Source organism: Ursus arctos, unplaced genomic scaffold (assembly GCF_023065955.2).
Source record: "Ursus arctos isolate Adak ecotype North America unplaced genomic scaffold, UrsArc2.0 scaffold_28, whole genome shotgun sequence".
Taxonomy (NCBI): Eukaryota; Metazoa; Chordata; class Mammalia; order Carnivora; family Ursidae; genus Ursus; species Ursus arctos.
Genome location: NW_026622963.1, coordinates 33,609,661 through 33,860,096, shown reverse-complemented (window position 1 = coordinate 33,860,096; position 250,436 = coordinate 33,609,661). Strand labels below are relative to the sequence as shown.

Sequence of the window (250,436 nt, the reverse complement as noted above, 5' to 3'; positions counted from 1 at the left end):
TAAAAACCCATTTATTGACTTGTCTTTGTACCATCTCGCTTGACCGTCACAGCGGGTCTGAGGCCGGAAGAGGAAGATAAGGCAGACGAGGATAGAACACGCAGGAGGTGAAGTCACTGGCCCAAGGTCCTGCAGCTGGCAAGGGGCCAAGGTTCTTGGACCAGCCACGAGGCGGAAGAACGAGCTAGCCAAGGGCTTGGCATGAAGTAGGTGCTTAGTAAAGACTGGTTTCTTCTGTACCGCCCTCCTTCCTCCTTCCCGTCCAAAAACCATGAAGGGCTCCAGTCTGAAAGTCACCTCTGGTTGTGGTGGGAAGGACAGCGCCTCAGGCCGAGGGCTCCCCGGCTCTTGGACAAGGCTGGCCCCAGACCCAGCCTGGCCTTCTCCCCCACCGGCTGAGGTCCTCCCTACCCCTCTCCTCCGTGCCAGGCCTCACCACTCTGTATATTCCCTGAGCTGCCTGAGGACTTGAGGCCCCAGGGGTCCCTCCCTTCTAGTCAGCCACCCTGGCGACAAAACAAAGAAGGGGCTTAAAACGGGCCTTGATTCAGTGAAGGAAGCCCGTGCTCTGAGGATTGAGCGGACCTGCCAGGCCACCTGGGGCTGTCCACGGGCAAAACCCAGACCCACACAGAGCCCCACCCCGGGCCTGGCCAAAAATGTTGCCCCAGCTGAAGGCTTGCTCAGAGAAGTGACTCAGCTTGAGTGCTCAGATGTAATTTCCACGTTTTATGAACTAAAGGTGTTTTCATCACAGCTGGGGACGATGAGCCAGCAGCAGACTGTAAACAGAGCAATGATCTGGTTGAAAACGCCCAGGTCTGAGCCCCCACCCACGAGCAGGGCCTCTGAGGCCGTCAGCCTCTCCACCAAGGCGCTTGCTTCCTTCACACCCAGGTGAAGCCAAGGGCTCCTTGCTTCCTCCCGGCAAATAGCACAGGCTCCCAAAATAACCTGGAGAAGCACCGAGGCCACCTCTGTAACCGAGGAGGGAGGCACGTGATGGAGCCAGACCCACAGCCTACCGGGGCCTGCTCCTGTCCTTCCCCGACGCCGCCTCGGGCCTCTGTGGGACTGGAAGCCTTCCAAGAGCCAGTGTCCTGGGACCAGAAGTCTGGGAGGCCCGGCCCTGAGCCGGAATTTGCAGGGGAGGTACCACCACACAGGTAGGAAACGTGCCCCTCTCCCCCCCAACAGCAGTGACAGTAGTGTTTGAGGAGTTATGACACAGGTTCCCTAAAACAGCAAATTGTGTAAAACAAAGAGGGTGGTCCTTCATCCTCCCCGAGGATGCAAAGGTCGCAGGAGGTGGGACGGCTTCACCCCCACCCTTCCCACCTTCATTCAGCCATTCATCAGGGCACTCTCTCGAAGGCCTACCTGTCAGCTTCACCCCAGCCCTTCCCAGCTCAGCAAACGGCACCACCATCCTCTGGCCAAAAATTAACGCGTCGTCTTCGATCCTAATATTTCTGATCCACAGCAAATCCTGTCCAGCTTACCTCCCCTACACATCCAACCTTAGCCCACTTCCCAGCCCCCACCCACGGCCAGGCTGCTCCCCTCCTGCTTGGACACCAAAGCAGCAGCACCCAGACTCCTAAGCCTGCGGCCTTGGCCTCTAAAATCCACGCTCCACTCCTCGGAGGTCGTTGTCACCGTGTCTCACTGACTATACCATTTCCTGCCTTCACGTCCTCCACTGGATCCTACCAGATACTAAAGCTTGTTAAACCAGCTTCGGCATCAGGCTGCGAAGAGATGAAGGGAACAGAAGAAGGGCTCAGAGACACAACTGTGCGTCAATGAGAACTTGCTACGTGACAGAGAGGCGTCACCCACGTGGGGAAGAGACTTTTATAAATGGCGCTGGGACACGTGGTGACCCATATGGAGAAAGTAAAATTAGATCCCCACCTAACAGCACACACACAGCTCCAGGTGGATTCGAGGCTTAACTGTGAATAACGAAAGTTTAATACATTTAGAAGAAAATCTAGGAGAATATTTTTATGACCTCAGGGTAAGGAATGGTTTCTTTTTTTAAATAAACTTTTTGTTAATTATAACGTGCATAAAGGAAAGTGCACATCACGCATGCCCAGGTCAATAGCATTTCACAAAGCGAACCCAGCTTTGTCCCCAGCGCTGGAGCCAAGAAATAGGACACAGCCGGCAACTTGGAAAGTCCCGTGGTGCCTCTTGATGAGGAAGAAAATCCCAGGTATAAAAAGTATCAGCCGTAAAGGAAAATATTAAATGAGCCTGATAACATTTACATTCAAATCTTCGACAAAATATGCCATAACCAAGATGATAAGATATGCCCACAATCTGGGAGGAGGTATTTGCCATACATACAACCAGCAGGAGATTGGTGTCCAGGATACGTAGAGGACTTCTGCAAATCAAAAAGACAGACAACCAACCCAACAGAAAATTCAGCATAAGCTGTGAGCAAACACCTCACGGGAAAAGAAACCGGTAAGGCCAATGACCATAGAAGAAATGATGTTCTCCCTTGCTAGTTCCAGAGAAATCCAAGTTGAAATAACAGCAAGATACTCTGTCTCCCCCCTCAGACTGGCAGAAAGTAAAAGAAACAAAAGGGGTGCCTGGGTGGCTCAGTCAGTTAAGTGTCTGCCTTCAGCTCAGGTCATGATCCCAGGGTCCTGGGATCGAGCCCCATGTTGGGCTCCCTGCTCAGAGCGGAGCCTGCTTCTCCCTCTCCCTCCACCCCCCCTTCTTTCAAAAAACAAAAAAGCTGCCTCTACCAGATGTGGACCCCAGCCTCAGACATGGCTGGGGGAGGAGATCGGGAAGGTCCCTCTCCTCTCCTGGCCAGCGCCGTGGTCACTGCGCTCCCCTACTCCAAAGCCCCCGACAGCCCCCGTGGCTCCTGACTCCTGAGCCCAAGCCTGCAGGGGTCTCCTGTTCAAGGGAGTAACAACTGTTACTGGCCTCAAGAATCTGGACAGGGCCCACCAGAGGAGACAGCTCTGCCTGCCCCACCACACCTGGGGCCTCAGCTGGAAGACTCGTGAGCAGAGGCTGGAATCCTGAAGGCCCTTCGCTTCCGTGGGCTGATCGATCGGCAGAGATTTTGGCCAGAGTCTCCACGAGGCCCTGCCAGGGACTTCCTTGCACCGTGGCAATGGGTTCAAAGTTCAGGAGAGACTGAGGAGGGGTGGGGGGGCGGGAGAGAGAGAGGCCGAGGTGTTACCATCTTTATGACCTGGCTGTGGAGGCACAGGGCAGCAACCCTTGCCACCCAGGCTTCTTTGTCAAGGCAGCCACGAAGGCCTGCTCGGGTTCAAGGAGAAGGAACATGGCCTCCACCTGTGGGGCACAGCAAGGTTTCAGACCACGTGTGACTGAAAAGACTTCTGTGGCCGTTTGTCAACAGTAGGCATAGGAAAATACTAGTATTTTGAGCTGGAATGAGTTGGGGCAGAGTCACGGCAGGCACTGGGTAGGAGCCTCTCAGGCGTGTGCCGTGCAGGGCGAACAAGAGGCAGGGAGGCGGACGGGGAGGCTGCTGCGCTAGTCTAAGCCTTTGTGACGAGGGGCAGGGGGAGGGGACAGAATTTCTGGTGAGGTCCATTGATCATCTCTGCTTGGTCGCCAATGTGGCAAGTCACTCTCCTACTTGGGGCTTCCCTTTTATTACCTGTAACATGAGTGGGACAAAAACATAAAGGGAGTAGGGCTCTCATTCAATTGTGGACCCTTTGAGAATCTGATGGAAACAATGAACCCTCCCCTCAGGGAAAAGAAAGTGCACTCAGGCACGTGTGTGCAAACTGAGGCCGAAAGTCCCAGGGGCACTCAGAGTCCACTTAGCTCAGTGGTTACCTGTGTCCCAGTATGAATCCTGCCTCCGCTCCTTACCGGGCAAGAGACCTTGGGTGAGTGACTCAGTCTCTCTGTGTCTCTGTTTCCCCACATGCAGACGTTAGGAACGCGTTAGTCTTCAGGTAACGGAGGACCCAACCCTCAGTAGCTCTGGCAGGACAGTAGCTGTGTTTTTCTCATCTGGAAAAGCCCAGATGCGTGTGGCTGCTGGTGTTGGTTTGGGAGCTCAGACAGAGGATCTTTGTCCCTTCTCTTAGAAAATCTCTTCATGGGATGCCTGGATGGCTCAGTCGGTTAAGCATCTGGGCAGTGTTTGGAAATGGAGGGTGGGGAGACATTTCAGGTCGTCACAGTGATTGGGCATCTGGTGGAAGGGGGCCATTGCAACGCAGGGAACAATTGTACATGAAGAACTACCCCCTCACAATGCCAAGAGCACCTAACTCCCTTTGAAAACCTCCGGAAGCTCGTTGAGGTCTCTAGAGTAGAAGCGAGGAAACAGGAGGAGCTGGAAACAGGGGTTGGCGTTTGCCAACACTTACCTCACGGGCTGCGCTAGGAGCACGGGGAACGCTCAGGCCAATGCACACACAGATGTGAGGGTCTGGGGAGCAGACCTGTGGCCAAGGTCCTTGAGTTCTTTTTTAAAGATTTTACTTATTTGACAGAGAGAAAGGAAAAGAGCATGAGCCAGGGGAAGGGCAGGAGAGGAGGGGAAGCAGACTCTTCGCTGAGCAGGGAGCCCAAAGCAGGGCTCGATCCGGGAACCCTGTGATCATGACCTGAGCCGAAGGCAGCCACCCAGCGACGGAGCTGCCCAGGCACCCCATGTCTCTGCTCTCGCTCTCATTTTCCTTGGGACGTCTTGCCGAGCCCTCCGGGACCGCCCAGAGCATCGCCACATCCTGCTGTGTCATGCCACATCCTTTGGTCAGTCCCGAAAGGGACCCTGACTCAGCAGCAAACGCAGTGGGGCAGGTAAAAGGAAGTGGGGGAGACGTCACTGGGGCCTGTTACCATGTCCTTCCACCTGGCCCAGTTCCCGGCAGGCGGGGAGTCCGGCCCCCTGGTGGATGTGGGCCAAAACCAGAGCTCCGGGAGCCAGATCAGCGGCTGGCAGGACCTCTGCCACCTTCGGGACTGGGGGATGAGAGAGGACTGGATCTGATCCCCAAGCAAGAGGGAGGAGGTGCGCTCTGCCCCCCCCCCCCAGCCTGAGGGCCAGAGAACAGATCTCACCATCCCCGAGGAGCCAAGGAGCCGACCTGGCCCAGCTCCCTGGGGGTAGGGGGCTGCTTGAGCAAGTCTGCCCTCTGCTCGCTGCCGGGGCCTAAACCATAGGCTTCGTGACATCACTTCACGGTACTGGGGTTTGTTGTTGCTATTCTGACGATAAAAGCAATTGATGTTCACAGTCAAAAAGTTTGAAAGGCACCAGGAAGAAGCTAGAAATCCAGCCTCTGGCCCATCACCTGGGACAACCGCTCTCAGCCTGTCGGCGCATTCCCTTCTAGTTGTGCTCAGTGTGAGGATGTAAACTTCATTTACACGTACTGTTTTATAACCAGGTCCTTTTTTCCTTTGAAAATTACGGTACAGGCCACATTTGTGTTTTCAAACACTAGCGACATGGCAAACCCAGCTCTTCCTTCTTCCACCCAGTGGCACCCAAGGCCCCATCCCCCAGCATCACCTGTATGATGTTGGTGGGCACGCGGGAGTGAGGTCACTGGGGACGAGCTCTTGGGAAGTCAGAGGTAGGCAGAGTGACACCCTCTCTTTGCCAGAACCGGCTTCCAAACAGGAGATTCACTGATCTGCCTGCCCAGTCCCCAGCCATTCGGCCACACGGGAGTTCCCTCCGTGAATGGAAGGGGCCCTCTGTCTGCAGCTCCCACCACAGAACGTGGGCACCTGGGCCAGCTGTTTGGGGACTCCTGCAGACAGAAGGCACTGTCTTCCCTCTTGCCCTTCCCCAAGTCCAGGAGAAATCAATTTTCTCACTCTCCAAGCTTGGCCAAGCTGTGTTAGTTCTGGTGACCGCAGAGCCAGTGTGAGATGGCCTGTTTCCCACAGGAAGGTGTAGGTCACGGGCTGGGCTCTGGCAGCCGGAAAAGTCCTCAGGTCATTCCAGCTGCCCTCCCTCTGCACCTGCTGTGTGCAGGGCATTGTGCCAAGCACTTTATAGGATTAGTTCATCCCTTTCTTATGACACCCCAGGAGGGAGGTATCATTATCCCCATTTAATGGATGAAGAAACTGAGCCTCGGCAAAGTGAAGTCACAGGTCAGCGTCCTCACTGATGGATCAGGCATCCGAGGCCAAGGGAGCAGAGATGGTCTGCTCAGGACGGCAACCATCCTAAAGCAAGTCTTGTGCCCTGGACGCGGCCCAGCTCCCTCTGCCTGAGGGTACTGGGGAGTTTGCCCCAGATACAGGCCAGGGACTAAGGCTCAAATGGACCTATCCAGACAGCAGCCATGTTCCAGGCATGGGCCCTCCCCAGCATCTGCCCAGAAAGTCCAGATTTTATAAGGTCAACCTAAGCACCCGGGGATTTCACATTCTCTGCACTGGGTGACATGACGGGCTAGAACAGCTTTTTTCGCTGGGCATGTGAGCATGGGGACATATGCGTGCGCTCTGTCTCCTGGACCAACTGTCCAGTCACAGATGACAGCTTCCAGGTGAGGAGCCGGGAGACCAGAGCTCCAGACCCATCTCTCCCTACTAGTGTCCAGTATGACCTTGTCCAGGTCTCACTCCTCCCTAAGCCTTGGTTTCCTCATCTGAGGAATCCTAATCCTATGAATCTCAAGGGGCAGGCATGGTGAAGACATTTCTTTTGCTCCCCACCTTCCCCCACCCAAGGGATGGCCCTTCCACCAGCGACAGCTGTTACGTTTCACCTCGTGTGTGACTGCCGATAGATTAGCAGTGACTGTCTGGACCACGGTAGAGAGGAGGGTTCCGCAGCTGGGTGGTGCTGGATTAGCAATGTCTGCCATGGGCAAGGAAAGAGCAGTGGTAGCACGTGTGCTGTGTGTTTGCCATACCTGTGATCCCCCAAGTGTCTTGTCCCAAGTGAGCCCTCAAGGAGTTCCCCAAATGCTCCCCACAAGTGACGTGCCCCAATAACCCCATTTCTGTGAAGACAAACTCCTTGGAGAAATTACGCAGCTGTTGAGAGGGGATTTTGCATTGGTTCCTGCCTCTCATAGCCACTTCCTGTCCCAGATAACTCACTCCAGTACCTGTACCCGGGGTGACCTGTGAGGTCACACTGCTGTCTTTGAGCTCTTCAATTCTGGGGACTCCTGTCCTGGAGAACAGGGCTTTCAGGCTGCTCTCTTTCCTGGCAGCGCCCCTGCTTCTAAATGTGCCCATGACCAAATCTCACACTGCCTCATGACCCATTCGGGGCTGACGTGCAAACTTGGACCTGGCTTACGTGGCCGACGTGGCAGAACGCGTGACCCTCCCAGGAGTGCATTTTAAAAGCAGAAACTTAAGTCTCTCTAATGATGGAACTCCAGACATTGTGGCTGGTAGTTGGGACGTGTCTGGCAATGTAGGGACAGCCCGACATTCCTCAAATCAGTCAGGCCCGTCGGCGTCTGGATTGGCTTCACCCCACCTGTGTCACTGTTTTGCAGGTCTCTGTTGCATTTCCTCCTGGGACAGTCTTGTTTGGCTGTGATAGGTGATTCCACTCCACCCTGTTCCCCAAGCCTTCTAGGTCATAGGGCTCCCCACCCAGTGCTGAGGACCAAAGGAAAAGTCCTGCGCTGCTCAGTGGCTCTAAATTTGCAGAGAATGCCTTCGAGTGGTGGAAAGCATTTTGCAGGATCCCCAAAATCTTCCTGAGAGGAGGAGTCCCACCTCCACCCAGCGCCCACATCCCTTCCACAACTCCTCACCACACAGATGCTCAGTTTCCACTTAAATGCCTCCGAAGACGAGGAGCTCTGTTGGAAGGATTGGAAATTCAAGGCATCTTTTATTTCTTCTTTGTGTCTTTATGTAGATTCAAGTTTCCTACAGTGAAACCATTCATTCAACGAATTAATGGCGTGCCTACTACGTGCCAGCACTGTTGTAGCCACTGGGGACAAACAGTGAACAAAAACAGACAAAAATCCCACCCTCGTAGAGCTGACAATCCAATGGGGGGAGAAAAGGCAACAAACAAACACGTAAAGAGAAGACAGAGTCTGTCCGATGTTGAGAAGTGCTATGGAGGAAAAAATGAAACAAGGAAAGGGGGATGGGAGTGTTACATTTGCATTTTAACATAGTGCAGGCAGTGAAGGCGATGTTTGAGCAAAGTCCTGCACGAGACGACCAGGCCAGGGCACGTGGGTGTCTTGCAAGAGAAGTCTAGGTAAAATGGCCAGTGCAAAGGCCCTGAGATAGCAGTGCTATTGGAGGGACCGAGAAATAGGGAGACCAGTGTGCTGGAGCCAAATGAGCCGGGTGGAGAACGATGGGAAATGAGACGGGCTCAGGAAGGCCCAGGGGTAGAGTAGATGGTGCTTGCAGACGTATGGCTTTGGTAATGCAAGGAGCCAGTTTTTTTAAAAAGGAAAGGGTTGGATTCCAGCAGAAGCTCCAACCCAGATGAAAAGAACACCCAGATCCAATGATGACGAGCCAAGTGAAGACGACGCTGGGAACTGATGATGGCACCGACATTTCTGGAACTCCAACAGTGCCTGGCATGTCACGTGGAGCCGAAGAGACAGGGTAACTTAGTTTTATAAGCAATTGTATTGATGTAGGAAAATGGAAACCAAATTACTATGTAATTTGGTAAGAGGCTTCACAGAAAGGGCTGGGCTTCCTTGGGCCTAGTAGGCACTTGGGGAGGGTGTCCGTGTTCTCAGGCCTGGATCTGAGGATGGGTGCAAAGGTGGGCGTGGACTGGTACCCTCCCTGGCTGCCTCCCAGGACCCTCCCTGGAAGAGAGTTTTGGGCAGACAGTGGGAATACCTAGACATGGAGAGGGCCCAGGCTTTCATTATGTGAACCTTCCAGTGAGTCAGCCCCAGCAGCCTGCTTGGCCCTGAGGGTCCTGATCCTTCAGGGCCAAACCCCCACCCACCCTGGGTGGGGACTGAGGAGGGGACTCCACTGGGTCATCTTCTTCATCATCAGACTATTGCTGCCTGTTGCCAGGGAGCCTGTGCTGCTCAGACATGCCCTGTGACCTGGTCCCTAGGCTTGGGCGGAGGCTTCTGGCTCCAGGCCAACCTGACCACCTTCTCTCCTGGACCCGGGGCTACGGTGAGCAAGGTCAGGCCCAGGAAAGAACAAACAGGCAGTGAGGCAGCAGAGGGGTAGGAGGTGAAGTGAGGCAGGGCAGGAGTCGGGGTAAATAGAAGGCCATGGGGAGGTGATGGCCATAGAGTCTGCACTTTTATCTTAAGTACTGCCTGGCCCCAGCCGTGCCCCAGCCCAGCAGAGCTGGCCAGGGACTCCACAGGAACATTTAGAACTCAGTCCTCCGCCAGGACCTGACAACGTGTCATTGTTACAGTCACAGACATAGATCGTTTTCTTCTAAATGGTATTTTTGGCTTGTGTTGGTTCGCTTTCATACTGAGAGAGAGGAGGCAGGGTCACAGGCTCGGCACACGTTCTTACCCAGGACTTCCGGGAGAGGGTCCCTTGGGAGTCCAGGTCCCACCGCGGACTGTGACCCCCATGTTCCCCTTTTGCCCTCTGCTCCAGCTCTGGCATATCCTGCCTAGCCCAGCCCAGCAGGGTCTGGCCAAGGTGAGCAGTTATGGCCAGGATCTGATGTCAAAGAGCTTAGTAAGTTCCCTTCCCTGGCCTCCAGCCCTTAGAGTGGTCACTGGGGGTCAGTGACATGGGTTCACCACTTCCTGTACATGTATGTGACCCTGAGACAGTTATTTAATCCCTGTAGGACCAAATGTGCTCATCTTTAAAATGGGTAGTGCTTCCTTTACAGAGCTGTTTGGAGGATTACAAGTGACCCCGCATGTAAAAGCATTAGCACCGTGAACACACAGCAAGTACTCGGTAAGTGTTGGCCACTATGATTATTTTCATCATCTTACTGTCAGCCTGACCACCTTACAATCTACTGTTGACACAGGATTTCACTGCCCGAGTTTGCACTTGTGTTCATGATGGTGTTGGCATCAAGCAGTCCTTTTTAATTGCTGCTGGCTAACAAGAAAAGAACAGAGGCGGATTTAATGCGTAAATGATGCGTTGAAGCCAAGGGAAGGCCGAGTGATGTAACAGCCCACTGTGTAAACAGAAGTACTGCAGTAATTCAAATAGAGAAGAGTAGTGGGAGCACTGAGTCATCCCCCGCACATGGCAGCGCGCGGAGGCATCTCAAACCCGAAAGGAGCGCTGCTCTCATTGGTCAGTCCCCCGTCCCCGCAAGCGGTGATTGGTTTCAGCCAGACAACATCATCCTTCCCTTAAGACGAATGTTCATTTGGAATTGTACTGGGTTTGTAGTTTTGTTTGTTTTTATTATGTTTCTCCAGAATGTATTGCTAAGTAAAAAACAAATTGTATGCTACCTTTTGATAAGAAGGGGGGAATACAAGAATATACATGGAAAGAAAGATGAACGTGTATGTGTATGTCTATTTTTTTTTTTTTTTCAGAAAGAAACACTGGAAGGATGAATCAGATCTAACAGAAACTGGTGCTCAGGTGTGGAGGAGGGCCGTACAGAAGGGGCAGAGGTAGGATCGCTTTGTGTGTATTTTTCTGTATAGTGTTGACCTTTGAATCATTTTGGGTGGATGGCTGCGTAAGAACTGCGACAGGAAACGTACACCTAATAGAACAAAATAGCACACCTCAGTCGGCACTGGGGAGGCCGCAAGCGTCTGTCTCCCGTAAAGGGCAGGTACAAGGCTCGGATTCGAGGCACACTGTTGCTGATAACGAGCCCTATTGCTTCCCAGGAGAACTATCTTCCTAGAACACTATCTGGAAGTACTCCTTCTGTCTAAACAACGAGAAGGTCAGGAAGATTAGCCCTGGCAGGGCTCTCTGACGAGCGAGCCCAGAAAGCACGATGCCGTGGCCGGTGCCGGGAGACGGTGTAGCCGCCTGTCCCCCATGTGGCCAGCCCGCCAGGTGCCCCTTAGAAAGTTCTGTCCTCTAGTGTGCCTAATGGCTCCTACAGCCCCCAGCCCCCAAGCAGGCATCGGGATGCGGGGTGACAGCTGCCAGCAAGGCCCCGCCAGCCCCAATCAGCCTGGTCCATTTGCCCCAGCAGGCTGCCCACATACTCTGCGTGTCATGATGTGAACAAGTCAGGAAGACTGTCTGCCGGTCTCTGACCCCAGAGATAAGAGGTCAAAGGAGCAGGTAGCTTGCAGAATGGGTCCAAGTCACCTCGTGGGCCACCCAGGGCCCAGACCACACCCAAGGCTGCTTTGAGCACAGACAGCAGTGCGAGGAGGCTAGCAACTCTCCTGTCTAGGGAAGAAGAAAAAGTCTGACAGCCCCAGAAGAGGTGAAGTGAGGGCAGAGATTTCGTGCCCAAAGGCCTGGTTTTAGGCCAGTGTGGAAACATCCGGAAAGCATTCCTGCCTGGGAAGGAAGGAGGAGGCCACTTAATCACAAAGGCAATCGATTCCGGCCGTGCTGAGCACTTTACGGGCATCACCTGATGCGCTGGGTAGATTTTTATCCCATTTTACAGAGGAGGGACCTGGGGCCCCAGGAGGTGACGTAATTTGCCCAGGGGGCCTTCAGAGCTGGATCTGGACGGATAACCAGCACACCTGGAAGGCCTCCCGCAAGGTGTGTGTGGGGGCAGGGCGGGTCAGCGGTGCAGCAGGGCGCACGTTACAGAGACGGCATCAACGACTTCTGGGAGGATGCGGGCGAGTGGCCTTGTCCACGGAAGAGTCAAAGGTGAATCACGGCCCAGCAGCCTGCAGCATGACGCCTGAGGGAACTGGCTTCTGATTCAGCCGTGGTTCGCCCTCTCCTAGAGGCAGAGAGCTGAGTGGTTTAAGAATGTGGGCTTTCCGTTACGGGTCCCCAGGTTCAATTCGTGGGTCTCCCTCTTCCTAACTGTGACTCCCAGCAAGCTGTCTGGACCTCAGTTTCCTAATCTGTAAAATGGGGATAATAACAGAGCCTGCCTCAGGGGTGTTCCGAGCCTAAATCAAACAACGCCCACAAAGCGCTTAGCCCCATCACGGAATTAGCGAACCAGCATCCTGTGGCTTTCAGGCATTCACTCAAAGCAACCCTGTTGCCCAGTCACTTGCTAGGACGCCCACATAGGTGCGGTTTGGGAAGACGTACCTGAGCCCACCCAAGCAGCGCGGCAGTAGGACCCCAGGCCTGGCAACCCTGGCCAGTTCTTGGCCTGCAGGGGTGCTGGTTTCTCAAGGTGATGAGTGACACCCCATCTTCCCCAGGCTTGCTCAGGAGCCCACAGACCCGCTTACCAAGTTATGAAAGTCACTCAACTTCCCCAAGGCAGTCCCCTACCCCACAGGTAACATGGGAGGGTCACTCACGGTGCCTCCCGCATAGGGTTTTTGTGGGGCTCCCACTCTTACCCCTTACATGTCTTCTCCCCATCATAGAGAACCTTGCAAAAAGGTAAATTAGTAACATTTTCCGAAACCTGTCCAGTGCTCTGAGAATTCAGTTCAACACCCTGACTGGCCTGCCGCCGTGCTCCATGACCTAGCCCTGACCTCCCCTCCCATCTCATCTCTTCTGCTCTGGCTACTCCCAAAGTGTCTGCTTTCCAAGCCCACAAGCTCACTCCCAGGCCTGTGACCTCCCGGTTTCCTTGGCCTGGGGCACCCTTCCTCCAGATCTCCTCATCACTGCCTCATTCTTGAACCTTGGCTCAAATATCACCTCCTCCAAGAGGCCTTCCCTGACCACCCTAGGGACAGCAGCCGTCACCTTCCTCCAGGTACTACCACATTACCCTCTTTATTATTTGTGTTCCAGAGTACTTACAGTGATCTGAACTTGTCTTATAACCTGGCTTACCTACCTGCTGTCTGCCTCCCTTACCACAACTAGAGCACTGGAGGGGGTCCTGCACCAGCAGGTGCTCGATCGATGTCTAAGGAACAAATGTATGAACACCTGGTGCACAGTAAACCCTCCACAAACAGGGTTTCATGGTCCCAGTACCTTAGCCTCACCTGAGTCCTCTCCTCGCTCCCCGGCCTCACTCACAGGTTCTCGAAACCTTGGTTGGATGTCTCCATCAGCTAAAAAGCTCTGCAGCCCCTCATTGTTTGCAAAGGCTCTCCCTCCTGGGCATCTCCAGCAGCCCACCCTGCCAAGTGCACCCCCTTGGGCACTAGCGCTGGTGCCTTTAGTGGGCAGGTGGCCCCCGTAAGGGCTGTCTGCTCCCCGTGTGTGCTGTGCGCCATTGAGCGATAGGGCCCGCCCTCCTCCGGTATTAACTTTCTCCCCAGCAATGTTTGTTTTAGGGATTAAAGTTAGTGGAGGAGCCTGTAAGGTCCAGAATCATCTGTTCCCTTCCTGGCAGCCAGCACTACATTTGTCATTTCATTTCCCCAAGCCCCTGATAATTCGGTTCCAGACACGTTGGTTTGATCACATCATCCAAGGGAAAACTCCAGCGCTTCCCCTGAGCCAGGGGAGTGGCTCTCGCGGCTTCACGCGGGCTTTCCCTCCTTTCTTAGGCCGGCCTTGAGGCCCTCGATCCTCTTCTCTTTTTCTGTTTTCTTCTTAAGTACCACATTGATCTTAAGTACCCCCAATTTATCTGTCACAGTCAAGAAACAGGCTACTGCATGTTAGTAAATTTTCAAAATAATGCCTTTCAAGCACTAACACTTTAAACAAATACATTTTAAAAACAGATGAATCGAGATATGATTGACACACTATAAACTGCATGTATTTAAAGGACACAACTTGATCCATTTGACCTCTGTACACACCCATGAACCCTCCACACAATCAAGATAATGAAGAAGTCTGTCCATCGCTCCCAAAAGTTTCCTCCCGCCCCTCCCGGCCCCTCCTCCCCAAGCAGCTACAGGTCTGTTTCTAAATACGTATTTAAGGCAAAGCTGCCTCCCTGACCCTAGGAAGCAGTGTGCTCGCTGCAGTGGTTCCTTACCTGTGTTCGGCGTTATCACGAATGTCACTGGAAGAGATGCTGCAGAGACACTGGGACTGTTTGCCCCCGACACTAACTGGCCCCACTGTTGCGCTGCCGTGCGGCGGCTTGGGGCTTGGCTGTTTTCCCCCTTGCTGCTTGCTGTCTGGGTGCATAGTTCCCGCAGCATCTCCTGCTGCCTCTCACCAGGCGCTCCCACTGCCTTCTGCACCGTTCCCTTCCTCACTCTGGACCGGTGGCTCTCTGCTGGGGGCGACTCTGCCCCCATCCCCCCAGAACATTAGGCAATGTCTGGGGATATTTTTTTTGGTTGTCACGATGGGCCGGTGGTGCTCCTGGCACCTAGTGTTTAGAGATCAGGGATATTGCTAAACATCCTACATACACAGGACCGTACCCACCCCCCCAAAAGAGAATGATCTGGTGGCCCAAGTGGCCAATAGTGCTGACGTTGAGAAACACCATTCTGGATGATGACAAACTGATTGGAAAACTCAACAAGAAGTCATGAAAATGGACTGTTTTACTTTTCTGGATCAAGAGGAAGAAGGAAGGGCAGGGGTTTGTTGGAGCTGCAAGGCCGCAAGAGGGTGCAGATTTTCGGGGACACTGGTGTCCTCACAGGCACCTCCTTCTAACCCTAGCAGAGGTGGTCACTAGCTTCCTGAGGACAAGCTCTAAGGGACTCAGCACTCAGGCACCAGGCCCCCGGCCCCCCGAGCATGCAGCAGGTGCTCAATGAATGTCTACCAGGCTAGACTGCATCCAAAGCACCTATCGGCTGCCCAACTGTGGGTAACACTGGCTGGGCACTGAAGGCGAGGAAGAAGACACAAAGCGGGCGAAGGGAAGCCATTAAACCGGTAAATGACTTGGGCATGGGGCAGACCAGAAGGCAAAGGTAAGCGCAGACCCACCCCGATAACTGGGAAAATGAGGAGGGCTGGCCGTGCTGGGATTCTGTCCCAGCGTGACCAGATGTCAGCACCCAATCATTTCTGGCTCCTCCCCACACCCACAGACACCGGGTTTGCCTGTCGTATAAAGGAGGTTTTTCCAAAGTGGTTTAGCCAGAACTGGATAGGCCCTGCCCTGTGAGCAGATAGGAGGAGCCTGGCTGTTGCCCCGGTGGGCAGGTGGAGGCGCTCAGGATGGACTCCGGGTGTTCTGGCGCTCGCTGGTGAAGTATGGGCATGCTTTATTCAATTTTGCATGGCTTCAAGGTTTAATTATTTTATTAGAAAAGTTACTGTAGACATTCCTGAAAACGCAGGTAAGCCAAAAGGAAGAAAACAAAAAAAGCTCTCAAATCCCACCCTTTCAGAGAAAGTACCAATTACATTTTGTCTTGGGCCCTTCCATGCACGCACGAATGGGTTTGATTAAAACCAGTTGTGGGTGCTGCTGTGGAGGGCTCTGAGGTGCCCGAGAGCAGGGAAGAGATTTGGGGCGAAGAGGACCGCCCCCCCCAGCACTCAGGGAACATGGGAGGGCCTGGGTGGACGTAGACACAGGATGGTGGTTGCCCTCAGGAAACTTGCAGATTCACCCCAATTCGAAGATAAAGAGAGGCCTGGCTGGCTGGATCCTTCCTCCCAGAGCCTTGCTGGGAAGGTGGGAACCCCTTCACAGCCCCTTCATCCCTCGGGCCTTACCCCATCAGGCCCTGCTCCCCACCCCCAGGCCTTCCTGCTCCAAGCTTCTGTCACGTGGTGCCACCATCTTATCAACTGCTGTGCAAAACTGATAAACAGATACAAAGACCCTTGGGCTCTTAAGGCCCTAAGTGGGGGCGGGGAAGCCTGGGCTTCACCGGCAGCTTAGCTCCCTCAGGCGTTAAGGCCTCATGTAAATGTTTGGGTGTGATCAAAAGAACAACACATGCCCCCAGGCCTTGTTTTGGGCCGATAAAGGAAGAGTGGGCTGTCACTAGCTGTGGCAAGGTGGGATTCTCTCCTCCAGGAGGGGTCTCGTCTCCAGGAGAGTGGCTTCCAAATTCATTTTAGCAAAGAAAACTGTTGTACGATTGTGACACCCAAATAGGAGAGGGACAAAGGTCAAGATGCTCTGGGCAAAGTAAGGGCAGGTGCTCACTCGCACAGTCCTCCTCCCTCTCCTCCCCTGCAGTGATGCGCCTCTGAGCAACTCAGGGCAAAGAATTCCACCTCCTGGCGAAGGCGGGATTGGAGAGGCCGGGCCTGCGGGGGGGGGGGGGGGGGGGGCGGCCCTCAGAGACGGGCTAGCCCCTCCTCCCCGAGACCCGCTGCAGCTCCCCTGGGGCCAGGCTCCGGGATGGGTGGGGCACCTACAGGCCACCAGGATTGCTCTCTTTCTGCACTGACCTTTCTTCTAGGCCAGAGGACAAGTGGGAAGGGCACTAGGGGACTCCGAGCCTAGGTGGGGCTAGCCCTGTCCCAATTTCCCCTCAATGCTCATAGACTGAGGAAGAACCATGACTCACTTCCTGCCTCAGTCTGACTGCACAGCCATTGTTCTCCCAAATGTGGCTGCTGCCGCTGGTGGGGCTACCCCAGGGTGGCCCCTAGGAGTCTCAGCTTCTTGTGAGAGCGAACCAGACTTAGCTCCCAGCCCGACTTTCGGGACCCCACATTCTAACCCGAGTTCCCAGCTTCTGCAGCATCTGAAAGGGTGTCCCAGCGGTACCTCATCGCATTCGTTGAGGACCATGTCCACTTTTCTGAGGACTAAATCGAGGCTCTCGGGACGAAGTACTTGTCTAAGGTGGCGGAGTATGAAAAAGTGCCACGGGGATCTGAACCTGGGCTTGCCAGTCGACTTACCACCCAGCGACCTTAGGGATATTACTTGACCTCTCTGGGCCTCAGTTTCCTCTTCTGTAAAATGTAGACAGTGCTACATAAAAGGTGCTACAGGAAAATGTATTGTACCCACCTGGGGGGTTTGTGGGGAGGAAGAAGTGAGTTAACACATGGGAAAGAGCCGAGGATAACGCCTGGCTCATGGTGAGCCCTGGGCAGTGTTCGGTGTTGTCACTACCCCCAGTGATCAGGACACCACAGGATAATACTGTGGCACCAGGTAATTTCACCGGGAGCAGGAAGGGATGGGCAGAGACTGCTCTACGACCTTGGAATAACCCAACCCGGGGAGCTCTTGGCCACATTTCCCCTCTTTTCTTTCTCAGCTCAAGCAGTGGCAGCCTCAGCCAAGTAGCACAGACGTTTTCTAGGGCAGGGACCCAGGGAGGGAGAGGAGCCCGTTGGTATATTGCAAGTAGCTTGGATTCAGGCTCTGCCAAAGCCCCAGATTTCGTCCAGGCTCTGAGGCCTGCTAGTTAGGGGACCTTGGGCAAATTATTTAACTTTGTGCTCCTCAGTTTTCTTATCTGTAAAATGGGATTAATAATGTCAGCTAGGAAGGATTATGTGGATTAAATAATGTACTTAAGAAGGAGGTAATGTAAAGTGACTGTCCCGGTGCCTGGCTCGCGGTTGGTGTTTAAAAAAAAAAAAAAGTAAAAAAAAAAGTAAAAGGCGTGGGCTGCTGGTTCAGCTTATCCACCTGTCTATATAGATGCAAACAGTCGTGACTCCTCTAACAGTAGGCCTTGGGAAGGTGTGCCCCGCCTGAAGTCTGTCCTCAGGGGGAGCTACCCCAGGTCGGTCACACCGGGACACTTAACTGGGTCATGCCCAAATTCCTGGCTCAGGAATGGGGCAGTCGTGGGGGTTGGGGGGAGGGGGAGAGGGCCGGCTCCCCCACAATCCAGCCGACACAGCTCGGAGTGCCTCCTCAAGCCCTTGGCAGCCAGAGCCGAGGGTTCCGAGTTCGGGTCTCCACTGCCGCCTGCCCCGGGAGCTCGGGGCGCTTAGAGCCGGGGGCGCGGGCAGCCGGGCTGGGGCGGGGGTGGGGGATGGAAGTGTGGGGACGCGCCGGGCGGCCGCCAGGGCTTTGGGATCTCCGGCCCCACTTTCTACCTGCCCCTACCGGGAGCCGGAGGCAGCGGGCGCCCCAGAAGGCCGCAGGGCCTGGGCTCGGGGCCCGGCGCTCTGGGCGCGCGCAGCTCCGGCTCCGAACGCCGGCCGGGGCGCGGGCGGCATGGGCGGCGGACCGGCGGCGGCGGCGGCGGGCTGGGAGCGCGGAGGTGGCGCCGCGAGGGGGAGGGGCGCGGCGGCGGAGGAGGAGGAGCCCGGGCCGCCGCAGCCGCTGACAGCGACGGGAGTAAACAAGCAGCGTCGCCGGGGCCCGGCCGCTGCCCCCGCCCGCTCTGGAGCCGGAGCCCAGGCCGAGCCCTGCCCCTGGTCGCGGGCCGGGCCGAGGCCGCCCGCCGCGCCTCCCCGCCTCCGCGCGGTGACGCTGCTGCTGGGCGCGGGGACGGCGCCGAGCCCAGGCCCCCCGCCGCCGGGCTCTCCGCTCGGCCGAGGGGCGCCCGAGCCGCCGCGGCGCTCGCCTGGAAAAGTTACCCGCCCGGGCTCCCTCGGGTAAGCAGGAGGGCGCGCGGCCCGGGGAGGCAGCGCGCCGGGGCGCGGGGGCGCCGGGCCCGGAGAGAGCCGGCCGAACTGGGCCGCTGTGTCCCGGGAGCGGGCTCCGCGGCCCCGGCGCCCCGGCGGGGGAGGGTCGGGGCCGTCCTGACCCGGGCCCCCAGGCCCCGGCTGCCCGCCCGGTGTTCGGAACTGGCTCGGGGGCCGGCCCGAGGGTGGAGCCGCGGGGAGCAGGAAGGGCGCCCTGCAGCCCACCTGAGCGCGCCGGGCCCGGTTCGGCCCCCGACCCCTGCCTGTGCCGGTACTTTTCCGCTTGGGGCCGGGGCGAGCCCTCTGACCTCAGGAAGCGTCCGCGGGGCCCCCGCTGGGGGCGGGATGGGGAGAGAATTCCAGAGGCGCCGGGTGCTCCCGCCTCCCCGCCGGCCGCCGGGGGCCGCCGCCGGCTCGCCCACTCCGCGGCCGGGGAGGGGAGGAACGGCTGGTCGCCGGGCGGAGGGGATTATTCCCGGCCCGGCCTCGCCCCCGCCCGCACACCTGGGCGACCGAGACTCAGGTGCGGGTTCCCCGGGCTCCGGGAGGCTGGCTCAGGGAGGTGCTCGGGCTGCCACCCGCCGAGGCCTGGCCCAGGCCCCTGCTGCCCCCGTGGGGTGGCTGGACTGCGGGGCTCCCTGCTTGCCAGACAGGTCTGACAGCAGTCACTTGTCTGATCTGTACCTGCTATCCGCGTGCCCGGGGTGGGGGGTGGGGTGCAGACCCTCTGCCGGGGAGGTGTTGGAATTCTATTTTTGACTTGGGAAGTGTGAGGGGAACCCAGGTGATGTGGCCTAGTGAGGGCTGGGCAGCTGCTGGCCAGGTGTGGACACAGCGCATGAGAGTAGCCAAGCTTGACGTGTCTCAGCCAGAGCAGCCCAAATTTTACTGTTTCCTATATGGGGCTTTCACGTAAGATTTGATTTTTTTAAAAAAGGATTATGTGGCTTTAAAAAAAAAGTTTGAAAATCTCAGATCTAGCAGTTTTTACCACCAAGGAAACTGAGGCCCAGAGAGAGGAAGTAACTTGTTTGAGATCACCCAGCACATGAGTAGTTGAGCAGAGGGGAAATCAGAATTTCAGGGGAGCCTCTCAGTGCCCATAGCAAGACCTGGCTTGGTGTCTCTTCTGGAAGGAGAGACTGGGTCTTGTCCACACCAGACCCTCAGCAGCCCGGCCGGGGGTAGGTTCAGTTTGAGGCTTCGGAGCGGCTCTCTGTGTCGGAGGTTCCTGGGACCTCTGGAGAAAGGACTTTGCCTAAGAACACAGCCAGGAAGAGCACTCCCTGCTCTCTCTGTGTGGCTGCAGCCCAGAGCCCAGTCCCATATGAGGGGGCATCACAGGAGGCTAGAAATACAGCAAGTGGGGTGGGGGGGCAGTTAAGCTGAACTGGGACTCATAGGGTGAGTCAGAGTCTGGAATGGGGGCGGGGAGAAGCCCATTCATTCATTGTTCTCAGCGCCTGCTCTTTTGGGAGAGAGGGGGGTGGGAAATCTTCCCTCGTCCAGGATGCTGAGGTAGGGCTGTCTGGGGGCTTCGGGGCTCTTCGGAAGCCATATCCACAGCTCCCCGTGGCAAGGGATGCTGGGCAGAGGGAGGCAGGCCCTTTCTTGGGGGATTGTTGGGTTGTGCCTGAAGCTGGCTTTCTTTTTGGGTGCAGCAGGGTAATTAAATAGTTGGTTAATCACCTTTAACGCCTAGCAGCTGCAGCTCCATTCACCATGTGCCGGAACCCGGGCTAGACCCAGATGAGCCCATCTTGATTTGGGGGCTTCGGCAGGGCTCACAGCACTGTGGTCCGGGGCAGCTTTACTTGCCATCTGGACCCAAGAGGCGGCTGTTGCAGTGGGCAGAAGGGGCCTTGTTCCTTTGTGGCTCTGCCCTCAGGGCCCCACATCCTCTGAGAGGCTTGGGGTCCCTTCACACCCTAGGGCCACCCAGCCATTGCTAAGACTGGCTTTCTGGAACTTGGACGCCCAAGGCATCATGGGCCCATCCTGGAGCCCCATGGACTCTGCCCCATTCAGGGTGAGGAGGAGCCGTATTGTGGATGCCTCCTGCCATCAGCTGTCAGGTTATTTTGGTGTAAACTGAAAATACCCTGGGAATTGTGTGTTGAGTCCCTCCCAGCCTGCGGGGTGGGACTGCAGTAGGAGTGGCCAGTGAGGCTGGCTGTGGCCGAGGGTAGCCCCTGGAGGGGCAAGGTTTCCCAGTGGCGAGCCCGCCTGCCCAGCTGCCCACGGTCTGGGTGAGCTGGGAAGCTTCGTTTTTGCCGTCTGGCAGAGTGGCCTCCTTTGGGTCTGGGAGCGGTGGGGGCATCCGGGGCCCTGTGGGCAGGCTCTCTGCTCACTGAGCTTGGCACTGAGACAGGACACCTCTGGCAGCCCCACTGGGGCCTCCCCCAGCTTCTCCCCACCCCAGGGGCTTGGCTTCGGGTTAGTCAGGGGCCCTATGTGGGGACAGTTATGTGGCCCCGGGCAGAGAGGTCCCGCTGTCTGTTTGCTGAAGGAGGAAAAACAACACGCAGACTATTGATTCAGCCTCACCTTGGCGCTCCTGGCTCAGCAGCCAGTGTTTGCCCTGGCTGCCCAGGGCTCAGATTACGCAAGGCTGGTGGGCGTGGAGTGCAGGGGGGCTGCTGGGGGCCCCTGCGCCCAGGCCTGGGCAGGGCAGGGCTGGGTGGCCCCAGTGTTTCCCAGGAAACAGCCTAAAAAGAGTCTGGGCCCCTGACTTTGCTGATGGCCAGCACTCTGGGGTCTGCCCGGGAGGGAGGTGAAGCCCTGGGATCCTCTATGCTCAGCCGCCAAAGCCCCATCCCTCCTCGGGTCACCCACTGTTTCTTCCCATAGGGCTGTGGGTCTTGGCAGGTAACTCCCTATGGCTGGGTCTGCTTTGCTGAACCAGGATCCCCTGGTGAGCTGCATAGACACCACCCATTAAAAAACTTTGAAAAGCCAACATTTTATAAAATATACCTAGGTAATTTGGAAAATATACAATGACACAAGAAAATAACAGTTATTCATAATCGTCACCATCTTGAGAGAATCGTTAACGTTTTAGCATGTGTCCTTCCAGATTTTGTTTTGTGGTTATATATAAATACACATGTAAAAATAGTTCTTTAAAAACAAAATGGGGTCATGTGTACATACTGCTTTATAACCCATCTCTTTTTTACTTGGATTGTGGTGAACATTTATTCTGTTGTTGTTTCTGATTTTGGATGACTCAAGCCCGATACTCTTCATCCCACTTCCGTATTCTTGTGTGGAGAGAGACTTAGGAGCCGTGTGTGTGTGTGTGTGTGTGTGTGTGTGTGTGTGTGGAGGGGGGGTCCATCTGGCTGGCTGGCTGACCTTGGGGGGGCTGGATTCTCTTTCCAGGGACCCTTTTCAGGCCTAGATTGAGCCATGGAGGTGGGAAGGCAGCTTCAGCACATGGCTGGGGAGGGACTGACTGTCTCCCCCTCTTCCTCCCTTGTTCCCCTCAGAGCCGGCGGCACTCCTCCCCTCACAGCCCTGCCCTGCTCGGCCCCATGCCCCCGCCAGTCAGCCACGGGCCACAGGCAGTGAGCAGGCACGAGGGAGCCGAGGCCCTGTGACCAGGCCAAGGAGACAGGGGCTCCGGGGTCCCGGCCACCTGTCCCCCCCCATGGAGCTGAGGCCCTGGTTGCTATGGGTGGTAGCAGCGGCAGGAGCCTTGGTCCTGCTGGCAGCCGACGCCCGTGCCCAGAAGGTCTACACCAACACCTGGGCTGTGCACATTCCCGGAGGCCCCGCCGTGGCTGACAGCCTGGCACGCAAGCATGGCTTCCTCAACTTGGGCCAGGTAGGTGCGCTGCCTGCCTGCTGGTCTATGCTCCATTGCCAGGGGGTGGGGTCAGCAAGGGCAGGGGTTCAGGGACCGGGACCGTGGGCTTATCTTCTCAGGGCCATCTGGGTGGCTAGGGGAATGGGAGTGGTGGTTTGTCCTGCCCTTGGGCTTCCGACATAGGTTGTTCGGAGGACAAGACTATGCCAGGGAGGGTGAGTCCCTCTCCGTCCCCTGCACCTCCTGGCTGGGTCCTGGGCAGGGAGCACATGCCCCACCACCCCCTGGCGTCGTGAGCCTCCCCTTGCAGCCGCTTGTCCACCCCCGTCCGCTGCCTCTCCGGGGACTGACAGATGGAAAGCCCAGCTCAGTCTCCCTGCTCTGTTGCAGATCTTCGGCGACTATTACCACTTCTGGCATCGAGCAGTGACAAAGCGGTCGCTGTCGCCTCACCACCCGCGGCACAGCCGGCTGCAGAGGGAGCCTCAAGTGAGTGCGGCCCCAGCCCCTCTCGCTGCCACCCTTCCCTTCCCACTCTCCTCCTCCACCCACACCGGCTCCCCCTCACTCCCTCGCAGGTGCAGTGGCTGGAGCAGCAGGTGGCAAAGCGAAGGACCAAACGGGATGTATATCAGGAGCCCACGGACCCCAAATTTCCCCAGCAGTGGTACCTGGTACGTGGCCTCCTCGGGTCATGGGTCCTCCTCCCCAGCGGCATCCATCTGGCCACTGAGGGCTCCGGTGGGAGGGGGAGGCTGACGTGGAGGCCTCCCCTCATCCTTCTTTCTCTCTGCCGAGCACTCTTTCCCTGCCCCTTCCTGCTAAGCCTGGGGGTTGCCCTTCCAGAGTTCTTCACGCTCCCATGGAGCCCAGGCAACCAGGGACGACATTGCAGGGGCAGGTGGAGAAAGAGGTTTTGGGGGGTGGTGAAGGGATTCTTCAGGGTACCCCTAACCTCACACAGCCAACCACATCTTGTAAGTGCTGGGGTGATGGGGCGGGTGTCTCTGCAGTCCGGCGTCACCCAGCGGGACCTGAACGTGAAGGAGGCCTGGGCTCAGGGCTACACGGGGCATGGCATTGTGGTCTCCATTCTGGACGATGGCATCGAGAAGAACCACCCAGACTTGGCAGGCAATTATGTGAGGAGGTGGGGAGGGAGGCAGTGATCCTGGTGAGGGCTGTCTCAGGGCGGTGCTGGTCTGCCACTGTGGTCAGACTGTTCCTGACGATGGCCGTGTCCTCTCCAGGACCCTGGGGCCAGCTTCGACGTCAACGACCAGGACCCCGACCCCCAGCCTCGGTACACACAGATGAATGACAACAGGTAAGCGATGGCAGGTCCCAGGCCCCTGCCTTCCTTCTCCTCCCTTCCATGAGGAAGCAGGGTGGAGCCCGGGGAAGACCCGCCCCCCCAGTAGGCTGCCATTCCCGTAGTCGTGCTGCAGCTCCGGTCAGCACCCCTGCTGACCGTAGAGCGGAGAGCGTGGGAGAGGACCGAGGTCGTGGCCGGAGGGGTGTGCTAGGCTGCGCCTGCCGTGCTCTGTCCACCACTAATGCTGTGCTCTTGGCCCCGGCAGGCATGGTACGCGGTGCGCGGGCGAGGTGGCGGCGGTGGCCAACAACGGTGTCTGTGGTGTGGGCGTGGCCTACAACGCCCGCATTGGAGGTGGGTGCGGGCCTTGGCCACCCTGTCTGTGGGCAGGGCCCTGCGGGTGGGATTTTCTCCCATCCGGCCAGTGCCTGTCACTTTCGCACCGTGGCTCCGTTTGGCCACGTGGTTGTTCCTTAGAGGCTTCTTGACAACTCAGAGCTGAGGCACTTGTGCCGTGGGGCAGGGTGAGGGCTTCTTAGCACTCCCTGAGTCCCCACCGCCCCCTCTGAGTCCTTGCGTGGCAGGCCTTGATGGCCACGCTCCCTAGGGAACCCAGAGGCTTGTTCCAAGCCAGGCTGTGTGGTTGAGGGCAGGGTGTGTTCTCGTTCTCCCTTCCGGCCCTTGTCCTGGAGAGGCAGAAGCAGGCCCGGGGTTAGGGGCTCCGGGCTCCCCAGCACCGGCCTCTGCCTTCCCCTGCGCATTCTCTGGGGGCAGGACTGGGTATGCTTTGGGGGGTGCCCCTGGCAGCTGGACCCACGCAGCATCCCTCTCCTCACCCCCCTCCGCGGCCAGGGGTGCGCATGCTGGACGGCGAGGTGACGGACGCGGTGGAGGCTCGCTCGCTGGGCCTGAACCCCAACCACATCCACATCTACAGCGCCAGCTGGGGCCCCGAGGATGATGGCAAGACCGTGGATGGGCCTGCCCGCCTCGCCGAGGAGGCCTTCTTCCGGGGGGTTAGCCAGGTGTGCAGGGGGGAGCGGGCCGTTTCTTCTATGTGTTTCTGTTCCTGTTTATTCTTGTGTTACACCTTAATTTTATACAAGGCTTATCTATTAAAATGTTAATGGACTAGACTGGTAGCAAAAGAGAAAAATAAGTGAAAATCACCCATCGTTCCAGCCCCTGCAGCCACCAGTCTGGGCATTTTGTTAGCAGCCCGGGTCTGTGGCTCGGCACAGACAGACAGACTTGCACAAGTGCCCGACGAAGTGGGGGTCTCACAGGGTGCAGAGTAGGGCGGCACGTGTGGATGAGGGGCCCTTAGGGGTGGAGCCCCAGCAGCACCCTCCCGCTAGGCCTCCCCCGCGCCCTGTCTGCGAGTGACCCTGGCCCGCTCTGTCCGCAGGGCCGCGGGGGGCTGGGCTCCATCTTCGTGTGGGCCTCGGGGAACGGGGGCCGGGAGCACGACAGCTGCAACTGTGACGGCTACACCAACAGCATCTACACGCTGTCCATCAGCAGCGCCACGCAGCTCGGCAATGTGCCCTGGTACAGCGAGGCCTGCTCGTCCACACTGGCCACCACCTACAGCAGCGGCAACCAGAACGAGAAGCAGATCGTGAGTCCCGCTCTGGGGTGGGAGGGGGAGCCGGGGCTGCTTGCTGGCTCTGCCCCCGGGGCAGGGGGGCCTGCTTCCCGGACCACATGTGGCTGGGGGATGGTGTCCCAGACGTCGTGGAACGGGAGCCGGGGGCTCTCTGAGACTGGGAATGGGGCCGCAGGGCTGTCTGAAGCCCCTGAGAAGTGCAGATTCTTTCTAAAGATGTGCATGGCTCTGAATGGTTCCAACCTGGAGTTTAATCCCTCGTGCCTTAGGAAACTGAGGCCTAGAGAGGGCCAGGCATTGGCCTGTTCACAGCCAGTAAGCAAGGCAGCAGCTGGGCCGAGGTGTCCTGGCCCTGGCTCCCCTGCCATCTGTTGGTGCTCTGGGCCTGTGGGCAGAGCAGGGGCAGGCAGGTGGGCCCTCTAGTCCCTCCCCCAGCACAGGCCCAACACACTGTTCTCCTGGTAGGTGACCACGGACTTGCGGCAGAAGTGTACCGAGTCGCACACGGGCACCTCGGCCTCTGCCCCCTTGGCAGCCGGCATCATTGCTCTCACTCTGGAAGCCAAGTAAGTCCGTGGGGGCTGAGAAGCAACCTTGTCCCCACCAGCGCCCCCTGCAGGGCAGCCCTTGACCTCCAGCTTTTCTCTAAGGAGCCTGAGCCCCGGCCTCTCCCTCCTGTCTTTGCAGTAAGAACCTCACCTGGCGGGACATGCAGCACCTGGTGGTACAGACCTCAAAGCCCGCCCACCTCAATGCTAACGACTGGGCCACCAATGGTGTGGGCCGGAAAGGTGAGGACAGGGTGGCCCCGTGTGCAGGGCCGGGGGAGGGTGGGGGGCCCTCTGCTTCCCAGCTGACCCCACCTTCCCTGCCCTGCAGTGAGCCATTCGTATGGCTACGGGCTGTTGGACGCAGGTGCTATGGTGACCCTGGCCCAGAACTGGACGACGGTGCCCCCCCAGAGGAAATGCATCATCGACATCCTCACTGAACCCAAGTGAGGCCTGGACTCAGGCTGGGAGGGGTGGGTGGGGCCTGAGGCTCGCAGGGGGTGCGGCCCCTCCCTCCTGGCCAGGGTGGCAGAGCGTCCCTGCTGTCTGCACAGGGACATCGGGAAGCGGCTGGAGGTGCGGAAGACGGTGACCGCCTGCCTGGGGGAGCCCAGCCACATCACACGGCTGGAGCACGCGCAGGCCCGCCTCACCCTGTCCTACAATCGCCGTGGCGACCTGGCCATCCACCTGGTCAGCCCCATGGGCACCCGCTCCACCCTGCTGGCTGCCAGGTACCTGCCCCCTCCCCTGCCAGCTGGTCCTGTCCCTCACACTCACACACATTCATTCGTGCACTCATAACCTCCTGGACTTGGCACTGAGTCTTAGTGGCCACCATGTTCTTTTTGGTGGGGATGCTGTTGGCACTTAAGAGGGATGGTTTTGCCCTAAGAGACTGTCCCACCCCTGGCTTCTACTCATTACATGCCAGTAGTGTGCCTTCTCGCATGTAGCAAGCACCTTGCACGTTTCCAGAATCTTCTGCTTGAGAACGTCTGGCCTACTGGGAAACAACAGCTACAGGCATTTCCAGCCCAGTGGGGTTGGCTCTGCACTGGGGGAGGGTGTATGGTCCACGTGTTGTGGCCTTGGTGTCTCCTGGCTGGGGTCTCCCAGAGGCCTCTGACAGCCATGGGCACCCTCCTCCCCCAGGCCACACGACTACTCCGCAGATGGGTTTAATGACTGGGCCTTCATGACAACCCATTCCTGGGATGAGGACCCCTCTGGCGAGTGGGTCCTGGAAATCGAAAACACCAGCGAAGCCAACAACTATGGTACCGGGGATGTTTGAGGACTAAGGGGGGACAAGGAAGGGAGCTGGCGGGCTCTGGGGTTCCAGGAGCGGTGCCAGTGCTCCCTAACTCCTGCCTCCTCCCCCCACCCTGGAATAGGGACACTGACCAAGTTCACCCTCGTGCTGTATGGCACGGCCCCTGAGGGGCCGCACACACCTCCTGAGAGCAGTGGCTGCAAGACCCTCACGACCAGCCAGGCCTGTGTGGGTCAGTAGTGGTTGCTGTTGGGGTTTGGGGACCTGAGGTCTGGGGGGATGGCTCACAGAGGGGACCTCTCCTGAAGCCCAGGGCTAGGAGGAACAGGGTTGGAAGAGACCTGGGGCTGACCACCGTTCTGGGGCTGGAGGCTGTTCGGGGCCGCCACGCCTGCGTGGCTGACACCCCCCTCCTCCCCCGTGCCCGCAGTGTGCGAGGAAGGCTTCTCCCTGCACCAGAAGAGCTGTGTCCAGCACTGCCCGCCAGGCTTCACTCCCCAAGTCCTCGATACGCACTATAGCACCGAGAACGACGTGGAGATCATCCGGGCCAGCGTCTGCGCGCCCTGCCACAGCTCATGTGCCACCTGCCAGGGGCTGGCCCCCACAGACTGCCTCAGCTGCCCCAGCCATGCCTCCCTGGACCCTGTGGAGCAGACGTGCTCCCGGCAGAGCCAGAGCAGCCGCGAGTCGCCCCAGCAGCAGCCGCCGCGGCCGCCCGCAGAGGTGGAAGCGGAGCCCCGGCCGCGGGCAGGGCTGCTGCCCTCACACCTGCCCGAGGTGGTGGCTGGCCTCAGCTGCGCCTTCATCGTGCTCGTCTTCGTCACTGTCTTCCTGGTCCTGCAGCTGCGCTCCGGCTTCAGCTTCCGGGGGGTGAAGGTGTACACCATGGACCGTGGCCTCATCTCCTACAAGGGGCTGCCCCCCGAAGCCTGGCAGGAAGAGTGCCCATCTGACTCAGAAGAGGACGAGGGCCGGGGCGAGAGGACCGCCTTTATCAAAGACCAGAGCGCCCTTTGACGAGCGCCTACTGCCTGCCCCTCCAAGCCCATCCCCTCCTTGGGCACTTTTTAATTCACCAAAGTATTTTTTTATCTCGGGACTGGGTTTGGACCCCAGCTGGGAGGTGAGAGGGGCAGAAACGGCTTCCCACCCTACCTTTGGGCCCCCTGGCTGCCTGAGGTGGGGCCCAGGACCAGCTGGGGAACCGGGGAGGGCCTCACCCCACCTCCAGCACCCCTTCCATGTGGAGAAAGGAGTGGAACCTTTAGGGCAGCTTTCCAAGGTCCAGGCCCCAGCCGGAGTTCCCTGCGGAGTGAAGAGGGTCAGCCCTTCTCTTTTGGGATTCCTGACCCGGGCTGCAGCTCTTGTCCCTTCCCTGTTCCTCTAAAGCAATAATGGTCCCCATCCAGGCAGCAGGGAGGCTGGCCTAGGGGGTATTTGAAGGAGGAGGCCACCTCTCCAAGGGCTTTTGTATCCCCGACCCTGTCCCCCACGTCTGGTGAGCCTCTTGAGGAAGCGGTGATCAAAGGAAGGGACCAAGGCAAGGCAGGTGCTTCCAGGGTGTGCACACGTGCGCACGCAAGTGTGTGTCCCTTTGCCCACCTCCACCACAGCTGGCTGCCCGCCGAGCGTGGCTGGCCTGACCGAGCCCCGTGCTGGTGTCCTGACCACCCTACCTTCTCGGGCCCCCTCCCCTCCCGCCAGGGCCCAAGTCCCTGTTTTCTGAGCCCGGGGCTGCCTGGGCTGTTGGCACTCACAGTCCCGGAGCCCCTGGGTGGGTGGTGGGGAGGGACGGTGGCCCAGCCGGCCTCTCCCACCTCCCACCCGATGCTGCTTTCCCCTGTGGGGATCTCAGGGGCTGTTTGAGGATATATTTTCACTTTGTGATTATTTCACTTTAGATGCTGATTTTTTTTTTTTTTTGTATTTTTAATGGGGGTAGCAGCTGGACCACCCACCTTCCCAGACCCACTGTCCACTCTGCTGTTCCCCCAGCTACCCTGGCCCTGAGGTGTGGGGGGCTGCAGCATGTTGCTGAGGAGTGAGGAGGAGTTGAGCCCCAAGTCCTGAAGAGGCAGGCGGGCAAGGGGTGGGCCCTAGAAAAGGGGATCGTGGTGGGAGGGGCAGGCTGTCATCCGTGTTTCAGATGGGGCTCATCGTGCCAAGGGCTCGTGGGTCACTGGTTCTCCAAGTGCCAGGGGTGGGCAGGTGGTGGCCCTGAGCCCCCTCCAACACTGTGCCCTTGTGGAGAAAGCACTGACCTGTTCTGCCCCCTTAAGTCCCCCTCTTCTGACGTGCCTTTTGCACCCCTCCCATTAGGACAATCAGTCCCCTCCCATCTGGGAGTCCTCTTTTCTTTCTCTCCCCTAGCCCTTCCTGGCACCCAGCCACCTGCCCAGGGGTGTCCCCTCCTCTCCCATCCCCCCACCCTTGTGGCCAGCCTGGCTGATTTTGTAAGATACTGGGTTGGTGCCCAGTGATTTTTTTTTTCTTGTAATTTAAACAGGCCCAGCATTGTTGGTTCTATTTAATGGACACGAGATAATGTTAGAGGTTTTAAAGTGATTAAATGTGCAGACTATGCAAACCAGGCCTGATCTCCAGCGTGGTGATGTTGTTCTTCCGAGGACCCTGGGACTGCATCCGGGATGGGGGCGGGGATTGGGGCCAGTTGATGTCCCGCTTGCCGTTTGCCTGTAGGTAGGCCCAAGTCAGGACTCTAAAGGCTGTCTCCCACCGAGTTCTAGGGCCTCCTTGGGGGAGCAGTGGGCTGTGGAAGGAGGCAGCAGCTGGGGACAAGCCCCAGGGCGTGGAACGTGGGAGCACCAAGAGTAGGACAAGCAGAGAGCTCCCACCCCCACAGGCCTGGTCTCCAATAGGGTGGTCCCCCTTGCTCAGGATCTCCCTTGGCTGTAGGGCTGAGGTCTATGGCGGGGCCTGACCGAACCAAGATAGGTGGTTGTTGCTGGCCGAGGTCCAGTCAGGAAACTCCATACCTGTCCCCTCCCCCACCCCAGCCCCTCCGCTGGCCCCGGCTTCCCTCGGGACAGGAAGCCCCTGCCTCGGGCCCGGGGAGTGGTGGCCGGTTCCCCAGACCGTGCCTGAGAAGGAGGCCTCTCCTCGGGGATATTAACTTGGAAATTTTATTCAAATGTTGGCTGGAGCCTGAGCTCTCCTTGGGGAATCCGATGGGGTGGGGAGGCCTGCAGCAGGCTTTCCCCTTCCCCTTCTGGGCCGCTCTGGCCGGGCGCCAGGCCCCCGCCGCGCCGCGGCCGCTTCCCCGCGCTCCCGGGCGCTGCCCAGGCCCTGGGGGCGCGGGCAGGCGGCTCTCCGCGCGGCCATTCTTCCCCGGCCCCCTCCTCCCTTCCGTTTCCGCGGCCGCGCGGCGCGCTGGGCAGGGGGGCCGGCAGGCGTCGGGGGCGCCGGCCCTGCCGCCCGCCCCTTCCCCTCGCCGGGCCCGCCCCGGCCGGCCAACTGAAACCGCGGCAGGAGGAAGCCGAAGCAGGAACTGGCCAGGGTCGCCCGGGCCGCAGTCGGACCGGAGTCGTACCGGAGGCGTCCTCGGCAGCCCCGGAGCAGCTGCCTGCGCGGGTAACTCCCGCCCCGAGCCCCAGGAGGCGCGGGCGGGCGCGGGGAAGTGGGGGGCGGCCACGGCCAGGGGTGCGGAGAGGGGGACACCCCCCCGGGTGGGGCGCGCGTGGCAGGGCAGGGGCCCGGCTGGGCTGTGGCTGCCTGGAGCCCGGTGGAGGGTCCTGGGCACGCGGAGCCCCTGGGCAGGGTGCCTGGGTGGAGGGCCTGGGGAGGGAGGGGTCCCCTGGCGCCAGGCCTTGGCCCGGACACGGGAAGCGGTGAGGGCCCGTCCCAGGCCAAGTTGCCGTTTTGGACCTATGGCTGCATTCCAGCAGGACAGGACCCCACCTCCTGTCTGTCTGCAGCTCCTCTTTGGGGGGCAGCCCCCAGCCTCCCCGGCTGGCCCCTCCGCCTCCAGCTGCTGCCTTCCCCAGTGGTGGGCTCTCCTCTCTCTGTCCCCAGGACGGCACCATGGGCTTCTCTTCGGAGCTGTGCAGCCCCCAGGGCCACGGGGCAGTGCAGCAGATGCAGGAGGCTGAGCTGCGGCTCTTGGAGGGCATGAGGAAGTGGATGGCCCAGCGTGTCAAGAGCGACAGGGAATACGCAGGGCTGCTGCACCACATGTCCCTGCAGGACAGCGGAGGCCGGGGCATCAGCCCCAATAGCCCCATCAGTCAGGTGGGGCTTCTGTGGGACCCTAGGCCTCCTCATCCCCTTCCTGTGGTGTCAGCTCTATCTGCCCGCCCCCTTCTTTTCCCGGAGCCCACTGGGGAGGGTTGGAGAATTGGCAGACCCTGGCTAGGGAGCCATTGTCCCCCTCTCCCTGTCTCGCCTGCCCCGTGTCATACAGTCCTGGGCAGAGATCACCAGCCAGACGGAGGGCCTGAGCCGGTTGCTGAGGCAGCACGCGGAGGATCTGAACTCAGGGCCCCTGAGCAAGCTGGGCCTGCTGATCCGGGAGCGGCAGCAGCTGCGCAAGACCTACAGCGAGCAGTGGCAGCAGCTGCAGCAGGAGCTCAGCAAGGTGGGCAGGCGGCCCTGGGCTCCACCTGGCCAGTGCTGCCCGAAGGCTGACACAGAAGGGGCTGGTTTTGCACAAGAGCCCCTGGATTCACGGGGGGGAAGTGCAAGTCCCTGACCGCAGGCCTGCCCCAGCTTCCGTCCCTCCTCCCGGCATGTGGGCTGGCCTGTAGCAAGGCCTCTCCTTGCATTTGCTATCACCTAACCTTGTGCCCAAGTAAAGTGCTGGGAGTCAAGGTGAGTGATGCAGCCATTGTCTGCAAAGCACGCAGGATCTGTGACCCACCTCCCACCCTGCACCGGCCGGCTCCGGGGCCCGTGAGGAGTCGGGGTTAGTCTGTCTGCTGTTGGCCTAGGCGGGCTCCTCGCAAGGCAGCAGTGTGGGCCGCTGACACAGAGGTGTGAAGTCCGCCCGCCTGCCTTTGAGCCCTGCCCTGCTGCTCGGGCTAGTGGCTGAGTGATCGGAGCTGTTTGGCTGGCTGCTCAGCCTCTGGATTCTGTGCTGGTCAGCACCCCTGCACCACACCCCTTCCACCTGCGCCAAACGCAGCCTTCCCGCGGACCCACAGCGGCCCCTGCTGGCCACTGTCTGCCCTCCGGCGCGCTCCCCAGAAGCGCATCTACTGTTCCTAAAAGCACCTGCTTTTAGGGGGTACTTTTACTGGAACCCAGCCATGCCCAGTTGTTCGTTTTCCTATTACCCGTGGCTCTTACAGAGCTGTAGTGGCAGAGCTGAGTGATTTCAACAGAGACTGTATGAGCCTAAAGTGCTTACCATCTGGCCCTTTGAGAAGTTCATCTCATCTTTCCATTAAGTTGTTATACCGACTGGGAAACTAAAGTTTAGAGGAAAGGGATGGAACTTACCCAAAGGATTCCAGTGCATAAACAGGGGAACTGGGTTAAGAACTTTGCTCTTGACCCTCCATTGTTCCTGCCACCAGGAACAGAATTTGCAGGACTTGGTGCAACGTGTAAATGTAGGGCCTCTTGTCAAAAAATTATGAAGAGTTTCAAGATGGCATCAAGAGAGCGTTAAACCAAGCCCAGGCCACACATGCCTGAGGCTGGGGCCTACCTGCCACCAGTTGCCACTCCAGGTCAAGGAGGGCCAGGTGTAGCCTGCCCAGCCCACCGCTCTGTCTCCCCCAGGGGCCTGTCCTTAAGCCAGTTCCTCTGATCTCACTTCAGCCACAGAGGTTGGGCCCCAGAGGCCTCCAGGCGCTTCTTGGAGGACAGACTTAGATGCGCGGCCTGCCAAGATGGTGGGACCCGTGCAGGGCTTCACCTCGGGCAGAATTGTCCTGCGCCCCCGGGGACCCGCTCCCCCACACCAGCCCCTCCTCTCTCCCCAGACCCACAACCAGGACATCGAGAAGCTGAAGAGCCAGTACCGAGTCCTGGCGCGGGACAGCGCCCAGGCCAGGCGCAAGTACCAGGAGGCCAGCAAAGGTGTGTGGCTTCCCTTCCTGGAAGAGAGGGCCTCCCGAGCCACCCCTGACCTGTCCACAGGGGCCCAGGGAGAGGGACCTGCCAGGCCTCTGTGCCGTCACCCACAGCCCCTCTCATCCCGGGCAGACAAGGACCGCGACAAGGCCAAGGACAAGTACGTGCGGAGCCTGTGGAAGCTCTTTGCGCACCACAACCGCTATGTGCTGGGCGTGCGGGCCGCGCAGCTGCACCACCAGCACCACCACCAGCTCATGCTCCCGGGCCTGCTGCAGTCGCTGCAGGACCTGCACCAGGAGATGGCCTGCATCCTGTAAGCGTGCTGCCCTGGTCACCCCTTCGCAGCCCCACAGCCCTGCCGGGCCCAGAGGCCCAGTCCAGAAAATCTAGGCCTGTGACAGCGGCCGCGCAGTCACAGGAGAACGGGCTCTGGGCCGAGGTTTGGAGCCTGTCAGCTTCTATCCGGATCACGTTATTCCAGGGTCCCGATTGTGAGGTTTCCTTGTGTTTATGGATCGCCGCTCTAGGCTCTGGGGTACGGCAGGGGACAATGGAGGCGAAAGCATCTGTCCTCTAGGATCTTTCATGGTGCTGGAGAGAAAAAAGAGAGCAACTTCCGTGGGTAGCACATGTGAGGCAGTAAGTGCTATGGAGAAAAATCAGACAAGGAAAGGCGATGGGAAGGCAGGGGCGGCGAGGCGGGCGGGGAGGAGGGACAGCTTTCAGTAGAGTGCTCTGGAAAAGCCTCAGAGGTACCAGAGCAAACCGAGCTGGGGGAGAGGGGATGGTTGGAGAAACACCGTTCCAGAAAGAGAAGGGCAGGTGCGTAGCCCCTGGGGTGGGAGAGTGCCTGAAATCCGGGAGCAGCAGCGCAGCCAGTGTAGCCCAGGCAGGGGGAGGGGAAGGCAGAGGCGGACGCGAGGCTGGCAGGGTCCAAGGCTTGGGGTGCTGCTGGGTGCTGGAGGGGCCAGCAGGCTGTTGTGAGGACGTGGGTGCTGCTGTGTTGAGAAGAGACTTGAGGGGACCAGGCCGAGGGCTGTTTCAGGAGTGCAGACCGCAGACCGCTGGGCCAGGGTGCTAGGTCCTGGGTGCACTGCCAAGGTGGGGTGAGGTGTGAGATGGAGTCCAGGGAAGATGGAGTTCCTGCTAACTTACTGGGACAGGTAGGGGAGAAACGGGTTCGGGAGACAAGAACAGGGGTTCGTGTTTCAATTCATGGAGTTAGGGTGTCTAAGGGACATCGAGCAGGACGTTTGCGTAGGTGCGTGGCTGCGTGAAGCTGGAGCTCGGGGAGGGCCTGGGACTGGACATGTAAGTGTAGGGCCCGCAGCACATTGGAACCCAGAGCCCCCGCCGTGGGGCTGGCTGCCCGGGACAGGCGCACCTGTGCTCCCATTTACTGAGCCGTTCATGTACACCTCATGTTCTGTCACTGGGTCCTTATCACAACTCCAGCGTCCCCATTATACACACCAGGAAGCAGAGATAAGGGAGACATTGAGTCACTTGCCTGTGGTCACTTGGCTGGCAAATGATGAGGGGGAGGGGGAGGGTCCGCCCCCTGGGCTGACTCCTCCAAACCCGGCGTCAGGGGCCCCGTGCCGCCCAACCCAACCCAGCCCGAGGCCCCATTGACCAGGGCTCCTGTCTGGGGGCAGGAAGGAGATCCTGCAGGAGTACCTGGAGATTAGCAGCCTGGTGCAGGACGAGGTGGCGGCCATTCACCTGGAGATGGCTGCAGCTGTGGCCCGCATCCAGCCCGAGACCGAGTACCAAGGCTTCCTGCGGCAGTATGGGTAAGCCCCTCCTTACTCCTGCTGGGCACCGGGTTTCTGGCCTGTTCACTGATGGCACACCGTCCCCCTGAAGGTCTGCACCTGACATCCCACCCTGTGTCACCTTTGATGAGTCCCTGCTCGAGGAGGGCGAACCGCTGGAGCCGGGGGAGCTGCAGCTCAACGAGCTGACCGTGGAGAGCGTGCAGCACACGTGCGTGCGGGCTGGGCACTGGGCCGGGCTCTGGGCCGGGGCGGCCGGGGGTGGCCAGGGGCGGACGCCGTCTCTGCAGAGCTATGGCCAGGGGGCCAGGCTTGCTTGGCTCTGCGGGGGCGCCTCGGAGGGGCACAGCTCTAACACTGCCCTCGCTTCGGGCACAGGCTGACCTCAGTGACAGATGAACTGGCTGTGGCCACCGAGACGGTGCTCAGCCGGCAGGAGGTGGTCACTCAGCTGCAGCGCGATCTCCGGAACGAGGAACAGAACACCCATCCCCGGGAGCGGTGAGCGGGTTCGCCCATAGCAGCCTCCTGGCCCACCCTCCCTCTCGCCCGCCGGCCGACCGGGCCGACCGGGCCGGCCGCTGGCTGCCAGCTACGGGCTGAGCCCCTCTCTCCACCCCCGCCTCCCGCCCGGCCCCACCTGCAGGGTGCAGCTGCTGGCCAAGAAGCAGGTGTTGCAAGAGGCGCTACAGGGGCTGCAGGTCGCTCTGTGCAGCCAGGCCAAGCTGCAGGCCCAGCAGGAGCTGCTGCAGGCCAAGCTGGGGCAGCTGGGCCCTGGCGAGCCCCCGCCCGTGCTGCTCCTGCAGGATGACCGCCACTCCACGTCATCCTCGGTGAGCTGCCTGCTGCTGCCCGCCGCCGCCAGCCTCGCCTGCCCGCCGGGGGCGCGTTCCTCATTGTTGCCCTCCCCCTCCCCAAGCCCGGCCACCCGCTGACGTCTGTCCCTGGCCTCAGGAGCAGGAGCGAGAAGGGGGAAGGACACCCACCCTGGAGATCCTTAAGAGCCACATTTCGGGAATCTTCCGCCCCAAGTTCTCGGTGAGTGGAGCCCAGCCTGGGCCCACATCTCTGCCCTTCTCTAAGGGGTGGGCCAGGCCATGGGTCTCTGACATGTACCCCCTAAGCCCCTCCTGCCAGGATGTCTGGGGTTGATCACTAGGTTGCCCCAGAGAGGAGGCTCTGCCCAGAGGAGACGGTTTTTCTCGGGGAGTCCCCGCCTTCCCTGGGATTCCAGATTGTGTATGTCCCCAGATCTTGCCAGCCAGCACCTCCTTCCTGTCCACCCCAATGCGTGCTGCAGCCTTGTTCCCCCCGGCTCTCCCTGCTCTGGGAGTAGTTGGGCAGCTGGGGCCTGGAGGAAAAGGCAGAAGCCTGGTTTGAGATCAGCCAGCCTGGGCTCCCCATCCCAGCTCTGCCTAGCACGAGCCTGGCTCAGTCTGTTGCTTGCTCCGGGGGCTCTAATGCCACGCACGTGGTTTGTGAGGACGAGGGGCATATAAGTGAGAGAGAGACAGACCCCCCCACCCCAGCTGACCCCCGTCTGTCCTGGTGGCCTCCCCTGGCAAACTGGCTGAATGACCCTTCCCCCTCCCCACCCCTGCCAGCTCCCTCCACCCCTGCAGCTCGTGCCAGAGGTGCAGAAGCCCCTGCATGAGCAGCTGTGGTACCATGGGGCCATCCCACGGGCAGAGGTGGCCGAGCTGCTGACACACTCCGGGGACTTCCTGGTGCGGGAGAGCCAGGGCAAGCAGGAGTACGTGCTGTCTGTGCTGTGGGATGGCCAGCCCCGGCACTTCATCATCCAGTCCACTGACGTGAGTGGGGCCTGGGCTCCGGCCTGCCCCACCCCGCCTCCCACTCCACGGGGGAATGGCCTTGGGAGGGGAGGAACTTGCTGCTACATCCGATGCTTCCTTGGCGGAGCTGAAACGGGCCATAGAGAGCATGCAGTCCGTGCAACAAGCTAGAGGCACCGTCTTCGGCGCGGGTCCTCCCCGGAGGAAGGCTCCAGGCCTGTGGCACGGCATCAGAGAGCACCTTCTCTGCCGGCTCTGCCTCCCGTCCCTCATCTCCCGGGGCTCAGGCCCTCCCAGCAGAGGAGGCCATTGACCCTGGGTTCCCCTGCCCTGCAGAACCTGTACCGACTGGAAGGGGACGGCTTTCCCAGCATCCCTTTGCTCATTGACCACCTGCTGCGCTCCCAGCAGCCCCTCACCAAGAAGAGTGGTATTGTCCTGAACAGGGCTGTGCCCAAGGTGAGCCTGTGCCCAGCCCCTCCCATGCCACCTATGCCACGCAGCGTCAGAGCAGGAAGGGTTTCCCAGGTTCCTGTCTCTATACAGGGGCACAGCGTGATTCCTCACTCCTCGGGGCCAGCTTCCCTCCAGGTTTGGAATCTCAAGGCCACACCCATTCCATGGGACGCACACATACACGCAGGCAGAGCTGATAGTCCCTCAGTTAGGGCACCCGCCTTGTCCCCAAAGTCCTCTAAGTGTGATCCTGATACCGTCCAACGCCCATTTTTCAGACCAACAAACCGAGGTGCTAAGAAATGAAAAACATAGCATTGGTGGGGGGTGTCTGGTCCCTTGCAGGGCCCAGAACCCATTCCCCTCACTGACTTCCAACCCGCCACCCCCTCCTTCCCCAGGACAAGTGGGTGCTAAACCACGAGGACCTGGTGCTGGGTGAGCAGATTGGGCGGGTGAGTTGAGTGCTGCACCAGCCTCCTGGCTGCCTGATCTTTCCCTCCCCTACTTCCCCTGGCACCCCCGACGCCCCCTCACCCCACCCAGGCCTTTTCTCCTTAGGGAAGCGGTACGCTCTGTTCACACATGAGCTATAAAATACCTGCTAAGGAAAAAAGTCACTCTCTTAAGAATCGGAATGGTTTTTCAACCTAAGTGAAAGAGATTTGGGGGTTTTCTGTGTCACTTCTCCCTGTGAATATGGCAAGTCAGAGGTAACCTTTTCTGCCTATCCCGTGCGCACCCTCTTGGCTCCCCCAGCCAGGGGGTAAATCTCCTGTGGAGCATAGCTGAGCAGTCCGAGCGTGGGGGCCGGGAGGGGCGGGTGGGGACAAGATGAGGACAGGTGTCCAGCAGTGAAGAAGAGGACCACGGTCCAGGGACGACTGGTAGGAGCCTGAGACCCTTTCAGGGGAACTTTGGCGAAGTGTTCAGTGGACGCCTGCGGGCCGACAACACTCTGGTGGCGGTGAAGTCTTGTCGAGAGACACTTCCCCCTGACCTCAAGGCCAAGTTTCTACAGGAAGCGAGGTAGGTGGTGAAGTAACGATCCCACAGTTCCACACACAAAGGGTTTTCTCTGTGTGTGGCCTGAGGTAAAGTGCTTGACTTAACCCTCATGCCCCGTCCCCCATACCGTGCAGGTGGTACCCCCCACTTAGTGCCGAGGGGGAGAGGCTCCGTGACCCACCCGAGGTCACACGGCCAGGTCTGCTGGCCTCAGAGGCCACGCTCTCCTCTTCTGGGGCCTTCTCCCATCCTCCCTCGGGCTCCCTGGGGCTCCCGGGGCTCCCCGAGGTGGGCTTCTAAGCGGCGGTGCCCTCCAGGATCCTGAAGCAGTACAGCCACCCCAACATCGTGCGCCTCATCGGCGTCTGCACCCAGAAGCAGCCCGTCTACATCGTCATGGAGCTCGTGCAGGGTGAGCGGAGGAAGCCGGTGCCCCGCGGGGGTCGGGTGGGGGGGCTGCTGCCCGAGCTCACCCGGGCTTCCCCTGCCCACCCCCAGGGGGCGACTTCCTGACCTTCCTGCGGACTGAGGGCTCCCGCCTGAGGATGAAGACCCTGCTGCAGATGGTGGGGGACGCGGCCGCGGGCATGGAGTACCTGGAGAGCAAGTGCTGCATCCACCGGTGAGCCGGGCCCCCCCCCCCCCCCCGCAGGGCCTCCCCGCCCCCTGCCCCCGGCGCCAGGCCTCGCTGGCACCCTGCCCCTGCCCTCGGGCCAGACACGTGCTCCAGACCTGGCAGCTGCCTATCCCTGTGAGCCAGGAGACCCAGGGGTGGGGCGCAGCTTTGTCCCTAGCTGTGCCCGGAGCGCCGGGCCAGGCAGGTGCCGCACAGATGCTGTCCTGCCCACCCAGGGACCTGGCGGCCCGGAACTGCCTAGTGACGGAGAAGAACGTCCTCAAGATCAGTGACTTCGGGATGTCCCGGGAGGAAGCCGATGGGATCTATGCAGCCTCGGGGGGCCTCCGACAAGTCCCCGTGAAGTGGACAGCCCCGGAGGCGCTTAACTACGGTACCTGGGCCTTACGCAGTCCGGCGGCCCGGAGGCCAGGCCTGCACTCTGGCCAGCTGACGTGGCCGGCCCGCTCACGCCTCCCTCCCTGCAGGACGCTACTCCTCTGAGAGCGACGTGTGGAGCTTCGGGATCTTGCTCTGGGAGACCTTCAGCCTGGGGGCCTCCCCCTACCCCAACCTCAGCAATCAGCAGACCCGGGAATTTGTGGAAAAGGGTAAGGCATCCCCGCACGTGGCCGCGTCAGAGCCACACCGCCTCCCCAGGGCCCGGCCAGGCTCCCCCGGGTCCCCTGACGGCCCCACAGGGCAGAGCAAGAGTCCTCCTGTAGCTGCCGCCGCCGAGCCAGCCCCCTTTTGTGCCAGGCCGGCGTAGCTCACTTCCCCTTCACAGCGAGGGCGAGGGCTGAACACGTCCCTTCTACAGACCCAACGAACAGGCTTGCAGAGGCTCACCGGCTGGCCCACGGTGGGACCGAGGTCAGAACCTCTGTGAGCCTGGGGCCCTGGAAGAGCGGCGCCCTGAGAACGGTGCCTCTTCATAAGCAGCCCCCTCTGCTCCCCGAATGCCCCCGAGGCTGCCGGTCCCCGGCCTCTCCTCACAGCTGGCGTGCGGTGCCCGTCCCCACAGGGGGCCGCCTGCCCTGCCCGGAGCTGTGCCCCGACGCCGTGTTCAGGCTCATGGAGCAGTGCTGGGCCTACGAGCCCGGGCAGCGGCCCAGCTTCAGCGCCATCTACCAGGAGCTGCAGAGCATCCGCAAGCGGCATCGGTGAGGCCGGGCCCCTTCTCAAGCCGAGATCCTACCTGCACGTGGTCTGGCCCACGCCGTCGGAGGGCTCGTCCCCGTCCTGGCCCCCGGCCACTGGTATCCATGCTGCCGGCAGCCATGTAGCTCCGGTCGGCCGTGCCGTCCGGCGCCTGCCGGGCCTTCCCCTTCCAGGCGGGGCTAATAAAACCACTTGTGCCCACTGAGTGCTCGTGGCGTGCGCGCTCCTCCGGAGGGCAGGTGCGAGGAGGGATGGGGCCCGTGCCGGGGCCGCGGGGAAGGGGGAGGACAGGCAGTGTTCGCCGGGCAGAGCTGACGCAGCCCCGGGATGCGAGCCACGGGGAAGAGGGAGATGATTCACAGGCTTCTGACGCGTGGCAGGGTCTTTCCTGAAAGAGGGTCACAGGCAGAGGAGCAGAGCTGCGGGAAGAGTGGGGAGTTTGGAGACGTTGCCTTTCAGGGGCCTGTGGGGACGTAGGTGTGACAGAGACGTGGAGAAGCCCAGATGGAGGCAAAGGCTGGCCACTGACGGTGGAAAGTCATTAGCCGACAAAGGTTAGGGAGTAGCTGATGCCATGATGTGTGCGACAGTCCTCAGAGATTCAGGGGAGAGGGGAGGGGGGTCAGGGAAAGTGAGTTTCCCTGAAAGGGGACGGGGTGACTGAAGAGAAGGAACATGCTTCCCAGGGAATTCACCCGTCAAGACAAGTCTACTGAGCAATGGGGTAGCAGAGCGGGGAGCCCTCAGCTCCTCCTCTAAGCCTAGAAAGGGCCCCCCGAAATCTATAAAATCATCAGAAACTTTCCCAGCAGCTCCAGAGAAGGGCAAGAAGACAAAGAGTTGTGAACAAACTGAAAGACAGAAACCAGGAAACATCCCTCGCCCCAAAGAACAAGGCAACAAGAGCTTTGAGGTAAAATGGCCATCCCTCAAGAAAGCCGAGGAAGTAGTTCACATTTATTTTTGAAGGAGATAAAAACACTGTAACTGGTGTAAATAAGAGGAAATCAAGTTAGAGTGCGATTAAGAAAAAATACTAAGAAGTCTTTATCAGGGGAAGTGATAAAAAGCAGAACCAAGGAACTTCTGCTTCTGGGTCGGATGTGGTAGGTCTCCACAGGCCACTGCTCCCGTTGAAACAGAAGGAAACGAGATGGAAATCATCTTTTTAATTTAAAAAAAATTTTTTTTAAGATCTTATTTATTTATTTCTGAGAGACAGAGCGAGTGAGCACAAGCAGGGGGAATGGCGGGCAGAGGGAGAGGGAGAAGCAGGTTTCCCGCTGAGCGGGGAGCCTGATGCGGGGCTCTATCCCAGGACCCCAGGATCATGACCCAAGCTGAAGGCTGAAGGCAGATTCTTAACCAACTGAGCCACCCAGGCACCCTAAAAATCATCCTTTTTAAAGAGAATGAGGACTGGTGGGAGGAATAAGGATCAGATGAACAAAATTTCCAGGGGGAGAGACCCACCGAGGTTAACTGATGATAGGTGGTTATTTTCTTCTCCGAGACGCTCGTTGATTTGGGGCATCTCCAGTGACCAGCATTGTCCTGAACAGGGACATTCTACTGGGGAAAAGAGAAACGAATAGTTTGTGGTTCTTACGGGGACCGTGTTGAGGGTTGGGCACTAGAGGAGCCTGGAATGCCAAGCCAGTTTCCCCCATGGAACATTTGCTGCGTTCTGGAGCACTGTGGGCAGCTGAGCACTGGCTGGGCTGGAAAGGCAAGTCCCAGAGTCTTGCAGTGTTTAGAGAGAGAGGGGCTGAAACAATGACTAGTCTCCCCCCTTAGGATATTGGCCAGATTTTGAGCCTGGGTGGTTTGGGAGGCTGAAGAGCTAACCTCAAAACCTCAAAAGAGTACTTGAAGGACTAGGGAGATAGAGGCTGGCTAGGCTTTCAACCCCAAATCCAAGAGGGCTACTCCTAAGGGACAGGGACAATCCAGAAAAGGATTGAGTATTACCAGAACTATAGCTCTGCCCCAACTCAGCTCAATGCTTGATTACATTGAGGTGACTGGCTCCCCTGGGATGGGGGATAAGGGAGAGGAATTACATAGTCTGAAGTCCTACTCTTCTTTTTTTTCTTTTTTAAGGTTATTATATATATATATATTTAAATTTTAATTCCGGTATAGTTAACATAGTGTTAAATTGGTTTCAAGTATACAATATAGTGATTTAATAATTCTATATATTATTCAGTGTTCCTCAATCTACCCTTCTTTTATACCCAACATGCAACCTCCTATTAGAAATTATAAAACACGCACAAAGGGGGGTAGAAAATGGAGCCAATAAACAAGAGAAAAAAGAAACAATAGAAGCAGACCCACAGATGATCCCGATATTGGAGTTGACAGACAAGGACTTAAAAGTAACTATGATTAATATATTAACTCCAAAAAAGACAAATGGGTACAAATATAGAGAATTTCAGCAGGACTGAATCTATTTAAAAAGAACCAACGGAGCAGGTAGAACTGAAAAGTGCTATCTCTGGGATTATGTGCTCCTGCATGGGTTTTATAAAGATTCATAGGACTGAAGGGTAAAGTCACAACCATAGGGATTGGACACAGCAAAGGACAGAATTTGTGAACTTGAAGATAGATTAATAGAAGGTATCTAAACTGAGATACAGGGAGAGAAAAAATAAAAGAATGGAGAAAGCAGGGGCACCTGGGTGGCTCAGTTGGTTAAGCATCCAACTCTTGATTTCAGCTCAGGTCGTGTTCTCCGGGTCCTGGGATATAGCCCTGCACTGGGATCCGTGCTCAGCAGGGAGTCTGCTTAAGGATTCTTTTTCCCTCTCTATCTGCCCCTCCCCTCCCCCCTCTCAAATAAAAAAAAAAAATCTTAAAAAAAAAAAAAAGGAATGGAGAAAGCAGAGCCTAAGAAACATACGAGATTCCAGTATATGAGTGCTGGGAATTCCAGAAGGAGAGCAAAGTTAGGACCAGAATAAATTGGAAATGACCCAAATGTCTGTATGGCCATAAGGAAGAACAGACCACTGGTGCACGCACCAACATTGACAAACCTCAAAGACATGTTGAGGAAAGAAGCCAGACGTCAAAAAGTGCATTTTTATGATTCTATTTTATGAAGTTCAAGAACAGGCAAAACTAAGCTATAGAAGTCAGCCTCGTGGTTGGGTCTGAGGCGTACTGACGGGCGGAGGTGTGAGTGCAGGGTCACAGCCCCACCCCAGTATCCTTACAACTTTGCACGTCTCTACGTAGGCTGAGTAGGCGGGGCTGGAGGTGTCTGACTTGAGTCCTGACAGAAGGCACTACAATTCCTCCTGGAGCAGGGGGCCCTAAGCAGCCTGGTGAGGAGCCTCCGCATCTGTGGAGACCACCACGAGCGAGGCCATCCCTCTCCCCTCCCTCTAGTGTCGGTTGAGGGCAGGGCTCTTCACCTGCCCCCCCCTCCTTGTAGAGAGCAGCCTGAGGCCGTGTAGCTGTTTGGCTATAGTTCAGAGTTGGCTCCCTGACCACAGAGTGACTTACCACCAGACCTCCTGTCCTCATCCCTCCTGTCCCTCCAGTTCGATGTCATCCTGTGGAACCAGGGGTGTGAGAAGTTGGTACCATGCTGCTGTCTGTGAGTTAAAAGCTGTCTGGATCCACTGGGGCTTGTCGTCTCCTTCCTGGCTGAGTCTATGACGTGAGGCAGCCTATGAGCCTTGTGACTGCAACAGTGACCGCTGTGGCCCTGTTAGCCTCCACGCTGCACTCAGGCACTGCCTGACCCCCTGACCAATCTGGCACTTACTGTGGGGCTAAGGCCACAATCCCTCTTTGGAGAAGAGACAGGGCTCTACGGACTGTCAGGTCAAGTACGGGAGAGAGCTCTGCCTCACTTCGTGTCCACCTCGTGCTGACGTGTGTGCTGACATCAGAGACAGGTATCTTTGACCATCATCCCTGATCCCAAATGAGTTCCATGAGTGTTGGGTTTTGTTTTGTTTTAAGATTCTATTTTTAAGTAATCTCTACATCCAACATGGGGCTCGAACTCACAACCGCAAGATCAAGAGTCACATGCTCTACCGATTGAGCCAGCCAGGAGCCCCATCCATTGGTGTTTAGAGTTAGAAGCCAAAGAGGGAGTTTCTTGCAGAGCTGAAGAAAGCACATAGCAATTATTGCTCACCCTCCTACTGTGACTACAGATAGGACCCTACCTGGTGATCAAGGGCAGTCCGCCACTCCGAAATGCACTGGGACCCACTCTTACAATGAGTGAGAAAGGAGGGAAGTTAGAGATTTGAACAGAAGTCCAGTGAAACCATAGAGGCATGGCTCATCTGACTAGCAAATGAGGGTACTACGCAAGGTCCACAGGCTGACAAGGAATGGAAGTCATTCGGTACTTCACAACTGACCCCATGCTCCAAGACCCCTGGCTGCAACCATTCTGGCCAATGTCATGGATGTGGAGGAGAAAATAAAAAGATAAATCAGGGCTTGTGCAGTGGGTCTTCACAGCTGTAATGAAATGGTGGCCTATCCAAGATGAATTCTTGTCACCTCAGCCTGGATTCATAATGGAGATCATGAGTGCCCAGATAACAAAAAAGTCACCCAGAGTCAGCTCGAACATTTGCTCGACACCACCAAGCTACGGGAGAAATGGAGCCTTCTCCTGTTCTCTGAGGATGTCTCTGGGAAACTATTCAGCTACCACATGATAATTTTTCCAGAAAAGAAGCCTTGGCAAAGGCCAAGATAATGCGCCCCAGGCCAAGGTAGCAGGGAGAAACAGGCCATTTAGACCTGGCTACTGTGCCGGGGTTCCCAAAAGAGGAAAGTGATAATCTTACTGTGACAAAAAGTCTCTCTGGTTATCACGCCACGGGACTTAAGATGTGGGCCGTAACTGGGCCAGCTTTGGCGTGTCCTGTGAGCAGACAGGAAAGACACCAAGAAAGCCCTGACCTCCCTGCTGAGATTTGTGCTGTTCAGACTGTGGTTTGACCCAACACTCTGCACTATTCTTGACCCCCTTCATAGACAAACTGGGTTTGGAGGCCAAGGTCCTTTCATCCCCAGGGGAGACCAGGGGCCCTATGCAGTGGTCAAAGTGAATCAGAAAACTGAGAGCGACGAAAATTCACAAAGCCTCTCAGGCCTCCTGTGGGCCGCTGTGATACTGGGACATACCCACAGGCATGGCTGAAAGCTTACCCTTACTAGATTTGGACCAATTGAACACTGGATTGCCATAGTTTTGGGGTGCGCCCTTTTGACCCAACGCACACCCAAGTGGTTGTGACAAATACTGTTGAGTGTATTGTGGAAGTTTTGAGTATGTGTGTTACCGTCTCTTGATTGCAAGGGATGTTCCTGATAGGGAAGTGTCACGATCAGGATACTGGTCATTAGGATAGGGGACAAGTGGTCACCTCTTCTAATGGAGCCGAATGGTTACCCTGAAGCAGAGCAGGATAGGGGGATGAGGAGGGCGATTACTGTCTCGATAAAGGAACTAGTAGATTTAAGGGGCTCAAGGACCTGATATGTCCTTATAATAGCCCTGAGTGGCACTAACAAAGGCCAATTGCCTGCGGAGCCTCACAGATTATTATAAGTCACAGAGCTCATGGCACAGGCTGTAGACACCTGGGATGCGGTGGTGGACATTGCTCGCCAATGCGCTTTTTAGCATCCCACTACATCCAAAGATGGAAATCATCTTGCCTTCATTGGCTTGGGTTATAATACACCTTTACAGCGATGCCATGGGACTACCTGAATTCCCCTGTGATTTGCTGCCAATCCTAACTCCTGTAGGAAGAGCATATGACAACAGATTGCGTGGAACACATGTCCCTGTTCACAACCCACGGGAAAGCATAACGGTTATCTTGTGTGTCCATTTGGCTGAACCATGGTGCCCAGATACATGGTCAAACATTATTCTGGATGTTGCTGTGAAGGCTTTTTTTAGCTGTGATTGACATTTAAATTGATGGTCTCTGAGTAAAGCAAATTTCCCTCCATAATGTGGGTAGACCTTATCCAATCAGCCGAAACCCTGCAGAGAACAGGAGACTGACCTCCCCCAATCAAGAGGGAATTCAGCAGATGGCCTTTGGACTTGAACGGCAACATTGGCTCTTCCGTGGGTCTTCAGCCTCACAGCCTTCAGACTTGAAGTATATTATTAGCACTTCTGCCCTTTGACCATGAACATCAGTGGAACCAACAAGCTGGGGTACGACCCAGGTAAGAACTACAGCCACCTGGGTCCATTATCACCCAGGACATGGCCGCACATCTGTAACTCAGGGCCTGGCTGATATGCCTGGACCACTAGCTACACAGTGGAGTGACAGAACTCTGGGGCATGTAGTCTGGGGCACCGAACCTGGCTGGTGGTGACAAATAGACGACATGGATCTCCTACTTTCTGCTCAATGGTACTGCTGGGCAGTGACTGCTGATAGGCAGCTTTCTCCAGATATGGACAACAATTCCCATCTGCACTGCAGATGTGGGCCGTACCATTTAAAGACTCCTAAATGGGCCATGTTGCACATTTGGGTTCTCCAAACACATCCAATCAGACAGTGGTGCTTTTACAGCCAAGAGCACTGAGCAGTGGGTAACCACCTGCCGCATTCCCCGGACATTTCATGCACCGGCAGCTAGCAGGTGCCAACGAAAGATGAAATGTACTCTTAAAGGAAAAACTAAAAAAGATAAGTAGATGACCGAAGCTCAGCTCCCAGTGGCGTCCACCCTTGGGACAAGGCAGTGTGAATTCTGAACGTGGCAATTCCAGGAAAGGGCGGTTCTCATCCAGGTAGTGTTTAACTATAAGGTTGAGAAGGAGAAAAGAGGCCTCAACTGGCTGTAAGAGACTCAAATCCCATATTTAGTCCCCTCTACTCTTTTCTTTTCCCTTCACATCCCTACTTCCAGGAAACTAGGCCCTTGGAAACTACAGCAGCGAAAAAGAGCCAGGGGTGGGAGATCCGAACCTGGTGCTTCTCCTACTGCCCTGTTACGCCTGAGCACATTAGGCCTCTGCCGGCCTGCCAAACACAGACCAATGTGAAGTCTGTAGCACAATTGTTTTGCTCTGGGCTTCGTGCTGGCCAGTCAAGGCAGCATAGTCACAGTTCCCAACACCTCTTGCTGCACTCGAATTAATGAGTAAGGGAAGGTGGAGTAATCTATCTCTCGACTTATAAACAGGCTGGCTCTAAGGTTGATCCCCAGTGGCATCTGGGACATCGTGGTTTGGCTCCAAGTAGGGAGCCTGGCTGTGGTCGGTCCTCCACGTGGGTCTGACCATGCTCCTGGGAGGCACAGTTGCAGTCGCTCTCTCATCTGATGTTAAGACAAATGGAAAGGATTTGGTCCAAGCTCCCATCAGTACAACTAGCTCTCCGATGGAGTGGCTATGCTCCTGAAAAGAATTCTTAGCTGGATACATGAAAGGTTGGCGTGGCAGGAAGTAGAGTTGTAGGAAGCAGCTCTGACACAGCGCCCTGATGCCCTTGCCCAGCTCCCGATAAGCCACGAAGGTGAGGCTTGACCACAGAACCACCCAAGTCTTGGCCGAATGCATTGTGATTCTCCCTGGAGCCAGAGGACAGAAGCAGCCTGACAGTGTGGGGACATGCCACCAGGCCCTCTCTCATACCTCCTCCTAGTTCATCTGAGCGCGGGGCTTTCCACCTGGCCCCTCCCTCCACTTGGAGTGCAGCTGCAGGCCGTGAAAGTGTCCGATTGTCATCTGAGTTGGCTCCTTAGCCTCAGAGAGACCTACCACCTCGCTGCCTATCATCTGTCCCTCCAGTTCACTCCTGTCGTCTGGCTTGGGAAAGCTGACACCATGCTGGTCTTGCTTTTGCTGTCTGTGTGAGTAGAAAGCAATCTGGACCCACGGGGGCTTGCCGTCTCCTTACTGGCTGAGGCTACGGAAATGTGGCAGGCCCACGTAGCAGCTTCCATAGTGACTCTCGTGGTCCTGCTAGCCACCATGCTGTGCTTAGGGACTGCTGACCTCTTGACAGAGAGGAACATTTTGGGAGTGATGGAAATGTCTGTTTTGATCTGAGTGGTGATTATCCTTGTGCATACATTCATCAAAACTAAGCTTACACTTCAGACTTGTGCCATAAACTGTGAATTATACGTCGATTTAAAAAAAAATCACACACACACAAAAAATCACCAGGGAACAAACAAGAACTCTTGAAAATTATGATTGCCAAAATGAAAAATTCAATGGAAAGGTTGGAAGATAAATTTCTGAGAACACAGGGCAAAACACAGAGACAGAGGGGACCATGAACGTAGCCTAGGTTGAACAGCCTAGCACCAGGCCTTTCAATTCATAAATAAATCTAGAATGTTCGTGGTGATCAAAGAGATGGGAGTTAAAACAATGAGATGACAGTTCAAATCAAACGAAAGCTTTAATCAAACAAAAAACTAAGCAATATTCAACAGTTTGTCATCGACAGCACAATCCTTTGGGGAAGCAACAGAACGCCAAGTATGCTCGGTTACATCGGTCTTTACCCTTAAAGTCCAGGTAACCTGACTGCTGCCCATCTGTCCTAAGGTGATACTATAAACAGGAAATTGTGGAATTCATGGAGATGTTCACTGCGGTATGGTTTATGATGCTGCAAAATTACGAACCACTCAGATGCCCAATGAGAGGAGAACCACCACGAAAATGATGTCTTGTGGACGGGGTGACAAGCACGGAAAGGGGATAGCGATCAACGCACGGCACCCACGGGAGACAGCACCCCCTAGCCTGAGAAGCGTAGCCGCATCAAGCTAAGGCTACCCGGAGCAGAACAGGGCGGGCCCGGAAAATGAGCTTCACCGTTCGGCGCCTGAAATGGAGGAGGAATGTTTCCACTACCGCTTGGCAACGCGCTTACGCTAGTAAGAGCCAGAAAAATAAAGTTGCGCGCCCCTCGCGGAGGTCCCACAGCGCGCCGAGATCCGGCCCGGGCTGCGGCTGCGCACTGCGGCCACGCTGCCGGCGCCCCGGGGCGGTGGCGGGGAGCGCGCGGGAGGCGCCGGGCGGGCGGGGCCGGCGCGGAGAGGGTGTGGCAAGGCAGTCTCCGCCCCGCGCACTGGTCGGCCGGGCGGCCGCGGGAGGCGGGAGGGCGGCCGCGGGGCGGGCGCAGCGGAGCGCGCGGGCGGCCGTGGCCCCGCGGGAGCGCGGCTGCGGCGCGCGGAGCCGGCGGCGACGGACGGGCGGACGCCTGCCTTCGCCTGCGTCGCTGCCTCCGCGCGGGCCGCTGCCCCTGGGGATGTGAGCCGCGCAGCTCGGCCGGCTGGGCCCGGAGCGGCGCGGAGGCCGGCCGCGGACGGTAACGCGCCGGGCGAACCCGGGGGAGGGCTCCCGGCTGCGCGCCGGGCCGCGGCCGGGGTGGGCGGCAGGAGCGCGAGCGGCGCTTCGGGTCGCCGGCGGCCTGCGCTCCCGCGCCCGGCCGTTGTCGTTGCTGTCCCCGCGGCGGGGAGGGTCGGCGAGGGCCGCGGCGGGGAGGGCGGGCGAGGGCCGCGGCCGGGAGGGCGGGCCACCGAAGACCCGACGGCAGGTGCCTACCCAGCCTGTGACCCAACTCTCTCCCCGCAGCTCCACCCACTTTGGCCTAGACCCAGCCTCCAAGGGCTAAAAATATTGCCCGGAGGCTTCTGAGCGGAATCAGACCGTGCTAAGTAGGACACGCCGCGCAGAGGCGACAGAGCTCCTTGGCCCCAGGGCGGGAGTCAGTCTCCGGAGCGGCGGTTCCGCCTACGCTAGGCCCGCAGCTAGCGGCCTCCCTCCGGCCGAGCAGGCAAGTGGGGGCTCGAGGGCGGGGGCAGCGGGCACTGGTCCTCTGAAGTTGCCCCACCGCGGAGCAGCTGTGCCCACCTCTTGCTAGCCAAGGGACCTTCGGCACCAATCACTGCTGGCTTCTCAGGGGGTCCCCCAAGTGCTGTAGAAGCAAAGGCTGAAAGTTACCCACTGCAGGAATCTGAGCTAGCCTGGAGAAGACACAGGGCCCGCTTGACGTTAGAAATACAAGCTGCTGTTACTGCTTTGTAAACTCTTTCTGTTTTTCTTAATGAGAGAGGTGCTGCGCCAGGCACTCTCTGGTGGGCATCAGTCTGATCCAAGAGGGCAGGAAGAAAGGCTTTCCTGTCCATTTCTCGAAATCAAGCTAAATCCCAGTTTATTCTTCTGAAACTAGAAGCACGTGGCCAAGGAGGCTGGACACCCACCTCCTTTGCCTGGCTGTGTCTTTCTTGTAGGGAAGCTTGTTTTATAAGCAGGAGGCTGCGTGGTGCACTCTGGAGTCAGAGCTGGGAAGTTTGTTATCCCGTTGTGTTACCCTGGGAAGGAGCATCCTCTGTACCCTAGGGGCAGAGCTGCCACCAGGACCCGGCAGGACGAGCTTCAGACGTGCTCCTGGCACTTTCGGGGTCTCAGCCAAGAGAGGACGCTCCACAGCCAATGCTGGGATTTGATGCTTAGAAACTTGCTTTTCTCTGGAGTCAGGCAGATGGGTGTGCCTTGAGACTAGCACTCAGGAACTCTTCGGGGCATTTGGTGGAAAGACGAACAAAGGGATTTGCCTGCTGCAGCCGCATATGGTGTCCCTCCTGCCAGGTGTGTGTGGAGGCCAGTATGAAGCTGAAAAAGCAGGTGACGGTATGTGGGGCTGCTGTCTTCTGCGTGGCCGTCTTCTCGCTGTACCTCATGCTGGACCGGGTGCAGCATGATCCCACCCGTCACCAGAATGGTGGGAACTTTCCCCGGGTGAGTCATGCCTGGTTGCTAATCTCTTCATAGACAAGTCATCTGAGCTCAGGTCGAGAATCAGTGTCAGCCCAGGACAGGAACATTTCTTCCCGATAGACAGATTTTTAGAAACGCAAAGATAAAAACAATGATAGCAAAAAGGAAGAAGAAGGGAGAAACATGGACTGCCGTTCTGTCCTCCTGAATTCTTGGCAGACATTGCTAATGGATTGCAGCATTCTTTCCCACTAAGCCCGGATGCGGTCCTTGTCAGCACTGTGCTCCAGACGGGCCCCACCGGTTGTGGAGAATAGGCATTCGAGATGAAGTCCTCGCCTTCCATGAGCCAGGGAGCGAGGGTACTCCCAAGCCAAGTAGACTGTGGTCCTCTGTAGTGATTTGTAGATCTTCCCTTATCTGACCAGAGCCGTCCAGGCCTGTAGGCTCTTGGTTCTGCCTGCACTTGGGGAGGGAAGGATCCCAGTCAGGCCATGGGCAGCGGGCCCGTGCAGAGATCCTGCCTGCGGCACGGGGAGCCGTGGGTGATGGCTTTCGGGTCTTTTGGCAGAGCCAGATTTCTGTGCTGCAGAACCGCATTGAGCAGCTGGAGCAGCTGTTGGAGGAGAACCATGAGATCATCAGCCACATCAAGGACTCGGTGCTGGAGCTGACGGCCAACGCGGAGGGCCCGCCCGCCCTGCTGCCCTACTACACGGTCAATGGCTCGTGGGTGGTGCCCCCAGAGCCCCGGCCCAGCTTCTTCTCCATCTCCCCTCAAGATTGCCAGTTTGCTTTGGGGGGCCGGGGCCAGAAGCCAGAGCTGCAGGTACGGGTCGGCGCTGGCGGGGAGCTCCGGGGCTCGTGGGGGGGTGCTGAGCTGCTCTCCGGCCTGGCAGATGCTGACTGTCTCAGAGGAGCTGCCATTTGACAACGTGGATGGCGGCGTGTGGAAGCAAGGCTTCGACATCTCCTACAGCCCGCACGACTGGGACGCCGAGGACCTGCAGGTGTTCGTGGTGCCTCACTCCCACAATGACCCGGGTGAGCACCCCGCAGAGCCCTGGGAGCCGGGCTGTGCAGCGGGCTTGCTGATGGCAGAGGTAAGGGAGGGGCCGACGAAGACGCTGGCGTCCTTAAGGGGACCCTGTGTTGGCTCCCCAGGCTGGATCAAGACCTTTGACAAGTACTACACAGAGCAAACCCAGCACATCCTCAACAGCATGGTGTCCAAGCTGCAGGAGGACCCCCGGCGGCGCTTCCTCTGGGCGGAAGTCTCCTTCTTTGCCAAGTGGTGGGACAACATCAATGCCCAAAAGAAAGCAGCAGTCCGCAGGCCAGTGCCCTCTGGGGAGGCATGGGAGGGCTACCCTCTGGGCCCTGGGATGGGTGCCTGAGCAGCTGGAGGCCAAGTGGTGGGTGGCAGGGAGAGGCAGGGGAAGCAGGGCAGGGAGGAGTCACTGGTGTTAGGAGAAATCAGAGTCACGTGGAGCTGTGTGAAGAAGCGGAGAAGGAGCGCGGGGCCTGGCCCCGGGAAGTGCAGACAGAGGTCCAGAGAGAGGCAGGGTCAGGACAGCGTGAAGGTGTATGGGGGGAGAGGAGGGTGCACGTTTGTTCTGTCGGTCCCGGGGGTTGGGTGAGCGGGCTGGGTGAGGCCAGCGCACACAGGTCCTGGCGTCTTCTGGTTGGCAGGACTGGGCAGAGCCTCCCTGCCCCACACTGAGTGTGAGTCCTTCACTCCAGGCTGGTGGGAAACGGGCAGCTGGAGATTGTGACAGGAGGCTGGGTGATGCCGGACGAGGCCAACTCCCATTACTTTGCGCTCATTGACCAGCTCATTGAGGGACACCAGTGGCTGGAGAGAAACCTCGGTGAGTCTGGGCTCAGGAATAGGAGTCTGCCCCCATAGCCGGGCCCAGGGGACGGCCGGGGCCTATGAGGCGCAAGCATTGGTGGGGGAGGGGGTGGTCCCTTTCTGGGCTGATTTCCAGCAGCACGGGCCTGGCGTGATGGCAAGAAGGGAGCTGGGTCCCCAGCACCAGGAGGCCCAGTCCTGAGGTGTTCAGGCCCGCTGGCCCCGTGTCCTCTCAGGTGCCACGCCGCGCTCTGGCTGGGCGGTGGACCCCTTCGGACATAGCTCCACCATGCCTTACCTGCTGCGCCGCGCCAACCTGACCGGCATGCTGGTCCAGAGGGTGCACTACGCCATCAAGAAGCACTTCGCGTCCACCCACAGTCTGGAGTTCATGTGGAGGCAGACCTGGGGTAAGACCAGGTAGGGTGGAGGGGTCACAGGAGTGGTTGTCCCTGGGGAAGGACAGGGGGATGAGAAATAAGACCCGGTGTCTTTCGGAGCAGGCCGGCGAGCACCAGTGCAGACGGCCAGAGCGCTCTGCTCGTTCAGGTGGGGCCGGGCATCACGCTGACCTCTGGCCTCTGCAGGGCCTGCTGTCTCTACTGAGGGTCTGAGCACGCCCTGGAGGAGCTGTGGGCTCCAGAGCCCTCCGTGTGCCCCGAGCCTCGGCCTGCACACCGTCTGCAGCCTTCGGTCTGGTTTAGGCCGCGCCTCTGTCAGAGCTTCCGTGGCCAGAGCACGTCCCCACCCCGCTGCCGTCCCCGCGCTGGCTCCAGAGGCTGCCTGTGCTGGCTGACCGCCCGCTGTGTCTCCTGCAGACTCGGACTCCAGCACGGACATCTTCTGCCACATGATGCCCTTTTATAGCTATGACGTGCCCCACACCTGTGGCCCGGACCCCAAGATCTGCTGCCAGTTTGATTTCAAACGCTTGCCGGGCGGACGCATCAACTGCCCCTGGAAGGTGCCTCCCCGGGCAATCACAGAGGCCAACGTGGCCGAGAGGTATTTGTCCCCGGCCCGCGCTGGGCCATTTTCACTCCCCAGGGGAGCTGGGAGACCTGGTCTCGGTCTGGGCTCTGCTGCGTGGGCGTGCTTCAGGGTGTACCTCTGTAAAACGGGGGGTGGGCTCAGGTGGGGAGTACAGGCCCACAGCCGCTAAGGCGCCAGCTCTCTTACCGAGCCTCCCTGGAAAACTAGAGCAGCCCCAGGGCACCCCGTTTTCCAGAATGGTCTTATTTTCCCAAACGGGTCTGTTTCCCAGCCAGAGCCGGTTGACCGATTCAGAAGGGAACGTTTCTCAAAGTAGGTAAAGCTGCTCGCACCCTGTGGCCCAACACGCCTTCGTTTAGCGCGGGTGTCCTGCCTTTGCTCGAAGTTGGCCAGGATCCCCAGCGCTCGGGGACCCGGAATCCCGTTCAGATGCACATTCAGTCCTGCGCAAGAGCCCCCAGCCTCAGAGAAAGCACACCCGTCCCCTCGAGGGTCGTTAGGGACCCCTAAAGATGTCTCTGTTGCTGAAGTCTACCCCCCACCCCCCAGACTAAGACTGACCTAGAATGGTGAGTTGGCCGGCACCTCCGGGCCTTGAGAAGGTAACAGGTCGAACTGGTTTTCGTGTTGCAGTAACTCTGATTTCCATGGTGTCCAAGAGGTGAAACATGTGACCAGAAGGGAAAGAAAGTGGTCTTTTGTTTCTGAAACCCAGAAATCTGAACGCCGATTCTAAGCAGGCATCTGGGGCTGTTAAGGCGTGGTGGGTCCTAACGCAGCAGCTGTGACCTGCAGACGCCAGCCAGGTTTGCGGAGAGCAAGTCACGAGAGTGACTTCGTTTTCTCCTTTGAAAGGCTTCCTGGGCTGAGAAATTAGGGGAAAATGGTGTTCGAGGAGTCCTCTCCTGAGAACAGAGTAGAAAAGTACCATCAGGACCAGCACAGTTAAGCAGATTAGTGGCTGGTTGAACCAATGCACCCACAGTGTGCCAATTACTAGGTTGGTCTGAAAAGAGAAAGGGGATTTAATGAGAGGCTGCAAGGCTTTGTTTTTTATTGATTTTACTAGTAAGTTGACTGAAAAAGAAAATGACAAATGTGTATAGTTTCTGCTGTGTGTTCTAAGTGTTTTATATATATGGATTCCTTTAGTTCGTTTTAATTCTCATAACATCGTGATGGTAGGTACTGACGTTCTCGTTTTATAAAAACTGAGGCCCAGAGAGGTTAAGTAACTTGCCCAGGGTCACTCAGCCTAGTACTTGTGGAGCTGGCATAGGCTGGCTGATTCTAGGCTCTTCGGTGCTGCACTGTGCTGCTCACTGGTGGGCAAAGTGAAGCTGGAGTGTCAGAATCGGGATCCCACAAGATCTCAACAGGTTATGTGTGATGTGGGTCGAATCGAACCAGATGAGATTTACTAGAGCCAAACGTGAGGTCCCACCCTTAGTCTCAGAAAATAGAATAGAAAAGTTTGGGATGAGAAGAAGGGAACTTGAACCACAGGCATGGGAAACATGCACGCTGGCTCACGCCAGCTCCGTGGGGTGACCGTGGGGCTGCCAGAGACGCCCCTGTTGGTGCCTACCGCACACCGGCCGGCCCACCTGGACGCCCACATCCAGTGCCGGGCCCCTCGCTCTGAGGGACACAGACACAGGGTGCTGGGGAGCCGCTGGGGGTGGAGGGACCCAGAGGACAGAGGAGCTGGGCTTGCGGAGCCAGAAGGGAAGGCACGGAGGGGTGTGGCCCGTCTTCCATACGTCTGAAGGAGAACCCCGGGAGGAGGGGAGTGCTGCATTCTGTGTGGTGTGCAAGGGCAAACCATGGAGTCCAGGACCTGCAGCCAGAAACTGCACCCCAGCCTAGGAAGACCTCCCTGGGTGTCAGAACTGACTAGAGAACACGGGGCTCCCGGGGACAGGTTTCCCACTCCAGCAGGTTCCCACCGCAGACTCCTTGGTGGGTGTGTTCAGGGGCCCTCCGGGGCTGGCTCTGCTCCGTTCCTCTTCCAGCGAGATTCCACTTGGGCCCTTGCCCTCTCCCCCCACCCCGCAGGGCTGCGCTGCTCCTGGACCAGTACCGGAAGAAGTCCCGGCTGTTCCGAAGCAACGTCCTCCTGGTGCCCCTGGGGGATGACTTCCGATATGACAAGCCCCAGGAGTGGGATGCCCAGTTCTTCAACTACCAGCGGCTCTTCGACTTCCTCAACAGCAAGCCTGACCTCCACGTGCAGGTGGGAGGGGGCGCCGAGCTGGGGAGGGGGGCCCGGGGGGGTTCCTCGCAGTGCTGCAGCCTGGCCTGGCAGGTTACCAGCTCCCAGTTACCAGCTCCAGGGCAGGGGTTTGTGCCCGACTCTTGGGCAAGGGTCTCCCTTTTATGTCAGAATTCATTTCTGGGAGCCCCAGCGTCTGCGTGTGGTCCAGCAGGGTAGGATGTGCAGTGACTGCCTGTGCGTAGGCAGAATCCCTGCCCCTAGCACCCAGCCACAGCACTTGGGGGCCACAACTCCTAGAAACTCTGGAACTGATGGGAGTGGGTTTGGGGGGATCTCCACAGGCCCAGTTTGGCACCCTCTCTGACTATTTTGACGCTCTGTACAAGAGGACCGGGGTGGAGCCAGGGGCCCGGCCTCCAGGGTTCCCTGTGCTGAGCGGGGATTTCTTCTCCTATGCGGACCGGGAGGACCATTACTGGACCGGCTATTACACTTCCCGACCCTTCTACAAGAGCTTGGACCGGGTCCTGGAAGCCCACCTGCGGTGAGACTTACCCTCCCCCCCCTTCCAGGCCTGAGGGAGTAGACTAAGCCTTTGGTGTTTAAGGAGTTGCTGGATTGGGTTAGAATGCACTAGAAGGACTTGGAGACAAGGCAGGCAGAGACATGGTAGAAAGAAGGGGCGGGGCTTGCTGAGCCCGGGGCGGGGCCTGGAGTTGTCTGGGTAGGAGACTGACCTCTCTCTCTGGGCAGGGGGGCAGAGATTCTGTACAGCCTGGCTGTAGCTCATGCCCGCCGCTCTGGACTGGCTAGCCAGTACCCGCTCTCGAACTTCGCCCTTCTGACGGAAGCTCGGCGCACTCTGGGCCTCTTCCAGCACCACGATGCCATCACCGGCACCGCCAAGGAGGCGGTCGTGGCAGACTATGGCGTCAGGTGGGGCCTCTCCTCCTCCCATTGGGTCCATGCCCTTGCCCGCTGTCCTAAAGAAAGGCCGTGCTGGGCAGTCGTGGGCAGGCCTGCCAAGGGCTCTTCCTGCTGGAGAGGTGGACAGTCTGTCTGTGGCCATCTTCTCCATGGTCCCCCTCCCGTCCCTTGTCCCCCCAGGCTCCTGCGCTCCCTTGTCAACCTGAAGCAGGTCATCATCAATGCAGCTCACTATCTCGTGCTGGGGGACAAGGAGACCTACCACTTCGACCCTGAGGCACCCTTCCTCCAGATGGTGAGCCCCACTTCTCGATCTGCTTGGGGTGCTCTCTGGTGCGTGCAGTCCCATCCAAGAGCTGTGGTATGAGGGTGTTGCTCTTGTTTTCCTGCCTGCCCTGGACTGAAAGATCTGTGCCCAGTGCGGCCGGTGGTCCACAGCCAGGATAGGCAGGGGCTGGGGTGGAGACAAGACCCTGAGCCAGGCCAAGCCCTGTGACGGTTCTCCCGTTCCCACCCACTTAATCCCAGGATGACACCCGCTTAAACCACGACGCCCTGCCGGAGCGCACGGTGATCCAGCTGGATTCCTCACCCAGGTCAGCCAGACCAGACCAGGCGCAGAGGCGAAGCCCCTCTGGCTCCCAACACTGTCTTGCCCACACCTGCCTGAGCACCGCTGCCCGGGATCAGTGGCCTCCGAGGTGAACCTGCCTCTCTCCGCAGGTATGTGGTGCTGTTCAACCCCCTGGAACAGGAGCGGCTCAGCGTGGTGTCCCTGCTGGTCAGCTCGCCCCGGGTGCGCGTCCTTTCGGAGGAGGGTCAGCCCCTGGCTGTGCAGATCAGCCCACACTGGAGCTCTGCCACCGACATGGTCGCCGACGTCTTCCAGGTCAGTGCGGGCCGTGGGGTGGGTCCCAGCCCTCGCTGCCGACCCGGGGCCCCTCCCCGGGCCTGACTTTGCCTGTGACACCAGCCTCCCACCCTCCTGCTTCCTGCCCAGGTTGGGGACAGGGGTCCTAGGGAGGCGTTGCCCAGAAGACAGTCACTCTTGGGACTTGAGCGTGTCCTCAAAAGGAAGGTGAAGTTTGGGGGGGGGGGCAGGAGAATAGTAAAAACGGGGGCTAGGTTGCCCTGCCGTTCCTTCGCTCAGCACGTGTTCACTGACAGCTTAACACGTGCGTCCCGTTTCATAGTTTCTCAGCTATCACAGGAGACTCCTGAAAGTCTGACCAGAGGCAAGTGATGTCACCTCCACTTTCAGAGGCCGGGGTGGGGGGACAGAGGCCCCAGTAGGTACAGGCACCGGCCCAGACTTTCTCAGCGAGGACGTGAATGCCCCAGGACTAGAATCCCAGGCCCACGTCCAGAACGGATGCGCAGGCTGTGGGCTGTGCTTCTTCACCCCTCCCCTCCTCACCCCTCCCGCGCCGGCAGGTGTCTGTGCCCGTGCGCCTGCCGGCCCTGGGCCTTGGCGTGCTGCAGCTGCAGCTGGGCCTGGACGCACACCGCACCCTGCCGTCCTCCGTGCGCATCTACCTGCACGGCCGCCAGCTGTCCGTGGGCAGGCAGGAGGCCTTCCCCCTGCGCGTCATCGACGCTGGCGCCAGTGACTTCGCCCTCAGCAACCGCTACATGCAGGTCCGCTTCTCGGGCCTCACCGGGCTCCTCAAGGTAAAGCACCAGGGCCCGGGGCCAGGGAGGGCGCGCCGGCGGTGGGGTGGTGCCGAGCTGCCCCGGACTGGCGGCCGCGGAGCGGGCCGTCCTGGCTCCGGGGGCGGGGGGGGGGCGGGGTGGGCAGCATGGGGAAGCGGGGCTGGCTCCTCGGGGAACTTCGTCCGTGCCTTCCCAGGGGGCAGGCCTGACATGCCGCTGTGGGGCCAGGGGTCAGGGCTGTGTTTTTTGGCAGAGCATCCGAAGGGTGGACGACGAGCAGGAACAGCGGGTGGACGTGGAGTTCCTCATCTACGGCACCCGCGCGTCCAAAGACAAGAGTGGAGCCTACCTCTTCCTGCCTGATGGGGAGGCCCAGGTACCCTAAAGACGCCTCGCAAGCCCCGCAGGCCCTGGGAGGCCCCGCTGTTGGAGGGTACGAGGCGCCCCGTGAACTGAGGCAGTGGGGAGCGGCGCGGGCCTTCTCCGGGGGCCTTGCCGGCGCCGCCTCGGGAGCGGGGTGGGCTGAGCAGCGTCCGCTGGGGCCGTGGCCGGCCCAGCCGGGTGTCTCGGGCCGAGCCCGCCGGGAGCAAGCACTCCTGCCAGCGCCGGGCAGCTGCCGGCCCGCTTTGCCTTCCGTGCTGTGGCTCCAGCTGCCGCCTGCTCTGCCCCCAGCCCTACGTTCCCAGGGACCCCCCCGTGCTGCGTGTCACCGAAGGCCCTTTCTTCTCGGAGGTGGTTGCATACTACGAGCACGTTCGCCAGGTGGTCCGGCTTTATAATCTGCCAGGTGAGGCGGGTCAGAAGAAGGGTCCCAGCTGCACAGGCTTCGCCACGCTCTTCCTTCTGCGCGTTCTCTGCTCATACGTCTGTTCCCAGCAAACGTATCGTTAGAGACGGGGATGACGTTCATTCTCTTGGAGTGAAGGTCCTCCAGGAATGCTGGGAGTTGCTGGAGGCTGGGCACAGCCTCTCCCAGCCCAGTCTCTCAGGCCTCTCCGTGCTCTCCCTTTGTCCTGCCCAGGGTTGGAGGGGCTGTCTCTGGACATGTCATCCCTGGTGGACATCCGTGACTATGTCAACAAGGAGCTGGCCCTGCGTATCCACACAGACATTGACAGCCAGGGTATCTTCTTCACGGACCTCAATGGCTTTCAGGTGATTTCGGGGGCCCTGGAGACCACCCACAGAGGGCGCTGGGAGTGGCCTGCCCTGATGGAGGAAGAGGAATCCGCGGCGAGAGTGATCAGGGACTCCTTCAGACTGGGGGCCCCTTGGGCCCAAGTGGTGCCCGGATGCCCTTGACCTGCTGGCCTTGCCCTCCCAGGTGCAGCCCCGGCGCTATCTGAAGAAGCTGCCCCTGCAGGCCAACTTCTACCCCATGCCAGTCATGGCCTACATCCAGGACGCGCACAACCGCCTCACCCTGCACACCGCCCAGGCCCTGGGGGTCTCCAGCCTGCATGATGGTGAGTGGGGAGCAGGAGCTATGGGGAGGGTGGAGGGCGAGCTGGAAGGCCATCTGGGCCCCAGGCCTCCCCTCTCAGCGGGTCCCACCCATCTCCGGTTCGCATCACCTCCGTGCTTGGAGAGCATTGCCAGCTCCTGTCAGTCACACACGGGCATGGCAGGACATGGCAGGAAGGCAGACTCGTGCTGTCGCCCTCTCCCCTCTTGCAGGCAGCCATGGAGGTGATGGGGGCGGGGCGGAGGGCCCCTGTTGGGTCCCTTTAAGAAGCACAAGGGTATTGAACAGTGATTCTCAACTGACGTGTGCGGCGCCGTTTTCCTGGCCAGGGATAGAAGTAGGGATAATTGGAAAAGTGCGTTTGATGTTATAATGAAATACTTAACAGGGCCCCTGGGTGGCTTAGTTGGTTAAGTGTCCGAGTCTTGATTTCGGCTCAGGTCGTGATCTTGGTGTTGTGAGATCAAGCCTTGTGCTGGGCTCCATGCTGGGCATGGAGCCTGCTTGAGATTCTCTCTCTCCCTCTCCTCCACCTCTTTTTTTTTTTTTTTTTTAGGATTTTATTTGACAGAGAGAGACACACAGCGAGAGAGGGAACACAAGCAGGGGGAGTGGCAGATCTCCCTCTCCCCCACCTCTTGCTCTCTTGCTCTAAAAAAAAAATTTTTAGTTAAAAAATATTAAGCAAAGGAGAAAAATATATACTGTTTTCCTACTAATGGTCATTAAAAGAGAGAATGACGTTCTTAAGAATTGAAACAAAGTCATGAGGGGTACTGGGCCAGAGCTGGGCATGCCGGGCAAGCTGAGGTGGCTTCCGTGTCCTCAGGGTGGAGTGAACAGTTTGCACTTGGCCTCTGAGGCCTTCATATCTTCCATGTTTGGGTTGGAGCCTTTGTGCAAGGCTCAGCCGAGAGTGCCTGGTCCAGGCTGTGCAGGGGGGGCCCATGGCCGGGGCCGTGGAGGCCTGACCCCCTGCTAAAGGAGTGTGGCTTTGCTGCCCCTTTGCCCGGGATCAGCCCGCTGTCAGACTGCCAGGCTCTGTCTGCGCCATCGACTGCTAGCTGAGCCCGGTGTCCCCACTTGGTTCTCTCTGCCCTCTTGGGAAATAGAGTGCTCAGAGATTATTGTTTAAGATTTTATTCATTTACTTGAGAGGGAGAGCAAGACAGCATGACTGAGCAGGGGACAGAGACAGAGGGAGAAGCAGCCCCCCTGCTGAGCAGGGAGCCCAACATGGGGCTTGATCCCAGGACCCCAGGATCACGACCCCAGCTGAAGGCAGACGCTTAACCGACTGAGCCACTCAGGCGCCCTGAGATTAGTGTTTTATACGTATGGGTCCATTTTAGGACTTTTGGATATCTTTCCAAAAAAGATTGCTCAGGGTAAAAAGACTTAGGAACTACAGAAGTCAAAATCGGGCTGGGGAGAGGGATCGGGCCACCTGAGTGGGCTCCCTCAAGAGATTCTTAAAAAAACAAGTGCTGGGAAAAATCCTCCCGCCGACATATGTCAGCTTTGCGGTGAGCCCCTTCCCCAAGCATATTTTACAAAGAAAGCCTAGGCGATCGTCCGCCATCTCTTCTCTCCAGGGCAGCCCTAGATGATACCTAATTTGAACTTCAGTCTGATCTACCGTCTGCCTGTCCTCCGTGCTCTCCTTGTGACGGATGAGGCGGCCGAGCTGGAGTCCGTCCCAGCGTAGAGCAGGGACGGGTGGGCATGTGTTCTAGTCACAGCAGAGTCTGCCCCAGCTGCCCGGCCTCGGGCCTCTGCAGCAAGAGCTGTGGGCCGTCCAGGGCAGTTCTGTGCCTGCTCCTTTACTTCCCTGAAGTGGCCAGTCCAGATATGGTCCCCAGCCTGAGCTCCCGGGCCTGCCCCCGGTCCTGAGGTGCAGGCCCTGCCCGCTCGGGGCCTCTGGCTTCCTCTTCTGTGACACTGGCCCTTCACTCAGCCCCCTTCCAGCTCCGGGTCCCACGGCTCTTCGGGTGTTTCCCTCGGGGCCTGGGGTTGGGATTCTTCTTCCAAAGCCCGATATCTGCTTGGGAATGGGGGGTCGCAGGCCCAGGGCTCACAGTTAATGTCCCCAGGCCAGCTGGAGGTGATCCTGGACCGACGGCTGATGCAGGACGACAACCGGGGTCTGGGCCAAGGGCTCAAGGACAACAAGAGAACCTGCAACCATTTCCGCCTCCTGTTGGAGCGGCGAACGCTGGGCAGTGAGGTAAATTCTGCGCCTCCCTCCCCGGGAGCCAGGTCAGGCTGGTCCCTTGGGCGGCAGAGCTAGAGGTGGGCGAGGGGTAGTGAGAGTAGGGCTCTTCCTGGGGTGTGGGGCGTGCGTCTGACACTCTGCCGCTCCGTCTCCCACAGTATCTCCCGCCTTCCTCTGTGCCCCCCCCACCCCCCACCGTGTCCTCTGGCCCTCTGCTCCAGCCCCGTGCATCTCATGGCTTTCTTTGCCCCCACCAGCCTGGCTTTTTCTCCAAACTGGCAGCCATGTTTAGGGACTTGGTCTTTCACAGCAGCAGGAGCAATAACCTTGAGGTAAGGGCCAGCGATGGGTGTCGAGCTAGTGTTAGCGAGTTGTAGCTGGAGTCGGAACCTGCCACTCAGTCCCCCGAGCCTGTGGCTCAGCCCTCACTCACCGAGGACCTCCTGAGCACGTGCTGTGCTCGAGGCCCGAGAGGGACGTGAGCATCTGCGTCACTGACCCTGTTCTCTGGGACTTCGCTCGGGGGTAGGGGTGGGGGGCAAGCTCTGTGTGTAAAACTAAGGTGGAAATATGCCCCCCGGTGCTGAGGAGCGAGAGAACATCGTGAGCCGGGGGGGACGGAGGGCAGCTTCGAGAGGACGAGTCAGCCAAGCACAGCTGTGATGAATGGGGGTCTGGTCTCATCCGGGAACAGAGGCGTAGAGTGGAAGGCAGGAGAGACCGCGTGAACGGGGAACAGCAGTGCGTTCACTCAGCTAGACCGGAGCTGCTTGTCCGGTGTGGTAGCTTCTAACCACGTGTGCTTATTTAAGTGAATTAAAACTAAATACAATACCAAATTCGGTTCTTATTCGTACCAGCCACGTTTCGAGTGCCCAGTGGCCACACATGGCTAGCAGCTACTCGATCATCCCGCGCAGGTAAAGTGTGTTTCTGTCTTTGCAGAAACTTCTAGTGCCCGTGGCTGGGCTAGCATGAGGTCGGGGGTTGTTTGGGGCCGACTGTAGTGGGCCTGCAACGGCTGCTGGGAGAGTCTGGACTTTAACTGGAGGCCAGGGAGGGGCCGGAGCAGGAAGGCTCTGCCCTAAGCCTGTCGCTCTGACACCAGGAGTAGGGTGGGTCTTCAGGGAGACTGGAGGCGGGTGATGACTTAAAGGCTGTTCACGCAGGAAATGTCGGGGGCTCGAGCTGAGCCACTGGAGGGAGAGGTCGGGGGTGGGAGTGAGGACACTGCTGGGGGGGGCGTGGAGGACAGCGGAAGTGAGAGATTCTGGGCAATTGGAAGGAGGGGGGCGCTAGGCACAGAAGTACAGAACATGGACAGGTGGCCGCCTTAGAGAAAGTCCAGGGCAGCCACCTAAGCAGCAGTCCTCGGTGGACACAGCTGTGGGGACCCCCAGGCCCGAGGACCAGGGCTGGTGCTGTGGACGTGGGGCCGTACGTGGAACCGTGGGATCGCTCTGGGTCCTCCCTCCATCCGTGCGAAGCACACATCCGTCTGTCTCCCATTCTCCCCCCTGAGAATCTGCGTGATGGGGGATGGTGCTTAGGGTCCGGGGTGTGTGCTTGTGGTAGCGTCACAGAAGCAAAAACCCCAAAAGTTGAGGAGAGAGGGCCTAGTAAATAGTCCTTTCTAGGTTGTGTGAGGTGGAAAGTGGCCACACGGGAAGGGTCCTGCAGCATTCCAGACACATCGGGGAAGCTGTTTCCATGGGAACTGACCTGGGCGTGCATTTACCCTCCCTTCACCTGCATCTCGGGCCAACCTTGCAGGTCCACGATGGCCGCTCCACGAGCTACCCGTCCCTTCTCAGCCACCTGACCTCCGTGTCCCTGAATACCCCAGTGCTTGCCCTGCCCGTAGCCAAGAGGCAGCCCCCGAGCCCCAGTCTGCGCTCGTTCCATCCCCTGGCCTCCTCTCTGCCCTGTGACTTCCACCTGCTCAACCTGCGTACGCTGCCGGCCGAGGTGAGTGTCCTGCTCCGCTCTGCACCTGCAGGGCCAGACCCTGGCCTTTCCTCAGCCAGACTCCCGCCCGTCCCGGTACCGCCTGCTGGGGAGCAGTGCTGCTCCGCCGGTGAGCCCTGAGCGGCCCCGGCCCCCCCACCGCCCCTTGTGTGTCTGTCACCCAGGACGATGCCTTGCCTTCGGCGGAAACCGCACTCATCTTACACCGCAAGGGTTTCGACTGTGGCCTTGAGGCCAAGAACTTGGGCTTCAACTGCACCACAAGCCAAGGCAAGGTGAGCGGGGCCCAGGTATGGGCGGGAAAACGGGGAAACTGCCATGAGGTGGGCAGTGAGGATGGGACTGGGGGTGGGGGGTCCCTCGGGCATTTTGGAGAGAAAGGGAGAAGCTGTTGATGAGTGTTTTCAAAGCAAGCGAGGCCTGGCGGGGGCGCGTTCCAGGCGAGGCATACAGCTGGAGAACTTGTGCTCTGTGAGCCGGGACCGCTGTCAGACAAGGTGGAAAACCCCAGAAGCCACCATGCTGCTGTTCTGTAAGCTCTATTCATGGCTTAAGCCGGGGCTGAGACGTGCCTCCCCGTGCCACGGCCCGTGCAGCACTGGCGGGTCCAGACAGGGTCCCTGTCCTCAAGGAGCTCACGGCTCAGTGGGGTGCTACTTACCCTGCGGCCCACGGGCAGGCTTCAGAGCTGGGCACACATCAGCGAGCCCCAGAGACTCCACACAGACTCGCACGTGCCGAGAGGCACCACGTTGGTGATGGGCCAGGGCCTCCGTGAGGTTCTTCACCGAGAAGAGCCCCCAGCACAGCTGTGTTCCGTGTTCCTCTCCACAGGCGGCCCTGGGGAGCCTCTTCCACGGCCTGGACGTGGGCTTCCTGCAGCCGACCTCCTTGACGCTACTGTACCCTCTGGCCTCACCCTCCAACAGCACGGACGTCTATCTGGAGCCCATGGAGATTGCCACCTTTCGCCTCCGCTTGGGCTAGGGCTTCCTGTGGCCTGAAGAGAACGTTCATCCGCAGAGACTGCCTCTTATGCACGGTTGGGTTGGACAAACCGGACAGGTATCCTGTCCCGATCTACCTCTCAGAACTGTGACACGCTGGGCTCCGCCCTCATTTTCTGTTTATCGTTGCTTCTGTGTTCGCTGGCAGCCGCCAGCCCAGCGTCGGGTAGACAGGGCAGACGCTCGAGGGACGGTGGCAGGAGCGCCCTTAGTCAGAGTGGGCGATGCCAGCCTCAGCTTTGGGTTGTGAGTGGCACCTGGCCGCGCGCGGGCTCAAACACCCACCGCTCTCCCATGATGGGATGGAGGAGAAGTAGGGTCAGAACAGGGAGGGCAGGCTGGGCGGGTAGCAGCCCAGTGCCGGGGTCACTGTAGGCAGGAGCTGGCTCGAGGGGGACCCCCTGGTTATGGAGGGACTGCTGGGAGGAGGGGGTGGGGACCCGGAGTCACAGTGGGGTGGAGGAGGAATCCCTTTCTGTGACGGCTCTGCCATAAGTGCCCCCCGGCCTGCACGCCCCCACTCGGGGCTGTGGTGCGGCAGGAAGGACACGCTAGAGACCATGTCATGGCCAGAGGTCAGAGGACACTTCAGATACCAAAACCCCCCTCTCATCATGGGCACTTGGTCTGTGTGTTGGTGTGCGGGATGGTGGCAGGGACGTTGGGGGTCCACCATCGTACGTGACCGCTTTTTGGTTCCTGCACTCTGTACACCACCGTCCTGGGGAGCCCTTTCCCGTCCTGGGGAGCCCCTTCCCATCCTGGGGCATTTGGTCCGGCACACTTCCTCTCACTGGAAAGAAAGTGAAGCCGCCAAGCGCCCATGAGCGTGAGCAGTTTGAGAAGGCTTTCAGCCCCATCACTGCAGTCAGGGCACGAAGCTTCACCTTTGGGTCACCCTTCTACAGAAGTGTTCGAGTCCTGGCACAGGGACTGGGGACACATAGCGCAAATCAGGAGGCAGTACGGCCGCTCATCCACCTTCATTTCAGCTTCGATTAATAGAGAAAAGGTTTTGATAGTCTCTATAGATGCTGAAACAACATTTGGTAAAGTTTAAGATCTATCCCTTATTAGAAACCTTAGTAAGTTAAGATTACAAAGAAACATCCTACTCTAGATAAAAAACGTCTATCACAAAGCAGCAGTTAATGACATTTGAAGAGTCCGACACCATGGGCATTCCCATACAAGTCGGAAAGTAGCCAAGGACGTATCACCAGTTAGCAGTGTCCTGGCACTGTCACCCCCGCAGGAGAGCAGGTGAAGGAGAGGGGGTTACAGCTGTCATTGTTTGCAGACGATAGCACGGCCGACCTATAAAATCTAAGTGAGTCAGCTGGGGACCCCGGGCCATTCTGTGAGTGGACTCAGACGGTAGACACGATGCCCCTGTGAAGATTCCGGTTCTCTCCGAATCAGCCCACGAGTCAGTGTGTTCCAGCACGATTGGATGCTTTGGGAATTTGATGAGTTCTCAAGTTCACTTGAAAGAGTAAATATGTGAGAATATTAAATTCTGAATGATGGTGAGTCGGGGCGGAGAGCAGCGAGGGGTAAAAGGCACGTGTCCTGCACCACTGCCCCCAGGACTCCCAAGCGCCCAAGAGTGGCCCCTGGGACCTGGGCTGTGCTCGGACAGACCGGCTGATGGAACAAAAGGCAGAGTCCAGAAGCAGACCCCCAGGTAGATGGGAACTGAGTGGGATAAAAGAAGTATTTGAAGTGGGGAAAAGAGATGGATTGTTTAATAAATAGGACTTTAAGACAGCTGGCCCTCAAAGTAAGAGTTAGCTCTGTCGCTCACAGTTTCCACCAAAATTCGTTCCAGAGGGAAGAAACCAAAGAAGTTAAACTACAAAATTACTGAAGGAAATACAGGAGATTATTATACCTCCGGTGTGGGAAACTCTGTTTTAAATATAACATGAAACCTGAAAGATCTAGTAAGGGAAAAGATAAACAGATGTTACCACCCCAGAATATTGGAAGTTTATGTATGATGGAAAACATCAGGGTTACAACACAAATGACAGATTGGGAGAAAATGTTTGTAGCAGTTCCAATATTGATGAATTAATTACTTCAGGAGAAAAGCTTGTTTTGGGGTCCTTGGAGAGGGTCCCCCGGGCCTGCTCAGCAGCTTCCCGAACATGAAGAGTTCTTCCAGGTTATCCAGGGCTGTTGTCGCCAACATCGGGCCAGGGCACTGGAATCCTGTCTAAGTCGTCGTGGAAGAAATAACACGATCGATGTGAGGTGCTCAGCACAGAGTGCCCGGTACGTAGAGGAGCTCACTAAACAGGGACCGTAATCTTCTTAGTAAAGGACATAAGCAGTGAGACCACAGCAGGTGGTATTTTCTAGTATCCTATGACTTGTAATCAAAAGATAAGGGAGACTCTGTGAACCCCCCCTTGGAAATGAGCAGAATAAAGGCTACTACCTTTGGAGGTCTTAGATGTACCGTGGAGTTATTCATCTGCCAGGAACAATGTTTAATCCTGCACACCGGCCTTTTAGAACTCCTCCAGGCAGCATTGTTCACGGCGAGGTCCAGAATCACCGGGAGTGTTTGTTTCAGGTCCAGCTTCTTGGCCTGTCCTGGCGAGGGCTGCCCCTCACCTGGATGTGGGATGAGGGGCCCTTGGAGCAGAGACCGAGACTCGCTGAGACTGCCCTATACCAAGAACCAGAGACAGACCCTGTCATGCGTGGGAGGGCAAGCAGATTCCAGGGCACCATCTACTGAACCCATTTCTGGGAGCAGCAGAGAATCTGCATTTTTAACAAGCTTCCAGGTGATTCTTTTGCACGCCGTAATTTGGAAATGGGCCTATGATTTTAAGGCAAGCAGCAGTCCTTTACCACGGAGCCTGGCACTGAGGCCTCCGTTCTGAGGGTTACAATCATAATTAGAACCAGGACATGACGCAGAAGCAACTTCAACCCCTGGACCTAGAATTCTCTTCCTCCCTGCACCCCTCCAGCCACTTAGAACTACCCCATTTCCACGAAGAAAGGAATGCTGGGAAGGCGGACCAAAACCAAGAACCGACTCGTCATGTGCAGGCCGAGCCAAGCACGGACTGTGCTTTGCCTCGGCTTCCCGGGGCGGGGGTGGGGTGGCAGAGAGACCCGTAGAAAGAATGGCATCTCTCAGCAGAAGCTCACCTGCCTGCCCCACTGTCACAGCGGCCGGCTAACTGCACTGACGCCCTCCCGGAGGAGGAAAAGCACAGTCTGGGTGGTGGGAACGAGGCTCACCGCCCAAAATGGAGATCTTTGTTTTTCACTAACAAAAGTGTGTACAAGTAAACGCTTCGAGGGGCAGTTCTCATAGCAAGAACAGGTGAGAGAGGAGGAGGCCAGATCCTTCAGAACAAACCTTGATTTTACTTAGGGTCTGTGGGAAATCAATTCAGAACTTCTTAACGGTTACCAGGACCAAGTGGATCTGCAGAGGGTCTCTGTCCATTCTGGGTCCTGACTTTGGACCCTCCTAACTGAGGATAAGCCTGAACTGAAAGTGGGCACAGGAGACCCGGATGGGTGGGAGATGAGGACTTCCCAGCCCTTGGGATGTGACAGGGTTGAGGATGTAAAACCCAGCACCAAGTATGGAAGCCTCGAGGAGCTCTCGGGGGAGGGGGAAAGTCAAGTTTCCCTGTCCGTGGGCCGAGGGACTCGCATTGACCCAGAACGGAGAGAAGAGCGACAGCCCTAAGCAAATGGGAAGCTGCCCAGCTCAAGGGAAAGAGCAGTGAAGGGGACCCGTGCCGGGCCGTCGGAGTCCACGTGGGACACATAGGTGACCGAGAATGACCAAGCAATGCCAAGAGGCCAGAGCCAGGCCGAGTGAGGAGCACAGGACGAGAAAGCAAAGAGGCTGCAAGGAAAAACATGACAAAATATAAGCAGCCCCAAACAATACTTTATTGAAATAGAGTGTGTGTGTGTGGGAGAAACACTGGACTTGGTGCAGACGACACAGAGACCAGTGGATTTGGAAAGCAGAGCTGAGGAAATCACTTGAACACGCCACAGAGCTAAAAGGAAAATGCAAGAGAGGTGAAGAAATATGGCAGATAGGGGCGCCTGCGTGGCTCAATCTGTTGCGCAACTCAGTTTTGGCTCAGGTCATGATCTCAGCGTCCTGGGATCGAGCCGGGTGTTGGGCTCTGCACTCAGCGGGGAGTCTGCTTGAGACTCTCTGCCCTCTGTCCCTCCCCCTGTTCGCGTGTTCTCTCTCTCTCGAATAAATATGTAAAATCTTAAAAGAAAAAAAAATATGGCAGATAGACTTGGAAGCATTGACATAATGTTTAGTAGCACTTTTGGGAGAGACTAGTGAGTAGGGAAGAAGAAACCGTCAAAAGGATAGTGGGTGCGTTCTTCAGAAACGAAGACATGTATGAGTCCTTGGAATGAAAGTATGCACCAAGTTCCAAGAAACGGATGTCTTGTGCGCTCACTCTCTGACAAATAAAAATAATAAAAAAGGGAATGCATAAAGAAAATACTGTCCATTCATATAATGAAATACTACAAAGTAGTGTAAAGGAATGAGCTAAAAACATTCATGTGCATTGATATGGATAAAAGCATTGCTAAAGGAAAAGAAAGTTACAGGGGTGCCTGGCTGGCTCAGTCAGTAAAGCATTGCAACTCTTGATCTCAGGGTTGCAAGTTCAAGCCCCATGTTAGGTGTAGAGATGTCTTAAAAAAAAAAAATGTTACGGAGTGATACATACTTACGACAAAATACTCCAAAACAAGTACTATAAGGACAGTCTTTTCAACAAATGGTGCTGGGAAAATTGGATATCCACATATAAAAGAATGAAGTTGGAAACTTACACCATACACAAAAATTGAAATGGATCAAAGACCCAAATGAAACTGCTAAAACTATAAAACTCTTAGAAGAAAACAGGATGAAATCTTCATGACATTGTGGCAACGATTTCTTAGATAGGACACCAAAAGCATAGGCAATAATCCTTCTGGAAAAGAGTCACCATTCTAGGTGTCATTAAGATATTCATGAATTGTGGGAAGAAATAAAAATATCAACATTTACAGGATTCTAATTTGGAAAAGTTGATTCCTACCCTCATGGATGACTTTGCGGGGTTCATGACGTCCGTGGAGGAAGTCACTGTGGATGTGGTGGAAACAGCAAGAGAACTAGAATTAGAAGTGAAGCCTGGGGACGCCTGGGTGGCTCAGTAGGCTAAGCGTCTGCCTTCGGCTCAGGTCATGATCTCGGGGTCCTGGGATCGAGTCCCACATTGGGCTCCTTGCTCGGCAGGGAGCCTGCTTCTCCCTCTGCCCTTTCCCTTGCTCTTGCTTTCTCTCTCTCTCCCCCTCTTCCCCTCTCTCTGACAAATATCTTAAAAAAAAAAAAAAAAAGCCTGAAGATGGGACCGCATTGCTGTGATCTCATGATTAAGCCTTGAACGGATGAGGAGTTGCTTCTTGTGGATGAGCAAAGAAAGTGGTTTCTTGAGATGGAGTCTACTGGTGAAGCTACTACAAAGACTGTTGAAATGACAACAAAGGATTTACAGTATCACAGAAACTTGGATCGACTCCCATTTTAAAAAATTCTACTGAGCCTGGCTCAGTTGGTAAAGCATGTGACTTTTGATCTTGGGGCTATAAATTTGAGCCCCATGTTGGGTACAGAGATTACTTAAGAGAAGTTCGAGGGGCGCCTGGGTGGCTCAGTTGGTTGAGTGTCCAACTCTTGATCTCAGCCCAGGTCTGGATCTCGGGGTTGTGAGTTCAAGCCCCGCATTGGCATTGGGCTCCATGCTGGGCATGGAGCCTATTTAAAAAAATAAAGAGGTTCTATGGGTAAAAGGCTATCAAACAGCCCCACCCACTACAGAGAAATCGTTAGTGAAGAGAGTCAATCAGTGCAGCAAACTTAATTATTAAGAAACTGCCACAGCTGCCCTACCTTCCGCAACCACCACCCTGATGAGTCAGCAGCCACCAACAAGGCAAGATCCTCCACGAGCAAAAAGATTACAACTCACTGAAAGCTCAGATGATGATTAGCGTTTTTTGGGCAATAAAGTATTTTTAAATTAAGGTACGCACACTGTTTTCTTAAAGACATACTGCTATTGCACACTTAATACACTACAGTATAGTGTAAACATAACTTTTATATACACTGGGAAACCAGAAATTTCATTTGACTCGCTTAATTGTGGTACTCCCTTTATTGTCGTGGTCTGTAACCGAACCCACAATATCTTCGAGGTATGCCTGTAATCTCAAATGGCTCAGGGGGAAAAGTTACTTACTCTGTACTTCCAACTTTTAAGTTTCTGATTGTTTAAAAATATAGAGTTAAGGGCACCTGGGTGGCTCAGTCAGTTAAGTGTCCGACTTTCAATTTTGGCTCAGGTCATGATCTCATGGGTTGTGAGACTGAGCTCCTTGTCAGGCTCCCTTCTCACTGCTTAGGTATTCTCTCCTTCTGCCCCTTCTCCTGCTTGTGCATGCGCTCTCTCTCAAAATCTTAAAAAAAAAAAAAAAAAGTAAATAAAAATGTTTTTAAAAGCCCAATAGTGCAGCAAAAAGAGGGGGATTGTGGTCCTGATTCTGTCACTGTCCCATCTGTTTGACCATTAACAAGTCTTACCTCCCTGAGCTTCACGTTTCGTTTCTGTAAAATGAGAACAGTATCCCTGCCCTGCACTACCTTGTCTGGTTATTACACAGAACAGATGAAGTAACACCTGTGAAACGGTTTTTTTGTACATCAAGCACCCTGTGTGATAATTTACCTCTGAATTCTGTAAGTAACAGGATTTTTATTAAATGTCCTGAAACCTTAATTTAAGGCCATTTAACAGCTGCAGATACATATATTATTTGATATTAAATAGTTATTTTTATATATATAAACTGCAGGTATATCAATTTAATAGTATAGTAATAAATATACTTTTATATATTACTATACTATTTATTTATATATAAGTATATATGCAAATATATATATTTAAGTGTAAGGAATAAAGTTTTTTAAAATTCTGTAATCCTACCTCCTCCAACTAATAAACTAAAACCCAAATTCTCCCAAACATAGGACATCCTGGCCTGCCTTAAGAGGATTACACTGAACTTTGAACTTTGCTGATCGTTTACCTGGAACCATCCTGAAACTCGTTTCCTTTTCAAGTCGCCTTCTTGTGGCCCTTCATTTTTTCCTGCAGAAACTGCACTGGGGCCTTCTTCGGGTAAATAATCACCGTGGTCTAGCACAAAATGGCCTTTGACCTAACAATTTCCTCATTCCCCAGGTGTACCCTTTCCAAGGGGCTAATAAGCCTCAGCTGCTCGGCGGTGACGTGAACTCCGTCACCTAGAGACCCCTGCACACAGACGCCACCTAGCGGCCACTCCCAGACCCCGCCCACTACATGGCTCCGGGGGCGGGGCCTCCCCGCGGCCACTTCCGGAGGCGCCCGGAAGTTCGTGTCACTTAGCAACCAAAGAACCCGGCGGCGTGATAGGGCTGAGATCTGAGATGGGCTTCGAATCGCGGCGAGTTTCCGGGGCGGTCTGGGGCGTGAGGGACTCGCGGTACCCCCACCGGCCCTGTCCTGTTGCTGTTGGTAAGCAGGTGGCATTCCTTTCCAAAACATCTGTCATCCCGTCCAACTTTCTTCAAGGAGGAAGACAACTACCATTCTCGAGCACCTATGTGTCAGGCTCCGTCTGAGACGTGACCTAGTCTAACCCTAGTAATTACACAGCCTATCTCACTGATAAGGAAGCCAGGCTCGGGGGAGGGGAGGGTCGAGGCCCTCAACCTGAGGGACCTGTCCCTGGGGGCACACCACCGGTACCCTGCCATGTCAAAGGGCAGGTATCCCTCCTACCTGCTCCCCATTCGGCAGGCTGGGGAAGGAGCAGCAAGAGCTTAAAGCTTTACCCAAAATGCTTTATTTTTCCATAACGACTTATGAACTAGAGTTTATAAAAGCTGAAGTCCCTGAGGGGCCAGAGTTCGCCCATGCAGAATAGCAAACAGACCCAAGGGCTGGAGAAAGGGCAGTAAGTGCATTAAGACTGGACGAGCTGCATCTGATTTCCACAATCCAGGGCTCAGTCGGCAGGACACATTCAGAGTGAGAAGAGACAAGTGTTTTTTGGCCTCTCGGATCTGGCCTGAACCAATCAGGGAGGGAGATGCAGAGGCACCGAAAGGCTGGAATAGGAATCCATTCTGGCCTGGCCAAGGCTGGAGTTTGGGCCCCTGAAGGCTCCCAGCGCTGCTCAGAGTGCCAGCCCCCGCTCCTTAAACAGCTGCTTTAGAGCCTCTTCCAGCTGCCGGTTTGTTCCCTGAAGCCCCTTCACCACTTGCGCTGCCCACTCGAAGTATTCCTGGACTCGATGTTCAGACCATCCTGCACGAGAATGGACAGAAAACTGTTCACAGGGCATCCAGGATAGCATTGCATTTTGCCCATTTCTGCCCACTCCCTGGAGGGCTTGGTGCCGGGCCACAAGAGGAGTTCCCGATGGGATTTGTCATGAAAACGTCCCCTTGGCCCAGTTATCGCACTTCTGCGGTGTGAAAGATCAGAGTGGTCTAGTAGGATTAGCTGGGGGAATCAACAAGAATGCCCAGGCTCTTTTTTTTTTCCACTGGAACTGACCAAACTGTGCCTCCAGAAGGTGGACATCCCTCCCCTGTCCCTCAGAGCAGGTGGGGGAGCGTACCCTCTGGGGTGCAGCGATTCAGGTCCCTCAGATTGTACAGCTTGTCTGCCAGCTTCACCAGTTTAGCCCCGGGACTGCTGTGGGGTGCCTGCTCCACCTGCAGCCGCTTTCTCTCCAGCTTGGGCAGAGTCTTGTCATCTGTTACTTCCTCCACCAGACGCCGCACTTGCGCCCCAAAGTGCAGCTCCACCTCATCCAAGGTGGTGTCTGTGTCCTCCACTGTGTCATGGAGCAGGGCTGCCTGGGGACAGGCTTCCGCTTAGCCCTGCGACCCCAGGCAAGGGGTGCCCGGGCCGAATGGGGTCCCTGATCCCTACCCTAGCCTCCTAGGAGAGCACGAGGGGAGTTACCTGTAACACCACAATGTCAGTGATTCCCGCCTCATGGGTCAGGATCCGAGCCACACCTGACGGGGCAAAGCAGGAAGTCAGACCTGAGGGAGTCCCAGGCTGCGTGTTGCGGATTTTGCAGAGCCACATGTGGCCTCTCACTAGCCAGATGACCTTTTGGGTGTCCACTGTGCAGAGGAACAATCATGCCTACCGCCCCCCGTTGTTTTGAGGCTTAAACACGTAAAGTGCCCAGCACAAAGCCGGGGAAAGAGTAGGTGCTCAATAAGGTGTAGGCCCTCCGTGTTCCCTTCCCGGTCCCCACCCCCTAGACGCCGCTGCGGTTGCTCCCCGGGCGGTGCGCCCACCGATAGGGTGATTGATGTAGGGGGTCCCTTCGGGGTCCTTCCGCCGCTGCAGTCGGTGCTTGCGAGCCGCGAAGTCGGCGGCCTCCACCAGCTGCGCGGCCTCGGAGCCCATCGCGCGGGTGGGGCGGGCGACTGACGTCCCGGGAGCCCCTGGATCCCAGACGGAACGTCCACAGCGCCCCCTGGCGCCGCGGAGGCCGGTAACTGTGGAGTCCGACCCAGACAGGTTTCTCGGGAGCCCACATCCCGGCGGAGAGAGCCGCTGGTGTGGGGAGCTGCCCTCAGCATCGCAGCCCCTGGTTCAGATGCTCTGCTGGAGGTGCTAGAACGGCATGGCCTGTCTCTCTGGGAACCCACAGTCTCGGGGAAGGAGGAAGACAAGAAATAAGACAGTGTTCTGACAGTGTGCTGGATCCAGGGCAGGAGGACACAGGGGACTGTGGTTCCTTGGAGAAAGGGCAATTCATCTAGTCACCCCAGGGTCAAAGACAACCTCCTCCAAGAGGATCCTCTCCTCTCGTGAAAAGACAATCTTCAATGTCAATGCTCTGAAAATTCTCATAGTGCTCTAAAAATGGTTTTCCCTGCAGGGAGGGACTGGTTGGTATGGGCATGGGAGCCTCACCTTTGGGCCCAGAAGACCCTACAGCCTGACCTCTGAAAATCGGAGCTCACACTAGAAGCCTGCCTAATTGCCTCAGGTTTAGACTCCCAGGCAGCAGTGATATTTCTGCAAGAACTGTCTTCTTTGTTCTCAGGTGCTGCATTTCTTTCTTGTACCACAACTGTTCCTGCTTCAGTCCCCAGACACCTGCTGTGGGCCCCTCAGATGATAACTGTTGTCATGCTGTTCTGGGAGCATGACATTGTCAGGTCTCCACAGACTCTAGAATAACAACACTGCTGGCAGGTGCCTTGGGCCTTCTAGAGAAATTCCCTGTCTCAGCAGATGGCTTCTATGAGGTTTAAGGGGTAAGAGAGACCTGGAGACCCTGGAAGAGCTTTTCCTGTGAACTGGTTTGTAAAGTATAGTACTCCAATTAGACTGGTAGCTTTTATGTTTTGGTTGGTACCTGGGGCAGACAAGGGCTCAAGGGAAAAGTTAATGGGAGAACTTAGCCTTGTTTTTCAGCTAGTCTTAGTGGTTGCCATGATGCAGAAGTTAGGGAGGAAAGCTCCAAACGCTGTAACCGAGGTCCCTGGGGCCTGAAATGGAACGACCAGAATTCCCAGGGCTTCCACCGCAGCCTGGAAATCGAGAGTGGGTAGAGAGAAACATATCTGGCTCTAAATGCTTGTCTGTTCTTCAGCCTAACGGCTCAACTTCTGTCTCATGCCTCATTCTGCCCTCTAGTCTTCTGAACCTTTCCCCCTTCAGCTCGGAAAACCTTAGGCAGCTGGGAGACACCGTCCCCACGTTTTCCAACAGCAGATAGAAACTCGGTCACTTTCATCTCTCTCCAGAAGTCTGGGAGAGACGCTTCAGGTTTGTGTTAATGGCACCAGGGGCCTTGCAGTTTTGATTTTTATTTCCCTACTGTCTGCAGCCATGGCTTAGAAAGAGGGATGCTGGGGTTCCGAAGACCAGTGCTGAGGTGGCCGTGACATCTCATGGGCCTTCCGGGGAGGCTGGGCCTTTTGCTGACTGGCCTGACCGTGGGGCTGCTGCTGCTCTTCAGCTGGGTGACGCTTGCTCAGCCGACCTCTCTCTCAGGTACAGCACACTCCTCTGCGCGCACCCCTCTTCAGGTCCCTACAATTTCAGCAGAGTATGAGCTGCTCTGAGAAGCTGCTGGGGAGGAAGGGAGTCTGCCCTTTTGATAACGGCTGGTCATTTTCACTCTCCAGAAGGGTTGTAGTTGGGTGTGGGGAGACCATTCTTGCCTGTCTCCAGCCCCTTGCCCCTCCCTTCAGCATTGGTCCACCACCCTCACTTGTGCCAGACCACCTGGGATGCTGATGGCCGCCACTACCCCGGTTTTTTCTGTCCTCGGCTCTCTGATACCCCGGAGGAAGCCTACTGCTGCCACCTGCAGGCGGCGGGGGGCTCCTGCTGCACCCGGACTGAATTTGAGGCCTTGTACCAGGTCAACCTGTCTGCCCTTCCGCCCCCACCCATCCTCAGGTGAGAACTCCAAGCCCCAGAGCCACTGGGACACTGACAGGGTGTTCCAGCATCCGGAGCTCTGTTTTTTAAATTCTGGGGCGGGAGGCTTGTAGCATACAGACTAGTGGAGGGGCAGACTTCAAACAGAAAATCGCGTGAATACATAATTACAAACAGTTGTGTGAAAAGAAGTTCAGGGGTGTATGTAAGCGGGTAACAGGGAGCCATTGCATGCACTGTGGGTCTGGGTGAGGTGGGACGGGTGTCAGACTGAGAGATCTCGTAGTCCGTGGATTACACCCATTATAGTCGGGGTTTTCAAAACTGAATCCGTCCATGGATGGCTTCATGGCAACTGTGAGCCCTCCTGAATTTCTATTTACGAATTCTACATTAATCTGGGGAGAGGAGTGTCCCGAGCGTTCTCCGGACTCTCAGGAGCGCGGTAACCGACAGGCTGCAGCGGCAAGCGCGCGGCTGGGGCCAGCACCCTAATACTCTCCCCCATCCTACAGGGGTCGGGGCCCGCTCCTAGCCCTGGGTCTCTATACCCTGCTGCTCGTGGCCCTGATGACCGCCGATCTCGTGCACTTCTGCCGCGGTCGGGGCGGGGGTCGGCGCCGGGGCCCTTGCCGGCCTCCTTCTGGGTCCTCCGCCGCGCGCCCCCTGCAGGTCCCGGTGAAAACAAACTAGACGCGCCCACGGCCTGTCGGCGCCGCGGACCCGAGCCCCGCCCACCAGGGCCCTCTCGCCTTGGCCGCGCCCCTTCTCTGCCTCCGCCTCTGACGCAGGACCGAGGCGGGGCAGCCGACGCCAGATTCCTGAGCCTGGTCCCACTCCGCCCCGGAGACTGCGCCTGCGCGCGCCGTGGACTCCCGTTCCGCCGCGATGACTTTGAGTGGTCCGGGCACCCCCGAGCCCCGGCCGGCCGCCCCCGGGGTGCGTACCCATCCTCGGGTTCCATCACCACTTCCCACCTGCTCTGACCATTCCCCGGCTTCCTCCTCCCCCAGTCTTGGCCCTCCATGGGACTTGACCATGACCCCCGGTCTCCTCTCTCCCAGCTCCCCGGCCCTGGCTTGAGCTCACCCCCGACGTTTCCACCCATTCCCTCCACAGGCCAGTGCGGTGGAGCAGCTGCGGAAGGAGGGCAACGAGCTGTTCAAATGCGGGGACTACGAGGGCGCCCTGACGGCCTACACTCAGGCCTTGGGTCTGGGCGCTACGCCCCAGGACCAGGCCATTCTGCACCGAAACCGGGCCGCCTGCCACCTCAAGCTGGTGAGGGAGCCGGCTGCTCTTCCTCTGCCCTGTCTGGGCCCGGTTTGCGCGTCTCGCTGCTGTTTGGGTCCCGGCTGGGCATTCATCTTTCCAGGCCACCTACACTTACTTGTCTGATGTCTTTTGGGCCTCGGGGTGGTGGGGAATCGAGTGGCTCTAGAGCACAGCCCTGCTGCCCAGCTAGTGCCCTGAAAGGAAGACGACCCAGCCTCTCAAGCTCCTGTTCCTTTTCTTACAGGAAGATTACAACAAAGCAGAAACCGAGGCATCCAAAGGTAGGGAACTATGGGTGGGGTGCGGAGCTGTGGGGCTTCTAATGGTGGGCAAGGACTCTGGGGCCACTGCACCTTCGCATTTTCCTTTCCCTTTGGCCCCAGAAACACCTCTGCCTTCTTTCTTTCCCACTTCCTCGGGCATTTCCTTCTCTGCAGCTACCCTCACCTTTTCTGAGGCTGGAATACTGAGCCCCACATCTGTCCCCCCACCTTCCTCGGGCCCTCGAGACCTTTCCCTACTGCTCTTGCCTGGAGACGGTGGCCTCACGGGTGCTGACAGAGCTCCCGTTTGTGCTCAGCCATCGAAAAGGACGGAGGAGATGTCAAAGCACTTTATCGGCGCAGCCAAGCACTAGAGAAGTTGGGCCGCCTTGACCAGGCTGTCCTTGACCTGCAGAGATGTGTGAGCCTGGAGCCCAAGAACAAAGTGTTCCAGGAGGCCCTGAGGAACATTGGGGGCCAGATTCAGGAGAAGGTACGTGAATGACCGAGAGAGAGAGGCATTGACAGGTGGTAGATGGACACTGGTAAATGGATCTGGGCAAAGGGTGTAAACACAGGTGACACTGATGGCAAACGAGCTTGTGGAATGATGCTCAGCCTTGCTAGCGATTAGGGAGAAGCAAATAAAAACAACAGCAAAGTGCTATTTTTTCGGTGGTCTGTTTGGCAGACTTCTAAAGTACATGCAGTTTGCTAGAAAAAGGGATGCAGGCGCTTAAGTGGTGGGCTCGCTCATGACTGCCGGAGTTGGTATATGTTGGTACAGCTCCTTCGGGAGTACCTGAACATAGCTCTTAAAATTTTAAGTGAGCATATCCTGTGATCCAGTATGTTTACTGGAGAAGCCTTGCCCATGTACACAAGCAGGCGTGTGTATGTTTATTTCAGCCTTGTTTGTTGTAATGAAAAATTGGGGCTTGGCTACCTGCCCAGCAGTAGGGGATGGCTAAATAAACGAGTGCTGCCCTTACTGTGGACTCCTGTATCATAGTTACCAAGAATCGGTAGATTTGCGTGTATAGACGTGGAAAGAGAATACTTCTTAAATGAAAAAAAGCCAAGTATGCTATGACACATATAGTATGATACTGTTTATGTTGAAACAATACCCCATGTACACCCTCAAAACAGTACCACGTTTCTTCTGTGGGCCCACTTGGGTTTGTAAATATAAAGAAAAATATTTTCAGACATACACATCAAAATGGTAACAGTGTGACCCCTGGGGAAAGGAGTGGGATTGATGGAGTTTTTCAGAGATTTTGCTCCATCCATTAACTTCATGATGTAGAAAGAGACATTGTTTGTATAGTACATATATTAAAAGTTACTTTAGGAGAAAAGAACCTAAAGCCCATCATGAATCACAACCAAACTTGAATTAACCAGATCACGTGATGTTCCAGTGCTGTCACAGTGAGAGCAGGTAATACGCTGGCAAACACCCTACTGAAAGGTTGAGACCTGGGAAAGCAGATCGTTTCCCCTGCATGCCAGCTCTGTTTGGTCAGCAGGAGCTGCCTAGAGCCCTGTGTTGAGATGGACTAGGAAGCAGGTTGGTGGGCCTAGCAGAACGTTCCATGCATGAGTGATTGGTCACGTCTGCCATGGATGTGAAGGGGGAAGCGGGGAGTGGCACAAGTGCTAGGTACGTGCCACCATTCATGCCCTGGACCCTGGGGAGGGAGAGGGCCTAGGATGAGCTTGCTCAATCACATCATTTTTAGAAGTTGTCAGAGAATTCTGGAGCCCCAGAGAGTGTTCGCAGCTACCTCATGACTCCCTTCTGCAGGTGTCAATGCTGGGTTGAGTGCCACGGGCAGAGCATGCATGCTGCCACAGCATGGATGGCACCTCCGGAGGGGTGGCCCCGCGGCTCGCAGGGGCCTTCCCTTCTGAATGGCACCACCTTCACTGGCGCCGCCCCTACTGCCTGAGCGGGCAGTAGCTCAGAAGGGAAAACAGCCGCGGGAAGTTTGGGTGAAGCTGCCAAGCGAGTCTCTTCCTGCCCAGGGTAGCGTGCCGTGAGCCCGCAGCCCAGATGTCCTAGCTGTGCCGGCGGCAGGAGTTAGGCCCCGGGAGGAGCAGAAGGGAGCACACAGGGAATGCGCTGTCTCTGGCGGACAGAGTGACCTCTTCGGTGCCTCCTTGGTTTGTCGTAGGTGCGATACATGTCCTCGACGGATGCCAAAGTGGAACAGATGTTTCAGATACTGTTGGACCCGCAAGAGAAAGGCACTGAGAAGAAGCAAAAGGTATAGGTCTGGACTGAGCGAGTGGGGGCGGAACTCACACTACAGCCCCCCGCCCCCCCGGCGGTGCCCTCGCCGGAGCCGGTGTGGCCCACCAGCCGCTGCTGGCCTGCTGTGCTGCATGGTGCTCCTCAGGTCCCGCGGCTGGGCTCCCAGAGCCCGAGCGAGAACTTCCAGGGCCTGGGGCCTGCGTGGGTCCTTTTACTTACTTACTGGAGGAAACTGAAATTCATAGAAGTACATTTGTGACCAGGGTCACTCGGCTGCTAAATGGAGGCTGTACGGTCCAGAGCTCAGGCTTGCGGCTCGCCCTGGCCTGTGCCGTGTGTCGTGTCCACAGGATAGTGCGCTTCCTTTGACATAGGCTTCCCAGAACCTGGTGGTGCTGGCCCGGGAGGATGCTGGGGCTGAGAAGATCTTCCGGAGCAACGGGGTTCAGCTGCTGCAACGCCTGCTGGACACGGGCGAGGCTGACCTGATGCTGGCGGCTCTGCGCACACTGGTCGGCATTTGTTCCGAACACCAGTCACGAGTAGGTGGGCCAGAGGGCGCGGTTACTGCCTCAGTCCGTGTCTGTGTTCCTCCAGCCAATCACCCACCCTCCCACCCCTCACTGTATTTGCAGAAGCAGCACAGGCAGAGCACAAGGGGACGTGTAATGAGAGAAGAAAAATTAAAATGGCTCCAAAAAACCCAACATGATTGGGATGTACTGGGGCCTGTAAAAGCAAAAGCAGCCCACTGACACCCTGAGCCCATGCTTTAAGTAGGCCTGAGCTAGGCTTTCCTGGAGCCGGCTCAGAGACACTTCGTTCAGACTCACTTGTCATACAGTAAAAGCAAGCTGCTGCAAGGAAAGGGGCCCCCGTCCTTCCCTAACCATCAGACTGACATTTCCCCTGCAGAGGTGTCCTCCAGCCAATGATGTGGTCAGTGGTGTCACGCACAGCATCTGTACCATCAAGACAGGGACCAGATATGAGGGGCTTGACCCTGAACTGGTTGTCAGCATAGACAGGACACGTCCAGCACAGACAGCTGTGGAAGAACAGTCCTGCCCTGGTAAAATCGCGGGCCCTAGCTCTTGCCTGAGTTGGCTGGACCCAGGGGACAGGGACCTGATGACCCTTGGTTCCTCTGAGACACGTCCATAATTCCGAGATCAGGGATGAAGCTGTGGGATATTACGTGAAAGCTCTTTAGGCCAAACTCAGGCTATATTTCTGGGTCTCCCAGGACTAAGAGTGGTAAGCCATGTGAATTCCATCTACCTCCTTCAGCCTTCTTGCCCATCCCAAGGGAACCCCTGGGATATCCAGCTTAGAAATGGGGTAGAGAGGCCTTGTCGTCCGTTCCATGCATGTCCACATCCCCCGGCTGCAGACAGAACCTCAGGGTCACCACTGGAAAGGAACCAGGTGTCCTTGGACCTGGAGTCATGGAGCTCGTCCAGGCTTCTGGGGCTCCTTGCTGGGGAAACACAAACCACAGCAGCTCTTCCAGGGGCTACAGTGTTCCTGGTCTCCTCTGACAAGCTGAGGGGAGGTAGTGGTGGATTCCTCTGGAATGTTTCCTTTAGGAAGCCGTTCCCACAAAATGATCCTGGTATTACCCCGGGTCACACCCTCAGTCAGGCCAACTTTGATTCCACTTGGAGCTGGTCCTTTCCCCCAAATGTTTTCTCTCTTGGCCACACACGACCCACAGTTAGGGAACTCTGTGGCTGCCCTCCACCAACCGGAGGCTCTGCCCCTCTCTCCCCAGACAGTGGCAACCTTGAGTGTGCTGGGAACTCGGCGTGTGGTCTCCATCCTGGGCGTGGAGAGCCAAGCCGTGTCCCTGGCTGCCTGCCACCTGCTGCAGGTTATATTCGACGCCCTCAAGGAAGGCGTCAAGAAGGGCTTCAGAGGCAAAGAAGGCGCCATCATCGTGGGTGAGTGGAAGCAGGTCTGTGGTCCTCTGGGTGTTGCAGTCATGGAGGGGAAGGGGCCGGGCCAGCCAGGCCAGCTCTTTGGGGGCCACGCCTGCCGCCGCAGGCTGTGGAGGAATATGGCTCAGTGACAGTATCTTACTCTAGATTTGAAGCCTACGGGGAAGGATACCTACAGGGAAGGCTGGAGCCCAGCCCAGAGCCCAGGAGACAGGTGGCCCCTTCCTATGTCTCCCTGGCCAATTGGGGAGGTCAGGGATCAGGCAGGGCTGGGCCACTGCGGGGCTCACTAACGCCTTCTTGTCGCCAGATCCTGCCCGGGAGCTAAAGATCCTCATCAGTAACCTCTTGGAGCTACTGACTGAGGTGGGGGTCTCCGGCCAAGGCCGGGACAACGCTCTGACCCTCCTGATTAAAGCGGTGCCCCGGAAGTCCCTGAAGGACCCCAACAACAGCCTCACCCTCTGGGTCATTGACCAAGGTAGGTGATCAGTTTTGAAGAGGAAGAAGGAGCCTGAGTATCTGTTATGTCTTCCTGGGTGACTGTACCGGCCCTGTGTCTGCACCGAAGTGTGCCCTGTGGCCTGCATTGTAGCGTCAGGGACGCAGGGTGAGACCCTTCAGCCGTGCCCATGTGCCCGTGCGTGCGCATCGAGCAGGCCTGCAAGGCAACGGGGAGGCTGGATCGGTTTTCTGTATCTGAGGTGTTTCCCAGTGAGTGCATTACTTCTGTACTCAGAGAAAAATACTTTGAAGTTTACTGTATAAATTCACACTTCTTGGGACGCCTGGCTGGCTCGGTCAATGGAATATGTAGCTCTTTTTTTTAAGTTTATTATTTGAGAGAGCGTGCTTGTGATGGGGGGACAGGGGCAGAGGGAAAGGAAGAGAATCTCAAGCAGACTCCCTGCTGAGCACAGAGCCAGACTCAAGGCAAGACTCGGTATCAGGACCTGAGCCAAAATCGAGACTCAGCTGCTTAACCGACTGCGTCACCCAGGCGCCCCTGGAACATGTGACTCTTGATCCTCAGGGTTGTGAGTTCAAGCCCTGCATTGAGTAGAGAGAGTACTAAAAAAAAAAAAAAAAAGTATTAAATACATACATACACGTATACGTACAGGCGCACACGTATATGTGAATCAATTCATGCTTCTCTTCTCCCTTAAGAGAGAAATAAGGAAAGTTTGTCAAAGTCCCCCCGTGAGTACCTTTATCGGGTGCTCATCTTTTCGTGTCCCCATAATGCTGTGAGGCCTGGGTGTTATTTTCCCCTTCGGTTTTACAGACAAGGAATCTCAAAGTCCCAGAGCATGTGGCCCCGTGGGCAGGACCAGCATGCAGTCCTCACTTGCGAGGGCCTTCCCTGATGCCACGACTGCCCCCAGAGGTGGTGGATCAGCCCCCCAGGCTCTCCACGCCTGTCCTGCACACGGCTGTCCACGCTCTGTACCCTCGTCTCCGGGAGGCCCTGCTTGTCCGTGCCCCTCCTGGGGAACCTCCTCCCTTTGCCTGCGTTCTGCTTCCTCCATAGCAGCTTGTCTTTTCAGGGCTGAAGAAGATTCTGGAGGTGGGGGGCTCTGTGCAGGAGCCTCCCGGGGAGCTCGCCGTGACCGCGAACAGCCGCATGAGCGCTTCTGTGCTACTCAGCAAGCTTTTTGATGACCTGAAGTGTGACGCCGAGAGGGAGAATTTCCACCGACTGTGCGAGAACTACATCAAGTAAGGGAGCCGACCCCGCAGCCCGTTGCCAGGGGCGCTGACAGGGGTTTGCCCTCCTTGGGGAGGGACAGCAGTGAAAGGGTTTCAGCCAGGAGAGCAGGCTTGGGGAGGCCTCGCAGGGACCACAGTGGGCCCAAGGCCCACTTCTTTTTCCAAAACGGCCTCTGCAGGGGACGTTCTTTCTCCGTTCTACACGGCAGCAAACGTCCTCGAGCGCGCAGTGTGTGTACTGGGCCCTTCAGTGTTTCCGTCCTGACACCACAGTGCAGCGCGATAGTCCTGCCCTTAAGGAGCTTCTAGCTGGGCCTGAGGACAAATCCTGAAATGAGCAGAGCAATTTTGGATTGTCCTAAGCGCGGGAAAGGAGCTCAGCGGTGGTGTGAGCGAGTCACGCAGGTCAGATACATGATCAGGGGAGGCCCGGAAACCTAGCGAGAGAAAACGGGCAGCCGGTGCCCAGGGGCAGGTGCTCGCCGTCCCAGTGGCAGCTTTCCTTGCTGTTCCTGCCCGAGTAGTGCAGGTGCCTGGCCGGTGGACGGGAAGGGAGGGAAGGAGAGTCCCTTTATGCTGGCCTTGGCGTGACCCCTGTCACCCTGTGCCCCTCAGGAGCTGGTTTGAGGGCCAAGGGCTGGCCGGGAAGCTGCGGGCCATCCAGACGGTGTCCTGCCTCCTGCAGGGCCCGTGCGAAGCTGGCAACCGGGCCCTGGAGCTGAGTGGCGTCATGGAGAGCGTGATCGCTCTGTGTGCGTCTGAGCAGGAGGAAGAGCAGCTGGTAGCCGTGGAGGCCCTGATCCACGCGGCCGGCAAGGCCAAGCGGGCCTCCTTCATCACGGCCAACGGCGTCTCGCTGCTGAAAGACCTGTACAAGCGCAGCGAGAAGGACAGCATCCGCATCCGGGCGCTGGTGGTGAGCTGGGCAGGCCTGGGCTGGGCAGGCCGGCAGGCGGGGTATTTATTGGGTGGCCGGTATGTGAGGGTGTGGCTCCAGCACAGCCTGGTGAAAATATGGGACATGCAGGGCCTTGTCGAGGCCAGAGGCGTGAGCCCTGGCTCCTTCTACCACTGGGCTCATGGTCAAGTCAGGGACATGAGCCTTGTCCAGAGAGGACCCCCGAGAAAGCGGGACGGCACATGCTGCCCCCTGGAGGCGGTGGGAGAAGCTCCAGGAGGAGATGATGGAGGAGATGGAGGACCGCTGGGCCAGGCTAGTGGAAAGGCTCAGCCTCCGGTGGCCCCAGGTGCTGGAGCTTTGGGCCCCGGTTGGCCTATGTGAGCCTGCTGCAGCCGTGCACCTTGGGAAGGCTGGTCCTCCTCCTTGGGGCACTTAGTCCTGGCCTTCTCCATTCCAGAAGGATCTTGCCTTGCCTGAGGCACCTGTCTTCTCTCTGCACACATCTTAGCTCCGCCTGTAAAGAGCTCTGTATGACATGGAAAGGAACAGAGCACATCCCAGTGCACACCTGGGGGGTTTGGGGTCCAGGACTGCACAGTGGACAATATGTCAGTCTCTACCAGATGTGTGTCACATGGCCACCCCAGTAGCGGATTGGCTGCCAAATCTCTAGGTGGCAGCCTGGTAGGGATGCGCATGGCCTCCAGAGGGCCCGGCAGAATGTCAGGGAGAGAGCCCACGCTAGGTCTGGGGGAGCCCAGCTCTGCCTCCATCCCTAGAGACCAACGACTGGTTTTCCCCTCTTCCTCCAGGGCCTGTGTAAGCTCGGCTCGGCTGGAGGGACCGACTTTAGCATGAAGCAGTTTGCTGAAGGCTCCACTCTCAAACTGGCCAAGCAGTGTCGAAAGTGAGTTATTTGGTGTTGCCTTGGCTCCCCACCTGTTGGCTAGGCCTCGAGAGGAAGGAGGAAGGTCTGGGTGGAAGCTGGGGCCTCCCCAGTACCCTGCTGTACCCCAGGCAGACCTTCCTGGATCCTGCCATGTGAACTGCTTTGTGTGTAGAGGGGAGGCCCCACCGTTCTTATGGTTGCCCACTACCCTGCGTGTCCCCAGGTGGCTGTGCAATGACCAGATGGACGCAGGCACACGGCGCTGGGCAGTGGAGGGCCTGGCCTACCTCACCTTCGACGCCGACGTGAAGGAAGAGTTTGTGGAAGATGAGGCTGCCCTGAAGGCTCTGTTCCAACTCAGCACGGTAGCTCCATGGGTTCCTCTGACCTTCTGGGAACAGTGTCTAGGATTAGGATTTACCAGGCTTTTTTGGCAGGTCTGGGTCAGTGGCTCTTGTGGCCCCAGGGTGGGAGGGCTGGCAGCCCATGTGGCTGCTCTGTGGCCTGGGCCTATGGGGCTACACCGGCAGCGTCGGACAGGACAGTGTCTTTGGGGGAGTTAGGAAGGTCGAGTGTGTGAGCTCCCAGAGTCTGGGGCCAGGTTGGGCCTGGGAGCTTCCCACATCCGTCCTGCTGCCCAGGTGGTCCAGCTGAGGGTAGAATCGGAGGCCCGGGCAGCATTTGTCCCATGCTGCTCTGCCGCAGGGACGGCCACCTGACTGCCCCTCTCCTGCCCGCAGTCCGAGGAGAGGTCGGTGCTCTTTGCGGTGGCCTCGGCACTGGTGAACTGCACCAACAGCTACGACTGTGAGGAGCCTGACCCCAAGATGGTGGAGCTGGCCAAGTACGCCAAGCAGCATGTGCCCGAGCAGCACCCCAAGGTGAGGGAGCCTCTGAGGGGCTGGGGGGCCTCTGCGTCTTCGGGACCTGTGGACCGGGGCCATCTGCAGCAGCCTCCCGTTTAAGCGGGCTGCTTTCCCTTTGTATTCACACCCATCGATCTGTGCTGTGAGGAGGGTCTCCCTCTCCCGGCCCAGTCGGCTGGGCCGCTCTGCTAAGCTGCCTGCTTCTCAGGACAAGCCGGCTTTCGTGCGAGCTCGGGTGAAGAAGCTGCTGGCGGCCGGCGTGGTGTCGGCCATGACGTGCATGGTGAAGACCGAGAGCCCCGTGCTGACCGGTTCCTGCCGGGAGCTGCTCTCCAGGTGAGCCTGCCTCGGCGCGGCCAGACCTGTCCTGACTCGGAAGCAGAGGAGTAGGGGCGGCACGCGCGTGGCCGCTGGCGGTCACCGAGCCTGGGCGTGGGGCGTCTGCCGGCCGCTGGCGCCCGCCCAGCCGCACCGTCTCCCCGCAGGGTCTTCCTGGCTTTGGTGGACGAGGTGGAGGACCGTGGCACTGTGGTGGCTCAGGGCGGGGGCAAGGTAAGCTGGCTCACGGACTCCCTCCTGATGGTCTATAAAATGTGACTCGGCGGCTGCCACACCAGAGACGAGGCCGGAACACAGTATGAGGGACCCGCAGGAAAGTGTTCCTGCTGAGCGAGCGATGCTGACGGGGGCGGGCAGGTTCGTGCCATGGAGATCCTGACTGTCCTCCTTTCTCCATGTCATTGACCTGCGTGGCCTGGGGCCCAGCACAAGCCACGGCTGGCCCTTAATAAGTGTTTGTGGAAGACTTTGGGCAGCTTAAGGAGAGGCCTGGGAGAGAGGAGGAGGGTCTGGGCAAGGAGTGTCGACAAGCCTAGGGGAGGAGGGAGGTGAGAGCACCCCTGTCAGGGCTCGGGGGCTGGTGGTTTGGGCCTTACCCTCCAGGGCCCATCTCAGGCACTGACGGCTCATCCCCACAGGCGCTGCTCCCGCTGGCCCTGGAAGGCACTGATGTGGGGCAGACGAAGGCAGCTCAGGCTCTTGCCAAGCTCACCATCACCTCCAACCCAGAGATGACTTTTCCTGGCGAGCGGGTGCGTGTGCTGCTGCCTCAGCCCCGGCCTCTGCTCTACCCCTCACTGGGCCCTGGTGGCCTCTGACCTGGGCTGTGGCTCTTCCTTGGGACAGGCAGGAAGTGGCGGCTTTGCTGAGCCATGGGGTGGGGAGGGCAGCCTTCTTTCTGGGAGTGGCCTCTCCCCTTCGGGTCGGTGGGGTTGGTGGGGGCTGGGGTGAGTAGGCCTAACAGGTGGCTGTATTACAGATCTATGAGGTGGTCCGGCCCCTGGTCTCCCTGCTGCACCTCAGCTGCTCAGGCCTGCAGAACTTCGAGGCACTCATGGCTCTCACGAACCTGGCGGGGATCAGTGAGAGGCTCCGGTAAGGTCCCCAGGACAGCACTTTACAGTTTGAAGAGCTCTCTTCGGTCATTGCTTGACTTGAGCCTCACAGGGGCTTCCCTGTAGCTGGGGAGACAGGCCAGGAGGTCTAGCCTCTCCCACAGTCCACCAGTGTGCAAGGCCTGGGGCAGTGACTGTGTGAGCTCTGGAGTAAGACTGTCTGGGTTCACGTCCTGACTTCACTGGTTGCTAGCCTGTAACCGCAAACAAGTGCTGCTCTGTGCCTCAGTTTCCCTCTGTGGAATGGGATGGTTATAGTACCTATCTCAGGAGTGGCAGTGACCATTAAATGAGAAAATACACACAGAAGCACCGAGTACATGGCACCCGGCTCGCTCCCAGCAGTGTGGCCAAGCAGTATGCGTCAGCTGCTACTGCAGACAGTGACACTGGGCTCCCCATCCGCACTCAGTCGGTTTCTTCTTCTGCAAAATAGTAATAGTAAGCATACCTGCACCTTCGCTGTAGGGCCGTGGTGAGTTTTAAGAAAGAGTCCAAGTTCTGGGTCAGGGTAAGTACTTAAATATTAGATGTTAGTATCATTGTCACCAGCCCCCAGGTCTCCAAACGCCTACCGTAGAGCATTTTCCACAGTCCGTGCCATGTCCTAGGCCTGCTGAAGAAGCTGGAAGCCACCGCAGTTCATACCTGGTGCAGGAGGGTCTTTGGACACTGCCTGAGAGATCCTTGGCCCGGGCTCGATTGCATGGGGACGTGGGGGTGGGGGAGGTGGCTGCAGAAGCTCTGAGGCTGCTGACCTTTCCACCCTGGCCCCGCAGGCAGAAGATCCTGAAGGAGAAGGCGGTGCCCATGATTGAGGGCTACATGTTCGAGGAGCATGAGATGATCCGCCGGGCAGCCACGGAGTGCATGTGTAACCTGGCCATGAGCAAGGAGGTGAGGGCGGGTCCGGGTGGTCCTGACCGACAGGCGCGCAGAGGTACCTGTGCCCTGCCTGGCTTTGCTGCAGCTCACTCAGCCCCCTCCCGTCCTCTGGCCACAGGTACAGGACCTCTTTGAAGCCACGGGCAATGACCGGCTGAAGCTGCTGGTGTTGTACAGCGGAGAGGACGATGAGCTGCTGCGGCGGGCCGCTGCTGGGGGCCTGGCCATGCTCACCTCCATGCGGCCCTCACTCTGCAGCCGCATCCCCCAAGTGGTCAGTGCCTCTTCTCGGCTGGGGGAGGGAGGGAGTGGGCCGGGAACGCCCCACATGGAGGACACTGCAGGGCACGCGGGAGTGCTCCTGCCACGTTTGAGCCTGCTGCTCGGTGGTGGCTGGTGACCCTGCCCCATTTCCTGCAGACCACACATTGGCTGGAGATCCTTCAGGCCTTGCTCCTGAGCCCCAACCAGGAGCTGCAGCACCGGGGTGTGGTGGTGGCACTGAACATGGTGGAGGCCTCGAAAGAGATTGCCGGCACCCTCATGGAGAGCGAGGTGCTGGAGATCCTGTCGGTGCTGGCGAAGGGCAAGGAGAGCCCCGTCACGAGAGCTGCTGCGGCTTGCCTGGGGAAAGCGGTGGAATACGGGCTTATCAAACCCCACCAGGATGGAGAGTGAGGGGCTGCCTGGTGCACACGCTACCTGTTGCAGCAGAGGAGTGAGGACAGACACGGCTTTGGCTGCTGGGGGCTGGGGTGCTGAACACTGGCCTCTCCTGCCCTCTGATGCCCTCTGCTGAATCAGGGACCACGGTCAGACACCGGCCTGCTCTGCCAGCACTGCCTCTAGCCTCATGCAGCAGGGCCCTGCTCCTGCACTACTGTAGATAGCTGGGAATGGGGAAGGTGCCTCCTAACGCAGCCCGTGCGTTCCCGGCATTGGGAAGGGCACGTCAAGCAGCCTCACCAGCTAGGAGCTTCACCTGAGCCTGCTAGCGGGACTACCCCGACCCTGTAATAAAAAGTATGTGGAACTTAGATGTGCCCCCTGTCCCTAGGCAGGGACCTGGCTGTGGGCCAGTCTCAAGCAGGAGCCGGGCCTGGTTGAGTGCGCAGCAGAGCTGTACAGCACAGCTACCTCTACGGAAGGAATCCAGCGGATTCCTCACCCTGGAGCCTGCTGAGCGCTTTTTAATTCTGTTGGAGGATCAGGGTAAACCTAGGAAGCTAATAAAAATCTATTCAGTCGTGTGGGAATAAATGGGTTTGGACTCTTGATGCTGGTCCTTCAATACTTTTGTCTTTGTACCGAGAGTGCCAGTGCTCTGGATTTGGGGTTGGTATGTCGTTCCAGCTTGCTCTTCCCTCATGGCAAAGTCCGGTGGCTGATCCAGGCGAGAGCAAGAGCTCCGCCACCTGCCGGGGCAGAGAGCTGCGAGAGCCCGCTTCCGCTCTGTGAGCCCAGATTGAAGCTCATTGGTTCACGGAAATGAGTGACAGGCTTCGAGCCAATGGAAGGCCAAACTCGCCGAGGCGCCCGCCTAGTACGGCTGCTTCCTGTTGGGCACCAGCCCGTCGTGTCCGGCGTGAGCTGCCGCCGTACCGGGCTGAGGGGCTTGGCGGGCTGCACGCGTCGACCCGGCCGCTCCTCGCCAGCCCCGCAGCTCGGATTCTAACCCGAGTTCCGCGGGCGTGCAGGGGACGGGCCTGCGCCCACCGGAGGTTACTCCACCTCACACCCGAGCCTGCAGCGACCCAGCGCAGGCCCCGGGGCCAGCTCGATAGAGCTCGGGCTGCACAGGCCGCGGCGGGGACTGCGGGTACCGAGGTGAACGCCGCCGGCCCCGAGCCGTGACGTTACCGCGCTCGCCGGCGATTGGCCCGGGGAGGCTGCGGCAGCCAATGAGCGCGTGGCCCGGGGCGCGGCTCCTCAAACCTTTTCTCCGCGGCGGCTGGCAGCCGGGTCCTAGGCGGCTCCCCCGCGTCTGCGCTTTTCCTCCCTCGAGACTGCCCGTCGGGAGGAGCTGCCGGAGGAGGGTGGAGGGCACAGGGTCAAGATCAAGGTCAGAGGCCCCCTTGGGTTGGGACTGGACATGGAGGGGGTTAGCCCAGGTCGGGGTCGAGGAGCTTTGGTCGCAGGAGGGACCCCATGTCTGACTTCAAAGCCGAACATGCTGTACAGAAAAAGCCGCTGCTTTTGTAACCACGGGACCGTGTGTGTGTCCCCGCATTTATGTGTGAGCTCCTCGGGGGCAGACAGCCGTCTTTCTCATCCCCTCAAAGGAAGGCATCAGTAAATGTTTGTAGAACGAATAAATGACTAGGTGAGGTCCAGTTGAAATTGTGTTTAACTAGGTCCCTTGAAAACCAGTAAGTACGCCTGGACTTTCTAAAATCAACTCTACCTTTTGCCTATCGTGGTATGTGCCAGTGCGTGAACCGTGTATTTCCATCTGTTCCACGCAGTTCTACAGGGTAGGTACAGACAGCACCCTCTCCTATCCCCTGCCTTTGTAAAACTGAAGAAACAGAATTGGACCCAGAAAGCTTAAGTAAATGGACCAAGGACACAGGCACCGCTGCCTGCAGAGGCAAACACCTGAACCCTGGAGCTGGTTGAACCGCGTAGGGCGCTGTCTCCCGAACGCTCTGCTTTGCCCTGGTGGGAAGAGCACTGTATGTGGAGTCGGTGGGACTTGATTTCAGCCCTCTGGCCCTCTTGGTCCTAAGTTGTGTGATTGTGTAAGGGTTACTTTCTCTGGGAGTCTCTTCTGTCAAGTGGGGGTAATTCTGTTTCCCAAGATGACATGGGATAATGTGCCTGACACTGGGAGCCGGAGGGGCTCAGATCCTAGGACAACGTCGAAGGAAGAGGCCACTTAAATACCTGGTGTCTACTCTGTGGGGTAGTGATCTTGCTTGAGTCAAGGGGAAGACAGGGCAGGTGCCCCCACTCCAGGCAGCCCAGAATCTTCTTAAATCTGGTGGGATTCCTAACCCTGTCCCGCCTCCCACCCCATTCAGGTGGCGGCCAGCAGAGGGCGCGGCCCGGGCATGGCCGAGGAGCGCCGGGGGTCCTGGTTCGGCTTCGGTTTCTGCGGCTTCGGGCAGGCGCTGGGCTCCGGGCACCGGCGCCAGGTGCACAGCCCGGAGCCGCTGCGGACACCGGGCTCGGGAGCCGACGTCCGCCGCGTGAGCGCCAGCTGGAGCTACACCGCCGTCGTGACCCGTGAGCGCCCCCCTCCGTCCCGCTTCCGCCCCCGTCCCCCGGGTGCGTGGCCCGGCCGCTCCCCAGCCGGCTCTCCGATCCCGCAGGTGGAGGCCAGGTGCAGCTGTCGGGCGCGGCGGGCGGCGCGGCGGGCGGCTGCAGGGACGCGTGGACCTCGGAGGCGCTCCTCGTGGTGCTGCGCGCCGGGCCGGGAGCCGGGCCGGGGCTGGAGCTGCAGGCCTGGGCGCCGCATTCGGCGCTGCGCGGGGAGCCCCTGTGGACCCGCACGCTGGCGCCGGAGGCCGAGGGGGAGGACGCCGCGGGCGGTGAGCTCCAGGCCGGGGCGCTGCCCTTGCTGCCCTGCGCGCGCGCCTACGTGAGTCCGCGGCCTCCCTTCTACCGCCCCCTGGCCCCGGAGCTGCGGGCGCGCCGGCTGGAGCTGGGCGCCGAGCACGCGCTACTGCTGGACGAGGCGGGCCAGGTGTTCTCCTGGGGCCAGGGCAGGTGAGGGGGCGTGGCCGCGTGGGGGCGTGGGGTCTCCCGGGGGGGCGGGGCGGGGGCAGATAAAAACGTGGCTCCGCGTGGGAGGTGACTGTCTGGGGACCAGTGAGTGCCACTGGGGAAGGAAGGGGAGGGGGACGTGCGTCGGCTCTCCCTTGCTCAGGCATGGACAGCTGGGCCACGGGACTCTGGAGGCCGAGCCGGAGCCGAGGCTGCTGGAGGCGCTGCAGGGCCTTCCCATGGCTGAGGTGGCCGCCGGTGGCTGGCACTCCGTGTGTGTGAGTGGTAAGTGACCTAGTGCCTCTCCGGACAAACTCAAGGTCTCCTAGGCTGCAGACCTTCCTGCTCTTCCCGTGTGGGTGGGTAGTCTCACCAGGCCTCCTAACACGTTCATCCCATGTTGGCCCGGTGGTTCAGGACTCCTCAGTGCCTCTCAAAGTCAGCCCTCTGCCCCAGCCATTACCCGCTCACACCCGGACGGTTGCCGTTGTTTGCTATCTTCTGTTGGTGGGCTCCCTCCTTCTCCACCCGTCCACCTCCAGCCGGGACTGCCTTTCTAAGACACTCTGCAAGGGCGCAGGAAGGGGTGAGGTGGCAGCTGAGCTGAGGAGAATGGAGAAGAAAGGACACAGGGGGTCAGGTGGCCATGATGTGTGGAACACAGTGGACGCACAGATGCCCACAGGAAGGACGATGTGGTGAGGGTGAGCCCAGAATGAGGACCTTCGTTTGGGATCGTAAGCCCACCACCCTGGCAGGCCACCCAGCTGCAGCTGATTCCTAGGCTGTTGGGTGAGGCTGGAAGCAGGCGGTCTTTGCAAGGGTCTGCACCTGGGGCTCTGGCTGGGCTCTAGCTGCCACTTCTATCCCCGGGGTGGGGGGGCAGCTTTAAAAACAACATGTGCCTGCACTGCCACCCCCATAGTCTCCTGTCATGGGCCTGGCTTGGCAGCCAGACGTGAAAACTACTGGGCCGGAGGGAACCGAAGAGAAGACTAGAAACAGAGCCAGATGGGAAGTCTCACACTTTAGGTTGGAAGAAATTTGAAGTCTTGAGTTTGTTAGAGTGTTTGGAGCACAGATGCTTCAGACCAGACTTGCTAGGTTCAGATCATGACTTTGCCCCTTGTGACCTTGGGCAGAGCACTTCACCTCTCCACGCCCCCTGTTTTCTCATGAATAAAACAGGGATGTTGTCATGTAACCCTGTAGGGCTCTTCTGAGAATTAAATGATTATATTTGAAAGGTGCTTAAAACGCTGGTACAAAGTAAGCACTTGATAAAAATTAGCTGCTGTCATTAGTGAATTTTTACGTGAGAGGCAAGAAAGTTGAGAGCTTCCAGAAGAGGCCTTCAACGAGGCCAGTGGTGGGTGGGGCTAAGGAAAGGGGTGTTATGGGCTCAGTGGGTTTGAAAGGGAGGCCTTTGGGAATTTCCAGAGATACATTTCTAAGTGTGTGTGGTGGGTGTTAGGTGAAAGGGAAGTTTATGCCAAATGACCTCCAGAAGGAGCTGTAGACCAAAGAAAAAGGCCCCCAAGTCCAGCTTGACAAGAAACGGTTTACTAAGAGAGCTTCCGGACTCCTGTCTTGGACGGGGGCAACACAGTTGTGACCGCACCCCCCCCCTCCTGCCAGACCTGCTTTTGTAGCCCTGGAGACTGGGAGTCGGTGCCGGGCGAGCACCCAGGAGGAGAATGTTCGAGAGTGGTTCTGTTCCATCCCATCTCCAGAGAAAATCCAAGGACTTTATGCCCCAAGGGCGTTCTTAGGATCTATTATGTGTGTGATTTTTAAAAAAGAAAGTGTGTCGGGGGCTGTTCTCAAGAGGCCTTCATTCAGGTCTCGTAGCTGTCGAGCTGGTCCCAGATGGCGTTAGTCCGGTTCACATGTAGGAGGTGGGGAGGGGGCAGTTTAGCAACACAGGGAAAACATGAAACTGGAGAGGAAGGTCCAGGAGATGCTGTTTAAAGAAAAGGATGATGAAGGCACTTGAGGGGGAAGGGAGCCCGTGAGACCAGGAAGCTGCTGGGGCCTTCGGGAGGCACTGCCTGGAGAGCTGCCTTGGGGCAGGGCAGGCATTAGTTGTCCCCAGGGAGCTGATGGCTGTACAGGCGCTTGGACGGATTCTGGGGGCTTAGGAGGGAAGGGTGTGGTTCACAGTCTGTTCAGTGGGTCCCCTTTATTTCTTTTTCAGAGACTGGGGATATTTATATCTGGGGCTGGAATGAATCCGGGCAGCTGGCCCTGCCCACCAGGAGCCTGGCAGAGGATGGAAAGACAGTTGCAAAGGAAGGTGAGGGTCAGTTCTTCCACACGTTTCTGTCCTTCCTGACTCCTGGCCACATGCTGGCCTGAGACCTTGTAGTGCTCAGAAGGGACATGTGACATCCCCTCTGTAGGACTCCGGGCTCTGGGGAGGGATGGGGGTTTGGCAGGGCTGATGGCAGCATCCGCACCACACTCCCCCCTGACCTGTCAACTTCAGCACTTCTGGGGAACGTGGGGGCAGTGGCGGCGGCGGGGGAAGAGCGCAGCCATGGTGTCGATCACGGGGGGCGGGGGGGGTTCTGTCATGAGGGCTGAGTCCCGGGGTGGCTAAGGTGTAGCCAGGGCTCCGCATTACCAGTCACGATCCCCCTCAACTTTTGCTGCTTCTCTGAAGCCAGCGGACTGAACGAAGGTGGCTCTGAAGGGAGGAGAACAGCTGGGGCTGAGGATGGAGCCCCGGCCCCCTTCATAGCCCTCCAGCCCTTCCCGGCGTTGCTGGATCTCCCCCGGGACGCAGATGCGGTCCAGGCCAGCTGTGGCTCCCGGCACACAGCGGTGGTGACAAGTGAGTGGGGCTGGGCAGGTGGTGGGCTGACGGTGGAGCAGGAAGTTCCTCCACCCCGTCCCTTAGCTGGCGCTGCAGACAAGGTTGTGAGCCCCTTAAAAACTTGTACTTTGAGTGGCTCTGACAAGCACTGAGCGGCCGCCTCCCTCAGCGCAAACAGCCCCAGCCGCCGTGGGGCTTGAACAGTAGCTCCCCAGCTGTGAGGCTGGACGGTACCCCCTCCTGGAGGGAGGCCAGGGTTTGCTGGCCGCTTTGAGCGCGGGGCCTGCCCGGTCCAGCTGCTAAGACTCCTGAACTCGGGAGCTGTGAGATGCAGGCCGATCGGTTGGCGTACAGGACGGTAAACTTGCGTCTGGATCCTTTCCCACCCCGCATGTGATTAGACGGCTGGTAGAGGACATGCTGTGCTTTGCCAGGCAGAGCTCAGGACCCCTACGAGGTGCTGGCCGTGGACTGTGGCAGGCCATGCTAGACCATGCCTGTGACATCCCCTGCTGTCCTTCTGGTTGTAGGAACTGGGGAGCTCTACACCTGGGGCTGGGGTAAGTAAAAGGTTTGCTTGTGTGATGCTTAAAGCAGGGGAGGAAGGGACCTGGGGGCAGAGGGCAGGAGACAGCAGCCATGCGGCCGGGTGGAAGCAGGGGCCTCGGCCTGACCCCTGGGAAGTCTGGGAAGGAAATGGTGCGTGTTCTCTTGTCAAGAACAGATCTAAGCACACCAAAGGTCAGAGACCACACAGGAGAGAAAGAGATATTAGTACTTCCCATGCATCTTTCTGAAAAGTTGTCTTGAGGGAATAGTTAGGCAGCATTTATGACGCATCTGTTGGTCTGGCGCTGGGTAGAAAAAAAGTTAAAAATCTCTGCTCTGAGTGTCTGGAGTCAGGAGCAGAGAACCTGGAACAGCATCTTGCCCAGTGTGGCTGGTGGCAGCCGCCTCTTGGGGGCGTTGCCTGGCCCTGAAGGCTCTATGGCGCCGGTCTGAGTTTCCAGAGCACACACCCGCGGAGTGGCGCTTAGGCCCTGCATTTAGTCTGTGGGCTGATTTTCCTTCCTGGAGTGGAAAAGCCCCAAGGCCCAATGGAGAGGATGGCCAAGGGGCTCCTTTCACTTTAGGTAAATATGGACAGCTGGGCCACAAGGACACGACCAGCTTGGATCGGCCCCGCCGTGTGGAATATTTTGTAGATAAGCAACTCCAAGTAAGGGCTGTGAGCTGTGGGCCCTGGAACACCTACGTGTATGCTGTGGAGAAAGCGGGGAGCTGACATGTACAGATGGGGGCGTAAAACAAACAGTAAGTGATACACCTAACACAGTGAGACTCCTGCCCTGCCGAGGAGACCACTGCCGGCACCCCAGGGGCCCCGCGTTCGCCCCTCCCCGTCACAGCCGTCACAGCCGACTTGCCTTCCTTTAGAGCCCCGTCTTGTCTTCACCTTTGTCCTCACGTTGGCGACACCTAAAGAGCTTTGGAAGGGAATGGCCGAGGCCAGCACTACAGACACAATGAAATCGGAACCTCTGCGTGCGGAGCCTGGGGGGGGGGGTAGATGGCAAAGCCCCGTGACCCCCTGTGTTGTGCCCCGCATTCGTTCATTTGTGTTGTTACGCGGTATTCCGTCGCGTGAATATACCTCATTATATATTCTGTTGGTGGTCAGTTTTTCTTTTATTGAGTTAAAATACACAGATGTACCATCTTAGCCACTTTTAGGTGTGTATTTCAGTAGTATTAAATAAATTCACATCGTTGTGCAGCCAACACCACCATCGACCTGCATAATTCTTTTCATCTTGTAAAACTTTTGACTCGTTGGGGCCCCTGGGTGGCTCAGTCATTAAGCGTCTGCCTTCGGCTCAGGTCATGATCCCAGGGTCCTGTGATCGAGCCCCACATCAGGCTCCCTGCTCAGCAGGGAGCCTGCTTCTCCCTCTCCCTCTGCCCCTCCCCCCCTGCTTGTTCCCTCTCTCACTTGTGCGCTTTCTCTGTCAAATAAATAAATAATCTTAAAAATAAACAAATCTTTTTACCTGTTAAACAGTAACTCCCTCACTCCCCCCGGCCACCACCATGAGCCTTCTGTTTTTCTGGCTTTGACGACTCTGAGTGCCTCATATTAGGAATCATACAGTATGTATCTTCTTGTCGCTAGCTTATGTCACTTAGCATAGTGTCCTCAGGGTTCATCCGTGTTGCAGCACGTTGCAGAATTCCGCTTCAGGCCTGGATGATATCCTGTTGCAGGTACTGACCACCTTTTGTTTATCTGTTCATCAGTTGATGGACATTGGGTTGCTTCCAGGTTTTAGCTACTGGGAATAATGCTGCTGTGAACATAGGTGTGCAAATATTTCTTTGAGACCCTGTTTCCAGTTCTTTGGCGTATATACTCAGAAGTGGACTTTCTGGGTCGTATGGTAATTCTATTTTTAATTTTTTCATAAGCCTACATACTGTATTCCACGGAGGCTGTAGCATTTTTAATTCCTACAACAGTGTATAAGGCTCCAGTTTTCCCACATCCTCGCCCAACAGTGGTTTTCTGGTTTTTCTCGATGGTCACCATCCTAATGGGTGTAACGTGCTAACTCACTGTGGCACTGATTGCATTTCCCTAATGATTAGTGACGCGCCTTCTCATGAGCTTATTGGCTATTCGTATATCTTCTCTGGAAAAATGCCTATTCAAACGCTTTGGCTGATTTTGAATTGAGTTACTCGGTTTTTGTTGTTGAGTTTTAGGAGTTCCCTGTGTGTTCTGGGTATTCACTCCTCATCGGGTATGTGATTTGGAAATATTTTCTCCTGTGGGTTGCCTTTTTACTCTGTTGATAGGGTCTCTTGATGTAAAAAACAAAACAAAAAACTTTAATTTTCATGAAGTCCAACTTGTTTTTCTTTTGTTGCCTGTGTCTTCCGTGTCCTGTTAAGTCATTGCTAAATCCAACGTCATGAGGCTTTTGTCCTATGTTTTCTTCCAAGAGTATTATTATTTTAGGTCCTACATTTAGGCCCTTGATCCATTTTTGAGTTAATTTACATACACGATATTAAGTAAGGGTCCAACTTTGTTCTTTTGTGTGATTGTGCATTTTCTCTGCACCATTTGTGGAAACGACTGTTCTTTTCCTATTGAGTGGTCGTGGCACCCTTGTCGAAAATCATTTGACCATATATGCACGGGTTTACTTCTAGGCTGTCTGTCTGTCCTTATGCCAGTGCCACACCGTTTTGATTACTGAAGCTTTGTGTAGTAGGTTTTAAAATCAGGAAGTGTGAGTCCTCTAGTTTTGTTTTTCTTTTTCTTTTTCAAGAATGTTTTGGTTAGAGACGCCTGGGTGGCTCAGTGGGTTAAGCGTCTGCCTTTGGCTCAGCTCGTGATCCCAGGGTCCTGGGATCGAGCTCTGCCTCGGGACCCTTCCTCAGCAGGGAGCCTGCTTCTCTCTCTCCCTCTGCCCCTCCCCCTACTTGTGCATGTGCGTGCTCTTTCTCTCTCCGACAAATAAATAAAAATCTTAAAAAAAAATGTTTTGGCTATATCGGGTCCCTTGAGATTGCATATGAATTTTAGGATGGGTATTTCTATTTCTATAAAAAATGGAACCAGGATTTCAACAGGGATTATATTGAATCTGTAGATCACTTTGGGTAATGTTGACATCTTAACAGTATTAAGTCTTCCATGCATATGGGATGTATTTCCATTTCTTTATGTCTTCTTTAATTGTTTTCAGCATTTTGTAGTTTTCTTTTCTTTTTATTTTTTTAAGATGTTATTTATTTGAGAGACAGACAGAGAGCGTGAGCAGGGCAGAGGCAGAGGGACAAGCAGACTCCCAGCTGAGCAGGGAGCCCGATACGGGGCTTGATCCCAGAACTCTAGGATCATGACCTGAGCCAAAGGCAGACGCCTAACCCACTGAGCTACCCAGGCACCCCAGCATTTTGTAGTTTTCATTGTACGTTTCTTTCACCTCATTGGTTAAATTAATTCCGAAGTATTTTATTCTTTGATTTTATTGTAAATTAAATTGTTTTTATAATTTCCTTTTCAGATTGTTCATTGTTTGCATATAGAAACGCACCTGATTTTTGTATCCTGCTACTTTACTAAATTCATGTACTCCAACAGTTCTCTGTGGACGCCAGGATTTTCTGTATGTGAGATCATAGTATCTGCAGAGATAGTTTTACTTCTTTTCTTCCAATTTGAATGCCATTTATTTATTTATTTACCTATTGGCTCTGACTAGAACTTCTGTACTGTGTGAAATAAAAGTGTGAAAGTGGGCCTCCTTGCCTTGTTCCTGATCTCAGAGGAAAAACTTTTAGTCTTCGACCATTCAGTATTATGTTTACTGTGGGTTTTTCATATATAGCTTTTGTTATGTGGAGCTAGTTTCCTTCTTGCCCTATTTTATTGAGTGTTTTTATCATGGAAGGTTCTTGAATTTTGTCAAATGCTTTGTCTGCTTTGATTGAGGTGACCGTGTGGATTTTTTTCCCCTTCATTTTGTTCATGTGGTGTATTACGTCGATCGTTCTGGTATTCCAAGAATAAATCCCCTTTGATTATGGTGTGTAATCCTTTTTAAGTGCTGCTCAATCCCATCTGCTTGTATTTTGCTGAGGATTTTTGCATCCATGTTCAAAAGAGATATTGGACTGTAGTTATCTTGTAATATCTTTGTCTGGCTTTGATGTCATGGTTATGCTAGCTTCATAGAATGAGTTGGGAAGCATTCCCCTCTCTTTAAATGTTTGGTAGAATTCACCAGTGAAGCCTTCAGGTTCTGGGCTCTTCTTTGTTGGGTGATTTTTTGATCACTGATTTAATCTCCTTACTATTCAGATTGTCTATTTCTTTGTGATTGAGTCTCTATAGGTTTTGTGTTTCTAGGAATTTTTCCATTTCATCAAGGTTATCCTATTAGCATACAGTTTTTCATAGCACCCTCTTAAAATCTTGTTCATTTCTGTAGAATCAGTAGTAATGTCCCCACTTGAATTTCTGATTTTAGTAATTTGAGTCATCTTTTCACCTTCATCCATCTAGCTAAAAGTTTGTCAATATTATTTGTCTTTTCAGGGGCGCCTGGGTGGCACAGCGGTTAAGCGTTTGCCTTCGGCTCAGGGCATGGTCCCGGCGTTATGGGATCGAGCCCCACATCAGGCTCCTCTGCTGGGAGCCTGCTGCTTCCTCTCCCACTCCCCCTGCTTGTGTTCCCTCTCTCTCTGGCTGTCTCTCTGTCAAATAAATAAATAAAATCTTTAAAATATATATATATATGTATATATTATTTGTCTTTTCAGAGAACCAACTTTTGGTTCCATTATTATCCCTGTTTTTCTGTTCTCAATTTCCTTTATCTGTGCTATACTCTTTATTATTTCCTTCCTTCAGCTAGCTTTGACTTTAGTTCTTTTTTTTCTAGTTTAAAGTTGTTGACTTCAGATCTTTCTTGTTTTTATTCTTATTTTTAAAAGATTTTATTTGAGAATGTGCAAGTGAGGGAGTGAGAGAGAGCATGAGCAGGGAGAGGGGCAGAGGGAGAAACACACTCCTCGCTGGGCTTCAGTGTGGGGCTCCATCCCAGGACCTGGGAACCATGACCCAAACCAAAGGCAGCTGCTTAGCCAACTGAACCACCCAGGTGCCCCTCTTTCTTCCTTCTAAATGCGAGCATTTATAGCTATAAATTCCGCCCTTAGCACCACTTTTTCTGCGTCCTCTGAGTTTTGGTATGTTGTGTTTTCATTTGTCTCTGTATGCTGGTTTGCCCCATGATTTCTTCTTTGATCCATTGGTTGCTTGAAATGTATTGTTTATTTCCACAATACTGTGAATTTTCAGTTTTCTTTGTATTGATTTCTAACTTCATCCTGCTGTGGTCAGAGAAAATACTGTGTATGATATCTTTATTAAGTTTTAAACTTTAATTCCAGGATAGCTAACACAGTGTTCTGTCAGGTTCAGGTGTGTAGTGTGGTGCTCGTGCTGCTAGGTGTGCTCTCAGTCCCCTTCACCTGTTGCACCATCCCCCTCTTACCTGCCCTTTGGTAACCATCTGTTTGTTCTCTACAGAGTCTCTTTCTTGGTTTTTTTTTTTTTTTTTTTTTTGCTTCTTTTGTTTCTTAAATTCCACATTTGAGTGAAATCCTGTGGTATTTGTCTTTCTCTGACGGACTTCTTTCACTTAGCATTATACCCTCTAGCTGCATCCGTGTTGTTGCAAATGGCCGGAGTTCATTCTTTTCAAGGCTGAGTAATACTCTACCCCCCCACATCTTTATCCACTCATCTGTTGGTGGACACTTGGGCTACTTCCGTAATCGGCTATTGTAAATAACGCTGCTATACACATGGGGTGCGTGTATCCCTTGAAATTAGTGTTTTTATATTTTTGGGGCAAATACCCAGTAGGGTAGTTCTATTTCTCACTTTTTGAGGATGGTCTGTTTTCCACAGTGAAGGGTTCCTTTTTCGCCCCATCCTTGCCAACTCTTACTATTTCTCGTCTTTTTGATTCTGACCATTCTGACAGCTGTGAGGTGACAGCTTGTTGTGGTTTTGATTTGCGTGTCCCTGCTGATGAGCGATGTCGGGCATCTTTCCATGCGTCTGTCGGCCGTCTGCGCGTCGTCTTTGGAGGTAGGTCGCCTTTTCGTTTTGTTGGTTGTTTCCTTCACGGTGCAGAAGCTTTTTATTTTCGTGACGTCCCAGTAGTTTATTTTTGCTTTTATGTCCCTTGTCTCAGGAGGTGTATCTAGAAAAGGGTTGCTAAAAAGTGTGAGAGACATTACTGCCTATGCTCCCGTCTAGGATTTCTGTGATTTCAGGTCTCACATTTAGATCTTTAATCCATTTTGAGCTTATTTTTGTGCGTGGTGAAAGAAGGTGCTCCGGTTTGGTTGCTGTGTTTTGATCCTGCGGGCGGCTGTCCAGTTTTCCTAACACCGTTTGTTGTTGAGACTTTTCCTCATTGACCTGGTTTGTCAAAGATTAATTGACCATTTATTTCTTTTGATTGTTGGTTTATTTCTGGGTTTTCTATTCTGTTCCATTGATCTATGTGTCCGTTTTTATGCCAGTACCATACTTTTGATGACTACAGCTTCATAATATAACTTGGAGCCTGGAATTGTGAAACCGCTGGTTTCGTTTTTGTTTTTCAAGATTGCTTTGGCTATTCGGGATCTCTTGCGGTTCCGTGCAAACTTCGGGCTCGTTGTAGTTCTGTGAGAAATGCTGTTGCTATTTTGATAGGGATTGCCCTGTATGACATTAGGCTACTTAATTTGCGGCCTAATATGTGGTCTGTTGGGGGAATGTCCCGTGTGCACCTGAGAGGAATGTGTGTGTTGCTCTCGGGTGGAGTGTTGTGCACGTGTCTGTCAGATCTAGTTGGTTTTTACTGTGTTGTGTAGGTCCTCTGTTTCCTTCTGTCTGGTTCTATTATTGTGAGTGGCATGTTGAAGTCTCTGTTACTGGAGAACTGCTTCTCCCAAGATCTCAGGGGAAGAGAGGAAAAAATGAAACAAGACAAAACCAGAGAGGGAGACAAACCATAAAAGACTCTTAATCTTAGAAAACAAACTTCGGGTTGCTGGAGGGGAGGGTGGTAGGGGGATGGGGTAACTGGGTGGTGGACATTGGGGAGGGTATGTGTTGTAATGGCTGATGAATCACAGACCTGTACCCTTGAAACAAATAATATATGTTAATAAAAAAAAAAACTGTTTCTCCCTTCAATTTTTTTTTTTAAGATTTTATTTATTTATGTGACAGAGATACAGCCAGCGAGAGAGGGAACACAGCAGGGGAGTGGGAGAGGAAGAAGCAGGCTCCTAGCGGAGGAGCCTGATGTGGGACTCGATCCCAGAACGCCGGGATCACGCCCTGAGCCGAAGGCAGACGCTTAACCACTGCGCTACGCAGGCGCCCCTCCCTTCAATTTTGTCAGTTTTTGCTTCATAGATTTTGATGGTCTGTCACTAGGTGTGTAAGTGCTTATAATTGTTATATTTTCTTGCTGTATGGAGCCTTTTGTTAATATGTAATGTTCTTTTTTGAGTTATGTACCTTTTTGGACTGAAAGTCAATTTTGTCTGATATTCGTATAGCTCCTGCTTTCTTTGGTACCTATTTGCATGGAATATCTCTTTCCATCTTTTCACTTTCAGCCTGCTTGCGTCTTTGGATCTTAAGTGAGTCCCTTGAAGACAGCATACAGTGGTACATGTGTTTTTATCCATCATGCCAGCTGCTGTCTTTTTTTTTTTTTTTTTTTTTTTTAGATTTTATTTATTTGAGAGAGCGAGAAAGCACGAGAAGGGGGGGTGGCAGAGGGAGAAGCAGGCTCCCCACTGAGCAGGGAGGCTGAAGTGGGACTTGATCCCAGGACCCTGAGATCATGACTCAAGTCAAGGCAGATGCTTAACCAGCTGAGCCACCCAGGTGCCCCCCAGTCACTGTCTTTTGATTGGAGAATTTAACCCATTTCCATTTAAAGTAATTACTGATGAGGAGGGACTTACCTCTGTCATCATACTATTTATTTTCTCTCTGCACTTACCACTTTTTTTGTCCCTTATTTCCTGCATTCCTTCTTTTGTGTTTAGGGTGATTTTTGTTTTGTTTTGTAGTGAAATGTTTAAATCTCTTGTCATGTCCTTTTGTGTGACATTATAGCTATTTCTTTTGTGGCTGCTGTGAGGATTACATTTAATATAAAAATTATAACATTCTAATTTGAATTTATAACAACTTAACTTTAGTTATATAGAAAAACTCTGCTCCTTTATAGCTCTGCCCCCACCCCTTTGTTGTTGATGTCCTAAAATTACATCTTAATATAGTGTGTGCCCCAGAACATAAACTAATAATTCTTTTAAATGCATTAGTCTCCCAAGTCATGTAGAAAATAAGATTTGGCTTCACGTGACTTAATCTTGTTGAGGATGCCTTGTATGTGATGATTCACTTCTCTCTTGCTGCTTTTAAGTTTTGCTCTTTGTCTTTGGAAAGTTTGTGATGTATCTTAAGATGGATCCGAGTTCATCTTACTTGGGAGTTCACTGAGCTTCTTGGATGTTTATAGTCATGTCTTTCTTCAAGTTTGGGAAGTTTTCAGCCATTATTTCTTCAAATGCTCCCTTTGCCCCTTTCCCTCTCCTCTTTCCAGGACTCCTGTGATGTAGGTGTGGGTCCTTGAGTTGATGTCCTGGTGGTCTGTTAGGCTTTGTTCACTTTGCTCAGTCCTTTTTTCTTTCTGTTCCTCAGCCTCAATAATTCTCATTGTCCTGTCTTCAGTATCTGATTCTTTCCTCTGCCTGCTCAACTCTGCCTTTGAATCCAGCTGGTGAAGTTTTCATTTGAGAACTGTACTTAGAAGCTCCAGAATTCCTTTTTGGTTTCTTTTTAGGTTTTCCATCTCCTTAATGATATTTCCGTTTTGTTCTCCCATCTCCTTAATGGTATTTCCGTTTTGTTCACACACTTTCTTAACTTTCTCCACATCTTCGTTTAGCTCTTTAAGCACGTTTAAGACCGTTGTTTTAAAGCCTTTGTCAAGGAGCGCCCGGGTGGCTCAGTCAGTTAAGTGTCTGCCTTCAGCTCAGGTCGAGATCCCAGTGTCCTGTGATCGAGTCCCGTGTTGGGCTCCTGGGTCAGTGAGGAGTTTGCTTCTCCCTCTCCCTCTAACCCTCCTCCCTGCTCATACTTTCTCTCTCTCAAAGAAATAATCTTTAAAAAATAATTTTTAAAAAAGCCTTTGTCAAACATGCCTGCCATTAAGCTTCTCAGGGAGATTATTTTTTCCTTTGAATGGGCTATACTTTCCTGTTTCTCTGTAAACCTTGTGACTTTTTGTTGAACATGGGACATTTAAATCCAGTTATGTAGTAAGTCTGGAAATTGGATTCTCCCCTCTTTCCAAGGATTGCTGTTTTTTATTGTTGTTGTTTTCTTATTGTTGTAAGCTGTCTCTGTACCAAGAATCATCCTGAGGTGTAAACTTTTTCTTATTATGTCTTTTCTAAGCCTTTCCTTGGGCATGCACAGTCCCTTTCTCATTTTCCCCACATATGCAAAAGTTTGGGAATATGCCAGTCTTTTTTTTTTTTTTTTTTAATTTATTTGAGAGAGCGTGTGAGGTGGGGGGAGGGGCAGAGAAGGGGAGACAAAATCTCAAGCTGACTCTGCTGGGTGTGGAGCCCATCGCAGAGCTCGATCTCCCGACCCTGAGATCACGACCTGAGCAGAAATTGAGTCAGATGTTCAACTGACTGTGTCACCCGCTGCCCCCAGTGGGCCAGTCTTTAATATCTGGCTCCTCCCGAAAGGCGAAAGGTGAAAAGTGAAGGGGGAACCGAAAGGCATCAGCCCTTTAAATCTGCTGGAAGTCGCTGGAACCAGAGTGGGACAGGCTTGCAGCCATAGGCGGAGGTCCGGCGCCGTGGCTGCCTGCCTCGCGGCGCCTCTGATCGGCAGCCGCCACCGCGCACAGCGCCCCGCGGTTGGGAGGACAGGTTCCTTCCGCACCCCCGCCCCGACTCGTGGGGCTGTGCGCCGGCTGCTCGAGGGGGCCCGTAAGCGGCCGCCCTGTGGCCGGGGTCGGGGTGGGCGGCCGCTGCGTGCGGCGCTGCAACTGCCCGACGTCCGTCGCGGTTCTACCAGCCAGGCCTCCCGCGGCGGCGACCCGCGGCTAACTCGGTTCCCTAACGGTCCAGCCAGCGGGTCCTGCCCGCGCCGTCGTCTCCGTGCGGGGACGGGCCCTTCGGCTCTGCCCTTTCCCAGAGTCCTCTCCGACGCTCCTTTTGTTTCTGATTGTTGGCCAGACCGCTTGTGCACCTGTGTCCAGGTTCGTCTGCAGAATATTGGCGGGAGGACCGGCGGCCGCGGGACCGTCCCCGGGGCGCAGGGCGGGCTCGTGGCGCCGCAGACGCCGGCGCGTGCGCAGCAGTTCGCGTTTGCGTTTCCCGGAAACGGGCGAGGTCAGGCAGCTTGCCGTGTATCTGTTGGCCGTTTGGAGTTTTTCGGTTTTAAAGTGTCTGTTTCAGCTTTCTGCCCTTTTAAAGTTTTGTTTTTCTTGGCGATTTGTGTTCGTTCATGTACGTTAGGTACGAGTCCCTTAACAGTTCCATGTGGAGAACGTTTTCTGCCACGTCGGTTTTTCAGTGTGTGTGGTGTTTTCTGGTGTTAACCAGCTTGTGTGCACTGTTCTCTGCGCCAGGTAATGCTCAGAGCGTCTTACAAATAACTCCTATTGATCAACATACGGGTTTTTTCTTAAAGATTTTATTTATTTGAGAAGCTGAGCAAGGAGCCGAATATGGGGCTCGATCCCAGGCCCCCGGGATCATGACCTGAGCTGAAGGCAGATGCTCAACTGACTGAGCCCCCCAGGCGCCCAACGTAAGGTTCTTAATGTCAGCTTTATCAGCATTTCCCTTTATGGTTAATTGGGGGTGTGTGTGTGTGTGTGTGTGTGTGTGTGTGTGTGTGAGATTTAAGAAATTTTTCCTGTGTTGTCTTTACGATACTTTTTTTCTTGTGGTAAAAATACTTAACGTTTGCCATTTAGCCATGTAAGTGTGTAGTTCAGCGGTATTAGGTACATGCACTTTTTTGCGCAAGCAGCACCATCCACCGCAGGACTTTTAATTCCACTGAAACTCCATGCTCATTAAACACCAAGTCCTCCGCCCCCCACACCCATCCCCAGCAACCATCATTCTACCATCTGCCTAATTTTTTGTCTTTTTTCAAGCAGCTAGCCATTATGTCCACACCCCGTGATTGGGGATGCCACCATTGTCTTGTACCCAGAGTCTACATGTACTTGGGTCTATTTCTAGACTTTCTGTTCTGATCTGGTCTGTACCACGTTGCATTACAGAAGCTTTATAGGATATTTTGTTCTGATAGGGCTTGCACCCCTCCCCCTCCTGTAGTCTGGTTGTTTCGTTTTTAAGTTTTGGGAGTTTTCTTTTATAAATTCTGCATACGTGTCCTTTATCAGATACGTGACTTGAAAATATTTCCTCCTAGTTGGTAGTGTGTTTCTTCAGTGTCTTAACAGTATCTTGTGCAAAAGCAAGTCTTAAAAGCAGCTCAAGTCCAACTTAGTATCTTTTTTCTTTTATGGATCGTGTTTTTTGATGTCATAACTAAGAACTCTGCCTGACCAAATACCGTATTTTCTGTTCTAAAAGCAATATTGGGGCGCCTGGGTGGCTCAGTCGTTAAGCGTCTGCCTTCGGCTCGGGTCATGATCGCAGCGTTCTGAGATCGAGCCCCACATCGGGCTCGTTGCTCAGCAGGAAGCCTGCTTCTCCCTCTCCCACTCCCCCTGCTTGTGTTCCCTCTCTCGCTGGCTGTCTCTGTCTCTGTTGAATAAATAAATAACATCTTAAATAAATAAATAAATAGATAAATAAATAAAACCAATAGTGATTTAGATTTTATGTTAAGATCTTTGGTCTGTTTTGCCTTGTGAGTAGTGAGACATAGGTAGAACTTTGTTTGGCATGTGAATGTCCAATTGTTCAACACCATCTGTTGAAAATACTATCCTGTCTTTTGCCTTTGCACCTTCTTCAGGAACCATTTGACCACATGGCTGAGGGTCTTTATAGACTCAGTATTCTGTTTACTGACCTGTTTCTGTCTTTCACCAATAAATACCACCTTGTCTTGAGTGCGACAGCAATATAACTAGCCTCAAATTAGATAGGGTGAGTCCTCCAAGTCGCTTCTTTTAAAAAATTCTTCGGCTATTCTGGTTTGTGTTTCCATGTAAATTCAGTGGTAACGTATCTGTATCTACCCAGAGAGCTCTGCTGCGATTTTGATTGGAAGCACATTAGGTCTACGGATCATTTGGGGGAGAACGGACCTCTCACTGTGTTGAGTATTCCAATCCAAGAGGGTGGTATATCTGTTTTGGTCTTTTCTCTTTCATCAGCAGTCTGCAGTTTTCAGCAGACGGGTACGTGTTTTGTTTGATTTATACCTAGGTAGTTCATTGTTCTGGAGTTCTTTGAAATGCTGTTTCGCAAGTTTTAGTTTCTAGTTGCTGACTGCTAGTATGTAGGTATGAGGTTGATTTCGTAGGTTAGCCTTGTGTGCTGTGGCCTTTGCTAAACTACTGATTGGAGCCTTTTGTAGGTTCCTTGGTATCCACGAATCGTGATGTCTGTGAATAGATAGTTTAATTTCTTCTTGCCAATCTATGTGGCATTTCTTTCTTCTTGCCTTTTTGCACTGGTTAGGAATTCCAGTACAATATTCAATAGGAGTAGTGAGAGCAGACCTCCTCCCCTTGTTTGCGGTCTCACGGGGAAAGCAGCAGTCTCTAGTCACGGTATGTTACCCAGGAGTTGACTTTGGTAGATGCCATTTATCAGGTTAAGGAATATTCCTTTTACTCCTAATTTTCTAGAAGTTTTTATCATGAGTTTTGTCAAGTGTTTGCATCAATTGATGTGATCATGTGGATTTTCTTCTTTGGTTTGTTAATGTGGTAGATTACGGTGCTATTACTTAAAAATTGTATTGTTTACATACCAGAGAATTCACCCTTTTAATCTACACAACTCAGTGGTTTTTAGTACATCCACAGTGTTGTGCACCAACCATCACCACAGTCCAGTTTCAGAACATTTTAACCCCCAAAACCACCCCAACCAGCTAGTAGCCCCTGCCCATCTACCTCTAGCCCCGGCAACCCCTACCCTGCCTCCTATTTCTATGGGTTTGCCTGTTCTAGGTGTTTCACATAAATGGAGTCTTACAGCGCACGGCTTTTTGTGTCAGGGCTCTTTGAGTTAGCACAGTATTTTTAAGGTTCATCCATTGTTCCTTTTCATGGCTACAAAATATTATGGGGATATACTTCATTTCGCTTATCCTTTCAACTGATGAACAGTTGAACGATTTCTACTTTTTCGCTACTATGACTAATGTTGTAAACATTCATATATATTTTTGTGTGTGAACATGTTTCAGTTGGGTATTACTACCTAGGAGTGGCTCAGTTCGTTAAATGTCTGACTTCGGCTCGGGTCCTGATCTTAGGGTCCGGGGTTTGAGACCCACATCTGGCTTCCAGCTCGGTAGGGAGTCTCCTTGTCCTTCTCCCTGTGCTCATGCTCGCTCTCGAAATCCCCTGCTGAGCAGGGAGCCTGATGTGGGCCTCAGTCCCCGAATTCTGGGATCGTGACCTGAGCCAAAGGCAGACGCTTAACTGAGCCACCCAGGTGCCGAAAATTAAATAAAATTTTTAAATACCTAGGAGTGAAATTGCTGGGTCCCATGGTAAGTTAACTTTTTGAGGAAACACCAGACTTCCAAAGCCACTGCCCCATCTTACGTTCCCACCGGCAATCTAGAGCCAGCCTTGCTTTGCCAGGGTGAACTCTACTTCGTGATGTATTCTTTCAGTTTTGGGTTCAGTTTGCTGTATTAAGGATTTTGTCTGTTCATGAGGGATAGTGGTCTGTAGTTTTCTTGTTTCGTGTCACTGTGGTTTTGATACCAGGGTCATTCTCATAAAATGAGTGAAAAGTGGTATGTCTACTGTTTTCTGGAATAAATTGTATAGAATTGGTGTTATTTCTAATTTAAATGTTTAATTGAATCTACTGGTGATACTGTCTAGGCTGGAAGTTTTCATTTTCAGAAGGTTTGCAATGATGGGATTAAATTTCTTTGATTGCTGTAGGACTATTCACATATTTCTTTTGGGGTGAGTTTGGTAATTTGTGTCTTTCAGGGAATTTGTCCACTTAAGGTGTCAAATTTCTGTGCATAGTTAATATTCATTTATGATCCCTTTCAAGTTTGTGCAGTCTATAGTGATAAGCCCTACTTTGATTCCTGGTATTTTTTTCTCCTTATCACTAAAAGTTTACTAATCCCTCCCCCCCCCATAAGAACCAGATTTTTATTTCCTCTGTATTGCTTTGGTCCTTTCAATTTCATTGCTTCTTTCTCTTAGGTTTACTTCCTTTCTTCTAGTCAGGTTATTTTGGGTTTTTTTGTTTAACGTAGCAGCTTAAATTATTGAGACTTTTCTTCTAATGTAAGCATTTAATACTGTAAAATGTCCTCTATTGCTTTAGTGTTTTGGTATTTAGTATTTTCATTTTTGTTCGGTTCAAAATATCTGCGAATTTCTTTTGAAACCTCTTTTTTTTAAAGATTGTACTTGGGCATTTTCTGAGAGCGTTTTTGTTGTTGGTATAGTTTAATTCCATTATGGTCAGGACATTTTGATCACTTAAATTTTTAAAAAATGTGGGACGCCTGGGTGGCTCAGTTAAGTGTCCATCCAACTCTTGCTTTTGGCTCAGGTCGTGACCTCATGGGTTGTGAGATGGAGCCCCACGTGGGTCTCTACGCTCGGCGGGGGCGGGGGGAGTCTGCTTGAGGATTCTCTCCCCTGCCCCTCTGTGCACACGGCTCTGTTTAAATTTTTAAAAAATTTGTTAAGGCTTGTGACCCAGAATATGGTATTTTGGTGACTGTGCCATATGCACTTTACCAAAGGACATGTTTTCTGCTGTTGCTGGCTAGTGTTCTGCAACTAGGTCCAGCTGGTTAATGGTGGGATTAGTTTCTTCTAGAGCCTTGACTATTTTTTATCTGGTAGATTTGTCCATTTTTTCCTTTCAGTTCTATCAGTTTTTGCTTTTTGTATTTTGATGGTTTTAGGTGTACAAACATTGAGAATTGGGATGTCCCTAGAAATGGTGTAGGAGCTCCACAGCTCTGCCTTTCCACCAAAGCAGCTAATGAACTCGCAGAAACTGTCAGAGTCAACTTTTGCAGAACTCTAGTCAAAAGCTTCCAATGGCCAGGGGAAGAAAGCAGCTGTTTGAAAGGCTGTGACATTTCAAATCGCCCGCTGACCACGCCCCACGCGGGGGTCGTAATGAGGACAGGGCTCACGTTTTGGTGCATGTTTGTGGCACCAGGAGGAGGAATATAGTCCTTCTCAAAGAATTGTGACTGGATGTCGACCTCGCTGGCATTTCCCTGAAACAAACACCCACGTAAGAGCTGGCCTTTGTTTTGCCTGACTCCGTGTTCCCTAGGCTGGGTGGCTTTTGCCAAAAGTATTGAGGATTGGCTGCAAAAGCTTGGACAAGGGACCATAGTTGGGACAGGCAATACACATACAAAAAGCCTGGGAAGAAAGAAGCTGGGAAAGGAGATACATAGGGAAAGGCTTTTTAAAGCTCCCACAGTGCACTGAGGAAGTGAGAAAGCCTAGCCCACGCCTGGGGCTGGTGGAGACGCTCAGAAAAGCCTGAGAAAACACCACGCTTCCACTCTGCTGGTCTTTAGGCTCCACACAAGCGAGGAGAGGCCGAGACAGAGCTCGCTCGCTGCTGAGCCGTGAAGGAGTGTGCCAAAACAGAGCCCATTTGTAAAGATAATGTTTCCTCGTCATTTTCAGTAATCTCTGCACTCATCGTGGGGCTCGAACTCACAACCCTGAGATCATGAGTTGCATGCTTCTCCCCGAGTCAGCCAGGCGCCCCTCATTTTTAATGAGTTTAGCAAACAGGATACAAGAGCAATATACAGAAATCAACTGCATTCCTGTAGGCAGGCAACAACCAGGAACTGTCATTTAAAAATAGTAGCATCCAGAAATGTGAAATACGTAGGAATAAATCTGACAAAGATGTGAAAGACCTGTATATACGACCTATAAAATATCCGTGAGAAAAAACTTAAATGGAGATGTCAGTTCTCCCTAAACTTATCGATAGATCCAATAATCCTCGATTTTTTTGTAGAAACTGACAAGCTGATTCTGAAAGTCATATGAAAATGCGAAGGACCTAGAACAGCCAAAGTGACTTTTAAAGGTGTAAGCATCTGGCCGGCTCAGCAGGTAGCGCGTGCAGCTCGATCTCAGTCATGAGTTCAAGCCCCACATGGGGTGTGCAGCTGACTTAAACGATAAAAATGGAAGAAGAAAAAAAACAAAAGACCGCGTGGTATGGGCATTAGGACAAAGGTAGCGCCGTGGAGAAACGACAGCCTTTTCCACTCATGTTGCCAGACACCTCGATACCTGTACGCAAAGAAAATGAAGTCCTACTTGGAGCCACGCGCAGGGATACACAGCCAGAACGGATCAGACATAAATGTAAAATCTGAAATTTTAAACTTCTAGAAAACCGTTACCTCTTGGGTTAGGTTATGATTTCTTAGAACAAAATCACAATCTAAGGGAAAATGGGACTTCATCAAAGTTAACCCTCTGTTCTTCAGAAACACTGTTAAAAGAATGAAAAGAGAAGCCAGACTGGGAGAAGATTCTTGCAAAACCTAGGATCTCAGGACTTGGTTGGGGCGATGGTTTCATGGGTGTGCATATGCGACATCAAGACTTATCCCAGCCTACACTTGATCATGTGTGCATTTCCTAATCAAAATAAAGGCTGTTAAAAAACCAAAAGGCCAGGCAGCCTCCCCCTATAAAAGCTAATCCTGTTAAGGACAGACAACAATGCAGCCAGAAATTTCCTAATACGACTTCAGCCCATTTAGGTATCAGGAGTTGGACTTTTTCTCTCATACTTTTCTCAAAGTAAAAAATTTTTAATTTAGAAATAAGTGCATTAAAGAATATAAAAATCACACTTGTGACTAAAAATTTCTTATATGTTCTTTTGGTCTTTCCTGTTTTCCACAGACCAAACTGACCAAAAAATGATTTGGGAAAAAAACAAAAAAACACCACCATGTATCTTTTTGAAAGGTAAGTATACACATTAATTTATTTTTAAGAATATATTTATATTTTTAAAAACAGGACATGTATACGTCTAAACAGCATGGCTGACACAGACCCAACCCATGCCGGTAAGCTTTCGAGAACCATTGAATGTGCTGACAGTAGTACGGGCACGGGCAGACAGAATAAGAATAAATAGTGCTTCGGGGAGAGCAGTAGTGATCGGTAGGGTGGGTGAAGATGTGGACGCTCTAGCAGAAACAACTCCCCGGTACTGATATGTGCAAAGTTCCAGCTCTCCGGGACAGAAAGGGCCCAACCCACCCCAACAGCCTCCCCACAGGGCTGCCAACTGCAGGGGGTAGATGAACTCTGGCACAGTGGGCACAGGGCTGGGGGCCTCGACCCAGAGAAAGTAAAGAAACAGAGTTCAGACAAGCATGCGTGCGTCCGCACATACCCCACAAAGGGCATTGCACTCTAGAACAGAACTGTACCCCATTTAACAAAGGAGCTCCCAGCCTCCCTGTCACCTCTTTGGCAGTAAGTCAGGCCATCTCAACTTCGGACACACACACATCCTCAGCAGGAGGAAGGCTATCCTGTGTCGTGGAGACAGATCTTTAGGTGAGAGCAAAGCTGTCATAGCTATAGCATTAATGGAACATCCCTAAGCAAAAAAGATGTTAATTACTAATTATAAGGGTACAAGGCAATAAATATGACTTCATGTCCCAGGCCCCAAGGATGGGCACAATCATTTTCCTACACAAGGTGAAATACAGCCAACCCCTGATCGTGCTTCAGCAAGTGGAATTATGGGGCAGAGAAAGAAATTAGGTTCCATCTGCTAAAATTTGCACTTACCGCTATGAACTAAGTTTTAATGTATTTCTTGGGTCAAAACAAAATCCAAGTTTTTGAAGACCCACTAAACCTATGATGGATTTTCCTCTGTAAACTCATTCACTTCTGTCAGGCCCATGATAGTGGAACCTGTCTAGATTTTCAAGCACACCTAAACTCAAGAAAAATCAAAGCCACCGCTGTATAATTTAGATCTAGTCTAGGCACAGGAAGCCACAGCTGGCTGGCTGGTCAGGGCTTCTCAGGACTGGATGTTGGTCGAATTGAGGATTCGAGAAGTAGCGTCAGATTTGGAAGCCTTTGAAAGTTCTCGCTGTTGAAAAATAAAAAATGTCAGTGGCAGTACTGTCCCTCTCCTTCATGCCCACCCTTGTAAACACGGGCTCGTGTTGCCCTGAGTCCGAGGTCCCTCTCCAGCACAGGCTGTGTTAGGAACATACGATGAGAGACTCTGAGCACCATTCTGTTAGTCAGAGATTACGCATGTGCACGTGGACCCGGGACCCCTTTCCTTAGCCAGTGCATCCTGTTAAAAACCTCACCGAAGAGAAACCCCTTACACTTCACAAAGTACTGTACTGAGTTGTCAAGCTAGGCAGGCAACAACCTTTGGTCTTTTAAGCCCTTTATAAAGCAATGGGCCAGACCGTCTATCTACCAATCCCTGGGGCTGAGGGCCTTGTAACCTGCTGGTGATTTGATCTCATGCTGGAGCACATGGGATAGAAGCAGCTAAAGCATATGCACGACCACGGAGAGAGAGCTTAGTAGTGGTTAGTCTACCAGCCGCAGCGACCAGAACCAGGTGAACGTCCCTCCCTAGGCCTTGCCATAAAGATAAGCAGGTACATTTAAGCCCCAAGTGGGTAATAAGGGGCTTGGCTAAGCAAGCAAGAGAAAGTGGGACCCTCTGGCCAGCAGTCAGCTAGCCAGAGCGACACACACTTCTAGAAATAAAACCATACCGCTCATGTGATTTGGAAAAAGTGCCATAATATGGAGCTAGTTTCAATGTTCGAAACAAGCTCTAGCCTTGGGCAGCTGCCCCATTCTCCATCACTGCAGCGAGACAGGTGGCCCCATGGCTTTACGTCAGTGTCCCCCAGGAGGGCGGAGCAGCCTCCCCTCTCGGCAGGAAGACACTGAGGGAAGAGCACACACATTGTTAAGGGCACTGCAGTTAACTGTTAGTAAGGACGGAGCAGGTTACTAGGAACTGAAGAGTTTTTGGAAAAATCACTTTTTCAGTGCCACAGGCATGCTTTAGCAGCTCAGTGTGGTAGAAACAGGTGGAGGCAAGGAAATGAGCATTGGCTAGCTCACAGTAGACAGAAAGTCAGCAGTTCAGCCCCAAGGGGTTAGTAAGACATATACTCCAGGAAATAATCAGCACACAGGCCAAGAACCTCATGATAGGCAGCACACAGCTGGGGCTCCCCTCCCCATGTGATGGGGCCTCTAATTCTTTCCAGCACAGTGGAGGCCTCGGATGTCACAGCTGGGGAGGGTGAAGGTCTTCTGGTGTGAAGTACATGAAAAAAACCAACTTTGCCTGACTTTAGGTAGGGCTGAGAATCCAATTCAAGTCTGAACAAGTGTTCTTGTTAATCAGCAGGTTAGGCTGTTGGGACTTAAGTCAGAAAGTAGTTTTGATTTCCACATTAGGAATTCCTGCTTCCTCTGGGGGCGGGGGGAGGCTCTATGATAGCACAGCTGAGATGATTGGTTAGTGTAGCTCCGTGCCCAGACGGGAATTAAGCCAGCAGATGTGACAGATGAGTTTGGAAAACGGACATGGTACATGCAGGGGTTGCCATACAGACCTGAAGCCCAACAGTGGAGCTGTCAGAGAGGGACGGATCCTTCTAAGAACAAAGAATTAAGACAATTACCAAGAACTCCACCAAGAGAACACCAGGGCAGTGGTCAGAAGGGTCACCTCCTGCAGCCAGGGAATGGTATTTCTTAAGCAGAAGGATCCAGGTTAAATGTCAAGTTGCTGCCGCCACCTTCCTTCTTATATATCCCCTTAGACCACCCGACCCCATGCCATGGTCAAGGCAGGAAAGGGATTCTCAGCCTCCAAAGAACTGTCCTAATCGTCTGGGGGCCCTTGGGAAGAAAGCCACTCTGCCCCAACTGTGTGCTCCCCAGAGACTGGTAGATATTAGAAAAGGTGAATTACCGCGAACTCAGAATAGGTGCTGGCAACAGAATTAATGCTGAAGTTGCGCTGGAGGGGGGCCGAGGCGGGGTACCCACCACTCAGGATGCTGCCATTGAGCTCCACGTTCTCCTTGTTGGCTCCATACCTCCCAGCACGGGGCGTTTTTTTCCCCGAACAAGTAGAAGTGATGACTGGCTGCAGAGAAAAGAAAGATCCATGCATCATGCTTATAACAACCCCACACGCATGTACACATGTGTGTGCAAATGGCCAAAGGCTAATAACGTCTTTATATTATTCATGTGTCTGTAATCCTTTACTTGTGGTTTTAAAAAATATATGAATTCTTAATGATTTGCGGAGTACCTGTCTTGAGCCCAGTCTGTAAAATCCCTGAAAGACATTTAGCACACATCCCTACTCTCCTTCTGTGAGTGTACCCGACTGTCTCGTGAGCCAGTGTCGCCGGGACTAGAACCCACGCACAGGGACCTCACTCAGCAGCAGCTGAAGCCCAGGGTTTGAGCTGAACCCACCGAATTACGTCCCAGTGATTCCCATGATGCTACTGGGGTTCAGAATGACCATTCTCTTTCGTGTTTGTTTTGTTTTTGACAAATAAGCTAGCTTACTCTCAGCATCTCAGTGAAAACTGAATCCAGGGATCTTAGAAACTAGAACACTCAGGTGGGGCCCCTGGGTAGACAGGCTGGAGCTGTGGTGGTGACGCCCTTGCACACAGAGCAACTGACCTTGCTGCCAGAAGGTGGAAGTCGAGACACGGGGGAACGGTAGACTGTCCCCCCAAAGACAGGCCGAATGCTGCTGTTGGCCGTGGCATTGGACATGGTGGTCGTGTTCAGCTAAGGACACAAAAACAGAACCCAGTTAACATGCTCAGCAGCCCATCCCTACACTTCGGAGAAAGGAATGTAGGAAACGGTCTAAGAAAGATGGGTTTCACGGTTAAAAGCTTTGAGGAAACCTGTGATAAGTGTTCAAAGCCGATTTCTATCCGGATTGAACTACACGATGGTACAGCCATTTTGTTTCTAAATCTATCAAATCTAGGTGTTTACCGAAGAGAAATGACAGCAGATACCCATACAAAGACCTGTGTACAAATACGGCCGCTTTGTGTGTAACAGCCCGGACACCCCAGCAGAGCCAAACGTCCATCCACAGGCACAGAAGCAAACTGCGGTCAAGTCCTGCAGTGGAATGGCGGCCCCCGTTAGCGTGCAACAACACAGAAGAGGCTCACGGAAACGATGCTACAGGAAAGAACCAGACCACAAGGGAGCACATACGTGCGAGTGCACGCATATAACACGTGAGAAAGTGCAAACTAGCCAGCGGCGACAGCAAGTCTGAGGCTGCCGCAGGCTGTGGGGAGCCAGGGAGCACGAAGGGGCAGGAGGCATCTCTGCGTGCCATGGGTGTGTTCACAGGCTTGATCGTGGGGACGGGTTCATGGTGTATACATATGTCAAAACTTACCAAAGTGTACACTTTATGTGCCAATTTTACTCAATAAAACTAAACTTAAAAACAACAACAACAACAACAAAACTCTTAGGTAGGGGCGGCCTGGGTGGCTCAGTCAGTTGAGCATCTGACTCTTGATTTCAGCTCAGGTCGTGATCTCAGGGTCGTGGGATCGAGCCCGGGGTTGGGCTCTGTGCTGGGCAAGGAGCCTGCTTGAGATTCTCTCCCTGCCCCCTGCCCCAAGCATGGGCATGCACACTCTTTACGATAGTAAATCTTAAAAATAACATCTTGAAAAACTATATAATAACAATAGGGAGCTAGTTTAATAAATGAGAGCATGTCAAGAGGACAGAATGTACAGCTAATAACGAGCATATATTTGAAGAATGTTTGATGCTATGAAAAAAAAAAATCACAGCCAACACCAAGTAGGGAAAAGGCAGAAATCCAAATTATATGTGATCTCTATTTTGCAAAAATACATTATTGAAAAGCTTTTTTAAAATCAAGAAAAACACCAAATATTCTCAGTGGTCCTCTTGGAATTTACTGCAGGTGATTTGTTTTAAGTAAACTCTACCCCCAACATGGGACTTGAACTCCCAGCCCCGAGATCAAGAGTCATATGTTCTACTGCCTGAGCCAGCCGGGCACCCCTGCAGGTGATTCTTAAACTATATGTTATAAAATAAGAAAGAGAAGGGAAATAAATGCTCTACTTTGTTATCAAAGAAAGGGTTAAAATCCTCCCCGATTTCCTGCTCCAGAGATTAAGGAGTACTGAATATTCCATTTACTAAACATGAAAGTCTTTCACAGAGTACCACGGTCACTTGTTGGAATTCCAGGATGAACCTCTGAAGGACTTCGCCGGCAGTGTGGTCCCCCCCGAGTTTAACCCAGGCCCTCAGCAGCAGGCACACATCCCAGCGACCACCACTCCGTGACGGGCATTATCGAGTTGCTACTGGGGATTAAGTACAGTCTTTCGTTCATACTTTTAGAGTAACCCAACCCGGAAGGCCCCGAAACCCTTCCCCGTCTGTAGGGCAGGAGGCAAGAGGTGGCCAAGAGCCCGCAGCCTCGACAGCCCCTCGTAAAGAGCGGCCCGCAGAGCCGCGTGCTCACCCTGCGCACTTTGCCCGGCGTGTGGGGCGCCGGTCCTCGCCGCTTGTTGGGGGTCCGAGGGGCACTGCCGTACAGCATCTCGGTCTCGGTCTGCTTCTTGTTCTTGAGTTGCTGTGGGAAAGTCAGAAGCGGCAGCGATAAATCTCAGGAAGGGAACAGGCCTCAGAAGGGACGGAAGCAGGGCCTGAAATCGAGTGCCCAGTCCCCGGACCCAGGGCTACCTCTTCAGCCACCCCCATCCCTGGCAGAGACCCTGGGCTGCTCACATTCCCGTGGTGCCCTCGTCCCACACTGTGCTCGCTCACTCTTTCTTGCTTGGCTCGCTCCTTCTCGAGCCGATGCATCTCCCATTGCTCCGTCACGTACTCCATGAATTTCTGCCCGTTCACCACAAATGCCTTCGAATGCTCCTGTTCCCACATTTCAATCCGTGCCTTCAACTCCTCTTCCAACTGGAACCATAGACAAGGCCATGCTAATTACTTCAAATCTTTGGTATGAAGCCTGAATGAAATGATTCTCCCAAAGGAGGACTCCGCCCCAGACACCATGAGCGGAACGGCACGTGCTGGATCCAGGGGGGTCCAGGTCAGAGTGGCCAGGACGCAAAGCCTGGGGATGGTTTATTCATAACACACGTGAAGGTAGGAAAAGGCAAGGACCCAGAGTCTCACTAGGCTTTTGGTGCCCGAAGCCGGAGCAAGAGCAGCTGGGCAAGAGCAGCAACGCGAAACCGGCAGTGTGGGTTAAGAGCACCACTCCCTGGGTTCTGATCTGGAATCTTCCTCTTACTGGCTATGAAAAGGTGGGCAAGTTACATTCTCAGGGCCTCTGTTTCCTCATCTATACAAGTGGAAATGATACCAACCTCACAAGGACATTGTGACAACTAAATGAATTAATAAATGGAAAACACTTTTGCAACAGTATCTGGCGCTTAATTCAATAAATGCTAACAATTACTATTAAAATAGACAACAGTAGGGGCACCTGGGTGGCTCAGTCAGTTAAGCATCTGCCTTTGGCTTGGGTCATGATCTCGGGTCCTGGGATCAGGCCCTGCGTTGGGCTCTCTGCTCAGCGGGGAGTCTGTTTCTCCTTCTCCCTCACCCACCACCCCACGTGCTCTCTCTCTCTCTCTCTCTCTGATAAATGAATAAAATCTTAAGAAAAAACTCAACAGTAATGAAGCCCACAGCACTTTCTCAAAAGCTTGCCTTATGTTACAGGCTGAATCGTATCCTCCCCAAATTCATGTTTAAGCCTAATTCCCCCAGTATCTCAAAATGTGGCTTTATTTGGACATACGGGTAATGAAGTTAAAATGAAGTCATTCAGGTGGGTCCTAATCCAGCATGACTGGTGGCTTTGTTAAGAGAAAATGTGACATAGATATGACAGAAGGAAGGCCACGTGAAGATATAGGGAGAAGGCAAGTAAGTCACCCACAAGCCGGAAAGACCTCAAAAGAAACCCACACTATTGATACTTTGATCTCAGACTTCTAGCCTCCAGAGTTGTGAAAAAATAAATCTCTGTTGGTTAAGCCCCCCAGTCTGGGGCACTTTGCGATGGCAGCCCTAGAAAGCTGGTAAACCTTGATATTCAGGTCCTTACACCAGGAAGGCTCGGGATATACTTATCATCCTTGCCTAAGCTTTGGAAGAAAAGACCGTTCTGGGGCAAGACAATTCAAAGCAAAGGATATACAAAAGATAAGGTATTTTGTAGCCAAGCACCAAAAACTTAGTGGCGATGTTACCTTGGGGAGTGTCTTTTGAAGCTTGGCTCGTTGCTTTTCTTCTTTGAGAAGATTTCCTCCACGATTTGTAAATCGACTTGGATCTGAAGCTTTTCTCTGTGGAAAAATACCTTTTAGTTAGAGTAAGCCCCGAGATGATCAGACCAGTAACTTCTGCTACGATTCCTTGCTCTCATGAACTGATATGTGCTACGGAGACGCTCAGAGTTCTGCATCCCCATCCACCGTCAGCAGTGAGGCATGGTGGTGGTCTAAGACAGGAGGGGGGGGGGCATCACAGGCACATGCAAGATCATCCACGGGTGGGCAGGAAAACCACGGTTTCCTTTTAATCTAAAAGTAAGGTGGGGGCTTGGGGGGCTCAGTTGGTTAAGCATCGGCCTTCCACTCAGGTCATGATCACAAGGTTCCCGGACTGAGACCCACTTGAGACTCCCAGCTCAGCTGGGAGTCTGCTTCTCCCTCTGCCTCTGCCCCCTGGCTCATGCTCTCTCCCTCTCTCTTTCTCAAATAAACAAAATCTTTAAAAAAAAAATAGAAGATAGGCTTTAATACATAATACACAACATCACTGGCTCCCTCCCTTTCTCGGTTCAGATGTCAAAGAGGACTTGTGACCTATAGGGAATGAGATGTGGAGGGACAAGGGAGAGGTCAACACTCAGGAGGGCTTGGTAGTGGTACCCCTACTTGACCACTCACTTTTAGCATATTGACGATGCAGCTTAAACGTGCCCAGTTAGGAGATTTATAATCCGGTTTTTATGAAATTAACACTCACAAAATAGGCAAGTAAAAATGTAAAGTGTTAGGCTTCTTATTTTCTGTTTTTTGTTTCTGTATCATGTATACAGTATATCAGAACAGTAATCTGAGCATGTAATTTGTACATATAAATTAGATGTATACACCCAAACATTGGAGATCATCAGAAATCTTTAGAAACAATCTTGACAATTTGGGGGCAAAGCCTATAAAGAAATGGTTTCCCTTCCAGACCACTTGATTGGTAACTGCCCATAAACTCTAACTAAAGGGGATGGTAATTCGTTTATTTTCCCTTAAATACTGGCATGTCAACAAGACTTACTTATCTGGCTCTTTACTGACATTTCCTACCCTTCCTTCTTGCTTTCAAACACAAGTTAAGGAGTCACTGAGGACTAGGACATCTGTTCTTAAACAGCTGTGAGACCTCACACAGGCCTCTCCGTGTGAGTCCTCGTGTCCCTCCTGTAACCTTGTAGGAGTTGAACTCAGATCCTCTAAAGGCCCCTTTCAAGCTCTGAGAATAAGACTCTGTGTGCCCTACACGTGTCGTCTGGCTCATCCAGGTCCCAGCCCACAGCCCGGAAAAGCCCTGAGCAAAGCTGTGAGTGCCAAGTCTATCAGAAGAAAAGGAATTCAGACTATACAGATGTGCCCTAATACCCAGGCAACTTTCTAAGAAGACTGGAATGGTAGCAACTATTAACTGGCTGCCCCACATCCGTCCTCTCGTTCCTCGGTACGGAGCACCCGCGTTGATCCGCGGCAGCAGCTCCCCCAGCCTCACCAGCGGCTGGTGCGCCGTGCAAGCAGAAGTGGCGGCAAGCGCCCTCGGAGGGGCTCGAGGGGCTGGAGGGGCCGTGCTTGGCGTGCAACAGCAGGAGCTCTAGAGCTTCCCTGAACCTGAGGTAAGGGCCACCCCGTAATGATGGGGGAGCCATGGGCTGGAGAACCTGGGACGCCACCGACTGCAGAACAGCCGCACCTGCCCCAACGCCCCACCTGTGGACTTCCTTTATGCCTCAGTGAGGCACCGATTTTGTTCTTCTATGTTCTCACACAGGAGCTGCGCGAACACAGCTGGGTTAGCACAACTCAGAGACTCAGTGATGAAGACAGGGTGTTAGGAACCTGGTAAAGAGCAGAGTGGATTCTGACCGTGCGCAGGGCAGGCCTTCACACTTGTTTGCACTCCAGGGAAACAGAAGCTAGGGCGGTACCTCGAACTCCAAGAAGAGTTTCCAGCTTTCTTCCCACTTCTGGACACCTTCAAAGAGTTCTTTGTGAACCTCATAGTAGTTTCTTAACCGCACAATCTCAGCATCATGGAGCTGCAGCAGATTTTCTGTATAGTCGTCTGCAAGATACAGGCCCAGTCGTTCAAAAACCTTCCCCTAGTGTTTAGTATCCCAATTTACTAATCCCTGACCTCATCCTCCTAAAATGGAAGTCAGTTCTTCTTCCTTATAGTAAAAGTGACACGTGAACAAGTATATACTGTGGATGATAAAGCCAGCTCTGCCACATGATCAGTCTGGGGGGAGGAGGGAGCTAGGGTGTGGGTGACCATGATGAAGATTCTCAAAGCTCTGTGTCACCTCTTGCCTAATTCTAGGTTTCCTTCATAGTCTTCCTTTCCAGGCTGCTCACAGAAAATGTCTAAAAACTGAGTACAATTTCATCTTTATACTCAGTGTAGGTCAGACTAGAATTCTGTGGAGCTCTTGGGGATGGACTCCATGGGCTCAGCTCCGTGGACTCCGTTGTTTACCTGCTATGGGCCTCTGGGTTAAGTTGCTGAACGGTTACGTGCCTTCGTGTCCTCACCTCTTGAGGTGAGGATTAAGTGAGACAACGGTTAAGGGTTTGGCGCCGCACCTGGCATAGAGTAAGCCCCCGCCAGACTTGAGCCTCACAACTGCAGGCTACGGTGATCTCCTACTTCAGAAATCAAGAGCCCCCGTATTTCCTGGCGGCATTTGCACATGTTAATTACACGGGAATGGCAATTTATGCTGCGTGGCTTGAAAAGGCAGCTCGATCTGTTCAGTGGAGGAAATACGCGCTGGTATGTCTGCCCTCATATAGACAAGCGAGGAGGCCGCAGCAAGACTGCCGCCTGTGTACGAACCAGCATAGTAAGGGGCAAAAGCCTGTCTCTGCTCCTGGCTGTAGAAACACTGGTCCCAGTACTGAGCCAGCTCCACTCGAATTGCCTCAATCACTTTCTTCATGTTCTGCATCTTCAGTTCTTCCAACCGATCCACTTCCAGTTGCAGCTGTAACAAGGAGACTTGGTAAAGGTGCTCGCCATACGCTCACTTTCACGTAGGAATACAGAAGTTCAAAAGCACCCCCAACTCCCGTTTAAATAAAATTACAACACAAGCCACAGAGGTAAATCAACACTTTTTTTTTTTTTTTTTTTTAAAAGAGAGGTGAGAATGTGCGTGCCTGTGCACGGCAGAATGGCAGAGAGGGACAGAATCCTGAGCAGGCTCTGAGCTGGGTGTGGGGCTGGATCCCCCGACCCTGAGATCATGACCTGGGCCAAAATCAACAGTTGGACACCCACCCCACTGATCCACCCAGGAGCCCCAATCAACACTTTTTATAGCACTGATATCATAGGAGCCAGAAACCTAAGAAATGTACACAAAGGACAGAAGACGAGCCGGCCACGGCCACCCTTGTCTAATGCTGGCCTTAAAAACAGGTTCTCGGGGTGCCTGGGTGGCTCAGTCGGTTAAGCGTCTGCCTTCAGCTCAGGGTCTTGGGATCGAGCCCCACATTGGGCTCCCTGCCCTCTCCCTCTGCCCCTCCCTGCCTGCTTGTGTTCTCGCACACTCTGCGCACTCTCTCAAATAAATACATAAATCTTTAAAACAAAACAAAAAACAGGCTCGCTCGAGGCAGACACTGTTGAAGACAATACACCTGACACTCGTAGAGACTGCTGACCCAGTGCCCATTGGCTTTCTTACCGCTTTCCTGACCTTGGCCTTCGACCCAGTCATAACCGTGGCCACAGCTTCTCTCTCTTCTGCAGGTATCTGCAACCTGTCCCAGAGCTCTCGGATCTGAGCTCGCAGACCCTCACACACTGCTTCGTTTTGTGATTTTCGCATTTCCAGCTGTAGCAAGGAGAGCCAATGGTTATGGCAAAGACAGCATCACAAAGGCCAGCCCTGTGGCTTCCCACAAAGAAATGTCTGGACCCACATGGAGAAGAAGCACTTTTACTAGAGTGTAAAAAAGTGTGTTTTCGTGACTTCTGAACACAAACTGTATGGCTGCCATTACGGGAGGATCTCAAGCCCCAAGAATTAGGATTCAGATTTTTAAATAAAAAAATTAAATACTAAGCTAATTCACATGACTAATATTAGTTCATCCAAAAATTCAATTTCACATTCTTAGAGCCACAAATTTTTTGTTAAAAAAAAAAAAAAGACAAAAAACCCCGAGGTTATGTATCATTTACTATCTTTATCCTCCCTCACTCTTTTAACTTACGCTGGCTTATTTAAGACTGAAGGAAAAACTGTCAGTTTTTTCAGCTCTCTGGACACTGTGGAGACCCCAGGCCATCGTGTGAGTAGTCATTACCTGCCGAAGCAACTTCTGTAGTGTAGCAATATTCTCCAGAGACAAGCAGAAAGCATCTTCATCCTCACACACCACATCTCTTTCAAAGCTTGTGTCTGGGGTGTGATCTAATTCCTCCATACACAAGATGATCTGTCTCTTTATGTTGACAAACTCCTCGCGTCTAGACGCCTATGAAATAAAATGATTACAAGTACCTACAGGAAAGTCAAAACTGAATTTTAGGAAATATGAATGCAAGCACTTACCTTCGTTTCCCTCAGCGTGGCCACGTGTTGTCTGAATTGGCTCAGCTCTTCTAAGCTGGGAACTGAGGTGCTGTCGATGTCATAGTGGGGCATGCACAGAATTTCACACAGCTCTTGATCTTGCTCTTGAAGTAGTTTCAGTTCCTGTTTTCGCTCCTTTTTCTGTTTTCGCATCAGTTCTACCTGAGTGCGCAAATCCTTTTCTAGCTGCAAGATGGTCGTCTCTCCTTCTTCCTGAAGGAGACAATGTACCAGGTGAGAAGGTTCCAAGTGGATGTCTTCAAATGAAGAGAAGGACAATGGAAGAGGGCTAGGATGACAGACTTTTTTTTTTCTTTTAAGATTTTATTTATTTATTTGAGAGAGTGAGCAAGAGAGAGCACGAGTGGGGAGAGGGAGAAGCAGCCTCCCTGCCAAGCGGGGAGCCCAACATGGGGCTCAATCCCAGGACCCCGGGATCATGACCCAAGCTGAGGGCAGAGGCTTAACCGACTGAGCCACCCAGGTGCCTCCAGGATGACAGACTTCTAGTTAAACTTACAAATAAGTCAACTCTTGGCCAACAAAATATGGCACAGAGAGCAATCCCTAAGAACAGTCTCAAATAAGGAAAGGCACCAGGCACTTTCGCAAGAGGTGAAAGTGCTTGGAAAGCTTGCTTTGAGTTAGCTGTCGTGTAGTATATTTAGTTCAAAACGTGATGCTCTGGGGCGCCTGGGTGGCTCAGTCGTTAAGTGTCTGCCTTCGGCTCAGGGCGTGATCCCGGCGTTATGGGATCGAGCCCCACATCAGGCTCCTCTGCTATGAGCCTGCTTCTTCCTCTCCCACTCCCCCTGCTTGTGTTCCCTCTCTCGCTGGCTGTCTCTCTCTCTCTGTCAAATAAATAAATAAAATATTTTAAAAAATTAAAAAAAAAAAAGAAAAAAACCCACAAAGACAGGTATTTTGGTAACTTTCCCTTGTATCACTAGTCACTTTTGCTTCCTAGGTAGTGCTTTCCATTTTCTTTCTTTCTTTCTTTTCTCTTTCTTTCTTTCTTTTCTTTCTTTCCTTCCTTCCTTCCTTTCCTTCCTTCCTTTCTTTCTTTCTTTTTTTTAAAGATTTTATTTATTTGACAGAGAGACTGAGAGAGCACAAGCAGGGGGAGCAGTAGAAGCAGAGGAGAAGCAGGCTCCCCGCGGAGCAGGGAGCTCCATGTGCGGTTGGATCCCAGGATCCTGGGATCATGACCTGAGCCAAAGGCAGACACTTAACCATCTGAGCCACCCAGGTGCCCCATGCTTTTCATTTTCTTTCAGAGAAAGACTATAGCATAGTACCATCTGTACCTAGCTTTTCCTTAGCGTTAAAAAAAAAAAAAAAGTTATACGCCCTGCAAAATGATAGCAAGAGGAAGCTTGTTTTTGATCAAAGGATTGCCAACACTTACTAGCTGTTCCACCTCTAACAGGGCGACTCTTTACATAAGTGAAAGCTGCTGAACTGATTAACTAGGTGGCAAATTCTCCCCACTTTTTATGGCCAAGATTCTACAAGGAAGCCTTCCACCTGCAGCCCCAAGTCAGAGTTCCTTCCTAAATCTCAGACCAAGCAGAAGCCCCCGAGCCCCACCACGTACCTGAAATGGCTCGACGTGTAACTCGCTGCACAGGGTATTCAGCTCTTTTTGACAGATGGAAATGCTTTTGATGAGCCTTTCCTTCAGGCTTTCCTCTTCAGCAATCATCATATCCAGGAGGTCCTACCAGAGAAAACAGTCTCACAAAAGTTTGGGGTCAATGGGGAAAAAAAAGAAAAACCCAAACCAATAACACCAAAACCTTCCTAATTACAAATTCTTAAGAAAGGACTTCCATAGAAACAAAACCCGGAAGAGCTTGTGACATTCCGGTGTCCCTTCCACAGCCATCTCGGACGGGACACCAGTGCCCACACTGCAAACAGACAAGCACTACTCAACGCACCTTGATATGCTTCTTTACAACCTCAGTTCTTTGTAACCGCTGGTCCTCTGGAATCCCAATTAATTCCCAGATTTCCCGAAGGTGATTCAGAGCTTTCTGGAGACATACTATGGACTCCTCCGCCAGCACCTCACTGAAAAGCAAAAGAGAGGCCAGTAACAAGAGCCACTGCCTCCAGACTGAAAGCAGTATTTACATAAACTAAATAGATTCCTTTCTCGGTGGCCTCAGGCTAAAACAAACTGAAAACAAGCATTTAGCTTTAACAGCTCCTCTTCTGGAACACAACACTGGCAAAGCAAAATTCAGTATCGCCTTACACTGTGGAAATGCAATCTTCTTCTTCTTAAGTAGGCTCCACGCCCAGCATGGAACCCAACATGGGGCTTGAACCCATGACCCTGAGCTCAACACCTGGGCTGAGATCAAGAGTCGATGTTCAACCAACTGGGCTACCCAGGCGCCCGGTAATTCAATCTTCTCGATAATATTCAGAATCAGGACTTCCATCAACAATTCTGCCTGTGACAGTACAATACAGAATTATAAAGAAAAACAGACGGGTGCCTGGCTGGCTTAGCAAAACATATGACTCTTGAATTTAGGGTTGTGAGTTCGAGCCCCATGCTGAGTGTAGAGATGACTTAAAAAAGAAAGACAAACCACACAAAATAATCTCCCAGCTAACGCAAGAGCTTGGTTGGTGAGAAGCTCCTATAAAATAGCTGGCAATTTATTACGATTTTGTTGTTCTTAAGGTACAACTACTGACTTACAGAATGGCTGAAATTACAAAAGACACACCTCAAGTGTTGGTGAGGATACAGCAAAACCCGGGCTTTCGCACACTACTGGTCTGGACTGGAAACTGGTACGACCACTTTGAAGCCTGCCGGCAGCACCTACTGAAGCCGAACCTAGCAGTTCCACTTCCGCACGCGGGCCCAGCAGACACGGACAGACTCGTGCTAAAGACACGCACGGGGGGGTCAGAGCGGCACTACTCACAACGGCGTAAGAGCAGAAGCGACCTGAGGTCCACCGACAGAATAAACAGTGCGTTCCTACCATGGAATAACACAGCAATGAAGACACAACATGACTAAGTCTCAGGAATATTCTGTTCAACTATGCTAAGTGAAGACGTCAAATGCAAAAAGACTACATACTATAGGATTCCATTTTATGAAATTCTAGAAAAACAAAAGTTATAGTAAAAGAAAGCCTGGGATCGGAGCAGGAGATCGACAGCAAAAAGGCACAAGGAATCTTTTTTACGGTGATGGAATGGTCCTAGATCTAGACGGTGATTCCCTAACTGTATATAATGACCAAAATTCAAACTATACATGTAAAATGAGTTAATTTTACTGTATGTAAACTATGCCTCAAATCTAAAAAAACAAAAAAGGAGGTCAGGGGGTGCCTGGGTGGCTCAGTTGGCTGGGTGTCCGACACTTGATTTCAGCTAGGGTCATGAGCTCAGGGTCGTGAGATCAAGCCCTGACTCAGGCTCCTGGCTCAGCACAGAGTCTGCTTGAGATTCTCTCCTGCGCCTCCCTCCCACTCACGCGTGTTCTCTCTCTCTCTCTCTCTCTCAAATAAATAAAATCTTGGGGAAAAAAGGAGGTAAAACAAAACTAATGTGAAAAACAAACAAAGTTGGGGAAGAAAAGGAAAAACCGTTTGAGTGAAACAAGTGAGACAAGCAAGCATATATTACCACGTGATTTCATTTTTATAATTCAAACACAGGCAAAACCAAGGCATTCTTTCAGTAGTCAGGCTGGTGGTCGCCATTGTCCTGGGAGGTGGTGACTGGGCGGGGATACGAGGAGCACTGGTTACATAGGTGTGTGCTGACTTTGTGAAAATCGAGAGTTGGCACTTGGATTTATGCACGTTTCTGTATGTTATTCTTCAATTACGAAAAGTTTATTTTAAAAAAGTCATTGTTTATCTGATATAAATTTAACTGGGCACCTTTTATTTTATCTTAAAAAAAAAAATTTTACTTTAAAAATGATAACAGGGGCGCCTGGGTAGCGCAGTCGTTAAAGCGTCTGCCTTCGGCTCAGGGCGTGATCCCGACGTTCCGGGATCGAGTTCCATATCGGGCTCCTCTGCTGGGAGCCTGCTTCTTCCTCTCTCACTCGCCTGCTGTGTTCCCTCTCTCGCTGGCTGTCTCTCTGTCACATAAATAAATAAAATCTTTAAAAATAAAAAATAAAAAAAAAAATGATAACCATTAGTCTGCTTCACGTAACATTCAAAAAACAGAGAAATTTTCTTTCCTTTCTTAGGTACAAATGGCTAACGAAGACACTGCTCTGGCTCCAGAGAAACTAGAAGGTGGACGTGTTTTGCTACCAGTAGCAGTGAGGCCCAGAACAAGTCAATCTCTTCGTGTGCAAACGAGGGGCTCAAGGCTCTCATTGGCCCCCTTGTGCCTCTGGGTATTCAAGTCACCGGCCTGGATCTCCAAGAATAGCAGTTTCTCCATAGGTTTTAATATTTTCACATCTAAGACATTTTTCTAGCCAAGAATCCCAATTTAAAGGTTGCCTATCAAAAGAAAAAAAAAATTAGGTCGCCTCTCCTAGATGAAGAAAAGCTTTGGCACAAACTCCAGTTGTCTATATCAGATGGCTAATATCAACATCCAGATAGCGAATAGTGTTTCAAAGAATTTATTGTACTCCATTCATTTTAGAAATGTTAACAGGTAATAAGGCATTTATTTAATCTCAATCAACTAAAGTTAATTATTCTAATCTCAATTAGCTAAGTTTAACTACAGGGCCTCCCCAGGCACTCCAATTTTAAGACAAAAGAATGCAAAAATCAGGGGCGCTTGGGTGGCTCAGTCGTTAAGAGTCCGCCTTCGGCTCAGGGCGTGATCCTGGTGTTCTCGGATCGAGCCCCACATCAGGCTCCTCTGCTGGGAGCCTGCTTCTTCCTCTCCCACTCCCCCTGCTTGTGTTCCCTCTCTCGCTGGCTGTCTCTCTCTCTGTCAAATAAATAAATAAAATCTTTAAAAAAATGCAAAAATCAAAATCCCAATCTTTGCATTTTATTAAAAATAACCTACAAGATCTCACCTGTGGTCAAAATCCAATCTGAATGTAAAACACCGTGTTGAGCCAGACCAGCCCAGGGCACTGCTCTGAGGGGCACTACTTTAGGGAGTGGGGCACAGTCTGTTCCAGGCTGGCCCCCACCCTCGCCACCCGCACAGCTAGGACGGTTGGGGTGTCTTGAAAACAAAATCCAGTCAGGCCTCTGCTCAACCACTCCCTTCAAAGTTTCCCATTGCCCTCAGGAAACACTTCAACCACTTTCAAAAGAAAGGCTTTCAAAACCTCTCTTCAGGTTTGTCTCTTAATCTCTCTCAGCGCTCACTCCCTAACACTCCAGCCAAGGAACTTCTGAGCGTTTCCGACACGCCCCAGCCCGTGCAGCTCTCAGCGGACGATGCCGCCACGCTTCTGCACACTACCTTCCGCCTGCCGTCACCTTCTTTGGGCAGCTGTGGATGCCTCACGGTCATTCCCCCCGACACGGCCCCCGTCCACCGTGTAGACCATAGACTCAAGGGCAAAGACTGCCAGGTCTTATCCATCTTCCTTTTACTAGATCCTAACGCACAGCAATGGTTCAATAAATGTAAAATGAATGGCCTGGAGTTCCTGCCAAGGGCTCATTATGCCTCTAGGTTCCAGCTACCTTCAGCTCATGAGCTCCCACATACTGACAGACAGACTTAAAAGCAGTGCTGCCTAGCTATGTAAAACAGAGGATGAAGTGATCACTTTTCCGAAGCATAAAAACCTAGCACATGGTAAAAGAACCCGAACAAACATTTCTCCAAAGAAGATACATAGTGGCCAATAAGCACGTGACCACACTGAACATCACCAGCCGCTAGTGAAATGCAAATCAAAACCACAAGGAGATACACCTCACAGGCACCAAGACGGCTATAACAAAGAAGACAGTTAAAGAAAAAAAAAAGTGTTGACAAGGATGCGGAGAAATCGGAAGCCCTCAGATACTGCTGGTGGGGATGTAAAATGGTGCAGCCTGCTTGGAAAACAGTCCAGCAGTGCCTCAGTTGAACACAGAGTTACCATATAACCCAGAAATTCCATTCCTAGGTATTTACCCAAGAGAAATGAAAACATGTCCCACAAAACTCATATACAAATGTTTATAGCAGCATTTTTATAATAGGCAAAAAGTAGAAACAACCCCAAATGGCCATCAACTAACGAACAGGTAAATGTGATACACCTATCCAATGAAACGTTATCGGCGATAAACCTGGAAAACGTCACGCCAAGGGAAAGAAGCCCGTCACAAATGACAATGTATCATAGGATTCAATTTATATGAAATATCCAGAATAGGCAAATCTATAGAAACAGAAGTAGACTGGTAGTTCTGTGGGGCTGGGGTGTGCGGAGGGAGGAAGGTGGGAAAAGGGACTGACCTCTAATGGGCATGGGCTTTCTGAAGGGTTGATGAGAATGTTCTAAAACTGCGGTGGTAATTGCACAACTCTGTAAATATACTAAAACCCATCAAACTGCATGCTACACGAAAAGTAAGAAATCATTTAAAAGACCATTTGAGGGGCGCCTGGGTGGCACAGCGGTTAAGCGTCTGCCTTCGGCTCAGGGCGTGATCCCGGCGTTATGGGATCGAGCCCCACATCAGGCTCCTCCGCTGTGAGCCTGCTGCTTCCTCTCCCACTCCCCCTGCTTGTGCTCCCTCTCTCGCTGGCTGTCTCTATCCTGTCGAATAAATAAATAAAATCTTTAAAAAAAAAAAAAAAAAAAAAAAGACCATTTGAGATCTTTTCCAGTCCAGTGACTTAGTTTCAAGAGACTGGGAAAAATTGGACCTTTTTACAACAGTTTGTGTCCTTGGGAGGTAGTCTAAGTATCCTCAGCTTTTTGGTGATGTGTTAGAAGAATAAAAATCTCAAATTTGTACTTTTTAGGAAATTACCTGAATCTATTTACAGGCAGCATATAATTGCACCAAGAGAATTATTATCCACAGTGAAGGCACTGAGGTATCTTATGATCATACAACTTTTTTGAAATGTCAAGTTACTCATTCAAAAATACTACTTGAATGTTTATTTATACAAGGTGTATTCGAAGTGTTGGGATTCAGCACTGAATAAAACTGACATCCCTGCCCTTTTGGAGTTTACATTCTAACAGTAAAAGAAAAGTGATAAATAAGCAAATCTTACATTAAATGGTAGTACCAGCTGTGGAGAAATCAAGCAGAGATTTAAGGCAGAGAGAGGCTTTTACTCTAAAATACGAAATCATTGGAGGATTTTGGCTCTTGTGTTGACAATAAGCTTCAGGAGGCCAAGGCAGAAGCAGGGAGGCTATTAAAAGACCAGTGGAACACAGCAAGAGATAATGGTGGTGACCCGGACCAGGGCGGTGGCAGCAGAGCTGGGGAGGAGTGAGACTGCGGCTGTCTTTTCAAAGTTAAGACTAATCTTAGGAATGAAAGAAAGAGGTGTCAGGGTGATATAAGAATTGGTATGAATGTTGTTTAGGGTGGAACATTTTTTAATTCTTTGAAAAACGGTACTCGAGTGAGAAGGGTTTCTAACTAGAAGATCTGTAATTCCAAATGCCCATTTTCCAACGGGCCCAATAAGATTTGTTCAAGTAATCGAATCCGAGGGATGGTTAACTTTTTCATTATAAAAATTGTGTGCGGGGCAGCTGGGTGGCTCAGTCGTTAAGTGTCTGCCTTCAGCTCAGGGCATGATCCTGGCATTCTGGGATCGAGCCCCACATCAGGCTCCTCTGCTGGGAGCCTGCTTCTTCCTCTCCCACTCCCCCTGCTTGTGTTCCCTCTCTCGCTGGCTGTCTCTCTGTCATATAAATAAATAAAATCTTTTAAAAAAATAAAAATAAAAATTGTGTGCATACTGCTTTTAGTTAGTGGCCCATCTATCTGATTGAGGTTAGCGGTCCATTTGCTGTACAGACATTTGTTTTGGTTTTAATTGGATCTGAGATCTACAGATCTCATGTCATTTAATTCTGTAAAAGTAATTTGACTAAATTAGTAAACATAGCTAAGTTTTTCAATTAAGTCACAAATCAAATAACACTGCAGATTATGGGCCAGATTAAAAAAAAACAGCTTTATTGAAGTTATCTTTAAAACTCTGGCTGTTTTTCTAATGGTAACATGATTTGTACTCAATTCCCATTCTCCAGAAGGCAAGCACTTGAAAAAGAACGAGGGGAATTAGTAATTATGGAAGGAAGAACCTTCTACAGCCATAGAGCAATCAGCCTGGCCAATAACTACAAACTATAATGAATCATCACAGTGCCTCACCCACCCCTTTCAGAAAGTAGGATTAACGTTTTTATCGCTCTTAACACGAGAGCCCTATACTCTGGTATTATCTTTATTTTAGAACAAGCTGACATCCCTGCCCTTTTGGAGTTGACATTCTGAGAGCAAAAGAAAGGTGATAAATAAGCAAACCTTCCATTAAGTGGCAGTAAGTGCTACAGAGGGGAAATCGAGAGGAGAAAGGAGGTAGGAGACAACAGACATTCGGTGTGGCGAGTCTGACCCCCACTTCAGGTCGGCCGCCCCTTCCCCAGCACGGCCGGGGGAGTCGTGAAAAACACCGGAGAGGAATTCCTTAATGGAGTTCCTGAACTTGCAAGGAAACCCGGCTATCTGTCCAAGTCAGGTCAAACGTTAGCACTGCAGACCGACCCCGCGGAAGACACGGATAAACGGAACACCTGACGGCCTTACTTAAAGAGAAGCGAGCAACCGGACCACAAGAGACGCAGGACTTAGAACAGGCCGCAGGTGCCAAGAGGCAGCAGCTGAGAGGCCAGCGGGCGGGCGGGGCTCGCGGACACCTCGGGTGCGTCTGGGCCTCGGGGGCCCGTGGCCGCCGGGGCCGGTGCGCCGCAGGTCTCGCCTCCTCCGCGTCCGGGCGCTCGGCCCCGGAGCCAGCTCGGCGCTCCCCAGCTCTGCCGGCCGCGCCCGGGCTTCACTCGGCGCGGGCTGACGTACCACCCGCGCCCCGGGCCGCCTCGGGGACCCCGCACCCGGGACGGGGGTCGCTCCCTCCCGCGTCCGCTCGACCCTCCCGCAGCCCGCACCTTCTCCTCATGGCGGACGCTCCAAGCAGCCGGCCGTCGAGGCCCCAGACCTCCTCCACGCGGGGTTGAGCGCAGCAACCTCCCCCAAGGACCGGCTGTGTTGCTCCAGGCCACGGCTCCGCGAGCCGTTAGGTCACCGCGGAATTTCAAACCGAGCCCGAAGGCGGAGCAGCTCCGCGATTGGCGCCCTGAACCGTCGCTCCTCACCAAGCCCCGCCCCCGGCGCCCCGGGGCTCTGAGCTGGGTCTCGCGCGCTGGGCGTGGGAAACGCTCGCTCTCCGACCGGCGGTGGGGTAGCTGTCTGCGCGTGCGCCGGGTCTCGGCGGAGCCTGGAGGGACGTCCCTCCCGCGCCGCCCCGCCCCAAGCCGGAGGCAGAGTGTCCGCCCCACCCCGTCCCCGCGCTGTTTGGATTCGAAGCTCTGGCCGCCGCCCGGAGGCCGCCGGAAGGGGGCGAGAACCGCAGCCAGCGGGAAGGGCAGGAACCGGCTCAGCGGGAAAGCCCGGCGCTTTAACTCGTTTCCCTCGCGCGGGCAGATGGCGAGCCCGGAGCTAATCTTTGGTGGCAGCCTTCCCCACGTGCGGGAAGCCGCGCCCTCGATGGCAAGGGGAGGAACCCTGCACCCCTAGCTCACGGGCCGGGCCCCTTTCTAGACATCGGTCGTATTTAATCTCCACGACCTCCCCGTTTGGTATCATCGCCGTTTTACTTAGGAGAGAACCGTCTGTGAAAGGCTTGAGGGACTTGGTCAGGTCACATGATTGACACAAATGCAGATCACCGGTGTGATGATTCTTTCACACAGGTTCAAGAACCTCCATGGTTCTTTCAAAATACAGGGGTTTATATGGTTAGTTGTAAGAAAACTTTAAAACTCAAAATCGACATCAAAGCCCTTTTGTATCCTTTTTTCGCGGAACATATGCTACATCCCTAAATGCTTATATATAGCTTTGTTTTCCAGTGATTCACAGTTGCATGATATCGTGGCTGGAAGTATCTCTTAATTCAACTGTTTTGCTATCAATGGATATTTAGGTTGTAATTTTTACAAATAAATGTCTTCATACATAAATCCGCATCTCGCATTATTTTCTTACATTTGATTCCTAGAAGAGTAGCTACTGAACGCTCTTTCCAGAAGGATTGAATTTATCCTTTCCACTAAGGAAGCCTTGCACCCTCAACAGCTCTGAGTATTACTGTCCTTTTAAATCTCTGCTAGTTTCACAGGCAGAAAGTTTTTTTTTTTTTTAAGATTTTATTTATTTATTCGACAGAGATAGAGACAGCCAACAAGAGAGGGAACACAAGCAGGGGGAGTGGGAGAGGAAGAAGCAGGCTCATAGCGGAGGAGCCTGATGTGGGGCTCGATCCCCTAACGCCAGGATCACGCCCTGAGCCGAAGGCAGACGCTTAACCGCTGTCACAGGCAGAAAGTTATTCCCTTGTTTGATCTGCACTTGCTGGATTATAGCTGAAATCGCACATTTTCCCGGAGTGTATTGGCAATCTATGACTTCTGTGACTCCTTTTCATTTGCCTTTTCCATGAAGAAAAAGTAAAGGATGCTTGTTTGCTTCACCTGCAGGACCCTGTTTCTCTCACTCTAAGAAGGATTTAATTGGAGCTTTCAACATCCTTTAACTTGTCAGCAGCACGCCAAACATTCCCACAGCTGACGGAGTGAGCCGCAGACACCACTTTTTAAATTTATTTGCGTTTTGTTGATTAACTTGGAAGTTATTCAGAAAGCTTCAAAAAGTTGTGATCTTCAGGCATGTTCCCAGGGCCAGCATCGTAAGTCCCCAGAGATAAGACAATTTTGCTATCATGTCCTTTGCACTGTAGTTCTGAAGCCAATGAAGTCATAGAACACTGGAAGGTACGCACCCAGAGCATATACCCAGCATGTAAAACACTGTGTGATGTGTGTTTAAATTAGGACCGTTACAGGATTGGACAGCACTGTTCTAGAACGTAAGTGCAGTGTGCTGCCACGGTCAATTCCCTTGGTCACAGAATCGTCATCTGACTGCCACATATATTTATTTATTTATGAGAGAGACAGAGAGAGAGGGAAAGCACGAGCAGGGGGAGGGTCAGAGGGAGAAGGAGAAGGAGACCCCCCACTGAGCCGGGAGCCTGATGTGGGGCTCAATCCAAGGACCCCAAGATCATGACCTGAGCCAAAGGCAGACGCTTAACCGACTGAGGCAGGCGCCCCCCGACACATATTCTTTATACAGACTAACAGCCCTGTCGGCAGTGTCTTTGATCTCGCACACTAGCTTCACATAAAAATTGTAAAAATTCTGACGTAAAAATTGTAAAAATTCTAGAGGCGTGCATTTTCTTTGGAATATGCACCGACACAGCACTCCTCTGTGGAAAGAATAGTTTTGATGATCCAACAACCCAGATTTGGATCTTTCCTTTAGTAAGTGGCAGACAGGAAGCAGAGGGATTGGGAGGGACAGTTGCAAAAACCCGGGCAAAAAATAGTAAGGCTCTCTGGCATGGGGATGGTGAGGAGAGGAAGAGCCAGAAACATTTAGAAATAATGGGTAGTGGGACCAGCTGAATGTGGGGGATAAAAGAAAACATCTGAGGTCAAGGTTGTAATTTCTTTCATAAACGAAACTTGGGTAGATGATGAAGGTGTCAACTACACGAATACAGGAAGAGGGGCAGATCGGGGGGTTCAAAGTGAGGACAGGAGGTTCAGTTTGAGAGTTTCTTTTAGACATGTTGAGTTTGAAGGGCCTGTGGAACTGACCCCGTTGGAAATACTAGCGTGAAGCTCTGCAGGAAGGAGAAGGCTTGAGATCTGGAAGCAGCTGACAACAAAGGACAGAGAGGGGATAGGCAGAGACAAGTAATCCAAGGAGACGGAAGCACACCCCGGCAGACCACACGAGGACGACAAAAGAGTGTCATGGAAGGTGAACAGCGGAAAGGAGAAGCAGTTATCAGGGAGGTCAAGTTAGAGGAGGACCAAAAAGAGACTGATGGATGTGATTACAGTTCACAATTTTTAAAAGGTCAGGGAGAGAAAGACCACTAAAATCAGCAATTGAGGGGGCACTGGTGACCTTTTTAGGAGCACAGTGTGCTGATGCCGGACCCTGCTCTAATAGGACACAATCCTTCATTCTGCAGTAAGAGACAACAGCTTAATACTGAAGTGCCTCCTGGAGTTAAAACAGTAACAAACTCATCTTTTCTAAAGTATAATGAATCACGGAGAGGCACCTGGCTGGCTCAGCTGGTAGAGCGCATGACCCTTGACCTCAGGGTCATGAGTCTTAGCCCCACGCTGGGCAAAGGTTTCCTTAAAAAAGTAAAGTACGGGGGCGCCTGGGTGGCTCAGTCGTTAAGCGTCTGCCTTCGGCTCAGGGCGTGATCCCAGGGTCCTGGGATCGAGCCCCACATCAGGCTCCTCCGCTCTGAGAGCCTGCTTCTTCCTCTCCCACTCCCCCTGCTTGTGTTCCCTCTCTCACTGGCTGTCTCCTTCTCTGTCATGTAAATAAATAAAATCTTCAAAAAAAAAAAAAAAGGTAAAGTACAATGAACCGCAGAATTTTAGAATTGGAAGGGTGCTTACTGATCGCCTATCTAATCCATCCCCGTCATTTGCAGCTGAGGAAACTCTGGGGCAGGGCACGTGTCAGGAGAGAAGCAGACCAGGCCCAGAGCTACCGCAGAGTCCAGACCACAGAACCCATGAAGCGCCCTGGGCTTCGCTACGAAGACGGAAGTGTGTGTCGAGAACTAAACATGACATTGGAGAGTAGAGGCTTTATTTACAATGATACTCAAACAGGATTTAGCAAAAGATACCTCTTCCTCCTCGCATCTTTTCAGCACAAGCTGTACTTCATACACAAAACAGGGAGACATATGCTGGGGGCTGGAAGTGAGCGCTCTCCTCAGATAACTTCTCTAACTCCCGAGTAAGTTCGTGCTCCCCGGCTCTTAGTAGGGTAGTTGGTGGACACTTGGTTAGCAGCTGGGACCAAATTCTTGCATCCCGTTGGGAAATGTGTCCAGGGAAGACATCAACCCAGCAGGGAGAACGTCAGGCTTTCACCTCACTCATGGCTTCCATGAGGCGAGCACTGTTTGTGACTGCCGTTGTCAGGAAAATGAACCTGTACCCTATGGAGTCAAAAATACATGACTAAGAGCAGATGAGGCCCCCCCGCCCCAGCCCGGTTCAGCCCTCCAGTTCCACAGCCCCGGCTGCACCAGCGCAGCAGCTAACAGTGCCACGCTCTCGGGCATGACAATGACATGCCGCGCTGGGTAGAACTGGGCTCCCCGCTCCTGAGCCCGCAGCTAGACCACAGGAAGTGGTGCCCAGGGACCCGTCGAGAAGCCTTCTGAGCACCGCCCTCTGTCCCCCGGACCCCCTTCCTGGTCTCTCTTACCTTTCTCCCTGCCCAGGAACCGGAGGGCTGAGATCTCCGAGAACGTGCAACCACCCAGGAACACCACCAGGATGAGGCGCAAGGACTCGCTGGAAGCCTTGTCTTCCTTGGTCATGTCTGCGCAGATCGGCCCGACTCAGCTCTTCCCTGGCGCGCCGGCGCTGGGGGCGCCCCCAGCCCCCTGTCCTGTCCCAGCCGTCCCCTCCCACCCTGGCCGCAGGGCCGGCACTGCGCACCTGTGAAGGCCAACTCGCCGCAGTTGAGCAGACGCACCACCTCGTCCAGACCCTGCCAGCTCCGCCGCTCCAGCACCTGGGAGGCACGAGCAGGGGGTTCGAGTCTGAGACTCTGTCCGGCTGAGGAAGGGAAGGTCGCAGCGGCCAGACTGTCACGTCTCGTTAGTTCCTGGGGTGGTGGAAGGTCGGGACAGGCCAGGGACCAAGGGAAAGCAGAGAGTGAAACACGGATGGGGGCAGCTCGCTTATTCTCACCTGCTCAATGAGTCGGCAGCTCAGGGGCACATAAGCCCCACTGAAGACATAGGCCATGTCCCGTGGCACTTTCAGATCGTACTCGCCGTCCACACGTGGGATCTAAAGGGCAACGGGGACTATGTGAGGCACGTGACAACTCCTCTCTCCAGCTTTTTACACGGTCAGAGAAAAGCACATCCCAACAAATAGGCCTTATTTCAGCTAAAGGGAAAACTGGCAAAAGCCCTAAAGCTTTTGTTCAGTACCCACCGATTTTCCTGAACGAGCTCCCCAGGCTCCCTACGAAGAGCTGGAAAGAAAGATGCCCCACTGCCGATCGCCTGGTGACAGGGGACATGTCTGTCACTGATGTGGCACTCGGCCCATCCTCTGGCACTGGTGGGTGCTTATCGGTTTATTTTTTTTTATTTTTTTTTTAAAGATTTTATTTATTTATGTGACAGAGAGACAGCCAGCGAGAGAGGGAACACAGCAGGGGGAGTGGGAGAGGAAGAAGCAGGCTCATAGCGGAGGAGCCTGATGTGGGACTCGATCCCGGTACGCCGGGATTACGCCCTGAGCTGAAGGCAGACGCTTAACCGCTGTGCCACCCAGGCGCCCCTGCTTATCGGTTTATTAAGTGAATGAATCTTTGTGTCTCGTCTCATCGTTAAATTAAGCTTATGCTATGATGCTACCGAACGAAAGGCTCTTTATAAAAACAAAACAAGGAAGTGATGTTGGGGAGTCAGAGTACTCCGCAAAGGCCTGGACCCACGGCTCCCCATCCATCCCGAATCTACGTACCAAATTCAGCTTCTTGCTGAGGGCACGGAAATTGCTCTTCTTGGCCAGAGAACTGAAGGCATCAGTAATCTTTCCTGGGAAGGAAATCTGTGCTGGATTTCATCGAAGAGCGACGGATTCCTGACCCTGCCCCAGGTGACACCACTCAGGAAATGACAAATAGCAGGACCTTACAAGTAACAGGACCGCTCACATCTCAAGGCCCTCCTCAAAGCCGTTCACCTAAAATTCCCTGGAACTGATCAAGACACTCTCCACCCTTCACCCCACCACAGTCTTCCTGCGGGGTCCCAGCCACCTGCTCGGCGCAAGCTCCAGAGTGACCCGAGCTCACTGGTGAGGTGCGTGGGGCTCGGAGTCAGCCGACCTGGGTTCAAATCTGACTTACTCACCGAGGGACCTTGAACAAGTCACTTAACCTCACTCAACCTGTTTCCTTCTCTAGAAAGTGGAGGTGATAAGCTTACGTTTGAGAGGATTACGTGAGAAACTGGTATCTACAGGTCTCAGCACATGGTAAGTGTTCAATAAAGGGAATGTGCTCCTGCTAGCGGAAGCAGCAGTAACGCCAGGAAGCGTGGAGAATCACGTCCTCCTTCCCCAGCTCGCTGCCTCCCTCCCACGGCACTCTGGCTGCTGCAAGGAGAGGGGACTCTGGCTGAGGAAGTGCTCCCTGCTCACCTGCAGCCTTGTCCGTCACCAGCTTGCTCACTTTACTCTCCACAGCTGTGAGGGTGTCCCCCGGGGCCTGCTCCGTGAGGAGCCCCGCTCGCCGCAGATTGGAGAAGGTTAGCAGGTGCTCGGGGCCATAGCTCTGAAGAAAATGCAATTCAGCCATTTACCGAGCATCCACCACACCAAGGTCTACCTCTGTCAGGTGATATGGAGGTGAGGGACAGAAGGGCTATGCATTCTGTGCCCTAAAGAAATAACCAAACACCAAAGGAGGAGAAAGAGAAAAGCACGAAACTATGAGAGAACAGAGAAGGTCGTTGATGTGAGGGTGCTAGGGAGGGCTTCACTGATGTGGTAAGACTAGAGAAAGACCTGGAAGGAAAGCCATATCAACCCCTCACAAGACGCAAAAGCGAGGAAGAGCCCCAGGGGTGAGAACTCAACCCCTGGTCCGATAGCTCTATGGCTCCAGCTCTCCAGCACTGGCCACCCACCAAGAGAGCAGGGAGTGGGGGAGACAAGGGCAGTGGGAGGGTCTCTGCATGCTGAGAGGCTGACTGTGCCGAGACGCTCTAAGAGGGAGGCCAGATCGGGAACAAGATGGAGATGCAGACAGGAAAGGGGCCATTTCTTCTGCCTCTTTCAGAAGTGTCCAATGACCTCCCTCCACCCAGATCCCTCCTGAGTGCACTCTCCCGGCCTTACCTGCAGATACTGTGTTTTCAGAGATCGGTAATCCTTGGGAATCAAACCTGAGGGTCAGGAAGACAAGACAGGTTCACGCGAACACCAGCTGAGGTGTCCTGAAATCAACAGCCATACCAACCCACCCACCTACCCTCTTGCTCCCCAAACCACCCTTATCAGGAGGAAGGATTCAGTAAATGTTAACCTTGCATCCAGCCAGTTGATTCTAAACTGACTCCTAAATTTAAGCTTGTTTATCGGTGGGGATGGTGGAGGGATGGGGCAGGAGGGAGGCGAAGGGACTTGGGCACATTGCTTCCTGGCTTGGGGCCAGAGCTACTGCAAACTGCTTTACAAGCTACCGAGGAATAGGACAAGTGTTCGGATGAGGTCAGGGAGTGCAGTCTGAGGTGCTTTCCTCCAGTGAGGTATGAAGAACGGGCGTCAAGTCACGGGGACGAACAGCACAGCACAGGGAGGACCGCCAATGGTACTGTACTAGCTGCACTTGTGGGGAGCCCAGCACAACTCCACACTTGCCCCATCCCTGTGCTGTACACCTGAAACTCATGTTCCATCGTGTGTCAACTCTACTTCCAATCAAAACAACAACAAAAAACAGGTGAAAAGGTTGCATAAACAGGTTGAAAGTTGTGCCACAGAAAGTTGCAGAATCTGAGCTTTTGGAAATGTTTACAAAATCGTATGGCTGTCCCCTTTTCCTGGACTGTCTCTTTATTATGAAAGCTCGTGGAAGGTGGGCGGCCAGATGGAAGAGAGAGAGAAATGCCACTCTGCACTGGGCCTCTGCAGTCCTAAGATGTGTCAGCACTTGTCCCGGGGGGGGGGGGTGCGGGGGGCGCTGGGTGTGGTCCTACTCAGGGTTGGGACACTAAATGACCCCAGGCCCTCGGGATGTCTCACTCCGAACAAAGATCGCTTTATCTTCCGGGGAAAGAATCCACGCAATTACTGGGAAACGTTCTGTCTGCTAGGATATTATCTCTGTCATTCAAAATGAATCCTTCTATCCCTAAGGTGCAGTTTTTCAGTCTGGCATCTCTGGTTCCAGGGGCTCACCATTCTCCGTGATGGACAGAAGGCACATGAGGCGAAGGCTTTCTATAGGCGACACCTGCACGAGAAGAAAGTCCTAGAGAATTCTGTGACACATGGTCTTCTCTCCTCTTCCTTCTGTGGAGGCCAAGCCCACCGTGACACACGGTTCCCAGCAACCCCGGCCACCCGCTCACCTGCCGGTCTATGTGTTCTTCGATGTAGCTGGTGCTCTCCCGGATGTTGAAGCCCTCCAGCAGCGCTGTGAGGAAGCAGAGGAGGGCCCGTTATGGCGGAGGCAGCTTAGCTGTTGCCAACAGCATCTCCCCATCTTTCTCCATGCTTGGGGGGAGGTTAAGGGACCCCCGGACTTCTGCAGGAACTAGCATCCCACCCAGCCAGCATCAGCTGGAAGGAGCCCGAGAGCATCTCTGCTGGGTGGGGCGGTGCTGGGAGCAAGGGAAGCAGAAGCATGGGAAGGAGGCGGGCACGGCCCCCACAGCTACCATGCTCAGTCTTGATGAGCTCCTGGAAGTCCTGCTTGGTCTTCTTCTTCATGATGGATTCACAGGCCCCGATATCTGCAGACAGGACAAAAAGCAAGCTGACATATTCCCGGTTCCAGTAGGATATGCCTTTATTGTCCAGAAGAATAAAAACGTTTTTAAAGATTTTATTCACTTATTTGAGAGAGAGAGAGAGAGGGAGACCATGAGTTGCGGGAGGGGCAGAGGGAGAAGCAGACGCCCCACGAGCAGGGAGCCCCACGGGGACTCGATCCCAGGACCCTGAGATCATGACCTGAGCTGAAGGCAGATGCTTCACCGACTGAGCCACCCAGGCGCCCCAAGAGTAAGAAGTTCTTAAGGCAAAATGCAGAAGTGCTTCTTCCCACTTCAGACGAAACGAGACCACGACGTGCTGGGTAAACAGCATTCCACCCCAGGGCAGATCTCTGCAGCAGACCCTCGCCCTCCGCTCAGGCTGAAACCTACGGACGCTCAGCAGGCGGTGCTCCTGTTTCAGTCCCTTGAGCTCCTGGGACACGAAGTTCTTCATCTGCTTGATGTCCATGCCTCTCCGGCGCTGGGGGAGGTCCCCATAAGGTCAGCCTCTCCTGCCGTCAGACATGCACGGCCACCACCCTCCCTCAGCTTCCCCCCGATTCCAGGAGGAAAGACAGGGGGCTGTCATCCTATCAGAAGGAAGCCAAAGGGCAGCAGCCTTGGGAAGCCACTGGGGAAACAACACGGAGGAGCCCGGGCTTGGAGCCTCACGTCATACTGAGCTTGCAAGTTCCGGGCCTTCTGGCTCAAAAAGCCAAAGACGTTGGAGAAGTGCTCATTACGAATCTCACTAAACACCTGCAAGGGGAACAAGACAGCAACAGCTTACCAGAGAGAACCCTAACCAGTCCCTCCTCCCTCAGTAGTGCAATGGGAGCGCAAGAGGAGTGCCCGGCTGTTCTAGCAAAAGCAGAGGAAGCTGAGCTGTGTCACAAGTGTATGTCAAGCACCAGCTATTGGGTTCCAGGGTACGCTCGCTCCTGGGGGGGATCCCTCTCCCACAGGCTCAGCCTCCCCTCCCAGAGCCGGGCCCACGGCCTCGGGCCAACAGTGGCCCCAGGGTAATCCACGGCCAGCACCCATACCCTCACCTTGTCCTCAGCATTGAGTAGAACCTTTAAGCTCCTGTCAGAGGATGTGACTTCTGGGCCAAAGTCGACACTCCCTTTGAGAGCAGAGGGAGCAGCTATGAGGACCTCCAGGGAGGCCTTCCCTCTCCTCCCCTTTCCTGAACTGCATTCAAAGTCCCCCAAACTATCCGGAAGCCAGCAGTTTGTTCAGAGTCTGAGGCTCTCCCACAAGCCCTGCCCCCTGCGAGAGGCCCCGGGAGCTGAGGACCCCCTCCACCTCGCCAAGATGCCACTTACCACACTTGATGCGGAAGGTGTCGTCCACCAGGCCCTCGTAAACCACCTGGGAGCAAAGGGCCGTCACGAAGTCCACATCTGAAACCGAGATCCCTGGCCGTGAGGGTCCTCCCTTTCCTACGCGGCTCCCCAGTTCACTCGGCATCAGCTCCCGGGCCTCCACGGGGCCCAAGCGCCGTGCTCCCGATCAGCGCGGCCATTCACAGCCCCGACCTGAGGATCCTAACTGGGCCACCACGTTGGCCGGATCCCCATGTCTTCGAGGGTCCGGAGACGACAGGAGCGCTGAGCATCGTTTACCTCTGTCCAGGAGGAAGATGTGTCCAATCTCCGGCCTTCGGCCCTTGGTTTCGCCATCCTCCTCCTCCTCCAGTTTCCTCCACAATTCGTAGGACATCTGCCAGGGACCAAGACATTCTCAGTCTCGTGTCCAGGTCCCTGCTGCAGCCCACACCTACTGAAGCCAACTCCTTTCCATGTGACACCTCTCCTTGACCCCAAGAGGGGAGCTAATTATTAACACCACTACCCACTGCACTCCCATCTGTGCCCACCCCTCCCAGCCTTCCCCCTGCCGATGAAGGACTATCTCTGCCCCCGGAAAAGACTTAGGAGTGCTATCTGGAGGTCCCGGCTCTTGCCTCTCTGTCAGTCACACAAGTCCTCCTCTCTGAGGAACTCTTCTAGAACAATAAAAGCAAGCTAAAGAATATAGCTCTGATCACAGATGCCCCTGGGCACGCCACGGTAGGCAGAGAATGGGTACGACGGGGCCATCGGGACCGCAGCACCGCCAGCACCCACCTTGCTGCACCTGCCAATCCCGTAGCAGTTGGGGAAGGGCCCGTAGAGAGTGCTGAGAAGGTGCAAGGCCTGCGCCACAGTGTTGATCCAGCGCTGGTCTCCTTCCTGCAGGAACCAGACGGGCCACAGAGATATGGCTCAGCCCAACGGACCCATCTGGAAAGGGGCTAGCCCTCGCAGCCCGGGAGCAGGAAGGCCGGGTGTGGGGACTGCCTGAAGGCTCTCATTGTGACTGGCCCCAAAGGAAGTCCTGCAAAACACTCGCCCTCGTGATAAATTATAGGAATTACAGGAAGGTTATGTCCATGTTTCCAGCCCACACGGACCCCATGTGTGTCCCCACCTGTCGATGCCAAGACCCAAGGACCCTGCACTTACCAGGAAGTAGTCCCTGAAAAATTCTGGGAGCTCCATGCTCAACAGATCCACATCAAGAGGCAGCAAAGAAAAGGCCCATTCGTCACAGCTCACATCTGCGGGTACAGAGAGCATCAGCCTCCCGGCAGAAGGCACAGGGCTCCACATTGAGAGAGAAGGTCCGCCGTGGTGACGCAGAAATATCTGAGCGCCTGCCACATGCCCAGCCCTGCACTAAGCACGGACACTCAAAGAGGAGACAGTCTGTGCCTTAAAGGCGTTCATGGTCAGATAACAAAAGGAGACGTGCACACCACGGCCTGTCCTACAATGTGAGAGGGGCATGTTCTCATTCGACTGCCGACCGGAAGTGCCGAGGAAACACTCATTCTAATCGACAAATACTGACAGAAAGCCACATCTGTGCAGGCACTAGGCCCAGCACTGGGGGTGCGGGAGTAGAACGGACATGCTCCCCATCGTCGGCGAGAGAGTCCCAATCTAGTGAGAGAGATACACACCAGACACATCTCATTACAGTTGTGCTCCAAAGAACAACAGCAATCTGGAAGCACGAATGTTTCAGAGATCGAACCGCAGCTACGCGGGGCCCAGGAAAAGTACAGGAGTATAGGAAAGACTTCCTTAAAGAAGCGACATTTACACTTAGAATTTGAGTGAGATTTGGGTATGAAAAAAAAAAAAAAGCTGAGGTGGAGAATATTCTAGACCACAGGAAAAGCAAGTAGGAAGTGCCCACGGCTGGAGGGTAGAGTCAGGAGAAAGGAGGGAGCTGCACACAGTGAGGCTGAGGGGCCAGGAAGGGGCTAACAGCAGAAGGCCACCACCACCGAGGATTTTGGCGCCAGGGCGGGATCTCCAGCAGGGGGCATGGTGCCCAGGTCAGCGCTGAACGCAGAATGGAGGGAGGGAAGGCACATATTTTCCTTGTGGGAGTCTCAGAAAGGGGGGAATGGCAGCACCCGGGACCCCCTTCAGCCTTCCCTTCAGGGCCCTGTCCCGCTCCACGTAGTCAGGAACCTCCCCTGCCCCCAGGCCAACAGGTAGAGATGAGGGGCCCAGCGATATTTCCTCCCTTCTTCCCGCATGTTCTCCCCGTCTCCACTCACGGCCGCCTCCTCTCACCTCCAAAGACTCCCTCTTCTTCCAGCACCATCTCACACGCATGAAACTGAAAGACAAAAGGGAGTGGTTGGTGACCGGCTTCTTCTCTGTTCTTTCCATCTCTCTGGCGTTCCTCCACAGTCACTGCTGAGGACAATACCTACTGAACCCAGTGACGACGACAAGAGAGCCTGGACTCTTAGGGACAACAGGAAGGACCACTGGGACCATCTAGCCCAGGGCTTTGTTTCCCTTTATCCACTTTATTTATGTATTAAGCCCACTGCTCTTGTCTCCCTGCGAGACTGGGAAGCCCCACAAAGGAGAAGGTATTTCAGCATCACCGAAAGGTGCACATGCAGCAGGCACACATGGGGGGAAGGCAAGAGTGCACCTCAGAAACCAGGGGGTGAGCCAGGTGGCAGGGCAGGAGCAGTGCTGTGCAGCGAGGCCAGGGTAGGACATGTCCAGGAGACCCCTAGAGTCACTGAGAGAGGTCTGGGGGTCCACGGCACAGCGTATTTAAGGTGGGTGGTTTGTCCAAGAGAAAAGAACACAGAGGGACACAAGCTCTAAGGAAAGGGTTCTAGGGAACACCACAATTAAACGGGTGCACAGGGCAACTCCTGCGGAGCAGACGGAAAGATGACACGGAGGCGGGAACAGGGGGACGCAGCTCCTCTAAGGGCAGGAAAGGTCAGTCTCAGGAAGAACGGGCCACAGCGTCAAATGCCAGGGACATTAAGCAGGACGAGCAGCAAGCAGGCATCACTGGGTTTGACAACAGAGCCCTAGTGGGACTCGATTTAAAGGCGGGGGTGAGGACGCAGGAGCCATGGCAGCAAGAACTCTTGACACAAGTCTCCACACAACAGAAGGGAGAGCCCCTGACAGGGAGAAGACATGAAGCAGGGAGAGTTACTTAGAAGGGACAGACATGGGGCGCCTGGGTGGCTCAGTTGGTTAAGCATCTGCCTTCGGCTCAGGTCATGATCTTGGGGTCCTGGGATCGAGTCCTGAATTGCACTTCCTGCTCAGCATGGAGTCTGCTTCTCCCTCTACCCTTCCCCTCTGCTCATGCACTCTCTCTCTCAAATAAATAAAATCTTAAAAAAAAAAAAGGGATAGACATGGTTGAAGACAAAGAGAAAGAATCCACCCAACAAAGCAAGACGGTAGAGAAGGAACGTGGGCATGGGGCCAGGACCACAGGTGAACCGGCGGATCGGGGAGGGAAGAGGCCAGGGTCACTTCCTCCTTTGAGGCAAGTGGGAAGAGGGCGACATACTTGGAGGCAGTGAGGAAGGAGGGAGGAGCACTCCCATTTGATAATGATGGTGATGGTAACAGCCGATGCGCATTATACATTTTACACGTGCGAGGCACTGTTGGTAGCGTTTTATCAGGATTACCTCTCCTGGTCCTCGTGATGACTCCACAAGATGCGGAAGATTAATCCTACGTGCTCCTTATTTTACTTAACACAGAAGAATCCAATTCACCCCTCACCCCTTTCTTTCTTTCTCTCTTTCTTTTTTTTTAAGTAGGCTCTATGCCCAATGTGGGGCTCAAACTCACAACCCTGAGATCAAGAGTCACATGCTCTACAGACCGAGCCAGGCAGGGGCCGCGTCCCTCACTCCGTTCTGTCAGTGAAACTGATAACAGCAGGCCCACTTTTAGTGCTAACTAATGGACTTCCAGAACCCAGATCGAAATCTGCCCATCTTCATAATTAACAAAAGGAGTCTCAGGAAGAGAGAGATTCCCTCTTCCCTACAGCTACTGAGGGAGACTGTCCTGCGATACAAAATTAGGTCAAAAAATCTAATTAGATGGGGCGCCTGGGTGGCACAGCGGTTAAGCGTCTGCCTTTGGCTCAGGGCGTGATCCCGGCGTTATGGGATCGAGCCCCACATCAGCCTCCTCCGCTGTGAGCCTGCTTCTTCCTCTCCCACTCCCCCTGCTTGTGTTCCCTCTCTCGCTGGCTGTCTCTATCTCTGTCGAATAAATAAATAAAATCTTTAAAAAAAAATAAATGTTATTAAAGGAGCTGTGGCAATAAATTTTAGTTTTTGGAGTCTTATAAAGGCCCTTTTTTCAAATTATACTTCCAAGGAGAGATCTGTTTAAACAGGGAATGGAACAAGTTGGTTAACAGTTTCAAATAATCCTACAAGCCTCCCTCTTACACAGAAAAACAAAATTGATATTTCGATGAATTTTCTCTGTCTCACATCCTATCTAATTAGATTTTTTTTAGCTCTAATTAGCTCTTTCTTCTTATTCCTTCCATGTGATGAGAAAACAATATAAGCCTGTAATTTCACTAGATTTCCTAACAAAAACTAAAAGTCATTTAAATTAAAAGAGGCAAGTACTTGCCATTTGCAACAACGTGGATGGAGCTAGAGAGTATTATGCTAAGAGAAATAAGCTGGAGAAAGACAAATACCATAGGATTTCACTCATATGTAGAATTTAAGAAACAAAACAAACATGAAGAAAAAAAGAGGGAAACCAAAAATCAGACTCTTAACTAGAGAGAACTGATGGTCACGAGAGGAGAGGTGAGCGGGGGGAGGGGAGGAATGGGTGAAGGGGGTCAAGACTGCACTTATCGGGATGAGCACTGAGTGATGTACAGAACTGTTGAACCCCTATATCCCACACCTGAAACTAGCAGAACACTGTTAACTACATGGGAATTAAAATAAAAAACAGAATAAAATGTTCAGCCCTGTTGCCTTCCTCACCAGGGCTGAAAAAAAAGGTAAGTACTACTATCAACCCCATTTTATAGATGAGAAAACTGAGCCGCAGAGCAGTTAAATAACCTATCCCAGAGCACACAGGTAACAGGTGCTAACGCAAGGAGTCCCCCAGTTGGGCTTCAGCGTCTCACACTGAGCTACTGCTTCTACTTTCTCTGGAACTTTTTGGGAAAGACTGAAAAAGAATAAATCCTTGTCCTTTCAACTCGAATTTCTATCCGCTCTCCATGCGGCGTGCACCCCTTGGTACAGCCGCACAGGCCCGGGGCAGGCCGTGTGCGAAGACACAGTGCAGCTTGCTGACGCAGGGGTGAGAGCGGAGCTTGATGGAATCAGGGAACGGAGATGCCAGGATCACCAAACGCTACAACTCTTGAGCGAAAATAGACGCAAGAGACCTGGCCTGGCGATGCTAACTCACTGTGACTGCGGGCTTCGCTTCCCCCAGAGGCTCAAAGCTGGGGTCAGTGCAATGGTCTCCAAGCTCCTTTCTCGTGTAAGAAAGGGCCTTTGCAAAGTACCTGGCTATGGTTCTAGCAACCCAGGGGCAGCCGGCCACATGCCTTGGGTGAGCGTGGAGAAGTAATGATTTATCATTTATTGTGGAAGGGATAAAGGGACAAAATCACATGACGTAGTGCACATCACTCTACAGAAACGTGAGTTAGAAGGGGTACCCGGCAGGCTCTGCTTCAGAAGAAGTCTACATAGAGAACACCTCTCACACTCCACCATCTGTAACCGGCGCAGTTCGATGACAGCCTCTGCTAAACAATCAGGGCCACGTCAATGACAAGACCGTGACAGGTATTCTGTTCAGTCACACATAACTGGCTTGAGGGGAGACACAGCTATGCGCCCCAGTCCCTTCCCAGCCTTCTGTCCCGATCTACCTTCTCCTACTCCCGCCAGGACCCAAACTCACCTTCTGAGGGCTGAAGATCACTTTGTATTTTCGAGTTCGGCCAGCCAATTTGTCAGCATTGACAAGACCTACAGAAGGAAGGAAAGCAACCCAGAAAGCCATGGGCCATCTGTTAGACTGGAAGCAAAGACGCAGACATCGTCTCCGAGTGGTAGGGCCCATTCGAACCATCTCTTCTCATTAAAAGCTCCTATGGCCTAGGCCCTTCATCTTGGCACAGGTCTTAGGACTACATGTGGCGCCACGGCATACTCACTGGCAACGTATCGCATGTTCTTGATGCGGGGTCGGACCAAGAAGCACAACCTGCGGGAGAGAAAGTAAAAAAACAACAAAAAAAACCTCAGTGAAAAAAAAATCATGCAGTTGGTGATAGCAGCTTAGAAGAAACAGAAATGTCAGCTCTTCTGTTATTTGCCTTCCTCGCCAGGCCTATCGTTCTCATCCTAGCCAAAGCTATGCCCGCGCTCTCGGCCAACCACATCCCGCGCACAGAGGACTCCCTTCGACACCACTGGTACGCAGCCCACGGCGGCCCCAGGAGCTCCTGCTCTCCCATAATTTACAATCTATTGGGCAAAGTCAGATACACACGTATGGGGTACGTTGATAATCAACTGTTAAAAATAATACAAGAAAGTATATAAAATGGTGTTTTTCAAACGGGGGTTCATGGAGGTACTCTCCATGTATCTAGGAGATTTTTTTTCCTCTAAAGGAGCATGAACATTACTTAAGATAGAAAAATATAAAAAATAAAAATGGAGGCCAGGCTCTGTCACATGGGCTCTCTGTGACTATGTGCCAAGTGACCAGGACACACACTAAACACCATGGAAATCCAGAGGAGGAAGAAAGCACCCTGGACCGGAGTGGTGACACCGAGCTGCATGGAGGAGGTGGCGCTGGGCCCGGAAGGCCAGGCATTTTTTGCAGGAGCAGCGAGCGCAGGAGACAACGGCAGGCAGAGCGGCCAGGGGGCAAAGGCAACGCGCACACAGTTGGGCGGCGTGAGAAAGCGCGAGCCAGGGCGCCTGGCAGGCTCGGTCAGCGGAGCATGTGACTCTTGATCTTGGGGTCACAAGTTTGAGCTCCACGCTGGGCGCAGAGATTACTTAAATAAATAAAACTTAAAAAAAAAGAAAGAAAGAAAAAGAAAGTGTGTGTCAAGCAGAGGCTTGAGGGGACACACGACAGAGCAGACTAGAAGGCAGGGTGAGCCTCGCTGGAGGCCGCCTTGGAATCTGTGATGAGCCATCTGGACTTTAGTCAGCGAGTAAGGGAAGCCTTGTAGGTCCCTGAGAAGAGCATAATGAAGATACTTTTGAAAGATGAACCAATCTGGCTAGAGATGGCAGACTGGATTAGAGACAGGAGAGCACAGGGCAGGGAGAAAGTGCGGAAGGGAGACCAGTTAAGAGGGCACAGCATAACCCAGGTGTGAACTTGCAAAAGTGCAGGGAGGTGAACCACCTCAGAAACATGGCGCCAGACCCCAGCCAAGGACAGACGGGAGGCAGAGGTGCGGGGACGTCCTCCAGCCTGGAGCCCAGACAGACTCCCCCAGACACTCACTGTTCATTGGAGCTGAGGGCTGGCTTGTTCTCCACCTTGTACAGCTTGTCGACTTCGTGTTGCTACAGAGAGAACCCAACAAGACAATGCATGTAAGTGTTTGGAAACCCGCAGCAGGACACAAAGAGGACTTCTGTAAGGGCTCCTCTTCGTGCTACTCCTGGGAATCAAACTGCCTCCCTGACAACCATCCTGCTGAACTTTCCTTAAACCGTCAACAGAAAAAAACCCCAAAACCAAACAATTAAAAACCAATCCAAACCACAGCATCAATCCCCCTTTATCCACCCAATTAAGCTTCCCTGCATTTTCCCTAAAAGGGCAGTCACTCATTAGTAATCCATATTGTTGATTAAAGAAAAACTGCTTCACGAGGAAAGAGGGGCCGAGTCCACTGGGAAAAGGGGCAGGTACCTTCAGGATGGAGACATTGGCGATCCGATCCAAAGGGCTCATGAGATCTGCCTCAATGAACAAGTCCTTTTTCCCTGGAAGCTGAAGGACACAGTATATTGAGTCACTCATAGACCACACACGCTCCCTCGGCTGAGAGCTTGTCCAGCCATCCACTTAATAAAAGCACAGACTGAGCTCTCAGTGTGGTAGGCAACATTCCATCACCCCAGCACCTCGTCTATTATCTGTATCCACAGCGGACGTTTCTTTACTCGCCTAGTTTGTCTTCTCAGTTTCTATGCCAGTGGAGAGCTATTTCACCTTCTCGAAGGTTAAGTCCTCATCACTCAACCACTCAACGCTCGCCCATGACCTTGTTCTGCATCATTGCTCTGTCCTCCAATCTGCCCCCCAGTCACCCCTATTGCCTGCTGAACAAAGCCAAACCAGACAAAGCCCCACTTTGCATCCTGCAACCCCTCAACTAACTGCCATCTCTTCCTAAGTAGCTCTTTTCTTCTAATTTCAAAAATAACCCACGTTCAATGCAGAAGACTTAGCCCAGAACAGTCCAAACCCACCCACCCACTCTCCCACCCAAATCCCTGCCATCGGATTCCTGCTGTCTCACGTGTCCAGGGGAAGGAGGGGTCACACTGAGTGGCAGAGAGAGGGAAGTCATCAGAAGTTTGCTCTCAACTAGGCCTCGACAAATGGGTAGGGTGCTGGCAGTGACAGAAGATGGCGATTCAGCAAAGGCTGTGGCACAAGAACAGGCTGAATGGTAAGGACAGAACAAGCAATTTGGTTTGGCTGATGCATAAGGTAAGTGTAGGGCAGTGGTTCTCAAGCAGGGATGAGGACCTCGGGCAGTGTGTGGAGACATTTTTGGCTATCTGACTTGGGGCAAGGGGTTTGACTGCCATCTACTGGGTAGAGGTTAGAGATGTCGCTAAACACGGGACAGTCCCGCAAAGACAGCAAAGAATTAACCTGCCCCAGATGTCGGTGGCACTGAGGCTGGGAAATCTTGATGTAGTGGATCGGTGGGGGACAGGATTGAAACAGCTGACTGGAACTGGAGCATGTAGGACCCCAATGTCAGGTTAGGGAGTTTGGCGTCAATCCTCTATGAACAAGGGAAAACAGAAAGCTTTTGCCCTTGAAGCATCCACTCAGCTGGAAGTTTTAGTTAGATCACTGGGCACTGTGGGTACAATGGATTGGAGGCGTGAGAAACTGAGGCAGGGAGTCCACTTATGTGGTTAAAGCAACAGTCAGGCAGCCCAAGCATGTAGCCATGAATGAGGACCTGATTGAAGCTGGTGGTGCTGTGAACAAAAATACGGTAAAGGTACACGGAATGTGTAAGAGAAGTTTTTAAATAACTGAAAGAAATTAACAGTGTCACCAGCGCTTGTATCTATTTTTTCTCTTTATACTTTCTCTTATCTTCTACCTTCTCTATAATGTGTGTTACTGTATAATCTCTAAAGTTGGGTGTGAGGAAATATCCTTGGGACTTAGCGACTGGTTCAGTTAACTATGGGGGGGGGGAGTCAAAGACGATTCTGAGGGCTCGAGCCTGAACAGCAGTGCCCGTCAACAAGAATTAAGTCAGAAGTCAGTTTGAAGAGCAAATTATTGCACAGAAACCTGCATCGGCCATGGTGAGTCACCCTTGTGGCCACTCCTCCCAACCTCCACGTACAGGTCCCTGTCCTTGGTCTCATTTACTCTTTCACGTGCTTCTCACCTGTAAGCGACTTTAACTAGCATCTCTTTTCAATTCTCACACGTTTGAGCATCTTTTGCGTGCCAATCACTGTACTACCACTATGGGGCATATAAAAGAGATACAAAATTTGGTCCCAGACCCCCTGAGGTTCTCTGAGGTTCTTCCAAGTCCCCATCTTCAACCAGCTGCAGCTCTATGATTCTATCTGCTGGCTGTTAAAAGCAGTATTTCCTACTAGCATCTTCACCCTTTCCAAACCCAAACTAATCAGCCCCTTCCTCTAATTCTTTTTTTTTTTTCATTTAATTCAATGTTCATTTAAAAATATTTACTAAACACATGCTATGTGCTTGACTCTAAGCTAGCTACTCCCTAGGTACACAGTGCTGCATAAAACAGACATGTTCCCTGTCCTCAAGGGTCTTCTAATCTAGTAGGGAACGTGGAAATTTAAATAAGTAAATATACATATAACGCATTACAACTACAGCATTGTTTTCCTAGTAACACAAGGTAAAAAATCTCAAACTCAGCTTTGCTTCTCTCTCAACCTTTACAATCAGTAAATCTTTGAGTCTTCTTTCACCATGACTTAAAAATCCATCCTTTCCCTTCGTTCCCACTGTCACTAATTTCACCTATCTATGGTCTCCTAACATTCTTGTTCCCCATTCACCCCACTCCACACATGGCTATTAGAATCATCTTCATTTTTTTTTTAAGATTTTATTTATTTATTTGAGAGAGAGAGTACAAGCTGGGGGGAGGGGCAGAGGGAGAGGGAGAAGCAGGCTCCCCACTGAGCAGGTAGCCTGATACCGGACTCAACCCCAGGACCCCAGGATCATGACCTGAGCCGAAGGCAGCTGCTTAACTGACTGAGCCACCCAGGCACCCCTAGAATCATCTTCAAGTATTGCTTCACCCCTTAAGTGGGGAAAGAAAACCTTCAGTGGCTGCCTAATGCCTACTGCGTAACTTCTCACTGCTCTCTTCCCTGTATGTGCCTTCTCCTTCCCTGGTTCCTCAACTTTGCTTCTACCAACCAGTCCATCTGCCTGAACACGCGCCCCCATCTCCAAGGAAAATACGCTTATTCTTCACAATCCAGCTCCTTAAAATTCCTAGATCACTCCAACTAGAAATGACTGCTTATTCTGAATGCTCCCGGCACCCTAGGTATCACCCATTTACCACACGATACCCCGTGTGTGGTAATCTGTGTTTCATAGGCTCCTACTGGAGTAGATCCTTAAGGACAATGATGTCTTAACCATCGTTCCATCCCCAGTGATGCGGGGCACGAGTGGTGCCTCCCTTGCCTGTACCAAAAAGAAGTGACTTCATTAACTCTCTGCCAGGTCCCAAGCAGCTCTTACTGCCCTCTGGTTTTCCTCCCTAAATGCTTCATTTTGGACCTGCCACAGAAGCTCCAAGGACAAGACCAAGGGCCTGGAAGAAGATCAAGGGGACTCCGCCAAGGAAGAACTACGCGTCCACTGAGTGCTAAACTGTTGATGCAGAAAAGGCCCCAGGTGTGGCGGGCACTGACCTGCTCCAGCAGATAGATGAGCTGGTCTCGGGCCAGCCTCTTGAGCATGGAGAAATCAGGCAGCTCTGGGGCGTCCGGCCGATGGGGGAAAGCCATGGCAGCGGGCACCGGAGCAGCGGGGTGGAAGAAGGACGACGCCCTCCACTCAGAGAAGGTCGGCAGCAGCCCAGGGTAAGCGCAGGGCGGCGCTCCTGAAGGCCTGGGCACGGTTCGAAAGAGCCCCCGAAGGGGCCCTCGCTCCTGCGCTCGAATGAATGGCCACCCTTCGGTCAGACAGCCACAGTCTCGGAGGACCCGCGTCCGGATCAGCAGCCGCAGTACCGACCCGCCCCTCCCTGGTCCACTCCGCCGGTAGCCAGGATCCCTGTCTACACCCACAGATTTCGCGGCGTGCGGAGAAAACCCCGCCTCCTGCCAGAGAGAGAAGCTACTTCCTAGACCTCCCGGAAGTCCCGTGCGCTCAACCAGCGCTTAGCCTACCGGGACGGGGAAGGCGCCCTGGAAGGGACATTCCAAAACGGGAGGCAACGGGTCAGCCTTCCAATTTCATACCGGCCCAGCGGAGAGTGTTACCCTCATAAGGATTCCACCTTCAACTAATCTTTAAGGCTACACCCAATTCTCCTAGCTTGCTCAAGCGAGGGTTGGGCACTTTAGCTAGATTTTTTAGAACTTTGTAAAATGGGCGAAACCCACTCGGGGTTCGGAGGGCACTGATCCCCGGGGATCTTGGCTGTCAGTCAAATCTACTCCACAAATTTAGCTGCCACCTGGGAGTTCTCTGGCTTCCCAGCTACAGGAGGCAAGAGAAGAGATGGGACACACGGGGGTGGCGGGGGGGAGAAGGGGAACGCGTTAGCATCCAGTGGAAGCTAAGTCCCGCCAGTTATGACCTTTGGATACAGGAGTTTTGACTCAATAATCCTTCATGGGAAAACGGATAAACAAACTCTGGCGTATTCATATAATAAAAATAACGCAATAAATGAAAGAACCCAGATACAGAGTGGCATCTATATGATGCCATTTATGTACAGTTCTAAAACAGGAAAAACCAATGGTGAAAAAAATTTTCAGAAAGTGATTGACTTTGGGGTAAGAATTGACTGGGAAGAGAAACTAGGGAATTTTCAGGGGTGATGGTAATGATCTAGATTCACCTTGTTTAAAAAAAAAAAAAGCCATTATTAGGGATAGAGCCGCTAACAATACCTGAACTCACTAATCCATCGTAACATCATCTCCCTGTGAGATGCATAGGAAGTACAAAGCTTCACTCATTGCCAAAAATTGAACCTGATCAAGTCTCAAGATGTAAATACCAGTTGATAGGAAATATGGAGAGTAGTAGGAACATGATAATAAATAAATATCATAGGAACGAAACCTACTATATCCAAAATACAGGAAATAGGGATGCCTGGGTGGCTCAATTGGTTTGCGTGGGACTCTTCATTTCAGCTCAGCTTATGATCATAGGGTGGTCGCATCTGGCTCCATGCTGGGCATAGAGTCTGCTTAAGATTCGCTCTCTCCAGGGCTCCTGGGTGGCACAGCAGTTAAGCGTCTGCCTTCGGCTCAGGGCGTGATCCCGGCGTGATGGGATTGAGCCCCACATCAGGCTCTTCTGCTATGAGCCTGCTTCTTCCTCTCCCACTCCCCCTGCTTGTGTTCCCTCTCTCGCTGGCTGTCTCTCTGTCGAATAAATAAATAAAATCTTAAAAAAAAAAAAAAGATTTGCGCTCTCCCTCTTCTTCTGCCCCTCCACCTGCGCACGCTCTCTCTCAATATTTTTTTAAATATAGAAAATATATGGGTCAAATAACCTGTAAAATAGGGGAATAACATAGAAAGGAAAACCACTTTAGAATATAAGACACTTCTGGGACATGGCCGCATCATGCAATGTTGCAATGTGTGGACATTGTTTGGATCCTAATTCTAAGAAATCAACCATAAAAGTAATTTATGAAATAGTAAGAGAATATGATCAGGATATTAACTGATACTAATTACTAAAACGTTTAAAGTATAGTAATGGCTTATGTGTCTGTTTTAAAGGAGTTCAGAGGGCACTGGGGTGGCTCAGTCAGTTGATCATCTGACTCTTGATTTTGGCTCGGGTCATGGTCTTGGGGTTGTGGGATTGAGCCCCACATCAGGCTCTGCTCAGCATGGGGTCTGTCCCTCCTCTTCTCCCCTCCCCACTCTCTCTAAAAAATAAATAAATAAAATCTTAAAAAAAAAAAAAAAGGAGTTTGGGGTGCCTGCCTGGCTCAGTCAGAAGAGCGTGTGATTCTTGATCCCAGGATCCTCCATTCAATCTCCACTTTGTGTGTAGAGATTACTAAAATTAATAAACTTTCAAAAAATAAAAGGGAGTTCTTATCTCTTTCAGATACATAAGTATTTACAGATGAAATAATATGAAGTACATAGGATTTGCTTTATTTTTTTTTTTTTTAGAGATTTTATTTATTTGTCAGAGAGAGAGAGAGGGAGAGCGAGCACACAAGCAGGGGGAGTGGCAGGCAGAGGGAGAAGCAGGCTCCCTGCTGAGCACGGAGCCCAATGCAGGGACTCTATCCCAGGACCCCGGGATCGTGGGCTGAGCCGAAGGCAGGCACTTAAACCGACCGAGCCACCCAGGCATCCCACAGGATTTGCTTTAAAATAAGCCAGGGGGAGCTGTGGGGCAAGTATGCGAGACAATGAAAAAAGATTGGCCATTTGTTAAAATGTTAGAGCTGAGCAATGTGTACAGAGGGGTTCATTGCATTACAATATTATCCCTACTTTCCTGTGCTTGAAAAATCCTATAATACAAGATTAAGCAAAAAACAAACAAGAAACTTTTGTGCCCACACTGGGCTTCAAGAGCTTACCTGGCGGTGTTTCATACTAAGCTTTTTTTTTTTAAACAATTTTTTTAAAATTAAGATTTTTATTTATTTATTTGACAGAGACAGCCAGCGAGAGAGGGAGCACAAGCAGGGGGAGTGGGAGAGGAAGAAGCAGGCTCCTAGCAGAGGAGCCTGACGTGGGGCTCAATCCTAGAACGCTGGGATCACACCCTGAGCCGAAGGCAGACGCTTAACAACTGCGCCACCCAGACGTCCCTATACTAACCTCTTTCTGCCACCTCCCCGTTAGATCAAATCTCAGCTGCAGAGAGGTGGAAACTGCCCTGAGCAAATTGGTGACACATAGACCCTTCAAGGCACAGGGACTTAAGCGTCTTGTTTGTAGTTTGCTAGCCTTTTGAGCTTGGCCCCAAGGTTGCCAGGAGGTGTCCATTCCGCCCACAGCTACTTTATCTCCAGTTTAGGCAGGGCCGTGTCAACTGTTGCTTCCTCCACCAGACCCTGCACCTATGCCCCAAATGCAGCTCACCTCATGCGTTGTGACGTCAATGTCTTTCATCCTATCATGAAACAGGACTGCCTAGGGATAAGGCACCATAGAGTCCTATGACCCTAGCCCTGTGGAACACAGGCTGGGTGAACCCTTCAGCCCCCTTTCCAGCTTGGGTTGGGTAAGGGGGTGCACTTTCCCAAAACACTGCAGTGCTGGTGAGTTAGGACCTAGACATGCTGACAAAAAAAGCAGGAACGGGGCACCTGAGTGGCTCAGTGGGTTAAGCCTCCGACTCTTGGTTTCAGATCAGGTCATGATCTCATGAGTTGTGAGATCCAGATGCGAGTTGGGGGGGGTGTCCTTGCTCAGCGGGGAGTCTGCTTGAAGATTCTTTCTTCTGCCCCTCCTCCAACTCACTGGAGCACTCTCTCTCAAATAAATAAAAGTCTTTAAAAAGGAATAAAGCAGGAACAGGTCAACCTGGAGGAAGCTTAGGTCTTGTTGGCTCAGGTCTGGATGGGTAGGCTGGCAAAGGTAAAAGGCAGGACTCTGCCATTCTGGACCGGCTGATTGGTGAGCTGCTCCAACCATTTCTGTACTCAACCAATACTGAAATCTATGTTAGGAGCTGAAACTACAGCAATGAACAGCCAGGTCTCCTGTCCCCATTGGCAAGTGCACGATGACAAACAATACAGTAGTAATCTACTTCAAATGCCAGGGAATGTTAAATACGGTGCGGTGCTAGAGGATGAAGGGAGTTGCTTTAGACTGGGTGATTAGGGAAAGCCTAGGAAAGTAACATACAATCTGAGGCTTGAGTGACATGGAACTGGCCCTGTGAAAATCTGGACACAAAGAACCAATAGGTACAAAACCTTAGATTGGCATTTACAAAACTGGAAAAAAGATTCAAGCTTGGTGTGCAATAGGATGGTAGGGGATGAGGTAAATGAAAAACATATGAAAGCTTTTTAACAACAGCTTCTAATTTTCCATAGCCCACTGGGGAAAGGGCATAGTCAAATGATATGCAGGAGTTAAAAATTAGTCAAATAGCATCTTCTACCTCTTAAAATGACCAAAGGGTTCTAATGGCAAATTACTGTATTTTTTAAATCATAAAAATACTGATAGTGTCATGATAGTGACAGAGCAGGGAGAACAGGGCCTTATGTGCCCACTGCTGTCAGCACCTGGAGTCTCTTAACTTTGGCCTGTGATAGGGCCTTGCCATTCATATTGAACAAATGCCCAAGTTAACAGTAATCAATGATATTGTAATTGCTATTAATGATATTTAAAATAGCAATGAGATTCACCAACAGACTCAATGACAGGTTTGGAAAATCAATTATTTTCATCAAACAGCCTGCATATATTTAAATTCTGAATAACCAGTTTTTTTCTAGTGACTTGTTAAAATGAGGCATGGCTGAAAACTGTCCTCAGCTCTGTTGCTTGCCACGTGTCTCATTCTGCTTGTCTATTGATCATCACTTTCTGGTTATAATGAAGTAGCTCTAAAACAATCAGTAAATTAAGGGGCCTATTATCCATTCTGGCCCACATCACAGTTCCCTTGGAAAAATCTGGTAACAACTCTAAAATTAGATGTTATTCAAGCTTTTGAAAGTAGCTAGAGATTATGCTGAGGGCCCTAACGCCTTTGCCTGCTGTGTGTTTGTTTTTTTTTTGGGGGGGGGGTCAATCCCCCATACTCCAATCTCTTTCAAAGCCCCAGCAACTGAAGCAAAGAAGAGCCGCTTTAGACCAGGCGATCGGGGAAGGCCTAACGTCCCAATCCTTAGCTGTCAAAATCTATTACTAAGCAGGGTGAACTGCACAGGGCCCTTTGTTGGGAACTCCTCAGGCTCCATCTCTCTCCCAGTGTTTAAGGACAAGGGACCCTTTGCCTCTTTCTCTCCCTCACTCTCCAGGTTCACAGGTAAACCCTCCCACCCCAGAGAGCACCAATCGACACAAACTGCTACATTTTACTTTATTTTTGCACATAATGAAAACAATCAATTGACTAAGCAGTTCCAGAACTATTCGTGTTCATTATTCCAGAAGTAAATGAGGTCAGAAGGCAAACTTTTCATTTTTTTCCCCAAACATATATTGCAAGTATCACAGAAAGTCCTAACAACACATGCAACACGGGCTGGCTTCAACATACAGAGAGCCCAAGCAAGAAGGGTGAGTGCCAAAGATCCATGTGGGTCAGACCAGGAGCAGTGCTCCAGGACGCTAGAATCTTCCCAGCCAGTCCTTAACCCTGCCCTTCCATACACACATCCGCCCTGTGAAGTTCACTGCCTTTTGTCAGATTCAAATCGGAGCAGCTCTTTCCTCCCGCATTCCAGGCTCATCATTTCCTCCCATCCCAAGGTGGATAATCCATACACAGAAGTCCAGGCAGCTCCAAATATACTCTCCCAGCTCTGTTTCACTTGGCATCTCCACAAGCCATGCTCCAGCTCAAATTCTGTACAGGAAGTTCCCATTGCTATCGAAGAACTCTCGCCCCCTCTGGACTACTTTGCTGCTGAAGTTCTGATCACCCAGCTCCTGTGCCTTCAAATCTTCCAGTTTGTCACTTGGCAATCCACAACCATCAGTTCCTCTCTTGCCCGCACCGTCACTGGTGGAGTACTTCTGCAGCTCTCGCTGATGACCCAGGGCTGCTGCAACAGGCATGGAGCGCTCCTCCTCCAGGACCTGGATTCCTTTACTCCCTCCCTTCTGTCTCCTTGGTGTATTTGTACCACAAGTGTTTGATTCTATCACGTGCAAAGCTGGGCTGTAACCCCAGCCCTTGAAGGAGGATTCACCCCTTGGCCTCAACAAAGAGCCTGATCCAGAGTGGTTTGTTGAGAGCGACTTCAAGGTATCCCCAGAGCTGGGGAGCTGCTGAAGTGAGTGGGCAAGCCCAGCTTTCTTAAGCACTTTTTGATCCTGCTTCAGTTTCTGCTCCAACGTGGGTACAAACTTGCTTTTTAAAACCCTTCGGATCACATCAGTGCTGACACCAAAGCCTTCAGCTAATCTAGGAACTGACCAAGACTCTGCAAATTCTTTATGTAAAAACCTATGGGAAAAAGGAGCGGGTTTTCAAGTTGTGAGGAGTCTGTTATCAAAGAAGCCAACTGATAATACTAATGATATTTACGTTGAAAAGAAGAGGGCTCAGAAAAACTGCAAACATAGCTTGTATCTAGTGCCACTAAAGGGCTGTATTCCATTCCTGTGTGCCAACAGCAACACCCAACCACTCTTAAGTCACTTTATTTCCATCAACTAAACTCCTCCCACTGTGCACCAGGCCCCAGGTAGATCCTGGGGGTTCATGAAGACTGTCCTTCCTTTCAAAGAACATACAATCTGGTCGTGGAGACAGATATATTAACACATACAACACCACTATGATAAGTTCTAGCAGAGGATGCTGTCAGAACACCTGGGAGACCCAGGGACAGGATATCACAACACCTGTGGCGTGGCAGGGGAATTGCTTCAGAAGTCCACCTATAGCTGGTCTGAACGGATGAAGGTACTAAGCTGGCAGAGGGAAGGAGAGGAAGAAGAGATCAAAGGTATTGATGATAGAGAGCACAGCATGTAAAACGCAGAGCAGCACATCACCATGGCAATAATCCAACCTGTCTAACGGTGAGGACAGGAACAAGATCATGTCATGCTTACAGAGTCTCGTGTTCACCCCAAAACAACAGTGAACCAAGGAAGGATTTTTAAGTGGGTGTATTCAAAAATAGCAGAATTGCAATTCGGGACATGCAAGCTATGGCAAATCATAAGCAGGTCCAGGAAGGATTTTAAGCAGTGGAATGCCACAAGCAGCTTTTCACTTTGAAGCTCAATCCAGGAGTAGTTTTCGGTGGCAGGACTAGAGATGGAAAAATCGGTCAAGAGGCTGTCCTGGTAATCCAGGCCATCTGAACTGCGGCAGTTGCAATGAAAGCAGAAAAAGGAACAGTGCTGAGAACTGTTGCAGGAAGGCCAAATGGTAGAACTTGGTAAGGACTAAATATTGGGGGAAGTAGGCAGAGATTCAGGCTTTCAGCTTGAGTGACTGGTGGGACCATTCAGGGGTAGAGTGAAAACAGGAGCAAAATGAAGTCAACAGGGAACAGTGATACATCTTCTTTTGTTACACTGAGTTTGCTATTTTATACGTTGCGTTTGAAAAACGTGAGACATCCGAACAGAGATGGTCTAGTGCATGGCTGAATATATACAGGTCAGAAGAAAAACGTGGACTGGAGATGACAGATTCGGAAGTCAAAAGCGAAGAGCAGGGGTGGTTGAAGCCACATGAATGACGTAGGTGGAGATAAAATGACCAAGGACACAACTCTTAAAAACAGCAGTATTTATTTATTTAAAATATTTTATTTATTTATTTAACAGAGAGAGAGACAGCTAGCGAGAGAAGGAACACAGGCAGGGGGAGTGGGAGAGGAAGAAGCAGGCTCCCAGCAGAGGAGCCTGATGTGGGGCTCGATCCCAGAACTCTGGGATCACGCCCTGAGCCGGAGGCAGACGCTTAACGACTGAGCCACCCAGGTGCCCCCAAACAGCAGTATTTAAGATAAAGGAGGAACAAGGAGAGCCCAGGAAGGAAAGTGAGAAAAGGAGCCCTAGAAATAGAAGTGACTAGTACCCTGGGTCAAAGAAGAGAATTTCAAGAAAACACACTACAAGATCAAATGTTGCAGAAATATTAGAGAGGCTAGAGACTAGAGTGTCAGGAATGCCTAGCAGGGAGGAAGTCACTGGTAAGATTTGTGGACAACGGTTTCACTGCTGTGACAAAACAAATAAGAAGGATAGGCAGCCAGGAAGAACTAGCTTGGAACAAAAGGATGAGGGAGAACCTGAAGCTGACAGATGTAGGTCTCTGAGGAATTAGGTACGACTATGACCTAGTGCAAAACATTGGTCCTAGACAAGTAAAGGGCTACCACTTCCCCTCATTTGTAAATATTGAGAATGGGAAATTAAGAGGAAGACCAAGAAGCTTTAAAGGGCTCTTAACTAATGATCAGTTTCTATTAACCACGGAAAGGGAGGTGACAGGAAGATCTGGAAAAGCTGTTGTTTAAGAGGGGAAAGGAGGATGACACAAGAGAGGTGCTAGGCTCACAGAATCTCCCTGCTCTACAGAATCCCCTTTCTTCTAAGTGTCAACTTCAGAGCCATTCTGATGGGAATGGAAAAGGACACATAACTTATGGAAACCTACTTAGCAATATTTATCAAAATGCAAATCCATTTGCCCTGGCACCCAGCAACTCTACTTCTGGGAATGTACACAACAAATATACCCAGCAGATATGTGGGATACTGTGTACAGCCACTAGAGCACTATCTGTGACAGAAAGTGAATGGGAACGACCCAAATACACATCATGAAAGACTGGTTAACTAAATAATGAATTACTGGGACGCCTGGCTGGCTTAGTCAGTAAAGCATGCAACTCTTGATCTCAGGGTTGTGAGTTCGAGCCCTGCGTTGGATATACAGATTATTTGATAAAATCTTAAAAAAAAAAAAAAGAAATATGTGAAAAAGGAAAAGTGTAGAACAGTATTTACAGTATTGTGATTAAGGAAATGAAAATTAAAATCTATATTCATACTCGTATTTGCATAAGGAGACCTGGAAAAAGGCACAAAAATAGTTCCACAGGAGCCTGGCTGGGATTAAAACTTTTCAATGTGTATACCACATTATACTGTTCTAATTTTGAACCGTATGTAATGTATTGTCTATTCAAAACAACAAACATAAAACTTAAAAAGGATCTCTAAGATTTTTAAGATATGGATTTTCTCTTCAGAAAAACGTACATCACCATGGAAGCCCCCATCCCTGACCTTAGCTTAAAAACGTCACGATCTACGATTCTGAGGTTAAATGATGTGATGTCTTGCAGCTTACTATTTTAAAATTTCAGCAAAAACGAACCGTGTCCTAATGTTAAGAACTATTAAATTTAGATGACGAGCTTACGGAAATTCGTTATATTACTCTACTTGTCATTTAGAAATCTTAAATGATAAGAAAGTAAAATATAAAAAGAACGTTCTAGGCCCCCGTGTCCGTCACTTCTCATCACAGCAGATCCAAACTACAGCGAGTCTTACCGGATCTGCTCCAAGGCTGCCCACGTCAGGGTCCTGGGCGGGGCACCCGGCGCCTCCATTTGCCTCCGAATTTTCTGGAACCGGGCGGCTTTTTTCTGTCGTTTCAGGGTGCTGGGGGAGAGAACCAATGGCAGAAGCCATGCGTGGGAGCAAAACAGGTGGCTGAAGAGCCTCAGCCTAAATCACAAAGAGCCCAGCCCTCTTCTCTTTGTTTGCAAGGGCAACCAAGCCATGTGTGTTGGCTCAGACCTGCTCCGTACACCTCCCGGAAATCTAATACCTAACACAGCCCGTAAACATGCCGAACTTTCTAAACGGGTGATGAAATACGTCACTGGTAAAGAAAGCTGTGGTCCCAAAGGAGCCGCACGCCTGCCCCTGCGCCCCTGACAACGGGTAAAAAACAAGGGCTGCGGCGAACGCGGCGGCACGACGCCGGGCTCCAAGGGGGAGCGGCCTGGAGCGCCGGGGCGCGATGCCCTGCTTCAGGCTGAGGGCCCGGGAAGGAGCCGGTACCTCTCCACCTCCTGCAGCTCCCGCTCCTCCGGTTCCCAGTCGGAATCGGGGTCCGGCTCGCGGCCAAGAGAGCCGGGGTCTGCCACCCCCCGGGTCGCAAACCCACAGCGAGCGACGGCAGCACGGACACGCCCGCCCAGCAAGAGGCTCAGAGTAAGCGCCATATCGACAACAACCTCCACCACCCCGAAACGCGCAGTACCGGAAGCGTGAGGGCGGGGCGGAAGTGGAGGGGCAGGCCGGGAGCAGGGATAGTCGCGCGTTTTTCCGGCTTCCGGCCGAGGGCAGGGTATCTGGGCTTGAACCCGTGCGCGGTCTACGCTTCCTGGCTGTGAATGTGGAGAGTATTGAGCTTGAAAAGCAAGGGCCGGAATGAGGTAGAGGACGCTCCTGCAAAACGCCAAAAACTTTAATAAAAAGACGGATTCATTTGCCAAGAGCCGCCCCTCCGCCCCAACGGTTGCCCAGGCAGGCCTGTCTCCGCCACCGCGGCGGAAAGGGCTTCCCCTCGGCGGTCCTCTGGTGGCGACAGCCTCTTGCCGTGGACACTCGCTCCTCTGGGAAAGGGGCTCCTTGTCGCCTGGATGACCTCCCCGCACCCGGGGTTCAGACCCATCACCTAGCAATAAATCCAGGCTAAGGTTTGGAGGGCGAGGATGAGGACATGGCCGACCTGGGCTCCTCTTCATCTTTTAGTCTTTACGGATCTGCAAATAGTCTTAGGGTATTGAGGAATTCTTGGCCTCTATGTGTTTTGCCTTGTGCAAACAGGGTTCCTGGCCAGGCCTTTTCCAACTGAAGCTTGGTGGCAGTCTTTGACTTAGCAACGGTTGAAGGCCCTCTGCCCCTTTGGAAACCTGAGGGGGCTCTCCAGGAGAGGTTGAGCGCTGGGCTTCCGTCCTGCATTTACCTGTGGTGGCTGATGTCAAGGAGGGCAGTGGTTCGCAGCATCAGGGGTGCAGAGGCAGGGCAGAGAGTGAGATCCCGGGTCTTGGGTGCTCTGTGTTCAGAGTCTACCGCGGAGGGCAAAGCGCAATCAGTCCGTGAGCCACATGCCACTTTTTCTGGTTGCAGAAGATAGCCCTGCTTTGAGGTTAAAGAGGATGGCACTGATCCTGCCAGGGCTCTGTTTATGGCTTCTAGCCTTCTGCTGGCTTGGCCTTCTGCAGTGAAAACATGGGTCCCCTGAGTTGGTATTCACAGGGGATTCGCTCACCTCTTTACCAACTGTTGCCCAATTACCAACACACAGGAATGGCATCCCATGCTCCCCTCCAGCATCTTTACCACACTGTAGTTTAATTGTGTTTACTTGTCTGTTTCCCTGTTAACGTTTGTTGAGTGCTGGGACTGTACTTCTGCCATTTCTACAGGGGTCCACTACCTATCCCATTCCTGCACTGGTGGAAGTGCTGTGTTATATTTTGGGAACATCCCAGCTGTAGTGTTTGCTCGTGGGAATTTACACAAGTCAGAGTGACCAAAGCTAGTTTTGCATACTTACGGCTAGTGAGCCTGACTCTGGCACTGGAAAAATAGCGCCTTCCAGATGTCTTCATTGACAGTGAACGGGGGCCGATGGCTGCTGGATCTCCTATCCAGTTGAAGTTCTTGGGCTGTAGGTGGCACCAGGAATGATGTGGAATTGCAGCATTCATGGTTGGCAGTGGCCCTAAGATCCTGGGGATCAACTCGTGGGCCCGAACTGGATGCAGGAAATGAGGAGGTCCCTGCTTTTTGGCGGCCCCTCTCAGGAGGACCAATGGGACCAGACTCACAGATGGCAGTTCTTGACTGCCCAGCCCGTCCTGGTGAAATCTAGGCTAGAGGAGAAGAGCAGCCCCTTACCACATTTCTTGTGAGGCTGGATGGAGCGGTGTGAAAAAATAGGTAACTGAAACATCTCTTCTAGGCTGTGACCACTATTTAACCCGTTCACTCCTTTGGGGCTCAGCAAAAACTGAGGACCCAATAGGCTTGCTCCTAGCCCCAGGGAGTAGTGAATGCGGCAGCTCTTCTGTTGGCCCAAGTCTGTTTACTTATCGCCCGATAGAGCCATGGCACTGGCAGTGCTAGGGAGAGATTACACAGAAGCCACCGAGGGTGGTGGCCTTGTTCTTTGTCAGTCATGAGTTTGGGGTTATTGCAAGACTGGAAATACAGAGAACAGGTCTCTCAGGAGAAGGCTGGGAGCTTCACTTTGCCAGATGTCATTACTACAAACAAGGGAGCTTGGGAACAAATGCAAAAGGAACCAAGAGACCCTTTCCCAATACCCAGCATACTCTGCTTTCCCAGGCTCCGTGCCAGATACCATCACATTAGCCGCCTGTGCTGTGGCCACCACCATGTGCTGCTGCAGCCCTTTTTCCCTTGTTCTCTGAGAGGCTGCGCAGGGACCCTCACCCGATACTCATGAAGTTTTTTCTGGCCCTGGTGGCTGGGGTGCAGCATGCGCGTGAGCTGCTCTACAATACCCAGGCTTCGGATGAGATTCTCCCTTTGTAGCAGGGCCTTCATTCGCTCCAGCTCCTCCTCTTCCACAATTTCTTGAGGATGCATGGTGTCCAGGTGTACGGGTAGCAGCTACAAGGCACATGAGAGATGAATGCAAGATCTCCAGGGGTGAGTCCCACACCATCAACAGGGATGGCTGCGGGACTCCTGCCCACTCTACCCCTCCTCCCCTGTCCCTTCCTTGATCCCAGCGGAAGGTTCCCTTTGCTATCCGTTCTCTCACCCCCTGGTCCACCAGGTCAGAGCCAGTGTATTCATTAGGAACCCCTCTCTCTCTTATACAAGAGGAGGAGAGGACAGCAAAGATTCCCTTTTCTAGGAGTCCCAACCCATTTCCCATAGAAAGGCAAGAGCTACCAAACCCCCGACACCTCTTTCTCCCGGGTCCGGTTCCTGTAAACCAAGTGGGTGGAAAGTCCCCGGAGCCGGGCCCTGGATCGGCTCTTCTCTCCTGCGGATTCACCCTGGTTCTGGTCCCTGTTTTCCTTTCGCCTCTTACTGCCTGAGGTCTCCTGCTGTTCCTGCTTAAGGCGGATCTCTTCCAGCTGCTGCCTGACAAGACACAGCAGCTTCAGACACTGGAGAAATTGTGTTGGGGAGAAGCAGGGTGAGGGAAAGTGGGGAATTATGATCTGTTGGGGGGACTGACGGGAGAAGAATGAAGGGGAGGGTGGGAAACCTACTAAATGGAAACGGAATCACTAAGAGTCTCATAGGATATATGACTCCATACCTCTTGGCTCAAGTGTCTGGCTTCCTCTCTACCCTGCTGGGGAGCAATTCAGTCCCCCCCACCCCCCGCAAGTGGACAGAGGAGACTGCAAGGCAAAGTACCTGGCACACTCCTCTCTGGCCTTGGAAGCAGCAGTCTCTTGGAAGAGGGAGCCATTGTGCTTAAAGAAAGGTGCGTACTTCTCCGTGTCAGGCCCAGGGTAGATCCGCCGGTATCCTCCAAGGTGGGAATCCTCATAGCGCTCCTGGTCCAGTATTGCTGCATGGGACGACTCAATTTGTTCTCGCCTGTGGAAACCAAGCTCAGAGTGAGTCAGGAGGACTGAGAATGTTCAGTGAGGAAAGGAAGGCTGGCCAAGGCTTGGAGGATCCGATAGCTTCGGGCTTTTCTGGCCAATGCCCATGTAGGGAAAGCTGCCAAGGCCATCTGGCCAATCCCACCTATGTGTAGCTGTGGAAATAGAGGCTTGACTTCCAGAAATCTGGTTTTCATCCTAAGTGCAAAGGGGTCCCCTTGTAATCTAGCACTCCCAAGTTATCACAGTCTTTTAGGTTTCGGATTATAGAGTAATATATGTGAATTACAGAAAATGCAGAAGCACAAAAGGATTAAACCTCGATAATCTTACTGTGCAGTTAGCATATTGGTTATGAGCAGGGACTCGGGCCGGACCGAGTCTGCATCCTAGCTTTGCTACTAACTACCTTGCTTTCTTTATTCCTTCCTTCCTTCCTTGTTTCAGACAAAAATGGGGTCATACAACAGCATTTTAAAATGGCTTCCTGGTATTCAAGTGATTCTATGATTGTACTTTTGTTTATTTATTTTTTATTTTTTTAAAGATTTTATTTTTAAGTAATCTCTACACCCAACCTGAGGCTCGAAGTCACAACCCCAAGAACAAAAGTCACACACTCCACCCACTGAGTCAGCGAGGTGCCCCAGTATGTTTGTTTAATAAGTGGTTAAGCGTCTGCCTTCGGCACAGTTCATCCCAGCGTTCTGGGATTGAGCCCCGCATCGCATCGGGCTCCCTGCTCAGCGGGAAGCCTGCTTCTCCCTCTCCCACTCCCCCTGCTTGTGTTCCCTCTCTCGCTGTCTCTCTCTGTCAAATAAGTAAATAAAATCTTAAAAAAAAAAAAAAAAAAGTCCAGGAGTTTTCAGCCCTTTTCCCCGCTGAAGGACATGACTCATACAGTCACGTGTGAAGTCCGACCATGGGTATTTACAGTTATACGTCCCCTCTACTCACACATTTGAGTGCCTACCGTGTGCCAGGCTCTCAGGATATCATGACAAATCAAATACACACTGGCCCTGTATATTGCAATGCAGGTGGGGAAGAGCACTGTTGTTATGGGAGTAATTCTAAATCTATTCCAACTCATTCACATGTATTATTAATATTATAATTTAGTATCAGCAACAAATCACCATGTTTGTAACCCATCTTATAATGAAAGCACCAGTGGGTGAAAAAGACTGATTTAAACAATCCTTATTATTGAATAACTAAACTGTTTTCTGTTTCAGTATTATAAACTTTCTAGAGGAGCTTTGTTAAAAAAAAAAAAAAAACACAAGAGCAAAGAGCTCATCAAACCACATAAAACTCCTTATGTGCTAATGTGAAATAGCTCCAAACGATACCGCTAAGCATGGTATGGAGCATGTGAAATTTACACTATTGTCTGGGTAAAGGGAGAACAATCTGTATAAATATACATATATGTACGTATGTATGCATTAAATGTTTGTGTGAGTATACACGTGGCCCTAGGAACATAGATTGGCTTCTCCGGTGGGGGGGAGGGAGACAGTCGCTGGAGAAGACTTAAGAAATTATTCGCAGTATCTTTGGAATTTTGAACATACTGTCTCTGATATGTAATATATTATCTGTGCAGAAGAAAAGCTGTTCTTCATACTAATCAGCCCCGGACCACCCTCGCCACCTACAGCAGCACTCTCACGCCCAGGCCCGTGCTAACCAGACAGCTCAGACACCTGCAGCACCTGGCTTCCCGTGGCTGCTGGTGGCACTGGAAAAGCCGCTCCTTGACTCGTCGCTTGTCCTCCTCCATCACCTTCCTTTTGTCACAACCGCGGAGGTTGACAAGGGTCATGGCATCACAGAGAAGTGCATCCTTCACTTCTCGATCAAGGCGGGAGTCGGTGGTGAAACTTGGAGAGTGGTTTACCTGCCAGGAGGAGTCATTATCCACCCCGTTCCCAGACCACCCAAGCAGGTGTGGTCCCTTGCGGGCCTGACTGGAGGGTCTAGTCAAGATATCCTCCTGCAGAGGCCTCAGCCAAGGAGGCGGGATGTTTCTGACCTCCAAGGCCACAGGACTCTGCCACAGAGATTCCTTCAATACATGGGCTGGTGAAAGCGAACCAGACAGCCTGATTCTATAGACACAGTGTCCCTAAAGACAAAGATTACATGAGGAACTCTTGAGATCCAAATCCTGGATTCCTCTGGTGGGAGCCAGAGACCACTAAGATTTGACTCAGCAGGTCAAAAGTGGAGAGATCTTACGCCTTCTGCCGGTTCGTCCCCACCCCAGTGCCGCCACTGTCCCCCATTCTCTGTTCCACCAGTTGAGTGCACTCCTGTCCCAGGCGTCCTGTTCAGGGCAGCCTCTGGACCTTGGTTTTGCAAAGCCCAAAAGACATTCCTCACCTCCAGCAGCCAGGGCTTCAGCTTGTGGTCCAGCAAGATGTCAAAACCAAGGATCTCAAAACAGGCACATGTACCTCCACTCAGATATTGGGGAAAACAGGTTCGGTAGTTGTGGCGAAGAACAGAATGGGCTGAGATGATGGTTTTGATGATGATGTCCTCGATGTCCCCCCACAGCTCTCGGGGGTCGTAGCCGTGTTCTCGCAGCCAGGAGTTGAGTGTCGACAGCTTCCTGCGAGGCCCAGTGCTCAGAGGAGGACCCATTCTACACCAGTGGGTCTGGGCCGCGGGCAGGAGGTTCCCTACCACTAACCGTACTTCCGTGAAGCTATGTGGGAGCTTGGAGTGGGGCTTAGTTATCAGGGTGGGGGGCGGGGCTGCACTTAGAGGTCAAGCACAGGACAGGGGTCTGTAAAGGTGGTTTTCCTGAGCAATTGGCTTCCCAAGAGCCAGCTCAGTTTCATGGGCTGCTGAGACTATAGGGCTGAGGAGCAGTCGGGGCAGGGAGTACCTCTTACTGCCCACAGCATCATCTCGGACAAAATTCTCATTGTGTTTGTTGATAGCATAGTTGGTCAGGTGCATGCAGACGTCATCCTGGGAAGAGAGTGCCCCTGTGATTCAGACTTTCCCTGCAGCACCCCTCTCCAGCCCTTCATTGCCTTTTTATTACCCATCCCTCCCCAAGATGGCTCATCTCCTGCCCCTCTTCACCTCAGAACTGTCCCATAAGCTCCTGGGGAAGGGGGTATGCCAGGCTCCTCCAGGGAGGACCTTGCAGCAGTCACCACCCACCAAATGCTCTCCTCCCTGCCAGGCGCCAGGGTGCTCACTGGTTCATTCCTGGCTCATGGGTGACAATAATAAGCCTCTCTCCCTGGTTTCTCCATAGAACCTCAGTGCTCATGAGAAGAGGGCACCGCCCTGCCCCCCAGGACTGCCGGTTGGCCCCCTTACCAGGTTGGTGTGGCTGGGCTCCACGTAGGGCATAGTGGCAAAGCGAGCCAGGCCCTCCTCGTACATGAAGATCCGAAGAGGGTCACAGGACGTGATCAGGACATAGATTCGCATATCAAACTTGAAGCCGTCAATGAGGAAGGGCTAAAAGCAGGGAAGAATACCTTTGAAGTGCTCATTCTATCCCATGCATTGTTCTAAGTGTTTCTAATCATAATAACTCATTTAATTTTCATAATAACCATATGAAGCTTAGTTACTGCTATTATTCCCATTCAACAAATGAAGAAACTAAGGCACAGAAAGAGTAAGAAATTGCCCAAGATCACCTCTAAGAATTGGGAAAACTCAGATTCAGACCCAGACAGGCTGGCTCTGAACCATGGCTCTGGACTGCCTCCAAGATAAGGGGAAACAGCAGGAAGGGCAGGAGCCGAAGGGGAGGCCGGCTTCCTCTCTGGCACTGGGAGAGACGAGGTGCTCTGGTGCTCGGGGAGGGCCCCGGTGGTCCCAAGGCACCCTTCACCTTGGAGATGTATTGCTGGCAGATCATATGCTCTCCTGGCTTGATCTCCCGGGGATTTCGGGTGATGAAGATGCCCCGTCCCTGGCAGCCACTGTCCGGCTTGCAGATGTAAGTGCGGGTTTTTCGCTGACGACCATAGGACTGGAAGTCCCCAAAGCTACGTGCAGAGAGAGGCTGGTCAGAAGGGTTCCGTGCGTCACAGCTGGGCCAGGCCCTGTGGAGTTGTCCTGTCCACGCTCTTCCTGGAGCCTCAGTCTCAGACCTTCTTTTCTTAGAGCAGCTGAAACTCTCATCCCTTGAGACTTTCTAGGTCACAAGGCCAGAGTCTGGAGGGAACTGAGATGGTGAAAGCTTTCCTCCCCGAGAATATGAGCCTGGGGAGCGGGGGCTCACTCACTCTGCAGGGAGGCACCAGGTGCGGGGGAAGATGTTGTACTCGGCGGGATAGAGTTTCTGCATGCGGTTGAGGTTCCGAGCCAGCAGGTCTTTGCGGCAGATTTCCGTCATGCCCGGGAAGTGGTTGATTTTCTGAAACGGAACCAGCTGGTTATCTACCCCCACCAGCAGAGTAAGTGGCAGTCCCTGGGGCCTTGGGCATACCAGGAGGACTGGGAAGGTCAAGGTAGGAGTCAGAGTGGATGGGGCGCCTGGGTGGCTCAGTGGGCTGGGCATCTGACTCTTCATTTTGGCTCAGGTCACGATCTCAGGGTCCTGAGATCGAGCCCCTCATCGCGCTTTGTGCTGAGCTTGGAGCCCACCTTGGGATTCTCTCTCTCTCCCTCTCCCTCTGCTCCTCACCCCCCACACAAGGACATGCATGCATTCTCTCTCTCTCTCTCTCTCTAAAAAAAAGGTGGGGGAGGGTGGTGCCTGGGTGGCTCAGTTGGTTAAGCGTCTGTGTTCGGCTCAGGTCATGATATCAGGATCCTGGGATCGAGCCCCGAGTCGAGTCGGGCTCCCCACTCAGCAGGGAGTGTGCTTCTCGCTCTCCCTCTGCTCCTCTCCCTCTGCTCCTCCCCCCTGCTTGTGCTCTGTCTCTCAAATAAATAAAATCTTAAAAAAAAAAAAAGTTACTGTGGGGGTAAACCCTGTACCCAATACCCTAAGGGAGAAAAGGAAGTTTCCCTAAGGCAAGTGAGAACCTCCTCCTTGGCCTCTCCCAAAACACACATCCACACTGAGGTCAGGAAATGAGGGACAGCAAGATGGATTCACCAGGACTTTGGGCCTCCCACCCACCTTATAACATCCCCCAGACCACCGGGGACGAGTCCTATAAGAATAATTGGTGCATGGGAGCACAAGCAAATGAGAAACCATTTTCCAAAAGAGCAAAGGAAATTGAGCAGCCGTCCCAGGAACACAGCGCCACGCCACCCCCAGGATAGGACGTTGCCAGGGCGCCTGCTGGAACCGCAGTGCGGGGAGGCAGCAACTCCCGCTGCTTCTGGGCTGTCTCACTGGCTTTATCACTCGCTAGCTGCAGGAACTTAGTGTTTCTGAGCCCTGGTGTCCTCTTAACCAACAGGTATCTGCCACTCAGGGTTGTTTTGAGAATGTAATGAGTTTTAAAGTGTAAGAGTGTAAAAGCACTTGATAAGTGCCTGACATTCAGTACACCCTCAAGGAACGGTGTTAATTATTGTCTTACGCATCTTCCATCCGCTCCCTGCATATCCCTTCGTTAGGGCTTCTCGAGCACTTCGAGCTCACTCTGTGTCTCTCTCGGGCTCTTCTCCCGTGACTTGTTGTAGCACAAGTTACGATCTCCTTGACTCCCTTCCTGGCTTCCCCTCAAACTAAGCCTGCAGACCTTTTTACATTCTTGTATTGCTAACCACCACAGAGACCCACTTAGAGGTCTGGCTCAGTCAGTGGAGTGTGTGACTCTTGATCTTGGGGTGCTGAGTTCAAGCCCCATGTTGAATACGGGGATTAACTTAAAAAGGAAATCTTTTTTTAAAAATAGATTATAATTTTTGAATGGAACAATTACAAATTCTACTGTACTGGAAATTTTCTCATGTATTTCTTTTTTTTTTTTTTAAGATTTTATTTATTTGACAGAGAGAGAGCACAAGCAGGGGAGCAGCTGGCAGAGGAGGAGGGAGAAACAGGCTCCCCACTGAGCAGGAAGCCGGATGACTCGATGACTCGGGACTTGATCCCAGGAACCCGGGATCATGACCTGAGCTGAAGGCAGACGCTTAACAGACTGAGCCACCCAGGCGCCCCTAAAAATAAAATCTTAAAAAAAAAAAAAAAAAAAAGACCCAATTAGAGGATAACCAAAATACCATGAAGAAGTTATATTCTTTTTGTGGGCCCATCCTTCCTGACTTTCTTGCTGGCCTGCAGGACCCCACACTGACTCTCATGCTAGGCTAAGCTGCTTAGAAGCTGGATCGCTCTGCTGGCCCCGCTGTTTGCACTGAAGCTGCCTTCCAGCCTTGCCCTCAGCTGGGCTCACCTGCCCTGAAGGGGGCCAGCTGGGCACAGATGCCTCCAGGCAAATGGGGCCCAGCAGATACTTCCTTCCTATAATATAAGTTCCAGAAACCCAAGAGGAGAATTTTTCCAGTGGAGCAGAAGCCCTGGCCATGGCCTTTCCTGCTCTGCCAGGGGGACAGCCACAGAGGGTGGCAGCTGCAGGTGCCCGAGCAGGAGGGCGGGAGGACACATCTAGGGGCCATGGCCCCTTTAAGCTATTGGGTCCGGAGCTTGTACCTGAAACCTCTTCATGTCCATGACTCGTTCCAGTGAGACAGAGCAGTCTGTCCAGTACACAGTCCACTCTTCGTCCTCCCCCACCTCCTTCAGGCCACACATTTGGGCTGCCCGACGCACTGCGGAGAGAGGGAGGTCAGTGGTGCCAGCCGGGACACTGGCAGCAAGCCTCGTGACTGTAGCTGGGTCAGGTGAGGAACAGACTCGAGCAGAGAGTGGGATGAAGACAGAGGTGATTCTTACCTCAATGCTACAGTTTAATTACCATGTGACAATTCCAAGTTCATGAGGCCGTCAGGGCCCTTCCAAAATCTGTGACAGAGAAAACTAGAGCCTGGCTCTCTGCTCCTGTCAGTCCTCTCTCTCTCAATTGGGATGATTTCAGACCTGCAAAGCCGACCCTCTGGAGAGGTCACACTGGCACCTCCCACACTGGGTGGCCCCTGGCACGTGGCAGTGGGCACAGAAGGAGACGAAAAAATAGCTGCCCTAGCGGGTGATTTTTTTTTTCTTTTAATTCCTGAAGATCCCTCAAGGGCTTCTTTGGGAAAAAAACAAACCATATTGACCTGTTCTCATCTCAATTCTGATAAAATCTGGGAAGGGCGGGGCAATGGTGACCTTCAGTCACTTTTTTTTTTGCTAGCTAAGGTCAGTCTGTCAGCTAACTGGGGGGTTCCCACCCTACCACTAAGACTAAGTGGAACTAATATCCCAGCTGCTAGTGGCTCAATACAGGTTATAGGCCAGCCCGACAAGATGCAGGGGTGGGAGCCTGACTGCGGGACCATACCCAGCGCAAAAGCTGCAGGTGCCCTCTTAGGCAGAGTGGTGTGTGAGCGAGCTGGGTGCTTACCGCTCTCATACTTGCAGTTGGTCAGGTTGATGGCCAGGGGTCTGGAATGGAGGAATGGTAGAAATCAGGCAGAGTGGGAAAAAGGACAGACCCTGGGCTGCGAGGCACCCAACATATCTATAATGCAATTCATTTTCTCTAAAAGCCACTTAAAGACCAGGATGACAGACATGTGGTGAAAATGCAAACCAAGCCAACTCAAATGGCTCTGAATTTTGTGTTTTTGTAGTACCAAAAGGTTAACGATGTTCCTACATTCCCTGTCCTCTCTTGCAGATTAAAGGGAAGACCCCCAACTGCTGAAGGGAGGCCAAGGGGTGACTCTCTTCTGGAGCCAGGCAGGTGAGGGGGCCCAGGCACCTGTCTGTTACCTGCGTTTCCGCCTTCTCTTTCTCCTCCCAACTTCTAAGTCATCTGAGTCAGTTGGGGCTATGATTTTCTTTGGAATTTTCTTGGCTACAATAGATAAGGGAACTCCATCCCCAAATTCCTTAGAGTCAGCCTTTGAGAGTTCCTGCTGAGGAGAGTCAGAAGGGATGGTAGTTTCCCCTTGAACACATTCCTCCTCGGATTCCTCTTCCTCAACGTAGTCTTCCTCCGATTCGCTGGTCTTACAGGTATTTGGCTCCATCCTCTTAGGTTCTGAGGGGAGAGGGGTGAGAGTGAAATACGTATCAGAGCTTCCTTCCTTCAGGCCCAGGAAGGCCTGGAGGCGTCTACGCAAAGGACCTCCTTCATGGTGTTATAATGGAACTTTGCTGCCCCTTCAGAACAGAACAATCCCACTGCAGAATGGGATCGTTTCCAAGTAGGTAATAGGGGCTAGGGAATGCCTGTGAAACGTTGGATTCCCCGACAAGCCCTGATCATCCAAGATCGCCCCTCCATACAACACGCTGGGGTGCGCGTAGAAGCTGGACAGAGCCGGCAGGGGCCATGACCATGGCGTTTTTATTCCTGAATGGGAATGGGGAATGGCTGGGCTCTGGGGGTCCTTCGATTTTAAAATAGAGCTGAAAGCCAGCGCTCCTTTCCTTGTCCCATGACTCAGGTTCTCCATGTGTACACACTGGCACTTGGTGGCTAAGACCCCTTGGGCTCTGCTGCCGGACGGGGAGCCGCTGGCTGACACTGCCCACCCGAGATTTCGAGGAAAGGGGAGGGGCTGCTGGGTCCGCCCCTAGCGGTCCGAGGCTGGACTCAGCTGGTCGCTCATGTCCGCCCTTCGCCCGGCTCCTGCTCCTTCCCGGGCGTCGCTGGGCCTCCGGGACCACTTCCTTGTTCCACAGGACTGGCTGTTCCCGCCGATCGCGAGGGGGAGCCCGCTCCCCCCCCTTCCGGGGTTCGCTCCTAGCTCGGAGATCCCGGCGGCGGCGGCGCCTCCTTGAGCAGGCCAGCAGCCGCCGCCGCCGCCGTCGCCATGGACACGAGGGCGGCCCCCATTGGAGAAGCGTTCTGGGGGCGTGGCCTTCCCGGAACCACACCCACTTGGGCGTGGGCCGAGGCCATCTTGCGCGCAGGCTCCGCCTGCCCTGGCGGTGGTGGTGGTGTGCCATCTGGGCCGCCTCGCTGCGGCAGCTCTCGGGGTGCATCAGCTGGGACTTACAGTCCTTCCGCATTCGCGCCGCTTCACACACATCTCACCCCAGCCTGTCTCCAACCCGCGGGCCGAGCCCAGAATTTGGCCAAGTCTGCGTTCGGGACATACACCTGCTTGCCTTTCAGTTTTTTAGTAACCTGAGCGGAACAGCCCCCGCGCTCGGGAGGCACAGCGGTGAACAGCACTCACTCACCCTGCTGCGCGGAGACGGGTGACCGGACGGCCTCATCATAGCGCTCCTTCACCGTCGCCTTCACTGCTGCTCCTGACGTCCATGCACTTGGACTTCTGGTCGCTACCTCCACCGAACTCAGTCCAACTTGTCATTTTAAGACTATCCCGTGTGCCTAAATGTAGAGGACACTTTAAATCTCCCTCCTTTAAAAAGACGTGGACATTGCCTGACTCATACATTTCTTGCTGTTTCTTCAGCATATATTTTGTTACTCCCTTCTTGAAATGCTTTGGAGTCCCTTGCCTTCCAGGACTATCATTTTTCTCATTCTTCCCACAAATATTTAGGTTCCGGGCACTATTCTGGGACCTGAACCATCACCAGTTCTTGCCTGAATTGCCACCATGAAGCAACCTCTTTTTTTTTTTTTTTTAAAGATTTTATTTATTTATTTGACAGAGATAGAGACAGCCAGCGAGAGAGGGAACACAAGCAGGAAGAGCGGGAGAGGAAGAAGCAGGCTCATAGCGGAGGAGCCTGATGTGGGGCTCGATCCCAGAACTCCGGGGTCACGCCCTGAGCCGAAGGCAGACGCTTAACCGCTGTGCCACCCAGGCGCCCCATGAAGCAACCTCTTAATTGCACTCTGATTGTTCTTCCCTCCTCCATTCCACCCATCCATTACACCTTAAGTATTCTTTCTTTTTTAAAGACTTTTCATTTACTTGACAGAGAGGGAGAGAGAGAATAAGCAGGCAGAGCCCCAGGCTCCCCTGCAGAGAGCCGGACCTGGGGCTTGACATGGGGCTCGATCCCAGGACCCTGGGATCATGACCTGAGCTGATGGCAGATGCTTAACCGACTGAGCCACCCAGGTGCCCCTTAGATATTCTTTCTAATGCCAATTTGATACTCCCCAACGTAAAACTCTTCAAGGTTTCCCATTAGATCAAATCCAAAACCCCTTGGTTACATAGGCCAAGCAGAGGTGGAGAGGCGCTGGGCTGGATCCTGCCTTTCTGTGGTGCTTGAAACTGAGGACGGAGGGTCCTCTAAGTGTTCCACGATTAAGCTGAGAAAAAGCTTCTAAATCCCCTTCTTGACAATTCACGAACTATCTAAACAGCTGAGAAGTACCACCATAAAGAAAACCTACTTGACCCCCTCTCCCCTTTCTTATGGAAAAGTTTAGTTTGGTCAGAGAAGGCTTTCCTCTGAACAGCAGTCCTGGGGGAAAGCCCTGCCTTTGGGCTCATCACCTGGGACACAAAGTCCACTTTGCTGTAATGGTCATCTGTACTTCCTTCAGACTGAGTGAGCAAAACAAAGCGATGTTATTGGAGCACGTATATGCAAAGGTTCACAGAAAGAAGCATAAGCTAAAATTACTGCAATGTGCCAAAAAGAGGAAGTCGACCCAAAATTTTTTATAGGAATTTAAATGTCAAATATATATTTAAATGTAAATGTTAAACTTTTTTTTTTTAAAGGTTTTTTATTATTTATTTAGTTGAGAGAGAGGGAATCCTGGCAGGAGGTAGCTGGAGAAGGAGAAGCCGGGGCTTGATCCCAGGCTGCTAGGATTATGACCTGAGCTGATGGCAGACGCTTAATGACTGAGCCACCCCGGTGTCCCTCTGCTTTTTCTTTGTAAAGATTTTTTTTTGAAGATTATTTATTTATTTGACACAGAGAGAGCACAAACAGGCAGAGCGCTAGGCAGAGCGTGAGGGAGAAGCAGAATCCCCGCTGAGCAGGGAGCCCAACATGGGGCTCGATCCCAGGACTTGGGAGATCATGACTTGAGCTGAAGGCAGATGCGTAACTGACTGAGCCACCCAGGCGCCCGCCTTCTCCCTTCTTAGTAACAGGTTTGATACCCGAGGCTTGTCCATGAAGAAAGATGAGAAGCAGATACATTCATGACGGCTCACTCATTCAATTTATTCTAAGCCTTCTTCTCTTTACAGAGACCACTTAGCAGTTCTTTATCCCTCCCCTTGGGCTGAGATGGGTAAGGCAGCAGTCATGGAAGCCCAAATGACCACTGTGGACAGCTTTCTGGAAAGGGACTAGACCAGATAGAAAATAAATACTTCTAGAAGAATTACTGCTTGTCCTGGGCTATCAAGGCCACCAGTGCTGCCTGTACTTTTTCTGCCTGGGCCGGGGGCAGCAGACAATCTTGAATGAGGGCCAGAGCAGCCGCCTCTGTCAGACTGTCAAAATCCTGGGACGTTTTGACAGGGAGGTGCCCGGCCAGCTCACAGAGGGCGACATTGAATGCGTCGCCTTCCTTTACCCCAAAGCTGGACTTCCGGGCCCACAGAATTACTCGGATGCCTGTGAGAGCAGAGGAAGGTGATGTCTTTCCAGGTGGGGCCCCGCGGGTCACAAACAAATTATGGGCAATGTCATGGTCAGTCAGGTAGTCAGTGGCCCGACATACCCTGCCTATCAAGGCCTCCAAGTCAGGCCCTGGCCCGCTTGTGTAGAAGAGGAAGCCGGGAGCTGGGGGGGCCTGGAGCAGATGCAAATGGCCCCTGGGGTCCAGGGGCTCGCTCGGCGCCCCCTCCACAGGCAGTCTGTGAGCCAGGTAATACCCGTGCAGGTGCAGGTGGTTCACCGAGGCCAAGCCGCCCAAGCTATTGAAGCCGACGCGGAAGCCCGGGTGTGAGCTCAGCAGCACAGCCTCGACGCCGGCCCGCAGTGCGCCTGGCAGCAGGCGCTGGGGGAGCCGGCGGGTTGGCTCGGGCACCAGCAGCACGTGGCCCCACTCCAAGGGGCTGACATTGATCATCACGAGGATGTCCTCTTGCTGGAGAGCACCTGGGAGATCGGGCTCCCGGAGCAAACGGAAGAGCACTTCTCCTGGCCGGATCTTGTTGAAGTTAAACTGTTCAGGGTCAAATGCCTGCTTCACACTCCGGATGTTCTGGGGGCGCCGCCTCTGCACACCTCGCTCCACGTTCAGCTGAGCCACAAAACCCACAGCGCCAGGGAGGGTTTGGGTCTGCAGCTCCCCCAGGCGGTAGCGGAAGAGCCCTAGTTCCATCCGCTGCCTCCAGGCGGAGCAGAGAGCAGAGTCGAAGCGAGACCGCGGTGTCCTGTCCCGGAGGCTGGGTGCGGTCCTAGGCCACTGAATCCCTTCCAGCACAAGTTCCTTCTGCCCATAGACAAAGTCAGGAACGCCTTGCTCTTCCCAGTCCTTACTGTTTGGAGGGAGCAAATAGGAAGTCTCATTTGAATCCTGTGGAGCAGCCATGGGGCTGACCTGAAACAATCGTTAAGAGGTGAAAAATACATGATGCCGTTCCATTTCCAGAGATTTTATTTTGATTTTCAAATAAATTTTACTTTGTGTTCTGATTACAAAAATAATCTATGCCTTTGGGAAAATACTTTGAAAACATGGAAATCACAAGTCCATCACCTGTAGATTAGCATTCATTTTTGCTGAATTAAAAAATATACTTCTTCTTTTTAAAGGTTATATATATTGAGTAAATGGAAGAAAAAAATAAAGATAAAATACAACCCTTATTCCAATGCCTGGGGAGAACAAAATCACCATTTACATTCAGCCTTTTTTTTTTTTTTTTAAGATTTTATTTATTTGAGAGAGAGAGAGGAAGAGCACAGAAGGAGAGGGAGAGGGAGAAACAGGCTCCCCGCTGAGCAGAGAGCCTGACGTGGGGCTCGATCCCAGGACCCTGAGATCATGACCTGAGCTGAAGGCAGACGCTTAACTGACTGAGCCACCCAGGTGCCCCAGCCTTTTTTTCTTTTAATTATGTAATTTCTACACCCAGTGTGGGGCTGGAACTCACGGCCCTGAGATCAAGAGTCACACGCTCTGGGGCGCCCGGGTGGCTCAGTCAGTTGAGCATCCAACTCTTGATTTCAGCTTGGGTCATGATCTTGGGGTTATGGAATCGAGCCCCACGTTGGGTTCTGTGCTCAGCGTGGAGTCAGCTCGGGATTCTTTCTCTCTCTCTCTCTCCCTCTGCTTCTTCCCCCACTCATGCTCTAAATAAATAAATAAAATAAATAACATATAGGTCGTTGCCACTTTCCTATCTGTTTGGTGCAACAAACATCCTGTGATTCTGTTTCCAGATGTTTTTATTTTCCTTTAAAATAAAATCCCAGTCAACCACTGGCTCAGGCTTTTGACACACTCTATCAAACTGCCCTCCAGAAAACTGTAGCAGTGTTCCACTGCATAAGAATGGCCAGGGTTTATGATCTTACTGATACGTGGAATTTAAGAAACAAGGCAGAGGATCATAGGGGAAGAGAGGAAAAAATGAAACAAGATGAAACCAGAGAGGGAGACAAACCGTAAGAGATTCCTAATCATAGGAAACTAAGGGTTGCTGGAGGGGAGGGGGTGGAGGATGGGGTAACTGGGGATGGTATGTGTTGTAATGAGCACTGGGTGTTATATAAGACTAATGAATCACAGACCTGTACCCTGAAATAAATAAGACACTATATGTTAATTAACTGAATTTAAAAAAAAAAAAAGAATGGCCAGGGTTTCAAAACTCACTACTCCTTCTATGGGAACAGCTCTTCCACTCTTCAGTAGGGATTCCAAATGGCCAGGCATAGAGCCATTTGGGTGAGGATGACCCAACGTGTGCGTAAATGCCAGGGCCAGTCCTTCATGGGGGAAATCAGTGGCTATCTTCATCTCCCACCAGGCTCCTGGAGCCCTGTGGACCGGGAGGTGTCAGGGTCAAGGGCCTGTTGGCTCAGACAGGACTTCGCAAGGAGGCTCCCCTCATCAGAGTTCCCTCAGCTCTGCTGGTCCAAAAACTTGACATGATTAAAACAGAAAGGAAACATTAAAAAACACACAAAATGACATATCAAAAGTTGAGTTTAATGGGTACAGAGTCTCAATTTTATAACATGAGAAAGTTATAGAGATTGGTTACATAATAATGTGAATGTACTTCTCACTACAGAACTGTACACTTAGAGGCGCCTGGGGGGCTCAGTCAGTTGAGCATCCGATTCTTGGTTTCCGCTCAGGTCATGATCTCAGCGTCTTGAGATCGACTGAGCCTGTGTTGTGCTCCGTACCCACTGGGGAGTCAGCTTGAGATTCTCTCTTCCTCTGCCCCTCCCCACTCGCTCTTTCTCTCTCTTTAAAATAAATAAATCTTGGGGCACCTGAGTGGCTCAGTTGGTGAGGCGTCTGCCTTTCCGGGATCGAGTCCCGCATCAGGCTCCCTGCACAGCGGGGAGTCTACTTCTCCCTCTGACCCTTCCCCCTCTCGTGCATTTTCTCTCTCACGCTCTCAAATAAATAAATAAAATCTTTTAAAAATTAATTAATTAACTCTTTACCCCCCCCCCCCAAAAAAAGTAACCGCTATGTATCAGGCAATGAGGGCACAGTAGCAAATAAGGTGAAAAGGGCCCCTTTTGTCATGGAACTTACATCCTGTGGTCCAGTCAGACAAGGAACAAAATGAACATGGTAACTGTTCATGGTATTGGCATTCTGTGGAAAACAAACCTGTGATCCGATAACGGAGAACGGATAAAAGGTGGGATCGGGGCACTGTACTTCAAGAACAGGGGGGGTACACCCTCCGAGGTGCATGCAAGAACACGCAAAATGAGCAGAAACCTGCAAAGAGCCAAGGAAAAGGTGCTCTAGGAAAGGAAGCTGCAAGCCCAAGGTCCGGAGTCAGGCAGGTGTTAGGCCTGTGCCGAGGATGGAAAGGAGGCCAGTGCTAACTAGAGCACAGCCAACAAGGGGAGGGGGCAAATGAGGCTGGAGAGGAAAGCAGGGGCCAGATTAGCTGCAGGCCCTTAGGCATCATGGTCAGGCGCCTGGGTTTTGTTCTAAATGCAATAAGGAATCACTGGGAGGTTCCAAGCAGAAGCACCACGTGATACTCTATAAACTTTTGTCAGACTGCTGTGTGGGAGGCGGATGCAGGGGAGCAAAGGGGAAGGAGACCATTTGGGAGGCAACTCCGATGGCCAGGTGAGTGGAGAGGGTGATGGGATGGCACAGGTGGGAATGGCGATAGAGAGCAGGGGACGAGGGTCCTGTTTGGAAGGCCAAACCAACAGGGCCTGCTGACAAGCGGGCTAGGGGGACTGAGGCACCGGGAAGACCTGGGAGGGCCTGAGCTTCAGGAACGAGGTACACTGGAGCAGCCTTTACAGGGCTGGAGGAACGGAGGGGGGGTGGCGGTAGGAACAGTTGATCAGAAGGGGGGATCGAGAGTTCAGTTCTGATTACTGAGTTTGAGATGCAGCCTGAACATCCGAGAAGTGTGTAGACCGCTGACAGTCAAACCTGGAGGCCAAGGTAAGGGGTCGACTGGATACAAATACGGAATAACATTTTAAGCTAGGGGCTATAGGAGCAAGGACCCAAGACCGAGATGACCAAGGATCAATCAGCAGTGACCATGTGACAGGATCAAACCTTTCCACGAAAACCAGGAGCAAGGGAGCACTGGTCGCATGTCTGTCTTGTGCCAGGCATGGGCTGGGGGATTTCTAGGTTCTCTTAGGTGACCTACCTTCACAACAAGCCTGTGAGCTGGGTATCATCCTGGGACAAAGGTGAGAGATTAAGCCTTACAGGCTGACCAGGTGTTTGAATTCCTGCTCTACTAGTCACTAGGGCTGTGACCTTGAGCCCCTGGAGTGAAGTCCACAGGCTTAGCTGTGCCTCCCTCGCTCACCTCCTCTCATTCCACTCTTCTCGCCTACTCTGCTCCTTACTGAACTTGTTCCAGCTCAGGGCCTTGGTGTTTTCTGTGCTTCCTGCCTACAATGTACCCTTCTCCCAGATTTTCTTCACAGGGCTGGCCCCTTCAGGTCTCAGATCAAATGTCACCCCCTCAGGGAAACCTGGTGTGGCTCTCCTATCTCATGTCCCATGGAAAACAGGAAGAAGGAAATAATATAAACAGGGAAAAGATGTCTTGGAAAACAAAACAAAATAAAAAGTAGAGCTCAAATCCAAGTGTTGGTAGTTACGAACAAAACTTGAAGAGATCCAATAAAATATTTCACAACAAGAAACACTAGAAGCTGTTTTTAAAAGTTTTACACTGTTTCATGAGTTGGTCAGGCACAGGCAGGACAGTATGCTAAGCAGACTCACTGTAAGTTATTCAATAACTTATAATGAGAAGCATGCCAAATTATAATCAGAAGGTTGTTCAACGAAGGGTTCGGCACCAAGTGTGGTGGCTGAGAGATCTATGTCACAGCTGGTCGCCATGGCACAGGGCCAATTTCCACATCTTCACTTCGAAGAGATACAGTCTCACCACAAAGTCCAGGGACGGGCCTTGGCTGGCCAGGGCTCCCTTCCCTCAGTCTAGTACAGAAGACACTGTGATGGCTTCCTGTTCTTCGCCTACCCTTTTACTAACGGAATTCTTGTACAGAAAGAGCCTGCTGTCAGTCAAGATGATCAGGTTGGAACGGGACTGCACTCACTGACCGATTTGGCTGTTCCCACTGCTTTGCAGTCTCCACTTCTTGGAATGGAATATTTCCACAATGGTGGGACTCCCCGTTGAGATAGTGAGTGTTCCTAAAGCCACTCAGATGAACACCTTATTGAGTGCTGGGGAAGCTACGGTCACTCAGCAGTTACTCAATGACTGCCACCTATCAGATCCTGCAGATCATGATTCTCGTAGCTCTTCATGGAGCTTACAGTCTAGTGGGGGGGGGGCAGACATTAACCCAATCAATACCCAAGTAAACCTAAGTTGCCAACATGAGGCAGGGCTGTCAAGGAGGAGCACCGGCTATTCTAGAAGTATAAGATTCCTCATCGAGTCTAGGGAACCAGGAAAGGCTTCCCCGAGGCTAACATGGAAAAGGAACTGAGAGCCCATTGTGGTGGGAACCCAGAAAGCCAAGAGAAGAGGGCAGAGGGAGGCTGAAGTCAGATTTCAAAGGGCTGGTATTTCGGTTTTTAACCATTTATTAGTTTTAAATTTAAATCACCATGATCATATCTAGACTTTCCAAAGATCAGCAAGTAGAATGAATCAGGAGAATCAAGAACTTAGCCCTACAATGTTGTCAATTATACATCGATAAAGCTGAAAACAAAAGAATTAATCTCACCTCCACCTCCTCTCTCAGCTTGGAATCCTCACCTCCTGGAATAGTGGAAGTTCGTTCACGCGTGCATGCATCCAGTTTGTTGAGAGCCTACTCCGGGCCAAGCATTGTCCTAGAGGGTTGAGAGGACAAGAGCAAACAGGTCAGCCTCAGTCCCTGCAGTCTCTTGGCGCGGGGTCGGCTAAGTGAGGTCTACAGCCATGGGGAGCCGTGAGAAGAGTCTTAGACTAGGGTGACCTCTTTCTAAGTGCCCGAGCCTAGACAAGTCACTTGTACCCTTTCCCCGGACCTGTTTTCCACATTTGTAAAACGGGAACCTACCTTGCAGGGCTCTTGTGAAAAGCGAAGATCACTATGCACGGCTCCTGCAGTCTGCAGACCCTCAGCGCACAGCCTCAGTCATTTCTGGGGGTGGCAGGCACGTGCGGCAAGGGCGCAATGGCAACGTCTGGATGAAAAAGTCCTCGCCGCGCGGATGAGCGGCTGGCCGCCTTCGGCCACGTTGCGAGTCTCGAGCTTTCCCGGATTTCCAGGTTCCAGGTACTTCCCTTGGGCCCCGACTGCGCCCAAGACCGCCGCCACCACCGACAGCAGTAGAGAAGGACGCAACACGACACTTGCCGCAAGCTCCCAGCCGGGCCATGGCGAGGCTGTGGCGTTTCGAACGCATGCGCAGTGCGCCCGCCCGCACGCGGCGGGGGAGGCGGGGCCGTGCGGCCTGGGCTCCGCCCCGGAGCGTCCGGCCCCGCTCCGGGCCCCGCCTCCAGCTCGCCGCGGGCAGCCCGGAGCGGGGAGCCGGCCGGCGGAACCGGGCAGGGAGCGCCTGGGCACTTTAAGGAGGGGGCGGGCCCGGAGGCGGTGGCCCCAGGAGCGGTTGCCGTGGGGACGGGGCGTTGACGCGGCCCGAGGGCGGAAGTGAAAAACTTGCCCCGGCGCCCCGAGACAAGTTGGCGGAGCTGTGCGCGCGGTGCGACGATGGGGGGCTCGGGCAGTCGCCTGTCCAAGGAGCTGTTGGCCGAGTACCAGGTGCGCGGGACGCCGGTCCCGTGGAGTTTGCGCGCGGGCCTGCGCTGGGGAGCGGGGTCCCGGGGCGGGCGGCAGAGCGGGCGAGGCCTCCGGGAGTCTCTTGAACCCCTCCCGTTTTGCCTTCCAGGACTTGACGTTCCTGACCAAGCAGGAGATCCTCCTGTAAGTGCCGTGTCGAACCTCAGCTCCCGAATCCTCTAGAGGCGGCTTCGGGGCGCTCTGTCCACAGACGGGCAAACTGAGGGCCCCCCAGAGGGAGGGACGGGGGCCCGCCTGCGGTCCGCGGCCGAGCTGGAGCTAGAGCTGGCGCCCGGGCCCCGAGCCCCGGGCCGTGTCCTCCGCCCGCCCCGCCCTCCCTGCCGGCTCCGGGGCCCCGGCTGCGCATCGCGGGCGGGGGACACCTCGCAGCCTCGGGCCGGGCTGGGCGCTCCGGGGCCTCCGCTCCGCTGGCGTCTGCGTAACCGAACTTCCTGACCCAGCCGGGCAGGGGCTGCTGGGGCTCTCCGCGGACTTCGCCTACCGGGAGCCTGGCTCCTGGTAACTTGATCTGAATTAACACAGTAGCCGTTAACGCTTACTGAGCACTCTGTGCGCTAGGAACTGTGCGAAGTGTCTACACTACCTAATTTAATCCTCAGGAGGGAGGTACCGGACAATGAAACAGGTTTCAGAGAAGTTTGGTAACTTGCCTAACACTACACTCCAAGTAAGGGGATTTGAACTCGGGCTGGAACCCCCTTCCTAGGCGCGCGCCAGCTTTTTCTGGTCAAGGCACTTGAGTGAGGAGACTCGTTGGCTTCCTTTGGCAAAAATAATCCCACTGGGGAGGAGGTGAGGGCTGAGGAAGAGATCGTTTAGGGTAGTTGCTAAAAAGAGGGAGGCTTTGAGAAGCTGGAGATTCCTGGAGTGAAATGGGAGAGAGATTTCAATTTTACTCTTTTCTCCCTGTTCCTCAGGGCCAACTTCTGGCTCCTTCTAGAACCAATGCCCAGTACAGTGCCTGGCACCCAATTGGCCCTCAGTAAATACAGGAATGCACTCTCAGCCTGTAGTCCTGTGACACGGGATTCTACAAATGGGACTACATATGTTGTCTCCCTTTGGCTTATACCTGCTGACTGAGACGTTCTATGTATGTGCCTTAGCTCCTCACCTGGTTTATAGTGGGTAACAAGGCAAGGCCTGGGGATGTAATACACACAGGAAGGTTTGCCAACAGGTTCCTCTTCTTCTGCCAGAGCCCACAGGCGGTTCTGTGAGCTGCTTCCCCCAGAGCACCGGAGTGTGGAGCAGTCACTGCAGATACGAGTGTCCTTGGAGCAGATCCTCAGCCTTCCAGAGCTCAAGGTGCCAGTCCCCCACCCTCCCTCTGCCGTTCGTCTTGAGATCATGTGGTCAGTGGTCCCCATTCTGGTCTTCTCTCCATTTAGCCCTAATTTCCTGGGGACAAGGGCTTTCCCAAAATCACCCAGTGGAATTAACTAAAGTGGTGTTTTGCAAACTGGGATTCTTGGACATATTCTTGGAGAGTCAAAGAAGTTTTGTCCTTTAAAAGGAGTTGAGGGGCGCCTGGGTGGCTCAGTTCGTTAAGCGTCTGCCTTTGGCTTGGGTCATGATCCCGGGGTCTTGGGATCGAGCCCCAAATGGGGCTCCTTGCTCATCAGGGAGCCTGCTTCTCCCTCTCCCTCTGCCTGCTACTCCCCCTGCTTATGCTCCCTCTCTCTCTCTCTCTCCCATCAAATAAGTAAATAAAATCTTAAAGAAATAAATTTTTAAAAAGAGTAATGAATAAATAAAAGGAGTTGAGCTACCTTATTAAAGTTTGAGAAACCCTATTCCAGAGGCTGATTGCCTCCCCATAGGGTTGCTGTGAAAAAAAATTTTTAAAGATTTTATTTGAGAGTGGGGGGAGGGGCAGAGAGAGGGACAAGCCGACCCCATGCAGAGCCTGACGAGGGCCTCAATCTCACAACCCTGAGATCACAACCCTGAGACCATGACCTGAGTGGAAATCAAGAGTCCGACAAGTGACTGAGCCACCCAGAGCACCCCTGCTGTGAAAATTTTTATGCAAAGGGTCTGGCCTGGTCCTTGTATATAACACAGTGAGGGTTCAAGTACATGTGTTTTAAAGTAACCAGCCCATCTTGTTCTCTTTGTTTAGGATGCTTTCATCTTCCTTCTCTGCCCCTAGATCTGCCTTTGGGTCAAACTGACTCACAGGATGCCATCCCTGTTCCTTCCCCAAGCCAGTTGGTCCTCCAGCCCTCATGCTGGCCCTAACAGACCGATCCTTCTCTACTGTGAGCCTGAGCTCATGGGGGGGGGGGGGGTTACTGTGACCTGCTCCCTCCGGTTCCTGGTGGGATTGGAGGAGTGTGTGACCTGGGCTGCATCTGCAGCGTTCACACGAGGCTCTCTTGCCTAGGCCAACCCCTTCAAGGAGCGAATCGGCAGGGTCTTCTCCACATCCCCCGCCAGGGACAGCCTGAGTTTTGAGGACTTCCTAGACCTCCTCAGTGTGTTCAGTGACACAGCAACTCCAGACATCAAGTCCCACTATGCCTTCCGCATCTTCGGTGAGAGCCAGGAGCAGCCCGGTGGGACACGGCCTGTTCCCACACGGTCTTGGTGGTGGTGTGCTGCTCAGGAGCCCGGCCTTCCGTGGAGCCTTGGCGCTCACCATGACCACATCCTTTCTGGCTTCCTGTGTCTGTCTCTAGACTTTGATGATGATGGAACCTTGAACCGTGAAGACCTGAGTCAACTTGTGAACTGCCTCACAGGACAGGGCGAGGACACACGGCTTAGTGCTTCGGAGATGAAACAGCTCATTGACAACGTGAGTAGTCAGGCCGGGCCAGGGAGCGGGAGGGAAGGGCTGGGACTTGGCCTGAAACCCTCCCTTCCCCAGATCCTGGAAGAGTCCGACATTGATAGGGACGGCACCATCAACCTGTCAGAGTTCCAGCACGTCATCTCCCGTTCACCGGACTTTGCCAGGTATGATGGTAGCGGTTCCCCTGCGTTCTGGTTCCCTCTGGGTCCCCATCTGCTGCACCTGAGTCTGGGATGTCAGGATGGGAGGCGACAGCCAGGCTGCGAAAGCCCCAGTGCCTCTCAGGGTCTCAGGGCAGCTCTTCCAAAGGGTCTTAGGGAAGATGTGGGCAAGTTTGGGGTTAGCCCCTCCCCTCCTCTTCCGGCAGAAAACCCGACCCACTCTTCTCTCTTCAGCTCCTTTAAGATTGTCCTGTGACAGGAGCCACAGCGTGTGTCCCAGCAAGCACCCCGTCAGAGAGCCTTTCCTCTGCTGAGCTGTGGCCGAGGTCACGCCTGTGTTGCCAGGGCCGGCCAAGCTGGCCTAGCCCAGAGCTGGCACCGTGCGGTCCTGCTCCAGGCAGGGGAAGGCCCTCCATGCCAGGGCCTCTCTCCTTTGTCATCGCTCTGTTTGTGTTCTACTAATCTATAATAAAGGTTTAGACGTTTGACCCTTTGCGTGGTACTAGAAACACTGGTATGAGGAAGGACTGGACTTTAGGAGCTTTCAGTCATACCGGGAAGAACAGATCTAAAAGGCCAGCAGGAAGTCAGACTGTAGCCCACCTGGCCCACCCCTCATGAGGGGGTAGTGTGACAGACGAACTCCTCTATATCCTGATGGTGGTGGTATTTACAGAAGGTAATGTGAAATTTTTAAATTTAAAAAGAAAAATGATAAAACCCCTGATCCCCTGTGCTCCCACCCTGATCTGAACTGGGGGAGGTGCAGGTAAAGGGGTTCAGGGAAAATGAATGAATTCCTTGCCCCTCCCATCAGTGCATTAAACTCCCCACCTTAAGGACCACACTCCACTGGGAGATGGGAGTCGGCCAGGCCAGCGTGGGTCTGGCCCACTACCCCCTGCAAAGTGGAAGCTCAGAACTCCCCAAAACTCAGAGAACTGGACCAACCTCAAAAAGTAACAGTCCTTTGAGAGGAAGGGCCATGATTCAGTTTCTATTTAGATTTTATTAAAAAAAAAAAAAAAAAAAAGTAAAGTGCCTCTTATTAAAAAAAAATAATAACAAAATTGACATGAACACAGGGCTCCTGTGCCGGGCAGTGTCAGTCTCCCTTAAAGAGGGAGCAGGCAAGGTGGAGGGGCTGAACTGGGGGTTGGGCTCCGGGGAGGAGTCCAGGGTGGACATGGGGAAAAGGGACACACAGGTTCGCAGGCTGGGATAGAGGAAGGAAGGCAACAGTCTCTTCCCTGACTTGGAGAGAAAGGCGTCCATCGTCTAAAATGGTCTCCTGGTCTCACGCTGCCCCTGTCACACGTGGCTTAGTGTGACAGGCTGGAAAGGTCCGGCAGGTGAGTGTGAGCCCAACGCCTTGTGAGGGCAGTGGTGGCAGTGTGGCTCTCCGGTCCCTGAGGTGACGGGATGATGGTTGTAACAAGCTGGCCAGCTGGCAAGGGAGGACCCACGGAGCCCGAGCCGGCTTCTGCTTCTGCGGGGCCAAGGGGCAGCCGGTGGTAGTGGGATAAGGCAGAAGGTAGAAAAGGCCAGCTGGTGGGGACCGCCAGCTCTGTCTCAAACCACCACTCGGCGAGCCTGCCACGCCGCGGGTCTGTTGGTGCGCATGGAGTACTGTGATGTCTCATTCTTCTCGCTTCACATTTTCAATTGTTTTTTAAACAAAGGGCTCAGTTTCACACAGGGAGCACTGTTCTGCCCAGCCAGGCAGACCCCCACCTGCAGCTGGGCCCTCCCGGGCCACGGCTGTCGGTTGGAGGGGGCCTCGCTACTCAGCGGCAGAGCAGCAGGCCAGCGGGCCCCATCCCCGAGGGCTGGGTGCCACAGTGGTGTTCCATGAGACGCAGAGGTCCGGCCGGCCCCCTCTGAGCACTCACGGCCTCTGAAGCCAGGGTGGATTCCTCTACCGGTGCGTTCACACCACGGAGTCCCGGATCTCAGAGCCCAGGCGGACCCGGGGCCGGGGGCACACCGGGGACACCTCCACAAAGCTGTCCTGGATGCTGAGCGGCCTCTTCTCTGACTCGGTGAAGACGCGGGGCGCCGGGGAGCTATCTGACAGGGCCTGGTAGCCTCGGTGGTCGAGTGGGGTGCTAGGGGGGCCTACGCCATTCAGCGGCCGGGTCTCAGGGGGCAGCGCCACAGGGCGGGTCTTGGGGTGCACACTGGCACACTCCCCCTGCTTCAGGAAGACTTTCATGCCAGCCCGGTGCCGGTAGAGGAAGAATAAGATGAGAAGCACCACGGCGAACACGAACAGCACGCACATCACCAGGAACTCGGTCCAGTAGGACTTGTCTACACCCCAGCTGGCCTTGCTGCCGGCCGGTGCGCTCACCCGAGACGTGCTGATAATGACCGGCACGCTGCCGCTCCGGTCTGCTCGGTCTGGTACCACATCCTCTACCACCTTCGGGTCGTAACAGGCGACCAGCTGCCGGAAGCCCTCCTCCAGTGACCAGCACTGGAACACCCCCAGTTCCTGCTGGCTGCCCACCAGCAGCAGGTCCCCAGTGGGCAACACACGGCAGGAGGCTGAGGCATTGACGGGGAGATCATTGTGCAGCCAGAGCCGGGTGGCCAGGTTGGAGAGCAGAGGGCAGGCCAAGGTGTTCACCGTGTTGGGCTGGAAGTAGACTTGCTCACACCGCTTCTCGCCTACGGACAGAAGAGGCACCGGGTAAGGGGGGGACCAGCATCCCCAGTAGCCCCAGGCTCGCCCCACCTCTCTCGGGACTGTACTCCTTGTGCCATGATGTGCCACTGGGGACTCTAAGTCTGGGACGAGGACATGAGGACAGGCATTTACACCTACCCCTGCAGGGCCTTCTCAGCAGACCTGGCCCCCACCTCAGCTCCACCCCTTCACAGGGCGACTTACCTGTTAGTACAGAAGACCGAGACCCGGGTGAGGAAGCATTGCAGAGATCCATGGTGTTAGCCCCCTCAATGTCCTGGATCCATGGCCTGAGGACCAGAGAGTCAGAGAGAGGCCCGGAAACCATGCGCCCACATGGCCCCACCCCCAGTGCAGCACAGGCCCTTCTCCGGCCCTGCAGCCCCACGAGGGCCTGGGGTTCAGGGACCGCCAGCCCGAAGACGGAGTAAAAGGCAGGTGGCTTCCCCAGGCTGAGTCCCCATGCCTGCAGGGTCTGAGTCAGCATCTCCTCTGTTTACACAGTATTTATTTCAAATACAAGTTACTATAACACTTCCCTGCATTACAGAAGCAATATGGACCTTGAGAAAAAGTCTGGAAGGACAGCTGGGTCTCTACGCGCGTCTCTTGTCTCTTTTAAAGCAATGCACGTGCACCGGCGTGTTTAATAAAACATCATCAAGAATAAAAGTAATTTGTGAGACACTCACAAAACCTAAAAAACTCAACCAAGTACAAACGCTGAAGACACCACAGGAGTCACACACAATCTACCAGCTGGTGGTGATCGTGACAGGTGGCAGTTTGGGCGCGTCCTTCCGGGGGCACACACGTGTGCTCAAATGAGATTCTCTGAAATATAAAACTGGCACCAGGGCTCCCTGAGCGTGAAGCAAGGACACTACAAGTGGGACAGAGTCCATTTTTATTTAAAATACATCTATTTTTGTTTATTTCACACATATATAGAAAAACCTGGTAGGGCATATATCAAAATCTCACTGCAACTCTCTCTAGGTGGTGGGATTCGGGATCATTTTTGTTTACACTTATCTCTACTTTTCAAGTTTTCTACACAGACATCTTCCAACCCAATTTAGTGCTTCTGAAAGCGATTTTTAACCCGTTCGTTAATGGATTGTCGAGCGGCTCTTACTTTTCGTTAAACACGTTCATGCGCCAGCCCCCAGTCTCCTGCAAGGCTTTTCAGAACTGGGACCCTTCATACTTTACCAAATGTACAAAATGAGGTCCCCGGCTCTACAGATGGGTCAGGCAAACATCATTTACTAACTGAACCAGAGCACTTCCGAGCGTGGACACAGAGGCGGCCGCCTGGGGATTCTACAGAGGGCCTAGGGAAGGTGCTGTGGGGCCGCGCACAGGGATGGACAGGTGGGAAGGGCCGGCAGCAGCTCTCACCTGGAGGCCATCTCAGGCTGGTAGAGGCTGATGTGTCTGCATCTGGAACGGCTCCAAGCACAGTAGGGGTCCCGGGCGAGCACGCAGTCCCCGCAGCTCTGGTAGAGACTGCAGTTGGCGACGGGCACCTGGACCACACCGGAGTAGGAGGCGGCATAGAGCAGCCCCTGTGTGGACACAGACACGGCGATGAGAGGCGAGCGCGGGCAGCCAGGGCCACCGCCCACAGCCACAGCCGGCCACTCCCCAAGGAGCCTCCTCTCGTGCTCCCAGGCACCCCACTCTCTGCTGGCTTATGCTACGAGCCTGATCTTTCCATCCTGGTGGTGCCAGGGTGCTTGTCAAGAGCAGAGGGGCACCCAGGCGCGCTCCCTCGGGCTCCTCCCGCTCACCTTGCCGGTGTCCAGGAGCAGGCTCTGCACGGGCTGTCCCGGTGGGAAGATCTGGAGCTCCTCAATGATGTGCACCCTGGAGCCCACGTCCACCGCCTTGTGCAGTCGGCCATCACCTGGAACACGGACGGCACTCAGGCCCATCTCCCAACAGCCGGGGCTCCCGGCCCCTGAACCTGCCCTGCGGTCGGCACTCACCGGTGCCCAGGAAGAGCACGTCGTAGGTGCGGTGCAGGCCACGCACACGGTGGACGGCCACTCGCTGGTAGCGGGCCCGGGGCTGCAAGAGCAGTAGCTGGCTGCGGACCTGCCCGTCCATCAGGAAGTGGTCCTTGAGGAAGTTCAGCACGCGGTCTGGGAGCTGCAGGGACGAGCTGATCCTCCTCTCCCGGGCACTGTTGGTGATGCACTGGAGGAGGAGACGGCGGCGTGAGATGGAGAGTCGCGGAGGGCCGCACGCGGGAGGGGACGCCTGGAGATGCGGCCAGGACTACCGGTCCGGACTCCCCGGTGGACAGGAGGGGTATCTGCCCACCGCTCGGAAGCCATGGCACATCACTTGTGGTTCGCATGCGGCCAACGCGCTGATGTGGAGGCCCAAGGGCAGAGCCTGGGTGAGGGGCACCCGAGGGCCCTGGCTGGCAGGGCCAGTTCCCCTTCCTGCCCAGGCCCCTCAGCCTCAGCCAGGCTTCAAGAAGCACAACCACCCTTCCTGCTCCTTTCGCCAGTGCTCAAAGGAAGCCCTGGCCGGCCGGGTTTCCTAGTGTGGGGGTCAGAAGGTACCCTCTCGGGGCCCCAGGGAACTGAGGCCCAGGTTGGGGACAGCCCACGACGGGAACAGTGACACTCTTCCTTGGCTCTGCTCCCCCCTCTCACTTTCCTGTTCCCTCATGGTGCTTCCTGGAGTCACCTCCCATATCAACTGCTGACACTCATATCCTTGTTTCAAGGTCTGCTTTGGGAGGAAGCCTCTGAGGCTGGAAGGACCGAAGGATGGTGTCCCCATGGCTGGGCCACTCACCCAATCACTAGATAAGGAGCCCACAGCTGAGTAGGGGAGAGGCACAAGCAAAGGGACAATGACAAAAGCACACACTTAAGTGTCTGGATGGGAGCACACTGGCTCACCCTGAGGCAGGTTCCAGGCATTCCAACATTTATAGCCACATCCAAACCAGTAAGACAAGCAGGCCTGGACTTTGGTCCCCACTTGATAAGAAAACAGACTCAGAGAAGCCAGCAGGCTGTGGGGAGCCAGCTCGTCAGCACCCAGTACTCACCGCTCCAGGCCGGGGTGTGGGCACTGCGTGGGTCACCGTATACCACTGCTGTGTCTCACGGTTCACCTCCTTGTAGAGGCCATTGAAGGCATTCTGCACGTCCCTCATGGTGAAGACGCAGACGGCAGAGCCCTCGGTGGTCCCCCTGTGCCTACAAAGGAAATGGCTGGATGAACCCAGGAGCCCTGGGCGTGGGATGCGGCCAGCTCTTGGGCCCAGTTCCGGTCATCCCCCGCGCCCTCCCATCTCCAGTTAGGTTCCGGGGGCCGTACCACTGGGATGTGAAGACCCCGTAGAACAGGGTGTCATGCCAGTCCTGCGGGCTGGGGCTCAATGTGAAGACGTCCTGCAGCACATTGAACGGGAAGCCGTCGTCCGGCCGCGAGCATAGCAGCTGGGCCTTCAGGAAGGACGTCCAGCGCTGCTGCAGGACCCGCTCGCCGCCCTCGTCCCCCTGGGGGAGGGAGAGAGAGGCCGGGCTTACGCATAGGCCAGGGTGGGGAGCCTGGACCCCCCTGTGGCCCCTTCCCAGTGATAGCTACACAGACACCAGAGGGGCCAGCCAAAGCCAGGGAAGAGTTCCGTTTAAAATCAGGAAGACACGCAGGCAGGGTCCAGGTCCCATCACTGGGTGGCTGGCCGAGTAAACAAGGGTGCCTTCCTTACTGCAGAGTACCCGGAACGGACGGGGGTCTGCCTACACACAGGGAAAGAGGTCACGATTCCCCGCGAACAGGGACCCTAAGTACCCGCACTGCAGTAGAACTCCCGTTTGTAAAGTCTTTTAATAATATAAACACCTATATATTTACACGGACACCAAGAGAAAATAGATTACCAAGGAACGTTCTAATCACCTGTGGTGCAGCAGGAGGATTCTGGCGCTAACAGTCAACGTTTAGTTGTTGCCTACCACACTCCTAAAAGCCTTCCGGGGATAGACTTAGCTCACATAACAACTCTGAGAACGGTCTTATCGTGCCCACTGAACAGATGGGGAGGCTCACTGAGAGGGCACGGGACTTGCCCAAGGTCACAGGACCAGTGGGGTCGGAACTGAGGTAGCCTGGCTGGAGTCTCTGCTCTTTGTCGCGATGCCACACCGCGTCTTTACATTGTAAGTGATTTTTGTGTGTACTTTTCTGTACTTTCCGCATTTTCTTAAAAAGGAAAAAACGTAAGAGCTATGTCAATTTAAAAGGAGAGAGAGAAAAGCAGTTAGCCAAGCTGTTCCTCCTGGAGGACAGAAGAGGCCTCCTGGTGTTTCCTGATCCTGTACTGGGGGGACTTTGGGGTCTCTGGGTGGGCTGCCCCCCTCACCTTGCAGATGCGGGCGATGCGGGACACGATGGTGTTCTCAAAGAACTCAAACTCCTGGCCAGTCTCGCTGAAGAAGAAGTAGATCTTGTCATCGTCCCCTTGCAAGCTGCCCAGGCTCTCGGGAATATAGGCCGAGGCCACAAACGCTGGGTCTGTGGGACCAATGGGGAGTGCAGGGTCAGCCTGGGAATCCCAGACAGCGAGAGACCCTTCTTGGTCTGGCCCTGAAAGGAGAGCGTGCCCCTCCCTGGGCTCTGGGCACTGCCCACTGGGTGCGTGGGGAGGACTTCACCTTGGAGCCAGTTGAGGGAGCTCTCGGTCTTGGTGGGGCGGAGGCTGTGGCTCCGGGAGATGGCTGGGTCATTCCCTTGGAAGCTGCTGACAGTTCCGGTGTAGAGCTCACCATCTGCCAAGAGAACATTCCCATGGGAACGGCTCCTCAGCACAGCCCCTTCTCCCTACTCAGGGCCCAGAGTGACCCCAGCACTGCCTATCTCGCTTGAGGTGGACAGGGGGGTGGGAACTGGGAAGAGCCAAACCCAAGGGTCACTCTGCGCCCCCCGGGACTCAGCCTGGCGGGGGCCCCACCAGCTCAGGCCTGGGACCTATGCTGCCCACCTTCCCACCCCCAACACGGAGCCTCACCGAACTCATCCTGCCACTCTGCCCCCAACACTCACCAACCACCAGGGCCGTGGACTTGAAATTGGGGTCAAAGGGACAACGACCCTTGCCATCTTCCAGGAGGATGTGCCCCACCTCGTCCTGCGCCAGAGTGAAGCTCTCCACATTCTGCAGGGAAGCAGAAGAGCTCAGGGGCACACCAGGGAATGGGCGGGCTTGGAGGGAAGGAGGGGGTGTGCCAGAGAAGGCAGCTCTGGAGGGGTGAAGTGGGAGGCAGACCACCCTCCTCATCTCTGCACCCAGAGCGCAGCGCGGGCCCTGGCTGCTAGGACCGTCTGTGGTGGACACTCCTAGCCCCAGTGACCACAGAAGAGACGTGACAGGACTCAGAAGGGGCAGCAGCAGGATTCAAACCCGGGTGTGTCTGACTCCAAAGGCAGTGCTCCCACCCTCTGCTAAGGTGTGTGTAAAACAGAAACGCGACAGTGAGTGCGTGTGAGGAGGGGCGTGGGAGGTGGGCTGTGGAACTGAGTGAGGGCAAGGGAGAGCCTGAGGAAGCAAGAGAGGGTATGAGTCCTGGGCTGGCCGGGACCTTTGTGCCCGGGGTGTTCCCTTGCTCCCCTCCCCGCCCCCACACCGGCCACCCAAGCCACCAGATCTGGGGCTGGGCCTCAGGGCTCTCAGACCCACTGCTCCCCCAAAGCTTCTTCACCCTGGGCCCGGCCCTGGACCAGGCACCGGGGCTGGGCGACAGCTCCCGACACAGAGAGACGGGCGGCTCCCAGGCCAGCCACAAGCGAGCCCGGGCAGAGAGGGGCACTCACGATGTAGGTACACAGGGGGCTGAAGGCCGCCGTGCCGCAGGTGAACAGGTGGGTGCTGTTCAGAGGCAGGAGGATCTTGATGTAGTTCTGACAGTCGCGCTGGGGAAGGAGGGAAGAGGAGGTCAGGCCCAAGCACGCCACCAGGGGGCGCCGCCAGGCCCTCAACACCGGCATGTGCGGGGCGTGCGGGGCAAGCTTCTGCTCTCTGGCGCTCCTCAAACCCCAGTGCAGATGAGAATCCAGCAGGGTCCTGGGGCAGAGCAGACAGGTCCACGGAGTGTGTGTGCTGCAGGGGAACCTGGGGGCTCGGCCAGTTCTGCGTTGGGTAAACTTCTCTTCAGTCTGGGAGTGAAGGCACAGAAGCCCTCCCCCTTGGGGTGTCTTGGCCCCCAGAGGTCTTTTTTTGGAACCTCAGTGAAAACCTCTGGTCCTCCACACCTGCCTGGTGAGGTAAGCCACAGCCCAGAGCAGGACCCCGGACCCCAGACTCATGATCGCCTCTGCAAGGGTGTCTAGCAGGTGTCTCCAACAAAGCATCTGACTGTTCCCCAAACACTTTATCCTCAAGACTTTCCCCTTTCAGCTGCTCAGGCCCCAAAACTCACGGTCAGCCCCAACTCCTCTCTCAGACTCCCCTCCTACCCCCGATCTCCCATCAGGAAGTCCTGGTGGGCCCATCTTTAAACTACATCCGGAATCTGACCATTTCTCACTTCCTTTACTGGTGTCACCCCCGTCTGGTCCCCCTCACTGGGCTCCCTCCCTCTGCCCCTGCCTCACAGAGGCCACTCTCCACCACGGCAGCCAGAGTGACCCTTTTTAAACACATGCCAACCACAGCACTCCCCTGTCCAGGCCGCTGGTGGTTCCCCAAACACCTCGCTCAGATTAAGTCCAGTCCTGCCCGTTCTCCAGGAATCCCACAGCCAACTCCCTCAGCAACATGTAGTCCTGACGCAAATGTCACTTTCTTAACGAGGTGTGGCCTGACTAGCTGTTCCAGTGGCTGCATTCTGCCTGTTGTTCTTTCTTCTTTTTCATAATCGTATTGCCAGTGTCTAAAAGGACTTGGGCACAGAGTACGCGCTTAATAACCGTTTGTCCATTAAAAGAAGTCGGGGGCAGTCAGGACTTGAATCTGTGTCTGAACTCAAGTCTGGGGCTCTTCGGCCTTCACCTCAGCCGCCTCCTGCTACACACAGGACAAGAGGTCTCCAGGAATAGTGGGGAGTCCTCCAGGAGAACCCCAGGCTGGACCAGACCCCCATGCCCAGTGGTCTGGCCAAAACCACCCCAGGATGGGTCAGACCTGCTCCCTCAGCCCATCCGCAGAGGGATACCAGTCACTGCTCTTGCTGGAAGCTGACTTTATTCGGTTCTGATTAGGCAGGTGCCCTACACGTACTAGCTCACTGAAGCCTCATGGCAAGTCCTGTAAGAGAGGTATCATCATCCCCATTTTACAGGTGGGGACGCTAAGGCTCAGAGAGGCCAGTCTACATGTCCCGGGTCACAGAGATAGTTAAGTAAAGGGCCAAAGCCAGGTGTGGCCATCTCTGAAGCCTAAGCCCTTTTTCCCAAAGCTGCCTCCATGCTGGGCCCGGCGCACTGCTCTCCACCCCTCCTTCGGCCCAGGTGGCCTCCAGCGGCTAGCTCACCTGTGGGTCCTTGCCCTTGAAGCTGCACTGCTGCTTCCTCTCGGCGTCTGCACTCCACAGCAGCTGCAGAACAAGAGCAGGGGAGCGTGCAGGTGGGAATGGAGGGGGTGCCCGGTCCCTCCTCTCCCATTGGCAGCATCTTCACACCCAGAAGGTCCATCTTTCCGTCCATCCGCCCCCTGCCATCCTCTGCCCAGCCTAGCCAGACCCAGGAGTCATCTCACCTCCTGGTACGTCCCGCCAGGCAGGAAGCTGGCGCTGCTGTTCAGAGCAAAAAGGGCCTCTCGGGCACCCACATACAGAGTCCTGCCATCCCTGCTTAGCAGAAGGGCTGTGTAGTTGGAGACGTTTTCCGCTCCAAATCTGAGGAACGGCCGCTCTTTGGAGCCTGGAGGGAGGAAGACGGACATTACCTGGGGGCCATGCCTCCCACGAGAAACTTCTCCTACCAACCTCGAGGATGGGCTGATCTGAGGGAAGGGAAGTGAGCAAAGCAGCACATGGCAAGGAGCTGGTGATGGGCGGATTAGGCTGAAAGGGGAACAGCATTCCTGGACTCTCAAACATTATGTAAGACACAAACGCACAGAGATGAACGTAAAAGAACATCTATTACAGCGCCATTCACATTAGTGAAAACTTGGCAACAACCTAAGTGTCCAACCATAGGGGACTAGATGAAAGGACATTATTAACACCACACTCTCGGATATGATGCAGCCGCTAAAACTGATGTTGTATTAGAAACACCAGAAAAACAAGCAAAATCAAGAGAGGCATGGTCAAAAATGAAGCAAACTAAAATATTAAGTGATGGGTTTTGAACATGTAATAGAATAAAAGAAAGGAGCCTTCGAGTGGCATCAGATCCAAGGAGAAGGACCTGTAAGGACAGCCCACCCCACCCTGGTCCTGCAGCAAACGATTTACGATGGCCGAGGGAAGCAGACTCGGGGCCCTGGTCTTTACCTCTTACCCCCAGCTCACAGTCCCTGGTGGAGGATTTACGGTTATAGAACAGAATGCACACTGTTACCAACCTTGACCTCAGGAACCTGACTGTACAACACAGACATGCTGTGATGCGGGGTACCAGGGTTGTTACGGAAAAAAATGGGAGTCTCTCTCTCTTCGGGACAGCAAAGAGGGCCACAAGATATTGTCAACAGTTAATGGAATAAGAAACTGAGGTTTAAGTATAAAAAAAAATTTTTTTTTAAGTTTCTTTATTTTTTTGGTAACCTCTACCCCCAACATGGGGCTTGAACTCATGACCCCAAGATCAAGAGTCACATGCTCTACGGACCGAGCCAGCCGGGCGCCCCTCAGGATTAAATTACAGAGGCAACCCAATATAGCGGTAGAAGAATGTTTGCAGGAGGTGGGGAAGGCTGATGGAAGTGATGGAAAGCCTTCTTTTTCTCAGTAGCAAAGCAGTAAATCAGGTAAGCCAAGAAAGAGTGGTGCAAGCATTTTACTGAAGCCAATGGAGGAAACCACTGTATTAACAAAAGTCTAACTGATTTAAAAGTCGTCCCCTTAACCAGGCCCGAGGCTGGGGATGACGGAGGCATTGGTCACTTTTCACAGTAAGTACTTCCACGCTTAAAAACGAATTATGTGCATGTATCCTGGATACAAACTTGAAATACCTTTCATTGTTATAAAATACATAATAACAGGGGCGCCTGGGTGGCACAGAGGTTAAGCATCTGCCTTCGGCTCAGGGCGTGATCCTGGCGTTGTGGGATCGAGCCCCACATCAGGCTCCTCCGCTATGAGCCTGCTTCTTCCTCTCCCACTCCCCCCTGCTTGTGTTCCCTCTTTCGCTGGCTGTCTCTATCTCTGTCAAATAAATAAATAAAATCTTTAAAAAAAAAATACATAATAACAGGGAAGATTTCTAATTATCTACCACCAAGTGACGATGACAGTTATAAAACAGTAAGTCTAGTTAGATCTTATTTTTTGTGGGAAAAGTATAAACAGAAAAAGATGGAGAAAAAAAAAAAGTGGGAAAAAATCCAGGAGGATGAATCACAAAATGCTGAAAATTGGCATCCCTGGTGGGAGTATGGGTAATTTTTTTTTCCTTTTTACTTGTCATGTTTGGATTCTATAATTAGCAGGTTACTCTTGTGTAATGCAAAAGAAATAGAAGGAAAAAAGAAAGAAATGCACATATCTAACCAACCAGGGTACCGTTTGCGCCTTGAGCAACTAATGGGTTTGAAGAGAAATTATTTAAAAAATTCGAAGCAGCTGATAAGAAATGAAAAACAAGCAGAAATGAGCCGCCCTGCCCGGCCTCAGGTATCTCCTATCTGACCAACAGATTATGACCACGCAAACAGACACGGTCTCATGAAGCTGAGGCACCAACAGGAGAACATGCCAAAAAGCACTTGTGAAGACAGCTTCATGTGCTGTTACGTGGTGAGTGTTTTTACGGACCCCCAGCCTGGTTCCACAAAGGGCGAGAAAACAAAGAAAAGAACGCAGTGAAACGTAAACACTAAAATCAAGAACAGAGAAAAAAAAAAAAAAGGCACCAAACACAAATTCAAGGAAAACACCTAAACTGGAGAGTAAGGGCATGTTCACATGAGCAGGTCAGAAGAGATCTTCACACAGCTACTAGAGATGGGTTGTGCATTTAATGCCGAGCCTCCTGGTGGCTGAGGAGAAAAGGGAAACAGAGTGACCTTGTTCTCACTGTCCAAGAAGAGGAACACATGGCAGCCATTCTGGAGAAGCTAAGCTTTTTGTCTAGCCACTAATGCTGAAGGGAGCCCTCAGGTGGGACGTCCTAGCAAAGCCAAGGGGACATGGGATGGATAGCATCCCGCCAGCAAACAGGATGACAGAGCTCCCAAGGCCGCTCTTCACAATGTCTCCCGGTGAGGGTGAGGAGGCAAGGTGACCAGCGCAGGAACCGATGGGAGAATGGGTGTGGCTCTGTAGCTGGGAGTCTTATGATGCTCTAGGAGCAAAGCTGGAAGTGGGGGGGAGGGGGCACTGGGAATTCATGGGGAAAGTCACGCCTCACATCCGGACCCCAAACTCTGGTGCTGAAACCGTAGGGCAGCTATGCCCCGCAGCAGTCGAGGCCTGTCTTGGAACTATAAAGCCCAGAACTGCACGAGACTCTAGGTCTTCTGACCCCAGTTCCCAACTTCTCACCACTTACCCGCACTCTACACGCTGGGAAGCCCAAAAAAAGTTTCTAGGACTAATCCCCCACTTTTCCCAACCACGAAATTTCCAAACACAATGGGGCCCAATTGCGTTGCTTGCACTATGTGCCGATGACCTTTTGGAACAGCCTGACCTTTTCATGCTCTGCTCCTAGGAAGTCGCCCCCTGAAGAGGCCCCTCCCGTTGGCCAGCACAGGTCCACACCCGGGAGGGCGCAGTGGGGCAAATGTGCAGATATTAAGCCCCGCAGGCCAATGACAGCCCTGCGAGGTACGCACTGTAGTTATCCCCAGTTTACAAAGGAAGAAACCAATCTTCAGAGAGACCAGGCCACTTACACAAAGCCCCACAGCACAAAAGCAGCTCTGGTGGCAGGCTGGCTTAAGAGGTCTCCTTCCCGAAAAACCCCTGGGCAGCCAACTCCAGGATGCAGCAAAATCGCCCGAAAGGCCTGACCTCCAGGTCCAGGCCTGCCCTACAGATGCTGCCACCGCGGACCTAGGATGGCCTGACCATGTGCGATTTTACGGGCTCCCAGGTGATTGTGAAGAGGGAGGCCCACCGACCACCCGTGAGGAGCACCATGCAGGGCCTCTGGACGGCAGTGCAGGCGCCGGGTCACTGACCTTTAGCTGTCTCACACATATCATGGGGACAATGAGGAAAATACAACTCCCAGTGGCCTCACGAGGAGGAGTCCGGGAGACTCGGGCAAACATCTTCCACATCGCCTTTGCGGTTCTCAGAAGGCAAGGGCTGTGTCTCAAATTTGCCAACGCTTATCTGCCCGCACAGGCGAGGCATCTCCCCAGGGCGGGCTGGAAGTCTAGGCAGGAGGCTGCACTCAGAATCCATCCAGACACAGAAATGCCGAAGGTCAGAGATAAGCTGCCATCCAGGTGGCAGCTCAGCCCTACTCGGGCCTGGGAGGGAGTGGAAAACTGCCAAAGGTCATGTAGACAGAGCGCGGCCAGCTTGGAAGGACAGCCAGGGCGCCAGCGACTCACGACCCCACCCGGCCGCACCTCCTCCAGTCATACTGGGAGTACAGTCAAGGAAATGGCAATAGGACAGAGGTGGGCGAGGGGCCCGATACCACGCATTCCCCTTCTGCGCATTCTCGTCCTTTGTCCCCCTGCCCTGAGCCTCTCAGACCAAAGCTGTGGCGTCCTGAAGGCCTTGCTCCCCCGGGGTCCCCTGGCCCAGTGGACTTCACCAGGGCTGGGCCACGGGGCTGGCTTCCCAACTGGGGAATCTGACGAGACAGATTAAGAGTATAGGCTCAGGAGTCAGAGGCCTGGCTTCAAACGCTGCCTCTGTCACCTAACCATGGTTGCCACCAGGACAAGCCACTTAACATCTTGGAGCCTCGCTTTCCTTATCTGTAAAATGGGGATAATAGCACCTTTCCTCATAGGGCTGTTATGAGAAGAAATTAGATTATGTATGTAAATAACAACGTACATAATAACCCACATTTACCGAGAGCTTCACTCAGAACAACTGTGCACACGTTAGCCGAGTGTCGGCATGGTGTCTGGCACGCGATCAACCCTTGACTGGATCAAAAACAAAATCCGAAAGCCCTGCAGGAAAATCCAGCCCAGCGAGGGCTGCCAGCAGAGCAGGGCTGTTTGGAAGCGCTGGGCCTCCCTCGTCCTCAGGGTTAAAAAAACTCACGAGGGGCGATGCCTAAGCCAGGTCTGCAGCTGGTCACGCGGGGGTCTCACGGCCAGAGCATCAGCTCTGAAGCCGGACGGGTGTCACAGGACGTGCCGTGTACCTGAGCGGGATTTTGCTCCGTGGTGTTCTGCGTGGCATTCCTGCCCAGGTGCCTGCGGTCACCTCCAGAGTCACTATACAGACGTCTGTGTGGGCCCTGCCTGAGCTTGCTGAGGTGTGTGTGTGTGTGTGTGTGTGTGTGTGTGTCTGTGCACCCTACCACAAGGCTTGTCCATGCTTGTGTGTTTGCTCTGGGTTGCTTTTCACGGAGAGGTGACTGGGAGGGTTGTTGGTGTACTCCATTCCCTGTGAGTGTTAGCACACCTCGGAGGCAGCCTTAGCTTCTAGGCTGCTCTCTGTGTGGCAGAGAGAGCGTCGTGTGTGCTCTCCTGGGCGGCCTGTGCTGCTCACACATCCTCCACGTCCTCTACCCAGCGGGTTAGTCCAGTAGGGAGAAAACTGGTCTGCCTGAGGCTGTGGCCGGTTCTCCTGGGCAGATGAAACCTTTCTGTCCACCCTGGGCAGGCCTGAGCTGGTGGTGGCTCCCCCGGGGCTCCAGGAAGGTAGCACAGGGGCTGGCCTGGGGCTGCCTCCTTGGAGAGGGCACGTGGGATGGGGCGCGTCACAGCGACCTGCAGGGCCCCGCTCCCCCAGCCCTGGGGCCTGGGGCTCTCCGCAGGAAGTGATGCGGGAACAACTCAGCCCCCAGCCTCAGCTAGAGCTTCTCCCCTTCCCTGTGACTCAGCCGGAAGCTCGGAGCTCTCTGGGGTGAGACGGGAATAGGGCTCAGCACGGTCTCCACCCAGCCGAGCCAACGAGCTGCAGCAGGGCCGTGAGTCAGAGCACCACCCCACCTTTCTCTCCACGGTGGCTCCTGGCACCACAGCTGACGCTGACCTGGCCTTAACATCCTGCCCCCCGCAGGCCCCAGCAGGATGAGGCCAGAAAACACCAGCTTCTCCAAGGACTGAAGAGGCGGGAAGGTGCTCCCCGTGCAGGGAGGCAGCTCGCTGCCCCTCAGCTCGAATCACAAAGTCCCCAGAAAGGGGTCTGGGCCCCGGGGACAAGTGCCCGGGAGCCTCCCGAGAGGCTCCATGAGAGCACCTCTTCTCCACCAAGGCGTCACACTGGACTCTTAGACCCACCTGCATCTGCAGGAGCACCACTCCTAGGGCAGGACTGCTGACTCAGCAGCAAACGAGGGCACGTCAGCCGCCCTGGACGCACATCCTCCCTCTACACCGCACCGCCCAAGTGCTGTGGCAGGGCAGCCCGAGGGACCGGAAGCGGCGGGCCAAACTACAGTCACCAGGCCGGTACCAGGGCAGACTCCCCAACCAGGGAAGGATTACTCTCTGCAAGGAAAGAGAGGCTGTGGGCCAAAAGTCCTCCCCATGCTGAGGTAGCCAAGAAAGAGGTAGGAAGTCAAGGGAACCCAGCCTAGAAGCATCCCCTGTTCCTGGGGCAGGCATACTTAGGGAAGCCCACTTCCCAAATGGCCACGGCTATGGCTTCCAGCGAGTGGGCCAAGAGCTCCTGCCAGAATCACCAGGTGGCCCCTCGCCCCTCAAAGACAACCACCACCTGGTACCCACCTGGCCAACAGGGCCCTAACCCAGGACCTGTCATGAGCTGCCATCACCTCCACCAGGACCAAGGGCAGCTCCTCCAGCCCTGGGCTCAGGGGTTGGCTGTTCCCTAACAAGCCCTCTCTCCGGAATGCCCAAGAGTCCACCTTCCTCCCTCACACACGTCTCCTGTTTTCTGAAGAAACTGGGACCATCGGGTATGGACAACCTCAATTTCCCACTGCCCCCCTATCTCTCAGAGGCCAAGCCCCGTGTCATCAACCTGTGCGTCTCAGAAAGCCGTTTTTTCTTCAATATTCATCCTAGAAATCTGTGGGCCTCCCTGCTCTCCTCTGCAGCCAAGCTCCTGAAGAGAAGAGCCGCCCAGAGCTGTCTCCATTCCTCACCTCCCACTCACCCCTTGACTGGGAGTCAGGCCTCAACCAGCCCCACACTCGCCAGGGCCAGACATCACCTCACTGCCAAACTTCAGACACCGAGGGGCATGGGCTCTGCAGCACCCGGCCTGGTGGGGGTCCCCTGTCCCCCAGGTGTGGGCTGCATTGGCCTCAGGGTCACTTCCCATCTCCCTCCCACTCCTTCTAGGCCTCCATCCCTCCAAGAGCTAACTTACAGAAGCACCCAGTACACATTCTAAATGGACGAATGCATGGAGTCCTTGTAGGCGGTTGTGAAGGAGGTCTTACACCTGAGGTTTTCAGGGGAGAGCTGCCTACCGTCGGCCAGTTAGGAAGAGTGGTGGAGCCAGGACTGGAACCTGGGCTGGCACTCTGGCATCTGTGTCATTAACCTAACTGCAGCCACTCCAGAGTCCGCTCTTTAATGCCGTCCCCTGGGGTCTGCCCTTGGCCTCGAGATCACACACCCACACCCATCGCTTCAACAATCCGGACACTGGCAACCCCCCAGATCCCACCATTCAGTGCAGATCTTCTATCCAGTGGGAGACCTGCCATGGCCGCCGCCCACCACCACCCCCTTTGGCTTGGGCTCTTGTGTCCTGTGTCACCCACTGGAAACCTAGACAGGTTCCTTCCTCCCTCTCCCTCACCCCACGGACATCCAATCCATAATCAAATCCTGCCCATTTCCCCTCATCACTACTTGCTAAATCTATCCCACTCACGATCTTTGCTACCACAGTCCTGAACCAGGCCAGCACCTTTCCCACCTGGGAAATCCCAACAGCCCCCCAACGGGTCCCTGCCCCCAGCCCAGCCTCTATGCTGCAGCCAGAGGGCTCTCTGGAACTGTCCTGGGCCTGTATAAACCCTCGCTGTGCCCCACTGTCCAAGCCCCTAACTCGCCAGCCCTCGCCAGTCTCCCCTGCTTCAACTGAGTGACAGCAAGCTGCAAGTCAAGGTCCTAGTTCTCGTCCCTCCTCTTTATTCAGGCCTGGAACGCCCTTCCTTCTCACCAATTCCTACTCATCCTTTGAGACTCAGCTTGGTTTTACCTCCTCCAGGAGGCCTTCCTGAATCCGCAGCTGGGTGAAGGCCCCCTCTCTGCGCCTGTCACCTGCCCTTCACACCTCTCACGGCACCCGGGCCACGTGGTTTGCTGACGGGCTTTCTGTGTCTGTCTCCTCCACCTGGCTGAGGGCTCCTTGAGAAGCAGGGAATTTGTACCATCTGGCCAAGTAAGGTCTAAGGAGTTGTTCAAGAAACAGGTCATTGAATGAATGCTAAGTACCAACTCAGGTACTCTGGTCCAGGGAAAGGTCCGAGATTCAAAGAGGGCAGCCTAAAGGTCCCGAGGCCTGTCGCTCACCAGAGTGTGCCTGAGGAGCACTGCCCTGCTCGGCCCTCTCCCCAAGGCACTGACCACTCAGTCCTGGGAGCTCAGGGCCCAGACAGAAGCATGATAGCTGACAGGAGAGAGGTCACGAGGGGTGCAAAGGGGAGCCACACCGCCCATGTGTAAGTCCTGACTTATCACTGACCACTGACTTATCACTGTGCAGCTCTGAACACGGAAAGGCCAGATAAATGCAGCGTGGAGAAGTGCCAAGTCCCGCTCCCCGGTTAGGTGGCTGCCAACCATCAGGATGGACCCTACCCAGGCCCCCCTGCTCCTCCTCCCCACCCTCGCTCTGAGTAAACAGCCAGCACTCTGGCCACCCCAGAAGCCCACTTATGCAGAAGACAGGGGACGAGGGCAGGTGGGGTTCCAGCCGCCCGGAGGTAGGAACCCCCCTGAAGAGCTGGCTGGTACTCAGCCCCAGCGCAGGCTGCTAAGTGGAATGGGGGCCCAGCCTCGCCAGATCACCAGAAGAGCTGGAAAACTGGATTTTTACCTTACATTTCCTGAGTTTTAAATATCAGCAACTAATTAAAATTTCCTAAAACATTTGGAAGGCAAAGAAAATCTATTTCCGGGCTGGCTCTGGCCTGCTGCCCCCCAGGGTGCAAACCTGTGTCTGAGATGTTTGCTCCTGGTCCCCTGGGTGGACCGTTATCTCCAACCGTGGCCATACCATCAGAAGCCTCAGCCGGATCGCTTGTGCCCATCCGGGGAGTGACCTCGATTCGTGTCTTTACCAGATGGACACACGTAACCTATCAGTTATTCAAGGGCGAGCTGGGCCACTTTGCTGCCTTCCCGCATTTCTCAGCTGGAGCTGGAGGCAGCTGTTCTAATGGAGAGAATATGGTTCTCGAGGCGGAGAGCTGCGGCCCACGGCTTGACCCCAAACCTTCCCAGCCGCACGATCCTGACCATGTGAGTTAGCTAGTCCAAGCCCCCGTCTCCCCACGGGCTGGAGCAATGCCATCTCCAGAACCCGGCACACAGTGGGTGCCCCATCCTGGGCGCCTTCTTTCCTGTTTCCGTTAGCACCTCTCCGAGGAGGAACAAGGGGAGGACAAAAGGAGGGGAGCCTGCTCACTTGGCCCCTGTTTAGAAGGAGTTATGATAAAATAAGAGGTTTCTGCCTACTGGACCCACCGAAACCCCCTCCCCACAGCATGCCCCCATCTCTGAACCCTACTAATTGTCAAGATGGGCGTTTCAAAGGACCCATCAGTGCAGACCAGAGAGATCCCACAGAAAACATGTCAGATCTCAGTGGCAGAGCCATATGCCTTAGACAAAATACTTCACCTCTCTGAACCTCAGGGGTCTTATCCATAAAATGGGGATAACTTTACCCACCATGTAGGGCGAAACAAGACAGCTAAGAGCCTGGTGCCCACGGTAGTTCTATACCTATTACTTTACTTTCCACCTTCTTCTAAGCACTGAACACCGCAACACAAATGTGAGGACGCCAGCTGTGCCGCCTACAGGCTGGAGGCGGTCCTGCCCCGTACCACAGAGGAGGCTCAGAGAGGCTCACAGAGCAGCGGCAGCTAAAAAAGGACCAGGGAGACTGCACGGGGCTAGTCACAGAGAAAAGGGCTCGCCTGTGGCCTGACGATGGCGAGAGGTGGGGTGGAGCCTTTACGGGACCTCAGGCATCTGTCCCAAGACGGCTAGCTCCACGTGAGCCGCTCTCCATCCTGGACACAGGGGAGCCTGGCTGGGAGGACAGAAAGCAAGAAGAGGGGCAGGGAGGGCTGAGAGAAGCTCCCCTTCCCCCTCACCCCCAGGGAGGGCCCCATCAGAGGTCTCTCCACCCATCCTGAGCACCCACGGCAGTGAGCAGCGTGGGGGTTGCGTCACAGCCTGTAAGAAGGGGACAAAGGAAAGAGTGACTACAGAAGCCGAGTCCAGCCTTTTCTCCGGGCTCTGTGTCATCTTCTGTCTCCCCTGCATGGAGGATGAACGTGCAGGTGTATCCAGATGTGCCCCCAAACTTGTGCAAGCTTCGAGTTTTGCTGGGCTGGCCTACAGGCATTTCAACACCCAGCTGAAAATGTGGGTTATGCACAGGGCAGCGTGGAACCAGCCAGGGGCAGGGCGGAGGGAGAGGTGAGGTCCGGCCCCAGGCAGAGGAGGTTCTTAGGGGCAAAGAAGAACTTCAAAGAGCTGAACCAGGAGCCCTTGAAAAGTGCACTAAATTCAGCAGGACCCCTTGGGTGACTTGCTTGGCTTCCATCCCAGAGCAGAGGCTGGGACCTGCACTGTTCCATTCCCTGACCTGGCCGGTCTTGGCAGCTAGCAGAGGGCCTGCCTACAGCCAGCGCTCAGTGGCAACCAAACGGATGCAAATAACCTCACCAAGTGAGGCAGGCAGGAAATTTCCACCGCAGAGAAGAGAGGCCGCTACCTTTTACTGGGGACGGAGCACGTGCCAGGCACCGCGCCAAACGCTTTCCATACGTTATTTCCTGTAATCCGCTCAGAGCCCTGTGAGATGGGTCCTGCCATTATTCCCAGCTTGCCCCAGGTGGTACAGTTAGGAGGCAAGCTAGTCTTCAAAGCCCAGCTATTAGCGCCCATAGTTACAGCTCTTTCCACTTGGCTCTGAAGGGCCATGAAGATGCCAGGCCACAGCACAGAGCTGAAGACAAACGCTCATGTGGAGTTGAGGCCACATCCAGGAGGGAGGCCTGTCATCAGCCAGCAAGACTCTGAAAGCGGCCTGCACTGGGGGCTCCTCGGGGCAGCCATGACCCTGGGTGTCCACTCCAGGATCCGAGGACAGGCAGCTGATTTGTGCCAATGCCCAGTTCCTCGGCTCAATGGGGTTTTGTTGACTGCAGTTTGCAAGGCCTATGGATTTATTTCCAATCTGGTTTGGAAACACTCTGTCCAGACCTTTCCAGACAGGCACTTCTGGGGCAGGGGGAAATTAATAACTCCTCTTAATTGCCCAAATAAGGGAACTCAATAAGACTTTCATGAGCCAAAAGAGCAGGTTTGCTTTGTTTCTTTCCACACGGCCTGGCTGGGAGGCACTGGCCTTGCAGCTCACACACTCAGAGCCATTATTTCCACTCAGCAGCTCTCTTCTGAGCCTTTGGTCCTGGAACTTCAATCTGCACTTTCCAGGGCAAGAGAACCAAAATTCCACACACTTCTTTGAAGCATTCCTTCCAGAGAGACAAGTGACTTCCCCTGAAGGCCTCTCCTTGTCTAGCTGGCTCAGGAGTCCCCAGCTCCCCTCCCCCTCTTGGACACTGGACGAGACCAGAAATGGGGGATCCCCTCCATCATGGTCCCAGGAGTCTGCTGCAGATTAATAGCAATGAGGGTTCCCTAGGAAGGACCCCACACATAAACTGGACGCTCCACTTCTAGACACTTTGTTTCAAAGCACAGACACAGCTCACTGTCCCTAGGCATCCAGGCCCTTGGGGAGCTTCGGTGGGAATGCAGTAGGGGAGGACAGGTAGCAGGAAAGGAGGGTAGAGTCTCTCCCTCCATGCCTCTCTCCCTGTTCTGTGAGGGAGGGGCCATAGGCCCTTGTGCCCAGAGTCCCCATGGTCACCTTGGGCCTACCCAGGATAGGCACACTGCCAGGAACATCTAACAAGCCCCCAAGGATGAGGCAGGAAACTGCCTGTGTGTGCCTGCGGCCACGCTCCAAGGGTGAGCCTGTTTAATCACCAGGGCATTCCCCTCTGGGGCTCCCTGTATCAAGGGCCAGGAGGAAGTCCAGGGAGGCAGGCCCTTCGGGGTGTGGTGCATATCAGTGAAGTGTGGATGTGTGCTCACGAGTTCAGGTGTTGGGTGCTGCTAACTATTCCAGGGCTTTGGGGGGACTAGAGAAAGAGGCTCCCTCTGGGCCGACCCAGTCTCAGGAACACAGCGGGAGCTTTGTCTTTTACAGGGGCCACAGCTTGGAAAGCAGAGTATCAGCTGCATTTCTAGGAGCTTTGAACCTGTTGAGGGACCCCTCTGCACAGTGCATCTGTGCCAGTCCCAACAGGTGAACCTGTGCCTCAGCCCTCTGGGAGTGTGGATGTTAACATACACGGATCTGGGGGAGAGAGGTGCACAGACATCCAGACCAAAGCACCAAGTGACCTGTGCGGGGGATGCTGGGTGTGTGACAGAGCCTGGCAATAGTCACAGATTTGTGGAAGTGGGCCAGGTCTTAGAGCTGTGTGGGTAATAACCACCAAGTGTTCTAGCCACTCTCAGGAAGCAGGCCTTCTTGGTTCCCCCTCACGGCTCCCCAATTATGCCTTTCAGTGACCCTCTGACTGGTCCCCGGCCAGTTCCAGAGGTGGACACAAGACCTGCTGCACTCGCTATGGCTCTGTGAGCTAGCCCAGGGCCGTAAGTGGAGCCCATCAGAGCACTTGTTCCCACTTTATCTCCCTCCTCCCAGAGCTAAGAGGGTCTAAGGACAAAGAGAATTGTGGCCACAACCGAGAAAGTGGCAAGGCAGTCGGCCTGGGTCCGGATACATTTGTTTATCCTCACTTAATGAGATGGAGCACCCAAGGGACTGTGGTCAAATGAACACTCCAGCACCACCCCCACCCCAGGCAGTCACCCTGGTTCTGTGCAGGATGTGCAAGAATGAAGCCTGCGCTTAACACGTAACAATAACGCCAGCTAACACAGAGCGGTTTCCATGTACCAAGCCCAGGCCTAAGGACTTTTCAAACATAAACTGATTTAATCCTCACAACCTTGAGGTACGTGCTATTATTATCCCATTTTAAAGATGAGGAAATCAAGGCCCAGGAAGAGTTAAGTAGCTTGCTCAAGGTCACATGGTTACTAAGTGGTGGAAGCAGGATTTGAACCCAGGCTATATTCTAGACACCGTCTTGCAATGTTTCAGATAGGGTTAGTCAGGGCCACAAGGACCCTAAGTTAATCTAAGTGCTGATTCTGCTACTCTTCCCTTTTGTACACAGAATGCTTTCAGGGGTGGGGATGCAGTAGAGAGAAGGAAATCTGGTATACTTTCAATATGCAACCTCTAATTTATCCATTTTTTATTCTATTCCTCCCGGTGTAACAACTAACAAGTTAAAGGGCTTGGAGAAACATCTACTGACCCCCTATAAAGCTTGTACCCACAAACAGAACTCACCTAGTTTCATGAAATCTCCAAGACAGCCTTGCAAGGTACCTACGACTGTGCCCATTTTGCAGATGGGCAAACCAGGGCACAGGGAGAAGGGGATTAATTGCCCAGTAGTAGAAATGGGCTTAGAATCCAAGTCCCTCTGATTTCAAAGAGGAGCTGGAGAAGCAACAAGATGTTAAAGGAGCAGAGAGAGGGGAGAGCCAGGGGCCACAGAAGCAGGCATGAGCAACAGGTGAGGGACCTCACCAATCAGAAAGGTACTCCCAAGAGGAGTCTCTCCCAGGGCCTAGGAGTCTCAGAGTTGCCCCCATCCCTGGCATGATCGCTCCTGGGCCCCGGAGGGATCCCACCATGTTCAGGGATAGGCCAGGGTGAAGGGCTGGAAGGGAAGATGGGACTCTGTCCCGCGGTGGCTCGGGAGTCCTGCTGCGACTTGCTGTAATACCAGAATCCCAGTGTTTACAGGACGGCAAGCACTGCCCCCTCCACCCCGGGACGCCCTCGGGGGCGGCACCGCGGCTGGCTCTGGTCAGCATCAAAGACAAGCAGATGGGCAGGCGGACCAGCGGGTAGCCAGCCCCGGGGGTGGGGGTGGCGGGTGCCACCGCCGAAAAGGACGCCCTACCGAGCGGCGAGCTTGGACGACAGAGCGGGCGAGAGACCCCCTCCCCGCCCACTAAAGGAAAGGAAGAAAGGGGCCCGCGCGGCCCCACAGCTGCCCTCTCCTCTCTCTCCCTCCCCGCAGCGCTCTGAAAGGAGGAGGGGTCCTAATGGACCCCAAGCCTCCGACAGGTCCCTTCTTCCCTCCCTCTTTTGTCACGGCAGCCTCCGCACAGGCACCTCCCGACCGCCTCCCCTCCCCCCGACCCCAGCCCGCGCCCCCGCGGGGTCGCCCCAGCGCTCACCCAGAGGCAGGCTGATCCGAGGGGCGAGCGCCTGAGTCGGCGGCGGCGGCAGCAGGAGCAGGAGCAGCAGAAGCAGCGGCGGCGGCCGGGGCGGCAGCGCGCCCCGCGAGGCGGACGGTCGGCTCCCCCGGCCCATAGCTGAGCTCCCGACAGCGGGGAGCGACGGCGTCCTCCGGGCTCCGGCTCAGGTGGCTCAACTTGACTCGCGGGCTGCAGCCCCGCCCGCCAGACCTGGGGGGGGGGGGGGCTGCGGTTACGTGAAGGAAGTCGCACGGCTAGCCCCGCCTCTCCCGCTCCGCTCCCGCCCCGCCCCCTCCTCGCTCGCAGCGCTGGAGGCCCGAGGGGTGGCCGCGTGTTGTGGCAGCTCGGTGCGCGCCTGGAGGGCGCCAAGTCCGGCGACCGTCGCCGCCGAGGCCGCCGAGGCCGCGGGAGCACGGGGGCGCGGAGAACGGACCCGTCGTTCTTCTCCCCCCCGCCTCTCAGGCCCTCCTACCGCCTCCGCGACCCCTTCCGGCTCCTCTGCGACCCCCTGAGCGCGTGCGGTTGGGAAAACGTGTGGGTCTCTCTCCCTGGGCGCCTCCCGACAGTCGGGCCTTGGTCTCCATTCACCCCCCCCCCCCCCCCCCCGCGCAGGAGCTCCTGGCGCCCAGTTGCCCGTGACCAAATGAATCGGCCGAGCCCGTGCTGGCGACGAGGCTAGTTGCTTCTGAGTCCCACTTCGGCGCGGGTCGACCCACCTTAGGTCTTGGCGTTCACCACGGGCTCACAGCTTGATCTAGGTACCCGGCTGGGTCATCGACGTCTAGAATTCTGTCCACAAGAAGCCGAACCCTGGGGGGCGGGGGGAGGAGCGGAGCAAGATCAGCTTAAGTGGGATAACTACATGGAGTGTACTGTCAAGGACTTCTGACCTCCACAGCCTGCACGTTGCCTGGCCGGGGAAGGTATTCCCTCAGGCTGGAGTGGAATCCCGCAGGCACCCACTTAGAAGAGGCAAGGTCCACCCACCACCAATCCTCCTGGCTCCTAACATCCTCAGGGATGGGGCTTAGTTCTGCGGAGACGGGTGGGGGGGATGGGGGGGCTGTCAAACTGCAGACTGGACCCCCCTAGTGGGTCCCTATCAGCATTAAAAAAGCATAATAGCTTGGGTAGCTCAGTCGGATAAGCGTCTGCCTTCCGCTGAGGTCATGACCCCGGGTCCTGGGACTGAGCAGCCGGGTCCTGGGACTGCGCAGCGGGTGGGGCTCCGGGCTCCCGGCAGAGCCTGCTTCTCCCTCTCCCTCTGCCACTCCCCCTGCTTGTGTTCACGCTTTCTCTCAAATAAATAAATAAAATCTTAAGGAAAAAAAGCAGAATAGCGAATATCGAAGTGCAATGATCACAGAAGATCAGAAAGTGTTGGGAAACGTGTTTCAACTTTTCCTAAAGGTGCCCAGGATCACAGTAAAATGTAATTCTACCTGTACTTCAAGTCACAGGTAGTTTGAAAACCCCCGCCAGGCTAGTCTTTTACATGGAAGTGGTGATGGTTTCTCCAGAAATTGGCTGGAAAGTTCCTCTTCACCCCCAGCCAAAACTAGCCCCACCCCCAGGGCCAGCCACATCCTCCCCCACAGGGTGGCTGTCAGGAGATGGGCACAGCACCCACACAGCCCCAGGTCTCCTCTCCTAGTCAGGCTTCCTCATGCTCTGTGATTTCTGAACCTCCACCATCCCAACAGCCATCTGTGGACATGGTCCAGGCCAGCAGCACCCCTTTTATAAAGGGGCTCCCAGCCGTGGACACAGAATCCCACACAGGATGCGGGCAGCACCAAACAGCCGAGGTTCTAGCATTGCAGGCCTTGGACACTTTACCTCTATTAATGGTGTCAATCTGTCTTTAGCCAATTATACTCAAGCTTCTATCTGCAGCCAGGACCTCTGTCCGGAACTCCAGATGGCCTCAACCTTTCCACGGAGCTGTCTCATAGACAGGCACCTCATATCCAACATGTCCTACACTAAGCTCCCAATCTCTCCCCTCTCCCTCCCCAAAATGGGTTCCTCCTGTGTGAGCTTTCTCCATCTCATGTAAAGGCAAGTCCATCTCCAAGCTGCTCAGGCTAAAAACCTTAACTTTCTTTCCTCTCATTTCCTCACATCTGACCCACTAGCAAGTCCATCATCTGACCACTCACCACCTCCCAATAAAGGAGGGGGGGGTCACTATCAGCACCCTCTTTCTCCTGGTCACTGCACATTCCTCCTAACTGCTGCCTCTGCCTCCACCTCGGCTCCCCCGCAACCTATTCTCAACTCAGCAACCAGAGTCTTTCAAAACCAGTAAGGTCATGGCACCTCTTTGCTCAAAACCCTCCAAGGATTCCGTGTCTCACTCAGAATAAAAGCCAGAGACTCACAGTGGTGTACAAGCCCTGGGTCATCCTCACCCCCTCTGTATCCTCCACTGCTCTCCCCCTACTCACTCTACTTCAGGCATACCCCAACTGCTCCTCTTAGGACCTTTGTCCTGGCTACTCCCTCTGCCTGGGGCACTTGTACCCCAGATAGCTACCATGATTGAGTCCCTTGCTTCCTTCAGATCTTTGCTCAAAGATTGCCTCCTTGAAGAATATGAACTTCCACCCATATTCCCCTTACCTGGAGAAATTTTTTTCAAAGCACTCATCACCTTTCTTGTGGTTTTTCATTATTGCCTGGAATCCCCACCTACTCCCACTCCCCAGCATCAAGAATGTTGACTGAGGAGGGCAGGGATTTTTGCTTATTCGTCTGGTTAACTAACATGGCCCAAGCCTCTAGAACAGTGCCTGATGTATGGCAGACCCTCAGTATGTATTGGCTACACGAATGAATGAATGAATGAATGAATGAATGAATGAATGAAACCCAAGAGTCATGGAATACTGCTTGCTGGCTCATGTCAGCTAACAACCAGAACTACTTTCCTATATCATCTTTGATCTAGTAAAGAGTTCCCCCAAAACCTCAAATTATGCAATTAACATTTTCAACCTAAGCACAAGACTGCATATTGATCTCTCTTAAATCTACTAATTCTGGTCCAGATTTCATCCTATTGAGGTCATTTTGAGTGTTCATTCAATTATCATCGAATTTTACTTCCCTTCCCAGTTTTGAATCATCAGTAAATTTGGTAATCATTTCTTAGCCTTTATTCGAGTCATTGATAAAAAATACTGGGTGTTCGGGTGCCTGGCTGGCTAAGTCAGTAGAGCATTAGGCTCTTGATCTTGGGTTTGTAAGTTCAATCCCCACGTTGGGTGTAGAGACTACTTAAAATTAAATCTTAAAAAAAAGAAAAATACTAGGGAACAGACATAGTACCCATTCTCAATAAAAGGCACCAGGTCTCCTTGGGGAAGGCGAGCCTGAGACATTTTGTTGGGCCAGAAAGCAAGGACGTGATTAAAGACTAATGGGGTCATGTCAAAAGGACATAGGCCCAGCCTGATGACTAACTTGAGATAATTTGAGAATCAAAAAGCATACTGAAGTAATGGGTTTTAATGCATCAAAATACAACAATCCATTAGTCTGCAGTGGAACTCAGGAAAACACACAGAAAGAAAAGAGGTAGAGAGGCGCCTGGGTGGCTCAGTCGTTAGGTGTCTGCCTTCAGCTCAAGTCATGATCCCAGGGTCCTGGGATCAAGTCCTGTGTCAGGCTCCCTGCTCAGTGGGGAGCTTGCTTCTCCCTCTCCCTCTGCCTGCTGCTCCCCCTGCTTGTGCTCTCTCTCTCCGTCAAATAAATAAATAAAATTTTGGGGAAAAAAAAAAGAAAGAAAGAAAAGAGGTAGAAAGGAAGCTTTTCTTTATAGAAGAATGTTGACTAATAATGTAGAAGAAAGAGTAGACTTCAGAAAGTCTGGGTTCAAGCAAGGGTAAATCAGTGGATGCTAAGCCACTGGGTAGAAGATTTTTGGGAAATTGTATACGAACGAGATCTGAAAGTCTGTCCTACAAGTGACTTACTAATTACCAAAAGGAAAATGTATCTCTGGGGGAGAGCTCTGGCAGCCACCATCTTAACCAAGTGGTCTAAAGTAGCAACACAAGGGGCACCCGGGTGGCTCAGTCAGTTAAGTGCCTGCCTTCGGCTCAGGTCATGATCCCAGGGTCCTGGGATGGAGCCCTACATGGGGCTCCCTGCTCGGTAGGGAGTCTCCTGCTCCCTCTCCCTCTGCCCCTCCCTCTGTCCGTGCTCTCTCTCCCTCAAATAAACAAATAAAATCTTAAAAAATAAATAAATAAAGTAGCATCACCAGTAATGCGACTGCCTGATGCATTTACCTCCTGGTATGATGCAATAAGAAATACACATCATCGGTCCTCGGAGCACTTCTGGCAAAGTGTTCAACCAGATCTAATGATAAGGACAAAATCAGATCCATCCAGCATTCTACAAAGACAACTAGCTTGGACTCTTCAGAAAGCTCAATCCAGGGAAAGATAAAAAAGACAAGGGGACTATTTTAGGTCAACAAACTAAAGAGACACGATAATCAGATGAAATATGTGAACACTGATGGCATCTTGAAAGAAAAAAAAAGAAAGCCATTCAGAATTGGGGAAAATGTTACGATGCGCTGTGTCTTAGATATTAGGGCACTATTCTCATTTTCTTTGGTATGATAATGGCACTGTGGTTTTAGGGGAATGTTATCACCCTTCAGAGATGCCTGCTGGAGTCTGTAGAGGTGAAGTGTCACGTCTGCAACCTACTTTCAAATGATTCAGCAAAAATAAGGCTGTGTGTGTGTGTGTGTGTGTGTGTTAGAGTGAGTGTGACTGTCACAAAGTTTTAACAATCAGTTAATCTAGGAAAGTTCCAGGTGTTTTCTATCAGTGTTTTGTAAGTTTTGGGGGGGAAATTGAGTAAGATGGGGGCCAAAAGCAGCGCCCAGGGCCACTAGAGACCTCTATCAGGGTGGAAACTGATCTGACTGAGCCACTCAGGCTCCCCTGTTCAATATCCTTTGTAGGCTGACAACCAGCTTTGTGTCCTCCCGCTGCACTCCCCAGGCCACGTTTCTCCATGTTATCCATGAGAATAGTATGAAACCATTGCAAGAAGTCTTGTTGAAATCCAGGTACTAGCTACCGCATTTCCTTTCGGCTTCTGCGTACCGCTCTTACCCGCAACAGGGCCTGGTGAGCGGCACGTGCTCCGTGAGGAGCTACTGAGGGCCTGCATCTGTGCATCAGCTCGCTCCCCAAACGGCAGCAAGGCTGGTGTGCCTAGTGTCTTGGCAACACAGGGGCTGTCTGGCTGCTCTGCTCATCCCTGAGGAGGGGAGGCAGGGGCTGATGCGGCCTCGCTTGGTGGTTAATTATACCCTGTTCGTGGCTGCTCAAATGCTTTAAGTATGTCGTATGCCAACTGGGTCGCGAGCCTCTTGAGCACAGTGACTAGTCCTATCTTTGGAACCCCCCCTGCCTAGCATGGCTCTCTAGCAGGGCTGACAAAATGAGGCACCCAACTGTTGGCCCGGAGGAGTACCCTCCAATCCATGCCCCCAGTATGGCCACCTCGGCCCTTGCGGGCTCCTCTCTTCCGTTTGCGTGCTAATTTGTTCTCCCCAGACTGGAAAAAAACAGGATGACTGACTGAGAGAAACCTCATTTGAGCTGACTTCCTGTGGGCTAGAGAGTGGTTCCCAAGCCAACGCTGTGTCTCCTGCTCCCCTTTGCCACTCTTGGATGTAGGCAAGTTTTTCTCGGCCAGAACTTTGGGGTTTATAAAGAGCTCAGGGGCAGCTTGGAAAGACAGCATAAAAAGAGACGAAGAGAAAAGCAATGCTTCTGTGCCCCCAGCCAGCAAGATGAAGTTGTCAAGCCTGGCCCTCTCTTTTCCCATCCGCACTCGCACGGCGCCCTTGTCCTTCCCATCCTCCCACCCTCCCCGGGGTCCCTTCTCTCAGTCTCTCCCTTTCTCTTCCTCTCTCTGGCACACAGACAAACACACACATATAAGAAAGACAAAAACACACAAATGAGAGGTAAACTGTGCACGAGAATACATACAAAGGGGCCAAACGAACTTCTCCACGGTGAGAGATGTTCGGACTGGGGGCACATGCCTAGTAGGCAGAGAAGGAAACTTTAGGGATGACCAGAATATTCTCTATGTTGATCTGGGTGTTGGTTTCACAAGTATATACAAATGTTAACATGTTTTGAGCTGTACGCTTAAGATTTGTGCATTTTCCTGTATGTAAATTCATATTTCATACCTATTATCATGAGGGGGGAAAAAACCAACACCAAAAAACAAAGAAGCCAAAAGGTTAAAAAAAAACACCAACTCATCTATAGGATCTGGTGGGAGAAGAACAAAATGAGAAGAGCTATAGGGGCGCCTGGGTGGCTCAGTCATTGTGTCTGACTCTTGATTTTGGCTCAGGTCATGATCTCAGGGTCCTGGGATCAAGCCCTGTGTCGGGCTCCGCATGGAGTCTCCTTGGGATTCTCTCTCTCTCTACCTCTGCCCCTCCCCCAACTCACACTCTCTCCAAATAAATAAAATCTTTTTTTTTTTTTTTTTTTTTAAGATTTTATTTAGGGGTGCCTGAGTGGCTTAGTCGTTAAGCGTCTGCCTTCGGCTCAGGTCATGACCCCAGCATCCTGGGACTGAGCCCTGCATCAGGCTCCCTGCTCAGCTTCTTCCTCTCCAGCTCCCCGTGCTTGTGTTCTCTCTCTCTCTCCTTCTGTCAAATAAATAAATAAAATCTTTAAAAAAAAAAGATTTTATTTCTTCACTTGAGACAGAAAGAGAGAGAGAGAAAATGAGCAGGGGGAGGGGCAAAGGGAGAGGGAGAAGCAGACTTGCCGCTGAGCCAGGGGCCTGACACAGGGCTTGATCCCAGAACCCAGAGACCGTGACCTGAGCCGAAAGCAGACGCTTAACCATCTGAGCCTCTCAGGCACCCCAAATAAATAAAACCTTTAAAAAAAAATGAGAAGAGCTACAGAAAAGGGACAGAATGAAGAGAAATACGAGGCTACAAGGGGAGAAGAAAATAAAGGGCAGCAGGGGTAAAAATATAAAGCAAACAAACTCATGTGCCCATTGCCTATCTAACCTGCTTAGCACAAAGGAAAACATCAGTGGACACAGGCACAAGGTAGGTGCTGTCAGTGGAATGGTCAGGACACAGCCAGCTTCCCAAGCAATCAATATTCACTAATCATCTATAGGTACAGGCCCGGCCCAGGTGCAGGCTGGCCTTGTCCTTGGGCATGGACGGCTCCTGCCAGGCGGCCCCTGGCCAGGCCTGCCTGCTCTCATTCCCACCCAGGGCAACCTTGCTTTCCAGCTCCCACAATTCTACTCTGGGAGTCACTGCTTTGTTTGTTGGCCATGGGGGAGGGGCCTCCTGCCAAGCCCAGTGGAGCCTGAACCCAGAGGTCCCATCCACCCCCTTTGGAGTGGCACCGCGCTCCTCCCCATCCCGGGCTCTGCTGGCAGGCTGCCTGGCCAGGCCTCACAGACACGCACTGGCTGCGGCCCAGCTCCCCGGGCCTTGGCCTCCCGCCACCATCCCCTCGTAGCCCTGGGCCGTCCTCTGATGCCAACCTGCAGCTGCAGCTCCCCCCACCCCCTGGCTGGGCATGCTGCTGATGTCTCCTCCCCAGGGGCTGGGCAGGGGCTCGGCTGCGGCATCAATACATTTTGATGAGGAAGCGACACCAGCCGGCACACCCTGTGTACGCTTTTAAATCAGCCAATGACTTCCAGATTCTGGGGGCTGGGAGCCTCCTGGGGGCTCGGAGCCTCCTCAAGCGCAGAGCCCTCCACAGCGGAGGGCATTCACTGGGCCAGCACCAACACTGCCTTCAGGCCCCAAAAGCAGCTTTTTAAAACCAGTCTGGCAATACGTGGAAATGGCCTCTTCTGGGTTCTGACCCCTCCACTGGTCCCTGGGTTTCTGGCTCTGGTAGGTGGTAGGATCCAGCGGCAAGGCACACCAGTTCTCCCAACCAAAGAAGAATCTCCGCACCATCTGTTACTTTGTGGGCTGTCAGCCAGCCGCACGATGTCCCTGAACCTCAGCTTCCTCATCTGTGAGATGGGAACACCAGCAGTCCCTGCCGGGGCTGAGCAGAACTGATGAGAGTCCCTGACCCGCGGGGACTGGAGGAGAAGCCCGCGGTGAGCGCTCTGCGAGCAGAGCCAGGCTTCCTAAGGACGCAGCTTGCCTCCCCCATCTGAAAGTTGCCAAGACCTCAGTAACTCTTAACCATCTTACGTGCCCAGCCCCAGGACCCCCTTCTAGCCTCTCCCCTGGGGTTCAGCTGCCTTCTGCAAGCCCAGTGCTGAGTATGCAACTCTCCAGGGAAGAAGGAACCGGCCTGCCCAGCCCGGGCCCCGGCTGCGCCCGCTGTGGCAAACAGCCTGCCACTCACTCCGGTGCCAGCCCTGCTGGGGCCTGTTGGGGCCTGAGCTGGCCACTCCCTGGGAGGGGATCCCCCTGCCCCACAGGGCTGTGGTGCAACCAGCAGGGCTCAACCTGTCCCAGTCCTGACAGGGTAGAACACGAAGTTACCACTGTCACTCCCCTGCCCTCAACACCAGTTCAGGAGGGGCTGTCTGCCTGGGCCTGCAGGCCTGCTCACTGTGGGGGCCTAGAGGGCCTGGGTAGTTGGCCTGGCTGATGCTTGGCACCTGCCACCCAGAAAAGGCACAGTGACAGCTCAGGGACTCTCCTCTGACACCAGTGCATCTACTCAGGTAGATGTTCCAAGGATCTAGGAAAGCTTGGTTTCCATTTTGGCTTATCAGGCTTGAGGACCCTCCCTTCCCAAGATGCCAAGAAATCAGGAATTCATTTCCCCATTTGCCACCAAGTTCTTCCTCCTTGAATCCCACTCTGAGCTCCAGACCCCAAAAGGGAAAGAAGGCCCAGGTCAGGGCCCTTCCTCCACCCCAGGGAACTAACCTCCTTTCTGGAAGCCCAAGGTTCTCCCTTCCCAAATATGAGGGGCTCTCTGACCCCTGTAGTTTCCTGCTCACCTCGGGTCACCCAGTGGCTGCCACTCTTTCTCCCAGGGAGATCACCTTGCTCTTGGTTCCAGTGCTTCCTACAGAGTGGGCCAAGACGGGCACGCCCATCAGGGTGGTGGGAGATGGACAGGCAGGGTCCACAGATTTCCTGCAGCTCCAAAGATGGTCTACTGCCCTGTTTGCCATGGTGGAGCGAGATGTACCCACCCACCACACCCTAAAGCAGTCATATCAAGAGACAACACTCACAGAGCTGGTGTAGTGACACCAAAGATCTGTGCTTGGACAATTATCGTGCACACCAGGCACCCGGGCCCAGGAGTCCTGGCAGCACCACCGAGGCGCTGTGAAGGAGCACCAGCCAGAGTAACTATGAAGCCCCAGGTGGGAGGAGCTCTGGGAGGGGCTCTAGGCACCCAACTGCATAGGCAGAGCTCCAGCTCCTCCAGCTGTGGTTTCCACAGGGACCCCACAAACCCCCTGAACGAGAGCAGGCCCACCTTGCTCTTCCCAGGCTCTTCCTCTATGAATCCTGCCTTAGTTCTTTCATGACAGCCTATGACCACAAGGGTGGGCTTCAGGGAGCTGTGAACCCTAAGAATGGTATGTCGTCTCTGGTGAGAGAGATCAGAGCTTTCATCTGATTTCAAAAAGATCACTGCTCCCTTCCCCCTACAAAAACTGGTGAAGAACCATTTCTTCGAGGGGTGCTCATCTGCAGACACAGGCGCCTTTCACGATTAGCTTTTATCAGGTAAAAAGAAATTATATCTCATTCTGGAGTAGTTTTATAACCTTGACATGAATTGCTTGGCAAACTATTTCACCTAAAGCAAAGTTGATGTTTTTAAGGCTATTACTGAATACTAACTACTCATTGAGCCAGGCACTGTGCTGAGCTTTTTCTGTTCAATCGTTTATGTAATTCTCACAATAGAGCGAGATAGGAATTATTACATCCCCACTCCCGAGATGAAGCACAGAGAGGTTCAGGGACTCCCTAAGGTCACACAAGTGGGTAAGTCAGGAGCAGCACCAGAATCCAGATCTGACTCCAGAACCCACACAGATACTCCACCTAGAGTTAGAATTTCAACCAGGGTTTTGTCTCGACTTACAGCCATCTTCCTCTTGATCATAGAAGCTGCTGTCCCTTTCCTTCCTTCCTCCTCTCCCCCTTTTCCCTCCCTCTTTTCTTCCCTTCCTTCCTTCTTTCATCTGCTCAACACATCTTTCTTGTACACATGTGACCTTGTAAGCGCTGTTGAAGCTGACAAACGGACAGGCAGCTGCCTTCATAGAGTTTACAATTTATCAGATCCCTAAAACTCTCCTTTCTGGAGAATTCCCTTCCTGGTCCACATTTGTCTAGACACTTTTACTCACTCATTCCTTTGTCTCCCAACAAAGGTATTGGCCAGGCCCCCCTTGGCGGAGCCCCAGAAGTGCTCCCAGGCGGTGCAGGCTAGACTCAGGCTGCTTCCAGCTGATTTCCGGTGCGGCTCCCCGGGCTCCCGCTGCACTGTGCTCACATTTCCATTAAGGCACGCATTGTGCTCTAGTGAACCGCTCGCTTACACATCACATCCCTCTCTGGCCATCTCTTTTACAAGCTTCTAGAGTGTCGGGACCAGGCCTGCCTAACACAGGTTTTTAATCTTCTGCCCCAGTACAGAGCTTGGAAACAGTGCCTCCCCAGTAAATGTTTAATAAATGAATACGTGAGTTTTCTGCTCTGCTTCGAATCATTTCCAAATGATTCATTCAAGTGTTCCTTCCTGGATCTCTCTTCCCACCTCCCTCTTAACCTTTTCAAAGGAAAAGGCACCTCACTGATGTGGGAAGTCTCACTTCCCGGCTTTAGGGCAGCCAAAGGGTTTCTTGCTCATACAGTACGAACAGATTTGTTGGCTTCAGAAGAAACAGTATTTTGGAGAGCTGCTGAATGCGCAGCTCTTGGGGATTTATTTAAGGCAATCCTGTCGGATAATACATTAGAGTAAGAGCCCCAAGGCACAAGACCTACACGAGGGAGAAGGGCTCTTTCAGCTCTCCCCAAGGCTCCAGCCTCCATGGCCCATCTTTAGGCAACCATCACCAAAAGCTTCAGCCCCAGGGTTGCAAGGGGACTTATACCAGATTTCCCGGAGCTTCAGTAAAATAACCACCAAAGGCAACAGCCATAGCCTGCAAGTCAGGATGCTGGCCTCAAATGCTGACCTTCCCAACCCACTGTCATCTTGGGAGATAATTTAACTTCTCTGGGTCCAGTTTCTCTTAAAAAGTGAGGTGGAACTAGGTAGGTTCCTAAACCTCTTCCAGTTCTACAGCATCAATGGAAAAAAAAAATTTTTTTTTAATTCTGCGCTTCACTGTTCTTGGCATTTGACTCTTACAAAAATCCTGTGATCCCTAAGTCGAATTACCTTCTCACATCAGGTTCGGAAATGTGAGCAGAGGGTTGATGACCCTCCCCGGGGGGGTGGAGGGCTTCTGAGTCTTTTTGCCAGACCAGAAGGACTCCAGAGTGGCCACTGGATCAGCCTCATTTCCAGGATCCCAACGTCTTTCCTTCCTAACCCCTACATCCACGTGTCACTCGGACAGGAACAGCCATGACAAAAGCCTAATCCACAGGCCACAGCACGACCGTTCCGAGGAAGGGCCCAGGCTTTTTCCAAATCCCAAATGATGTCCCTCCCGGGCCAGGATTCCTGCTCTCTCCCCATTCCGGATTTGGGAGTAGGGAGGAGGAAATAGGGAGTAGGGAATAGGGAGCAGGTTTAAGACACCGCTAAGAGGACCCGGCGCAGAGGCCTCGGGGTGACCATGGGAACGAGGGCCCAGCCTCCCGCGCTGCCATGGCAACAAGTTCCCCCAGTGGCTGGCACCGGTGCCCGTCAGAGCTTGCAGGTGGCGCCCTCTCGGGAGAGGGGCCCGGCGGGAAGTGGGGGCGGCGGCGGCCTTGGCGGTCTCGCCTTCGCCCGCCCCCTCCCGGGGCCTCGGCTCGCGGCCGCCCGGCCCCCGGCGCCTACCTGCGAGGGTCACGGCCCCCGCGCGACCACCGCCCAAGGCAGGGCCACGTCTGCGGCGCGGCTCCTCTTCCCGGACCGCCCCCAGGCTCGCCCCGCCTGCCTGGCCGGCCCGACGCACTCCCGGGGGACGCAGAGGGTCCCCGCGAACACCCTCCGTCCGGCGCGGCGTCCCCGGAAATGCGGGGCTGCGGCCAAGCCCCGCCCCGCCCCGCCCCTGTTTATGGGAACTGTCCGGAGGCGCCCTCGGGCTCGCCCGCTGCCCAGCAGGGCCCCGCCGCTGCCACCCGCCCCGGGCGGGGACGGCCACTCCGCCCTCGCCGCTGTGCCCGCCTCGCCCAGTCGGGACCTGCCGCCACGACAGCTCGCCAGCCCCCGGAGGCCTCGGGGGCTGCGGGGCTGTGCCCTCTCCGACCTTGGAAGGCCCGGCCTCGCTTGTCCTGGGCCCCGCAGGGGGCAGGCTCGCTAGCTGGAACCGGCGGAAGGGGGTTGGATTCCTACTTAGATCTACTACCACCCAACTGGCTGTGTTACCTAGGGCAGGCTCCTTAACCTCTCTGAGCCTGCGGTTCTTTATCTGCAAAGTGGGCAGAACAGTAGAGACCTCACAGGGTTGTGGTGAGAAATGCAATTATGTAGGCACACAACTGGCACATGGTCAGCTCTCAATAATGGCAGTATTGTTTCCAGTAAGAGGCAAGTGAGAGCCGAGCTCAGAGCCACCCTCCACGAAACCACCCACGTCTCCGCCCGTGGTAAATACTGCTCACCCCGTCCTTTAACCTGCAATGGGCCACACTGTGAGAGTGAAACCAAACGAGGAGATCTGCGGGAGGAGTGAGAGATATGGTTATAAATATCCAGCATTTATCAAGTGACCTTGGCTCGTCCCTCTCAGGGCCGTGCATCCTGGCTCTATCTTCCAGGAAAGCAACAGCAGCTCTCAGGGCGGTTCCTGAAACAACCAGTTCTGGGCGTGTAAGTGGCTGAGCAGGCCAGAGCTGGCTGGCCAAGGCGATGGAGAAACCAGAGGGCAAGTGTCAGCCTCTTCCCCCACCTGGCAGGCCAGGCCGGGCTTAAGTGCCTGCCCCACTGTTCCAGTGCCGCCTTCTGTCCAAGGGACTGCCAGACTCCCCCAGATAGTGCTCCCCCATAAACAGATAAAGAGTGGTTCTTTTGTTGCCTGTCTACATATTTACTACAAAAATGTTGGAAAACAGAAAACACAATGAAAAATACCCATAATTACGGGCGCCTGGGTGGCTCAGCCCATTAAACATCTGACTCCTGATTTGGCTCAGGTCATGATCTCAGGGTCCTGAGAACCAGCCCACATTGGGCTTGGGGAGTCCGCTTGAGATTCTCTCCCTCTCCCTCCGCTCTTCCCCCCTGCTCACGCTTGCTCTCTTTCTCTCTCTCTAAAGTAAATAAATAAAACCCTTAAAAAAGAAAAGAAAAGAAAAAAAAATACCCATAATTTCACCTGCCAGACCAGAAATGACTCGAGTGGCCACTAAGAGCAGCCTGCGTTAATATTTCCTAAAGCTTCTTTTGAGAAATAATTTATATGTAATAAAGCTCACAAATGTTAGGTCTACTGGGTTAATATTTTGGTGACCATCCTGCCTCTTTTCTATGCATAGTTTACATTTAAAACTTTTAGAAAAAGGGGGTGCCTGGCTGGCTCAGATGGTGGAGTATGCAACTCTTGATGTCGGGGTATAAGTTCGAGCCCCAGGCTGGCCGTGGAGCCTACTTAAAAAAAAAAAAAAAAAAAAAACCTACCCAAAAAACCCCAAACAAAAAACCCAACTTTTAGAAAAAGGATTAGTCAGGGGCGCCTGGGTGGCACAGCGGTTAAGCGTCTGCCTTCAACTCAGGGCGTGATCCCGGCGTTAACGGCATCGAGCCCCACATCAGGCTCCTCCGCTATGGGCCTGCTTCTTCCTCTCCCACTCCCCCTGCCTGTGTTCCCTCTCTCGATGGCTGTCTCTCTCTGTCAAATAAATAAATAAAATCTTTAAAAAAAAAAAAAGAAAAAGGATTAGTCAGTGCATACTCTCTTATCACTTTTCCCCAGGACAGCAGTATATCACAGACACTTTCCCATAACACTAAAAATCCCCGCACAACTTCATTTTTAATGTATTCTATCACGGGAGTGTAGCATACATTTTCAACCAGGTCCACTACTGGGCATCACCGTTGTTTCTAATCGTTCGTCATGGTTAAGTAAGGGCCTATGAGCATCTTCATCCATAAGCTTTTGCATACTCCCTCAATTATTTCTTTTTGTGTTTTGTGTTCTGCCTTCCTCCTCATAGTGGACACTTTGGCGTGAAACATGCCGCGCTTATAGCTAAGGTCGCGCACTTCATTTGTGCAAGACTTTAAAACTGGTCCGTGCGTTTTATTAGCACTGCCTTCCCAACAAAGGCGGGGGGCAACAAGAGGAAAGGCTAAAATTCAGCACCTCCGAGTTCCCACCACAGAGCACACTGTGTCTGTCTGAACCAGAGCTGCTCTGAGGAGTTCCTGGAATCTAGGCCCCCCACATGGGGCCTCAGAGCTCCACAGGCCTTAGGCAACGGTGACCCTTTTGGTCCCCAGACCAGCCCAAAACCCACAGGAAAACAATGCTGTCCACAACCTCCCCCTACTTCCTTCTCTCCCTATCATCCTTTCTAACTTCCTCTACCCCCTCCCTTTTCCTCCCCTTCTCCTTGTCTCTCTTTCCTGCCTCTCCACCGCCAACCTTCTTCTAGCCTTCTAGTGAAAAAAGGAAAAAAATCTTTAATGCATTGAAAACAGACCTTATCTTTAATGTTATTGATTCCCCCTCCCCCACTCCCACCTCCATTTCTGGCTGTGGGACCTCAGGTGCAGAAAGGCTTGAGTTAATCACCTCAGTTCCCAGCACAGGGCCCCATTGGTCAGCACGCCGTCCCTTGATTAATGTAGCTGTTCATTTCCTTTTATCCGCTCCGCTCCTCCTCCTTCTCCTCCCCCCATAGGCTCCTATTCTAAGATGTTTAATATACGTGCCTTTGTTCCTACGCATTCTTGCAGAATGCATTGTAGCATTGTATGCATACACTTTTTAAAAACTTCCGCATTTTGAAATAATTGTGGGCTCCCAAAAAGTGACAAAAGTAGTACACAGCGTCCTGCAAACACTTCGCCCAGGTCCCCCCATGGTGATGTTGTATAGCTGTACTGCAACTGCAAACCCAAAGAAATGGACATCCACGTGATATTGTTAAACAGACGACAGACTTTACCATTCAGTTTTCACCAATTTTTATAATGCCCTTATTTGTGTGTGTGTATGCGTGCGTGCATAGTTCTATGCTATTCCATCCCATGAATACATTTGTGAAACCACCACCCCAGTCAAGATACAGAAATGTTCCAATACCACAAAGGGTCTCCTTCGTGGCACCCTTTCATAGTCACACACCCCCCCTTTGATCCCTCAGCCCTGGCAACCTCTAATCTCTTCCCCATCTGTATTGTTTTGTCATTTCGAGAATGTTATATAAATAAAACCTCTTAAGATCGGCTTTTCTTACTAACCATAATGCCCTTACGATACATACGATTGTTGGGGGCTATTACAAATAAAGCTGATACGAGCACTCACTTACAGGTTTTGTATGATTGTAGGTTTCCTTTCTTTGGGATACATGCCCGAGGCTACCATTGTCCTGCGGTAAGTGCAGGTTTAGTTTTATCAGAAATGACCACGTTATTTTCCAGAGTGACTGCACCGTTTTACATTCTCATCGGGAATACAGAAAAGATCCAGTTTCTCTACATCCTTGCCAGCATTTGGTGTTATCACTGTTTTATTTTTCAGCCATTCTAATAGGTATGTAGTGATAGTTCATTGTAGTTTTAATTTGCATTTCCCTGATGGCTAATGATGTTGAACATCTTTTCATGTGCTTGTCATCCGTATCTCTTTTTTTTTTTTTTTTAAAGACTTTATCTATTTATTCATTCGACAGAGATAGAGACAGCCAGCGAGAGAGGGAACACAAGCAGGGGGAGTGGGAGAGGAAGAAGCAGGCTCATAGCGGAAGAGCCTGATGTGGGGCTCGATCCCAGAATGCCGGGATCACGCCCTGAGCCAAAGGCAGACGCTCAACTGCTGTGCCACCCAGGCGCCCCTATGCCACCCAGGCGCCCCTCTTCTTTTTTCAAATAGGTTTTATTTTTTTGAAAAGATTTTATTTATTTGACAGAGAGTGAGAGAGAGCGCTCACACAAGCAGGGGGAGGGGCAGAGGGGGAGGGAGAAGCAGACTCCCCACTGAGCAGGGAACCCTACTTGGGGCTCCAGGGCTCCATCCCAGGACCTTGGGATCACGAACTGAGCTGAAGGCAGATGCTTAGCTGACTGAGCCCCCCAGGCGCCCACTACCCGTACCTCTTCTTTGGTGAAATGTCTGTTCATGTTTTTGGCCCATTTCTACTTGGATTGTTTTGTATTTTTAATTTACATAAATAATACCTTCTTATATACCTCATTCAGTTTCTTAGTGTTTTATTTCTCAGACTCACCCATGCTGCTCTGGGTACATCTAATCTACTGCTCCCAGCTGCTATGGAGTATACTCCATGGTGGGCATCCACATTTTATCTATCTACTTCCCCAGGAGTGGACACCCAGATCGCCTACAACTCCCCACCCTGGTAAATAACTCTTCAGTGAATGTCTTCTGGCCTCCCTACCTTGTGGGAGTTCTCTTTGAGATTATTCACAGGGTATGACTTGCTCTCTGAAAGTCCACCAGCTGTGGACCCCTGTACCCTCCCAATTCCTGGCATTATCCAGCTGTATCATTTTAACAATCTAAATGATATAAAGTTATAACGTTGTTTTATCTATCTATCTATCTATCTATCTATCTATCTATCTATCTATAAGTGGGCTCCATACCCAGCATGGAGCCCAGCATGGGGTTTGAATTCACAACCCTGAGATCAAGACCTGAGCCAAAATCAAGAGTCAGATGCTTAACCAACTGAGCCACCCAGGAACCCCTATAATGTTGTTTTTTATCAACTTTACCTGGGTGCCTGGGTGGCTCAGTCGGTTAAGCATCTGCCCTCGGCTCAGGTCGTGATCTTGGGTTCCCGGGACTTGGGGTCCTGGGATTGAGCCCGGTGTCAAGCTCCCGGCTCATTGGGGAATCTACTCCCCCCCCCCCCGCCGCCCTAGCTCGCGTTCTCTCTCATTTGCATCATCTCTCTCAAATAAATAAATAAAATCTTTAAAAAATTTAAAAATAAATAAATAAACCTTAGAAGGCATAATTTGCATTCAATAATATTAACACATTTGACAAGCACATTTCCATGAGTTTTGACACATATGTACACTTGTAAACACAATCCAAAAAAAATGCAAAACATTTTCATCACCCCAAAATGTTCCCTGTGCCCCTTGCTCTCACTCTCCCCTCCCTGCTCCCCACAGCCACCAATCTGATTTTTATCAGTATTAATTACTGCTGCCTTGTTTAGAACTTCATATAAATGCAACTGAACCTTACGTACTCTTTTGTGTCTGGTTGCTTCCACACAGCAAAATATTTCTGAGAGTTATGTCAACAATTTATTCTTTTTTATCACTAAACAGTGTTTATGGTACGAATACCAATTTGTCTCACCTACTGATGAACACCTGGGTTGTTTCCAGCTTGGGAAGTTTGGGGCTCCTACGACTAAACCTGCTAACAACTGCTTTAATTTGTATTTCTCTGATTCCCAATACATCTTAATGTCCCCTCTGTTTATTAGCTTTTAAATTTCTCCTTGTGTAAATCACCTGTTTACATCTTTGCCCATTTTTCCCCCATTTGAGTCCCATCTTTTTCTTACTGACTTGCAGAAGTTCTTAGCATATTCTGAATTTAGATATTAGTCCCTTGTCAGCTTTAAAGATTTTATCACTGGGGCGCCTGGGTGGCTCAGTCAGTTAAGTGTCTGCCTTCAGCTCAGGTCATGGTCCCAGCGTCCTGGGCTCGAGTCCCACAGTGGGCTCCCTGCTCAGTGGGGAGCCTGCTTCTCCCTCTCCCTCTGCCTCTCCCCCTGCTTGTGCTCTCTCTCTTGCTCTGCTCTCTCAAATAAATAAATAAAATCTAAAAAAAAAAGAGTTTATCATTAAGTAATCTCTACGCCCAAGGTCGGGCTCAAACCCACACCCCTAGATCAGAGTTGCATGCTTCACTGACTGAGCCAGCCTGGCACCCCTCTAGTCAGCTTCGGATATCACAAATATATTCTCCCAATCTCGTCATCTGTTAACCTTGTCAATGTAGCCATCCTTGCGCAGAAATCTTTAATTCTGGGGCACCTGGGTGGCTCAGTTGTTAAGCATCTGCCTTTGGCTCAGGGTGTGATCCCAGAGTGCTGGGATAGAGCCCCACATCAGGCTCCTCCACTGGGAGCCTGCTTCTTCCTCTCCCACTCCCCCTGCCTGTGTTCCCTCTCTCACTGGCTGTCTCTCTCTGTCAAAGGAATAAATAAAATCTTAAAAAAAAAAAAGAAATCTTTAATATTGATTAATCAAAATGATGGATCTTTTGGTGTTAGAGTATGTGCTTTTGAAATTCTAAGAAGTTCATTCCTGGGGTGCCTGGCTGGCTTAGTCAGTTGAGCATCTGACTCTTGGTTTCAGCTCAGGTTGTGATCTCAGGGTCATGGGATCAAGCCCAGCATCCGGCTCTGGGCTCAGTGCAATCCGATGGAAATTATCTCCTCCCTCTCCCTCTGCTCCTCCCCCTGCTAGCTCACGCTCTCTCTCAAATAAATAAAAAAATCTTAAAAAAAAAAAAAAAGGAAGTTCATTCCTGCCCAAGGTCACAAAGATATTTTTCAACATTTTACATTATTAGCTTCATAGTTTTTCTGGACACATTTAGGAATTAATCCACATGGAGTCCACTTTTTCATGTGATGCTACGTTGATTTTTTTAAGATTTATTTATTTATTTTAGAGAGAGCGAGAGCACGCGCATGGTGAGGGGGATGGGTATGGGCAGAGAGAGAGGGAGAAACTCAAGAAGACTCTGCATTGATAGGCACAGAGCCCCTTGCAGTGCTTGATCCCACAACCTCCAACACCAAGAGTCCAACGCTCAACCGGTGGTGCCACCCAGGAGCCCGGTGATGCTAAGAGTGGAATTCGGTTTTATTTTTTTCCACAAACGGAACAGCTTTTCCAATTCTATATTCCTGTGGGTCTCAGCCTTGAGCCTCTATCAGAATCCGGAGGCGGCTTGGGAAAGCGGATTGCCAGGCTCCACCCAGCGGCTTCAGTAGGTCTGGGGTGGGACTTGAACATCCGCGTACCTACTAAGTTCCCAGGGAATGAGCCGATGCCACTGATGCAGGCAGAGAAAGCGCGCTCTGACAATAACTGCCCTCAACAAAAAACCTTGAACCTCACGGATTTTGCTCTCTAGCTCACTGGCGTCTCCATAATGCCCTATACTTCTTGGCTACGCTCCATCCTACACTCTGCCCCTACCTTCCCCAGGTCTCCCAGGACCTGGGGCTCCAACCACACGGTTTACGATCACATTCCCTTGCCCCTACTGAACCACAGTCTTCCAACCTCTAGTAAAAGCCTTAAGCTTGTCCACCCTCCTGGCCACTCCCCCTTAGTCACTGGGGACTTGGGCGCACGGCTCCCCATCCTCTTTTTCACCCCAAGTCCTGTCATTGTCTTGGGTGACTTCAGCAACCATGTGGAAGACTCTTCCTACATCTGGTTTCTCAGGTCTCCAGGGACCTCACCCACCCACCCCACCCCGACCCCCTTTTTACCATCAGTAATGGCTCCATCACTGAGATCCCAAATTCAGGCATCTCTCTTCCTGGCCGCAATCTCTGTTCCTTCCCAGTTTCTGGTTTACCACGCTTCCTCTGACCTATTTGGGACCTCACCAGCATCTCCACCTTCTCCCCACCCATTAGCCTTTCCTCATTCCCTCCCGGCCCAACTTTGATGCCATGATTCACCATTGCAACGGCCTTTCCTGAACTCCCATGCTGCCATATTTTCACTGCCGGGGCAAAGCTCTGGGCTCTGCGTTCCCACTCCCTCCTCCTGAGCAGTGGCTGGGAGCTTCACTCACGGCGGGGCGGCTCCACTGCAAATCCAGCTCACCAGTTCCCACAGACCCTCCACGCTGCCTGCTGGCCTACTGGGGTCTCTGCTCACTTCTCGGCCTGCTGTCTGCACACCTTTCCCTCCTCTCCCAGCTTCCAATGCCCTCTCTTTATTTCAAAAGCAAAACGCAAGTCAACAGAGCTGGTCTCCCTTATCTTTTTCCTATTTGCATAGAGAGCGAGAAAGACCCAGGCCGCTTTCATGAACAGGGTGATGGTTTTGGGACAGAGAGCATGTTAAAACCAGTTAATAAAAACTGCCACTATTTTAACTGTTCAGCACAATAAAGCAGTGCTTTTCAACACGCCCACACACATACGACGGCTAGAGGTACAGATACGCTGGACAATAATATCCAAAGTCTATGGGGCACCTGGGTGGCTCAGTCAGTTAAGCGTCTGCCTTCAGCTTGGGTCATGATCCCAGGGTCCCAGGTTGAGCCCCACATTAGGCTCCCTGCTAGGCTAGCCTGCTTCTCCCTCTCCCTCTCCCTCTGCCTGCTGCTCCCCCTTCTGTTCTCTCTCTCTCTCTGTCAAATAAATAAATAAATAAAATCTTATAACAAAAACAGAAAACAAAAAGTCTAAAGCTGAGGCCCTACCCGAAAGGGAGACCCAGCTGGAGAGGCCCATCTTCTTCCAACCCATCACCTTTCCCCTCCTGGCCTTTTTTCCTCCACAGCAGAGGGGCCCCACCCTGGCTGCACCATTGCCATCACTGGGAAGCTGGCTACACCTGTAGACTATCCCTATCTACCTATCTATCTATCTATCTATCTATCTATCTATCTATCTATCTATCTATCTATCTCCATCAGTAAGCTTTAGCGCCAACCTAGGGCTTGAACTCAAGACCCCAAGATCAAGAGTCGCATGCCCTACTGACTGAGCCAGCCAGGCACCCCACCTGCAGACAATTTAAATCTGAGTCTTTCGGGGGCAGGCCCCGCATCAGTATTGTTTTAAGCTCCCAGGTGACCCCAGCTGGCAGCTGGAGTCGAGAAGCTGCCCATAGGAACTGCCCCTCCTCCCGGCGTCCCCTCCCCTGTACTTTGTGTCCCACACCCTCCCTTTTCCCTGCTTTATTCCCAATAGCTTTTAAGCATGCTCAAAAATCTCTCCCACTTAAAAAATAAATTACACACACACACACAAATATTCCTTGACTTCCACATCCCACTGCAAGCCCCTTGCCACCCCAGGGCTCTCTCTGGAAGGTTCTCTTCCAGTTTCCAGCTGTACCTAGATGGGTATCTCCTTGTTTAACCCTGAGCACTGCTTGCATGTGTGTAGAGATCACACGGGGGTTCACGTGAAAATGCACATTTAGATGCTGCGGGTCTAGGGTGCAAAGATTCTTCATTGTGCTCAATCTTCAAGTGGCAAAGCTTTAAACCCCTGCTCAAACCTCTCCTCTGGAAAAGCTCCCAGACCTTCCTAAATTAAGCCCCCCCCCCCCCCCCAGCCAGGGATGCTCAGCATTGCTTGTGGGTTTCTCCCAGTGCTTCACTCAACTACTGGATTTGATATCTGTGCTGGTGACTGGTCCCAGGCCACTCCCCCACGAAATGAGGGCTTTGTGACAGCATGGGACATGTCTATCTGGGTTGGCTTCTGTCGTGTGGCCAGCAGGTTCTGGTCCTGCCCCGATGTGGGGGTGGGGGGTGGGGCCCTCCAGTAGGGCCGCTTCTCAGGGCTGGTGGGGCTGCCCTGTTTCCCCTTCCAGCATCTTTCCTGCCTCTGGGCCTCCTGTCCTTGAGGCCAGGAATGGAGAAAATGGTGCAGGAGGTCTGTGGGCTAAAAGTCTGTGCCTCCAGGGGTGATCCACCCGCTGCCAATCCCACCCCCCAAAACAGGAAAACAGGTGCAACAAATCTTTCTAGTTCCTTGAAAACTGATCTCTATTTCGTTGTTGTTTTTGTTGTTAAGGGCTGCTTTATTCTCGGAATAGGCTGCTTTATTCTGCGGAAAGGGTTAAAGCATTTACAGAAACAGAGGGACCTCCCTCTGGCCATCCCCCCTCCCCCCAACTCTTGAGATGCTCTGCAAAAGGTCAGATGTTTCCAGAATCTCAACAGACAGCCTGTGTCTGTTTAAAGGGAAGACAACGAGTTCTCGGCCCCCCGCCAGCCTTCGTGGGCAGTTCTTGCCTGGTTCTGCAAGGCACCCGGCCAGAAGCCTGGCCAAGAAGCCCTCCTCCCCCTCAAGATGGCCAGGAGAAGGCCAGAGTTCTCCAAACCCCAGCCTGGGTTCCTGCCAGCCTGGAGAAAGGGGCATCTGACAAACAGGGCATACACACCAACTGCTAGGGCCTATGATGCACCAGGAATGATGGGGGCAGGGGCAACTTCCTGTGGACACTGAATATTGTCAGCTGGAAGGCACTGTATTCTGACCCTGTCCTTTCGAGATGAGGCTCAGACAGCAGTGGCTGTCATGTAGTGTGGAAAATCCTGGACGGGGAACCAGAAAACCTGGGTTCAAAATCCAGTTCTAGGACCACGAGCAATGGGATCCTAGACACAGAATGAGTCCTTTCTGTGTATCTGTGTCCATCTGTAAAAAGTGGGTACAAATACCTCTCACCCCTGGGGGCTTGCTGGTCACACATAGTACAAACCAAGGTTTCCTGACTCCTGGCCGCGGGCCCCAGGACCCTTTAGAGGTGAGCAGACTACCTTGAGCATTGACAGTAAAACGTAGCTGAAGACACATTTAAAGAAACTTTGACTTTTATTACTTAATCATGTTCTTTGTAGAAAAACTAACACACAAAAAATTCATATCCCCATTCCCTAGAGTTAGTCACTGCTAATATTCTCATATTTACCTGTTCATATTTTCAAACTATAAAGTATATACTTACATGCTTTTTCAACAAGATCATAGGATATATAGACTTTTATATACACACTGCTCTTTTCTATTTAACATTTCATTGGATGATTTCATGTCCAAATATAGTTAGATAAACCAAGCACTCTATAGTTTGTGTAATCCCCTATGGCTAGACATTTAGGCTGTTTTCGGTTTTTTGTTATGAGCAAGAAAAGTCTATCTTTATTCGCTTGTTTTATTTTCTCAGGATAAATTCCCCTCCGTGGGGAGTGGAATGAAAAGGTCTCTCTCTCTATTTTTTTCTTTAAGTGATCTCTACACCCAACGTGGGGCTCAAACACACGACCCTGGGATCAGAAGTCACCTGCTTCTCTGACTGAGCCGGCCAGGCGCCCCCGAAATGCCAGACTGTCCTCTAGAAATGCTGTGATGATTGCTATAGCTTTAAAATTTTTATTTATTTATTTATTTTAGAGGGAGACGGAGAGAGAAAGAGCACGCAGTGGAGGAGGGGTACAGGGAGAGGGGGAGAGAGAATCTCGAGCAGACTCCCCGCTGAGCGCGGATCCTGAAACAGGGACTGATCTTATAACTTGGGTGGAAGTCAAGAGTCAGACACTTAACTGACTGAGCCACTCAGGTGCCCCAATGATTATTGTATCTTTTTTTTTAAATTAAAAAAAAAGATTTGTTTATTTATTTTAGAGAGAGAGCAAGAGCATGGGCAGGAGGGGCAGAGGGAGAGGGAGAGAGAATCTCAAGCTGACTCAGCACTGAGCAGGGAGCCCCAGAAGGAGCTCCATCCCAGGACCCTGAGATCATGATCTGAGCCGAAACCAAGAGTCAGACGCTTCACTGACTGAGCCACCCTGGAGCCCCCAGCAACATATATATATATGAAGACTGTGCTCCTTTCACTAGAAAGCTGTTCTCCTCAATGGGACATTCAGCTGTGGGAAGACAAAGCGTGGGAAGGAGCAGAGCCTCGCTCGGTTGACGAGGGGTGGGGGGTTTGCACCCGACCCACTGCTCCATCTCACCAGGCAGCTCCTGCGTGGCTGTAAAGATGCCCCCCCGCCGCCAGCCCACAGCTCTGCTGGGGCTGTGGGATACAAGAGAACCTGGTCCAGACAGCATCCTAGAAAACTCTGATAGAGGAATGAGGGCTTTGTTTTCCATATTTATGAGTGCACCCCATATCCAGTCTTCTGAACAACTACCCTGAAGCACTCCTTATTTCCGAGCCAGACGTGACTACTTCTGGAAGCCACCACTTACTAGGGTCTGATTTACGCGATAGCATTTCCTTGCTACATTTGCCCAGGAAGCGGGTACCAATGAGAAAACAGAGTCTTGGGCAGATCAAGCATCTTATCTCAGGGAACACAGCAGGTAAATAACCTACTGAGGATTCAAACCTAGGTCTAGGGGCGCCTGGATGGCTCAGTCGGTTGAGAATCTGCCTTTGGCTCAGGTCATGATCTTGGGGTCCTGGGATCAAACCCCGTGTTGGGCTCCCTGCTTAGTGGAGAATCTGCTTCTCCCTCTCCCTCCACTCCTCCCTGCAGGTTATGCTCTCTCTCTCAGTTCTCAAATAAATAAATAAATCTTTTTTAAAAAAACAAAGAAATTAAAATTAAAATTAAAAAAGCCCTAGGTGTAGCTGACTTACAGACTCAGTGCTATATTTTGAAATTACTGCAAAACTATTCTGTGTATCAACGTAAACCACAAGGCCTGGAAGGATACAGTTGGTTTAGCATGGGGGGGGGGGGAGACATCACCAGGGCTCACCGATACCTCCGGCTCTCCTCTCTTCCTGGCACCCAGGAGGATCATACTTCCACACCCTCCAGAAGTTAGGTATAGCCATGTGACTTGCTGTGGCCCGCGAAATGGGAGGAAGAGAGACATGTGTCTGTTCTGGGGAGGCATCTGAGAACCAGTGTGTGGTTCTCACGCTTGCCTCCCCCACAGTGGTGAACCCCGAAGTCTCATGTTGGGGCAGTGGTACTCTGCTGACTACGAAGAGCTAAGTCTTTGTGGGCCTTGCTGGGGAAGGAAGTGTGGGCAAGAATAAATCTTTGTTATTTTAAGTCACTGAGATGTTCAGAGATGTTTGTTACTACAGCATAACCTGGCCTGTCCTGACCAATGCAGGTCCTGATGGGAGCGTTCTGTCTTTGTCTCAATTTTTCTGGAGTTCCTATCCTTTTACAATAAGAAGAGATCCACTTATAATTTTTTTTAAAGATTGTATTTATTTACTTGTGAGAGAGAGCACGAATGGGGGGGGGGAGCAGAGGGAGAGGGAGAAGCAGACTCCCCTGCTGAGCAGACAGCCTGACCCAGGACTCGATCCCATTATCCTGGGATCAGGACCTGAGCTGAAGGCAGACGCTCAACGGACTGAGCTGCCCAGGCGCCCTGAGATCCACTTATAATTTTTAAAATAAGAGTCATAATATACATTCACACAAACGGGGACATCGTGTCCACACTGCTGTGCCATTTCCCTCTGACTCTTAAAACTGACCATTTTCTATGTCACTTTACATAGATCTACTTCATTCCTTCTAGTACCTGCATGGCATTCTAGTCTCTGGATGCACCAAAACGTACTATAACAGACCACTAACGCCAGGCATGTGAGTTTACTTCTGCTTATTCACAAAATATGGGCTCTAAGCTACGGCTAGACTGTTGCAACATTCATGGGAAAGGAAGTAATAATATTTCTTCTTCTTTTTTCGGTTTGTCTCTGGCAGTTTCCAGCCTGAGCCAGCACTCAAGAGGCTTGTGCACACCTCCGGGGGATGAATGAACAAGCCAAGCATGCCCGCACTCTTCCCAGGCTCCGGGGCCGAGGAGCCTGGCCAGGGCCGGGCTGTGTGCATGCGTGAAGGCCGGGAGCTGGCCCCCAAGGAGCAGGGCAGAGAAGCACGTAAGCACAGCTCGGGCGGGATGACCCTCCCTGACTCATAGGTTCAGGTACATAGGTTCCCGGCGGGAAACTCCGGGGTTCTGAGCCAGTGCTGACTCACCGGCGGCTCACTTCGTTTTCCTCCAGCGCCGCTGCACAAGCTCCCGGAAGGGCTGGTGACATCAATCACTGGGAACTTGAGAAAGAGGAGAGCCGCTCAAAGAGAGGGCCGAGAGGATCATAATGACCGGCCTCATTCACAGAAGCTGTCTAGTTAGTCCTTGTTACACGAATATTGGGACTGCCCCCCCCAAGTAAAGGGCCCATTAGCGGCTGATGGATTCTAGCGGCATCATCCCCTGAGCGAAGTGACTGAGAACTCATAGTCTCATGCACAGAGTAAGAACTCCTCCCGGTCCTTTATTTCTGGCTTTCTTTAGTTCCTTTTCAAGATGAAAATAGCTTTATTTTTTTTCCTGATTATAAAGGAAATTCTTGCTCGTTATAAAAACAAATTTTCAGACAATTCCAAAAAGCATAAAGATGAAGATTACCCCCAAGGCCATCGCCAGAGAGGCCACTATTGGCATTTGGAAGCACACCTTCCAGACAGAGTCTCCGTGCGCCTGCACACCCACACACGCAGTTATCTACGAATCCCCAGTCAGTATAGACATCTGCTGTCCTTGGAGGAGCCGCCATATATATATTCCACCATATGGGCGCAGCTGGGAGCCTCACCTCCTCCCCCTCTCTGGCTGCAAGAGGGAGCAGAAGGCCATGGCAAGACTTAATAAGCCCTTAATGAGCTTAATAAAGGCACCTAGAGATGGCGCGATGGTCCTGACAATTGACACGGTGAAGAACTTCACCTCCCAGGCAGCTGGAAGTGAATTCACATGCAGATGAGCGTGGTGAGAAGAACACCCAGCTGGTTGGACAGCTGAGTTCTAGACCCGCCTTGGCCACTTTCCCGGCCGGCAGGTCCTTTCACCTGCAAGCCTCACCTACAGCCGGACGGATGTGAAACTGCCCAGAGGACTAAGTACTGAGTACCCCGTACGATTTAGAGGCACTGCTCTGGTTACAAGGCCGAAGAGCAGGAAAGAAACTGGGATTTCCCACCATGGACGAGAGCAAGCATTTTGGAGCTTCCCTGGGTGAGACTTAACACCTGCATCACAGGGTCCTAGAAAAATCTGGAGCCCAAAAGGATCTCGGAGATTAGAGTACTACCCCACCCCATGCAGTGATTCAGAATACCTGTCCATTTGTAACCTAACTAAATGGAAAAATGGGTTTGACATGTGGATTTTTCTCTTTGAGGGCATTCCTGTGTCTGGGTGGCCTGGAGTCCTGGAAAGAGTTTCCTAAGACTCGAGTTCTAGTCTTTGTTTTGCACCTCCTGACACAAACGACCTGAGGCAAAGCTCCTTAAGCCTCTGGGCGCCTCAATTTTCTCATCTACAAAACAGGGCTTCGGATGTTGCCCTACCTGTCTCGCAGGTCATTGTGAAACGAGGTACCAGGGAGGCAGCGCAGGTGAAAGTGTTTCGGGAATCTGAAATGTTTTCAGACCCGCAAAGCTGCCTCCTCAGAAGCCCGGTGCCCAGAGCAAAGAGGCCTGACAGGGCACAGACACCCAAACCCTCGTTCCAAGGGGGGCCTCCCGGCTGGGGAGAGCTCCAGAGAACACCCAACAGCCTCAGGCCCTGCACTGCTCTGGGGCGGAGCAGACAGTGGAAGGAAAGATAGACCGGCCCTCCCCTCAGAGAGCTTAGATTCCAGTGAAGAGGCAGATAAGAAAAAGGGAGATAGATCAGAACAAGAAACCTGAAGAGAGATGTGAGCGCTCTGAGTGGAAGGAAACAGGATGAGGCTGATAGGGACGAGGCCGGGGCTAGTGGAAAGGGTGACAAGGCCTCTCTAAGAGGTAACAGCTCAGACCTCAAGCCTGAGTGACAAGGACAGTCCCGTGAACACCTGGAGCACACCGTGTTCCAGGGCGAGACAGCGGCAAGTGCAAAAGCCCCGAGGCAGGAACAAACTCCGGTTTGAGGACCTTGAAGAGGCTGGAGGCTCGGACAGCAGCAGGGGAGGGAGGATGGCGGCGAGGAGGCGGGCCAGGACCCGCGGTGGGTTTGAAACCGTCTTGTGGTACTAGGATCACCCTGCATTGGGTCTGAAGTTCCATCTCCTCCAGGCCCTGTTGGGGGTCCCAGGGAATTGTGAGGGCTTGCAAAGGTTTTACCCATGACCCAGCCCAACCTTGCGAACACCCATGCCAGGAAAACCGCAGAGACAAAGGCAGCTTGCCTTGAATTGCTGGTCCATTCTTAGGCCTGCATTCAAGCCCCCGGCCTCTACCCACCGAGGCCACCCCACTTAGGGGGGAATGGGAGGGGGTTCACCGAGAGCCCAGAGCCAGAAGAAGGGCCTGGTGCCCCAAGGCTTCCTGCTTCAACTCCTGAAACTCCAGGGCTGGCCTCCAGAAAGGAAGTGTGTTGCCCAGCTGGGCCGGGTCCTGCATCATCAGGCCCAGCCCTCAGCCCTCAGCTGGCAGGGCGAGGGGCCCCAGGGCAGGGGAGCTCCGGGAGCCCAGCCCGCCCAGAGCAACCTGATAGAGCAGGAAACGGGCCTTCAGCCAGACAAAGCATCAACCCAGCACCTGGAGCTTTTGTTCCCTTTATCCCTGTTGCAGACTTTCCCAGGCACCTGCAGCAGGGCCTCAGGAGCACCTGGGCCAGGAAGGGGCTCCCACGGGATCTGGTTCTCTTGCCACAGGGAGGGGTCCGACTGGTGGCCCTGAGGGAGGGCTTGTAGAACAATAACAAAAACAACCACAATAGCGTCTGTTTACGGAGCTCTTAACTGTGGGGCCCCGTGTCATTTCAATTAACCCTCACCACCAAGCCAGGCGGTAGGTACTACTATCCTCCCCATTTTACAGATGAGGAAATGGAGGCACACGGAGGTAAAGGGACCTGAGCAAGGTCACGCAGTGTAGGGAAGTGAAAACAGTAGGGGCTCTGGAATCAACAAATCCCAGCCAAGGGACCTTGCAACCTCGGACAAGGCATTTACATTTTGCCAAGCCCCTCATTCCTGCGCGTCTGACCGCCCCGGACCGCTGTGCAGAGTAAGGGCTCGAGGAGGTATGCAAAGCCTCTGGGGCAAGGCTCTCAATCCAGACCTGTCCTGCTGTTCTCCTCACTTCCCATAGCTTCCTGAGCTGGGCATGTTCCTGGGCTGAGCCTCAGCTTCCTCACCCAAGAAAACAGGTAAATAGTATTACCTAAGAGCGCCAGTGAAAGCCTGAAGCTCCTCTGAGAGGAAGGCCTCATTTTTCTTTTCCTTTTTTTAAATTTTTTTAAAGATTTTATTTGTTTATTTGACAGAGAGAGAGAGAGACAGCCAGCGAGAGAGGGAACACAAGCAGGGGGAGTGGGAGAGGAAGAAGCAGGCTCCCAGTGGAGGAGCCTGATGTGGGGCTCGATCCCAGGACCCTGGGATCACGTCCTGGGCCGAAGGCAGACGCTTAACGACTGAGCCACCCACACGCCCCTCATTTTTTTCTTTTCTTTATTTATTTGTCAGAAAGAGTGTGAGCACTAGCAGGGGGAGTGGCAGACAGAGGGAGAAGGAGAAGCAGACCCCCCGCTGATCAGGGAGACCAATGTGGGGCTTGATCTCAGGACCCTGGGATCATGACCTGAGCTGAAGGCAAGACACTTCACCAACTGAGCCACCCAGGGGTCCCGAATGCCTCATTTTTCAAAACAGCCACACTCCTAGGGCCATCCAAGGAAGATGCCATCTTACAAAACTGCCCTCTTTTGCTCTCTGTCAAAATAAACAACAGCAACAACAACACAAATAGAAAAACCAGTCTTAGAGCCATTCCCCACTTGAAACAAAAAGCCAGTATTACACTGCTGGGCTCTGAAGATTCTCTCAAGAGGGAAACCAGAAAGGACAGCTCAAGCCATAATGTGGCTACTGAGATTCTGTCTAGTTCCACGCCCCGAGACAAACGACCCCACCCGCAGCCAGAGGGACAGACAGTTGCATGTTCGTGTAAAGTACAGGGAAGATCCACCAGGGACTTCAGCCAAACACACACACACACATGCACACGTGTGCCCGAGCACACCACTCCTTTCCTATAAACCACCTCTATTTATCAAGTTCCTGTCTTCAGTGAAGCCCTAATGGGCATAGATCGTGATCTTTGATCTCAGTAACAGGGAATGATCATGAATCAGTGTGGACATACATCAGGGTGGTGGCCCCAGCTCTTCTCAATGACCATGTCTGTTTCTCTCATCCATCTTTTGGGGTTCAACTGCCCCTTCTCTAGTTGAACTCTGCCATTCAAGTAGGGGCTGCCAATCATCCTACATCACTCCCCCTGGCCACAGTGATGGGTGCGACAGAAGGGCATGAGATCCAGAAAAACTAAGCCTATCAGAGCTTTTGTCAGGATTTTAAAATTGGAGCTCAAGGGGCACCTGGTTGGCTCAGTCGGTGAAGTGTGCGACTCTGGACCTCAGGGTTGTCAGTTCGAGTCCCACATTGGGTGTGGCAATGATTTAAAAAATAAAATCTTTTTTTTTTTTTTTAGAATTTATTTATTTGAGAGAGAGAGCGCACGCACACACAAGAGCAGTGGGGAGGGACAGAGGGAGAGGGAGAAGCAGTTCCCCCGCTAAGCAGAGAGCCAGACATGGGGCTCGATCCCAGGACCCTGAGATCATGACCTGAGCCGAAGGCAGACACTTCACTGACTGAGCCACTCAGGTGCCCCTAAAAAAAAAATGTTAAAAAAAATAAAATAAAATGGGAGCTGAAGAGGAAAATCCTGTTCCTCTTGCATTGGTGAACTCAAAGGATGTGACTCTGGACTAACTGAAAGCCATTTCCTGGGTGGTGAAAGCCTGTTTGCAGAAGAAGGGAATGAAGCCATCAAAAAGAGAAACCATGGTGTGCTACAGACTGTCCTGATATTATAGTCTAGGTTCCTGTGGTCCCTCAGGCAGGCTCAACCCTTCCTGCCCATCCCCCCGTGGTATGGTCCAATGAGCCAGTAAATTCCTTTCTGTACCCTGACTAACCCAGCCAGCGAGCACGCAGGGGTAATAACACAGGAGTTCGGTAGGACAGATGCCACAGGCAGGACTCAATGATTTGCCAGGTGAGAAAGTTTTAGGCAATCAAAACTGTAGTGTCAGAGGCAGACGAGATCGCCTCATTCATTCAAGTCAACAAATATTTATCGAGCCCCCACAGGTGCCAGGTGTAGGATTGGGCACTCAGGATATGACAGCGTATGGGACAGACTAGTAGGACAAAGTGACTCCCCCACTTTGGAGTCATCGGAAGGGGCTTCCTGGAGCCGGTGAGACTTGAGGGCCTCACTGAGAGATGGTAAAACCTGGCCCGGCTGAGAAGGGTGGGGAGAAAAATGGGAATAAAGCCATGGAGGTGGGGCACCTGCGTGGCTCCGTCGGTGAAGCGTCTGCCTTCTGCTCAGGTCATGATCTCAGGGTCCTGGGATCAAGCCCCACATTGGGCTCCTCGCTCGGCGGAGAGCCTGCTTCTCCCTCTGCCTCTGCCAGCTGCTCTCTCTCAAATAAATAAATGAAATCTTATTTTAAAAAATTAAAAAAAAAGACGTGAAGGCCTAAGACCAGTGCCCACGAAGGCAAAATGTCTTCTGTCTCCAAAGTGCCTGGTACCGTGGCACTCAACAGTGTTTGCTGCGTCTATGAGTAAGTGAATGAACTACAGTACAGGTCATTTGGGGGAAAAGCGGCTCATTGGACATGGCTGGAGAGGAGCTACTCCCAAGAAGATAATGCGGAGGAAGGGAGACCACGGCGGACCTCGCTGGAGAGCATGGACTCTGCCTGGGCCACACCACACGATGCCAATTCTGGCACGGCCGGGAAGAGCCGGCCAGGCAGCCTAGCCGATCCCACAGGCCCTGGGGGCCCCCATCTCTGTTGTGGTTGCCACACCCACGCTCTGCCCGGCCTTGCTGGTGGGACTCTGCCCAGCACCCGATCCAGCACCACAGCCACCCGAGGTCATGCCCCAGACACCACCGCCTTCCTGGCTCCTGGGCGAAGCTGCCAGCACAGCACTCCTGCCCAGTCTGTAATTTCCCATGGCCTCCTCCCAGCCTGACCGCTCATGGCCTTTTGCACCCCAGACATACCCGCTGCAGGAACTGCCCAAAGAGGAGACGAGGTCCGGTGGCCACCTGAACCCCTGGACCCGGGCTACTGGGGGCGGGATGCATGCTCCGAGAGACTGAGGCTGAGCACGCCTGTGGTCGCCATAGTGGGCTCTGCAGCCGCGGCCTGGGGAGACCGCGCCCCCTGGTGGCCAGGAGCCGCCCCGCATCTTGGTCTTCCCGGGCCATCCTTAACTTCAAGGTTTGGTGTTTTGGGTTGTTCTGTGTTTTGTTTTACTTTGAAGACATACCTTTCTGAAAAGCTGAGAGCACAGAGAAATCATTGAAGTTAGACAGGTTGAGATCTCAAGGAATCTCATAGTAAAGACTTTTGGAAAAAGCTGTTTTTAGATTTTCCCAAGCCATAGCAAAATTTTCTGACTCTAATTTCTTGGGCATGTATCTGCTACGGCAGGATGAGGTGACGGCTGCAGACTGTTTTAGGTATTTGCCAGCTCTGTGAGGCATCTTCCCAGGTGACTATGTTCCATGAGGCTATGGAAGACGCCACCCACTTCTTTTGTAACGGTGACAGCCCTCGCAGGGTGAGCAGACACCCAGTCTGTTAAGTGAACGGTGAAAATAAAGAGCCCCACTGTACACATTCCTCAGCTCTGAACCTCAGCTTTTCGCCCCTGTCGTGTTCGTTTACAGGGGGGGCAAACTTCCGAGCGTCGGTAATGGCAGCCTATTTACAAGCATTTTTGTCTATGTTATGTAATGCCCTGTATGAGGTGTGAGTTATTATTGGTGGTTGGTGGTGCTGTTTGTGGAGGAGGAGGACGGTGATTCACAAAAACTGGAAGACAGACCCTGATCTCAGGGCCCTGTAGCCAACGTAGACACAACATACACATATGACACAATGTGCAAACAATCGCAAACGAATGGCAGAGCACACACGAAACACACACGTGTGATCAGAGCGGGTAGGAGGCTGGTGGCAGGACACTTGCTGGAAACAAGGCTTGAAGGGAGTCTGGACGATTGCCAGGCCCACAGACTGAGGCCTTCTGGGGGCTAGAAAGATGTCAAGGAAGAGGCCAGCATCTATACATCTTTGGAGATACAACCATCATGTCCCCAAGGCACAGCGGCACGCTTGGCCACAGATCCTAAACTCCTTCCCGCCTCCCTGCTCCTACCACTGGGCTGTCCCGTGCTCAAGTGTGAACCCCACCAGGGATACCTGGCCCACTTACACACCTCTTACAGCCCCTAGAGGACCCGAGGCTGTACCTGTGGGCATCAGAGTATCCCTTGGCAGTATGATCTCAGCGAGGTTCTACTGCTTATGCCTTTGTCCTGGCCTTGCTCCGTCTTAGAAGGGAGCCAACCAGGTCCTTTGGATCCCCAGGGCCATGAAGGCTCCCAATCTCAGACAGCCAGATATTCTCACTCTCCCCTGCCCAGCACTTGGGAGGAATTGGCATAGGCCTATGCAGCGATGGGGCCGCACTGCAAGCGGCAGCCATACTCGGAGTACCCTGGAAGGCTGTCCCGCGGAGTATTCAGTAGAGAGGGCATGCATTTTGAAATGCAGCGCATGAAGCGGTGTAGCCTGAGGGCAAGAGCCATCTGTCTTTAACCACGTCTCAGACTAGGAAGGTCATTAGTGAGGAATGTTGGATGCGAGGATTAAGGGATTCCATTGGGCTTGCCCATTCTTCACTAGCAATTTTTCAAAAGACAAACTGAATACTGACTGACTCCTTTACAGTGGGGTATGCAACTGCCACACAGTTTGGGAATAGTCAGGAACCAGGAAGATGCTCAGTGAATAAGGATTTCAAATAAAGGGGCGCCTGGGTGGCTCAGCTGGTTGAGCGTCTGTCTGGCTCTTGATTTCGGCTTGGGTGGTGCTGTCATGGTCCTGGGATGGAGCCCTGCATCCAGCTCTGGGCTCAGCGGGGAGTCTGCTTTTCTCCCTCTCTCTCTGCCCGGGCCCCATGCTCTCTCCCTCTCTTTCTAAAATAAATAAATAACTTAATTTTTTAAAAGAAAAAAAAAAAGAAATTCAAATAAAGACAATGAAATAAACCACATACCTAGCTAGACATCAGGACATCTGGTCAAGCAAGACCAAGGCAGCCATCTTACCACCTCAAGATCTAACTCCTTGGAATCATCTCTACATTTGGATTCCAACAGGCCTTTCAACCACTCAGGATGCAGCCCCCTCTCATGACCACACGGGTTAACTATTACCCTAGGCAGTTACCCACCCACTGATTTTGGAATGGGCTCACGGCCCATTCTCTGGGAGGGATCCTTCTGTCAGCAATGATCTCAGCTTTTGGATCTGTACCTGCTTGGGTTTGGCTAGTCACTAGGTGACCCAGTGAGATTCCAAGATCTGGCTTCTGGACAGAACAACTTGGCTCCTGGGCTTCTGGTGGGAGGCAGGGGCACCATTTGGGATTGTTTGGGTTCTAGGTAACAAAACTCTACTCAAACTGGCTTGATCATTGAGGAACTTAATAGAAGTCCCACAGGAGGCTGAGCTCCAGGCCGGTTGATGTGGCATCTTGGTGAGGACATAAAGACCCCAGTCCATGTGTTCCTCTCTTCACTCTTTCCCCACCACAGGAGACTGAGCCATTTTGCCCTTCACACCTGCTTCCCCACAACCTCATCAACAGAATGCGTTGTCAAACATTTGGATTTTTGCCAATCTGATAGGTGAAAAGTAGTATCGTGGTGTTATTTCAGTGTTCATTGCTCCTGTGATGAGTGAAGTTGAGCATTTTCTCATATGCTTAAGGGCTACTTGGTTTTCCTTTTTCTGTGAACGCTGTCTTTTTTTTTTTTTAAGACTTTATTTATTTATTTATTTGAGAGAGAGTGAGAGTGAGAGAGATCACAGAGGGAGAGGGAGAAGCA

The 250,436-nt window shown here is 53.3% G+C and overlaps 13 protein-coding genes across 24 annotated transcripts; 6 read left to right on the top strand and 7 right to left on the bottom strand.

The window, feature by feature from the left end:
* The first annotated feature begins 18,331 nt into the window (after window positions 1–18,331).
* Window positions 18,332–29,644, top strand: FURIN (furin, paired basic amino acid cleaving enzyme). The gene is made up of 16 exons (XM_026510505.4): window positions 18,332–18,456; window positions 21,981–22,318; window positions 22,691–22,789; window positions 22,879–22,974; window positions 23,314–23,442; window positions 23,551–23,627; window positions 23,881–23,969; window positions 24,468–24,640; window positions 25,024–25,236; window positions 25,690–25,790; window positions 25,912–26,015; window positions 26,104–26,221; window positions 26,330–26,509; window positions 26,931–27,055; window positions 27,173–27,283; window positions 27,482–29,644. The coding sequence occupies exons 2-16, from the start codon at window positions 22,142–22,144 to the stop codon at window positions 28,069–28,071; spliced, it is 2,382 nt and encodes a 793-aa protein (XP_026366290.1). The 5' UTR covers window positions 18,332–18,456; window positions 21,981–22,141; the 3' UTR covers window positions 28,072–29,644.
* A 655-nt stretch (window positions 29,645–30,299) lies between these two features.
* Window positions 30,300–40,113, top strand: FES (FES proto-oncogene, tyrosine kinase). 2 transcript variants are annotated; one of them, XM_026510504.4, is made up of 19 exons: window positions 30,302–30,645; window positions 31,087–31,302; window positions 31,475–31,648; window positions 33,000–33,096; window positions 33,223–33,406; window positions 34,752–34,889; window positions 34,963–35,082; window positions 35,250–35,372; window positions 35,518–35,704; window positions 35,826–35,909; window positions 36,476–36,685; window positions 37,004–37,126; window positions 37,525–37,578; window positions 38,034–38,152; window positions 38,449–38,543; window positions 38,630–38,753; window positions 38,984–39,141; window positions 39,236–39,358; window positions 39,772–40,113. In XM_026510504.4, exons 2-19 carry the CDS (start codon window positions 31,096–31,098, stop codon window positions 39,912–39,914), a joined length of 2,463 nt encoding a protein of 820 aa, XP_026366289.4. In that variant the 5' UTR covers window positions 30,302–30,645; window positions 31,087–31,095; the 3' UTR covers window positions 39,915–40,113. The 2 variants fall into 2 exon arrangements, with proteins under 2 accessions (XP_057159669.1, XP_026366289.4); XM_057303686.1 differs by having other exon boundaries at window positions 30,300–30,645; window positions 39,236–40,113.
* A 9,019-nt stretch (window positions 40,114–49,132) lies between these two features.
* Window positions 49,133–67,443, top strand: MAN2A2 (mannosidase alpha class 2A member 2). Of its 3 annotated transcripts, XM_026510501.3 has the most exons (25): window positions 49,133–49,273; window positions 49,540–49,741; window positions 50,557–50,706; window positions 51,257–51,514; window positions 51,585–51,729; window positions 51,850–52,021; window positions 52,429–52,556; window positions 52,777–52,950; window positions 53,359–53,545; window positions 55,592–55,769; window positions 56,093–56,295; window positions 56,505–56,687; window positions 56,859–56,973; window positions 57,207–57,274; window positions 57,402–57,567; window positions 58,113–58,349; window positions 58,585–58,707; window positions 59,004–59,118; window positions 59,353–59,486; window positions 59,656–59,797; window positions 61,890–62,023; window positions 62,269–62,343; window positions 63,785–63,979; window positions 64,144–64,254; window positions 64,814–67,443. In XM_026510501.3, exons 3-25 carry the CDS (start codon window positions 50,575–50,577, stop codon window positions 64,964–64,966), a joined length of 3,528 nt encoding a protein of 1,175 aa, XP_026366286.2. In that variant the 5' UTR covers window positions 49,133–49,273; window positions 49,540–49,741; window positions 50,557–50,574; the 3' UTR covers window positions 64,967–67,443. The 3 variants fall into 3 exon arrangements, with proteins under 3 accessions (XP_026366286.2, XP_044244350.2, XP_026366287.2); XM_026510502.3 differs by lacking the exon at window positions 62,269–62,343 and having other exon boundaries at window positions 49,134–49,273; XM_044388415.3 differs by lacking the exons at window positions 63,785–63,979; window positions 64,144–64,254; window positions 64,814–67,443 and adding an exon at window positions 62,872–63,166.
* Window positions 67,444–72,503: 5,060 nt separating this feature from the next.
* UNC45A (unc-45 myosin chaperone A) lies at window positions 72,504–90,265 on the top strand. The gene is made up of 23 exons (XM_026510489.4): window positions 72,504–72,626; window positions 75,982–76,148; window positions 76,349–76,559; window positions 77,057–77,480; window positions 77,661–77,822; window positions 78,061–78,097; window positions 78,397–78,572; window positions 80,263–80,355; window positions 80,717–80,884; window positions 82,117–82,285; window positions 82,593–82,763; window positions 83,833–84,004; window positions 84,611–84,911; window positions 85,709–85,803; window positions 86,009–86,150; window positions 86,526–86,666; window positions 86,860–86,987; window positions 87,137–87,203; window positions 87,629–87,742; window positions 87,970–88,085; window positions 88,885–89,002; window positions 89,109–89,264; window positions 89,411–90,265. The coding sequence occupies exons 4-23, from the start codon at window positions 77,430–77,432 to the stop codon at window positions 89,666–89,668; spliced, it is 2,835 nt and encodes a 944-aa protein (XP_026366274.2). The 5' UTR covers window positions 72,504–72,626; window positions 75,982–76,148; window positions 76,349–76,559; window positions 77,057–77,429; the 3' UTR covers window positions 89,669–90,265.
* Window positions 72,938–74,571, bottom strand: HDDC3 (HD domain containing 3). Its single transcript, XM_026510503.4, has 4 exons — window positions 74,435–74,571; window positions 74,088–74,143; window positions 73,738–73,978; window positions 72,938–73,421 (listed from the first exon to the last, which is right to left on the bottom strand). Exons 1-4 carry the CDS (start codon window positions 74,544–74,546, stop codon window positions 73,291–73,293), a joined length of 540 nt encoding a protein of 179 aa, XP_026366288.1. The 5' UTR covers window positions 74,547–74,571; the 3' UTR covers window positions 72,938–73,290.
* An 89-nt stretch (window positions 90,266–90,354) lies between the features above and the next one.
* RCCD1 (RCC1 domain containing 1) lies at window positions 90,355–119,878 on the top strand. 3 transcript variants are annotated; one of them, XM_057303614.1, is made up of 9 exons: window positions 90,355–91,052; window positions 92,014–92,218; window positions 92,305–92,701; window positions 92,862–92,983; window positions 94,896–94,994; window positions 95,364–95,534; window positions 96,047–96,076; window positions 113,255–113,320; window positions 117,402–119,878. In XM_057303614.1, the coding sequence occupies exons 2-9, from the start codon at window positions 92,044–92,046 to the stop codon at window positions 117,473–117,475; spliced, it is 1,134 nt and encodes a 377-aa protein (XP_057159597.1). In that variant the 5' UTR covers window positions 90,355–91,052; window positions 92,014–92,043; the 3' UTR covers window positions 117,476–119,878. The 3 variants fall into 3 exon arrangements, with proteins under 3 accessions (XP_057159597.1, XP_057159596.1, XP_057159598.1); XM_057303613.1 differs by lacking the exons at window positions 113,255–113,320; window positions 117,402–119,878 and adding exons at window positions 96,650–96,830; window positions 96,954–98,054; XM_057303615.1 differs by lacking the exon at window positions 96,047–96,076.
* PRC1 (protein regulator of cytokinesis 1) lies at window positions 113,307–134,719 on the bottom strand. Of its 4 annotated transcripts, none has more exons than XM_057303609.1 (15): window positions 134,479–134,719; window positions 127,301–127,433; window positions 126,955–127,077; window positions 125,337–125,570; window positions 125,089–125,259; window positions 124,464–124,613; window positions 123,611–123,758; window positions 122,700–122,836; window positions 120,712–120,807; window positions 119,255–119,401; window positions 118,950–119,060; window positions 117,083–117,193; window positions 116,349–116,525; window positions 115,987–116,028; window positions 113,307–114,476 (listed from the first exon to the last, which is right to left on the bottom strand). In XM_057303609.1, the coding sequence occupies exons 1-15, from the start codon at window positions 134,487–134,489 to the stop codon at window positions 114,405–114,407; spliced, it is 1,863 nt and encodes a 620-aa protein (XP_057159592.1). In that variant the 5' UTR covers window positions 134,490–134,719; the 3' UTR covers window positions 113,307–114,404. The 4 variants fall into 4 exon arrangements, with proteins under 4 accessions (XP_057159592.1, XP_057159593.1, XP_057159594.1 ...); XM_057303612.1 differs by having other exon boundaries at window positions 114,390–114,476; window positions 116,426–116,525; window positions 134,479–134,641; XM_057303610.1 differs by lacking the exon at window positions 115,987–116,028 and having other exon boundaries at window positions 134,479–134,641.
* Window positions 134,720–138,263: 3,544 nt separating this feature from the next.
* Window positions 138,264–156,226, bottom strand: VPS33B (VPS33B late endosome and lysosome associated). 2 transcript variants are annotated; one of them, XM_026510488.4, is made up of 23 exons: window positions 155,788–156,226; window positions 152,516–152,596; window positions 152,102–152,163; window positions 150,783–150,832; window positions 150,527–150,594; window positions 146,849–146,894; window positions 145,724–145,818; window positions 145,346–145,450; window positions 144,842–144,938; window positions 144,542–144,619; window positions 144,266–144,339; window positions 143,886–143,972; window positions 143,604–143,694; window positions 143,115–143,189; window positions 142,806–142,870; window positions 142,633–142,687; window positions 141,571–141,617; window positions 140,872–141,004; window positions 140,191–140,264; window positions 139,402–139,503; window positions 139,147–139,222; window positions 138,911–139,027; window positions 138,264–138,638 (listed from the first exon to the last, which is right to left on the bottom strand). In XM_026510488.4, the coding sequence occupies exons 1-23, from the start codon at window positions 155,881–155,883 to the stop codon at window positions 138,559–138,561; spliced, it is 1,854 nt and encodes a 617-aa protein (XP_026366273.1). In that variant the 5' UTR covers window positions 155,884–156,226; the 3' UTR covers window positions 138,264–138,558. The 2 variants fall into 2 exon arrangements, with proteins under 2 accessions (XP_026366273.1, XP_057159692.1); XM_057303709.1 differs by having other exon boundaries at window positions 138,264–139,027.
* Window positions 156,227–161,132: 4,906 nt separating this feature from the next.
* Window positions 161,133–166,056, bottom strand: NGRN (neugrin, neurite outgrowth associated). Its single transcript, XM_026510486.3, has 3 exons — window positions 165,835–166,056; window positions 165,319–165,429; window positions 161,133–162,238 (listed from the first exon to the last, which is right to left on the bottom strand). The coding sequence occupies exons 1-3, from the start codon at window positions 165,996–165,998 to the stop codon at window positions 161,629–161,631; spliced, it is 885 nt and encodes a 294-aa protein (XP_026366271.1). The 5' UTR covers window positions 165,999–166,056; the 3' UTR covers window positions 161,133–161,628.
* Window positions 166,057–166,225: 169 nt separating this feature from the next.
* On the bottom strand, window positions 166,226–186,830 carry TTLL13 (tubulin tyrosine ligase like 13). 2 transcript variants are annotated; one of them, XM_057303708.1, is made up of 16 exons: window positions 186,742–186,830; window positions 178,630–178,783; window positions 177,208–177,478; window positions 176,837–176,877; window positions 175,981–176,099; window positions 173,651–173,781; window positions 173,254–173,410; window positions 172,728–172,871; window positions 172,282–172,367; window positions 171,771–172,002; window positions 171,101–171,285; window positions 169,186–169,371; window positions 168,723–168,903; window positions 168,241–168,420; window positions 167,339–167,657; window positions 166,226–166,997 (listed from the first exon to the last, which is right to left on the bottom strand). In XM_057303708.1, exons 3-16 carry the CDS (start codon window positions 177,465–177,467, stop codon window positions 166,741–166,743), a joined length of 2,478 nt encoding a protein of 825 aa, XP_057159691.1. In that variant the 5' UTR covers window positions 177,468–177,478; window positions 178,630–178,783; window positions 186,742–186,830; the 3' UTR covers window positions 166,226–166,740. The 2 variants fall into 2 exon arrangements, with proteins under 2 accessions (XP_057159691.1, XP_048076670.1); XM_048220713.2 differs by lacking the exons at window positions 178,630–178,783; window positions 186,742–186,830 and having other exon boundaries at window positions 177,208–178,203.
* Window positions 180,535–186,822, bottom strand: GDPGP1 (GDP-D-glucose phosphorylase 1). The gene is made up of 2 exons (XM_026510487.4): window positions 186,742–186,822; window positions 180,535–181,885 (listed from the first exon to the last, which is right to left on the bottom strand). The coding sequence occupies exon 2, from the start codon at window positions 181,874–181,876 to the stop codon at window positions 180,719–180,721; it is 1,158 nt and encodes a 385-aa protein (XP_026366272.1). The 5' UTR covers window positions 181,877–181,885; window positions 186,742–186,822; the 3' UTR covers window positions 180,535–180,718.
* Window positions 186,831–187,537: 707 nt separating the features above from the next.
* Window positions 187,538–191,797, top strand: CIB1 (calcium and integrin binding 1). The gene is made up of 7 exons (XM_026510483.4): window positions 187,538–187,764; window positions 187,892–187,926; window positions 189,003–189,111; window positions 190,193–190,343; window positions 190,488–190,606; window positions 190,679–190,767; window positions 190,999–191,797. Exons 1-7 carry the CDS (start codon window positions 187,714–187,716, stop codon window positions 191,018–191,020), a joined length of 576 nt encoding a protein of 191 aa, XP_026366268.1. The 5' UTR covers window positions 187,538–187,713; the 3' UTR covers window positions 191,021–191,797.
* On the bottom strand, window positions 191,754–247,669 carry SEMA4B (semaphorin 4B). Of its 2 annotated transcripts, none has more exons than XM_026510482.4 (16): window positions 247,536–247,669; window positions 216,044–216,137; window positions 215,307–215,537; window positions 201,183–201,346; window positions 200,959–201,021; window positions 199,301–199,399; window positions 198,533–198,644; window positions 198,145–198,258; window positions 197,853–198,004; window positions 196,805–196,986; window positions 196,533–196,683; window positions 195,451–195,661; window positions 195,253–195,368; window positions 194,861–195,027; window positions 193,661–193,746; window positions 191,754–193,437 (listed from the first exon to the last, which is right to left on the bottom strand). In XM_026510482.4, the coding sequence occupies exons 3-16, from the start codon at window positions 215,440–215,442 to the stop codon at window positions 192,695–192,697; spliced, it is 2,496 nt and encodes an 831-aa protein (XP_026366267.2). In that variant the 5' UTR covers window positions 215,443–215,537; window positions 216,044–216,137; window positions 247,536–247,669; the 3' UTR covers window positions 191,754–192,694. The 2 variants fall into 2 exon arrangements, with proteins under 2 accessions (XP_026366267.2, XP_026366266.2); XM_026510481.4 differs by lacking the exon at window positions 247,536–247,669 and adding an exon at window positions 227,375–227,552.
* Between the last annotated feature and the right edge of the window lie 2,767 nt (window positions 247,670–250,436).

Coding starts and splice junctions, on each gene's coding strand:
- FURIN (XM_026510505.4), top strand. CDS start 22,142: ATGGAGCTGAGGCCCTGGTTGCTATGGGTGGTAGCAGCGGCAGGAGCC. Junction 23,970..24,467: donor CTACAACGCCCGCATTGGAG/GTGGGTGCGGGC, acceptor CTCCGCGGCCAG/GGGTGCGCATGCTGGACGGC. Junction 25,237..25,689: donor ACCAGAACGAGAAGCAGATC/GTGAGTCCCGCT, acceptor TTCTCCTGGTAG/GTGACCACGGACTTGCGGCA.
- FES (XM_057303686.1), top strand. CDS start 31,096: ATGGGCTTCTCTTCGGAGCTGTGCAGCCCCCAGGGCCACGGGGCAGTG. Junction 35,705..35,825: donor GCCACTCCACGTCATCCTCG/GTGAGCTGCCTG, acceptor CCCTGGCCTCAG/GAGCAGGAGCGAGAAGGGGG. Junction 35,910..36,475: donor TCTTCCGCCCCAAGTTCTCG/GTGAGTGGAGCC, acceptor CACCCCTGCCAG/CTCCCTCCACCCCTGCAGCT.
- MAN2A2 (XM_026510501.3), top strand. CDS start 50,575: ATGAAGCTGAAAAAGCAGGTGACGGTATGTGGGGCTGCTGTCTTCTGC. Junction 62,024..62,268: donor GGCGAACGCTGGGCAGTGAG/GTAAATTCTGCG, acceptor TGCCCCCACCAG/CCTGGCTTTTTCTCCAAACT. Junction 62,344..63,784: donor GCAGGAGCAATAACCTTGAG/GTAAGGGCCAGC, acceptor CCAACCTTGCAG/GTCCACGATGGCCGCTCCAC.
- HDDC3 (XM_026510503.4), bottom strand. CDS start 74,546: ATGGGCTCCGAGGCCGCGCAGCTGGTGGAGGCCGCCGACTTCGCGGCT. Junction 73,979..74,087: donor CTGACATTGTGGTGTTACAG/GTAACTCCCCTC, acceptor GCCTGTCCCCAG/GCAGCCCTGCTCCATGACAC. Junction 73,422..73,737: donor GAATCGCTGCACCCCAGAGG/GTACGCTCCCCC, acceptor ATTCTCGTGCAG/GATGGTCTGAACATCGAGTC.
- UNC45A (XM_026510489.4), top strand. CDS start 77,430: ATGACTTTGAGTGGTCCGGGCACCCCCGAGCCCCGGCCGGCCGCCCCC. Junction 84,912..85,708: donor TCCGCATCCGGGCGCTGGTG/GTGAGCTGGGCA, acceptor CTCTTCCTCCAG/GGCCTGTGTAAGCTCGGCTC. Junction 89,003..89,108: donor ACCTGGCCATGAGCAAGGAG/GTGAGGGCGGGT, acceptor CTCTGGCCACAG/GTACAGGACCTCTTTGAAGC.
- RCCD1 (XM_057303613.1), top strand. CDS start 92,044: ATGGCCGAGGAGCGCCGGGGGTCCTGGTTCGGCTTCGGTTTCTGCGGC. Junction 92,219..92,304: donor CTACACCGCCGTCGTGACCC/GTGAGCGCCCCC, acceptor CCGATCCCGCAG/GTGGAGGCCAGGTGCAGCTG. Junction 95,535..96,046: donor GCACACAGCGGTGGTGACAA/GTGAGTGGGGCT, acceptor TTCTGGTTGTAG/GAACTGGGGAGCTCTACACC.
- PRC1 (XM_057303609.1), bottom strand. Junction 127,078..127,300: donor TTGTAAAGAAGCATATCAAG/GTGCGTTGAGTA, acceptor TTTCTCTGGTAG/GACCTCCTGGATATGATGAT. Junction 120,808..122,699: donor AACTCTTCTTGGAGTTCGAG/GTACCGCCCTAG, acceptor ATTTTTCCACAG/AGAAAAGCTTCAGATCCAAG.
- VPS33B (XM_057303709.1), bottom strand. CDS start 155,883: ATGGCTTTCCCCCATCGGCCGGACGCCCCAGAGCTGCCTGATTTCTCC. Junction 144,620..144,841: donor CATCTTCCTCCTGGACAGAG/GTAAACGATGCT, acceptor TCTCGGTTTCAG/ATGTGGACTTCGTGACGGCC. Junction 142,871..143,114: donor GCTCATCAAGACTGAGCATG/GTAGCTGTGGGG, acceptor GCTTCCTCACAG/CGCTGCTGGAGGGCTTCAAC.
- NGRN (XM_026510486.3), bottom strand. CDS start 165,998: ATGGCGCTTACTCTGAGCCTCTTGCTGGGCGGGCGTGTCCGTGCTGCC. Junction 165,430..165,834: donor GAGCTGCAGGAGGTGGAGAG/GTACCGGCTCCT, acceptor TCTCTCCCCCAG/CACCCTGAAACGACAGAAAA. Junction 162,239..165,318: donor GCAGCCTTGGAGCAGATCCG/GTAAGACTCGCT, acceptor TTTTTCCCATAG/GTTTTTACATAAAGAATTTG.
- TTLL13 (XM_057303708.1), bottom strand. CDS start 177,467: ATGGAGCCAAATACCTGTAAGACCAGCGAATCGGAGGAAGACTACGTT. Junction 176,100..176,836: donor CAACTGCAAGTATGAGAGCG/GTAAGCACCCAG, acceptor CTCTCTCCGCAG/TGCGTCGGGCAGCCCAAATG. Junction 172,003..172,281: donor GATGCTGTGGGCAGTAAGAG/GTACTCCCTGCC, acceptor TGGGCCTCGCAG/GAAGCTGTCGACACTCAACT.
- GDPGP1 (XM_026510487.4), bottom strand. CDS start 181,876: ATGGCTGCTCCACAGGATTCAAATGAGACTTCCTATTTGCTCCCTCCA.
- CIB1 (XM_026510483.4), top strand. CDS start 187,714: ATGGGGGGCTCGGGCAGTCGCCTGTCCAAGGAGCTGTTGGCCGAGTAC. Junction 187,927..189,002: donor ACCAAGCAGGAGATCCTCCT/GTAAGTGCCGTG, acceptor TTCTTCTGCCAG/AGCCCACAGGCGGTTCTGTG. Junction 190,607..190,678: donor TGAAACAGCTCATTGACAAC/GTGAGTAGTCAG, acceptor TCCCTTCCCCAG/ATCCTGGAAGAGTCCGACAT.
- SEMA4B (XM_026510482.4), bottom strand. CDS start 215,442: ATGGGCCGGGGGAGCCGACCGTCCGCCTCGCGGGGCGCGCTGCCGCCC. Junction 196,684..196,804: donor GGGGTCTTCACATCCCAGTG/GTACGGCCCCCG, acceptor TTTCCTTTGTAG/GCACAGGGGGACCACCGAGG. Junction 195,028..195,252: donor TGCTCCTGGACACCGGCAAG/GTGAGCGGGAGG, acceptor GTGTCCACACAG/GGGCTGCTCTATGCCGCCTC.